General features: G+C 40.1%; 9 protein-coding genes and 3 long non-coding RNA genes across 15 annotated transcripts; 4 read left to right on the top strand and 8 right to left on the bottom strand.

Annotated features, from left to right (window-relative positions):
• Nucleotides 1-1,017: 1,017 nt before the first annotated feature.
• Nucleotides 1,018-2,632, top strand: LOC145440780 (uncharacterized). 2 transcript variants are annotated; one of them, XR_013915611.1, is made up of 5 exons: nt 1,018-1,491; nt 1,554-1,625; nt 1,925-2,098; nt 2,190-2,331; nt 2,394-2,632. It is a non-coding gene; the product is annotated as an uncharacterized LOC145440780 (long non-coding RNA). The 2 variants fall into 2 exon arrangements; XR_013915610.1 differs by having other exon boundaries at nt 1,554-2,098.
• On the bottom strand, nt 2,503-3,575 carry LOC145440795 (uncharacterized). The gene is made up of 3 exons (XR_013915617.1): nt 3,258-3,575; nt 2,851-2,973; nt 2,503-2,790 (listed from the first exon to the last, which is right to left on the bottom strand). It is a non-coding gene; the product is annotated as an uncharacterized LOC145440795 (long non-coding RNA).
• A 31,892-nt stretch (nt 3,576-35,467) lies between these two features.
• Nucleotides 35,468-61,560, bottom strand: LOC145440760 (uncharacterized). Its single transcript, XM_080318508.1, has 7 exons — nt 61,185-61,560; nt 54,112-54,252; nt 45,680-45,905; nt 41,566-42,658; nt 39,889-40,040; nt 35,809-36,050; nt 35,468-35,749 (listed from the first exon to the last, which is right to left on the bottom strand). The coding sequence occupies exons 1-7, from the start codon at nt 61,390-61,392 to the stop codon at nt 35,616-35,618; spliced, it is 2,196 nt and encodes a 731-aa protein (XP_080174634.1). The 5' UTR covers nt 61,393-61,560; the 3' UTR covers nt 35,468-35,615.
• Nucleotides 46,487-52,256, bottom strand: LOC145440770 (uncharacterized). Its single transcript, XR_013915608.1, has 4 exons — nt 52,050-52,256; nt 51,498-51,598; nt 51,261-51,364; nt 46,487-50,246 (listed from the first exon to the last, which is right to left on the bottom strand). It is a non-coding gene; the product is annotated as an uncharacterized LOC145440770 (long non-coding RNA).
• A 24,791-nt stretch (nt 61,561-86,351) lies between the features above and the next one.
• LOC145440744 (monocarboxylate transporter 13-like) lies at nt 86,352-103,982 on the bottom strand. 2 transcript variants are annotated; one of them, XM_080318496.1, is made up of 7 exons: nt 102,681-103,982; nt 102,468-102,608; nt 99,837-100,062; nt 94,097-94,283; nt 90,163-90,314; nt 88,921-89,162; nt 86,352-87,253 (listed from the first exon to the last, which is right to left on the bottom strand). In XM_080318496.1, exons 1-7 carry the CDS (start codon nt 102,886-102,888, stop codon nt 87,084-87,086), a joined length of 1,326 nt encoding a protein of 441 aa, XP_080174622.1. In that variant the 5' UTR covers nt 102,889-103,982; the 3' UTR covers nt 86,352-87,083. The 2 variants fall into 2 exon arrangements, with proteins under 2 accessions (XP_080174622.1, XP_080174614.1); XM_080318488.1 differs by having other exon boundaries at nt 102,468-103,982.
• An 11,895-nt stretch (nt 103,983-115,877) lies between these two features.
• LOC145440735 (putative histone H2B 3) lies at nt 115,878-116,142 on the bottom strand. The gene has a single exon (XM_080318478.1). It carries the CDS (start codon nt 116,140-116,142, stop codon nt 115,939-115,941), a length of 204 nt encoding a protein of 67 aa, XP_080174604.1. The 3' UTR covers nt 115,878-115,938.
• A 1,873-nt stretch (nt 116,143-118,015) lies between these two features.
• Nucleotides 118,016-132,456, top strand: LOC145433090 (uncharacterized). The gene is made up of 7 exons (XM_080310019.1): nt 118,016-118,411; nt 119,637-119,723; nt 123,950-124,062; nt 124,124-124,240; nt 127,770-127,946; nt 130,788-130,826; nt 132,344-132,456. Exons 1-6 carry the CDS (start codon nt 118,333-118,335, stop codon nt 130,800-130,802), a joined length of 588 nt encoding a protein of 195 aa, XP_080166145.1. The 5' UTR covers nt 118,016-118,332; the 3' UTR covers nt 130,803-130,826; nt 132,344-132,456.
• Nucleotides 132,332-136,066, top strand: LOC145433368 (mitogen-activated protein kinase kinase kinase 3-like). The gene is made up of 3 exons (XM_080310454.1): nt 132,332-132,455; nt 132,677-132,806; nt 135,573-136,066. Exons 1-3 carry the CDS (start codon nt 132,403-132,405, stop codon nt 135,684-135,686), a joined length of 297 nt encoding a protein of 98 aa, XP_080166580.1. The 5' UTR covers nt 132,332-132,402; the 3' UTR covers nt 135,687-136,066.
• A 7,746-nt stretch (nt 136,067-143,812) lies between these two features.
• On the bottom strand, nt 143,813-157,536 carry LOC145440725 (monocarboxylate transporter 13-like). The gene is made up of 7 exons (XM_080318466.1): nt 156,578-157,536; nt 152,746-152,886; nt 149,585-149,810; nt 147,768-147,951; nt 146,343-146,494; nt 145,549-145,790; nt 143,813-145,481 (listed from the first exon to the last, which is right to left on the bottom strand). Exons 1-7 carry the CDS (start codon nt 156,783-156,785, stop codon nt 145,345-145,347), a joined length of 1,290 nt encoding a protein of 429 aa, XP_080174592.1. The 5' UTR covers nt 156,786-157,536; the 3' UTR covers nt 143,813-145,344.
• Nucleotides 157,537-159,922: 2,386 nt separating this feature from the next.
• On the bottom strand, nt 159,923-251,330 carry LOC145454473 (P-selectin-like). 2 transcript variants are annotated; one of them, XM_080332496.1, is made up of 13 exons: nt 250,559-251,330; nt 249,543-249,651; nt 249,130-249,250; nt 247,302-247,482; nt 246,672-246,745; nt 246,413-246,595; nt 245,115-245,232; nt 173,713-173,795; nt 169,253-169,429; nt 166,329-166,514; nt 165,057-165,233; nt 163,736-163,957; nt 159,923-161,208 (listed from the first exon to the last, which is right to left on the bottom strand). In XM_080332496.1, the coding sequence occupies exons 1-13, from the start codon at nt 250,738-250,740 to the stop codon at nt 161,189-161,191; spliced, it is 1,833 nt and encodes a 610-aa protein (XP_080188622.1). In that variant the 5' UTR covers nt 250,741-251,330; the 3' UTR covers nt 159,923-161,188. The 2 variants fall into 2 exon arrangements, with proteins under 2 accessions (XP_080188622.1, XP_080188678.1); XM_080332552.1 differs by lacking the exons at nt 245,115-245,232; nt 246,413-246,595 and adding exons at nt 175,022-175,139; nt 178,552-178,734.
• On the top strand, nt 194,486-195,518 carry LOC145440719 (uncharacterized). The gene is made up of 4 exons (XM_080318454.1): nt 194,486-194,657; nt 194,717-194,926; nt 194,985-195,170; nt 195,236-195,518. Exons 1-4 carry the CDS (start codon nt 194,589-194,591, stop codon nt 195,419-195,421), a joined length of 651 nt encoding a protein of 216 aa, XP_080174580.1. The 5' UTR covers nt 194,486-194,588; the 3' UTR covers nt 195,422-195,518.
• On the bottom strand, nt 200,538-222,934 carry LOC145437603 (P-selectin-like). The gene is made up of 14 exons (XM_080314876.1): nt 222,609-222,934; nt 219,350-219,526; nt 208,902-209,075; nt 208,150-208,252; nt 207,670-207,802; nt 206,966-207,119; nt 206,192-206,368; nt 205,066-205,168; nt 204,585-204,717; nt 203,872-204,025; nt 203,098-203,274; nt 202,136-202,238; nt 201,666-201,798; nt 200,538-200,702 (listed from the first exon to the last, which is right to left on the bottom strand). Exons 1-14 carry the CDS (start codon nt 222,784-222,786, stop codon nt 200,538-200,540), a joined length of 2,064 nt encoding a protein of 687 aa, XP_080171002.1. The 5' UTR covers nt 222,787-222,934.
• Nucleotides 251,331-288,358: the final 37,028 nt, after the last annotated feature.

Here is a 288,358-nt window from a genome sequence, read left to right as displayed (position 1 = left end):
AGAGGGAACATTGACCACAAGTACCTTCGAGCATGCCATCTGCAGATATTCCGTATCTGGTAAAATCAATCTAGTTACGGATTGTCTCCTATCAGACCATGCTGCTCGTGTTTTCGTGGTACTAGTCATTCTGTGAAGTATTCAGCTACCGTCCCATTCTATTCGATACATGTCTGTTAGATTTACGTTTAATTGAAAGTTTTCAAAGTGATTGAAGAAATCGTTACGTTATTAACTGGAAAATTCACGTCAGTCCAATGGTAAAATTCATAACGCAGAGCATGCAAACATCACTACCATTTATATTCGCACATCGGAAGCTTGGCGTTCAACTTGAACGGTTCAAGCAATGTGCATACTTACATGCCGTAATCGTAAAGCCGCAGAAGCATTCAATCATAAGCATTCAAATACTAGGGATGGTGTGAACATGAGGTTCACGTTCGCTTTCACAAACGAACCTTGGTAGGTTCTGCACTGTGAACCTCATTCGTTTGTTCCGATTTGTCATGTATTATAACATCTTTAGTAGAAATTCCTTGCATTCATTGTATGGCGCTGACAACATAACAATTTCAACACTAAACGAGCATGTACCTTGCCAATTTGAAGAATTGTACTGTTTGTGTTACAAAAGTATGCTCGAAATATTCAGCTTTCCGTTTGTGAATACCAATACCTAATTAATGAGTCTCTGCTGTGAGCTAGACCAGTAACACAATACAAAGAACGATGTACACTACATGTAGGTATAGTCAGCGAATTGTGCTTAATCAAGTCATCACAGAAATTGATTTAAAGAATACGTGATTGTCTGATGTAAAACATCTAGCAGGCGTACAGGATCCATCTTAATTTAATATGTTCATTGTATCATAAAAACCAAATCCGTGATGCGATTGCGTTGTTGGCTACTGTATAACGTGTTTATAAGGTAATACGGGTAGAAAGTATAGATAGAAAGCCGTTTACCTTTCAGGGGTTCGCACCATCCCTAGAAAACACACACTGCTTAAAGGTCAACTGCATCTAAAAAATGACTTTGCCTTATTTCGTACGTTATGTGGTTAGGAATATGAATAAAATAATAAAAATTGAAATTACATGATAGTTTTCAAGTAATTTAAATTATAAATCGAAAAGCTGAAAAACGGATATGAAATCATTCAGATATGAAATGACGTCATGTGAGTGACACGGCAAAAAAGTCCTGATATAGCTCAGTGTGGTAAACAGATAGTTATTCGTGTTGGGATTGATTTTGATACTGCATTTGATTGTGAATATGGAAGGTATGAAGAAGATGAGCCACGGAGGTACATCTTGTGTCGCGTATGGTCGCTCGAATACGGGATATTCGGTACCCAAAGTGTCTTTTCATCGCTGTCCAAACCCTATTGCTGGAGAGGATTATGAAGACTGTGAAAGTGATATCCAATCCCTGTCAAATGATGATAGCTTCCACTCAACAGAGTTAGATGGCGAGTCAGAGTGAGTAGTTGAACAGTGTAATCATATTTGTACCAGGTCGTCACCAAGATATTGATTTGCAGGCATTCAGATTCAGAGGAATGTCTGGAGAATAGCAAGACCCAGTTTGTGATTCTGTGGACAGAAATAAGCTGGTGAGCATTTTTCACATTGTCCAATGTGCCAATCGGAGTCGGACGTACAAGAGTCTGGTTTAGGTAGCACACTGAGAATCAAGCAAGACTGCACAAACTGCTCATACTCCGGATTTTCATTTACAGGTAGTGTAGATGCCGTTACATCCTTTGAAGATGAAATAGCCTACTTCACTGTATCAAAAAGAAACAAGCTGCTCCATTCAGCATATATACATGATACATATAGGCCGAAATTTGAGTTACAATGAATAGCATCTTTGATTCTGTTGTTTACCATTATGATAATCCATTTACAGATTCATTGGCATATGGAAGGATATGCGATGTTCTCTTCTCCACGCGAATGAAAAATGACATACGCCATCTATCGCCGAATGGAAACACTGCTGGAAGTGAATCATTCAATGCCCTCCTCAATCATTTCTGCCCAAAGTTATATCACTACAACCATATTTCAGTCAAAAAGCCTGGTAGGTACCTTGCAGTGTCTCGCCTATTCAAAACAACCCATATAAGATTTTGGCATGATTACTAGCCTCATCAATTATGCATTTTTCGTAGGATGCAGCTGCCAATCCTGCATTTCAATGAAAATTGCTCGAAAACTTGGAAAATGTCGAAAGAAGGAGCACCGCGGTCAAATACCCGAAGTACAAAAATGGGGAATGTTCGGTCCACAAGATACTTGAAAATTCAACATTTGGTAACAGTCGTTAATCTGACTGCATCATAAGATTTCGTCATATTGTTATATGCCTGTTCTAGATTACTGCAATGAGCTTGTCGAAGAAGTTAAAGCACTCATCAGAACTGGACCAGAAACTGTTGAGTTGAGCGATTGTGCTGAGACCTTTCCACCTCTGACTAGCAGCATAATCAAAATTAGCAGAGAGGAAGCTATCGCCCGACATAAAACCCGATATGCTTTTCTGCCTGACACAGTAGTTATTTTGGTCGATTAGTTGTATGCGTTTATTATTTGGAATACAACTGTACATTCACAATGTGGCGTGACGGAACTGGAATCCTTTGTAAGAATTTGACGTAAATTTTGTTCGGACAGCAGCAACAACGCATGCAGGCAGGATTTTCCGCTGGTTTTTGCCACAGAATTCCCATACCCAGCAAACACAATTTCTGTAGGCAGTATGTTTCAACAGTCCTGAAAAGTGAAAACAAGTGTATTAGTGCGAGAAAAGTATTTGGCAACTGAATCAGAGACTCATCCCATATTCATGCATCGAACTCGATGTTATTATTCTGTGGCCATATTCCTGTTGATATCCATAGTAGGACATCTCCAATACGTCAACGTCCAGACACACTGAATTGAATCCTCGCAATTCTTGTGATACACTTTAATTCTGTCAGTAACTCCTTACACCACATCAAGATACATGACTGAAACGAGCTATTACACTACAGACTATATATACAACTGTATTTCACGTAGTCTCGACGAGTGGCTTGCGCTGAGCAGTGAGCAAGCTAGGCTGATCATGACCCAGGCTGACCCATCATTATGAAGCTGCAAGGGTTTCCACTGACGTGGGATCGAGCGCATCAACACCTGAACCAATCCGACATTTAAACGGTAATTTTGTAACTACGTGCAAAAATGATACTTACATTCGACATCCGAGTACTCGGACTCAGTCTCAATATCACTTGACAAATCCGTTACAATGGAAACCTCGGCCATAACTGACTAGAATAAAAACTGCGAGAACACAAACGGCCGCTGTGACCGGTGTTGATAATATGTGTCACTCACTTGACGCCACAATGCACATTCTGCTTTTTCTGTAAACATGCCAATATTGGAACTTTCAGTCAAAATTACGGCAATTTCCGATTGAGTTGAAACACGGAAAGTCGGTAATTTCGTTATGAAAAAAAATTCTGAACATGATTCCGCAAAGTTGTCATGAAGATGCAGTTGACCTTTAAAAGCTTCAGTGACGTCGTAGACACAAGTGACCACTAGGTGGCGAGATGGCGTAGTGGTATAATCCACGGCTGCAACATCAATGGATTGCGGGTCCGAGTCCGACCGAGGTCGACTCCAGAATTCCTACCTAAGTGTTGGAGGTTTATCTAGGCTCATCCTCGCCATCTAATCCGTGCAAGCGGTGCCTTATAAAAAGCCTAAAAGTGGGCCGTGCTACAATACGGCAGTTACGGAATATAAATGAAGAATATCGGCCTGGTGTAAATGACCATAGTAGTCGACAAACACCATGAATACCACAAATGTGAACAATTAACAAGCGACCACTTCTCGTCTATTTAGTGAAGTGAGGATTATTTACTGGTTTGGGCGTTTGGCTACTCCAATCAGTTTAATTCCTGATGGATAGCTGCGTCTGTTGCCTTCGTAATAATATATCTTTTCAATTCATACATGTACATTAGTCTACTACACTACATTTGTCTAAGACTGTGGGTTTCTGTAGAATAAGTCATATAAGCATAGTCATATGTGAAACTGAAGATAGGGTTTTGCGCTCCTTCGTACTTCCAGAACTAAAACTATGTTCACAGTTTGCTTCTCAAGGTTTTGTATGTAAAAGAACATTGTGGATTTGATATACCAACTTTAATCTAGTTAAGAACGAGATCGGGTCCTTATTGTAAAACCCGATCTGGCGAATCATAACAAGGATAATGTACATTAGGGCTCTTTAAAAATGACTTTTTTTCTCAAATCGTACTGGCTACTTGATAAAATTGTTAGGTTACCTAATTTAAGCCTACACACAAAATTTGGTTCAATTCCAGCCGGTAAGCGCTTTGCTACAGGAGAATAAAGTTTCTATTTATTATATAAAGATTATTAATAAAAAATTTGAAAATTTTCTTTTCACCCCATGAAAGTGTTAGGCTGTCTATAGAAACCATGCTCACCAAATTTGGTTCAATTCCAACCACTGGAAGCGGAGTTATTGCCGTCAAAAAATTTGGATTTGAATAAAATAGTATTTACGGTGAGCACAACTATAATAAATAAACAAAGAATCGGTCACCGTAAATACTATTTTCTTCAAATCCAAATTTTTTGACGCCCATAACTCCGCTTCCACTGGTTGGAATTGAACCAAATTTGGTGAGCATCGTTTCTATAAACAGCCTAACACTTTCATGTGGTGAACAGAAAATTTTCAAATTTTTTATTATTGATTTTTATATATTAAATAGAAACTTTATTCTCCTGTAGCAAAGCGGTTACCGGCTGGAATTGAACCAAATTTTGTGTGTAGGCTTAAATCAGGTAACCTAACAATTTTATCAAGTAGCCAGTACGATTTGAGAAAAAAAGTCATTTTTAAAGAGCCCTAATGTACATTATCCTTGTTATGATTCGCCAGATTGGGTTTTACAATAAGGACCCGATCTCGTTCTTAACTAGATTAAAGTTGGTATATCAAATCCAAAATGTTCTTTTACATACAAAACCTTGAGAAGCAAACTGTGAACACAGTTTTAGTTCTGGAAGTACGAAGGAGCGCAAAACCCTATCTTCAGTTTCACATATGACTCTGCTTATATGACTTATTCTAAAGAAACCCACAGTCTTAGACAAATGTAGTGTGGATTTTCACAGTAACACCGATAATATGCAACTAGCCAACAACGAAAGTCAAATGTTCTCAGATGCTACACTCAACCAGGCCTGAATGAGTGTTTAAGGAGAGTCAGAATCGAAACACAATTGTGACGGAGGAAGTTTCCCGCGCTAATATCATGGGGATGTTTCATAGAAACTAAATCCATTTCAATATTTTGTATTCGGATCACAGTGCAATCGACATGATCTCTTTCATATGAGCTTTCGTAAATTAATTAAGTCACACCTCACACTCCACATCTAGCATCCAATGTATAATAATATTCGGATGATTAAAACCAACTGGTATCGGTGGAATGTTCAGATGACGTACTAGAAATCGCCAACTTGATCGGATTCCTCGATTTCAATTTTTAATCTTATTCCGATGTCGGTGTATGTATAATCCAGTCTGATTTGTACCTCAAATATCAAAATAAATGTACATATTTTACTTGAGAATGATTTAGGTACGGACAAAAATATAACGTCAGTTCTACACCCTGAATTGGACTAGGACTTGACTCTATGCTGTGATTTGAAAATGACTCGACTTGACTCGTGTCAAAACTGTGAAACTGAGATTGACTTGTTACTCGGAATCTTGTGACCTGATTACAACTCCGTCCCAGCCCTATTCTACATGTCTCGGAACGGGTAAATTGCGGATTTTTTTCAATAATGGGATAGTGATTCCGATTTCGCGCATTATTGAGTTGACTCGGTATGCTGCATCATCTTGATTGGTATGTCGACATTCATCCCATACTCCTTTGTTTTATTATGAGTAAAAATCATAAAATAAAATAAATGACCATTGAAATTACTGCTCAAATTAAAAGCGATTTTCATCAGGTGCAAAATGATTTTTACCAGAACCCGGATAACTACGATAAAATTCTGTGTTAAGATCTTTTTTCGTGATACACTATCTCGGTACGAATAGACACTGTTCTTGTTAAGAGCCGATGACTTATAAAAATAGAGACCATATTCAATATCGGTTCAAATGTATTTTTCATCTAAACAAGTCATACACAATGTACAATGCGATAAGAAACAATGCGACGAAATGAACAGATAGAGGGATATCGAACGACCAGTTGTGGTTAGAGTTCCGGTCTCGTAAACTTGCATCTACTTCGACCCAGTGCCCGATGTCACATCAGTTCCTTTTATGATGTTATGTTAGTGTCTATTCCACGGCTCTTTCTTGCTCTTTCCTTTCCATATGAGTGTGCCCCTTCATCGGGTCTTTTTCTGGGTCTTTTTGTCGCCATAAGAACAGCAACGCGGGGAAGAGGAGCCCAGAATAAACTCCTACAACAAATTGAATCTTTCACCGGCATGATATAGAAATATATGGGAAATTTCATTTTATAACGCCCACTAACATTGATATAACACCAATGGGTTGTGGGTTCGAGTCCGACCGAAGTCGACTCTAGAATTCCTACCTAAGTAATGGAGGTTTATCTAGGCTCCTTCTCGCAACGTGATCCGCGCAAGCGGTGTCTTATAAAAGACTATAAGTGGGCCGTGCTACAAGTCGGTTAATACGGAATCAAAAATAAAGAATATCGGCCTGGTGAAAAATGACCAAAGTAGTCAAACCTACATGAACATTAAACAAACAAACATGATAATAATCATTTTCTAAGCCACTGGTGATATCAAGAATGAATATCTAGATTCTAGAACTTGAACCTTAGTTCTAGATATTCCTGGGCGTAACGTAACGTAGTAGAGCATGTCCGGCTCCAAAGCACAATAAACGGCCTTCCTTCCTATCCTTCGACCTTGATCAATCCATACTGCCCCCAGGGCGATTGCGTCCCATATGCCTAAGCCTCTATCTATCGGTCTGATCTCATTTCACAATAGGATCAGTACAAAAACATAAAGCATAAAAGACAGTTGACCTCGTCATTGCTCGTTCGTTACCTCTCTTACGTTTATTGACGAATTGATCTCCACCAGCTGTTGCGCAGCGAAATCACTCATTCTAGTAGAGTATCGATTGCTTTCCAGTTCGGTCGCATCAATTCTTATGATGGAGCTAGACCACTCAGTTAGGCGAGCGCGCAGAAAACAGGTTAATTAGGAGTAGCTTCCATTAGAGAGTTTACACTACAGTCTAGTTAGATTCTAACTATAAACACGATTTTTCAACCGTTGGACAAGTCGCATTGAAACGCGCGCAGCGCGAAGACATTTTCAAGATAAATTACAGTCTATCAAAAATTCCTAGTGTCGCCCTGAGGCCGTTGGGTAGGCTTGTTCAGATATATATATTTTTTAAGATTAGCGGCTATTACATAAAAATGTTGAGTGGGCTTGAAAATGTTAAAAAATAAAATCGACTCAATTCCAACTATGGTAGATGGAATGCTTTTGGAGTTTAAAAATTTGGAATTTATTATTATAATTTTTTTTAAAAAGTGTCTAAATATAACGATTACAACAATTTTTGCTCACTTCCAGCCTGTGGAATCGAAGTTATTGCGCCCTAACGGTCTTGGTTAGACAGGTCAATGTATTCTCAGGTAGTCAGACTACTGATACCAAGGATGTTGTGAACGCGAGGCTCACGTTCGCGTTCTGTGTGTGAGCCTCGGACATCTTAAGGTTCACATTCACAAACGAAACTTGGTAGGTTCTGCATTGTGAGCCTTAATCATATATTACAATATTCACTTCATTATAACATCGTTGGTTGAGATTTATTTCATTCCAACTGCGGTTCAATCCATTAATGGTGCTGGCAGCACAAAAACATCAACACTAAACGAGCATGTAACTTGACAATATCAGAAATTTTACTTACTTTGTTACAAACGTTTGCTCGAAATATCCAGCTTTCCGTTTGTGAATATTTAGTGACTCTCTTCTGTGAGTTTGACCCACAATCACACAACATCAAGAGCGAAATACATTACACGTAGGTAGTCAGCGAATGATGCTTATTCAACGAATTGATGAAATTGATATCGTTGTATGATGTAAATTTCTAGCAGGCGTACGGGATCAAGCTTGATTTCATATGTTTAATATATCACAATACCCAAAGTTGTTAATGGGGTAACATCGGTTGCAAGCATAGAAACCCGTTTTACACACTGCTCAATATCAACGTCGCAATACTCAGACGCCGAATACATTGTGCGGTCTTGCCTGGACCGTTAAGGCGTAAGCTTATATTCCCTTGCAAGTCCTCGTCAAAATTGTTGGCAAAGCGACGGAAGATATGGATTTTATATCATTTATGGGATTATTATATCATTTGATTGCCCCTGTTTATACATTTGGCTACGTTTAAAACGTCAATAAGTACTTCAGCGTTGTAGCATTATGTGGCCCAAGTCGTCGCTAGGTATCGTGTACACCAGTGGTTCTTCACCTTTTTTCTTCCAGCGCCCCCTTTCAAAAATTATCGTGCTTCAGCGCCCCCACCTCATTCTGTAAGGAATGTCGTAAAGACAATGGGTAAGAGGGAGGGCCTTAACAGCGCATCGTCAGCCCCCCTAAAGAACGATTGTCTTGGGCTTTCATAGCGTGATGAACCAAACTTCTGAGGGCTTCGCCCCCAGACCCTCGTCGCGTGATTTCGACGGTCAGCAAAGTTTGTGTGGCCTGGTCGCCCTGGGCGCCAAAATTTTCTATCATGCATGAATGAATTGGCGTCAATTGCATATATGTGTCGCTATAAACTTTTACCCTTTCAGCCCATGTAATCAAATTTACCAGTAGCGCTGAGTGAGCTGTTGTATTGGAAAATAAAGGCCACGTAATTAGAAGTTGAACATATTCGGGGGTGATCGTTGGTACAATTATTTCGATACATGTTGTTATTTTGCTACCTCTTGTTCGCTAAGTAAAAAGTTAATGAAACGCCTAAACGTATCAAAATGAAGTAAGCACGTGATTCAAAATCGGTATTTGTTCACTGGCAAATAATTTTCTCTTATGGATGTTATTTGTCATGTGGGGTTGGCAATTCGGGGAAATTATAAATATATAATGGTATTGGATTTTGTCTTAGTGCTTCGTGTAACTATAAGTAAGTCAATTGAGAATGGGATGCATATATCTGCTCAGATTGAATTTAGAACTGTACCCAGTTATTAATATCAACGTGAATGTATTTGAAACAAAGCAACTCATATTATATAATGTTCATGCGAGGCTGTGAACTAGGGTTGGATTAACCGGTTAACCGCAGGTTTTTTTATTATCCGATATCCGGATATAAATCTGCCGGTTAACCGGATAAAATAGTATCGTTAATAATGTGTTTTAAACTTTTAGGAAGCTTCAGTAAGTCGTAATATCAGTGTTGTGCGCGGCCAATTAGCAAGAAGCGTGTCGCGAATAAGCGAGATACGTCAATGCACTGTGTAACGCGACGCAATCTCCCGCTGACAAGATCGCCAAATTAGGTCATTGATTGCCGCAAACTCGGCTATCGTTGCTGGCCTGATTTTTCGAGTCTTCAAAAAGCCTATAGTTCCGCTGGCAGAATCACATCTGCAATAGGCTCTGTGAACATTATACCATCACTGGCCTACATAATCGCATCTGCATTGGCTTGGTGCTCACGATATTATCGCTGGCCTACACAATCGCATCTGCAATAGGCATGGTACGAACGATATCATCGCTGGCGTAACCATCGAGTCTCAGGCCTGGCATGCGTTGGCTCCTATCTCTTGGTGGCTTGGAGACAATATGCCGCTGAGATTATTATGATCAGCGATTGTGAATAATGAGCGATATTGCGAAACTGGATGACATCGAATGTTCGCATGCCGGAAACATGTACATGCATGCAAGCGTAATTGATTTCCGCTGATACTAAATTCGAAAAAAAATCGAAACCCACTCGTTTTATTTAAAACACCCCCCTTATTTTTCGGCTGGCTACGGGCCTGATCATGTGAATTTCTCATGGAGGAACTAGAGCGAGCTTTCACGTCGGCCTCAATTCCAGTATCAGCTACTCGTCCTACCAGTACTGGACACCTAATCAGAAGAATGGGCAAAAAGGAAGCGCTGCTTACTATATTCAGCCTTGCTTACTATAATTCAGCACGTTTTGTGGAAGCAGAAAGGACATTTAGTACGTGTGGACTCTTTGTTACAAAACTCCGGTACTGGCTACAGGATGCCACTATTAATGCGGTGTGCTTTATAAGGAAGGAGCTGCAATAAGACTGTGTAATGATTTTGCGATCCATTTTTCATGCAGACCTCGTGAAATCGATTATCTCACTTATGATTCATTATCCGGTTAACCGGTTAGATAAATTCCAAATATACGGATATATCCGTTATCCGGATAGTGAAAATTATTGATATCCGAACTAACCCTACTGCAAACCACGACACTAGATAGTATCATCCTTTATGATACGTTGAAGAAATATTCTAACGATTTTATTTTGTGGGCCTCAAATACAAGTATATTTAGTTATTCATTTCGTGCACAAAGCTTCAAAACTTGTTTTATGTATAAGGGGCTCTCACTCTCAAAAGTGATATACAGTGTCTCCTACTTCGATTTTCACCCGCATTGCGCTGCGGTATATAATACCTAATTCGATACTTGTTGTTGAAAATAACCCTAGCAAGCGTGACGGCGGCGTTTTAACGGCAAATTAGCGATCGAAAATTACGCGCAATTCTTTTTACATGACATATTATATTTCACTACATTTATGAAAACATATGAAACATCGTCGCGCAGCGCGACCAAAAATTTCGGGATTTGACATGTTTTGTGGAATGTTAATTCGCCCAGGATACTGATTAAGGAAATGTCATACTACTACACCATCTACTGCGAAGCCATTTTTCTTCAGCGCCCCCAAGATCGCCCCCTGAGCGTTTCCGCCCCCTTCAAAATCGCCAGCGACCCTTGAGGGGGCGCTGGAGGCAAGGTCAAAAACCACTGGTGTACACTATACAGTAATATAGGCCAGTGCTCTTCAACCTTTTTCGTCGTGGTACACCCTTTTAAGGTTTACTTGAAACTGGTACACCCCTGACCGGATAACTCATTGATTCCGTATAGTAAGCCTAGACCAAGGGTGTTCAACCTCCTTGTTATTTACGGCCGTGCTTCGATTCCTTACATAGCATACTACCACATTCCGGCGTAGAGTCGTGTTGGCCCATCTGGACGTCATATAATCAGGACTCTAACTGCCGCACCCCAAACCCGTCGATTGGGGGGGGGGTGAGCTCGAAGGGGTCCAAAAATTATTTCTTGAATAAACATAAATTATCGAGTATATTTTCAAAAATTTGTTCAACTTCATTGAATTTTTTTCGCCCTACGCTCGATGAAATGTCAAATTTCTTGATTATTGAGTAGCCTTCCCCAAGAAAAAATATGCAAGATTAAAAGCAATGGGCATTTCGGTGTCGGCCATTACCGCGTCACGACGCTCCAAGACATATGAAGTTTTAGGCCATGTAACAAAATGCGATCCTAGAAGTGTGCCAGAATGATCATTAGCGAGAAAATATTGCTCAAAAAGGACCACCCTTGTGCTGGCTGAAAACCCCGAGGGGACCAAGGGGCCCGCCCGAATTATTTTTATTTACCTTTCCTACATTTTCCAAAAAAATTCATTTTGATGATAAATCTTGAAGTAAATCTGATTACCTGGACAGAGAGAGAGAAAAACAAAAGTTAAAACAATATGTATACAATTTTTGATATTATTGACGGATTCAATCACGAATTATGGAAAATTTCACGCCGCGCGCGATCTTTCGCTATACACTAGCCCACTAAAGTGTATAACAAATTACGCTGACAAAGTAGCGGCTAAAACGTAACCTTGATGTGGGGTCTACTGTTTGGTTTATGACGCTATGACGCCCAAGATCAATGTTATTTTAAGGGGGCTGACGAAGTGTTGTTTCGGCCCTGCATATACTCATGTTAAATTGGCTACTGGCAATTTCACACCGCGGAGAGTGGTGTTCTGCGCCTTCACTGATTTCTTGAGGTTATACCTTGCGTCGAGTAGTTTTTAATTGTAACAGTAGTCGCGCGGGCGCTAAAAACTTTTACATGTGGAAAATGTATTTCGTCTATAATACGGGTAGTTTCATATATTACTGTCAACTATTTATTCATTCTTGGCACACGTGAATAATTGAGCGATGGAGCTGATGGAGGGGTGTAGGCATACACGCATGCGTATCTGTCTTGGTATTTCTTTATGGGGTGCATCATTTTCCTTTACGATTTGCATTTGTTCGGTGGGACTCAGATTACACTATATATAAATTACTCCAAAAGGAATCAAAAAGTCGATACCAACATATAAGTGATGTGCACAAACATATTCTTATGATACACCAAAAGGAATATAGCTTACAAGCTCGTACAGCCGATATGAACATATTTTACGATAATGCACGCCCGGTCAACATATTGATGTTCTGAAGCATACAATTGCCTGCTTATTGTGATAGCTATAAATAGTCATCGGTCCATTTTAATTCAGATCTGGTACACCCCTGTACACTCCATGTGAGTGGTACACCCTTTTAAAATTTTGGTACACCCTAGGGCAGGGGTCACCAACCCGGTGCCCGCGGGCCCCAGGTAGCCCGCGACGACTAGATGAGTAGCCCGCGAGCCCATTCTAAAAATGGGTGGAATAGCAGCATTTACCAATATTCGTCAGATTATTACCAGTGAGCTTTTAAATATATATAGATTGATTGATTCAGCTATTATTGTTTAAAACACACTAACTTGTAACTTACATATGTAACCACCGAAAAATATTTTCAATTACAATTTGTAATAAGATGTATGCGATAGAATCACCAGAAATTGAAGATACGGCGCATTGCCTATACAGGCGACATGAGGGAATGCCATCAACGGTCTTCTTGAAATTACGGGGGTTCCGTTTGATAGCTCGACGTCGTAGGGTTGGGACTTCGGGATTAAATTTCAAATCCCGGGATCGGGATTTCCTGGGATTAGCAAAGTAGCAATATGCACATACAAGCTACAAAAACAACATTTATTCCTTGTAATATTGACACAAAAACATGCTCCCGTGAATACGAATGAAACCCAGCGATAGAAAGCCACCCGGATAATGAGCGTTTAAATTCATGTACGCCTGTTTCGTGTAGGAGTTGATTTGTCCAACGTGATCGAAAAACGTCCATCACTCCATTACATTGCCATAAGCTCTTCTTCCACACACTTACGGATTTTTTTGCTGTGTCCGATCACGAAGTCCCGAACCCGTTTGTGACATCTTGGCAAGTCGTAGCCGTCAGCCTTGAAGGCCCGACGAATTCGCTCACGCTGGACGGTCCAGGGCAATGCCAAAGTAGTAAACGATATTACTATTCGAAGTCAGATAGCCGTGAAGTACTAGCATATTTTAATATCTGTATACCCATTCCGTATTGCATCTTTTGACACAGCTTGTTTCTGTTACACTCAACGCAGTTTAATATACCATGTTTCTAACTTTCTGTAATCGTTGCTGCTGTCTGGTACAATGAAATCTTGTCATTTCTGGATGCTGAACAGTTGGAGATTGAAATTGTAGCACTGCAAAATGACCCCCACCTCAGTCTGCAGCAAATGTTTGTTGCCTGGTTGATACGAAAAAGCAGAGTGGTGTATGCGCAGCAGCTATGAAGGTTACAAGCGTCTACGGTTCAACTTATCGTTGTGAATCAGCTTTATCGGACGTGAAATTCATCAAAAACATACACAAAACACGCTTAATTAATGCACATCGCTAATACTCACTCAGAATTGCAGTGTCAAGTTACATACCAGAGTACAGGGCACTAGTTGATATCATACAATGCCAGGCTTTCCACTGACTGCTATAGAAACAGATAACATGATGTCCAGTCCTGCCCAGTGCTATGTCATCAAATCGGAAATTCAGTGTGGTACGGGTAAACGGCGGGTGTAAATAGTAGCCCGCCGCTTCAATCGCTACGCAAAAGTAGCCCTCGGTTGCAAAAAGGTTGGTGACCCCTGCCCTAGGGTGTACGAAAACCCCGGTTGAAGAGCACTGATATAGGCTATCACTAGGGCCACTTAAAGTCATTAAAGTCATATTTTTTTCTATGCATCAGTAAGTCGTGAAATCAATTTTAACGCAAAAACCGCATCCATATGGGGTATATTAAGAAAGTTATAAAGTCATATAAAGTCATATTTTCCTGGTTTGGTCATATTTGAGTTATAAAGTCATATTGTTGTATACTTTAAATAAAAAGTGCCAATTGAAGAAATTACGCACGAAGAAAGTAAGGTAATTTCTGATTGAACGAAGGCAAACTGTAAGGTTAGCCTACATAACATTACAGTCGCAGATCTATGAGATCACACATTGCATTGTGTTGCTACACAATCTGTTTTACTTCTGTGCACTGAAGTGGGACGTCATTTGAAGTTCAGAGACTTCCACTTAAGTGAAATAAATAGTCAACGCATGGGAAGCTGAAGGAGTTATTGTAAAGAGCGTCAAAGATTCAGTGAACGATCCAAAGTTGACGAGTCAGTTAACAGAAATATGCCTCCACTACAACAATATTTCAAACTTGATACTGAAAATGAAAAGTTGTACGTAGACTATCAAAGAGGCTCATGCTGATGTAAATGCCCTCGATTCGGAAAAGATCCGCTTGAGTTCAAAAATTACTTTAAGAACCGATTGGACAAAAACGATGTGAAACAAATTATGGAGCTACAAAGACAAGACATTTCACGAGCGCTGTATGCAAAACTGCAGAAGTGTCAACCAACATCAGCGTCTGTGGAGCGCTAATTTTCCTTACTAAAGTCATTTTTACGTCCAAATCGTAACTTTAAAGACTCCATCATTCCACACTACACGAAACTGTACTACAAAAGTGGTTTAAACTAAAAATAGATGTGTATTACTGTTATGTTGTTCATGTTTTACTCGTCAGTTCCATGAGTGACGTTGGTTACGTGAAAAATACACGATTTTCGCATAAAGTCATATTTTCCCAAAAATAAAGTCATATAATTGATTTTTAAGGTCATATAAAAATGGCCCTAGCTATCACTTCACTGAAATGTAGGGTTGAAATTAGCAATATGACGTCACACGAAGTCATGAGGTTCACGTTCGCGTTCACACGAACCTGAACCTTTCAGAGGTTCACACCATCTCTAATTGATACAATGATATTGATAAGAGTGAAAATCCTGTTGGCTTTGTAGTTGCTGCAGATATTACTTCAAAAACAAGTTATACAGCGGTAGCCAACGCCCCTATCGAACGGATTTGGTTTTCATGATACAATAAACATATGAAATCAAGATGACTCCAGTGCGCCTGATATACTTTTTACATTCGACAACGACGCATTCATTCTATCACTTTCGTTGATGTCAACAATAATTGATTGGTTTAAGACGAACAGGAACAATCTGCTCACTAGCTCCATGTAGTGTATTATAGCCTTGTTGTTGTGTGATAGCGAGTCAAACTCACATCAGAGAGCCACTGTAAACATTCACAAACGGAAAGCTGGATATTTCGAGCAAACTTTTTCTAACAGAGTAAAATCTTTTATTTTAAATTGACATTTTTTATTAACTTGACAAGGTGCATGCTCGTATAGTGCCTGTTTTTTCATGCTGCCAGCGGCTAAATTTTAAATGGAAAGACTTGATGTTATATTGATGTGGAAAATTGCAATATATGAAAAATGTTCGCAATGTAGAACATGCCAACGCTCGTTTGTCATCGTGAAGCTTCAAATTTCTGAGGTTCACACACTGAACACGAACGTGAACCTTACGTTTGCCCCATATCGTTACCAGACAGCTCCGGCTTGAATAATCAAATGTTCCAAAATGCCTACTTGCGATCTTTTATTATACATGCTTCACTTGTTACATCCATAAAAATGAAATTTAGTGTTCGATAAAAATAATTCCAGGAGATGCAGTGAAAACAGCTCAAACTTTGCCATGAAAGGCCATTTCCATTCCAGCTTATGTTACAATATTTGTTACAGTTACAATATTTTAGGAGTCAGTCTAATTTTAAATTGGTTAATAATTACCTTTATATACTGACAAAAAACAGCTCTCGAACATGGCTGAAATTGATGGATCAATATCTAACTATTTCAATCTGGAAACGCTTCCACGGGATATGTGGCTAGAAGTATTGCAATATATACCCTTAGAACAACGTATACAGCATGTACAATTAGTTTGCAAAATGTTTTACTGCCTCTGTGGCGAAGCGGAATTGAATGAAAGATTGGACTTCACGAATTGTGTTTTTATGTCGAAGGAATTATGTGAAAGAACGATAAGAAAAGCTAAAAATGTCATCAAGCAACTGTGCTTTCGACATTGCTCTTGGTTTTCGAAGTCTTTATTCACAAATCTACCGACACTAAATCATCTTTCGACATTGGACTTGACTGGTCTACTCCTCAACGCCAGTCAGTTGACTGCTTTATTACGACGAACACCATGCCTTCAAAATCTGTGCTTGTTAATGTCGGGGAATACATTGTCGGAGTTTGTTACCGATGTGGAGGATCAGATATTGCAATTGAAAATTCTTCACATCGATTTCGTTAATGCTGGTCGAGGAAGAACCAACAAAACAAACTATTTCGACCAATTCTTCAAGCTTTGCTGTGACAAGGAATCACACTCAGTGTCAATACGTAACATGAGGGTTCATTCATTTATAAGTGAACCATCACGGCATACACTTCATGAAATAACCAACTATTCAATATATGCAGACGATATTGTATCTATGGATGGTTCACAAGAACAATGGTATATTAAAACTGTGAATATGCTGGAAAATTGTGGATTGCATCGCGGTAAAAAAGACAATAACAACAACAACAACAACAACAGCAACAACAACAACAACAACAAAAAGAAGTTGAATGGGATTGTAGTTATATCTCTTCCTGTTGGAATTTGGAGTGGTGGCAATGACAGGCCTTGCCAATGTGATGGGGCGTCTTTCCCCTCCTCACTGCCAGCTCTTGAATTTCTCTCTGTGTCTCCATCCGTGAAAAACATTAGATTTGAGTGTTTAAAAAATACCATCACAGGTATACTTTTAGACTGCCAAATGCCGCAATTGACCCATTTAGACATTTGGAGGTTTCATGGGCGTAGATGGGAAGCCCCTTCAAAACTATACCAAAGACTTGGCTCATTCACGAATATAGTGGAGCTCAATCTGCTAGGCTATTCGCTGCACCTATTCAAGTTCTTGGACGCTACAAAAAATCTGAAGCAGTTACGGGGTCTGGCTATTTGCGTTAATGAAACAATGCAAAAACGTTCATATTCGAACCCCTCCTCCTCGTACTCTACATGTTCCGCATTTAGGTTTTCACGTGGAAGAACCACTTTTTTCGGCGATTTAGTGTCCACGTTTCCGAATTTGGCGAAATTGGAATTGGAAGGTCCCTATGAATCTTGGATCCATATCGACACCAAGGATCTAACCTGTATTGTAGACTTGTCAAAACTTGAGCACCTGGCTATTCGCGGAATCAGGTTGAAAGGTGTTGAACAATTGGAAAAAATATTTCTGGATCTGCACAAGTTAAGATCGTTAGTGCTTGTTGACGTTGGCTGCCGTAGTGCTTGTGAATATACGGAATTTACCAAGTGTTTACAGTTGATGCCGAATCTCATTCATCTCCAATTAGGCCATGATCTATTGGATTTCTCAAAAGCTTTGCCCAACCACTTGTCCCAGTGCAAGCAATTGCGGTGGATATCTATAGAGTGCGATCGTGAGGGGCGTGCGATTGTCCCTGAAATATTTGAGGTCTTAGACACACTCTTCAACAATTGCCATAAACTCCAAGTGCTTTTTATTCCGTATATATGGGTAGAAGAACTTCCTGCTCGTTTGGCAATCACCGATTATGTAGGTCGAATGCGAGAAAAAGGACGGAACATTGTCATATCGTGGTACTACTGGAATGCATCCATAGAAGATGACGTCGACCTTTGGTACTATCGCTGCTCTACGGAGTCTCAGGTTGCCGCTTGCAGTCCATTTGACTTTTTGGTCGGATTGTGATATTGTCAATTCGCTCCTTGCTGCGAGAACCGTATCACATATTGCAGCCTACTTGAATATTTATGTAATTTGCGGTATAGCGTTGTCGCAGTCGGTCCCGACACACACTAAACTCATACATATGTTTTGTAATCACACGCCGGCTTTGCCATCATTTGTTGCAGACAGTTAGGCTCGATCGGTAGTCGAATTGTAACCGTCTTGGTGGTAGCGATTGTCATTGGCCTATGGAGTCCGAAATAATTAATTAAATATAAAATGCCGATGCTATCTCCCATTTTACTTGCTATTTCATGATTAAGCAAGTCTTGTCGCACCGAACAACTTGATAGCGCCTAACTTTATCCTGTAGAGCAGTGGTTCTTAACCTTTTTTCTTCCAGCGCCCCCTTTCAAAAATTATCGTGCTCCAGCGCCCCCCCCCCCAACTTCATATTGTAAGGAATGTAATAAAGACAATGAATAAGAGGGAGGGCCGTAACAGCACTTCGTTAACCCTCCTAAAAACAATTGCCTTGCGCACCCATAGCGTGATAAACCGAACTTCTGAGGGCTTCGCCCCCACGAACCCCATATCCTGATTTTGATGGTCAGCAAAATTTATGTGGCCTGGTCGCCCTAGGTACCAAAATTTTCCATAATGCATGAATGAATAGGTGGTAATTACATATATAAGTCGCTATAAACTTTTTATCCTCTCAGCCCACGTAATCAGATTTACCAGTAGCACTGAGTGAGCTGTTGTATAGGAAAATAAAAGGCACGTAATTAATAATTAAACATATTCGGGCGTGCCCGCAGGTACAATTATTCGTTACCAGGGCCGTAACAGCACTTCGTCAGCCTCCCCCCAAACAAAAAACGTTGGTCCTGGGCCCCCATCGGGTGATAAACCAAACTTCCGGGGGACTTCACTCCCAGACCCCCATTAGGCTGTCCGCTATTTGCTGATAGTCTATTAGGTATCTACATTGGGTGTCAATTTACTGAGGCAGCTGTTCTCGCCTATTCGCGCGAAGTGCGAAAAATTTCACTAATTGATGATTGAATTGGTCAATATCATCGGGAATTGCATGTAAATTGATCTCAATTTTTATCCTCTCTCTGCTCACGTAAACACATTTACCGGTTGAGCTGAGTGAGGTGCAATGTTCCCTCTAAGCTGCGCACGTGCGCAGTGCTGACACGGTCTCTGCACACAGAAAATCTACGTTGCGCACAACAAATCCGAAGTTATTACCCTTTTTTAGTCGTTACGCACTGTTGTCCAAGGGTCACCGCAGTGAGTTGTTGAGTGTGCGCAGACTCATCAAAACTTAAAGCGAACATTGTGAGGTTTCTTGGAAACTGTAGGGCCCGTTACTAATAATTAAACATATTCGGGCTGGCGAACCCGTTGGTATGACTTCGTTGCATGATGTCTGCAATATCAAAAAATATAGAATCGCTCAACGGGGATATCGCCCAACAGGAATATCCCTGTCGCCCAATCGTACTAAACTAAAAGACGGACACGATTCCAGATTGGTATTTCTTCACTGACGTATAATTTTCCCTGCCAGATGGAATTCGTCTTCTGGGGTTAAGATTGCCAAGACAGGAACATTCGGTGTCAGTCATTTAGGCGCCCATGGACAATTAAACCTATATGTATTTTGAAGGCTATATGTAACGAAGTTTTCGGTGTTAATTTGCTCTGAATACTCATTAGGGATATGTCCCATCACCACATCATCTACTCCAAAGCCATTTTTCTCCAGCGCCCCCCCATACCGCCCCCCTGTGCCCAGCGCCCCCCATATCGCCCCCTGAGCGTTTCCGCCCCCTTCAAGATCGCCAGCGCCCCCTGGGGGGCGCTGGGGGCAAGGTTTAGAACCACTGCTGTAGAGCCACATGTTTCTGAGCTGGTGTCTGGAAGGGCACGGCTGAAGTCACAATGATATGCAATAGGCCTAAATACTCATGATAGTGCTTTCATTTCGTGTAAAAGTCATGTTATATTTGTTCAGTTTGTGTGACATTCTGCTGATGCGCAGAGCATTTCGCACACCAGTATCAAATAGTAATACATTGAATGTGTGTTAGATGGTCAATGTGGTAGACGTTTGTTATTGCTTTTTGAATTACTGAAAATTAGGGGTTCTCCGAAAGCTTGAAGATTTGGGTAAGGGTCCACATATGATGACATCGTTGATATCCCTTCTGAACAAGATTTACTTCCTTGTGGCCACTCAAAATTTTTTATTATACCAGAAATATTAGTAATAGAAATACAATCGACATTTCAAAAGGACGGGTTTTCGAATCCCCAGAACCCTCGCGTTGGATATGCCACTGTAAAGGTGATGCCTTTGAAGTAGAAATGGCTGGATGCACGTCATAATACAGAACACTGGAATCACGATTCGCGCCTAACGACGACACGTGTTTTCTAGATGTTCAAAAAGTAATATCCTTTTCAAATGCGCAACTAGAACCTACTTAATTTTGAAAATCAGCAACTAGAACTATAACTACAGCGACTTATCATTTTCAAAATCTGGAACTAGAACTAGAAGTTCTCACTTTTAATATGTATACAGCTTGAGTTGGCTGTATACATATTACATACCTGTGAGGTTATTTGGGGAAAGATTGGTTGGGACATGCCCTTGACACTGAAGATACATACTTACTGGAGCGTCGAGGGAGTGATGTGTCTCGTTGCGATTCCGTATACTCGCCTGTAAATTACAGGGGTGCTGCTGGTGTGTGTGCAAGGTGCAATTCTGGATAAAAATATTGTAGAGTTTGGTGGAAATGTGTATGCATCGTATGGATTTTGTCGTCAGTTTCCGTTCAACTTTGTGGGCATAACTGTTTTTAGTATACCGTATCGTTGGAATATAATCTTATGTGTAAAACCACTTGTGCTGTGAGTTGGTGGTTCTTGTGTGCCGGCGGCAATCGCGAAGAGACGAGATCATGAGCCCGCCAATACAGTAAGTAGAGCGTTCCTTGTTAGGTCTTAGCTGGCCCAATCGGGGACCCTACAAATAAAAGTAATAATCGCAGGCTATCGATCATTTTGTTTCAAAATATGGTATTCTGTCATGACACGTATTAAATCAGGGGCAGCCAACCCGTGGACCGCGAAAAGGTTTTGCGTGACCCGCCGGGTAATCCTTGCAAAATAATTTACTAAAACCAAATAACCAAAATATAATTAGCTTGATCGCAAAATTTGGGATTTTGATGACTAAAATATCAGTTCCGACGCATTGGCGTAGCCAGGGGCCGGCCACACCTTTCGTAGATCGTCGTTTATGACCGTAAAGTACAATATTTCGAATATTATGCGAAATCTTCGATATTTATAAGTCCAAGCTCCGAATAATCCTGTCCTTGCCAAATGAGCCCAGTGGTATATGCAGTATATACGCAAGTTTCAATATTATGAGCGGATTCATCCATTATCTTCGAAACAATTTCGCGCCGTGCTGGGCTAGTTCGTGGATGTACACCGACTCTTCATGTCATAGGCTAATTGTTATTTATTTTTATGAGTTTTATTATAAGTACTGTTTTCGCTGTTACCCGATCCGGTTCGCTCCTATCGGAAGGATTATAAAAAGGTCATCAACGTTCAAGTGGCCCGCGCCATGGTTCGTATTAATCTCATGTGGCCCTTTGACCGAAAAGGTTGGCCACCCCTGTATTAAATGGCATCATATATAGCAGCTACTCGCGGTATTACTACAAACATTGTGGATGTAAATACTGAGTCCAGAACTGCCAGTTTAGATATTTATCTTTAGTTATTTGAGTCTGAGCTGTATATAGCCCTTTTCAATTTATTGGAGTAGATAGTCTTGCGTCGGATTCAACAAAGCTATAGTTTGAATTTAGTGGTCATAGAGGTGGGTTTCAGGACACGATATTGAATGGAAGGGGCGGTTAAGATCACGGGTGGGCAACCTGCGGCCGTAGAAGGAAATTTGTGCGGCCGTGGATACGTAATTCAATTAGTATGTGTTGGCGGTCGTCGGCATGAAAATTGAATTTAGAAATTGTCTCCCGAATATGTATCGATTTTAATTAATCTTGAAATTGTCTTCGCGCTGTGCGCGATTCAATGCGACTTCATATTTCGATTATAATATAGTAGCGCCCTTGGCAATCTGAGCTCCACAGTACAGATGCGAACAGCGGAGGAAAATGATGCACCTTATCTAGAAATACCAACTTGGAATCGTGTGCTTCTTACGAAAGAAATTTGTTTCTGGTAGGTTTTGGAGATTCCAATATATTTCCACTACACCGACAATCCTGTTGGCAGGACAAGATACATCAGCATGTAGCAAAGTGACTAATAAGAATTATGCCAACCGAAGATGCATCGTCATTAATAACTTGCCCTAAATTTTTTAACTCTACCGGTGAATCTGTAGGCTACATAACTAATCGACATGCGGCCGTGAATAGCAAAAAAGGTGGGCCATCCCGGTTAATATGGATTGAAATATTGCTTCGAAGTCAAATTTATAGCGGTAGTAGGATTCTTCGCCTAAAACATGTCATGCATGCTATCGAAGTCGAATTATTTCTGTAAATTATCACGCAAGTAAACGTAGAATATGGCATTGGTTGAATTGAAATATAACTTGCGTAATCATTATAGGTCCATTCTAAAAAAGACGGTCAAGACAGCACATCGCCATTGGCGAAATAGCACATACTGGTCGACCTTCCATCTGATCGATATGGTTGGTCGTGACTTCATTTCTAACTGACTCAAAACGAATTACTTGCGTTTGAGACCAGGGCTCTGTAGCCGGAGCCGGAGCACGGAGCCGGAGCCCCAGAGCTCTAAATAAAATTCAAGTGAAGCCGGAGTCGGAGCAAGAGCTGGTTGTTTTGAAAGTAGCTCCGGCTCCGGTGTATTTCATAAAATGGTATTGCTACTAATAATAATTGAATTCACGTAATTTTACGGTAATCGTTCGCAAAATTAAGAATTGTTTTCTCGTTGGCACCGCCTGTTATAACTAATCATGTTCATACATAGGCGTCAATCTTGGGTAGACTGGATATGGCCCGCTTGCTCCGTAATTACTTTACTACTATGGGCATTCTTCATACCTGCAATTTCGTCATAATCACAAATCCGCTGGCCAATTGTGTGGTTCGAAAAATCACCATGATCACCATGTATGTCACAAAACGGGATTGATGCTTATGTGAGCTGAGCAATTTTACAAATTAGTAATGAGACGAATATATAAACGACGCCAGAGAATAAACAACGTGATATTGCTGCGTATTTCTATTTGTAGGCGTGCATGCCGTACGCCCAGGCGTAACGTCTCCTTTCTGAATGGGATGAGCAAATGCACATACTTTATTGATGGTTTTTTTTTAATTCTAGCGCGACATTGGACAGTGTGTTATTGTGTATGAATTGAAATTCATTCCAACACATGATCGTTTACTCCAGTAACGATTTGTTAACATAACTAGGGAAATGCATTAAAGTTGATGGCCATTATAGTCCGCATACTCCATGTCCCTGATGATGGATATGAGAGGGCAATTAGTAATTGGATGCGCGCTTTTCAATTTGTATTCATCAATTCTGTGTATTTATTCTTGTCTGCTTGATACCCTCTTGATACATTGAAACATTCTTGAATTGTCGCGCAATGTCATTTGTGAGCCTGTAATTTAATTCGTTACTGACTCGTACAGTGCATGGCGTCGAATTAAGTGGTTAAATATTGATCAATGACAATAATTCTGAGTTTATTCGATTCGTTTGAAGGAGAACCTTCTATTCCTCTACTTGATCGACGACCGACGGACTGGTAACGAGAGCACCAATATCGAATTTGAAACCATCGGGTGTTTGGCAGGAAACGGATTTCTGCTGATATGGTCGCGACATGCGCTTATTTTTGCCGTTGCACTTGAACAAATCGCATCATTACAAGATTAATTTAGACCAGGGGTTACCAACATTTTTTTTAACCAAGAGCGACGGGCTGCCAATTACCCCCGCCGTTTATCCGTGCTCAATTGGATTTCTTCACTTAGATCAGTGGTTCCCAACCTTATTGGGTGTCAGAACCGCATTTCAAACTTCGGAGTACGTATGGAGCCTCATAAAAATATTCGAGTAGTCTACTTATAACGGTAGGAGGGATGAAAAACTATACAAAGAAGCATGTTTTTTGGCGTAATAGTAACAACTGACAACAAATACGGCACTGCTTGCTAACAATATGACCAATGGGATATTTCCAGAGGAGGCCAGTAATGACGTAGGTCTACTTTTAATTGTGGAAATAATCCATGCAGTTTTCCCTATACTTGCACTTTTTAGCCGTTGTTACGATTTTATATTTATTCTATCTCTGATTTACCTGTTTTCAGTTTTTGAAGCAAAACTTGGCCCAGAACACTTACTATTTTACGTACGTATAAATCGCTAATTTCACTATTACTAGAGTACCGATGATGACCTTCAAAACATCTGGATTTTTAATTACTGTTTTCTGGTTTCGAGTTACTGTAAAATCGAACTTCAGAATTTTTTCGATACAAAATCTGAACCGTGTGTTGAAACTCTTCCAAATAACTAGCTCATGCAGTTGTATTTCCGATGACCTTCGGACGAAGCTTTTTATGACTACTGGTATGAATATTATATACTCGTGCATGTGAGAAACGATATCGGTTTGGGTCTCCGCTTCGCCCTTTGCCCAGTCTCGTTAATATGATACAATCGGGCTCGTAAGTGGAATGCATATGTATACCAAGTGGGGGTAGCACCTGAGCCTTCTTTTATCATACATAATATAATGTGTATCATACATAATATAAACATGAAAGTGACCCAGGGAACTATCAGTAACAGTTTATTAATATTTTCATCATTCCAAAACACCACAAAAACTGCGATACGATGAAAAGATAGGAAGGTGCCGAAACGACTTGGAGTAGTCATTGAGATCAGACAACCACCTTAGCCTAGGGCAGTGGTTCTTAACCTTTTCCCCCCTTTCGAAAATTGCCTGTGTCTGGCGCCCCCTCATATTTTAAGGACGGTAGTACAAACAAGGGGGTCGAAGTCCGGTCGGTCTTTCCGGGTTGGGACTTCACTATTGGAAATAGCTTGAATCGCAAACGAGGACCTCTCGACTAATTAACGCTATGATAATTGTATGTGCTGTATTCGGATTTAGTTTTGTAGCTCTCAAATACAACTATATTTAGGTAATCACTTTGATCAAAAAGCTTCAAAGAATGTGTAATGTACAAATGCCTCTCACTCTCGCCCTTAAAATGGGTACAATCAGTGGCGGCTCGTGACAATATCGGGTGGTGGGGCAAGGGCTGCGAGCGACTTTTATCAACATGACGTCACAATGGCGTTTTCCAACATAAAAAAGTAACTTTAATATGATGGTCACATGAATTTCCCGACAACAGTGATTTTAACGTAGGTGCTGCGAGAGGTTTGCCGGTGAGCCGTGACTTGAAGTGTGGTAACAAATGTTTTATTCATTTTTTTTAATCAAAGGATTATTTTACATAATGTACGTGAACTAAGAATCGTCCCTATGCCACGAATCAATTATCAGGTCATCCTTAGTAGCATGCGTTATGATTTCATGGTAGAGTTAGAGATTACGCAAATCGATAGGCCGTCCGAAAGTGTTTCGTACACGATCCTGGTGTGTTACGACCACTGAGCTGGTGGTTACGAGTTACGACCAGGTGATAGGCAACCAAAGCGGAGGTACCCGGCGTACGATTGGATCAATGGACTGGACAATTTCTATCATCATCATCATTGGTTTATTAGCAATTTTATCAGTTCAATACACCACAAAAATGCGATACAATGAAAAGACAGGAATATGTCGAAGCGACAAGGAGTAGTCTTCTAGACCTTGAATTTTCGCTCTAAAGGCAACTGCGTAAACTAGCCTACGTACGGAGCAAAGATTCAATGCGATTCATGTTCGCACTTGACTTGACCAGACTAATTCCAATGACTAGAACTCGAGAGATTGCGTAAGCCTAACTGCAAAGGTCAACGACTTCGGACAGATACGCAATTGTTATCTCATAGATTGGGCCTGTCATATTGAATCCAGAACATCAATTTGAAAGGTCTTTGAAGAACCAAGGACAGCAGCCTCGGAACTTCGGTCTCGGAACAACATAGTACATTTTGGCCTTGAAACTGGAGATTGTGACGCAACACATACGGCTTACTGTCAGCTGCCAAATCGCCGTTGGAAAATATATTAATCAATAAATACATGAATGAAAGCCGTAAACTTAGCATACTGTTACATGAAATCACCGAGAAGTAGCATTCGCAATCTCATAACCCATTCCGGCATGGTACACTGTCAAAATCAATACAAACAGACGAACACCGAACTTTGAGTAAAATAGATCGAGGAATAGGCTGATCGAATGATCAGCTGTTAGCCGACATCAAAAATGAAATAGCTATCGCATTTGACAGGGGATTGTAAGCAAATGGTTTGAAGGCCACAATTTCACAGTGAAATGCACATTGGCGAACATAAAATTATGTGAATATTTGAATGCAAACCGAGAATCTTAGTTAGCTGTTTCATGCGATCATCGAGATATACCATTGGAAATATCATCACCGATCTCGTTATGGAACGCAGACTAGATTAGCACAGACAGACACCGGCTTTTCCGTGAGATCCGCAATGATGTAGGTAGGCTAAGTATCAGATCAGCGCGCATCTCTACCATACTCGACCTCGAAAACGAAATAACTGCCTCAATCATTGAGTGTCAACTTTAAGACTTGGCACCGCGTTCGATACTAAAATCGAGACATACCGTGCAAAAGCTCATGACAGATCTAGGTATGGAACATCGTTAAAATCAATAGAGACCAATAACGGCTTTTGCGTAAATCTGTTAGCGATACATGAAGAGTCAGCTCTCACTCGACTTTGGAAACGAAATTACCACCCACATAGTTCAGTGACAAACTTAAAAATTATTACAGCGGTCGATACTAACATTAAGACTTACTGTGCCAAATATCATGACCGATCTCGGTATGGAACATCGTCAAAATCAATGGAGACCAATACCGGCTTTTGAGTAAAATCTGTTTGCTGTACAATGTACATGATAGATCAGCACACACTGAACTTCGGAAACGAAATTACCACCCTTATCTTTGAGTAGCAAGCCTGAAACTTGGAGCAGTGATAAATACTACCTTCACGACATATCGTACCAAGTTTCAAGAATTATCATGGTGCGAAACACTGTCAAAATCGACATATACCAGCAAAGGTCGAGTCAACGCATATCACGGTAACCGAGTTCAGATATAGATACGATTGTTACATCACACCTTAAGGGCGACAGGCATAGTTGCCCCACTTGTTCGGCCATTTTACGAATAGGAGAGAGTAAATCACCGTTTCTTTATTGTGCGCGGCTTTGAGAGAATAGATAGTGAACGCTTGTTATGAGCGCTACCGGGGCAAGCCCCGGCTAGGCATTCACAAAGCGAAAACACAGAAGAGAATTCGATTTTCGCAGAGACTTCGCTATGTATGGGCATTTGTTAGCGAAAGCACAAGAATAATGCGGGTTTCGCCGTGGTCTCGGTATATACTGATTGCTGTGCGTCTATAAATGGTTAAATTGTTATTGAACAGAATTTTAGGTGGGGCAATGCCCCAGTTGCCCTATAGGACGAGCCGCCACTGGGTACAATGCCTCTTTATTCAACTTCGACACGCTGTTCGCTTCGCGATAAAATACCTAGTTCGAAACATTTTGTGGAAGATAAACCGAAGTAGCAATTCATTTTACATGAGTGAGTTATGATAAACCCCGTTATACATGGAAACATGTTGCAAGCATTGCCGGCATATATTTCGCGTGGAGATCGACGTAAGTTTGCGAGATGTGACAGATTTTGTCGAATGGTAATTTGCAATGAAAAGGCAACGATATATAAAACTGTTGTTGTACTATGTCCCTACGGCATCCTCTACTTCGGCGCCATTTTCTTCAGCGCCCCCCATTTCGCCTCCTGAGCGTTTCCGCGACCTTCAAAATCCAAAACGCCCGTTGGGGGGCGCTGGCGACAAGGTTTAAAAACACTGGCCTACGCGAAGTAGAAAAGAGGCATGCACACCAGTGTTGGGATCAAGTCACTACCTTCGAGTCACGACTCATCTCGAGTCATTGCAGATTTGACTCGAGGTAAGTCAAGTCAATTGATTTTCGAAGGTGACTCGAGTCAAGTCAAGTCAGTCGAATTTCGGAGGTGACTCGAGTCAAGTCAAGTCAAGTCACGAGTCAAGTCACAATTCGAATCAAATTGCATTTTCGAAGTATGAGTGATGATTCAAAGTCATAACATGTTGCGAGCTGTGTGAAATATATATTAATTAGCCTTTATCTTGAATCAAATAACGAATATAAAGTTAAGTATACATACAAAAAGGCGTTTTATCGCACACGCACACGTAGAACTTCTAAAAGAAGACGTGAGTGTTTTGGTGGGTAAATTGGTATGGTACAATGATAGATGGGATCTACACATCCGTAAGAATATAAACGCATAAACTGTATTCATTAGATTTAAATCATTCAAAAGGGTTGGCAAAGGTGAGCACAGCGCAATGTAAGCACTGCGCCATCTTAGAAACAGTTATTAGATTAATCTACTACTAGTAGTACTACTACAACGTAAGCTGCGACCATTTCGTTCGCGGTCAATTTATTTGTGATATAAAAATGTAGGACCGGCGGAAATGGAACGTACAATAAGTGAAAGACTGGTTGCTCGCACAAGTGTCACTGACGTATCGCGAATTATCCGAACATACACAATTACACATGATACATTGATTTAGTCGACTCCATTTACTTGTTAATGACTTGAAACTGACTCGTAAATTTTGCTCCGAGTCACGGGTCAATCCACATTTCCGAAGCGCCGAGTCAAGTCAAGTCATTTTCGCAAAGTGGCTCGAGTCAAGTCAAGGCATACGAAAAAGTTGACTCGAGTCATCATAACACTGATGCACACTGAATGAAAAGTAAAGCAGGGAATATAAAAGGAAAGCGACAAAATGAGGTGGCATGTAGCGGAAGGCCTCATGTCTTCATGTTGAAGATGAATGGTATATAGCGTGAAATAATAGAACATCGATACAACTGCTGCAGGCTAAATGGACCACATTAATCTGGAAAGCTATTGGCTGACATTAGTAATAAGCCAGCACAACACGTCAAGGTTTGAGCCATGCACTGGATTAGGGCAAATCTAGTATCGCATGGTTGCAAGGATAGCCTACATCAAAACTATGGAACTCTACCGCATGCAGAGACTTGATGATTATCGGGATACGGGACTTTTCTAATAAATGCAGAGATTTGATGATTGAACCATCGCTACGGAATCATCTTCCTGGTTGGTACACGGATTTCCACGTTTATTCGCTACAATACTGGAAAAACGCGCTTAAACAAAAGAGGGGGGTTGGGCGAGGTTGCCACCATTGTGTATACCTCTATGTACTGGATTGGTCAAAATCGAGTACCTGTGTCTGTGTGATTCGATTCCGAATCGAGTATTATGATTCATGTCGAGTATTACAGTTCGTTTATTACGACGTCAGAAAAGTATAAGTGATGTAGAAAGTTCAAATATGTAATATGCATTAACAATTACATTGCAGAGCTTCTTGGAGGTAGAGAACTTCAATATATGAAATGAACCCGAATATTTTCGGCTGACAATCTTCGGGGGTAATCGTCAGCAACTAGTAGAGAATTGGAAAGGACATTGTATATCAATAATGGGAACGCATAGACCAACATGTCCCCAGATTTATCAGAATTTTTATCGACTTTTATCAAAATAAACCTATTAAAACTCTGTCAACAAAAGGAGTTCGCGTACCACCTAAAAATAGTACATTGAACGCTCTCTCTTTCATGCTGGTGACGTCATATTTTGTGATACGATTGTTGATATACAATGTTCTTTCCAATTCTCTACTAGTTGCTGACGATTACCCCTGACGAGTGCCAGCCGAAAATATTCGGTTTCATTTCAATATGAATATACTATTCAATGGTAAATTACATTGCATTAAAATAATTTTACATCTTCTCGACCATATACGCATATCAATCAAGAATTCACAAAAACGTCATGTCCGCTAGAGGGTTGGTTTGTACTACGACGTATGTGATACGGGGGAGATAGCGTAATGGTGCCGATAAGCACCTACCGCCCGGTCGGCCCGGGCTCTATTCTACATCGGAGGTTATTCTGAGCTCCTCTTCCCCCTCGTTGCTGTTCTCATGGTGACAAAAAAATGAAAGACCTCACTCACAAGGAATGGAAAGAGCAAGGGAGAGCCGCGGAATAGAGACTAACATCGAAAAAGGTACTGTGATATCGCTCAGCAGACCGAGGTGGATGCCACAGTTTAAGAGACCGCAACCGCAACCGGTCGCTCGACATCCTCCTTTCTGTTCATGACATCACATTGTGTCTTATCGCATTGTACATTGTGTGTGTTGTTCAGAGGAAAATATACTCTGACGGTTATTGACGATTTATCGCTGTTCCACGGCCTCTGTAGTGGAAAGGAAATAATAAACCATTTAATGTTAATTACAAAATCAAAACTTCAGTGAAAATGGGCGTGAGATCTCAGTGCTGGAAAGTACGGTCTCTCACTTCTCAAATCGAATCATGACAATAAATACTGGATTCGGTTTCGAGTGGAACATCAGGTTTTGTAGTAATAGGGTCACCATATTTTGGAATCTGGAAAGAAGGACACTTTTTCAAAATTTTCCAACCCAAAATTCCGGAGAAAAATCTTGAATAAATGTAAATTTTTCTCACTTCGTGGTCGGTTGACAAAAAAAAAACAGGTCAACTTTCTCGCCCAGTGCCAAAATACAGTTTTTTCCTTCACGTTCACAGGTGATTGACTCATTTTTCCGGCAAGGCTTCCGAAATGCCCACCGGACCTTTACTTCGGTGCTGATTTATGGTATCTCACTCCGAATTGACAAAATATTGGACCAAAATCCTCAAAATGGAGGACACTTGGGCGTTCTCGTAGGGCATTTTCAAAAACCTGAAAAAAGAGGACAAATCCTCCTAAAGGAGAACGTATGGTATCCCTGTGTAGTAATGTTTCGGGTCAAGTAATGAAAGTTGATATTTTGGAGTAGCCTACAAATTTTCTTCAACGGGAAATATAACTTGGGCACTTTCTTCTCGACCGGGTATACCTCATTTTGTCCAACCCTGGTTCTGATGTGCCATAACGAGTGGGTTCAAGTGTTATAGCAAGATGAGTGACGGTATATAATTTTATTATATTTTCGTAGTATTAACCAGAAAAACTAAATCTTTATTTAACTTCGTCATTTGTATTTAATCATAGCTTTGTGGCCCACCTCACAATGCTCCTACGGCCCGTCAGCTGAAAACAACGGAAGTTTGTCATGCTATACACGAGTCAGCAACACGGGGAAAGTGAGAGCATTATCAATCTGGTGTAAAACAACTAAAGTCTAGTCTAGTCACTGGCTCAAAACTGAATAACGACACTACATAGTTAAGGGATGGTGCGAACCCCCGAAAGGTTCAGTTTCGTGTGAAAGCGAACCTTTATAAAAGAATCTGTGTGAACGCGACCGTGAATCTACGACGTCACGTGACGTCACATTTTACTAATTTCAACCATACATTTCAGGGAAGTGATGGGTTGATGTGCACGATACCTAGCGACGACTCGGGCCACATTATGCCACAATGCCGAACTACATGCCGACTTTTTAATCGTCACAAAATGTATGAACTGGAGCAAGAGAGTGATATAAGAATCCAATACCATCTATTATCTTCCGCTAGTTTCCCAACAATGTCGACGAGAACATGAAAGGAATTTGAGTTTACTCTTCAACGGTACAGTATAGACCGGGCATTGTTTTCGGCGCTTGATAGGCTACATTAAAATTGAGCAGTGTAACTCGGGTTACTATACTTGCTACCAGACTTGGACAACTAGATAATTCTAGTTGTCTAATTTCACTAAATTAGAGCGAAATGCCAGTAATCTAATTCTAATCTAATCTGTGAAATGTTACTATGTTCTAATTCTAATTCTAATCTAATTTGTGAACTGTTCCTATGCTCTAATTCTAATTCTAATCTAATTTGTGAACTGTTCTTATGCTCTAATTCTAATTCTAATCTAATTTGTGAACTGTTCCTATGCTCTAATTCTAATTCTAATCTAATTTGTGAACTGTTCCTATGCTCTAATTCTAATTCTAACCTAATTTGTGAACTGTTCCTATGCTCTAATTCTAATTCTAATCTAATTTGTGAACTGTTCCTATGCTCTAATTCTAATCTAATTTGTGAACTGTTCCTATGCTCTAATTCTAATTCTAATCTAATTTTTGAACTGTTCCTATGCTCTAATTCTAATTCTAATCTAATTTGTGAACTGTTCCTATGCTCTAATTCTAATTCTAATCTAATTTGTGAACTGTTCCTATGCTCTAATTCTAATTCTAATCTAATTCTAATTTGTCAGATGGATCTATGCTATAGTTTTAGTTCTAATCTAATTTATTGTTTCCCTGAAAATTCCTCTTTGTCCGCGACACTTTGCAGCGAGTTAACAAGAATATTCTTATCGCACAGGGAAATCCAGCGCCAAGGCGCCATCGCATTATTTACATACACCGTACCATCATAGTATTTATCGTGACGAACAATAGCCATACTGGCATAGTAGCTTGTAGTCTCCGAAGAACATTCTAGTTTCGATCACAAACAGTACAGCAGCGAAGAAAGAGATATAGTTAACGCAGCATTGTTCATTTTCATGCCCATAACTACATCAAGTAAAAAGAGAAATGTTGCTTTAGATTTAACCGAAGAAAATATATTAGAGAACGAAGTGGAAAGAGATTTCGAAGCAGAGCATGAGTTCACGGAATGCGATGTTTTCAGTTACTGGAAAGGAGATAATCGTTTCCCTCATCTTGTGGCTGCTGCTCGAGAACTCGTAGGAAGCATGACTGCAATGTTTGCTTTTTTGCAGCCATGCCCGAGAGGCATGCAATAATGCAATATCGAGAAGAAATGGCTAACCCACAGTTGAGCAACTATGTTTTTAAAGCTTTACGTTAGTGCAACACCGTGCTCACTAACATTGGCGATGGGCTTGGTTACTACAAATGAAGTGATATTCTATTAAGGAAGTACATATAAAATATGAAATATCGTGATCTTAAACTTCAATTCATTTTGAACTATAAGCTGCGCACGATACCTGACCAGGCTTTTCAGCGGCTAATGAATCGATATTGGGGATATGCGGAGATGTTACCACAGCTGAAAGAATATCTCATCCAAAAAATTGATCTTGTCGAAAAGCCCTAGGCCGTTTTCTAAGTGTCTCGGTCTTGGCAGTGTCTGGGTCATTTTACGTCAAGGCATCGCGTTCTTCCAAAATCACAAATCAGATCGTTGGCCGCATGTAGGGCTGGGCACAATGATTCGAGTACTCGAATCTGAATCGAGTATTAATTTTAATGATTCGAGTCGAGTAGTAGAAGACGATTTTTTCGAGTACTGAAATTATACGCTCCTCGCAACTGAAAGTTAATTTGCTAACGAAAATTATTGGTTTGATACTATTTTTCACTTTTGAAGCCTTGAAACCTTGATTGGCCGTATCGTAGCATAAGAGACATAGTACAAAGCTACGAACGTTACTGGAAATAACACATTTCCGAAGTCACGATCATCCCACAACATTGTCAAGAAGTGTAATGAAATCGGTATGGACGAAAAAATACCGAACTAGCGTTAATGTGACGGATAACAGGCATTATGTTCTTCGTGTTGGCATAAAAGGGGCATATTTGAACTTTGACATAGTGCATTCTGCTGTGACGCCATAATGAGTGATACTCGAATACTCGACTCGACTCGAAGCATTTTACGTGATTCAGAATCGAATCACTCAGATACTCGATTTTGCCCAGCCCTAGCCGCATGTGGCCCGCGTGTTGGTTACCCCTGGTATAGTGCAAAACGAGACAAGCTTGATGTACGGACTTAAACCATTCTTACGTTTCCGAAAATGCAATGTGATTTGATATGAACTGAGCTTGGTTTGCGCTGTATTTATTTATAATTCACAATATCATTCAATTCTCAATTTATTGCGAATTCATAAATTCCAATTCTAATTCTAATCTAATTTAGAAAAAACAGTGTAGCTCTAATTCTAATTCTAATCTAATTTGAGAAAAGATGTGAAGCTCTTAATTATAATTCTAATCTAATTTGGAAAAATCTTGTAACTCTAATTCTAATATTCTAATCTAATTTCGAAAAAACTACGCAGCTCAAATTCTAATTCTAATCTAATTTAGAAAAGCTGAGCATTTTCTACTTGTCCAAATCTGCTTGCTACCGATATTACCGCATAAACGTGCTATACCGTAGCCAACACGCCATAGGCACTGATATGGTTTTTATGATGCAACAAACATATCAAGTCATGATGGGTCCCGTACGCCTGCTGGATTTTCCACATTAGACAACCATGTATTCTTTATCAATTTCACTGATTGCTTGAATATGCATCATTTGCGGACAACCTGCATGTAGCGTGTTTCATTCTTGATGTTGCGTGATTGCGGATCAAGCTCACAGCAAAGTCACTAAATACTCACAAACGCAAAGCTGGATATTTCGAGCCAGCTTTTGGAACTAATCAAGTAAATATTTGAGGTTGACAAGGTGCATAGTTTCATGTTGATTTTATGCATGCTGCCTGCACCACACATGGAGTGGTCCGAAGTAGAAATGAAATGAATTTCAACCAAAGATGCTATCACACGACGTGAAAAAAAGTTTCACAGTGCAGAACCTAACAAGGTTCGTCGAACATTAACCTCTAAATTTCTGACAATTCATACGCAAAACGCGAACGCGAACGTGAACCTCACGATTGCATCACCCCTAATAGCTACGAGGAATGAACAGATTTCGATTTATTATTGTTCGAGAGTTTGACCACCAAAAATTAGCCAATCGGCAGGCAATGTTAAATTAACGTGGCATTAGATCAACTTCCAGATCAATGATGACTTCTCGCTGTCTTCACTGTCAATTTCATTGCGTGGTCTAAGCCACATTGACGCCGGCATTCCATCCTTGCAGCAAACCGATGAAAAGGACGCAAATTGCATTGGCAGCCGTAATTCCTGTACATGTGTGAAACGAAACGACAACATCTTTAGTCCGATCGATTAATGCACCTGGAATTACAGGAAAGATTGATTATTACAGGAAGCAATCATCGCCGACTCCAACGTACCTAGAATCAGAGTAACCAGAAATGTCGGCAGAGTGGCTACAAATCCGTCGATGCTCATAGCGTGCGTTATCTTCTCTGACCCGAAGACATCAGCATACAGCACCACGTACTGGCTACCAAATGGCGCATAGGTCAGTCCAAGGACGAACGACAGGAATAACACTATGTCGTGATCTCGAGACAATGTTATGGCGGATGTAAAGATCGCGGCGAGCACGTTCGTGAAGGCTAGCAGAAAGGCCCTTAAAGAGTAAAATTTCGTTAGTAACGAAGCAACGTCATATCCACAGAGACAAATGCAGCATATTTGTACAGGCTGTTGGACAGAAAATGTACGCAATTACAACTAGAACTAGAAATTTTCACTTTTCAACACAAGCAGCTGGAACTGAAACTAGAACTAGCGACTTTTAAAATGGTCCGTCACTAACTAACCAACTTAAACACTATACACTAACGAGTTTCAATTTCGAAGCAGCTCACTGATTTTTTACTTTTTCGCTATAGAAGATGAAAAGGATGGCGGAGATAGAATCAGTAATGCAGAGGACCAGGCTTTCGAGTTGGAAGTTTGAGGGGTTTCGACCCCCAAATCAGGAACTCCCAAAACTCACGACTATATGCCACTGTTGATAGCGATGGCTCTGAGCTCTCTAGCTGCAGAGACATCACACAACTAAGACGCAGGATCGCGATGCACGCCGAACGGCGACACATATTTTCTAGTTGTTAGGCAACAGATTATATTAAATGCGCAGCTAGAATAAGAAATAGCATTATACTCACTTTTAAACAAGTAAAACAGTAGTTACTTGACCGTCAACTAACATTAGATTGGAATTTTTTACAAGTCTGATATCCAGCGATCAGAGGCGAAAAAACAAGTAGGGTCTATCTAAGCGACAGGCGATCTCGCCTCTGAACTTTGAGTATTGCGTTTGTTTTATCTCGTTACGACCGTAACGCAGTTGTTTGTTTTTGTTATTGTTTCGTCATAAAGACGAAATACTTTCTACATTTCGAGTTTGATTCACCTTATTACTGACGTTCGCTACCTTTGAGAGTCGACTAGTCGAAAAGCTTTTAGCGAGTAAATTTACAATATGAAGTTACTGTTTCGCGTTAAATATAACTTTCCGCTGCAGAAAAAGTGAACTTTGTCCGCCCATCCCTTATAATGTCATCTTGGCCATACCGAAGTACTGGAGTTTGAGTGGTTACACAATGCTATCCATGTTTAACCAACTTGCAATTACCCATGTTTAACCAATTTACAATTACCATTGACTAAACATACAACCTCTAATACTCCATATATTTACTATACCGAATTTTCGTTTCGATTGGATTGGAATTGCATGTGAAAAATCCATGCATTCAATGCCTAGTGTTGATCAAATGCGATCTTAAATTACGTCGTGAATGCGAGTAAATGGAAATAATGCAAATTTCCATAAAGAGTCTAGAATTGGCGTGAAGTAAATAATACCCCGGAAATGGCTACTGTTGAATCCAAAATAAATGACCATCTAAACAAGTGGACTTTTTAACAAATTGTTACTTCACATTATATAGGGTTACCTCCCCGTCTAACTCAGAATCCAAAATGTAGTGAAGTATCTTGGCATCAACAACCCGTTTAGTAGATGTTGAATGTAGTAGTCAAAACGATCTGTGGTTCCCTAAGTAGGCGGGTTTGAGACACGGAGCCGAAAAAACGGATGAAGTAGAAATAGTATACAAGCATAACTACTGGAGTAAGTCGATACCACCCAATCGAATACTATACGGAAAATATAAGGATAACCTTACTTATGAGCAGTGGGTCCTAAAACCTTTTGACTTGTGGCACACTAGACAAACTATAAAACGCTCGCGGCACTCTAACAAAAAGTTGCCTTAGAAAAATGATGTGTAACCTTTTGCTAGAAACGGGGCGAATGCCGAGTGTACAAACCGTTGGCGGGCCGGACTTTTCATACTATAATTCACACTCACTTCAGTATGTTGCGCTACATTTCTGCGATCTCAATCATATCCATCACAAAAAGAGGAAATGTATTCACATTCAAGCAACACAGCATTAATGCGACACTTGATGCTGCTTTCGTTTTGAAAGTTTTCTTTTTAACTTCTGGATCAAGTCAGATAAAGCAAGCGCTAGAATATTTTCTAAATGGGCATCGGATATGCGCGATCGTAGTTTGCTCCACGCGAATTTTATTGTTGAAAACAATTGCTCACGTGTGCTACCGAACATCGAAGGCATTCCTTAGGCATGATTGGTCAAGATGGTATGAAGATAGAGTTACCATATTTTGGAAATCCGAAAAGAGGACACATTTTCAAAATTTTCTGCCTTGCAACACTGGAGTAAAATCAGAAAAAATGATAGAATTTTCCCGACTTTGTTGTCGGTTGAAAAAAATCCGGCTCAAATCCTGAATTACCGGCTTTCTACCGAATTTTACGTTGGTTGACTAGAAAAAGAAGCTGTGCTCACAGTCATGAATGCATTAACGCAGTCCGCGAAGCATTTTAAGGGAACCTCCAAATTTGCAAAATGGTCGATAAACTTAATTTGTAGTTTATAAATTAGATAAATCACGAGGCAATTTCGCTCCATAACCGCTACAACTTCGGGACCCACATAACCAGAATGGCCATCTGACTTGAAATATTCTACTGTGCAAGGTTTATTTCAATTCCAAATTGCCAATCGCCTAAACACGTTCCTGTTTCGAGAAGTTTTGTTGGGCTGTGTGAAAAATTTGTTTGCAAAAATTAATTTTCCTGTGATATAAATACCCGCTATCCCGTTATAACTTCAGTATAAGCTGCTGAACGTTATGTTAGACGTTGTATGTTCATTAAAATTTTGTTTCTAAATTATGGTGCCAAATATGCTACTTGCGATTATGCCCGAAGATGTCGTCGGAAGCGTTACGTCTTATTATTACATTCGGCACCGTCATTGTGGAAAAGGATTTTCGGTACTAGCTCATACCAAATCAACGGGGCGGATTTTCAAGACTCGACCGCGTATTTTAATGAATGCAGCTACAGAATTCGCTTCAAAATAACAAATGTTATCCCAATTTCTGCATAAATAGTATGTTGATTTCAAAAAAAAAGAGTATTTCTGTTCATCACTGCCCTACAGTTAAAATTTGCACAATACAGATGTCGGCTGTAGGATTATTGAGCTAAATTTGCACTAAACCTTGGCCCCTGAGGTGTCCGCAGGGGCCGTGACGGTACAAAGGGGGTGCGCGAAGACCAACAGGTTGAGAAGCACTGCATTAATAACGCATGGATTCAAATGTCAATTAAAGTCTGATTGCTTATGTACTTATCATGATATAAGATTTGATAGGGGACCTCGATATGTAATCCAAAATGGGCTAACTTCCCATCTAAAAACGCATCACAACAGATCCTGAAAACTAATATTACCATGCAAGATCAATGCCCGGCAGTGTGCTCGTGCTTTGTGGAATAGTTTGTTGACGAGTTGATTCTCTAAGAGCGGGAAACGAAAGACCTCTCTTCGACACGCAGCACCTAGCCTACTCATCGGCAACGTCATAATTAGTTACATTTTAATGGTCGCAGTTCTCATTCATCAAATAGGAATCAGTTACGTCGCATGCCTGAATGCAATCACGTTATGTTTTACCTAGTCATAACGTGTTCTTATTAAATTAAAAAAGATTCGCAGCACACCCGAGAATCTGTGGAGGCACAGTTTAAGAATCATCGCTTTAGACCGGGGATAAAGGTATGCTGAGCTTAAAACGGGGGTGATGAGTAAGATGTGTATCGGAACTACCGTTCTATTCGTAAACACCAAATTTGGCCAAGTTATCTACCTACTGCAGTACCCCCTTTAAGTAGAACTACTTCCTTGTTGAGTGCAGCGAGTAGTGCAGGTTCACAAAAGTAGGCCTACTTCGTTACTTACCAGTGATCACCTGTTATAAGCACAAGTTTGATATTTGATACTTTATCATGAGTCTTGTGTTGCACCACAGTCTCGGCCAATTTTGTAATCAGAAATATAACCTCTGTTTGACCCACTTGTTTACACGGCTCCATTCACAGAGAAAGCCGCTTACAAATTTTCCGGAAAACTCTCCGGCCCCGAGTGTCATAATGAGCTTGACCGCATCCTCGGTCTCCATTTCCAAGCGGTTCGTTCCCAGTGGTAACATAAGATACGCAATCCCCGCCTGCAAATACGGAAACGGAAACGACAGCTCACATATTCTGACAGATTACAAAACAGCAGCTAGCATAAACTAATTACCATTTTGTTTCGTTTCAATACTGGGAATAAATTTGATTTGCTACTGGACACGAGCTTGGAATTGATCGTGATACCAAATTGAATTAGGATTGTAATTAGGATTGTAACCAGGATTGTAACCAAGTCACAAGGCTCCGAGTCACAAGTCAATCTCACTTGGACAATTTTGTCTTGAGCCAAGTCGAGTCATTTTCAATTCACCACCGAGTCAAGTCCGAGTCCGAGTCAGCGAGCAGAGGGTCGAATCCGAGTCATTGTGTTGACTGCTCATTTTCCAGTTTAAGTATTGCTAAAGCCATTTTATACCTCTGTTCGGTGATATCGAATGGTTCGCATTAATGATATTATAATTTTCCTCAGTTTTTAGCTGTTTCTGGTTGTATTTTCAAGTTTCAAAAGTACCAATAGATTAAATATCAATAGTTCGGTTGCTTTACTATTATTCGAAATTACAATGAAATGTCGGTCTTGGCTGTCTGAGTCTATAGTCACGTGACTTGGTTCGAGTCATGTGCAATGACCCGAATCAAGTCGAGTCATCAGAAAATCGTGACTTGAGTCGGACTTGAGTCGAGTCATGATTCGAGTCACTACAACCCTGATTGTAACTGTAATTAGACTGTAACTTGATAGGAGTTGCCACGCCGTTATACTCTTATCGCATCAATATACGTACGTGTTATGAAATCGAATAAATTCGAAAATATTTACATAGTTCCATAAAGAAAAACCTCGCCATGTCGTGGTCTCTGTGTCTGCAAGACGGGCTTGTTGCATGTTACGTCGAAGTGATATACACGAACGAGATCAGACCCGTCGGAAAATATACTATATATTTAGCGAATACGCAGCGCAACCAACCGCAGTCAGATTACAGCTCAATAACGTTAAATATTGCAAGCTGGAATTGAAAAACTATTTGTAAAATTATAAATCCGGTCATTTCTTTATCATGATCACTATGATCAGTGCTCAGTTGGGCAAGTTTTCGACTAAAATATTAAAAAAGGTCATCACTTTCGTTCGAATACCGATTTACACGCTGTTACGAAATTTCTGCTCGAACGTCCGTGTTTGCTATTTTGCGTCATTTATGCCGATGTTCACTCGAATCTGTCCATTATCTCAGCTGTACAATTTGGCGAACGAATGGTCAAAAAGGAGGTGATATAGGAGTCCTCGGATAACATTTTCAAGAACGGGAAAAGGGAGGCTAATCCTCCTAATGAGGACTTATGGTAACCCTCACGTTAACAGAACCCACAGCCCCCCGGAATAAATCCCCTAACGGGATGATGTATTTGATTCATGGGAATGGGTACGAAACCAAAATTCGGTACATGCAAGTGCCGTGTGACGGATTTACGCCCCACGGTCACGACGGAAATAAAATACGTTAAATACAGCTATTCTCCACCCATTGATTCTCATAGTGTACGCTTGCTCACCCAGGCCGACCAGTACAACATGCTGGATATGAATGCAAGGATGTATATCGGTTGACAGCATAGGGTATAGTCGAAGACAGATTTGAGTCGAGCCTTGAGTCGGTTCAACGACGACATTTGATCAGGTGTATTTTGGATCCCAGCCGGCTGTCCCGAATCTGCTTGAACTACCACGCTTTTCTTCTGATCTGACTGGACAGTTGAATCTATCACGTCGCCGACTTCCTCTTGCTGGGCAACTGGTGCTTCGATGAACTCATTCTCGTATGTTAAAGCGTCCGGCTGTGGCGTGACTTGACCAGGTGAATTTTGGATCCCAGCAGACTCTCCCGAATCTGCTTGAACGACCACGCTTTTCTCCTCATCTGGTTGAACAGTTGAATCTATCACGTCTCCGACTTCCCCTTGCTGAAATCCTTGTGCTTTGATGAACTCATTCTCGTATGTTAAAGCGTCCGGCTGTGGCGTGACTTGACCAGGTGAATTTTGGATCCCAGCCGACTCTCCCGAATCTGCTTGAACGACCACACTTTTCTCCTCATCTGATTGAACGGTTGAATCTATCACGTCACCGAATTCCTCTTGCTGAACAACTGGTGCTTTGATGAACTCATTCTCGTATGTTAAAGCGTCCGGCTGTGGCGTGACTTGACCAGGTGAATTTTGGATCCCAGCCGACTCTCCCGAATCTGCTTGAACGACCACACTTTTCTCCTCATCTGATTGAACGGTTGAATCTATCACGTCACCGAATTCCTCTTGCTGAACAACTGGTGCTTTGATGAACTCATTCTCGTATGCTGAAGAGTCCGGCTGTGGCGTGGCTTGATCAGGTGTATTTTGGATCCCAGCCGACTCTCCCGAACCTGTTTGAACGACCACGCTTTTCTCCTCATCTGATTGAACAGTTGAATCTATCACGTCCCCGAATTTGTCTTGCTGAACAATTGGTGCTTTGATGACCTCGTTCTCGTATGTTTGAGCGTGCGGCTGTAACGTGGCTATCTGCTGACCCGCAGAAGTCTCCGGTCCAAACGCGGTCTCCGCCACGTCCTCTCCTTGGGTTGGCGCCTCATTCACGACTGCCACTGGTCTGTAAACATGGAATTGGAATAAATCAATGTTGATGGCGACACTCTTTAGCTACAAAGGGAGTATTCCCACCCAAATGATGGCACACGAAAACACAACTTGCTTCAAAATCCTAAACCACGCGATACATCGAAACACTATAGGCTAATCAAATTATACCTGAAGAATTTGAACAAGCATGAATAGAGTACGACCTGGTTATGTAGGGACGTATGGAGGCAGACATGTAGGATTTAAAACAATGATTTACACCAGCCACCAGTGATTCTTAGACCTTTCCCCCCTTCCCCCGTTGGCAACCCTTCGAAATCACTAATCATTTCTCGCACCCGTCTGTGACGACGGAAAGGTGTTATTGTAACGTGCATTTGAAAGAAGTGCGAGTCGCTATCCTACTGCCAAATGTCGATAAATTGTGCTGTCTAAACATAACGGTCTTCGATTATACGTTGTCTTCCGGATTTCGCGTATGAATGTTCCTTGAGCCGTTTTGAAAGAGGTTCGTACAGCTCTTTAAGGATTGTGACGCACGCCAAGCCCAAAGCACACCATGAACTCTATATTACGACAGCATGTCGTAAAATAGGTCGCAAGTGTCGAATTTTGACGTTTCATTTCTCTAATTAATACACAGGAGCGCAACCTCTTCCAATTTGGAATGGCGATGAGGTAGTGGTGACAATAGGCGACAGTGGCCCGGGCGGCACGGGTTCGATTCCGTGACGGAGGTTATTCTGGGCTCTTCCCTCGCGTCGCTGTTCTTACATCGACAAAAAGCCCAGAAAATAGACCCGGTGGAAATGGAATGAAAAGGGCGGCAAGAAGTCAGGGAATCGAGACATACACCGCAGAAAAAACTATGACTTCGGGCACTAGGTCGAGGTGGAGGGTAGTTTAAGAGACCACAACTCCAACAGAAAGTCTAATATATTTGACTAACCCGTGATTCGAGGACCAATGGACTAGATCAGGGACGGGCAACTTCTTCAGTCGGCGGGCCTGATATATAAGAATTAAGCACTTGGCGGGCCGAATTGCTGAATCGATACATCATTTGCCCATTTATTCACATATACAAGGTAAAAATCGTATTTAATGAATGTATTTTAACGCAGCAATGTTATTTCAAAGAAATTCTCACCGATAATGAAGAGAATGTGGACTTGGGAACAGAATTGTCATACAGCAGTGTTTCTTAAACTTTTTTTAAACACGCCCCCCTTTTGAATAGTGAAAAATCCGCGCGCCCTTATCGTTATATCACAAATATTAAAGAGGTAAATCAGAATGCTAGCCATCGCAACGGATATTTTGATGGCAATGAAGGTTATGGCTATTTATGAGACAATTCTCAAATATGAAATTCGGACAATGGATAGAGTAAACACAATGAGGGATAGAGTAAACACAATGAGCTGGAGGTAAGTCTGGTGCGCGAACAATTTTTCAGTTAACTGTGACTTCGGGCCCCTTCTTCAGATGCTTTCACGCCCCCAGCTTGAAAACCACTGTCATACATGCACTGCCATGTTTGCTTCTCTTCGATCAATCAACCCAATGTGCAATCCCTAATTAAGATTCAAGGTCGTTCGACAGGCCCGGTACCCCGAACTTACCAAGATATCAATTCATTCGAGTTGAGTAGGTGGCGAGATAATGTGACAGCTACGAAAGCAATGTGTTGTGAGTTCGAGTCCGACTCCATAATTTCTACCTAAGTATTGGATGTTTATCCAGGCTCCTCCGCGCCATCTCATCGGCATAACTATTGAGCGGTGTCTCACAAAAGCCTGGACGTGTGCCATGCTACCACTCGGCGGTTACGGAATCAAAAATAAGAAATATCGGCCTGGTGTAAATGACCATTGCAGTTGACAAACACCATGACTACCACAAGAAACATTAGGGTTAGGCATATAGTGAATGATGACAATGCAATCTTCGCTTCGACGAACTTACCCGTCAGCTCCACTCTCGCACGCTGCGCAATGCGCACACACGATATATTAACATAACCTACACTCACTAAAACTTAATGTTGTAAGCAAGTAGTGGGGATTGGGGAATCTCGGCAGACTGATATGCCGTGGGACTCATTATCTTGTAAGACGGGAAGCTGCCCGCGGGCCGTACAAAATGCCGTGGCGGGCCGTATGTTGCCCGGCCCTGGACTAGATTTAAGTAATCCCACGAATGACACAACATCTCCACACCCCCAGGAGAGAATCCTCGCACCCATGGATGGACATGTCACGGTGTCTTATAAAAGTCTAGAAGAGGGCCGTGCTACAAGTCGGCAGCTACGGAATAACAAGCACGGCTTGGTGTAAATGACCATAGTTGTCGACAAACACCGCGAACAGCTCAAACATACAAATCACATATTTTGCGGACATGGGTTCGGTAACGCTGTATCAAGTATCGGGGAATTACAAGGTGAAATGCAACAACCGAAACATAACCGCAACCAATATTGAAATCGAAACCTACAATACCAACATACGAACGTTAGTGGAACTGATATCTTTGTCGAGGTCGCGGTCAATTCTCAGCACGGTCACAAAGTGCAGTAAAATAGGTAAGTTTGGAAAATGCCAGATCATCCTCAATGCGATACAGAGCTGGCATACAAAATAGAAAGGCTATACTTCCACATTATACATACTCTTACGACGTGATGAATGACACTGTAATACTGACGCGAAGCCTACTACTCTATTCAGAAAGGACCGACTCTATTCTCTCCGTGTATTTCATTAGTGTTGCGTCTATGGCTATACATTATAGCCAATTTGTATTGCATTTTTGCTTAACGCTCTCGTTTTGTGATTTCTCTCGTTGTTGTTGTTATACCATTCTTACGTCACACTACCTATTTCATCTTTGCATTTCGAACCTATCTATTCAGAATGGAACCACGCAGGTACCGCTTTATTGACTACACCAAAGTTTACTTCATATACATCTATGTCATAACTACTGAAGGCGATGAAACATCTCGGGCCGTATATATTTCCCTCACCGGTACACGAATGCTCCAACAATACCGCCAGCTGATATGAATGACATCCAGAACAGCCCTGTGTGCCAGTCATATTCTTCAGTGAGCCGTGAATACAAGGCCGTCGTCAATAACACACCAATCGTCTCCACAGTGTATATATATCCAGCCACTATGCTGCGATGCTTGATGTAGTATCTCGGTATGGAGAGGTACAGGAGATTGATCGACGTCCCACCGAAAAGTCCTGACAATTGAAAATTTCTGACGTTTACACAGCAAAGGCAGGCTAATTCGAAGCTCGCATCTGTGGTGCAACTACAGCTCATATGATGATTAGCATGTGTCCCGTCGCCGCAGTGACTAGGGAACACATGAAATGCGTCGAAGGAAGTAAATGACAGTTTAATCAAATTACTACGAGTCGTCATTTCGTAACAGTCAGGTTTCCATTTGTTGGGATCTTGGTCCGACGTGGTGTTCAGTATCCAAGCACTTCTATCTTTCCGATCACCCAAGTATGTTACTTATTCACATCGGTGTTTGTGATTCTACTTTCACGTCGACCCGAGTATTTCAGGCAAATGTGCTTTTCTTTTCTTCTCATTCTGGATTCTATACCATACCAAGTACTTTTAGAATAGGCTACGATTACATCACTGTTCTGAGTTAAATAGTTGACAAAATGGTGAAATATCCCACGCATGGCAGTAATTGAATATAGGGTGGTGGATTGTGCCTATCTACATAGATGTATAGTGCCAATAGTCAATATTCAAGATAGATCTTGACATTTCTAACGAGGCCTAGGAATAACTGCTATAGCTTACACTCTAAATTCGAATGCGTGCAGAGGAACGCAAACTTACATGCCAAATCCGTTTTTTTTTTTAACTACCACACAACGTGCTGGAGCCGATGTGTGCCTGGCTTTCCTGTGTTTAGTAGTGGTATGTTCATGTTGACTGGTGCAGAGCTCGAAATTAATACCAGCCATCCATGAATTTTTACTCAGCTTATGCTCAAAAAAGATTTTATTGCAGCGAAAGATCAATACAGAACATTCATTTGCAGACGAAAATGTGTGAATTTCTAGCTTGCACAATTGAAAAACTTAAGCTTATCCAAATAGAAATAAGAACTACAGCTACAAAGTTATCATAAATTAGATTCTAATTAGAGCAAAGAAACGTTTCACTAATTGGTGTAGAATTAGAATTATAGCGACACAGTTGTTTTTGCAAATTAGAATCTAATTAGAGAAAAAAGGCATTTCACAAATTGGTGTGGAAATAGAATTATAGCGACACAGTTGCAACCACAAATTACATTTGAATCAGAGCAAAGAAACATTTCACAAATTGGGATAGAGTTAGAATCATAGCGATACAGTTGTTATCACAAATTAGATTCTAATTAAAGCAAAAAACATTTCAAAAATTGGAGTAGAATTACAATCCTAGCGACACGGTTGTTATCACAAATTAGATTCTAATTAGAGCAAAGAAACATTTCACAAATTGGTATGTGATTAGAATTATAGCGACCAGTTGCAGCCACAAATTACATTTGAATCAAAGCAAAGAAGCATTTCAAAAATTGGAGTAGAATTACAATTATAGCAACACAGTTGTTTTCACAAATTAGATTCTAATTAGTGCAAAAAAATATTTCATAAATTGGAGTAGAGTTAGAATCATAGCGACACAGTTCTTATCACAAATTAGATTCTAATTTCCGCAGAAATATTTCCCAAATTGGAGTAGAATTAGAATCATAGCGACACAGTTGTTATCACAAATTAGATTCTAAGTAAAGCAAAAAACATTTCAAAAATTGGAGTAGAATTACAATCCTAGCGACACGGTTGTTATCACAAATTAGATTCTAATTAGAGCAAGGAAACATTTCACAAATTGGTATGTGATTAGAATAATAGCGACCAGTTGCAGCCACAAATTACATTTGAATCAAAGCAAAGAAGCATTTCAAAAATTGGAGTAGAATTACAATTATAGCAACACAGTTGTTTTCACAAATTAGATTCTAATTAGTGCAAAAAAATATTTCCCAAATTGGAGTAGAGTTAGAATCATAGCGACACAGTTCTTATCACAAATTAGATTCTAATTTCCGCAGAAATATTTCCCAAATTGGAGTAGAATTAGAATCATAGCGACACAGTTGTTATCACAAATTAGATTCTAATTTCCGCAAAAATATTTCCCAAATTGGAGTAGAATTAGAATCATAGCGACACAGTTGTTATCACAAATTAGATTCTAAGTAAAGCAAAAAACATTTCAAAAATTGGAGTAGAATTACAATCCTAGCGACACGGTTGTTATCACAAATTAGATTCTAATTAGAGCAAAGAAACATTTCACAAATTGGTATGTGATAAGAATTATAGCGACCAGTTGCAGCCACAAATTACATTTGAATCAAAGCAAAGAAGCATTTCAAAAATTGGAGTAGAATTACAATGATAGCAACACAGTTGTTTTCACAAATTAGATTCTAATTAGTGCAAAAAAATATTTCCCAAATTGGAGTAGAGTTAGAATCATAGCGACACAGTTCTTATCACAAATTAGATTCTAATTTCCGCAAAAATATTTCCCAAATAGGAGTAGAATTAGAATCATAGCGACACAGTTGCTATCACAAATTAAATTCTAATTAAAGCAAAAAACATTTCAAAAATTTGAGTAGAATTACAATCCTAGCGACACGTTCGTTTTAACAAATTACTTTCTAATTAGAGCAAAGAAACATTTCACAAATTGGTAAGTGATTAGAATTATAGCGACCAGTTGCAGCCACAAATTACATTTGAATCAAAGCAAAGAAGCATTTCAAAAATTGGAGTAGAATTAGAATCATAGCGACACAGTTGTTATCACAAATTAGATTCTAATTAGAGCAAAGAAACATTTCACAAATTGGTATGTGATTAGAATTATAGCGACCAGTTGCAGCCACAAATTACATTTGAATCAAAGCAAAGAAGCATTTCAAAAATTGGAGTAGAATTACAATTATAGCAACACAGTTGTTTTCACAAATTAGATTCTAATTAGTGCAAAAAAATATTTCCCAAATTGGAGTAGAGTTAGAATCATAGCGACACAGTTCTTATCACAAATTAGATTCTAATTTCCGCAAAAATATTTCCCAAATTGGAGTAGAATTAGAATTATAGCGACACAGTTGTTATCACAAATTAGATTCTAAGTAAAGCAAAAAACATTTCAAAAATTGGAGTAGAATTACAATCCTAGCGACACGGTTGTTATCACAAATTAGATTCTAATTAGAGCAAAGAAACATTTCACAAATTGGTATGTGATTAGAATTATAGCGACCAGTTGCAGCTACAAATTACATTTGAATCAAAGCAAAGAAGCATTTCAAAAATTGGAGTAGAATTACAATTATAGCAACACAGTTGTTTTCACACATTAGATTCTAATTAGTGCAAAAAATATTTCCCTAATTGGAGTAGAATTAAAGTCATAGCGACACAGTTGTTATCACAAATTAGATTCTAATTAGATCAAAAAAACATTTCCCAAATTGGAGTAGAGTTAGAATTATAGCGACACAGTTGTTATCACAAATTAGATTCAATTAGATCAAAAAAACATTTCCCAAATTGGAGTAGAGTTAGAATTATAGCGACACAGTTGTTATCACAAATTAGATTCGAATCAGAGCAAAGTAACATTTGAAAAATTGGAGTAGAATCAGAATAACTACTGCAGTATATTTTCTGAATTAGACTTAGAATCCAATTAGATGTAGTTTTTATTTCAAATTAGAGTAGAATTAGAAATATAGCTATACGGTAGTGGTTTTCTAAATTAGATTAGATTGAGAGCAAAGAAACATTTCACAAATTAGAGTAGCATCAGAATTTATAGCTACACAGCTTTTTCCAAACTAGAGTAGAATTAGATTTGTAGCTCGTTTTTATTTCGAAATTAGAGTGGGATCAGAATTATAGCAACAGTTTTTTTCAAATTATAGAGTAGAATTAGAACTATAGCTACACTGTTTTTCCAAATTAGAGTACAATTAGAATTATAGGTTCAGTTGTTTTCACAAATTAGATTCGAATGAGAGAGACGAAGCACTTCACGAATTAAAGTAGAATTATAATTATAGCTAGTTTTTTTTTCAAAATTAGAGTATAATCAGAATTTTAGCTACACATTTTATTTTCACTCTAATTAGACAACTAGAGTAGTACTAGAATTGTATAGTTGTCCAAGTCAGCAAACGAAATCAAAATCATTACTGGGATTTCTAGAATCTGCTCATAAAACAGAGAAGCTTGTTGGATTGAAACACAAATTTTTGTATCCAATCAGGACATACTGTAAAACTTTTGGATATGGTCACAAACATAATAACACGCGAGAAGATCCAGCACCATCTCAAATGGTTTCGCTTTATTGTGAGACGATCCCTTTATGCGGATGCCATTCGCCACGATCCATGACTGCAGGTCACCATTTTCATGGTACGCTAGTACGAGATGTCGAGGACTCAGCTTTGTGGCCGTTAATTGGACTGAATGGGCCTGGAATTGAAAGAAATATGTTAAGTAAAATTATATTGCCAATAATCCATGTGTGAATCGAAAGCACAAGATTTAGATTATGTAGAATTGCCTTTATGGGACTTCTGCATAATGCATATTGAATAAAAATAGAGCTGAATAGGCCAATATAGGTTTTTGCCAATATGGTTTAACAAGCTTAACTCATGGAAACAAGTGATAGCAAATTCTGTCGTCACGACATGCTGTCTAGTCGCTGACATGTATGGGTTTTTCCACATAATCATAAGTTTACTAACCTTTAATGATCCATTCAGATTTGATCAGTATACCATCATACAGGTTCCTTTTGGAACGGCACAAGCATTATGTTCACATTCACTGATTCTATGCACTATATCCATGGTAGCCATCCTCATGGACTCGAAGTCAGGAAAACCAAAAATTACATTAGCAGCAGAAATGATTTTCCGTGGTGTGGGACGAAAACGAATTTACACCAGCTCATTCTAACTTAGATTTATAGCCTTATCAAAAATAATGATGTAATTGAAAAGCATTTAATAATCATCTATTTTTGGAGGCCTTCTTTCAGTTCGAGTGTTTATTGCACCGTCATAACGTAAACAGCGTCAATCAAAACATAGGCCTACAATATTTTCAGCACCCAAAAACAAAATGAGGCACACGTCTGAGCTCAACAGACCCCGAATTAGAACACATGTTTGTGTCGCAACTTGGAAATTAACAGACCCCGAATTAGAACCAACTCAACATGCACGCATGTTAAGCCATAAAATTTTCAAACAACAGCACTAGCAGTACTTTTGTGACGGTCTGTTAAGTTCAAACTTGTGCCAGATTGTGGCATGCAAAACGTTCAAGGTGTTATGGAAAACGCCGAACAATGTTTGCCAAAAAATCAGGACAAGAGTAGAAATCAGTACAAATCTGACAAATCAGGACGTTATGGTACATCTAGGTTCATTGTTCACACAGTTCCAGGTTAAGCAAGCAGCAAATCCTACAACTCACCTGATAAAGCGTTATCGCCCTCAAATCCTGTTGTGATTCTCTCTTCAGTTACTGCATTTCGTAACTCCCTCCCTCAGGAGCATAACCGCAGCGGCTTGTTTTCCCTACAAATAAATATCAAGTAGAAGATTTGGTTGAAGGACATTCCACTTATTGCCTTCCGGTTGATATGAAGGCAAGAGTTCTGACAAAACAATATTTAATAAGTTCATTCTAGAATAGTTAAAAAATACTAACCTCTTCATCTGTCTCTAGCGCTGCTCCAAATATTTCGTCAGGAGTAGTAAGTATTTTGCTTCGACACTTCTCGGAACGAACATTTGAAACCCCGCTCTGATCTATTACAAAGGCAAAGTGTTAGCCTACTATAAAAGCAGCTAGTGAGCTAAGCATGCACATTGCACACACTTCTATGTGTTATATAGAGGGAACTTGATATGAATATAATAAGATTTATTTCACTGGATAATATAAACAATAATTATTATAATAGGTTCATGAATAAAATATCATGTTTTGAACTAATGAAAATGTCGTGTAGTTGGAAAAACAAGTGAGTCAACTGCAAAGCAAGATCTATATAACTTGGTCATGAAATCTAGTTGTAAACCCATATTGCATCAACGTAGAGGATTAACTGACATTCTGAAACTCCGTTTCGATGCTACTGCAAGTTGATCTAAAAGGCAATCTACCAATATTTCTCACACTGCTGCTTGCTGAAGAACCCTCTTGACAACATACCGGTAATCATAACATATCGCATGTTGATATTCTTGAACGAATTACCTTCAATTATTAAAGCAATGTGTTCTCTTGTAATGCCGTACGCAATCAACATCTTCTTTATTCCTTCCGCTATGATGAGATTAGCGACACGTTCATCGACATCCACAAAGTCACTGTACTGCGGCCTGTCGCTCCATTTAAATTTGACCCTTTGACCGTGACTGAGTTTCCGCCGTTACCGAGAGATGTGAAGCGTGAATGAGAGAGAGAGAGAGAGAGAGAGAGAGAGAGAGAGAGGGATAGCAATAGAGAAATTATAGATAACTAACCTACGTAGGTTTATCTATAGAGAAACGTAGGTTAGTTATCTATAGAGAAATACAGAGATGTTTATTCAGTCAACAGTCAAAAGCAGAATGCACTGATAATAGCCAGGTAACACTAACGATTACTAAACAACGTACTTCAAAATTACATGGTGATGACAATGATTGATTGATTGATTTCTTCATTGCTATACTGCTGATATATCAATGATCAATAATGAGGAAATGCAATATAATGGAAATGATCAATTTCTTCTGCCAGTTTGGTTGGTAAATAAAATGAAAAGAGAAACGATCACAAAATCTAGTAAATGCAAGAAAGCGACACTCTAAAATAATGGAGCGACATTGATGAAACAGCAGTCCACTTCATGGCTCCTGAGCAATGTGCCCTTTTAGGTACGCATGTCTGCAATTGATTTGAGCTGACGCAGCCTCTGCTCACATAAATTATCAGTTGTGCACAAAAAATCCGAAGAGATGACTTTTTTTTAGTGGTTACGCACTGTTGTCCAAGGGACTGCGCAGTGAATAGGTGAGCGCTTGCTGCAGACTCGTCAAAATTAGAGGTAACATTGCTTCTGAGCTATATGTAAACGGGGCTAAAAGCACGCATTACTTACGCGAGAGTCGTTATTACCGTTCAACATCTATTATAGAAAGGCTGCATCATTTGAGAATCTATATCTTGCAGCTTAATTCCTCCCCTGCAAATAACCCAGCGGGAGCAAACGGACCCCAGGGTCATTGGGTTTACCGATGACGTCATGATCGACACACGAGTGTACCGTACCTTACCCTGGATGATCTGGTCATTTACCAGTGACATTACGATTACATTTCAGCAGCGTTTCCATCGTCGACCTCACAATCCCTCTCAATCTTACTGATCTCACAACTCGTGCGGCGACTTACCGGACTATTAAAATGTATACGTAAACTCTTTCATAGTGATCAAAGCCGGCGACAGATGATAAGATGAGAGCAGAAGCACATATTTCGTAACTTTATCTGATGAAGTGTGGACTTGCACATATTATGACACCACTTCGGCGAAAGATTTGGGTCGACTTTATGTGTTTGTCCCATATTGCATCTTTGAATGCACAATTTTGTGTCTAAATCGATGCTTTCGATTTAGAGTGTAGTGATGGGACCGCTCGACCAGATCTACATTCTGAAACTAATTGGGCTACTCGAGTAGGCCTCCGCAGACTTGATCTCGTTTAGGCATCTCTTGGGAATCGCTAAATTTACTTGCAAATATGTAGAAATTTTCGACAAGCAAATAAAAATTAACGAAGTTACCTATAGTTTTATCGAAGTAGCTAATGCGACTAATTTGTCTGCATTTGGGTAAATTGTATGTGGATTGTATTGTAAAGGGTGGCGAGATAAGTGCATGTCGAGACGTCGTTGGTGATGACCTGGATATTTTCAAGGTATATCAAGAGTTCCTTAACTCGTAACTGTACGTATAATTAGGTATTGGTAGAAATTAACGTTCTCAGATGCAACTTATATTCGTTTATTGGTCTTATTGGCGCAATTCGGTTTTGGAAGTTCGTTGGAATAGCGACCAAACAAGTCTGAGCATTGTCCGAATCGGTTGCGGAGTACACACGTTTCCATAAATAATGATATCTCGCACCAACAGATGCAATATCCGATTTAAAGCGACAGTTTGAAAAATTCTTAACGAATCCAAGCGACTTCCTAAGGCCGTACTGAAGTCGGAGTGTTCGAAAGATCGATATTTGCAAGATGTTTCCGTGCAAGAAATCTTCATTACTCACCTGCTGTGGCTCCGCCTAAAGTCGCGTACATCGCAAAATTCGGGCTAAAAGACGCTGCTAACAAGCTCAAAGAGAACAGGGCACTCGAAATCAATCCAAGTTTTCGGTAGGAAATCCATTTCACCAATACGACCGCCGGCGCTGTTAAAATATAAGTTATACCTGGAAAGTTTTGCCGGGCCCAGATTCAATGCCGTAACCAAGTCACAAGGTACCGAGTCACGAGTCAATCTTACTTTTGTAGTTCAAACTCGGATCAAGTTGAAGTCAATGTTAAACTCAGCACCGAGTCAAATCCGAGTCCAAGTCGGATAGCAAAGGCTTAAATCAGAGTCATGGTGGTGAGGCCAGAGTCCGAGTAAGACTCCTACTGTTCACCGGTTACCTCGCTTTTTTATAAGACTCAAGTCTTGGGTGATATCGAAGGCCTCATATTCATCATATACTCATTTTTCTCAGTTCTGTTGGATAAATGACAGTTTATTGGCCTATTTTTAAGTATCGGTCTTGGTACACCAGACTTGAATCAAGTCAGATATAGAATGTTCCAAGTCACATGCTTTGCACAGCCATGAGCAATGACTCGAGTAAAAGTCGAGTCAATGCACAGAAGGACTTTGGTCGATCGCGTTCTTTTACATTTACAATATTATCTATCATTATAATGATATTTATATATATATAAAAATAAATTAAGTATTTTATTAATATTATATACATTTACATTTTACATTTCGAAAATAACTCGTGTCAAGTAGAGTAACCAAAAGTGACCAGAGTCCGTGAAACCCTGCCCAACTGTGGCCAGTGACAGAGCACTACTACTTTTTACTCACAAAGCATGCGCCAAACTTGCGCTACTCAAGTAGCAATTGACATACGAACCCGATTATTTTCGGCTGAGACTCGTCAGGGGTAATCGTCAGCAACTAGTACAGAATTGGAAAGAACATTGTATATCAACAATCGTATCACAAAATGTATCATCACCAGCATGAGATTTCGACTAAGAGAGCGTTCAATGTACTGTTTTTAGATGGTACACAAGTGGTGAATTTGCACGGGTTCGGAAGATGCGTGTTGGAATTTTGCAAGTAGCCACTGATATGTGTAGCTGCTAGACGTATGCAACCACTCGACCAAATTTATATTTTGCAACTATGACTAGCTTAATTTTCATACCTTTCATTTTCTACTGCGGTCGAAATATGTTGGATATATACTGGAAACTGCTACTTCGAAAAGTAATTGTGTAGAAATTTACGGAACCGGTTCCACTTCCGCTCGGACCATAATAACCAGTTGCGGCTCGTCCTATAGGGAAACTGGGGCATTGCCCCACCTAAAATTCTGTTCAATAACAATTATTCACCATTTATAGACTCACAGCAATCAACAGATACCTAAATCACAGCGAAACCCGCATTCTTTTTGTTCTTTCGCTTGTAAATGCGCTTGTATCGGCGGAAATCGAATCCTTTTGTGTTTTCGCTTTGTGAACACCTAGCCGGGGCTTGCCCCGGTAGCGCCCATAACAAGCGTTTACTGTCTGTTCTCTCAAAGCCGCGCACAATAAAGAAACGGTGATTTACTCTCTCCTATTCATAAAATTACCGAGCGAGTGGGGCAACCTAACCTGGTTTCCCCTAAGTTGTGATGTAACAATCGTATCTATATCTTAACTCGGTTACGTCATATGCGTAGAGTGACCTTTGCTGGTATAGGTCGATTTTGTAGATGTTTCGCTCCATGATAACTCTTGAAACTTGGTGTGTGTTATGTTGTGAAGGTGGTATTTAACACTGCTCCAAGTTTCAGGGTTGCTACATAAAGTGTAGGGTAGTAGTTTCGTTTCTAAAGACTGTGTGCTGATCCGTCACGTATCGCAAACAGATTTCACTCAAAAGCGGGTATTGGTCTCCATTGATTTTGACGGTGTTCGATACCGAGATTGGTCATGACATTTCGCATAGCTAGTCTTAATGTTAATATCGAACGCCGTACCCAGTTTTTAAGTTCATCACTCAATTATATGGGTGATAATTTCGTTTCACAAGTCGAGCGAGAGCTGACTCGCCATTTATCACTTACATATTTTACGCAATACTGGTATTGATCGATTTTACCGATGCTTTATACCAGTGGTTCCCAACCTGTCTTCATTCCCCGCTTCAGATTTATTCCGAGCCTTCATTCCCCACCAGGACCGTAACAGCACTTTGTCAGCCCCGGAAAAAAACGTTGGTCTTGGGCCCCCAGAACCTCCTCAGCCCCGCTGAGCTTGTACGCGTTTTCCCTGCAACTTATAGCTACATTGGGTCTACTATTTAGTGCGTCGCCTTATTTCGACTAAACAGGCGGAAGCGCGAAAATTATATATAATTCGTGTTTGAATCGCCCAATCTGATCGGGAATCGCATATATTTTGCTGTCAATTTTTAATCCCCTCTCTGCTCACGTAATCAGGTTTACCGGTAGAGCTGAGTGAGGCGTGCTGGAAAAGGTAGAGCCCTTAAATAAGAATTGAACATCTTCGTGCGGACCCGTTGGTATATAGACTTCCGTTACATTATGCTATTTCGTGACCTCCTATATCTGCTATGTCAAAAGATATGGAAATCGCCAAAAGTAAAAGGCATACACGATTTGAAATTGTTATTGCTTTACTGGCAAATAATTTCTCCCCGTGGGATGGCATTTGTCCTGTTGGGTTCAGATCGCCAGAACAGGAACATTCGGCGCCAGCCATTCAACCAAATAAACATATATGTATATTGTATTTATATCGAAGTTTTGGGTCACCACAAGGGCATTCCTTCTCGGCCAAGGTCTTTTCGCTGCTGATCGCTCTGGCACACTTCTCGGAATTGCATCTTACATGTCCTATAACTTCGTATGACTTGGTGCGTCGTGACACAGCAATGGCCGACGCCGAATTCTTCATTTCTATATATTCTACGTATTTTCGTGGGGGAAGAGTAGGCCTACCTAATAATCAGATATTCGGCAATATCATATCGCGCAACAGCGCGAAAATATTTTGAAAAAGTGGCATAAATTAGAAAAAAATACTTTAATTTATGTTAATTCATGAAATCCATTTGGGCCCCTTCGAGCTCGCCCCCTACTGGGGGGGGGGGGGTGCTGCAGTTACGATCCTTTTCCCTACTACCCAGCACTTTGTCATCACACTAGAGCAGATACTTTGCTGGTTTTACTGCACGAGACACAAGACCACACCAGTATGCGAGACAATCGCGTATAACTGCAACATAAAACGTATTTTGAACCGATACCCAGTAACGCTCAAAATTTCGCGAGAGTGAAATTTCACGTTAAACTAGTCGTGTTGGGTTCGTTTGTGACGCCATGATTAGCCATCCAGAACTAAAATGGGATTTTGTGAACCACACGCAATATAATTTTTGATACTTACATTCCAGAGCAGTTAACTGGTAACGGTAATTGCGCATGTGTGTCCGTGAATGTGTATATACTGTCCTGTATATGATTTTGAACAAATGCGTCTATTCCCCACCAGAAACCATTGAATTTCCCACCATTGGGGAACCACTGCTCTATACCAAGATCGGTCTTGAGCTTTTGGAAGGCATGTCTAGATTTCAGTACCGAACGCTGTGGTAAGTACGGTTGATACTCAATGTTTAGTAATTTCGTTATCGAGGTCGAGCATGGTAGAGATGTACGCAAATCTGACACATGCGCAAACTACGGCGTTGCGGATTTCAAGCAAAAGCCGATGTCGATATCTGCAAATTTTAACTGTGTTTCATACTGAGATACGGGATGAGATGATGATCTCATGAAACAGTTTAAGATTCTCGGTTTGCTTTCAAATATTTACCTTATTATTAGGGCAATTTTTTTTTGACATGTCAAAAAAAGTCAAAATTAGGTCAAAATTGTAGCGTTAGGTCAAAATTTGTCAAAATTGTTTACAAAGTCAAACATTATTTGACCTCTGCATTTCGTTTGTATCGTAGATTTTGCGCTGTCGGTGAACTTATCATTTGATATTTTACAGCTTGTAGCCTACTTTATAGGCCTACCGTTGTAAACGGACCATCGTCTGCTCATTGTGAATCATAATGGTCAAATGAAACTAATAGTGACATGGTTTTATGGTCAACGTACCGCAATATCCTAGCTGAAGCAAGACTGCTTGGACATTGCATGGTTCTTATATCAAGAAGCGCAAGCTGAAAAATTGTGATATAGACAACATTGTCAGAATGAAGCAACACGGTTTGTCACCAGCAGTGTGCACACAACTTGAGTGTTGTCAGCCAACAAATGCTGCTGTTGAACCTTCTTTCTCCGTTCTTGGCAAGCTACGTGGTAAGGACAGACACTTTCTACCCGAGAATGTAGGAAAGGATCTTTCGTTGTACTACAACAAATTTTAATTATTTCCACTAGAATACGTAATGTAACTACTAGAATTCTTCATAGGGCCAGATTTCGTTAAAATACTAGTTTTTCATGTAAAAATCTGTCAGTTTTTGAGCAAAAAACGTTTTTTCAGGCCAATCTACTTTGTAAGGACAGACAGTTCCAACCAGAAATGAAGATAAGTAGTACAATTTTAACATTATATGCGGAAACACCTAATTTGCATACGTGAGGTCAAAATTTGGTCAAATTTCAGTTTTTTTAGGTCAAAAAAGGTCAAAATTTAGATTTTTTAGGTCAAAATCTTCCGTTTTTTAGGTCAAAAAAAATTGCCCTACTTATTATATATTCTCCAATGTAGATTTCATAGTGAAATTCAGGCCTTCAAGCCTATATTGCTGATAACGAGGGCGATTTTTTTTGACATGTCAAAAAAAAATGAAAATTAGGTCAAAATTGTAACGTTAGGACAAAATTTGTCAAAAATTTGTCAAAATTGTTTACAAAGTCAAACATTTTCTGACCTCTGAATTTTGTTTGTATCGTAGATTTTGCGCTGTCGGTGAATTTATCACTTGCTATTTTAGAGCTTGTAACCTACTTTATAGGCCTACCGTTGTAAAACGACCCATCGTCTGCTCATTGTGAATCATAAACGATCAAATGAAACAAATAGTGACATGGTTTTATGGTCAACGTACCGCAATATACTAACTGAAGCAAGACTGCTTGGACGTTGCATGATTCTTATATCAAGAAGCGCAAGCTGAAAAATTGTGATATAGACAACATTGTCAGAATGAAGCAACACGGTGTGTCACCAGCAGTGTGCACACAACTTCAGTGTTGTCAGCCAACACCCGCTGCTGTTTAACGTTCTTTCTCCATTCTTGGCAAGCTACTTAGTAAGGACAAACACTTTCTACCCGAGAATGTAGGAAAGTAAGCTGTCTTTCGTTCGTTGTACTACAACAAATTTTAATTATTTCCACCATAATACGTAATGTAACTACTGGAATTCTTCATAGGGCCAGATTTCGTTAAAATACTAGTTTTTTCATGGGCTTCTTGGAGGTACAGAACTTCAATATACAATTGAATAGTGTATTCATATTGAGGTGGGCCCGAGTGTTTTCGGCTGGCACTCGTCGGGGGTGGTCGTCGGCGGCTGGTGGAGAGTTGGAAGAAGCATGGTGTGTCGGCGGTCGTGTCGCAAAATATGACGTCACCAGCATGAAAGAGAGAGCGTTTAATGTACTATTTTTAGGTGGTAGACGAACTCCTTTTGTTGACAGAGTTTTGGTTGGTGTATTTTGATAAAAGTCGACTCCAAGTCACACAAATGACGTCATATTTTGTGATGCGATTGTTGATGTGCCGTGTTCTTTCCGGTTCTCTACTGGTTGCTGGCAGTTGCCCCTGGCGGGTGTCGGCCGGGGGTGTTCCGGTTCATTTCAGTGTGAATGTGCTATTCAATTGTTTTTTCATGTAAAAAATTTGCTCGTTTTTGTGATTAAAACGTTTTTCAGGCCAATCTACTTTGTAAGGACAGACAGTTCCAAGTAGAAATGAAGATAAGTAGTACAATTTTGACATTATGTGTGAAAACACCTAATTTGTATACCTAAGATCAAAATTTGGTCAAATTTCAGTTTTTTAGGTCAAAAAAAAGTCAAAACTTAGATATTTTAGGTCAAAATCTTCCGTTTTTAGGTAAAAAAAAATTGCCCTACTGATAACGCCATGTCAAGCGCGATATAGCTAGCTCGTTTTCGATGACGGCTAACATCTGATCACTTGATTAGCCTATTCCTCAATAAATTTTACGCTAAATTCGGTGTTTTACGCAAGACTCGGCCCTTACCAGCCTGGAAATGGTCCATTAATCTAATCGCACACGAAAGGAAAGCGCACTCATACCCTTTCCCAACGTATTTCGATAAAAAATGAAAGGCTGACGTATATCCAAGGATAAGGACGCCTTGTTATGCACTTTTACACTGCTGGCGCCAGGGGACAGTGTCTCTAGTTCGACCGAAATTGGGTATCGTGATCCGAAGCATGTGGTCTGGGACTGCAAACGTTTTCTCGATATTACCCTATGGTCTACATTGCTGATTGCTCGGCTCCAGTTCACTTGTTTATATTCCAATACATCTTTTTCCGAAGTATAGTAACCACTGGTGAACTTTGAAAATCCCTGTAGTTGAAAAATCGCTCTCTATCAACTTTGCTGCTGTAATTAAGCTCGATGCGTTTGATGTGCTCACGATTCTCAACGCTCTCATTCGGGGTATTCAATCAACTAGTCATTGAACATTTTGAAACTATGAAATCACGCCGCGCGCAATAGGCCTACTGATACAAACGTTAAAATATGCAGGTATGCACTACTGTACTTCATATTTTCTTACGAATAATTTGAAATACCTTGTTTTCATGCCTAATGTCTACCCCATACAAACTGTGTGTGACCAACACGAAGTCACATTTTCACGTCGGAATAGACTATTGTGACATCATTTAGACAATTGAAATTGCGTACACCCCCTGCCCCACCACCCGATATTGTCACGAGCCGCCACTGATAATAACGCGGACAAATTTTACCGCCTCTGGCCGTACCACAACGAGAATACATGCACAAAATGCTTTCATACCTCCGAAGGACATGAATCCCGTGAACAGCCCTTGTACTAGCGAAATCTCGTAGTTGTTGACGTGGAATTCAGTCTTGATACCGCCGTTGAATGTTCCCAGGCAGCGATAAATGCCAAGAGAGCAGAAAGAGGTCAATATGTTACCGGCCAAAATCACCAACACATCTATACTGTCCGGCTGCACTGGTTCATTGCCAAAACATTCCATGATGAACGTTGTCTACTATACTGAAGTCTTATATTAGCGTAAATTAAAGTTCTGAAATGAAGACACGTGTAATCAAATAGAGTAAGAGACCGTTCGACCCAGGGATAGGAGGGGGGAGTCTGACTCAAGACATTGTCCATATGCGACTCCCTCGCCCAATCTTGTAACTTGTCCAATCTTCTAACTCCGTGCACGATGAAACTTCAATATGTTATAGGCCACAATACGAATACTTCGACTTTTCATCATTAACTTGATCAACACATTCGCGACTAGACAGATTTTAAAAACGAATGAGGCCGTCGTATAATAGGTTTATGATTATTTCGAATTTTGTCAGGCAAATCATGCCTGTACGGTTGCGAATGATAATTGCCCTGGCTTCCGTCACTGCGACGTGCTTGATCTGCATGATGATGACTATTGCGTTTCGACAGCGACATCCATGTCACAAAAGACTGATATTGGTCAGAATCCCTGAAGTGACGAGATAGCGTGGCACACTTCAACATAAATAGATGTTTCCCTGATCCTTACAAAATATATTACGCATGGAGGAGCGTGAGGCAGGCCATTTGAACCGAACCGAAATTCAATCGATAAAATCAAATTTTCTGGCAATTCCAATTTGCGGCGAACAATGTTACGAAGATCTGGCAATTTACATTTTACACGGACCGTACCTATACAATAGGGGTGGTGTTAACGCGAGGTTTATACGTTTGCGTTAGATGTCTGAACCTCTGAAATTTATAGGTTCACGATCACAAACGAACCTTGGTAGGTTCTGCAGTGTAAACATGTCACTTAGATGGCCATTTTCGTGTCATTATAACATCTTTGATTGAAATTCCTTGCATTACAACTTCGCACCACTCTATGCATGGCGCCGGCAGCGTAACAAAATCCAACACCAAATGGGCATGAACCTTTCCAAAATTTTACTTGCTTTGTTACAAAAGCTTGCGCGAAATATCCATTTTCCGTTTGTGAATACTTAGCGACTCTTTGCTGTGAGCTTGCCCCGTACTATATGTGGGTAGTCAGCGAACCAATCAATCATTGTAATTGATATCGTCGTCGTCTGATGTAAAAATATGTAGCAGGAGTACGGGGTCGAACTTGCCAATAGGGTAATATCGGTAGCAAGTATAGAAATCCGTTTTACACTCTGCTCAGTATCAACGTAGCAATACTCAGGCGCCGATTACATTTCCTCAGTTTATACATTTAGCGACGTTTCGAACGTCAATAGTACTTTAGCATTGTGGCATTATGCGGCCCGAGTCGTCGCTAGGTATCGTGTACAATACATCTGGGCAAAGGCTATTCTGTGCGGCCCGCGAAAGGTTGCTTGGAATTCGAAACACCATAGACTGCTTTCTGAATGACCTACACCATAGACTGCATCAACTCAACAGGAATTTCATTTCCTTTGAAGCCTGTTCATTAATATGCCACGATTACGGTACCTACCTACGTCACATGCGTAATCCGGATTCCAAATAAAGGCAATGTGGAAAGTATGAATAGCAAACAAAGTTACAAGAAATCACTCTTTCCATATAGTTCAGTTCAGTCATTCTTTGTTGCCGTTGTCAACATTAGCCATTATAGCCTACGGTCTGTCTTTCAATTGTTACTTGATACGTTTCCAAATCCCTAATTCGTAAAACAAGTCAACCAGTCTCTCGATTACTACATGACTCATCATATCTATCACCCATATAGGATTAACGGGCATGCCAAGAAAGAAAGCCGAAAACTGAAATTCAAAGAAGGTTTAGACTTGAAACCACTTAACATTTGTAAATCGAGTCAGGGTAAACCAGCATTTTAGTTTTTGCCGAACTTGTCGAAGAGATCAGGGAGTTTAATTAATGTCGGTTTTATGACAAAAAACACGCACTCAGCCAAGGTAGGGCGAAGCTCAAAAAAACTGCAAGCTTCGCTCAGCATCAAAGCTATTTAAGCTGTACACGACTCGAAGGCAGCGAACAAGAAAATTACTTTTGTACCATTGCATACAGATGTGGTCAAAGTAGTCAAGCTACTCCAGTAGGAGTAGAAGTAGCCACGAAAAAATATACTCAAGTACGAGTAGAAGTACTTCTTTAATAAGCCACCTAAAACTACTTGAAGTTGAAGTAGAATTGATTGACTTTAAATCTACTGAAGTAAGTAAGTAGTTTTGAAATAAGTCTTATTTCGTTCGCATGGACTGTCAAAAGCTGCGAATTGAGCTACGCGGAAGGTGCAGGGAGCTTGATCGTAGTGATGCATCCCAGGAGGTATCGATTTTCGGCAGAAGAAGCATTTTTTTCGTATCATGAGATGCAAATTATAGTGTTGATATGAAAATGCGATACTCTCCCTTTGTTTACTAGAAGACCTCGTTTTGGAGAATATCATGGCATGGCGCCCTACCGCATATCATAAGGGCTCAGGTTTAGGCGAAGTGCAATACGTAGAAGTTTTATCGGATACGGTTTCATCACTCTGCGCGATTGGTATACGCTAATAGCAAATATTGTGGATTGTAAAAGTTATATTTAGTGAAGCTTTATTTTCGGAAAATAGAGGCATTATTTCAATTGCTTTTATGCTTCAACATGTATGTTCTGCAGATAGAAGAACTGCAAGTAATTACAGAACTCAAAGCATGATACTCGCAATTGAAAGTAGAATACAAATACCACTTTTTAAAAAGCGGAGACTATGTTTCGTGTCTTTTGTCCATAAAACTTCGAAGGTGATCTGCTAATACAGGTGTAACGTTAAGAAATGCTGGATTTTCCAGATTACAAAGACACGCAATGGGCTGCTATATTACGACATCATTGGTAATTGCTAGATTGCGAAACGGTAGTTTCAAACGTTACGGTGGGTCATATTTACTTTGATGAAATATTTGATATGGGCGACAATGCGGTGTTAGTGGAAGCAAGCAATCCGGTACCTAAATTATATTCACTGATACTTTCCTGAAAACATAGTTGTCACACCATAACTACTGTGCGCGAAGCGCAACAAAATTTCTGGGCTTTACTTGACTTTTAGGAATATTAAATGTTGGTACGCCGTGAAAAAAGCCCCGAAATTCCTCATTCCTCTATCTTTTGTATTGGGGGTACTAAACCACTTCAACTTGACCAACTTAAAATAGATAAAAGTAAGTATGTGGACCACACAATATTACGAAGTAGAAGTAGAGGTAAAAAAAAATATATCTACTTGGGTAAGTACCAGAAGTAGAGGAAAACTACTTGAGTACTTCTAAAAAGTAGAAGTACTTCGTTCCTGACCACCTCTGATTGCATATACATTTCAGTGCAGTGGTTCTCGAACTGGAGACGTAAAAGCATCAGAAGGGGGCGCGAAACCGAAGTTTATTGAGAATTTCTTTTTCGCGATCCGCGCGATTTACCCCAAGCTGGCAGTTGTTGCTCAGTGTATTGTCCGACTCTGATATTTCAGAATTTGATATTTCAGAATTTCCTCATCAAAAGCCATAAACTTCCATGTCATCAAACTATCCGTTGGGATTGCTAACATTCTGAATGCACCTAATATTTTGTGATATCATTAGCGGGGTGCTAATTTTTCACTATCATGAAGAGACGCGTGCCTAACAAACTTAGAGAACCACTTCATAGAGTGATGTGGATATGGGTTTAAAGAGAGTTAGAAATGTATCATGTTTACCATTGTTTCGAATCATGACGGCAAATATACATTTTTTTCATTTACCGTCACTTTTTCATTACCTGACCTGAACACATTCACTGAGCAGTATTTATTAACAATGTAACTTGGAAATGAAATTAAAATACGCTGAAAAATGTAGCTAAAATTTTCACTCGGGCCGCCAACGTATATCCAACTTCTCTTTTGGCCCGCGGAGGAAAATAATTGCCCACCCCTGGTGTACAATAATATAAGCTATCACTTCACGGAATGTAGGGTTGGAATTAGCACTGACGTCACGTGACATCACGAGGTCCACGTTCGCGTTCATGCAGAACCTTTCAAAAGGATTCGCGTTCACACGAACCTGAACCTTCGAGGTTCACACCTCCCTAATATACAAACTACCAATCCAATAGTTGGGTAAAGCTCAATTAACCACTGATTTGTTGAGTTGTCATGATTCTAGTTTTATCTCTTGTGGCGAATATTAAAACGTATGTAATTCTAGTTCTTGTTCCAGTTGCGCAAGGTGAAAAAGGTCTGCCGCGGAGATGCATGCAGTCCAGTGTTTTCAACCCGACGCTCATTCGCCTTTTATCTGCGATCACGAAAATGGTGATCGCGTTTTTATTTGTAATCGGTCTTAGTAGCGTCTTAACTGCAGCACCCATATTCCCTCAATTCGAAGAGGGCCCATAACTATTTCGTGAATAAACTGAATCATAGATAGTATTTTCTGGTAGAATTATTGAAGTTATAATTTTTTTCGCACTGTGCGCGATTTAATTTCACTACATGTCTTGATCTTAATATGAATGGATGCAAATAAACAATCGATTCTAATTTTACTTATACAAATTGGCGTTTCACGCCTTCCATTACCAAGGCACGACACTCCAAAATATATTATATTTCGACCAATACAAGACTCCGCAAAGTGCGCTACCAAAATATTGGCGGCCAGAAATGCTTCGCCGAAAATGACCTCCAAATGTTGGTTGAGAACTTCATGTGCGAATATATATGTCCAATTGTCAATTGTTCAATGCTTATATAAGCTACTAAATGGTAATCAGAGAAAATGATGCAAGAAATGCCAACCTGCGAGTCTCGCGTAAGAGGTTTTTGTTTCAGTCATTATTCGGCAATTCCAATGTTTTGTAATTATATAGCAGGCGGGAGATCACGAAATCAGACCATTTAAGATAACATTCAAGAACATTTAATAAAAACGGGCCCCGAATACGTATGATTATTGATAGCATGTAATTAACGTGCCTCATGTTTTCGAAGAGACCACCTCCTTCAGCTATACCGTATAATCTGATCACGTGGGATGAAAAATGATCCAGCTGTTATCCGATTACTGGTTTTATTGACAACATTCCATCGAGAATTTGAAATTTCCTCGCGTCATGGCGAGACTAGCTGATGACCAAACACGGGGTGTTGTCAGATAACAATTATTTCTGATAGTGTAGTAGCCGTGTTAGGAAGGGTCTGGGGTCGACCACCTCCAGAAGTTCGGTTGATCATTCTGCGGGAGCCAAACAACAACGTTTTAGGGGGGGGGTGACGGAGTGCTGTTTTGGCCCTGGGTCTAAATGAAGAGACTGACCGTTGATCTCTTTTAGTACTCAAGTTTCCCAAATAGGATGTGACATTTATTTAGTGATCAACTCACTACAGAAGCCGAGCAACGACGTTGAAATTTATTTCACAACGTAGTAAACGGAATTCGTGCGTAAATACTGATTCTCGCCATAGCTCAAGGTGCAAATCTGGTAGAGCGCACTTTCGTGTACAATGTACAACAGTTCCACGTCCACTTCAGTGTGCGAAAACGTCAATATAGATATACCTCAGGGGATTTTGGCTTTGCCAAATCGAGTAAATGAATGATTAGACCATGAACCGAGTATTATTATGAGTACGGTCGTGTATTCGAGTGTCACTTATGACGTCATGGAAGCACGCGAGATGGGAAAACATCAAATATGTACATTTCATGCGATCACAAAGACTATGATGCCAGGTCTAAATCACTTTAAAGATAACCGTGGTCAACATAATGAATTTTTTTAGGCAGAACATCTGGAAGCCGTTTCAGTTTTTTTTTTGAGCTTGCTGATTACGAATATCACATTAGTTTTGTCAGATTGGCTCTTTGTCAGAAGATATTTATACCCCTAAAAAAGGTCAACATTACTGTATTTTAGGGTTGCCATACGTCCGGAATTTCCCGGACATGTCCGGAATTTCACTGTTCGAGCTAGCGTCCGGGAGGAATTTCTAAAATATGTCAAATGTCCGGAATTTAGAAGACTTGACATGGGATCATAATTTTTTCGTAAATCAACATAAAAACCTTGTTTTGGGGACTTTTTATGCTGATGCATGATTTTTCTTCGCGCTGCGCGCGATTTACTATCACTTTTTTGGATTTTAATCTGGAGACTACCACTCTCGCAAACACTGCAATAAAATATAAATAAAAACAACCTCCATTTACTGAAATAAGCCCAATTGTAATCGCAATTATAGGAGAACGGTATATTCCTAGAGATCGTTAAGGCCCTTTAAATGCTTTACAAAGATAGTGGTTCCAAACGTTGGGGTCGTTAGCCTTTATCCCGTGGTTTGCGAATATGTTGAACGTAATCAGCTTCCAAAATAGCCCGCGAGTAAGTCTGGGCAAAGGTGCTGACTTCTAGGTCGTCATTGATCTTGGCCACGGAACATTTTCAAATTGGAGATCGAGTAGTGACCATAAAAGGTTGGAAACCACTGGGTCGGGGGTGTTCATAAAGCTCCGTGGTGCACACCGGCATATGGCTGAAATTCAATCTTATCGGCAAGACAATAAGACATGAAGTTCATGAACATACTCCTGGGCCGGATCGTGACTACCTCTGGTCTACGAGCAAAGCTTTGCTAGTGTGACGTCGTAATACATTTTGAAATCCACTAGTGGGCGCTAAAGAGTGTCCAGAATTTAGGTCGCAGAAATATGTAACCCTACTGTATTTACCTTCAAATATTTCACTTGGCAGGAAAAAGTGACATTTTTCTAATTTTATACAAATAACTAATTAGCTATGAAAAACCCCTATGCCATTATAAGTCATTCTATCAATATTAGCATGACATGATGCGAAATATTTGTTTGTCAAAAAAGCAGTTTGTCACGCCTCAAAATTGTACTTTTGCACCACGGAAATACATATTCTCCTGTATCAATTGGTCATTATACCAAGATTAGAGAGGTGTATAAAACTATAAAATTTGTCCTTGGAAAGCTTAACTACAATACTCGTATGCCTCTTCTTCTCACTGGTAAATGGATAATTCTTCGCAAAGTCAATAAAATGGGTGTACCTAGTAACCCTATCAAACGAGAAGCTTAAATCTGGTATCCGGTACATTCGAATACGGATGAAAGATTCCAATTTCACATTAGGAAGGAGTTCACTGCATGTAACTTCTCCTAAGATGTAGTAAATAATTTTTTTTTTAAGGGAATCATAAATCACCCAACCACAAACAGTTGGTCCGAATATTAGTATCTGCATATCGAACACTTCAGCACACAGATGAGCATAAAAGTTGAGTTCCAGTTCAGAAATCTTGATATATTTTTTGATTATCTTGTTGATTAGCAAGGGTAGAGGTTCTACCAAGACATCAGAACAACTAAAGAAAGATATCAGGGGAGATGAGATGAACAATTGGACATATTATGTCAGACCATGGCCGGAAGCTTCCAAAAAACTGGACTAGATAGCATACAGGCGAAAATCTTAAATAAAACAATTGCGATTCAAAATATATCAATAATATTATATTAGAACTGATTATTTCAAATTTACAATAGGTGGTTGGCGTAAAACTGATTGAATTGATGCCATGTTATTTGAGTATCTAGGCAAATAGGCCTACTTATGAACATGAATGGAGTTCATTTATTTACATGATATCCGTGAAAATCTGTAACTATGATAAATGTAATACCCCTAAATATAGTGCTGTTGCTGTATATTGATTTAAAAGAGTCTTCTGTGTGTAAAAATAACAGGTAAATAGATTTTCTAAACTTCATAGCATTAGTGAGCTGATTTTATATCTAGTCCTTACCGCGAAAATCGGAGATTTTGGTCAAAATAGCCCAATGGGTTATCTCCACAACAAGATCCAACTTGAAAAAACTAAGGTCATATTCGGAATCGGTGCCCTTTAGAACCCCCAAAACCACTCTTACTTTGTCTGCTCAAAAATATGTGTTAACCGGTGTAATTTGTTATTTTGTCCGCTATGCCTATACTTCACTGCCTTTTGTGACAATGGTGCGGCTTGATCACGACATAACAGATCACCAACGTCAGCGTAGCTTTGTAGGCTACTACACGTTTCCCGAGTCGAGGTTTCAAGGATTTCGCAATGGAATATAGTAGTTTCAAGGAGTTCCCAATGGAAAATATGGATTTCACAGTGGAAATAGTATCGAAACCATTTTCGCTGATAAATCAACTGTTAATGACAGGGAGCGTGTAGCTTCAATTCTCGAAATAAGCATCTCTTACTACTACACTCGCAGCATTAGAGTTGATACGCAAGTCGCATTCGGGAACTCGAACGATTGTGCCCAGGTTGTCGGCCTACTCGTAAACTGGATCCATTCACTCGTGTTCACCAAGCTTGACAGTAATAGGCAGTAGGCAAAGTGAGTTCGTTCACGGTAGGTTGAAATATATGGCGACACAAAAAAAGACCCGACTAAAGAAAGCACTCACAAGGAATGGAAAGACCTAGAAAGGGCCGCGGCTTTAAAAGATCAACATCGAAAAGAACTGTTACATCGGGCACTCTAGGCCGAGGTGGATGTCAGTCTAAAAAGGATCGCAACTGCGTGTCGTTCGATATCCTCCTATCTGTTCATTACATCGCATTGTGTCTTATCGCATCGTATATTGTGTGTAACTTGTTCTGATGAAAATTATAACCCAACAATTGATTATTATTATTGATTGAGTTTGTGAAAGTGGCAGGCAATTAGTTTCCTGCGTCGAACACCTCAAAAATTCCCAGCAGTTAACCATTACTTTAATATCAATTTTCGCAGCCTAAATATCCATTAAGACGCGGAGCGAGATCCAATCATTGAATGGCCTTCCTCAGATGTATCACATCGGACAAATGATAGCGATTACCAAATGCTGCGTTGCTATTTGCGCGTCGCATTATTACCATCATTTTATACGAGCTGTTCACGAGCGCGATATTCTTGGCCATACGATGAGAGATTGAGAGTTAACAGGACCATCGTGGTTGATTCTACTGAAGCGTGGAGAAGGTTCAGGTGAATCGAAGGCGTGTGTAGGGGCATTGGACACAGTAACATGGAAAGTACGCAATATCGGGCGATACCATAAATACCAACAGAAATGATCCACCAATTACTGAAGAATCAATATAAAGCTAGGAACTCCTTGCTACCGACAGTTACTAATGTGGCGCTGTCATTGCCCTGAGAAATTCGACGACTTAATTCAAAATGTAACAGGTATAAGTATAGGCCACTAGACACGATTCTATTCAATGAATACTAGTATGCGAGCATGATTACAGGCTACGATCTGACATTGCCTACCCATTTTAGTGCCTGATACAATGGCCGAATGAGCTCGGCTAATAGTAGAAGTACGCTACATTCGTGTCTTTACCTGACTATCTCCGGCTACAACGTCCTTCAGTCTCGGGAGCCCTTACCTATTCAACTTTATAGAGGCATTGAATACTTTCTATCCACTGATTGCGCACGCCATTGCAATGCGTCTCTTGCCGACAAGAGAATAAATAGTTAACTGAGCCCAAGTCAAAGCTATCAGGGTATTCCGACGGGTCAGAATTGCATCCAATGCAGATACGGTAATCATTACTGATCCGTCCCAGACGATCAAACCTTTCAATCATCGAGACATTCTCGTGTATTGGGTTATTATTAGGGTTGCACGAGGCCCTTGATTAAAACGTGTATTTATTGTTGTTGTTTTTTTGTTGTTTTTTAAGTCGTGACGTCATGAATATTCAATCGGGACGTCATAGCGAATTGACTTTGACGATTGAAAATATAGGGTAAATATGGCTCCTTCCACAAAATAAGCTGCCAACCACTGTCATATACGGATCAAAAATATATTTAACCAGGGCTACATTGCCATGTAGCATTTCTACGGTCGGCGGTCGTCATCATCAGAACATTCATTCCGTACCAATGATCGATATCAACGTACTATAGCTATTGAACCGACTATTTCGAGGGTTCCAACCATCCCATATCGTATACGTCGGCTATATTCCGTAATAATCGTCCGTAGATTCATACAACATGTTTTTGGAAAGTATTTACACAATTATGGCATAATTAGACGAAAACAACTCAAACAAAACTAATAGACCGTTTGTTTAAAACACTGTCTAACTAAAACATGATCAAGTGTTTTAAACAACCATTTGTTTTAAATGCAACCCTGTGTATTGTACAAGGACGCGTACTGAAATGATTTCGAAGCGTTCCGAGTGGGCGCATAAAAATACTAAAGATCGGAATACAATGCCCCTCATTGATTGAGTGCGTTCCCTATGAAACGTGTCGAATTCCTTCAACTATTAATAATATTGGTATCTTCTATCGATGTCTATGAATGACTAAATTTTGATCCTTTTCAGCTATAGATTTCGATTATTTTTACTCTCAAAATCCAGGGTTGTAACCAAGTCGCAATGTTCCGAGTCGAGTCATTTTCAATTCGCTACCGAGTCAAGTCCGAGTCCAAGTCACGGAGAAGAGTGTCGAGTTCGAGTCACAGTGTTTTAACTCGGGTCCGAGTCCAAGTCATTATGTTGACTGTTCAGTTCCGAGTTAATGTCATGTGAAACCCAGTTTTTACAACTCTCCCCAGTGATATCGAATGCTTCCCATTCAAAATATACTAATTTTCCTCGCTTTAAACAGTTTCTGGTAACATTTTTAAGTACCAGTACTGATAGACGAAATAATAATAATGTGACAACTTTACTATTCTTCGAAATCACAATGAAATGTCAGTCTTGGTAGATCCAGTCTCGAGTCATATGACTTGGTCCAAGTCATGCGCAATGACTCGAGTACAAGTCGAGTCAATACACAAATTGACTCAAGTCGAGTCGAGTCACCTTTCATTTTTAAGAAAAGGACTCGAGTAAAGTCGAGTCATCAACATTTCGCGACTCGAGTCTGACTCGAGTCATTGCCAAAATCACGAGCTGTTCATATTTATAAGTGTTCGAATATAAAGAACGGAAAGAGAGGTAAGACACATGGTGATGCACAGATGGGCGATGCCTCACCTGTAATAGCGCAACTCATCCTAAATATAGCTCAGTTATTATAATCACTGATATTAATCGAATGTAGGACTAATTGTCGCACCGATTCTGAAAATCTAATACTGATCGACACGTCAAGTATTTGGGGTAACATGAAGTTGCTCTATATACAGTACACACCTATGTCGTTCCTTTCTCAACGTAGTTCAAGAAGACAATGTGTATCTGAAAACTGAATTGATATGCAAGCGTCGCCATGTCTGGTATTATCTTTGATAAATCAGGGTATCGTGCAATCCAAGACTTCGAGGCGCGCGATATCGGGTGGATCGAATTCACGAAAGGCGTTAGTCGTCGTCGCAATAGCAACTTAGATTTGAGGAGGGGGTACGAGCCTCTAAACCAGTGGTTCCCAAACTTTTTCGGTGTGAGGGCCAAATTTAGAATTTTAGAGTACGGTCGGGGCCGCAGGAATACTACGGCTATGAAACGGACCCAAACAGTCATCATGGCTATTTCGGAGTAGTTTTATTGCCCTAGCGAGATTTCAAAACTGTACACTGTTTACCGCTACTTATCTGCTGCATTGGGTGTCCGTTGAGTGAATCAGCTTTTCTCGCCTAAACGCGCGAAGCGCAAGAAATTTCTTCATGACTGAATGGGTCAATATGATCGGGAATTGCATGTATTGCTATCAATTTTCATCCTGTCGCTGATCACGTATTTTGATTTACCGGTAGAGCTGAGTGAGGCGGGTTTGAAAAGGTATGGGCCCCCCTCAATAGTAATTAAACATCTCCGGGGGGATACCCGTTGGCAGACACGTAACAGCACTTCGTCAGGACCCCGGGATCCCATAGGGTGATAAACTGACCCCGCATCACGTTGTTCGCTTTTGCCACGAAATTAAAGTTGTACTGTTTAGTGAGACAGCGCGATGCGCGAATATTTCGAAAATTCATGATAAAATCGGTGAATAAGATCGAGAATTGCATGGTTGTCCTCTTTTCCCACGTAATCAGATTTACCGGTAGAGCTGAGTGAGAGGTGTCTTTGAAACTGCAGACCCCGTAAATTTAAACATCTTCGGGCGGGCGGACCCCTAGGTATGACTTATCGTTACATGATGTTATTTCGTGACCTCCTGTCTGCTATATCAAAAAATGTGGAATGGCCTAAACCTACTAAACTGAAAGATCACACGATTTCAGATTGTTATTTCTTCACTGGCATATATTTTTTTTCCTGCGGGATGGTATTTGTCTTGTGAGGTTCAGATTGCCAAGACAAGAACATTCGGAGCCAGTCATTTAGGCGCCTATATGGACAATTAAACCTATATATATTTTGTATATATAACAAAGTTTTTGATATTTCAAAGTTTTTGGTCAGCATAAAAGCAGTCCTTTATGGCCAGGCCTTTCTCGCTGCCAATCGTTGTGACACATTTCTCGGAGTCACATGTTACATGGCCTAAAACTTTATTTGTCTTGGTGCGTTGTGGTGCAGTCATGTCCAACGCTGATATGCCCATTTCTATATATCTTGCGAATATTTTTCGGGGGGAAAGAGTATACAAAAATCAAGATATGTGGAGAATTGAAATCGCGCAGGGCGCGAAAAATTTTTGAAAATGTTGCATAAATTTTCAAAAAATACTCTATAATTTATGCTAATTCACGAAATAATTTCGGGCCCCTTCGAGCTCGGCCCCCCTCAATTGGGGGGTTTTGGGTGCGGGAGTTACGGCCCTGACTTTAGGACTACCAATAAATGTTGCTTTTAGCCGGCTAAGCAGTATGCATCTCGGCATATTCAATGCACACCTAGTTATCATAGGGTTTCCATACGTCCTCTTTTAAGATGATTTGTCCTCTTTTTTGATTTTTGTTAAAGTGTCCTTGGAGGACGCCCAAATGTCTTCTTTTTTGAGATTTTTTTCTTTTTTGAGGATTTTGGTTACATATAGGGCCAACTGCGACTGGTATACATTAAATCAGCACTGTAGGAACGCTACGGCGGCTATTTCGGGAGCTGGACCGGAAGGTTGACCTTTTTTTCAGTCAACCACCTGTTAATGTGAAAGAATAACTGTATTTTCCGGGAGTTGAGCCTCTTTTTCTTTTTTTTCAAGCGACCACGAAGTGGGAAAAATTTACCATTCTTTCGGGAGTTTATCCGGGTTTCGAAAGTTATCAATACCTATTCACGTCTATAGCTACTGCTGGTTCAACTCGAAAGTTAGGGCACATTGCAATGAAATAGCAGTGACGTAACGTTAGCAGTCTATACTCACAACTTTCCTGCAATTCTATAATTAAAAACTACAGAGACCAAGCCAAGCAAGAGTATTTTAAAAATAAAAATTTTATTTTTGTCATAAATCGCTTTCTCTATATATTTTTGGGGCCCCCCCAAGAAGGCTATCTGAGGGCCGCATGCGGCCCTCGGGGCTGCGCTTGGGAATCACTGCTCTAAACCCATACAGTGTACACTCCACTGTAACGACTTCTCAAACACATGTTCATGATGCCACGTGAATACGAATTCTGGCCGTTTTGAAAATTTACTAACAAGTTGCTGCAATATTGATAAATCAAATACGAAATTTGGTTCGTGAAATAGCCATATCTTATACCCCACGGGAGCCATGCTATGACTCACGAGCCATAGGTTCCCGACCCCTGCGCTAAAGCAAGGCGACTTATGACAGATAGATCGTTCATCCGTCACATCATCGTACAACCCGATATACAAGACACAATGCGCTGTAATGAACAAATAGGGGGATGCCGAATGACCGGTTGGGGTCTCGTAAACTGGCATACACCTCAACCTAGTGCCAGATGTCACAGTCTTCTTCGATGTTACTCTTTCTTCGTCGGTCCTTTTAGAACAGTGGCTCTCAACCTTTTTGTCTGCATTCCCCACTTCAATTTTATTTCGAGTCTTCATTCCCCACTACCCAAAACTCCTATATACTCTTTAAAATTTGGGTACCCTACTTTGAGATCCTAAACAGAGGACACTTTCCATAAATTTGAAAGCTGCAAGAAAACTGTTGATTTTGAAAAATTTTCGACTGATAGTATTGTGTTGACTATGAAAAAAAGGTCATCACTTTGATTCGGCTCCCGATTTTCACGAAACTCTAACGTTCGCCGCGTTGGGATCGCATTTTTTGTTGCATTTATATCCGTTTCAAAGAAAAGGAGGCCAAATTCCCTAAAAAGAGGACATTTAGGCGTCTTCCGAGGACACTTTCAATTTATAATTTTCGGTACCTACGTTCCAGAGCAGTTAACTGGTAACGGTAATCGAGCGTGTCTCTCCGCAAATATGTAGACTATCCTGTATATATTGTTTACCAAATGCCTCTATTCCCAATCAGAAACCATTCAATTCCACACCCGGGCCGCCTGTGCAGATGACGCTGACTCTCTCCACGACGCTATCTCCCCCGCTTTCACAGATAGTCGTCACCACATGAGCTGATGGGTGCATGTAGGCTACTATAGCCGATATTGTAATCAGAACTGTTAAAGCAGACTCGTGAAAACTACTGGATTTTCAAAATGAGCAACTAGAACTAGAACTAGAACTACTCAATTTTTAAAACTAGCAAGTAGAACTATGTAACTCAGAAGTCTCACACTGAAATGTGCTCGCGGGCCAATGTCCTTGTGTTTGATGACACCGCGGGCCTCAGCATTAATAATACGGGTATTCAATGTATAATTTCAGAGTAGGCCTTATTTGACGGGACCTTGCAGACAGGCATTCCACAAACATCGTAGAAATGTAGTTCACTATTGTACTATTCATGCTCAACACGAAAAAGATCACATTTTCAAATATTTGAACAAAATTGTTTTTGTGTCGGGGATGATTTTTTTTATTAGTTATATACATCATGCCAGAGCATGCATCATGACATCGTAAAACTGTCGGGTTATATTATTGCATCTAGTGAACCTTTGACGTGACACAATTTTATGTAAAATATTTTAAAATCTACTGAGGTTGATCTGATATCAGAGCATTTGAGCGGTGAAGCCTAATCCTGGTTTTAATACAGTCGTGATAAGTTTCGGCTATTGTTACTGTCATTGCCAAAGTCAAATTAAATAAGCGTTGGATTTTGCCTTCGATTAATATTGGAGCATATCAGCAATAACTTAAATATTATCATTATTGAGCCTTAGTAGTAGCAATGCTTCTTAACCTTTTTACTTAGCGATCGTACCCCTGTGCTTCCAATAGGCTTACTCGTAGCCCTGTCCATTTTCAACACAATTATGATGGTACCTATATCAAAATCTGAAAGTCCATTCACATAAAATCGCGCGTAGCGCGAAGAATGTTTTCCAGTTGAATTAATTAGCCAAATATTCTTTACTAACCACCGATAATAACATGGATAAAGAGAACAAACAACACCCAGCATGTAACCAACTATACGTCACGGGGCTCACAAAATACCAATGGTTGCCATACTGACCTGGTTAGATAGCTAGATGCCCTACGCAAGGCAAGCTGCAGCCTTTTGATATGATACTATTCCACATGACAGTTTCATAGATTGGTGCGTCCGAAGGATTACCAAGTAACCTTTCCAAGTCGCAAGTCCTTCTCTGATTTTAACGTTTGACCTGACTCAACTCAAGTCATTTTTATTCAAGCAGTCAAACCGAAATCGAGTAATTTTACGAGAAGGTCGCACCAAACCAAATCACAACGATAATCACAATTTTCTGTCACGAATCATCAAAGGGTCATGTTTCATCATCATGAACTAGAAATGAAACGGAATAGCTGATCTTCCACCGCATATGGTAGCTTTTAAAAGTGATAAGATAGTGAAGTTAGTTGAGACTTCAGTGATTTTTATAGTATAGTTTTAGCGTCAGCTTCAAGTAGGCTACTTATATCTTAAAAAGATATATGGCACTTGAATATTGTTGAATGCTAGAAATTACAAAATGACGTCGCGGGCCGTGTGTTTGAGACCTTTGATGCAACTAGTACTATCAAATGTTCCAAATTCCAAACTAAAACTATAGATCTAGAACTGGAACTTTTTTTGTGACCTACTGAAAATTAGGTGTTCCCCGAAGGCTTTTAGATTAGCGTAGGACGGACCGGGACATTTTACGGCCCGCGAGCCAAATACGGACCGCGAAAAGCTGCTTGCAATTTTGAATTATACATATGAATGTGTCCTAAAACATGGGCTGTGTATAAATTGAACCGGAATTGCGTTTACTTTGAGGGCGGTTTAGTGTTTATTTGTTCACCGTGGTTACGTAGTCTACGTTCGTCGTATGCGTCATAATATTTTCATCATTTCAAAACACCACAAATTGCGATACAATGAAAAGATAGGAAGGTGTTGAAACGACTTGGAGTATTCTTTGAAATCAGACACTCACATTGGCCTAGGCGAAGCAGAAAAGAAGCATGCACGCTGAATGAAAAGCAAACAGAGAATATAAAAAGCAAGCGACAAAATGAAGAGGGATATGTGGTGGAAGGCGAGATCGGTAAGATACGTCGTGTTCCGGTAATCCTGAAGGCCGACGAGTATTCATTTAGAAGAAATTGCTTGTACTTCGACTTGAATGCGGACATGCTTGACGACTGTCCAAGAGCTGGCGAAATGTTGTTCCACAATTGCGGTCCGTCATACTTGATGGAGCAATGCGGTTTTCCGTCCTGACCATATGGTAGTTGTTCTTCCATCGTTGACGCGCGTGTGCCCGACTTTTGACTCTGAGGTGAAGTGTAGTCGTTGCAATTAGAGGGACAGTGACCGCAATGGAACTGATACATAAACTTGGCAATTTCTTGATTCCTCATTTTCTACGTTTAGAACACCATAATCTATATTAAAAATAAAATCGATATAATATGGATAAATTTAAGTCGGGAATATGACATAAGCTCGCAGTCACGGCTGAGGCTGCTAGAAGACGACTTCGGAAAACCTGCCAGGCAAACTACCAAAACAACAGAATGATTTCGCCAAGCTACACACCGGTCGGGATATTGACCAAGCTGTAATATCCCATACATTTCGGTTTCTTAATGGAAGGAAGTGTCTATGGGCTGGTGTGATTAAAAAGAGTTAACAATGTTTCTTGTTTACCGCTGTTTTGAATAATTACGTTGGATGAATATTATTTGGTACTTCAACTCTAACTTCCTAATTACCGAGCAGTAACACATCCACCTGATGCTTGTGTTAACAACGTAACTCAGTGCTTTCAATTTAGATATTGTAAGAAATTAATACACATTAGGATATAGTGCAAACTTTTGACTTAATTATCTCGCCAAAGTATTTTCTGCCTGTCATTCTCAGAAAAATAGTTGCCCACCTGTGACGTAGGGGTTCCCAAGTCATTAAAGGTGAAGAGCCGTAATTTTTATTTTATCGGAAATATCAGACATTGAAGCGACATTTTAAAAGAACGGGACTTTGAGTTTGAAGTGGGAGAGAATCCGACCCAAAAAATTAACCCACTAGCGACTTCACTGTTATCAGTGATGGCTGTGAGCGGGCAATGGCCGCAGAAACATCATTCAACAGAACACCGGTCACGCAAACTGACGACACGTATTTTATAGTTGTTCGGCAACTAATATTTTTACCAAATGTGCAACTAGAACTACTGTATTTCTAAAAACTGCAACTAAAACTAGAACTAGAACTACTCAACTTTCAAAATCCACAACTAGAACTAGAACTGAAACTACTCACAAAACTGTTATTTAGTTGACCGTCAACTAACTAAATGGGTAGCGGAACTTATCAGTCAACACAATGACTCGGACTCGGACTTGATTCGGTGGTGAATTGAACATGACTTAACTTGACTCGAGTTAAAACCAGGGTTGTAATGACTCGAGTCATGACTCGACTCGAGTCAGACTCGAGTCACGATTTTTTTGCGACTCGACTTGACTCGAGTCATTTTCTTGAAATGGAAAATGACTCGACTCGACTCGAGTCAATATTTTGATTGGCTCGACTTGTACTCGAGTCATTGCGCATGACTCGACCCAAGTCATTGACTTGACTTATTTTATATGACTCGAAGACGAAGAAATTTGCGAATCGTAATGGCTAGATCAACGCATCTGACGAATTCTGCCGACATCGCTATTTGTCACCACAAAGTACTCAAGACTTTTCAATTATATAAGTAAACAATCGAAGCAAAGTTCAATTAGAGCCAATGCAATGACTCAGATGGTCAAGTACTTCGAAGAGACCGATAAGCTCATGTGTAGATTTGAAGGCGATGATTATTTGCATTTTTGGACGACTAGAAAGAATGAGTATCCAATGCTCTTCAGTGAGGTTCAAATATGCTTGTCAATTCCTGCATCTAGTGCACCAGTGGAAAGTGTATTCAGTAGATGTGGATTTATTCTAAGGCCATGCCGCTTCAATATATCTGAAGATCTTCTTTCCACTTCGGTATTTTTGAAGTGTAACTCATCATTGATTTGATCGGCAGTCTGTGAAAACACACAATACCCTCCGTCCAATTGACGTTTTGTTAGGTATGTGCAATTTTGCGTTGTGCACGTGAGTAATAATCAATGGCTAATGTTGTGTGATAATTGTCCAATAAGGCCGTTCAAAAATAACTTCTTTTTTATTTTACTTGATGACTACTTGATAAAATTGTTATGTTGCATTAAAAGAACACTGAATCTGGTTAAATTTTAAAAAGTAGAATCAATGATACGAGAAGAGAAAATTGTGGATTTGAAAATTAATGGAATATTTTTAGTGAGAATTCTTTCGCGTAATATGATTACATACTAGTGGTAAGCCGATTATTTTTTCATATCCAAAATATCCAATATCAAAATATCTAATAACTTCGCTTCTTCTAATTGGAATTGAGCCAAATTTGCTACGAATCATATTTTGACACAATCTAACAATATCATGAGGTAGCCAGTAAAATTCGAAAATCTACGTTCGTAATTCATCCAAAATTTCTCTCGGAGCATTACTTTCTACCAGTTGGAATTGAGCCAAACTTGAGTTTTTTTAGGCAATCTAACAATTTTAAGAACTAGCCGGAAAATTGGAAAAAATGTTTTTTAACAGCCCCAATTATTTCTCCAGTGCTGTAACTGCGATGTAGTCTGTCATGCAATCGGGAAAACATTTAGTAATATCAAAAGGTATCAGTTTTTTTATGTGACTGCACATATCTGCAATCGGCATGCACGCTTTTACAGCATGCTGGCCTGGTGAAAATACCTCTAGCCTACATAAACAATAAACATGCATCTGTTGATTCTCTATCACCTTATTTGCAGACGTGAATTCGTAGGTTCTCTGTCAGATAGAATGTAGACTTGAATTCGTTGGTTCTCAATCAGCTATTTGTGAGCTGTCGTCGATGTGCTCGTAGTAAAAACTGAATGCTTGTATTTGTGATGTATCAGACTGATAAGATATATATTTGATATTAAGTTCTAAGATTAGTAAAGTTGTCATATTGGCGGCCTGTCTCGTCTAACTGTAGCATTGGTAAATGACGCCAGGAACTGTCCGTAATCTACCTAAATAAACATGTGCCAAGACTCTGGTAGGGACAAAATAAGCATGTTTGGCAAGCAAGGAATTCGATATCACCCAAAAGCAGGATTGAAAACATGGGATGAACATGACTTCAATACTGTAACTTGGACTCGGACTCGAGTCATAACACTATGACTCGGACTTGACCCTTCAAACAGTGACTTGGACTCGGACTCGACTCGGTGATGAATTGAAAATGACTCGACTTGTCTCGAGTCAAAACCACAAAAGTACGATTGACTCGTGACTCGTAACCATGTGACTTGGTTACAACCCTGGCTAAAACTATAAAAGTGAGATTGACTTGTCACTCGGAACCTCGTGACTTGGTTACTACCCTGTGCTGTACCGTCGTAATTGATGGTGGATGGCTTCTGTACATGGTGAAGTGGGAACAACGTCAGACATGAAAGGCAAAATTGCCAGCGATTACCTGAGCTACGTGCAGTATCTGGGCTGTTGCTTTCAGAATGTCATTGTGGTCTTTGATGGTCACAGCAGTTCACCAAAAGATACAACATGTTCTCAAAGAAGACAGCGGCAGGAGTGATTAAACCAGAGACACTACCTCTAACCTAACAGAGGGTGCAGATACACAACGTTCACTCCGCGCGCACCTGCAGACCTGAGATCCTAATCTTTTACAGAACATGTCTCTGAACCCCAGCGATTACGGATGGACAGTAGGCGTATATGGATATGAGCCAGATCCAGTACTGGATGAAACCCATGGCTCTTTATGATGAGATTTTGCAGTTCACAATCCGTAATTCTCAAAAAGATTGTAACAAGATGCCATTGCAAGAAGAATGGGGTCACGTGCATTTCGGCCTGTGGAGTAGGCTATCTAAATGCCTTACATGCAAAAACTGCAGTCACGATGATGTTGAGTATGAAGAAGGCATATAGGCAATGCCTGTTGAAATGTCTGATATTGTGCATGAGAAATAACTCTTTAGTAAACAAAGCGACCTGAAATAAAGGTTATTTTGCGGATAAATATAGAAGTGGGTGTGGCGTTTTTCACAAAGCAGAGCCTGTAGTGAAATATAAGTGTTTACAATCAATTGAGAATTATCGAAAGCCAACATTAAACCCGTCGTAAGTTACTTTTGGGCGACAAATACATTTTTTTTCAATTTGTTTTAATTCGTCAAATTTAACAGATTTTTTTTGGGATTTCCCAGAAGAGTTGAACTTCAGCATTTTAGCTCATGTTATTACACACCCTAACAAAGATATTGGTGAAGGAATTTATTGGTAACAATATAGTTCACAGATTTTCATAAGTTTCCCTTACTACTTGCATTGCAAGTTCCCGTCGAACTTGTTGGCAAAGCGACGAAAGATATTGATTTTATGGGATTATCATATCATTTGATTGCGCCAGTTAATACATTTGGCGTCAATATGTACTTCAGCATTGTGGCATTATGTGGCCCGAGTCATCGCTATACGTATCGTGTATATATTAACCCGACGTCATGAGGTTTACGTTCGCGTTCACACAGAACCTTTCAAAAAGGTTCGCGTTCACACGTACCTGAACCTTTCCGAGGTTCACACCATCCCGAGTGGTTTGTACAAGTCTGGCTCTTTGCAATTCCTTTTTTTAGTCGATTCAGACAACTCCTCAATTTTGCCTACCCGTAGCTCATTTGTTCAAAATGATGCGAGCGACTGCTGTATAGCGAGTATGGCCGGTAAAAATCGAGAAGGGGAGACCGGGGACAAAGGTAACTAGGAACAAATGTAACAATCGACGTCACCGCTAGTAGGGTGGATAAATCGCCTTGATATTTTGTGTGCGCATGTGGTAGTTATATCTCCCAACATGTCTGAAGTTACGTTGAGATACGACGCGACACTCTGAAAAAATTTGAAAAAAACGGAATTTTGCACACCTGAGTAAATATTTTCTGATCTGGAATAATTTGTTCAGATGAATAATACCTCAAGTGGTTACAACGTAATATATGTAGCTGGAACAATGTTACCACAGTCTACCGCAGGGGTTCTCAACCCGCAGACGTTTATTTTGCGGCCCGCGACATCTTTTATTATAAACGCAATTGCTACTGGCACGATGTTACATATTAATTTAGCTACTTGGCTCTCTGTCTCGTTTTGTTACTCATTCTTCGATGTGTTCTGGTTTCTTGATACATGCTCCACTGTGGATTGTTATTGTTTTGAATCGGTATTCCGCTGGACTCTGGTTCAAGAGAATTCCGTTGTGTAGTACACTTTTAAAGAGTGGTAACTCAGATACAAGAACAAGGATCGGGAAATTAAACGGCGGGAACTGGGTTTGTAACTCTGCGCGGAACAATCAATTTGCTTTCTCAGATATAAATGGAAAACCGATGTGACATATTTGTCGAATCACAGTTTTCGTAACGAAGCGTAGAAGTTTCAAATTATACCACGACACTTTCTTCTGAAGTTATACGTATCGCCTAATGTTAGAAAAAACATTGCAAGCTAGGTGTCGAGCCCACCAATCTATATTCCGCGGCATTGTTAAAATTGTCGATGATGTTACAGACGCATGGTTCAAAATGGCTTGGAATATCGCTAAACTCATGACATTTGCCAAAGAAAGTGTGATTTCATTAAAATTTTACCATACTGTGTGAATATTCGCTGCTTCCGGAACTTTAACAGCAAGGACAACATCACCTGACAAATTTTGAAGCTACAGTTGTCTGATTCAACCGTGACCCGAAGAGTAACAGCAATTTCAGTCGATCTTTCATCGCATATTCTGAAATACGTTGACGCTTCGACTACTTTAGCCTAGCATCGGATGAATCCTTTGACTCAACAGACATTACATAGCTAATTAATTATCTGGATGCTTTTCATCAGAGTAGAAATGCTGGCAGGGCAAACGCGGGTAGGGACCAGCGAAAAACATCAACTTAAGAAAGCTCAATTCTATCTGTATTGGCGCAGGGCTCCTTCCGTGAAAGGAGAGGAGCAGGGTTGATTGGTTTGTTCAGAAATGACCCGAACGCCAGACTTCTTCTCATATCATTGGGAGCTCAAAGTGATAATGGCCTCTGTAGCAAAAAAAGTGACCGTAATTTTATACTTGCTCGCCCACACATTGAAAATGAGAATTCGGTTCTCTGGTGAAAGGGTTTGAAGGTGCATATACCGACTTGGCAACTAATGCAATGCACGCTCAATGATGGGATATAGGCATACTTGTGCCGCTGGAAGATAATATTCTCACAAAAAAACTGCAAACATACGAACTCTGTCCATTAATGCTTTCGAATGCATAAAATGTATTAAACGCCTGTATACGACTGGTAAATAGGCTACAGTAGCCTAAATTTAATAGTAGCCCGCGAATACATGGAAATAATGTTCTGCGGCCCGCAGCGTCTTTTGCTGTTAAAATGCGGCCCGCTATACAAGTGAAGTTGAGAACCCCTGGTCTACAAAGAAGAATGCCATTAGCTTTGACTCCACAAAATGTTTTGTCCTGGTTTTGCTACACTATTTAAATATATTAACCAGGTCGGTTTCGCACCTTCGCAGGTGATCCAATGTCCAACCCATTGTGCATGTTGAACAACAGCACATTGGTAGAAGATGCCTGATATGTGGAAGGAGATCATGGAATGAATGTGGTTCTTGTAGACTTTGAGCTCATAAAGAAGGCACGAAGGGTGATATTGTATTCAAATGCCAAAATGCTATGGGGCGTAGCCTGGAAGCGTTCAAACTTCTATTTCTTTAGTTTAATGCAATAGTACAAGTCGAGGTCGCGTTTTCGTTGCTCATTTCGTTTGTTTTTACTTATAAATAGGCCTAACACTGTTATAATTGCCCCGTATGGGTGGTACAATTGCTCCTGGGTACGCGGCGATTGTAACATTTGAGCGGCGATTTTCGCGATCCAAAATTTCCATGATTGAGTGTTGATTGAGTTCCATTTTAGTTTTTATATAAACTATCGAGTTGTTGGCTTCTTTATATAAAACTTTGGAAATGAAATTTCCATGAGAACAACACGTAATGTTTGAAAATCCAAAAAGTGTTACAATTGTCCCCGGTCTCCCCTACTACTATATCAAAATCAAAAATCTGAAGTGGGGAATGAAGACAAAGGGTTGGGAACCACTGGCCTAGGCTTATGTAATCAAGCACCCACCTTGGCCTAGGATATAGAGGAGGCATGCACACTGAATGAAAATATAGGAAGGTGTCGAAGCGACTTGGAGTGGTCTATGGAACCAAACACCCGCCTTGGCCTAGGCCAGAGGTCGCAAACACGCGGCCCGCGAGACCATTTTGTGCGGCCCTTGACGACATTTTGGATTTCGAACTATTGGAGAATATTTACCTGCCAAATATCTTCTTTTTTCATTTGAGAACTGGAAATTTGCTCTAAAACTACTCCAGAAGCTTGAAACTACTCATCAAACTTCACTCTTACATCCCTTTCAAAAGTTAGCTCGCAGTGGAAGATCAACTATTACGTCACACTACTTGTTTATGAGGGTAAAACATGACCCGATGATGATTCATAACTGAAAATTGTGATTTTGACTTGGGCGCGACCGTTCGTAAAATTACTCGAATTCGGACTGACTGGGTGGTAAAATAAAAATGACTCCAGTTGAGTCGCTTCAAATGTTACAATCAGAGAAGGAATTACTGTGACTCGGGCAACCACGGACGCAACAAACTGGTATGGGGAATCGTAATATATATATATATATATATATAAAGTCTTAGCTTGTGTTATGTCGCTTTTTTAGATATCTAAAGAGGTCGGTATAGCAACTATTGCATTGACATTATGTTGCCATCTTGATATTCAGTTAGTTATACCCTGTGTCATCTTGGGTATCTTTATCCTTGTTAATATCGCCAATTAAATGTAGTTAGTATAAAGTAGTCGTAGCGTACGCTTCATAGTTGTAACGCCAATGAATTCTCTGGCAATTGAACATTTCTATTGCTATGGCACAGTAATCATTATATTCAAGTTGTTATAGATCTGTTCAAATATTCGAAGTGGAATCTGACACTGATTTAATTTAACTTTGGCAAGGACATGATCAATAGTCTAGTTATCCGGAGTATGCTGTATAGCTCCAATGCTCTGATATCAGATCAATCTTTGTAAAATTCTAAAATATTCTACCTATTATTGTGACAAGGCAAATGCCCGCTAGCTGCAAAATTATAACGCTGCTGCTTTTACGATGTCCTGATGCATTCGTAGCCTACTCTCGCATGGTGACTACAACTAAATATACAGCAACTATCCCAAGTACAGCAACAATTTTATTCAAATATTTTAAAATATGATTTTTCCGTGACAGGCGTGAATTCGAGTGGAATGTCAGTCTGCAAGGTCCCGCCAAATAAGATCTCCTTGGAAATACATTGAATTACCCTATTATTGGTGCTGCGGCCCGCGACGCCATCAAAAAGTAGGAAATTGGCCCGCGAGCACATTTGAGTTTGAGACCTCTGGCCTAGGCGATGTATAGAGGAAGCATGCACACTGAATGAAGAGTAAAGAAAGAAGAACAGAAAAAAGAACGCGACAAGAAATAAGGCGGCATGTCATGGAAAGCGAGATCGATAACTCAGTCGTGGTCCGGTAATCCTGAGGATGGACTAGTATTTATTTAGTAGTAATTGCTTGTATTTTGGCTTGAATGTGGACATGCTCGTCAACTGTTGGATGGCCGGCGGGATACTATTCCACGCATCAGGTCGGGCATATTTGATAGAGCTATGATCTTTTAGGTGGCACTGTGTAATCTCTACAGTTGCATCGACGAATAGCCTACATCAATGACCGTGTACAGAATGCGGGTATCAGAGTCATATCCATTCTCGATTTCAATTTCATTTCATTTTCTTAGTCTGTTGTTGCAACACCATGCGCAATCTCAAATCCTGGGAGAAGTAGGCTTCGTTCCTCTGCTTTACATGTGGTCGTATTGGTACTGATATTGCCTCTTGTTGGCTTCAAAACATGTCCGACGTTTCATCCATTTTCCACGGATTGTGCCGTTACATTACGCACATGAGATATTGCCATGGCGTTCCGTCCTTGTAGTATGTAGATAATGTAGATTGACGTCGAAGTTAGAGCCATGAATACCCCACACACGTAGTAAGCGATTAGAACTTCTCCGGTCGTATCAATGATAATGCCTGTAAATGAAATACGGTAGCTGAGATAAACACCTAACGTAAACCGATTTTCCAGAACCACACATTGTGAAGTTTACAGCAGGGGTTCTCAATTTCTTTCACACAGTTATTTGCTTTTAATCTTTTGAAAAATCACTGCCCTCCCCCTATTATAAAACTTATAGCAATTCCGATTTCATAGAATAGTCAGAAGCAGAACTATTGAACTTGAAACACATTGCGGCTTACACAATCCTTTAAGATGGAGATATTTAAAGCCAAGCTAAAGGTCAGTTTCACCATACCTCCTTTTCAACAGGTGTGGCCATTGCTAAAATTTTAAAATATTAATATTGACAAATGAAAAGGAGAAACCATGAAATTAAACTCAAAATCTAGAAGTAGCCGATTGCTGTACTGGTCTTTTCATTGTAATATATTTAGTTGGGTACAGTGGAGTACACTAAGAGACACTACTACAAGTTTTCGAAAATTCAGGAATCCTCATTTTAAATCTTATTTGGAAAAATTTGTGAAGCTGTACTTCTATATTTTAATCTGATTTGGAAAAGACTGTGCACAGTGTGCAGCTATAATGCAAAATTTATTCTAATTAAGAAAAGCGGAAATTTTTTTTAGTTTAAGTCCGAGTCCTACCTACTATCCAATCATAGATACCAGGGTGTTAATGACTCGGTGCACGTCTCGAGACTATGATGGCCAAGACGTACATTTCATTGTTACTTCGAAGAACAGTAAAGTCACCACATGATTGGTATTTCGTCTATCAGTCCTGATACTTGGAAAATAGGGCCAGAAACTGTTGGGACTGAGGAAAATTACGGTACCGGCAGTATAAAGGTGAGTTATTCTATATCACTCAAGAAGAGTTGAAAAAAGTGGGTTGAACCGGAATGAACTCAAAACTGAACAGTGGACACAATAACTTGGACTCGGACTCGAGTCACAACAACATGACTCGGACTTGACCCTCTACTCACTGACTCGGCTTGACTTAAGTCAAAACTATGACAGTGAGATTCACTTGTGACTGGAATCATCGCAGGGTTGTAACCAAGTCACAAGATTCCGAGTCGCAAGTCAATCTCACTTATATAGTTTTGACTCGAGTCAAGTCGAGTCATTTTCAATTCACCATCGAGTGAAGTCCAAGTCCAAGTCAGCGAGCAGCAGGTCCCGTCCGAGTCATGGTATTATGACTCGAGTCCGAGTCAAAGTCATTGTGTTGACTGCTCAGCTTCCAGTAAAATTTTTGTTAAACCCACTTTTTAAAGCTCTCTTTGGTGATATCGAATGGTTCGCATTTATAATACACTGGTTTTCCTCACTTTTAGCAGTTTCTGGTCGCATTGTCAAGTACCAGTATCAATAAACGAAATCCAAATGGTGTGGTTACTTTACTATTCTTCGAAATTACAGCGAAATGTAGGTCTTGGCCGTTTGAGTCTCGAGTTATATGACTTGGTTCGAGTCATTCGCAATGACTCGATCCCAAGTCGAGTCAATACAAAAATTGACTCGAGTTGAGTCATTTCCGTATTTTGAGAAAATGACTCGAGTCAATTCGAGTCATCAGAAAATCGTGACTCGAGTCATTGCAACCCTGGATGTTTGTGACTTGGTTACAACCCTGATTGATACACTCAAACAGAGCACAATAAACTTACCCAGAAGATAAGTCATGGGCAGAGTGAGTATGGTGCTTACAAATCCCTCGTAACTTAAAGCATGCGTCATCTTCTCCGGACCGAACACCTCCGTGTACAAACCGACAAACAAGCTGCCAAACGGCGCATAGGTCACACCCAGAACGAACGCCAGCACGCATTGTAACGCGTAATTCCCGGAGAATGTAATGACGTACGTTGAAACCGTACCCAGTGTGGTCGTAACGCCCAGCAGAATGGAGCTGCAAGACAACGAGTATTACTGGAGATGGTCAAAGAGGAGATCAAAATAGTGTTGTCGTTGGTACTCAAGTAGAAGTTACGCTATTCGTGGTAACGTGATACGCTATTTATTTTGCATGAATCAAACACAACGTCTATTGAGGTACGCTTTGAGTATTGAAGAGCTTTTTTGAGGTGCAGAACTTCAATTCGGATTCATTTCAATATGAGTATGCTATCCAACTGTAAATTGAAGTTCTGTACCTCCAAGAAGGTTTTCAGAACTTCAATCGAAATTGAATAGAACATTCATATTGAAATGAACCCGAATATTATCGGCTGACACTCGTCAGGGGTAATCGTCAGCAACTAGTAGAGACTTGGAAAGAACATCGTAAATCAATAACCGTATTGCAAAATATGACGTCACCACAATGAAATACTGCCATCAGCAAACATTTGATGGATATTCTTGTTCACGCGAAAAATTATCTGGACGACAGATTCCGTGTCGTCGGCAAAGGCCGTTCACACTTATATATAGGTACCTTGGAGTTGACTTTTATCAAAATACGCCAACCCAGCCCGTGCTTACAGACGGACTTTGTGTATCATCTAAAAATAGTACATTATTAAGAATAAGCCCTCTATCTGCCCCGATTATATTCGAAATTTCATGCCTGTGATTGTCATATTTTGTGATACGATTGTTGATGTGCAATGTTCTTTCCATTACTGTACTAGTTGCTGACGATTACCCCTGACGAGTGTCAGCCGAAAATAATCGTGTTTTTTTTTCAACATGAATAATTGAATATACTATGTTTCATCGGAAACCCGATTACAAGACTAGTGAATAGAATTCGACTACGATATAGCTTTTAGTTGGTAAGTTAGTCAGCTTGTAAATTGGGCTGTATTTTTGCAAAGCGATTGTTTGGAGTCAGTGTCACTCGGTCGCGTCGAACAAAGGTTAGTAAGGGCCGACCTACAACGAAAACCAAGATATGTTTGACTTACTTATTCACCCCCCTGCAGTCACCGATCAATCCGCCCATCACCCTTCCGACAAGGTCTCCGGCTGATTGGCATGCGAGTAAAATTGACGCGGCGGTCCGATCCAAACCCATCGATTCCATCCCGAGTGGAATAATAAGGAAGGTAGTTCCCACCTGGAAGTCAAAAGCGTCAAGAATACAAACACGGTGTAAATAGGTCTCCATCGGAATGTCCCAAACAAATTGATTGCAAACGAAGAGAAGTTATCTATGCCACATATGCCCGTAAAAACGTAGCATAATAATATTAAAAATGTATTCTTTTTGGTGTGTGACTCTTGGGTCGCGAGATGCCATTCAAACTCAGATCATGGTCACGGTTTAAAGAGTTTAAGAACCACTGTCTTAGCGAAACACTTGTATGATTTAGATCAGAACGATACAGTTTATACCAGGGTTGTAACCAAGTCACAAGGCTCCAGGTCACAACTCAATCTCACTTTTATAGTTTTGACTCGAGTCAAGTCGAGTCATTTTCAATTCACCACCGAGTCAAGTCCCAGTCCAAGTCAGCTAGCAGAGGGTCGAGTCCAAGTCATTGTGTTGACTGCTCAGTTTCCAGCTAAAGTCTTCTTAACCCACTTTATACCTATAGCTCTAATTTTCTCACTTTTAGCAGTTTCTGGTGGCTTTTTCAAGTCCAGTAGCAATAGACGAAGTCCCAGTACTGTGGTTACTTAACTATTCTTCGAAATTACAATGAGTCTCGAGTCATATGACTTGGTTCGAGTCATGCGCAAGGACTCGAGTCCAAGTCGAGTCAATACACAGATTGACTCGAGTCGAGTCATTTCTGAATTTTGCGAAAATGACTCGAGTCAAGTCAAGTCATCAGATAATCGTGACTCGAGTCAATATAACCCTGGTTTATACTTCATATTACTCGTCAACAATTGGTGCACCCTAAAATGGTATCACACGGATGCATTGCATAGGTCAATTGGTGGATTGTGGATTGCATCTTATCGATTTGTTTAAACTTGCTGAGGTTTCATATTCTATCATCAGTTTGGCTGACAGTTACCGACGTACTTTATCAGTATGCATATACCGGTATGCATGTATGCATATATATAACGAACCTAAGCAATACCCCGTTGACGGTATAATTAACTTGATATTCGCTACTAGGTTCAAAATTGATAGCGACACACTCTGGACTTTAATCATCTTGCAAAATGCAATGATTTGAAACATGCCTCATGCCTCCGATAATTCGACAGGACTTTGAGACTTGACTCGACTAGATTTGAGTCACCTTCAAAACTCGAGCGACTTGACTTGAGTCAAAATGTGCAATGACTCGATATGAATTGTGACTCAAAGGAAGTGACTTGATCCCAACACTGGCATATAGGTTTGTGATTCGGGCACTTACTTTGAACAGTAGGCTATAGTGAACGCATTGATTTACAGAACATGAATTGGCTGGCAGAATACTTTATCCGCATGATTTTAATCAGCTCATTGCTGCAGGGTAATATCATATCACTTGGTCCAGGCCATATCCCAACTATCTCGAAACATCATGAAAATTGGCATGCTTACAGAGCTTTGTTTTCTGATTTCAGAAATCCAAATTTCAACAAAAAAGGTCAACTAAATCCGAAGGTATGACCGTCCAAAAATTGCCATTTTTGTGAACGCTCAGGCGGAAAAATTGTCAGAAATATAAACATGTAACTTAAATTTGCCATAATTCGATCAAATTAGGGTTGTTGAGGATGACACTTTCACAATTGTTCATTTACATCCTACTAGATACTTTGCCCCCTACTTTGACTCCTGGGGTTGCATAGTCTGACCTTTAACCCTTTGATTCTGCGCATGTCTTCGAAAATCGCTCACGCGTGACGTCATTTTTAATTGCAAATTTCTTTTGACCAAGAGGTGGTGTCATCAAGTGTAAGGTGTCATTGGAAAGCTCCTGATAAGGACTTTCAGAACCAACTATAACATTCCTTGCTATAGAATCATTACATATCCTAAGAGTGCCATGAAACTAACCTGCAAATAACATGTTTCAATTGAAAATCTCACCTTTCTTAACACTACACAAACTCTGTAAAACAACTAATTTTACTTTTATTCTATATACAGTACCTATTGTACTATACACAAGGTAGTCACTATAACTCAGAACAGATAATTGCTGACATAAATTATGCTGGAAATAATTTTGGGAGATATTTTTAAAATAATGGAGAAAATTTGCTTCACAGTTTGAGGTGAACACACAATACTTCAAAAATTAATCAGAATTCACAACTATCGCAATGATAAGATGCAATATCTCATGCATTGTAGTCTTCATGTTATGGTGATATATTAACAATGCACATATCAGAGTCTTCATGCTGTTGGTGAATCTCCAGTAAAGCTGCATTCTCTTTATGGAAATCGAAAAATTAGATACGGAAGAAGAAAAATACAAGAATTGAATCTCAATGTTGAAACAAAGCTTGCCAAGGTTTTACATGTTGATGAGATTCAAGAATTTGTAGGGACGGGAAAAGATGAATATGAAAATGAAGTTGCTTTTGAAATATCGTATCAAAAATATAAGAAAAAACAATAGCCCTAATTCAACAAGACCTCAAAAAATTCAAATCTTAACAATTGGTCAAGAATGAAAATCTCGGAAATTTTTGGAGTAAGTGGAAGGTTGTTGAGAGATGCAAAACAGCAAGAACAAGACACTGGAGTTATTCTTTGCCACCACCAGAAAAATGGAAGATGCTTTCAGATGAAAAAATTGAAAAAGTTGTGAAGTTTTTTTGAAACAGCAAAAACAATAGGATGATGCCGGCGTTGGAAGACCGAGTTAGCATCAAAAAGAGTGTGTATAAACAACACTGAAAGTCAAAGAAGTTTGGAAGAGATATCATCAAAGATAAATATATATATCTGATATGTGCAAGTGCATAGTTGATATCTCACCATAATATGAAATCTACCAACCCGCTGACATTGATTTTCGTTGTTATTGTCCATTTCATTGTTTAGTGCTGATCGTTGCCCAAATGTATTGTGTAGAATACATAAAATATTGCATCTTATCATTGCGTTAGTTGTGAATTCTGATTCATTTTTGAAGTACTGTGTGTTCACCTCAAACTGTGTAGCAAATTTTTCTTCAATTTTCAAAAATTATTTCCAGCATAATTTATGTCGGCAATTATCTGTTTTGAGTTATACTGACTACCTTGTGTGTAGTACAATAGGTACTGTATATAGAATAAAAGTAAAATTAGTTGTTTTACAGAGTTTGTGTCATGTTGAGAAAGGTGAGATTTTCAATTAAAACATGTTATTTGCAGGTTAGTTTCATGGCACTCTTATGGTATGTAATGATTCTATAGCGAGGAATGTTATAGTTGATTCTGAAAGTCCTTATCAGGAGCTTTCCAATGACACCTTACACTTGATGACACCACCTCTTGGTCAAAAGAAATTTGCAATTAAAAATGACGTCATGCATGAGCGATTTTCGAAGACGCGAACAGAATCATGGGGTTAAAGGTCAGACTATGCAGCCCCAGGTGTCAAAGAAGGGGGCAAAGTATCAAGTAGGATGTAAATGAACAATTGTGAAAGTGTCATCCTCAACAACCCTAATTTGATCGAATTATGGCAGATTTCAATTACATATGTAAATTTCTGACATTTTTTCCGCTTAAGCGATCAAAAAAACAGCAATTTTTGAACGGCCACATCTTCAGTTTTACTTGACCGATTTTCATAAAATTTGTTTTTCTGAATTCAGAAAGAAAAGTTTTCTAAGCATACCAATTTCCATGATAATCTGAGATGGTGGGGGCATAAGTTGAAATTTTTCTGGATCACCTGACATGATCTGACCCTGCAGTCTTCTCAGTATTAGCCTGTCTGCTTACCATGGCTGACCAATAAGTCATGCTGGATACGAAAGCGAAGACGTAAACTGGTCGAGAAAACAGAGTATAATCGAATACGGCTTTGATTCTGGCAGACCAAGCAGACTTATCAGAAGTAGGGGTCTTTGTCAAGGAGACATCATCAGTGGCATCGGTATTTGCTTCCGAATCAGCACGTGCTACCGGCCTGTGAAATCAGATATATGCATTAATAAATTATATCGATGTTGACTGATTGCCTGCAAAATTGGTTTAACCAGGAGTTCGGTTGAATGCTCAATTTTGAAAATCTAGGTCTGGGCAAAATCGAACACACCATGGAGTGATTCGATTCTCAATTATGTACCTCTTTATTTTACCACAAAGAATGTAATGGCGGATTTACATCACATTCAAGATAATTCGGTAGAGCTTACTTTCGGCCATGCCCATCTCATTGCACTTTGAACCAATGCTGTGGTTTCATCGTGACTTCGCAGATATGTCACTTCCAGTAACGTGCAAAACTTTGTTCCCGTGCTGACAATAATTCGTCAGCCAGATTTTCGTGACAGTCAATTTGATTGGACCGTGAAATTGGGCGTTGCATTATGGAAATTGTGTAGGCCTATGCCTGAGAATTCATTCTTTCCTCCAATGGCTTTGCAAACGTTGATCGGGAAAGACACCAATACCTCCGTCAGCTCGACTGATAAATCTGATCACGTGGGCAGAGAGAGAACAAATAGTTATGGTAATTTCATTGTAATTCAGAAGAATAGGCTACCGTATTTAAGTTGCCGCAATATTGGTATTTTTTCTATAACAGGGCCGGCCAACCCGTGGCCCACGGGCCACATGTGGTCCGCGAGGTAATTTCCGAAATTTTTAATATTATCAAAAATGGATTGCACAGATTGTGAACTTGCAATGCCAACCAAAAATTTGATTAGTCTGGCCGCAACACTTCAGATGTGATGACTAAAATATCAGTTCCGACGCATTGGCAGATCCATGAGCCAGTCACATTTTGGTAGATCTTCGCACACTATAATAAAGCAGACTAATTTGAGATAGATTTATCAAAAGTAAAAAATTTCTACACGCTTAGCGCAACGTGTTGTCACTCAATTTCTTGCTTTTAATATTGTTGCCCCTTTGTGAAGATGAAAGAACGTCTAATGCAGAGGTCTCAAACACGCGGCCCGCCAGAGCCTTTTGTGCGGCCCGCGACTACATTTTAGATTATTATTAATTTGACAATATATAAATGTCACATATATCTTTTCAGGTTATAAAGTGAAAATTCCCTCTTAAATTGCTCCTAAAGCCTGAAACTATTCATCAAACTTCACTATCACATCAATTGTAAACGCTACCATGCAGCGGAATATTCACTATTTCGCCACAGTTCCAATTAACGATGACAAAACCTGACCCTTAAACGATTCTTGACTGAAATTTGTGAGTTGGACTTGGACGCGACCTTTCTTAGAATTACTCAGACTCGGGCTAACTCGACAACAAAATGAAAATGACTCAAGTGGACTGGGAGTGACTCGGAATGCCGTGAATTTGTTAGAACCATGGACGCATAATGAACTAATCGCGTATCAGGGGAATAGTAATAGATCAGAAGGTCGCAGCTTGGTATTTCGCCAATCAAGCAAGTAGTTATGACAACCATTGGCAATCTGTTAGTTACATCTTTGGTCGCTAAACCATGTTATTAAGGCCACTTAAAGGTACCGAGTACCGTAGTGGTACGCTCCAACGATGTAACAACAATGGGCCGTTCGGCGTTCAGACATTTTAACCACTAGGTCACATTCATTAATATAGTTATATTATATTTATATTTTTTCTGCTCCTATATTCTAAGATATATGACCATGAGATTAATAGCCGGGTAATTTCCTGCCAAATGAGCAAATTTATTTTCAGATGAGCACCAAGGTTAATGGATGGCTATGAAATTTGGCACATTGATTCTTCTGTCATTATCATGAGGGAATCCAACATTTTTTTCTCAAATTCAATCTGATGACCGAGTTACACTCCTCACAAAATCATGCTTTTTGCATGTCACGCTTCAGTGATTTTCATCAAATCTGCAGTGAAACAGCAATATATCTTACTATGATAGTTTGATAACCCTAAAATTTGGTGGAAATCTCCTCAAGAGCCTGACTAACATATAAAGTGAGCTGAATGAACCATTTGAAGTCTATATCATGTTAGTGCGGCTTGTGAACAGCAGCTTCTCATTTTCCTACAGCTTGAATGGAATGTGGTATATCTGAAAAGGGGAAAAAAAATTTAAGGTCATTTTCATGAATTAATGGTTTTCAATGAACAGCTTCTTTGAGGTACAGAACTTCAATATACAATTGAATAGCATATTCATATTAAAATGAACCCGAATATTTTCGGCTGACACTCGTCAGGGGTAATCGTCAGCAACTAGTAGAGAATTCGAAAGAACAGCGTATATCAACAATCGTAGCACAAAATATGACGTCACCAGCACGAAATGTCGAATACGAGAGCGTTCAATGTACTATTTTTAGATGATACACGAACTCTTTTTGTTGACACAGCCTTGGCTGGTGTATTTTGATAAAAGTCGACTTTTCAATGAGCATTCTACCTTGCTACAAAAAATGAACAATTAATTTCCACGTTATCAGGTGGAAATTGGACAATTTCTGATTACTGTGAATTTTTAGCATTTCCAATTATGACGTCACAAACCAAACAAGCTTAACAAACGAAATTCACATAAAATGGTTGTATAGGCCTACTGTAAATGAATACATGTAATTCAATCCAAATTTCCCATGCTAATTGGTCTGGAATTAACAGTTTCTCTAATCATATACCACATAACTAAAAGAAAATGAAATTGATCTCGTAGCATACTTGTACAAAAGCATCTCAATTGCCCAATCCATGGAAAATGTTCTGTATTTTTTGGATATTGTCTTCATGTACTTTGTACTGCCTGCCACTAAAGTTGAAGGCATGTCAATGCAAAGAAGTATATGAGAAAATGGGACATAGCAGATATCTTCTCTTGCTGGCCAATGAAATAAGCTTGGCACAGTTATCAACCCGGTTTTTGCAGTAAAATGTAATTTGTGGCAAATTTCTTCCAAGTTTCTTCCAATACTGCAATTTTCAAGCTGAGACATCACCTTTCTAACTATGCATTCAAATGAGTTATTTACCTGTTGAAATTAAGACAATAAAGTCACTCACTCACTAAAATTGGACTAGTTACTCAGCCACAACTGTACTTTAATTCCCATGGCCAGTTTACTCCATTCAGCCACCTTTAACAGTCCATGCATTGTGACATCACAGTGAACAATGCCTTGAAAGTTTTAGTTCATTGTTTATCTAATCCAATTATTAATTTGAAGTTTTTTACTGGTGTAGTTGGAAATTAATGAATTGAATCAATATTAAATGAAAGACAATATATTCAAGATTATTTTTCCAGAATTTAGGCTTCTAAAATTTTTCCCCTTTTTATTTATGGGAGTGTAAACTTTCGGTACCAAAACATGCAGTAGGAGTCTTTGGTGACATTATTTTCTATGATAACATACTCTGAAATGTTTGGGCCATCAATTTAAGAATTCTTGGATAGCAGTAGCATCATGTCCCCAAATTTCAGCCACGCTGACGGCTTTTTACCTTTAAAATTATGACATTGAAAAAATTATTGACAGTGTTCAATGAAGTGTGACAAGGAAAATGTGCAAACTTTGAAGCCTCATAACTTGGTACTTTTTCAGAATTTTTCAAAAAAAATTTGGATTTGGCCTGTCTAAAGCTACATCAGCCAGTGTGCCAAATCTCATATAAATTCTCCAACCTTGGTGCAACCCCCTTGTTGATTTGGCAGGAAATTACCCAGCCTACTTATCAGAAGTATACACGAATCCTGGATTGGAATTACAATGCCCAACCTAAAAACGTTTTGATCTCAGATCAGTCTCTATTATCAATCTGTCAAATTTAAAATATACATAGTAGCCGCAAAATTATAACCCGATAGCTTTTATGATGGCATCATACATTTGACCGCCCATATGGTCTCTATATCTTATAATTAATATATATCAAGTACAACAACAATTCTTCTCAAATAGTTATAAATGTGATGATTCTTTTCGTGCCAGGCCCAAATTGATACAAGAGTAAATCAAATTTTGACGATGTGTGTTTACTGTTAATCTGCTGGATCGGCTCACTTTCAATAGGACAATTCATTCCGGCCAAATAAGGCCTACTTGGAAAGACATAGGATACCCCTATAAATGCTGCGGCCCGCGGCGTCGTCAAAACTGGAAAACTGGCCAGGGAACACATTTGAGTTTGAGACCTCTGGTCTAATGTGTCAGATTAAGTCTAACTATAACCACGATTACGAGACAAAGTGTCGTTCAACATATATGCGACCTTGCGTTTGCGCTCGCAGAAAGATCGTCGACTGTGAAACCTAGGCACAAAATGATTGACGCATGTTGGTCGAAGCTTTTGATATCGATATGTCCAGGCGCCGAATAGTCCAGTCCTTGCAAACTGAGCCCAGCGATATACAGCAGGCCCGCAATATAGTCAAGTGACAATATTATTGACCTATGAACTTCAAAACATTTTCGCGCTTGGCGCGGCTAGTGGCCCGCGCAATAGTTCGTCAATCGAATGTGGCCCTTTGGCGGAAAAGGTTGGCCACCTCTGGTCAATAAGTACTGATACTGATACTTAAAAATACAAGCATGAACAGCTAAAAGAGAGGAAAATTAGTATATTATGAATGCGTAGCATTCGATATCAGCAAGCGGAGTCGTAAAAGGTTGCTTTTACAAAACCTCAACTCCAAACTGAACAGTCAAACACAATGACTTGGACTCGAGTCAGAGTGTCGACCCGCTGAGCAGGGTTGTAATGACTTGACTCAAGTCAGACTCGAGTCACAATTTTTTTATGACTCGACTTCACTCGAGTCATTTTCTCAAAATAGCGGTACGGAAATGACGCGACTCGAGTCAATCTGTGTCTTGACGCGACTTGGACTCGAGTCGTTGCGCATGACTCGAACCAAGTCATATGAATCGAGATTCAGACGGCCAAGACCGACATTTCATGGTAATTTCGAAGAACAGTTATATAAGTAACCACCCTATTGGGATTACGTCTATTGGTACTGGTACTTGAAAATGCGACCAGAAACTGTTAAAAGTGAGGAAAATCGGTATATTCATAAATGCGAATCATTCGATATCACCAGAGTTGTAAGAGTGGGTTTAACAAGACTGTACCTGGAAACTAAGCAGTCAACACAATGACTTGGACTCGGACTTGAGTCATAATACCGTGACCCGGACTCGACCCTCTGCTCGATGACTTGGACTCGGTGGTGAATTATGATGACTCGACTTGACTCGAGTCAAAACCAAAAATGTGAGAATGCCATGTGACTTGCAGCTTTGTGACTTGGTTACAACCCTGCCGCTGAGCGCCGACTTGAACTTGACTCGAGTCAAAACTACAAAAGTGAGATTGGCTTGTGACTCGGAACCTTGTGACTTGGTTACGTTACAATCCTGCTTGTGATGGAGTGCGACTATACTGCTTTACTTCTACTTCCACTTTATTAACTACGCTGAATGCTTTGATCACCTCTGTGTATCACTCGAAAGCCATGTCGAACCCTATCCTATTTTACAATCAATTTGGTTCCATTCACCTGTACAGTGCGGCTCCCACGCAAGCGTGAAGCGTCACCGCTGACGTAATGAGCATCGCGCCGCGCCATCCATATTCTCCAACGAGCGCAGATAAAGTAGGCGCCGCTACGAGACCGCCAACGGACAGTCCGGCAGTCGTCAATCCAGCCGCTTTCGAGCGATGTTTGTTGTAGTAAATCGATATGCTCAGGAAGATCAAGCTGACTGATAATCCGCCGCAAAATCCTGCAAGATGGAAGTATCTGAGCTTTTCATCACCGTAAGATGTAAAGACTAGCCGGATTCTTTTTTTCAAATTTTACTTGCAACTTGATAACATTGTTACGTTACCTATAAAAACCCTGCACATCAGGGTTGTAACCTAGTCTCAAGGTTCCGACTCACAAGTCAATCTCATTTTTATAATTTTGACTCGAGACAAGTCGACTAATTTTTAACTCTGCTCGAGTGATAGCCTATAGAATGGCTTGCATTCAGAATATCGTAATTTTCCTGAATCCCAACAGTTTCTGGACCTGTTTTCCAAGTACAAGTACCAATAGACGAAATACCAATCATATGTGATAACATTACTATTCTTCGAAGTTACTAGGAAATGTCTGTCTTGGTCGTCCTAGTCTCAAGTCGTGTGACTTGGTTCGAGTCATGCGCGATGACTCGAGTACAAGACGAATCAATACACAAATAGACTCGAGTCGAGTCACTTACGCATAAAAAAATGACTCGAGTCAAGATGAGTCACCAAATAATCGCGACTCGAGTTATTACAACCCTGCTGAAAACTAATTTAGGCTCAATTCCAACCAGTGGAAGTGAAGTTATCACAGTGGAAAATTTTGGACTCAAGCTATTCATTAAAAAAAATCAAATCAAATTTTACTGGCTCCACCATGAAATTGTTAAATTGTTTCAAAAACGATCCACAATAGATTCCAACCCACAAGCGAAGTTACTGCTGTTCAAATTTAGGATTTCAAATCATAGCATTTATGGTGGTTAGATCTGTAATAAATAATGAAAGAATTTGCAACCGTAAATAGGCTGCTATATTTTCCAAATCCGAAATTTTCATCCCTAATAACTTCTCTTCTACTGGATGGAATTCAGCCGAATTTGCTGTGCATCATTTTTTTCAGACAACCTAACAATTTCATGTGGTAGCCAGCAATGTTCCCTATAAGCTGCGCGTGTGCGCAATTGCGCAGTTCTGACACGGCCTCCACGGACAGAAAATATGCTGCGCACAAAAAAAAGCCGAAGTGATAACTATTTTTTTAGTCGTCACGCACTGTTGTCCAAGGGAATGCGCAGTGACATGGTGAGAGCGCTCAGACTCGTGAAAAATTATAGGTAACATTGGTAGCCAGTAACAGTCGAGAAAAGTTACTTTTGAACAGCCCTATTTAACAAGTCCTATGAGCTTACAATGAGTGCGCTTGGCACAGACCAGTGGTGGATCAGATGGGCTATATGGTCAGGGCTGCTAGCCTACTCAAGAGTAGAGGAAACAGTAAAGCTAAGACGTTCAAGTTCAAGTTCCAGTCAAGTTGTGCAAAAGTGAGAATTTCCAAGACACTACACAAGTGGAAGTGTGTTAAAATTTCTGAAGTAACTATTAGCTTCAAAAGTTGATTTGGTCGAACGACCGCATAGTTTTAGCTGTTAATCTGAAGTGAACACTTTCGAAATTGCGAGATGTATCTCAGCGGCCAACGCAAAGTGACTAATGACACTACAAATAGGTACAATGTACAAGAACATACCGTGATTAACGAGCTATTTGACGAGCTTCTTATGACACTTTCCCCAATAAAACTGATGCAACCTAATCAGTAATCACCAACTTCTTCCTATTTTTCTACAGCTGAAGTGGTTCTTGGAGGTACAGAACTTCAATATACAATTGAATATTGAAATGAACTGTAATAATTTTGGCTGACACTCGTCAGCGGTAATCGTCAGAAGCTAGTAAGCTAGAGAATTGGAAAGAACATTGTAAGCCTATATCACCAATCGTATCACAAAGTTGAAGTATAACAAAGTAACAGTATTGTCTAACAATGGCATCACACATAAACAACATTTGTTGACATGGCGTCGCAAAGACATACACATAGGAAATATGAATTTAAATTTTAGCAAGCGTCTGATGCTCGATGCACACGTTGTTTTGTGTGTGATATCCTTAAATTATTGGTTGGGGTCATATTCATGAATCTGTACGGGGTTACTGACTTGGTTTAGGGTTGAGAACAATTTCTCTTCGCTAATATGAATAATGAAATGGGACATGTCAAGGATGATCACAATCATGTAATAAACTTGCCCAAGACTGTTACGGTAGCAAGCTACTAGGCTACTAGGACGGATTGTACGTTGATGGGTAGCCAGGAAACCCTTCAACACATGGGTAGGAAGTCACGCAGATCTGCGATTTGATTTTAGGGTTGGGGTGATTGCAAGAGCTCCATACTCAAGTTAGTTTTATTGAATCGCTGTGATACACTGAATTTCCGTTATTAAATAATTGCGATGGGACAATGCGGGTCGGTAATGTTATTTGAATATGACTTAAATTTGCATTTTCATAATTTCACCCATGCATAGCCGACTTACGGTAAGTCACTTACCACACAATGCTCCACAAGTCACCACAAACATTGTAATGCTGGTGCTTTGCGACGCAACGAATACGGAAATACTCAAAAGCAAATTGGTCCCCATTCCAATTTTTCTGAGGCCCACCCATTTCACAAGAACAAGAAACAAGGCTGTTCGAAATAAAATTTTGAACGCTAAAACATTCCTGACAGCTACTAGAATCGAATAAAAAGGATGCTTACAGCCGAAAGACATGCTCCCTGTGAACAATCCTGACACCAGAGACACTTCCGCGTAGTTCACATTGAATTCAGACATGACTGCAGGGTAAAATACTCCAAGGCAGCGATATATTCCCAAGGAACTGAACGAGGCCAGTACATTGCCGAAGCAAATCACCCAAGACCAAGCACTGTCAGGCAATACATGTAAAGACTGAGATGTCTTCATGATCTTGATCTGTGAATGAATGTATTATTCAATAGGAATGTCTGCATCAATTGTGTCTTCCTGGATCGAATAGGAGTCATTACAGTTACAATGTGTACACCACTTTACTGCGTAGTACGTACAGTTGCTAGAAGGCTAAAAGGTAAAAGGAGGCGAGATCCGGTTGGCTATATGACCAAAAATCAGCAACGAACAAAATCTAGGAAGACTGTTGGTTGATATTCCAAATAATATTTACACAGCTACCCATTTAAATATCTACAGCTACACCTTTCCCTCTAATTCGACTCGGTTCACTAAAATTGAAATACGCTCCATCACACACAGCGTGTATCGTATCGTATCGTGGTAATATCGAATGTAAACAAATGTTTATATTCGATAGGGCCCCACGAATATTCCCATATATCGCAGACATCACACATATCACTACTGTGGATATATTGAGATATCGCAGATATCACTGTGAAGATACTGAGATATCGCAGATATCACAAAAACAGGAGACATAGAGGTCATCTAAAAGTCACACGTTGTTTTCAGTGTGTCTAGGGCGTAGATATCACGTCTAAAGCATGTCTGGTATAACGCAGAGCGAATGTTTGTAGATGTTATAGTTGTGTTTTATCTGACTCCAGAAGGTTGCGTTTACAATTCGCTGCGTGTTTCTTCTCTTGACGGACCGGCGAAACCGTGCCGTACGGCCTTGTGGGCTGACGTACCACGACCAGTCTATTGCACACGTATTCGATGGATCACACTGACGCAAATATTTTGTTTCTGTCTCCACGACTTGTAACTTTATTGACTCACGTACGGCAATGCAATGGACTTCCGAGTCAGCGAATAATGAACGAATGAATATCTCTACGTGGTATTACATCCGCATATCTCTCATAGCCACGAGAGAGTATATATCCAAAACATCGTATGATTTCATGTTTTATTATCTACGTTCACACGACAAAATATACGACTCACAAAGGTCTTATCGGGTTTTCACTTCAGGGAATTAAGTAAGGTTTACCAACTCCTTAGTGAATATTATTAAAATGGCGTTATACCAATATATTTCGTTAAATCTGGGTCCGTTCAGCGCGGGCATCCCTAAAAGACGGAGAAGCGGAGGCAGCGGAGACAGCGGAGGCAGCGGAGAACGGACCCTAAAACGCGGAAGCAACGGAGACGGCGGAGAGAGCCAAAAATGCCGATTCCTAAAAGACGGAGACAGCGGAGCTTTCGGTCATTAACCTTTATAGACACGCGCGACATAGCGGACGGATACTGAAAGCGGAGTCCGGGACCCCGCGAAATGGACATAGCGGACGGTTATATAATATAGAAAGCGGAGATCGGGTCGTATCGGAAGATGTTTCGAAGCAGTGGAGAATAACGGAGAAGTCAGCCATGCAAGTTCAAGGCCAATTGGGCGACTGATTGCCCGTCGATGAGATGACATAGCGGGCGGTTATATAGTACAAAGAAAGCGGAGTTCGGGGCGTAACGGAAGATGTTTCGAAGCAGTGGAGAATAACGGAGAAGTCAGCCATGCTATTCCAAGGCCAATTTGGCGACTGATTGCCCGTCGATGAGATGACATAGCGGACGGATACTGAAAGCGGAGTTCGGGGCCCCGCGAAATAGACATAGCGGACGGTTATATAATATAGAAAGCGGAGATCAGGGCGTATCGGAAGATGTTTCGAAGCAGTGGAGAATAGCAGAGAAGTCAGCCATGCGAGTTCAAGGCGACTGATTGCCCTTCGATGAGATGACATAGCGGACGGATACTGACAGCGGAGTTCGGGGCCCCGCGAAATAGACATAGCGGAAGGTTATATAATATAGAAAGCGGAGATCAGGGCGTATCGGAAGATGTTTCGAAGCAGTGGAGAATAACGGAGAAGTCAGCCATGCAAGTTCAAGGCCAATTGGGCGACTGCATGATTGCCCATCGATGAGATGACATAGCGGGCGGTTATATAATACAAGGAAAGCGGAGTTCGGGGCGTATCGGAAGATGTTTCGAAGCAGTGGAGAATAACGGAGAAGTCAGCCATGCAAGTTCAAGGCCAATTGGGCGACTGATTGCCCATCGATGAGATGACATAGCGGGCGGTTATACAAGGAAAGCGGAGTTCGGGGCGTATCGGAAGATGTTTCGAAGCAGTGGAGAATAACGGAGAAGTCAGCCATGCGAGTTCAAGGCCAATTGGCGACTGATTGCCCTTCGATGAGATGACATAGCGGACAGATACTGAAAGCGGAGTTCGGGGCGCCGCGAAATAGATATAGCGGACGGTTATATAATACAGAAAGCGGAGATCAGGGCGTATCGGAAGATGTTTCGAAGCAGTGGAGAATAACGGGGAAGTCAGCCATGCAAGTTTAAGGCCAATTGGGCGACTGATTGCCCATCGATGAGATGACACAGCGGACGGCTATATCGTTATAATATACTGAAAGCGGAGTTTGGGGCGTAGCGAAATATATTTCGAAACAGCAGAGAATAACGGAGAAGTCAGCCATGCGAGTTTCGGGCCAATTTGGTGACTGATTGCCCATCGATGAGATGACATAGCGGACGGTTATATCGTTATAATATACTGAAAGCGGAGTTCGGGGCGTAGCGAAATATATTTCGAAACAGCAGAGAATAACGGAGAATTCAGCCATGCGAGTTTCAGGCCAATTTGGCGACTGATTGCCCATCGATGAGATGACATAGCGTGCGGTTATATAATACAAGGAAAGCGGAGATCGGGGCGTATCGGAAGATGTTTTGAAGCAGTGGAAAATAACGGAGAAGTCAGCCATGCGAGTTCAAGGCCAATTTGGCGACTGATTGCCCGTCGATGAGATGACATAGCGGACGGATACTGAAAGCGGAGTTCGGGGCCCCGCGAAATAGACATAGCGGACGGTTATATAATATAGAAAGCGGAGATCAGGGCGTATCGGAAGATGTTTCGAAGCAGTGGAGAATAGCGGAGAAGTCAGCCATGCGAGTTCAAGGCGACTGATTGCCCTTCGATGAGATGACATAGCGGACGGATACTGAAAGCGGAGTTCGGGGCCCCGCGAAATAGACATAGCGGACGGTTATATAATATAGAAAGCGGAGATCAGGGCGTATCGGAAGATGTTTCGAAGCAGTGGAGAATAGCGGAGAAGTCAGCCATGCGAGTTCAAGGCGACTGATTGCCCTTCGATGAGATGACATAGCGGACGGATACTGAAAGCGGAGTTCGGGGCCCCGCGAAAGAGACATAGCGGACGGTTATATAATATAGAAAGCGGAGATCAGGGCGTATCGGAAGATGTTTCGAAGCAGTGGAGAATAGCGGAGAAGTCAGCCATGCGAGTTCAAGGTGACTGATTGCCCATCGATGAGATGACATAGCAGACGTTGTTGATAGTTGTGCTTGTCCTCTCGAGTATATGAAAGGGCTGTCATATTCGACGATTAGCTGTGATTGCGGACGATAGCTCAACTCGTGGCGTTTCAAGTTTCACCCTGCCTAATTTCGCGAGCTTGGGACCGGCACTGGCTAGAAGATCATTCTGCAGTTTCGAGTCTTTACTCAATAGATTTGACAGCTGATGACTGCTCGCAGACCTCTGAGGTTTTATTAATTACTCGTGATCTGGCGATCCGCGGGTTTAGATGTGATGTTTGTTGCCCAGTATTTCCTTCAATTACTGCTATCTGTAATCGCTACACACACGAAATATCAACCTAGCTCAAACTATTCAACTATAGCTTGCCGCTTATACAATTCATTTCAAATCGGTAAAGACTAAAGATATATATTATCTCCCAAGCTCAATAACAATTTAAGGACTATTTGACATATACTGTAATAGCCAGAGCAAATATTTCCAAATAATGAAACATCATACTTAATCCTGAAGTTTTCAGGCATAAGCACATGTTAATGGGTATAGGTATGGGTTACTGATAATGGGTATAGTGGTACCCGCACCGCGTTGCTGATATTCCAGCCATATACGCGGGGCCGGACGGTTTAATCAGGGGTATTGCGATGATCTAACATTGCGTACATTCATAAAGCGCCAGGTCATCCACCGCATGGTGTATTGCATTTGTCTGCTGAGGCGCCGTATCGTCTACCCGCATCGCCGCGGATCCGGTTCTTGTTAGGATTTGAAGATCGCTATATATTGTACACAACAATTTGTGTGTGTTTTTTCAGTAACATACATCATACAGTCGTTTCTACCTATCCTGATGCTACGTTTTATACCTAAATGATAAAACAGTGAGTTGAGCAATTAACCGCTTTTGGAAGACTTTCTTATGGTCAAAAATGTCCACCTATTTGGGAATAGCCTGCACAGCCAACGATGAAGCCATACGGCGATAGAGCATGATTTACTTCTTATGTAACATTGCTATATATTCCGAGGTGATCAAAGTAGTCAAGAAAGCTACTCAAGTGTAGAAGTAGCGACGAAAAAATTTACTCAAGTACGAGTAGAAGTACGTTTTCCATAAGAAACCTAAAACTACTTGAAGCAGCAGTAGAATTGACTGACTTTAAATCTACTCAAGTAAGTAAGTAGTTGTGAGAACGATCGTAATTCGTTCGCATGGATTGTCAAAACGTGGAAATTGAGCTACGCGAAAGGTGTCGAGCTTGATTCATATTGATGCATACCAGGAACTATCCAATTTTCGACAGCATAAGCATTCTTCCGCATCAATGGATAAAAATGCTAGTATTGATATGGAAATGCGATACTAATCCTCTGTATACTGAAACAGCACGTTTTAGAAAAGATCATGGTATCGCACCCTCCTTCATATTATAAGGCCCGCAGTTTAGTCAAAGCGCAATACGGAGAAGTTGTATAGGATACGGTGTATAAACACCTTGCGCGATTAGTAAACGCTAATAAAAATATGGTGCGTCGTAAAAATGCCATAGAGTGTAGCTTTATTTATGCCGCATCCACTGCGCGCGAAACGCGATGAAAATTCTGGGCTTTACTCAACTTTTATGAAAATTAGATGTGGATACTCCGTGAAAACAGCCCCGAAATTCCTCAGGCTATCTTCCTGATTGGAGGATTAGGCTACTTCTACTTGACAAACTGAAAATAGCGAAAAGTAAGTAGATCACAAAATATTACGTAGAAGTAGTGAAAATCAGATCTCCTTGAGTAAGTACTAGAAGTAGAGGAAAACTACTTGAGCACTTCGAAAAAGTAGAAGTAGGCTACTTCGTTACTGACCACCTCTGTATATATTACAATTGAAATTGTGAATTCAGGCACCAAACATGCTCACAGCACAATTTCCATGCACTCAATATTATTGGCCAAACCGAAAAAAGTGAATGAGTAAGGCCTCGAGTCAAAGGGCTTGTCTCGGAAAGCGCTTGCTCAATGCTCCAACGCCGCACTTTGAGATCGATCCAACCTCAGATCGTATCAGACCTCGAGTCAAAACTGAGATTGACTGGTGACTCGGAGCCTTGTGACTTGGTTACAACCCTGTGTGACAGTAACGGTAGATGAACAGTTTCGGGTTTTTAGAAAATTTTGGAGTGAATTATTAGTTCTCAGATCGAAAAAAATATGTGCCGGTTATATATTATCGAATACTTTGAAATACACCAAATTGCATGGTTGCCTTTTCCGTTTTTCACCGCTGTTTCTTAACATCTTCCGCTACGTCCCGAACTCTACTTTCAGTATCCGTCCGCTATGTCATCTCATCGACGGACAATCAGTCGCCAAATTGGCCTTGAAATAGCATGGCTGACTTCTCCGTTATTCTCCACTGCTTCGAAACATCTTCCGATACGCCCCGAACTCCGCTTTCTTTGTACTATATACCCGCCCGCTATGTCATCTCATCGACGGGCAATCAGCAGTCGCCCAATTGGCCTTGAACTTGCATATGGCTGACTTCTCCGTTATTCTCCACTGCTTCGAAACATCTTCCGATACGCCCCGAACTCCGCTTTCTATGTATTATATAAACGCCCGCTGTGTCATCTCATCGACGGGCAATCAGTCGCCAATTGGCCTTGAAATAGCATGGCTGACTTCTCCGTTATTCTCCACTGCTTCGAAACATCTTCCGATACGCCCCGAACTCCGCTTTTTTTGTACTATATACCCGCCCGCTATGTCATCTCATCGACGGGCAATCAGCAGTCGCCCAATTGGCCTTGAACTTGCATATGGCTGACTTCTCCGTTATTCTCCACTGCTTCGAAACATCTTCCGATACGCCCCGAACTCCGCTTTCTTTGTATTATATAACCGCCCGCTGTGTCATCTCATCGACGGGCAATCAGTCGCCAATTGGCCTTGAACTCGCATGGCTGACTTCTCCGTTATTCTCCACTGCTTCGAAACATCTTCCGATACGCCCTGATCTCCGCTCTCTATATTATATAACCGTCCGCTATGTCTATTTCGCGGGGGCCCGAACTCCGCTTTCAGTATCCCTCCGCTATGTCATCTCATCGACGGGCAATCAGTCGCCAAATTGGCCTTGAAATAGCATGGCTGACTTCTCCGTTATTCTCCACTGCTTCGAAACATCTTCCGATACGCCCCGAACTCCGCTTTCCTTGTATTATATAACCGCCCGCTATGTCATCTCATCGATGGGCAATCAGTCGCCCAATTGGCCTTGAACTTGCATATGGCTGACTTCTCCGTTATTCTCCACTGCTTCGAAACATCTTCCGATACGCCCCGAACTCCGCTTTCTATGTATTATATAAACGCCCGCTGTGTCATCTCATCGACGGGCAATTAGTCGCCAATTGGCCTTGAACTCGCATGGCTGACTTCTCCGTTATTCTCCACTGCTTCGAAACATCTTCCGATACGCCCCGAACTCCGCTCTCCTTGTATTATATAACCGCCCGCTATGTCATCTCATCGATGGGCAATCAGTCGCCCAATTGGCCTTGAACTTGGATGGCTGACTTCTCCGTTATTCTCCACTGCTTCGAAACATCTTCCGATACGCCCTGATCTCCGCTTTCTATATTATATAACCGTCCGCTATGTCCGTTTCGCGGGGTCCCGGACTCCGCTTTCAGTATCCGTCTGCTATGTCGCGCGTGTCTATAAAGGTTAATGACCGAAATCTCCGCTCTCCGCTAGGTCCGCTGTCTCCGTCTTTTAGGAATCGGCATTTTTGGCTCTCTCCGCCGTCTCCGTTGCTTCCGCGTTTTAGGGTCCGTTCTCCGCTGCCTCCGCTGTCTCCGCTGCCTCCGCTTCTCCGTCTTTTAGGGATGCCCGTTCAGCGCGCAGATATCAGGTCCGGAGCATGTCCGCATAAAAATGGTTCGCAGGTATCAGGTCTGGGGCATGTCTGGCGCTATTTCGTGTGCAGATATCAGCTCCGCATCATTTCGGGTGTCAAACGGAACGCAGCGCAAATATCAGCTTTAGTTGCGCTAGTGTCAGTTCCCATGGTAACAAAGAGATCGCCCTCTAGCGCATTATGCTATCGAAACACCTATCCGCAAGAGGTATCATATGGGTACGGTCTGCTTCTGCCGAGGGCGATAATATTTTATTGGTATAGAACAGTGGTTCCCAACCTGTGGTACGCGAAGGTCTTCCAGGTGGTACGTGAGTAGATTCTATTTTTTTCGACCGAAGGTAGTTATTTTTAGGTGGGGTTGATTTTGAAAAGATTGTTCTCCAATAAACTTCTGGCTTAGCATGGCATCATCGTACTCGACGCTAGCTTCTCGCGCTATTCCCCATCTCCTAATTTTCCATTCTACGTCAGAGTGCTAGCAAGGATTTTCATCCCCGATGACTGTCAATTCGAAGAAACAAAACCCAGTTGTTGCGCCCAAGCTGCATGACGTTCGATGCGTTGTGAGAAAACGTATGCCACGCATCGACCAGCTAGTGGAAAATAAACAAATGCAGCCATTGCATTAAATAAATTGACTTTCGCTGTTATTTCATTATGTTGTTCGTCTTGTGACTGGTGGTGAAAAAACAATTCCATGCATCCCATCAACCCTGGCCGATAATGCCTAGTGCAGGGGTGGCCAAACTGCGGCCGTAGAGGGAAATTTGTGCGGCCGCCGAAATGCAATTTGAATTAACGAATTAACTCCCGATTTCTTGAAAGCTTTTAATTAATCTTGGTAATGTGACTTCAATTTTCGATTTCAATACAGTATAGCGCCTTTGCAATCAGAGCCCCACAACAGATACAAACAGCAGCAGAGGAAAATGATGTGCCTCGTATAGAAATACCAACTCGGAACCGTGAACGCTCCTCACTATACCGACAATCCTGACGGGAGGTCAAGAAATAACAGCATGCAATAAAATAATGACCTCGCCCGAAGATGCATCATAATTTATAACTGGCCCTGAATTTTCGAAAACTTTATACCGGTGAATCTGATCACGTTGGCTGAGAAAGGATCAATGTTTGATAGTAATATGTAAAACTACTAATATCAATGACGAAATTCATTCGTGAATCTGGAAAAAATTTCGCGCTTGGCGCGGCTCTGAGCAGTCCCTCGCCATTACCAGTGACCACTCGCAATTTCGGGGCGTATAGTAAGCCTATATCATTAAATAGATTAGTCCGCAGTTCACCGGAAATGGCCATAACACTTTGACCTGGCTTTTTGGCGTCCAGCTAGCTCGTCCATTACGACTTGACTCGAGTCACTTTGTAACAATGACTTGACTTGACTTTACTCGACGCTTCAAAAATGCGGGTTGGCTCGTGACTCGAAGCAAAATTTACGAGTCAATTTCAAGTCGACAAGTAATCGATGTCGACTAAATCGCCATATCTTTTATAAGTTCGGATTGTTAACCGATCATTCAATGGTTGCGAGTTTTACCGAGCCTCCATTGTTACATCAATAATGAATTGATCGTTAACGCAGTGATCTGAGGTTAGCTTACGTTGCCGTAAACTTGCTCACCTGAATCAGCCCTCTTGCCAGTGGCGGCTCGTCCTATAGGGCAACTGGGGCATTGCCCCACCTAAAATTCTGTTCAATAACAATTTAACCATTTATAGACGCACAGCAATCAGAATATACCGAGATCACAGCGAAACCCGCATTATTCTTGTGCTTTCGGTAACAAATGCCCATACATAGCGAAGTCTGCGAAAATCGAATTCTCTTCTGTGTTTTCGCTTTGTGAATGCCTAGCCGGGGCTTGCCCCGGTAGCGCTCATAACAAGCTTTCACTATCTATTCTCTCAAAGCCGCGCACAATAAAGAAACGGTGATTTACTCTCTCCTATTCGTAAAATGGCCGAGCAAGTGGGGCAACTATGCCTGTCGCCCCTAAGGTGTGATGTAACAATCGTATTTATATCTGAACTCGGTTACCGTGATATGCGTTGAGTCGACCTTTGCTGGTATATGTCGATTTTGACGGTGTTTCGCACCATGATAATTCTTGAAACTTGGTATGATATGTCGTGAAGGTCGTATTTAGCACTGCTCCAAGTTTCAGGCTTGCTACTTAAAGATAAGGGTAGTAATTTCGTTTCCGAAGTTCAGTGTGTGCTGATCTATCATGTACATTGTACAGCAAACAGATTTTACTCAAAAGCCGGTATTGATCTCCATTGATTTTGACGATGTTCCATACCGAGATCGGTCATGACATTCAGGGTTGCCAGATTGGCCCTTTCGGGGCCAAATTCGTGAAATTTGGCCCTTTTTAGAGACAGTTGGCCCCAAAATAATAATTTGGCCCCTTGGCCCTTTATTTTCAATTTTTGGCCCTTTTTGGAAGCAGTTGAGACATACCGTCAAACTAACTATTAAAATAAATCTGACTCGCAAATTGGGCTGACAATGTTTATGCCAATGTCAAAGATTCGAGTGGAAACACTGTAGAAGATTTGGATTTGTTTTTGTAGAATGTAGACTGTGTTGGAATTGTAAATACAGATTTGTGAACAGGTGGACGAAAAAGCAGCGAACATGGCTGGAAGCTATGTAGCAGAAAAAGTCTGAAGAAGAGCACCCTTATAGTACTTAATTATTGATAAAAATTTCAAAGAAAAAAATCAACATAACCGTAGAGTTTTTGGGTGTAAAACCTAAAAATTCGGTAGATAAGTTGGATAAGTTTCAAATGTAAAGAAACTATTCTCTCGATGTTTAACTAAAATTCATAAAATTTAATCACTCTCATATTATAGCACAAAAAGTTTTATTTTACGATTTTATATTCAGTCGGAAAAGGCCTGAAATAATGAAGAAGTTATTGTAGTTGGATCCAGTATAGTTGCAGGTAGTGGATTTGGTGTCCTACAACAGTATCAACAATATAAAACTGGAATTTCAGGTGTCTATGGGTAATGTTGCAGCGTTATTGACGTTATTGAACAATTTGGCCCTTTTATTGGCCAATTTGGCCCCTTTTCCGGCGCTGTTTGGCCCTTTTTCGCAGAAGATGTCTGGCAACCCTGATGACATTTGGCACAGTAAGTCTTAATGTTAGTATCGACCGCTGTAACAAGTTTTAAGTTTGTCACTGAACTATGTGGGTGGTAATTTCGTTTCCAAAGTCGAGTGAGAGCTGACTCTTCATTTATCGCAAGCAGCAAACAGATTTACGCAAAAGCCGTTATTGGTCTCCATTGATTTTAACGATGTTCCATACTTAGATCTGTCATGAGCTTTTGCACGGTATGTGTTGATTTCAGTATCGAACGCGGTGCCAATGTAACAGACCTCCGTCTGTAGTTGATCATCACACACGATTCAACAACTGCTGCAGAGACTTTATTATACGTCTGTCCGCCGAAGCGGCCAGAAGCAAAAGAGGAAGTGAAAGCACGATGCGATAATGCTACAACTGACGTAAGGGGCAGTATAGAGCACGGCTGCCACACTATTCCCCACCAAACTTGAGAAGTGCCTATAAAAGCACTCTCACAAAATACAATAAAAAACAGCAACATCAAAACCGACAAGTCCAAAATCATCAACAAAATCACAAACACCCGCACGACCGTATCACATTAGCAGAACACTAACCCTAAACTAACATTAATGAACAATTCCCTAAACTAAAACCCTAACAACGCCGCGCCACATCACCGGGAGAGTCACATGCTCCATCCCCTCTTCATAACATCGGACCGGGAGAGTCACAAGCTCCATCCCTCCACGTGCGCTCACATCAGTTCCGCCAGTGAAACAGTTATTACGAAGTGAAGCAACCAGTCAAGTCTTCAAACTTCTCACATCGATGCAATACTGCTTCTTTAATCGGTTCAGATAGCCAATTCCGTATTCGAATTTTCGCCAACTTTCAGCATACCGTTACTGTCCAGGAATCTTCAGACTTGCAGCCAAATTAATGAAGTAACGTTTTTAGCGTGCTCGCCATTGTAACAGACCTCCGTCTGTAGTTGATCATCACACACGATTCAACAACTGCTGCAGAGAGTTTATTATACGTCTGTCCGCCGAAGCGGCCAGAAGCAAAAGAGGAAGTGAAAGCACGATGCGATAATGCTACAACTGACGTAAGGGGCAGTATAGAGCACGGCTGCCACACCAAGTCCTAAAGTTGACGCTCAATGATTGAGGCAGTTATTTCGTTTTCGAGGTCGAGTATGGTAGAGATGCGCGCTGATCTGATACTTAGCCTACCTACATCATTGTGGATCTCACGCAAAAGCCGGTGTCTGTCTGTGCTAATCTAGTCTGCGATCCATAGCGAGATCGGTGATGATATTTCCAATGGTATATCTCGATGATCGCATGAAACAGCTAACTAAGATTCTCGGTTTGCATTCAAATATTCACATAATTTTATGTTCGCCAATGTGCATTTCACTGTGAAATTGTGGCCTTCAAACCATTTGCTTACAATCCCCTGTCAAATGCGATAGCTATTTCATTTTCGATGTCGGCTAACAGCTGATCATTCGATCAGCCTATTCCTCGATCTATTTTACTCAAAGTTCGGTGTTCGTCTGTTTGTATTGATTTTGACAGTGTACCATGCCGGAATGGGTTATGAGATTGCGAATGCTACTTCTCGATGATTTCATGTAACAGTATGCTAAGTTTACGGCTTTCATTCATGTATTTATTGATTAATATATTTTCCAACGGCGATTTCGCAGCAGACTTATAGACAGTAAGCCGTATGTGCTGCGTCACAATCTCCAGTTTCAAGGCCAAAATGTACTATGTTGTTCCGAGACCGAAGTTCCGAGGCTGCCGTCCTTAGTTCTTCAAAGACCATTCAAATTGATGTTCTGGATTCAATATGACAGGCCCAATCTATGAGATAACAATTGCGTATGTGTCCGAAGTCGTTGACCTTTGCAGTTAGGCTTACGCAATCTCTCGAGTTTTAGTCATTGGAATTAGTCTGGTCAAGTCAAGTGCGAACATGAATCGTATTGAATCTTTGCTCCGTACGTAGGCTAGTTTACGCAGTTGCCTTTAGAGCGAAAATTAAAGGTCTAGAAATTGTCCAGTCCATTGATCCAATCGTACGCCGGTTACCTCCGCTTTGGTTGCCTATCACCTGGTCGTAACTCGTAACCATCAGCTCAGTGGTCGTAACACACCAGGATCGTGTACGAAACACTTTCGGACGGCCTATCGATTTGCGTAATCTCTAACTCTACCATGAAATCATAACGCATGCTACTAAGGATGACCTGATAATTGATTCGTGGCATAGGGACGATTCTTAGATCACGTACATTATGTAAAATAATCCTTTGATTAAAAAAAAAGGAATAAAACATTTGTTACCACACTTCAAGTCACGGCTCACCGGCAAACCGCTCGCGGCACCTACGTTAAAATCACTGTTGTCGGGAAATTCATGTGACCATCATATTAAAGCTACTTTTTTACGTTGGAAAACGCCATTGTGACGTCATGTTGATAAAAGTCGCTCGCAGCCCTTGCCCCACCACCCGATATTGTCACGAGCCGCCACTGCCTCTTGCGTGCTTTAAATCGAACGAATATCGTCCATACGTCGATTTTCGGCGTCGAGCACAACCATCTACTTAGAGCTGGTGTACTTGGTGACGGCTTTGGTGTCTTCAGACACGGCGTGCTTGGCCAGTTCGCCGGGCAGCAAGAGCCTGACGGCGGTCTGGATCTTGCGGCTGCTGATGGTCGAGCGCTTGTTGTAGTGGGCGAGACGAGACGACTCGCTGGCGATCCTCTCGAAGACGTCATTTACGAACAAGTTCATGATGCTCATTGCCTTGCTGGAATTTCATAATTCCTAATTTCCTAATTTTAACTCAGGTGTTGAAGCGCTTCAACACCTGAGTTAAAATTAGTAGATATAAACGAGTGCATTTAGTTACGGGATCTATGTGGGCTTAATATGGTATTCCGGATGCGGCCCGCGGGCCGTATGTTTGACACCCATGCTTTACAGTAGTTACAGTTTGAATAATGGACGCATTTGACTGAAAATGGGCCTAAATGACGCTAAATAGCAAATACCGACGTTCAAACGGGTAATTCTGGAGTCGAACGAATGTGTCGACCTTTTTTTAGGCAACACCAATAAATTTAGGTAAAAAGTGTGTAAATCGGGAGTCGAACGAAAGTGATGACCTTTTTCTTCAGTCACCTCCACAGATTTTCCAGCAAAAGTAGCAAAATCCGATGGTTTTATTCATGATCAACTAACTTTTATGATTTGGTCCTCCTTTCCCGATTCCAAAATAGGGTAATCCTAGTGTGGCCAGCCAGCAACTGCTGCTGTTGATCGTTCTTTCTCCATTCCTGACAAGCTACTAAGTAAGGACAGACACTTTCTATACTTGAGAATATAGGAAAGTATCTTTCGTTGTACTACAACAAGTTTTAATTGTTTGTACCAGAATGCGTAGTGTAACTACTGCAATTCTTCATAGGTCGAAATCTCGTTTCTGTATAAATTTGTTATTTTTCCAGTCAAAAAGTTTTTTTCAGGCCAGGCTACTCTATAAGGACGGAAAGTTCCAACCGGAAATGAAGAAAATAGTACAATTCTAAAATTATATGCGGAAATGCCACATACATGAGTGCAGAATCTTATTACAATTTAGTTTTTACGGTCAAAAAATGTTTAAATTCTGATTTTTAGGGCAAAATATTTCATTCCTTACTTAAAAAAAAAACGCCCTACTTAATGTGTATCCCGAAATTCCAACTTATAGCACGGCCCACTAGCAACGGGCCACTACGCTACTTTCCACTCCAGGCAACCGACTTGCTAGAGTTCCGCGAACTCTTACTCCCCTCGGCAGGGTGTCACGAGGTCATACTGGTTACAAACCACTGCCTTACCACGTGATATGATTTAAAATAAATCCAGTTACGGATGAGAGCATATCGATACATTCTTGCAAGGTTAACCATGGATCTATCATGTAGCTATATAGATTTGTCATGGTGGTGGCTTGCTTAAGATGCGGGCATAAGAGAAAACACTTACCTGATTGTGAATTCACAATGATATGTTAGTATACACTCGATCTAAATTGAGTTTGAGTTAGGTAATCACTTCTGATTCGGAAGCACATGTCTTGGTTACAACTCTGTTACAATCATCCCACCTTGGAGAATATATTGAATGATTTAGAGCACCCAATCACACCCCATTCATTCAGGTGGGTGGCATGGAATTATTACCTCAGTTTAATAAGGTACCCCCACAGGCGCAGTATGTCTGCGTTTCGCCCCTGATCAAAGCGATCCGTTAACGCAGACATTCATGAGCGTCATTGCACAGCACAAGGAGCCTATAGTGGTTGAAGTCCAGAGTTGTAAAGCAACAGGTGTAATCAACGAAGCATACAATCATTGGCGAAACAATTTATAGAAAACGATACGTGCTCAAATGTGCATGACAAAAACGCAGTCAGTGTCATTTGGTCTATTTGACAACATAAAGCACAAACAAGTCGCGTGCGCCAAGGGGCATGATGGCAAAATGTCCAAATTGGCATATATCATTCACAGTAAATTGAATCAGAATGCCAGGAACCATAAAAATTGTCTATGTTACGTTGTTTATTAAGTATTTGGGCTGCATAAATACAATAGTTTTTACACTCAATTCATTTGTGCGACATTGGTATGATACAGTGCGATTAGGTTTTTGGTAATATTTGGCGATTGTAGGAAAATATTAGTTCAATTATACATACTAGAACAATTTAATGCTTTATGGATTGTCCTTCGGCGTTCCACTAACGAGACGCTGAATAAATAGTATTAGTATGACAAAAAACTACATTAGTTTCACGTTGCTGCACAGTTTCTACTGTTTTGTTGTTTCCGTTTGAAAAGGAAACCTGGTGAACGACATCATTCTGAACTTCGGAGTCACTGATTTTTACTACTGTCCGAGCTGTATTTGTGAATTAAAGCAGGAATTCTTAACCAGAAGTCCATGGACACTTGGAGGTACGAAGCACCAAAGAAAAGGATACTAGATGCATGCAGTGTTGGTTCCCGCAATACGTACAGAGGTATTTGTTTAAAATGTGTAACCAGGAAACCAGTAACGTTTTTACGTTTTTTGGATGCGTACGATGGTTCGAGTATTTGAATACGAATTGAGTGTTAATTGCAATGATATCGAGTGGAGTAGTGAGATTGGTTTTTCCGAATACTGAAATTATACCACCTTTCCACGATGTTATTTTATCGTTACGAATTCTTGCGTCGATACATTTTCTCAATCCTAAAGTCTTCATGTCTCGATTGGACATGTCATAGCAAGGTTGATAATCGAATATTCGACTTGCTCAGGGAGGCTACTCGATTAAACCTTTTACCAGAAATCAAGAACGGGTTGGTTTAAGTATTATGATGTCATGGTGCAGACCTCATTTCGACATGATCCACATTCAGGAACAATAGCAAGAACAAGTGATTAGTAAAATTGACTGATTATCGTGTGCTGTGAATGTTGCTCAGCCTGCAATACTGCTTTGGTGTACGCATTCAATGCGTAAGTATAGAGATGCATTTCTACTACTACGCCTCCGAGAAATTTGAAATAAGAAATACTGCTCTATAGTGGTTAGTATATGGTGTAGATTCACTAATAGATATATATTATTACCAATGCATCATTGATTACCAGATGATGCTCTGCGCTGTCATTGTCGCAATGTGATCATACATTCTTTCTTTTAGCCGTTATCTTTATTCAATCTCCGCTAAATACACTTTTATGACACAAATCCTATATATCTATCACGATATGAAAAATGTGGGAAAACTTTTTGTCGGCAGTCAATCTCCTGACCTTCAGATCTCGCGTTATAACCATTCTAATTCGTCATTGCGTTATAACCATTCTAATTCGTCATTTTATATACATTTTGTTGACCGACAAGGTGGGCCTATCCTCCTCAAATTACAATAGCAGACAATATACCGACTAATCGAATTTACATTTTACACATTTTTGTGTGGCCAGCGCACAGCCACCTCTACCCTGCAGCGGCTACGACTGACGATTAGATTTACAGACCGTGAATTCCTAATTTCAATTTCTAGTTTCAATGCGAGTCGCTGTCAGTATTGCCGACGACATACAAGTGACTCATTTCTGATTCTCAAAGATGCTATTTTGAGAATGTGTGTGATAAGAAAGTAACGATGGCACTCCATTCACGTTTTAATCATAATATTTAGCAATTTCCAATTTTTAATTAAAATATTTTTTCAATCAATGAATTGTAGGTGTGAGTTTCAGTTTTCCTTCCGTATGCGAAGAGAACCCGCGACCGCATGAAAATGCAATCCAAGAAGAACGACTCCACGATGAAGGTTGTTTGATTTCGAATTTCTTGTTATCCTATTATTGTTTAGTAACATTATTCTACCTTTAAATTACGTACACCGCGTTCACGTTAGTACGTATAATGCGCCAAGGAAGTCTGTAAGACACGGAATAATCGTAAAACGCAGACACCGTAGTTCAGTTCATCTATGTCGAACGAATGGAATAACTAACATCTTGCTTCGCGATGGCGATAACTGTAACCTTTAAAAGACAGGAAGTAATTGAATCAATTCCAAAAACTTTATCGATCAAACACCAACATTGTATGGTACGAGCCCCGAAAGGTTCTGGTTGACGTAAAAAAATAACCTTTTTTAAATGTTCTATGTTAAGGCGAACATGAACGTAAACCTATGTCATCACGAGATAGGATATACTGCTAATTCCAGTCCTACATCACCATAAGGTAATATATCAGGGTTGTAATGACTCGAGTCAAACTCGAGTCACGATTTTCTGATGACTCGACTTGACTCGAGTCATTTTCTCAAAATACGGAAATGACTCGACTCGACTCGAGTCAAAATGTGTATTGACTTGACTTGGACTCGAGTCATCGCGCATGACTCGAACCAAGTCTTATGACTCGAGACTCAGACAGCCAAGACCAACATTTCATTGTAATTTCGAAGAATAGTAAAGTAATCACGCTATCGGGATTTCGTCTATTGGTACTGGTACTTAAAAATGCGACCAGAAACTGTTAAAAGTGAGGAAAATTAGCATATTTTAAAGTCGAACCATTCGATATCACCAAACAGAGTTATAAAAAGTGGCTTTAACAAGACTTTAACTGGAAACTGAGCAGTCAACACAATGACTCGGACTCGGACTCGAGTCACAATACCATGACTCGGACTCGACCCTCTGCTCGATAACTTGGACTCGGACTTGACTTGGTGGTGAATTGAAAATGACTCGACTTGACTCGAGTCAAAACTATAAAAGTGAGATTGACTTGTGACTCGGAGCCATGTGACTTGGTTACAACCCTGTAATATATCGATGTAAATTGTACAAGATACCCAAAGACGGCTCGGCCCACGTTATGCCATAGTGCTGCAGCAATGATGGCTTGAGCATTACAAAATGTATCAACTGGAACAATCAAATGCTATAACAATTCCATAAAATCGATATATTCCGTCATATTATCAACAAATACGACAAGGACTAACAAGGGAAGATAAGCGTACGCTTAAACGGTAGATGCTGGACCCGACAATGTGTTCCCCAGAAGTCAGATTAATGATACATTGATATTGGTCATAAATGAACCCGAATATTTTCGGCTGACACTCGTCAGGGGTAATCGTCAGCAACTAGTAGAGACTAGTTGCTGACGATTACCCCTGACGAGTGTCAGCCGAAAATATTCGGGTTCATTTTAATATGAATATACTATTCAATTGTATATTGAAGTTCTGTACCTCAAAGAAGCTGTTGATATTGGTCAGTGGGCTGGGAAATATAAACGGATTCTACACCGGCTACAGATATTACCTATCAAACAAGTTGTACAGTAGCCAACACTCAATTCGACCGGATTTGTTTTTATAATGCTATAAACATTACAAATCAAGATAGATCACGTCGATCTGCTATAGAGCTTTTGCATTAGACAACGATGACTTCTTTATTTCAATTTCGTTGATATCATATAACACTGGTCAACTCATATTTTTATGCAAACAAAGTAAGAGTGGTTTTAGGGGTTCTGAAGGGCACTGATTCCGAATATGACCTTGTTTTTTTGTAAATAGGATCCTGTTTTGGAGATAACCCATGGGATATTTTCTACGAAAATCCTATATTTTCGCTATATGGGCTGAAGAAAAAAGAGCTTAGTCGTATAATAAAGTTCAGAAATTCAATGTATTTGTTATTTTTATGCACGGACGACTGCATTGCAACAAAATACAATAGCATCCTTATATTTATAGGGGTATTATATTTGTTCGAGTTGAAGACTGTCACGGATATCATGTACATAAATAAACTACAATTATGTATGTACGTATTTACCAAAATATTCAATTAAAATTACAATAATTCAATCAGTTTTATGTCACATAGTGTAAATTTTAAAAAAAATGCAATATAATATTATTAATTATTCTAAAAATAAAATTGTTTATGGTATGATTGTCGCGTGTAATCAATTTAGTGTAGTCTTTCGAAAGATTCCAGCAATAGTCCGCCGTAAGTTCATCTCATCGTCCCTGATATTTTTCTTTTCCTGTTTTGATGTCTTAATAAAACCTTTTCCATCGCTCTTCAATCTAATCGTCAAGATGACCAGGAAAGATATCAAGATGACTAAACAGGACGAGAACTTTAATGCTCATGTTTGCTCCAAGTTTTCCATATGCATATACCAATTTTCTGACCAACGTTTTGTAGTGGGGTGCTCTGTGATCTTTCACAACGTGGCTTTCCTACACCCTTGATGGAATTCCACGCACTGAGCTCTTAGTATGAAATTCGAATCTTTCATTCTTATTCGAATATCTGAGGTCCGTCAAAGATACCAGCTTTACGATTCACGTTTGATAGAGATACTAGGTATGCCCACTTTGTTGGCTCAGCGGGAATTTCTCCATTTACAATTCAATAGAGATGGGCGTATATGAGTATTTTAGTAACGCTCTTAAAGAACACATTTGATAGCGTTATACTCCTCTTTTAATTTGGTAGAATGAACGGCTGGGTCTGAAATCATTTAGTGTTTTGTCTATGGTGGACTTCACAATGTAATCTGGATATCTGTTAGACTGGAAAATTTTCCATATGAAATATAATTCAGATTCAAGTTCCGACTTACTACAAATCATGAGAGCCCTGTGAACAAGCGTTCGTATCAGACTGGTTTTGTGCTTTGTAGTTATTTGAATGCTCGCATTATTGCTGACGGTATCCCCTGATGAGTGTAAATCGAAAAGCTTCAGGAATAAATATGAATATATTTTTCTATTGTCCATACACCTGACACTCTAATTTTCATAGTGATGGCCAGACACCAACATTTTAAATGACGCTTCGACAGACTGTCGAGTTCGAATTCCTCGAATTTCGTTTTCTGTTTCGACAAATGAAGTAACGTTTTCAGAAATCAGCCACCGATAGCATCCGGTTAATTAGCAGTCTTCTATTAGTCATTGGTATTTAATTTTCATATTTATATCTGCACTCCAAGATAATGCGCAAAAGTTTGGGAACCTCTGTTCTAGACCGTTCCAAACACTCACTGAATGTTCAGAATGCTTTATTTGGACAAACTAAGATGGTCATTACAAATTTCTGTGGTTCAAATCTGAAGCAACGTCACATGAATTACGTCAGTCCACGTCAATCGATCTGTCAGGTTATTTTTAACTGGAGTTCGTGAAGTCGCAATGTTGGCATTACAACTATAAAACTACGTTGGCCGTGATATAAATTTTTTTCTAATCTCGCAATCCAATTGTACTGGAAATTCCGACGCTGTAATGACTTTTGTTTCATAAAATACACCGATGAATTCCTGGACTAGTCACAATAGGGGTTCACGCCACCAAAGAAAATATTTCGACGTACGTTTTTGATGAAGTCTAAAATCCCTTAATTAGACAATGCTCCTTCGAATGAGATACATTCCGGATTAGTGTCAGTTACACCACATTTTGGTTGAATCCGAGAATTAGAATCATCGTAACGGTTTAATTCCATTATATCTGTGGGAGCACTCAGTTGACAACCAGGACACGGATACAATCTCAACCGCGAGATACCGCGCGATACGTATTGCGATTTAGTTGTTTGTGGTATTCATGGTGTTTGTCGACTACAATGATCATTTACAATTGGCCGATTTTCCCTATCTTTGATTCCGTAGCCGCGGACTTGTAGCACAATCCATTGATGTTGCAGATGTGGATCATATCACTACGCTATCTCGTCACCAACGTATTGCAATAAACGCGACTTGCTTACGGGGAATTGTTGCGACTTTATTCTTTATGGTTTTTCCCGTCCGTGCAGAGACGGTTCATCATCAGTCGATTCATTGATGATTTCGATGTCTCGTTACGAAGTCATTGACTCTCTGATTTCTTAGTCATTGTAACTTCGACTGAACGCGGCATTTTGAGCTCTTCCGGATACGGGTTATCACCAATAATTCAACGAGAATATACCTAAATCATAATAATATCGCTCTCTTTACTTTCAGTCGGTGGATGGAAAAAGCAGGAACAGTTGGGAAAGCGTGGATTCGGTGTAGTATTTCAAGCCGAAGGCCGGAGCGGCTTTAAATTTGCTCTGAAAGAAATCGTCAATGATGGGGTAATATATATGCTCTGATGCCAGTTGATTCATGTATAGTGAATTTGCTGTTATTTCACAGAATAACCTGAAAGGTGAAGTTGAAACCTTAATGAGATTTGATCATCCTCATATTGTCAAGTGCTTTGGATATTTTCTGACAACCCAAAGGATGTTCATATATCTTGAGCTCATGAAAGTTAGTAGAAATCAAATTCTCTACGTTTGCCGTTTCACAAGGCCCAAAACTACGCGCTGCGTAGGCCTACTTCCAGAAACTGTCAAGAGAAAAATGATGTGAACACCTTGCGTATTCATTCTAGTGCTCTTCTATTCTGTAAAAAGATCAGCGCCTGCACCGATGAATACTAAGGACGGTGCGAACACCAAAGGTTTTTAGCTCGTTTGGACACGAACATATGGGGTCAAGATGCTAATTGGAATAGAAACCAAACCCTGGAATAGAAAGCGCTCCTGAAAAAACGATATTGTCGGAGTAGTAGTCATTAACAAGTCACTCATGGCCATGTTACTGGAGAAAAATGGCCCGTCTTTATTTCATTATAATATGTAGGTTGGATTTTGTAAGATACAGGGTTAGTTTTAAGTCGACAAAGACCCGTTACTCTCACCAGTATTATTAATCCCAGGAAGGATCAGGCGCATGCTGGGGATTCGATATCATTTATAATTTCAACAAGAATGACAATGGAACGAAATGAAAAAATCTCTCTGAGCCACAAGAAATCTATGCCTTCTCAAAAACTGTTTATGAACGTTTGTAATTTGCTGTTCAAGTGAATCATTGATGGGCCCAAAGACGCATGAGCCAAGGACTTACGAGACATAGTTGAAAGTTTCAAACTGTCTTACTTTCCGATCTGGGTCATATCATCAGCGGCGGCCATTTCCGATAAGTTTGGCAACACACTTCGAGGAGTCGCATGTTGGCCGAAACTTCATAGGTCTTGGTGTGTGGTGGGGTGGTTATGCCCATTGCTAAGAATAATGCGTATCTTTGTTACTGGAAATATGGCTCTTATATCAAAATCAATACATCTAGCGGTATTAAATTGGGGGAAACGCGAAAAAAGTGTTCAAGTTAAATAAATCTCTCACCAAATAACATAATTTATGCGGAATTACGAAATAATTTCGGGCCTCTTCCTGCTCGCTCTCCCCCTATTTAGGGCAAGGGTACGGTGTGGTGCGATAGTTGCGGCCCTGGTTGCAATGACAGCCTGGTTAGAGATCCGAGTAGAATTTCTACTTCTTATTATTAGTAGATAGGCCCACAACGCTTTACAATCTGCTGACGCCAAACCATGAAGATCATTAACGAAGGGCGTTGAAGGTAAACAGGTTATTCATTGTGAACAACACTGCTTCGTCGTAACAGCACAGTGCACAGTGGCCCTGAGTGTGCGAATTTCCTTTGAGTTTCTCAGCGCAGTACCGCAGTGGATGCATCACGAAAACTTGAAAAACGGCTTGATTATCGCATGTCTGAATAGGTGTGAGAAAGTATGACACACTCGAGAAAGGTTTCAAAATATATAATTTGAATTAATTCACATGGAATGTACCGAGTCATATGACTTCGTCGAGTCTTAAGCAATTCCTCACGGTAGTAGTCGAGTCAATACAAAAAAGTTATTCGGTCGAGTCGAGTCACCGAAAACATGATACCTGATACAGCCACTCAGTAACTGACTTTATCTCAACAAAACATGCTGAGCAATCGTTGGTATGCGATATAACAATATTGCGGCAATAAGTCCCATTCGTACGTCGAGTAGACATCAGAGATGAGCATGGATTAGGATTAGGTTTTGAAAAAACAGGATTTGTGAAATTTTGTCGGATTTGGATTGGATTTGGATTAGACATTTTTTTCAGAACGGATTAGGATTTGGATTGGATTGAACTATTTTCTGGGAGATTGAAATGTCGTGTGGCGAATGGCGACAAACTTTATTCAGATCAGCTATTAATGCACTTATGGTTACTAAGTTATCTTGAATCAAGTGAATCGTTGGTTGTGAAAGAAAATTTTCGAATCCCTCCATTGCATAAATTAATATTTTTTCTGAATTTCCAGTTGGAATCGGATTAGGATTGGACATGGACTTGAATATGAAAAAGTTATGGATTAGGATTTGGATTTGGATTTGAAGGTTCGGATTTGGATTGGATTAGGACATAGAAATTTCAAATCCGCTCATCTCTGGTAGACATCCACTTGGAACTGAACCAACCTCTGTCTGACTACGTGAATGCGAGTTAACCTGGACACTATAAGGCCCGCAGGTAAAATGCGGTACGCGGCGCGATTCTGGCGGCTTGCGAAGAGCTACCAAGATTTTCAACCATAATATATTATCTTTAATATTAATGCGTGGACTAAACTGAACCGAAAATACGTTTACTTTGAAGACTGTTTATTCATATACCATGATTTCGTAGCCCACGTAAATCTCACTAGATTTAGGACTTGAAAAATATTCGGGTCTCTTCACATCCACAATATGAATGAAAGAGAATTACTAGAAAAAGTACTGATGGTGTCTCACTCTCGATCGTGATAAAGGTACGTCTTTACCGTATTATCAAAAAGACAGTAGTATAGTGAATTGTCATGACATATAGGTCTTACTGCAGGAGCTGGAAACTCTGATCCACAATTCAGCGGTATGGAAAATGTTAATATGCAACTGCACACTCAGTTAGTTGAATGTGGGCACTAAGTGAGGCATTGAAGTGTTGCGATATCATATGCCGAATTGGATGATATGTGTCGACCTGGAAATGGTAAATTCTCAATGGGTCAATGTCATAATTGGAAGAAATGCGGGGTTTAACATTCAACATTATTGGATTGATTGGGAATTATGTCTATTAGGAAAATAGAGCAGTACAAAGTTTTATTTCAATGGGATTGAGTTTCCTTGTAGTTTTAAAAACGTTATATACAATAAACTCAGATATCTGAAATTTGGTACGTTTTGTAGGTTGTTAGACAAAGTGGTGGGGGCCTAGAAAAGCTGATGTAATTTTTGGATTAAGGAACCAAAAGCTTGACCAAACAACTGTTCGATCAAAGTCAACAGACATTGTGTTTACCTGTGTACCACCATGTTCCGTGATGAGCAAGACTCATGTGCATCTGGTCATGGAATGAGTTATCATATCGCGTGATCCTGTGATAGTGAGTCTGTCGTTCAAGTTCAAATACAATACACAGCAGTCGTATTGAAAGTTCGTTGTATATATGCTTACTGTTGCACAAAGCCATATAACAGAATACCTATGGACATACGAAATCAACTTTTTCATTATGGAAACCGAATTCAGTCGAAATATTTGTACACTCTATAGGCGAAAAGTGTGTGTATTTCCGTGCGTATACCACCCCTGATATAAGGATGTGAATATGCAGTATACACGCATGGCACATGAAACCAAAACCTACCTCAGACTCATACCGTAGTATAAAACGAGTACCACATTTTGATCAAAATTATGTCTGCACGTAGAAACGTAGGAAGGTATGTACGTAGGCAAGAATAGGATTTATGACCGCGATATAATTCGGAAATATATTTAGTTTTGGCGTACCACCCTTTTCGGCTCTTTGGGCGAGAATATAAACTCTATTCGCGAAGAGTGATACTCTCTTACGTCGATTCTCCTGATCTTCAATAATATGGGAATTTTTCCTTATACAGGAATCTATTGCTGATTGGATGAAAAATCGCTTAACGAAGAGGTGTACTGGGCGTAAAGCGCGAGGATATACCAGGGGCATAGTTGCAGGCATATCTTACCTACATTCAAAAAACGTAATTCCAGAGATATCAAATGCGCCAACGTTCTCCTGGACAATGATGGAAATGCGAAACTTGGTAAGTCAAAGCCCCTTATTGTTTGTACTGCAACTGAGGATATAGTTTTCTCTACTTGCAGTAGGTTACTTATCCAAGTATATGTAATTTTCCATTGGATCTACTTTTACTTCATCATCACTGCGCTGTCCCGCCACTAGCTTAATATTGTGAATATCTTATATTTCTTTGCTATTAATCAATTATCTTGTGTTGTTGATGAAAATAATCGGCTTGTCGAACAAAAGACCTTCGTTGTTATAAGCACCATAACATGATTTTCATAATTAACTACATTAATATTACTAATTATTCTCACAAAGTCAAAACCAAAGTTTGAACTTTATGAAGGCCCATGTTCATTGATGTACGGAACACTATATCAGATATACTATTTTTAACTCATAGACAAATTTTATGTAAAATAGTGTTATCTTTTAGCTGCAGATATAAGGAGAAAGATTTCTGAAAGAAATGGCTGGTGCCAACAATTTTTCTCGAATTTTACCTTTAAATCTGCGGCGACATCATATTTGGAACGCAGTATCACCTAATGTAGTGGCACATTGTACTACGGGGCTATTTATTTTCTGAGTGGAGTCAGTGCGGCAGATAAAAGATTCGCAACCACTGTTCTATAGCGAAAACCTATCATTTTTAATCAGAAAATGTGGTCGAATCCTTATGCCATTGAGTATAGTTTCCTTCTAGGATGAAGCAACATGAATACAGTTCTATGCACCGTTATTGTGGCATTCATGGTGTTGTCGGCTACTATGGTCATTTACACAAAGTCATTTTCCTTCATTTTTATTCCGTAGATGCCGACTAGTACCACGATCTGGTCTTAACCGGGTCGCCATCGGCCCCAAGTGGTGAATTGTATTTTGAAGGAGGCGAAAACGCTGAGGGGCGATATGGGAGCGCTGAGATCAGGGGTGGTGAGGGGGCGCCATGGAAAAATGGCGTGGCAGTAGAGGGTGCTGTAGGGACAAATGATTATATAGTACAGTGTTTCTCAAACTTTTTTGAGCTGCCGCCCCCTGGACAACGAATAAAGTTTCATCGCTTACGATAGCCCCTCACCACGCTTAATCATAAAACGAAAGTTTTTCTGCATTTATTACGGCTGATAATGAGACGGATGAAGCTGGTGTATTATTATCACCATCCCCGTCATATTGGGTTTGAGTTTTGATAGGAACGATATCGGTCTAAATATCCAGGGTCCACTTTATGTAGGCCTACTGGCAAGTAGGTTTCTGTCGTGATTCAGAAACTTTGTCACGGCACAGAAATCACGTTCTATCAAATATGAGCGTGGAAGGACAACGACGAAAGAGCCAAACCTTCTCCAGTGAGAGTGTTTCTTATTTTTGATTCCGAGGTCGACTTCAGAATTGCGACCTAAGTGTTGGAGGCTTATCTAGGCTCCTCTTCGCCATATCATCCGCGTAAGCGGTGTCTTACAAAAAGCCTAGAAATGGGGCCGTGCTACAAGCCGGCAGATACGGAAGCAAAAATAAGAAATATTGGTCTGGTGTATATGACCATAGTAGTCTACAAACACCATGAATTCCACAAACAATAGCAACAAAGTAGCTTATGCCCGTTTTACACATTTTGAGAAAAATACTATTATGTAAAGTTTTCCTTTTCGTTCGACCATATTTTGCCAGGGTTGTAATGACTCGAGTCACGATTTTCTGATGACTCGACTTGACTCGAGTCATTTTTTCAAAATACGGAAATGACTCGACTCGACTCGAGTCAATCTGTGTATTGACTCGACTTGGACTCGAGTCATTGCACATGACTCGAACCAAGTCATTGACTCGAGACTCAGAAAGCCAAGACCGACATTTCATTGTAATTCCGAAGCCAACACACTATTGGGATTTCGTCTGTCGGTACTGGTACTTGAATATGCGACCAGAAACTGCTAAAAGTGAGGAAAATTGGTCTATTTTAAATGCGAAACATTCGATATCACCGAACAGAGTTATAAAAAGTGGGTTTACCAATACTTTAACTGGAAACTGAGCAGTCTATAGAATGACTTGGACTCGGACTCGAGTCATAATTCCATGACTCGGACTCGACCCTCTGCTCGCTGACTTGGACTCGAACTTGACTCGGTGGTGAATTGAAATGACTCGACTTGGCTCGAGTCAAAACTATAAAAGTGAGATTGACTTGTGACTCGGAGCCTTGTGACTTGGTTACAACCCTGTATTTTGCCCATGGTGATAACTTTCAAACAGCGTGACAAACATCAACACGGTCAAGATATGGCCGATCAAAGATGAGAAGTTTACAAGAACTTGATTTTCTATCAATTTGACAAACGAGCATAAGCTACTTTGATTCCACTGCGACGATATGTTAGTTACCAAACTTTGACGATCCACCATAGGGTATTTATGTCTGATTCTTTTGAAAACTACTTACTGACTTGAGTAGTATTAACAGCCAGCTCAACTTCTACTTGACGTCATTTTTGGCTGCTTCGGAAAACGCTACTTCTACTCGTACTTGAGTAGAATTCCACGTCACTTCTACTTCTTGTTCAGTAGCTTTCGTGATAACTTGGACCACCTCTGGTCACAGCAATCAAGTCTTAGATATAGTATATGACGGTGCAATCCGAATTAGATAGAGAAACACGGATATTGATATGTTGCTGTGCTTGTTTTCCTTGCGGCGATCTGAAATGTTTGATACAATTTGATTCCCGAAATACTACAAACTGTATAGTGTAGTCAAATAATTATATGGGATATTTTATGAAGCATTGTCATTGTAAATACTTTTCTCTTTATTCTCAAATCGCTTATCATGTGTCTCGCTATTTCGTTACAGCTGATATGGGAATAGCGAAGGAGCACTTGGAAAAAACAGGTGAATTGCTGTGATAAATATTTCTTGTCGTAGTCATGTGCATAACTATCATATAACTCAAATCTGGCCAAACTGCGGTCTGCGACATGTTGTTTGGAATTCAGAACACGAGGCATACTTTTGAATGAGTAAAAGTGAAAAACCATAGGCTGTACAAACTGTTCAAAAAGTATGTTTCTATGAAGCGTATTCACTTATGTACCGTGTGTAAGTGACCTATGTATGGGTAGTTCGGATTTAAAGAACATTCAAAATAAAAACCAATATAGTAAAGTATGCCGTAACAATTAAAGTCACAACTCACTGTTTCCGTCAGTGTAGTTAAAACCATGTGTGTTGTTATTGTAACACGCTCTGTGCTTTTATTCGTTTACGCCTCAGGTTTTCAGATCTCCAATTCTTTCAACGAGGAAGTCAGTGCACATGCACAGTGCGCTTGTACGTTATCAGCCGTCATTGTCATCCATAAGGTCATGAATAATGAATAAGCATGACAAAAAAAGTGCGCGATGAAGGCCGTACTTTCAAGAAGATATGGGCCACTATATATTTGTTCACTCAAATTTGAGGCAAACCCGTATGTTTAGTATGTGATGAGCTGGTCGCCGGGTTTGACCGTCATTTACTACTTACAACTAGGGCTGGACACAATGCTTCGAGTACTCGAATCTGAATCGATTAATTATTTTTTATGATTTGAGTCGAGTAGCAACAGAGGAATTTTTCGAGTACTGAAATTATACGCACCTCGCTACTGAAAGTTATTTTCTCAACGAGAATTATGGTCTCGATACTATTTTCCACTGTGGTATAGCCTTGAAACCTCGATTGGGCTTATCGCAGCATACGAAACATAGTACAAAGCTACGACCGTCACTGGAAAAACAATTCCGAAGTTATGATCCTCCCCAACATTGCAACAAAGTGCAATGAAATCGGTAGGGTCGAAGAGATGCCAAAGGTACATTTAATGTGATAGATACCAGGCATTATGTTCTTTGTGATGGCACAAAGGGTACATATTTGAACTTTGACATATTACATTTCGTGGTGACGTCATAATCAGTGATATTTGTATACTCGACTCGACTCGAAGCAGAATCGAATCACTCAAGAACTCGATTTTGTCCAGCGCTACGTACAACTTGAAAGAATAAAATTAATACACTTCAGGTAACAGCTTAAGTTTCGGCTCAGCCCGCCCACGTATTATTCGTTTCTATTTTGGACCACCTGGGAAAATAATTGCCCACCTCTGCTATAACTGATAGGAGCTAGTAAGTATAGGCCTACTGAAGTGTGATGAGGGGTGAACTTGAGGTAAATTTCAATCAGGTCGCATCCAAGTTTGAATATGTAGGGTGTACAAGATTTTTTATTTCATCAATGGACAGAATAGGGGTCTGAAAAATGATACCTATCAGTAATTGAAAAGGTATTGCAATTAAAGGAATTCGCCGAATCAATTCCACTGTCCCTGCCCCACGAGTTTCACTTTTCTTTTTCATTCCATGCAGTCTCTCATAGCTCGCATGCAAGCAATACAAAATTATACTACACTGGCACTAATGCGTGGATGAGCCCCGAAGCACGGAATGGACATGCGAAAAGTAGACGGGCAGATGTCTGGTGAGTGCAGATGCTAGAACAATCTAATTCATTCTCCACTGCCCGAAAATATATACGCCCTATATAATTCATGTTATTCCCTTGAATCCTAGATCAACGCTAGATTGGCCTAAGATCACAGCTGCCCGACACTATGACCGGAAAATAACAACAGCAACTACTGTACATCGATAGCGAGCGTATGACATGCTGTTTAACCTGATATTGACTTCTATATCTAGGAGCCTGGGATGCACCGTGCTCGAAATGTTACTAGGAACTCATGATTTCGTACAACGGTTTTCGATTACCAAATTACCTGTAGAGTACCAGGAATCAGTCAAGTCGCTGTCACAAACTACTCATGTAAAGGTGAGAGCTAGCGGTGAGTGCGTGTGTCATAGCTTCATGCATCATTCAAGTGCATGGATGTACTTGTCACAGTCCGATGTCAGTGTCTGATTTTCCACAAGTGATATTAAAATTAAAGTCTTAAGAGGGCATGTTTCTTTGGTGCAATTGTCGTAGTTTTGTCACGCTATCTGTTACAAATGACATAAAAAATATGTGACCGCCCATTATATTCAAGTGACTTATATGACTCTTATCAAAATTGTTTCCATCGCCTATATAGACCAAGGCTCTTTAACCAGGTGTACTGTACACCCCTATACCATGAGTTTAAAAGGGTGTACCACTCCGATGGGGTGTACTTGGGTGTACCAGATCCGGATTAAAATGGACTGATGACTAGCTATCACAATAAATAGTTAAGTTGAAGAAAGCTTCAGAACGTGTTGTTCATATCACCTGTACGGAACTTGTAAATTACATTCTCCTTGTGATGTCATAAGCAGATGCTTCTCATCATTAAACGCAGTGATTCACAACGTGGGCAATATCGCCTCCCTCTCAGTGGGTGATTTGAGAAAGAAGGGGGCTAAAATACCAACGGGGGCGATTGGGGGGCGACAATGTTAGGGCGTCCCGTGAGATGTATTTAATTACCACGGCCAAAAATGCGCGTGAAGACGGCTTATTCTGCATATGATGCAAAAGTTGACCGAAAAAGGGCCAACTCTATACACGCGGAAACCGGCTTTCCGAGCACCTATACTTGGAAAACTGAGCTTTCGTTTTTAGTCAATCCACCAGCGATCCAAGTTTAGTGAATAAATTCCCCGTTGATATGTCCCGTTTTTTGGATCCGTATATGTGTGGGGCGAAAATTTGTGCCGAGCTTAATGGGGTGGGGGGGGGGTCGATGAGTCAAAAAAGGTTAGGAACGACGGATTTAGCGTATTGGTTCCTTTTGCAGTAGCACAGGATGGATTTAACATGTGTTGAGCATAGTTGCCTATAAATAGTGCAGTGTACAGAATTGCATTGGTGCCAGGGAGCATTTACCATTTCCTATTCGACCGTCGACACATAATCAACTGGGAGTGGCCGCCAATGTGGACTTTGAATTGACCAAGTGATTACAAAATATTTGAGAAAGTTTGCTTATTGCGATTCAGGATGACTTAGATTTGTTCGTTTTTTATACAATAACCCCTGAAATCTGAACCGATCGTACAAATGCGAGCCGCAGAGGAATATAATGCACCTCAAGCAGAAATACCAAGTTGAAATCGTGTACGTTTCACAAATGAAGGTTTTCTGGTACGTTTGGGTGATTCCAATAAATTTTGACTATACCGACAATCCTGATGGTAAATCAAGAAAAAACATGATGCAACAAAGTGGGTAATAAAAATCGTGAGTGCATCATCACTAATTCTGTGCCCACAATTCCTAGAGAAACTCCATCCATCACCTACATCGGTTAATCTGATAGCGTGGGCTGAAAATGGATAAATATTTGACAGTAATATGTGAAACTACTAATATTATCGACGAAATTCATTCACGAGGTTAAAAACACCTTCGCGCCCGCGCGACTGGCCAGCGATGACCCGATTACAATTCCTAACATTTATACTCGCGATTTTGGCACATATATAGTAAGACTGCGGAAGTGTTTTGCTTCTACAATTAAAATATTTACACGCGAGGTATATCTCAAGAAATCAATCAATGATTGAAAGTAACTTCACAAGGGCTCTCTCCGGTGCGAAGTTCTCATTAGCCAGTTTACCATGAATATTTGTCGTCAGATTTTAGTAGTAGTCTAAAAAGCTGCTTTGAGGGTTGTTGAACCGCTATCGACTTTCAAGTTAGATTGAGCTTAAGCGCCGAATACACTGTATCGGCGTCGACGACTACCATGCATTGAGCAGGACTAAGACTCTGGAGCAGGGGCTTTGGCAAACTCTTAAGCTCGCGGGGCGCATTCCAACATCTAAAATTGAGATGATAAGTCAAAATATTTTCATTTGAAGATATCGTGACCGACGACATGAAAATAATATACATGCATTTGTGTATGGATATAAATTTGAGTCTGTGAGCAGTGATCTAATTTGCTGATTTTACTTTTACTGTAACTCCAGGAAACACAATGCTAACAGTATCATAACTAGGGTTGAATTTGAAACAAAAATCAATTTAAAACAAATATATTTGAAACGAGGCCTTGGTTTAAAACATATTTTTATTAGTGTTGTTTTTTAAGCCATTACGTCGCGAATATTGAATTGTGACGTCATAATGGATTGACGTTTACAATTTAAAATATAGGGTAAATATAGCTCCTTTGACGAAATATCTGTACTATGGCAGTTGAACCGACTATTTTGAGGGTTCTAACCATCCCATATCGTGTACCTCGGCTTTATCGGGTGGTAATTGTCCGTAAGCTCATACAACATGTTTTCGGAAGGTATTCTCATGTTGAAATATATTAAGAAAAAGATTAATCAAGCACCAACAGTAAATTGAATTTTAATACGATTATTCAATCATTATTCTTACAACGTTTCTTGAGGCTTTCGCGGGCCGATCAAAACGACGTTTCGGGTCGCAAGAGTCCAGGATGGGCCACAGAGCATTTTCAAACCAGGAAATGGGTCACGGCCCAAAAAAAGTTGAGAACCCCTAGCCTAAGCTAGAGTAGCCAATTTGTCGCACATCTCAATAAATTATTGTTGAGTATCTTGACCTTCTTTTTGTATAACAATTTTTGGTTTTGTTCAGGATTTCCTTCTTCAAATCTTCGTTTCGTTGGAAGAAAGACCATACATAGAAGAAATCCGTAGTCACAGCTGCTGGCTCAATAAAGCAGAGGCTGTAGACAGGACATGGCTGTGATAATATCGTATGTTCAAGAGAGAGTATACATATCGACGTCGAGGATATATATACACTATAATATGCAGTAGATCAGCGGTAGCAAATGTGCTCGCAGGCCTATTTCCTAGTTTTTGATGACGCCGCGGGCCGCAGTATCAATTATATGGATATCCAGTGTATAGTTTACAAGTAGGCCTTATTTGACGGGACCTTGCAGACTGGCAATCCACAAACGTCGTGAAAATGTAATTTACTATTGTACTATTCATGCTTGGCTCGTAAAAGAATCTTATTTTCAAATATTTGAATAAAAATTATTTTTGTGTTGGGCATAATTTGTCAAAACAATGAGTTATATACACACTGCGAGAGGACAAATGCATCCTTACGTCGTAAAAGCTGTCGCGTTATGATATAACTGGTAGTGGACATTTGACGTTCCACAATTATAGGTAGAATATTTTAGAATTAACCAAAATTGGTCTGATATCAGAGCATTTGAGCAGTCTAGCCTAATCCGGGTTTCTGGTATAGTTCCGATGAGTAGACCATTGTTCATTTGATTGCTAAAGTCAACTTGAATCAGCGCTCGATTTTCCTCCGATTGGAACTGATCAACAACAACTTAAATCTAATAATTATTTTGCCAAAGTAATTAGGCACTGTTTTCTAATCTTTTTAGCGACTGTACCCCATTCAATTACAATAAGATTTCTCGTATCCCTGACTATTTTCAACACAATTCAGATGGTTCATGATGATATTAACAGCAAAAGGCCCATTCACACAAAATCGTGCATCCGAATATTTTGTAGTTTAATAAATAAACCCAGGAATATTCCTTTTTTGATGGTTTGCAAAATAATTCCAAGCTCTAGATAGAATATAGGTTTAATTGCACAATACATTTTGTAATCCCTGATGTGGTACTTCGTACCTCCAGCGAGTCTTTGAACGTACTATTTTCTTAAGAAAACTGCGACTTCGCCTCCAACAGTATTGTCAATTTACTTCTGACTTATATGCCACAGGGACAGATGAAAGACAATCATATAACTATTCTATAACCATTAGACATATGAAGACATATGATGAACGATGGCATGCAAATTAGGTTCATTGTGGACAGCTTGGACTCTCTGACACCCTAATATGTGTGAATCATTCAAATATGACATATATCAAATCCTGTAAAGTAAAATGTAGCTAAAACAATCGAACTGTTGCTCTTTTGTATGAGGAGGACCGTAACTGCACTTCGTCAGCCCCTCCCAAAACCTTGGTCTTTGGCCCCCATGGGGTGATAAAAAGAACTTCTGTGGTGCTTCACCCCCTCCCCCAGATCGCCTTCAGCCTATACGCTTTTTACCACCACTTATCTACATTGGGTGCCCGTTTGGTGATTGAGCTTGTGTCGCATAAACGCACGAAGCGCGAAAAAAATATATAATTCATGATTTATTCGGTCAACATGATCGGGAATTGCATATATATTGCTATCAAATTTATACTCTCTGTGCTCGTTTAATCAGATTTATCGGTAGAGATGAGTAGGGCGTGTTGGAAAAGGTAGGACCCCTAAATATTAATTAAATATCTTCCGGCGTACCCACTGGTATAATGACTTCGTTACATGATGCTATTTAGTGACCTCCTATGCGCTATGTCAAAAACAGGGTTATCCAGAACGCGAAAAAGATATTGAAAAGGCCCCAACCTACTAAACTAAAAGACGCAGACGATTTCAAATTGCGATTTCTTTACTGGCAAATAATGTTCACTGCGGGATGGAAGTTGTCTTGTGGGGCTCACATCGCCAGGACAGGAACATTCGGCGCCAGTCATTTAGGCGCCTATGGACAATTTCCTATTAAACATGATATCGAAGTTTTCGGTCATCACAAGGGCAATCTTTTTCGGCCCGAGTCGTCTCGCTGCTGATCTTTCTGGCACACTTTTCGGAATCGCATGTTACATGGCCTATAACTTCACATGTCTTGGTGCGTCGTGGTGCCGTATAATGACCGACCCCGAAGTGCCCATTTCTATAAATCATGCATATTTCATCTTGGTGGGAGAGTACCCAATAATCAATATATTTGACAGCATTAATTCGCGCATCGCGCGAAATTTTGTTTGAATAAGGTATATAAATTTTCAAAGAAATACATGGACACCGCTTGCTCATCCACACGCACCAACATTATTAATCAAATTATTCCATTTATTCAAAAAACATTTACGCTCCGCTCGGCTAGACCCGAAATTCACACTGATTGTTCATCAATGTCAGCGATTTGGGCTTGTCCGCGAGACGAATTCCTAATACCGGCTAGTTGGCAACTGGACGCTTCCATAGAGTATGTGTGTGTGCATCTAAGAATCGTATGTATAAAATGTTAGTGATGATATTGCCTGTGGAAGGATGGAAGGTTCTGCGAGGTATTCCCACGGGGGAGTTTCCCTACCTGATACGACCTGATTCGACCTGATAACCCTATGAAAATTCTGAATTTGATCGATATGAGACGTACTACAAAAGAGAGAGCCCCAGCGGTCAGCGAATGGCTGGAAGCTAGCAAGTTGCAACCTCGCACTGATGCATCGGTTTCTGACTCTCTGTTGCCACCTTCAGCGTGAGCCGTAAGACCATAATTATATTCTTTATTCACAGTAAAACTTCATTTGCACGACAAAGTGGCGCTTATCGCCTTTTTAAGGCAAAGTACACCATGACACGAATTTTTGTAATGTCCATTTCATCTTTGATTTTCGTAATCTTTGAGACGTTGATTGAGACGTTCATTCTATTCTCTCACTCAATCGTCAGTCATCGTGGTCTCTGCGGCCGACCTGAAGCTCGCGCGACTCACTTTCTGTCTGGGCTTGTCAATGCACCACCGTAGTATAGTGAGATCGGCGATAGGAGCCCAGAGAAACCTCAGACACGCAGAATATGGTCAAAACCGGGATTCGAACCCACATGCATTGGTGTCGTGTGCCCCACTCACTTCCCTACTCTCGCATAATCTTATCCATCGAAGCCATGCCATTAAATGAACCCAAACTCCCCCACCCCCTATTGAGAGAACTTCAATTATCTTCGTGGCCACTAAATGGGGCTCTACATGAAATCAAATATATTTTAATGCAACAATCGCCCACGAGAGGACATGTCGATTCTCGTCTATTAGTGCTAGACGGATCTCTGGTCTAACTCTGATCCTGTTTCTTGCAGTCTATGGTCCATGCGCTCATTTCTGCAGTCACACATGAGCAGATCGCACCAATTCAAGATTGAATTAAACTGTGTGGCTTGATATTTACGAGCGCAGTACGGTCAATGCTTTAATGCTGTACCATGTGTACACAGCAATGAAATGGAGTATAGTGCGCTCTCGTGCGGATTTGACGTCATCGACATACGACACGAAGTATTTATCAAGTCATAGGACTTCGCATACCAAAACAAAATGATGGTCTTTGCAGCGGTTACAACCGAACCATATAATTTCAGGAGTCGGAGCCGGAACAGTGGTATCAATGAGTTCCGGAGCTAATTTATGATTGAAGAGAGCTCTGGAGCTGGAGCTGGAGCACCAAATCCCTGCTTACAACAATCACGCTTATCAATAGCCTCCATAGCGATTCTGACCATAGCGAAAAGTAAGATCCGACTCCCATCCCTTTCCGCACCAGAAAAAAATCAAATCCTACCCCGATCCGACTGCGGCCAAAAATGAAAAAACATCTGGCCGGATATCAATTCCGGCTCCTGACTATGCCCCGCTCTATTATTATTACATGCTGACCGTGCTGGCAGACTAATCAGTCAACCTTCCCTGAGCTGGGACATGGCATTTACTCTGCCAAACAATTTGTATTTCACTGTATTATCCATACACTTGGGAAATTTGTTGTGTCTCACATACATACACAGACACATTCACAAACACTGTCACATATTATTTATATCGCAATACCTCTCTTTCTCTACGCCAGTGGTTCCCAACCTTTTTCCTTCCGCGTACCACTTCGAGGTTTTATGCAGTGCTCGCGTACCACCTACATAATTTACGCACGACGTACGCGGTAAAAATGTTTTCACCATTTATGACGTCATAATCCCGTAATTGGCCTATGTGCGGTGTAGGGCGATTTTTACCTAAAAATTTGGAGAATTTTGACCGAATTTTGACTTCACGTACGCAAATTAGGTGTTTTCGCACATAATGTTAAAATTGTACTACTTATATTCAATTTTGGTAAGGACTGTCTGTCCTTACGAAGTAGTATGGCCTGAAAAAGCCTTTTTGACTTAGAAACTGACAAATTTTGACATGAAAAAACTTTATTTTAACGATATCTGACCCAGTAGTTACACCACGTATTATGGAGGAGTTAATTAAAATTTGTTGTAGTACAACGACGAAACATACTTTCTTACATTCTCGGGTGAAAATTGTCTGTCCTTACTAAGTAGCTTGCCAAAAATGGAAAAATAGCCTACCGTTTAACAGCAGTAGTTGTTGGTTGACAACACTGAGACTGTGCGTACACTGCTGGTGACCCACCATGGTGCTTCATTCTGACATTGTTGTCATACACGTCATACATCACAATTAGGCCTATTCATCATGCGCTTCTTGATAAAATATCCATGCAATGCCCAAGCAGTCTTGCTTCAGTTAGGATATTACGGTACGTTGAGAATAACACCATGTCAATTGACAACCTATTCGTTTCGTTTGACAATTTATGATCCACGATGAGCAGACAATGGGCCGCCTACAACGGTAGGCCTATAAAGTAGGCTTAAAGCTTTAAAGTATCAAATCTACGATACAAACGAAATGGAGGGGTCAAAAATCTTTTGACTTTGTAAACAATTTTGACAATTTTTTGACTTAACGCTCAATTTTGTAAAAAAAATAGCCCTACTAATACCAAATTTTATTAAACTAGGCATTATCAGCCCGGGTTGATGAGATGCATGGAATTGTTTTTTCACCACTAGTCAAAAAAATTCAAAAAATTCAAAATCAAACCCACCTGAACTAATATCTTCCTTTGGTCGAAAAAATTAACAGAATCTACTCGCGTACCACCTGGAAGACCTTCGCGTACCACTATTGGTACGCGTACCACAGGTTGGGAACCACTGCTCTACGCGGACCAATGCTGGTGGTACCGGAAGTGTCAACAGTTAAAGCAAAAGAAGACGTGCCACTATTCTTGCTATATTTTCCAATCATTCATTTTTGTCGTGTTACGCTTGAGAAGCGGTACACCAGTGCGGCCTGCATCCCGTGTATCCAACTAAACTCGCTTCACAGCAGTTTACGCAACGGAGTGACTTAACGCATTTCCCTACATAGTGTCACCAATATTTAGTGCAACGTTGAATACATCTTCAATGTTTCACTCCGTGACCGAATAGGTTACATTTGAAACATCGCACTTGTGGTGACTTAAATACGAAATATAGTAAGAATCCTATTTGACAGCTTCTAATATTGGAGAGGGAGAAAAAGTAAAACTACCAAGTCTACAACTCGAACGATACCTACGGCAATGTAAGATACTGATGTGCTGAATTACTAATGATGTTCGTCATGTGCCTCATAGCCCAGAGCAGCAAGAGGCAGAGGTGTGTTTCTTAATTATAGTCATAGTATGTTGCGGACACGAAAACACCCAAAATCAGTGGTTCCCAACCTTTTTCGGTGGCTGGGCCAAATTTGGAATTTCAGAGTACGACCGGGTCCGCACAAATACCAAGACAATGAAAGGAACCGCAAATAGTCACCAAAATATAAAAATTGGCATTGTTCTTATCATTCGCTAGACGCCATTGGATATTGTGTTGCCGGGCTCCCGTTGTTCAGAACAATCAACTTTTGCTGGCTATTTCGGAGTAGTTTTATTGCCCTGGCGAGATTTCAATTCGTCTTTTTGGAATCAGTGCGACACTTGCTTTCGATAGACACCGACATATCAAATTATTCGGACGCTTGGGTCGCAAGCTATAGGGCTACCAATTATGCTGCTTTTTGCCAGCTAAGCAGTACGCATCTCGGCGTATTCAATCATGAGTCACTTGTTGCACATCTATCCGTAAATTAGTTATCAATACCCAGGGCCGTAACAGCACTTCACCAGCCCCCCCAAAAAAAAAACGTTTCTCTTGGCCCCCTGGCCCCCCATAGGGTGATAAACAGAACTTCGAAGCCCCCAGACCCCCTCAGGCTAGATGGCTGTTTACCGGTATTTATCATCTAAATCGGGTGTCCGTTTTAGGCAGCTTATTCTCTCTACTAATCGCGCGAAGCGCGAAAAATTTCTATAATTCATGATTGAATCGGTCAATATAATCGGGAATTGCATATATATTAATATCAATTTTTATCCTCTCTTTGCTCACGTAATCAGATTGACCGGTTGAGCCGAGTGAGTTGTGTTTGAAAAAGTAGGACCACTCAATAATAATTAAACATCTTCGGGCGTATACCCGCTGGCAGGAACGAAACAGCACTTCGTCAGGCCCCCCAAACACTTAGGTCTTGAGCTCCCACAGGGTGATAAACTGACCCCCCATACCGTTGTTCGCTTCTGCCACGAAATCAGGATCCCCGTTTAGTGAGTCAGCGTGGAGCGTGGAACGCGAAAATTTTCGATAATTCAATATAAAATAGGTCAATAAGATCGGGAATTGCATATATATTGCTATCAATTACTCGTCCTCTCTGCTCACGTAATCAGATTTACCGGTAGAGCTGAGTGAGGTGTCTTGGAAACTGTAGGGCCCGTAAATAATAACTAAACATATTCGGACGTGCGAACCCGTTGGTACGAGTCGTACGACTTCGTTACATGATGTTATTTGTTATTTCGTGATCTTCAGTCTGCTATATCAAGAAATATAGAATCGCCCAAACATACTAAACTAAAAGATGCACACGATTTCAAATTGGTAGTTCTTCACTGGCATATCAGTCTTCCCTGCGGGATGGTAGCCTATTTGTCTCGTGACGTTCAGATTGCCAAGACAGGAGCATTCGGCGCCAGTCACTTAGGCGCCTATGGTCAATTATGTGTATTTTTTATATAGGCTACATAACGAAGTCTTTGGTCAGCGTAATGGCAGTCTTTTTCGGCCAAGGTTTTCTCGCTGCCGATCGTTCTGGCACACTACTTGGAGTAATATGTTACATGGCCTAAAACGTTACTTGTCTTCGTGCGTCGTGGCGCGGTAATGGCCAACGCCGATATGCCCACTTCTATAAATCTTGCGTATTTTATCTTGGTCGAAGAGTATCCAATAATTAAGGTACTTGGAGTCTTGAAATCGCGCGCAAGCCAAAAATATTTGAAAAAGTTGCGTAACATTTCATAAAATACTCTATAATTTATGCTAATTCACTAAATAATTTTGAGCCCCCTTCGAGCTTGCTCCCCCCAATTGGGGGGCTTGGGGTGCGGAAGTTACGGTCCTGTCAATATCTATATCTATAGGTACTGCCCGTTCAACTGGAAAGTTAGGGCACATTCCATTGAAACAGCAGTGACGTAATCTTAGCCAAGCAAGAGTATTTTTTAAATATATTTTTTTTTCATAAATCGATTTCTCAATATTTTTCTGGGGGCCGCATGCGGCCCAGCGCGGTTGGGAATTACTGACCCAGATTATCGCATTCTAGAACCTTATAGCAGTTGGGCTACGGATGGTGGCGACCAATTTTACATATTTCCCCCACATACGGGACTACTGGCCCATTGTCATAACCTCTACCAAATCAACTATAAGTTGCAAATCGTTGGTAATGGATTATAATATGACAACTGATGAAGGATTTGATTGATGGTAATCCTCAGGGAAATGTGCTTATATGCCAGTCCAACTAGTTCGCTGTCCGAGCTGCACTTTGCCAATGACGCAGCACCTAACAATGACTGCGTACATGTTGATAACGTTACCTTTGCACACTATCGACTGATGATGATATCTATATTATATATATACAAAACGAAACAATCTTTCGATAACCTTTCTGAATAAAATCTCATGGATATAGAACAGTTCATGCTATCTGTTGTTCCAAGTGGGAGCTCAGCAAACTAAGCAACAAAATTCCCTAACAAAATGATAGCACATAATAGATATATTTTGATCCAATAGAACATAAAATAAACATGAAATCTGAATTTGGCAGAGGCGGTCAAAGTAAACGGCGCTGGTATTCGAGTATAAATACAAGTAACGCCATAAATTTATCACTCAATTCCAAGTGCACGTAGCGATTCTAAAGAATTTAGGATTACCATACGTCCTTCCTTAGGAGCATTCGTTCTCCATTTTGAAGAAATGTCCTCCCATCGCCCAAATGTCCTGATTTTTGACAATTTATCGCGCTTTTTAGCTTAGAATTCCCAAAAACACCACGAAAGACGTTAAAGTTAGGCCCAAAGGATATAGACGACTGGTTACGAGGGAGTTGAAGCTGCAAAATGACATTTTTCCTTTGAATCAACACTGGCAATATAAAATGAAAGCGGATTCGGAAGTCAAATCGGAAATAGGACCTTTTTCAGTCAATACCTGAGAAGTTTCGTAAAAAACAGAGTAATTAGGACTTTAGGAGTCAAGTCGAAGTGAGAATGTCATTTTTTATTCAAGACAGCAAGTATTTCAAATTCAGCTGTTTTTAGTTTCCGTGAACAAACTTTTATTACTTGATCAGAGTGTTCTTCTTTCCCAATTACCGAATATGGTAACCCTAGAAATTGCTACAACTAGCCTACTTGAAGTTAAAATAGTAAAAGAAGGCCTCTAGTACTCAAAAGTAGATTAAGCCAAGTGACTACATATTTTTCGCAGTTGATCGGAGATAGGTATTTTCGGGCTTGCAGAAAATCACTTGTGACACCTCAGCTGGGTGTAATTTTCGAAAAAGGTCCAGTTAAAACAATTTTATTAAGACAAGCTGCGCAAACATACTCCCGAACAAGATTCCATTTAACAAAATCGAATGTATCAAAAAGTAGATATCGTGCAAGCACACAAAACCTACTGGATGACAACACAAAATTGAAAGTAACCGACTTCGTTATATACAACTTCTGAAATTTCGTAACAACAAATTGATGTATTCACAACTAAATTCTGTCGCGCTTTGAATATCATAGAAACATTCACAAAGCCGTCTCCTCATAAGGCTGATCACATAGGGCCATATGCGGTCCAAGATCTCTAGTTTCCACCTAGGCACTTTCCATCCGTGCAGTGAGCTCCCCGCTTCAAACGCGCACAGTCGTAGCGAAGACAGTGTATATTTCCGCCCGTTTACAAACCTTGATATGCGAGTGTTAATATACATTCATGACACTCGAAACCAGAACCTCAGACTTATACCGCGGTGTAAATCGAGTACCAGAATCTCAGACTTATACCGCGGCATAAATCGAGTATTACATTTTGATGTAGATCATTCATGCACGCAGGAACGTAGTAAGGTATGCACGTGTCACGTAGAATTTATTTATGATCGCGATATCATTCTGAGTTAAGTTCTGTTTTCGAGTACCACTCATGTCAGCCCTTCGGGAGTGAATTGACACTGTATTCGTCAAAAGAGTACAATGCTACATTTGGTTGAAGGCGAGATTTACATTGCTCCTATTCCGGTGACTTTGAGTTGGCGTTTCTTCTTTGTATAATGTAGATGATACAAACGCATACCGACGTAATCATCATAAATACTCCACAGACATAATACGCGATGCGAACTTCCCCGGTCAAATCAATAATTATACCTGTAATCACGCATAACATCAGGGGTAGAGAATTTTGTAAAATATTGGCATCGCGGCCCCGACTTACCCAGTAAATAAGTAACGGGCAGTGTGAGTATCGTGCTGAGAAATCCTTCGTAGCTTAACGCATGGGTCATTTTATCAACGCCGAAAACTTCGGTATACAACACAACGTATAAGCTTCCAAACGGCGCGTAGGTCATTCCCAAAATGAAGGTCACCGCGCATTGTATCGCGTAATCACGAGAAAGTGTTATGGCATAAGTTGCCACCGTGCCAAATGCGGTCGTACAGCCCAAAAGAAGAGCCCTGCAATGCGATTACCAAGTTGTAGGCCAATAGATTGTAAATGCTATATGTATTATGTAAATACTGCATAACAGTATGTGCATCTATTGGTCAAAGCGTTTCCTACCCAAAACAGGAATCTATGGATAACCAAATATAATTTGTGGCTTAATCATGAGTGACTAACTTCAATGTGCGGGTACATAACCTTTTGATCTCGCGCTAGCTGTAGTTCAAACTTATAGCGGTTGATAACGAGGGCAATCGGCATTAGGATATTTTAAGTAAAATTCTGGAGAGTCAGTAACATTTTTGACGATGCCAGGTTTATTTTGTTTCGAGATAAATCATCTTTCTTACTGTCACCGTGACGCAGGGAGTTCCGATTACAGAAAGTTGCAACTCATGGGAATGCGATCATATGTTAAGATAACTGTATAAATTCTGCTTTCCAACAAAGAAAATTTGCAGTGTAAAACATTCCAAGTTTCGATTGTGAACACAAGTTCGCATATCGAACGCGAACGACGTGAGGCACGACGTTCGCACCAAGCGTCTGATAGTTTAACCAACCTGTTCACGCCCTTGCAATCACCAGTCGCTCCAGCGAATATTCTTCCAACTAGGTCTCCAGATGCATGAAAAGTGAGTAAAATTGCCGAGGCCGTGCGATCCAGTCCCAATGATTCCATTCCTAGGGGAATGATTAGGAAGGTACAACCCACCTGCAAATAGAAAGTATTGTTTCTGCAAAGCTGCAAATTTAGAAACAGCACAGCTTTTATCTCATCGGAGTATCTGATACTTGAATGAAAATCGTGTATTGGCATTACCGGTTACTGGCAATGACCTTTCGTAACAGAACAGGCTTGAAACAAGTGGCGTGCGTAATAGAACCGGATGGCCAAAGAGTTTATTCGTACCACCAGATGTGGAACTGTTTTCGCGTACCATCCCAAGAAGGAGCAAAAATAAAAAAAACTACACGCGATGAGGAGGCATGACGCCCAGGAATTTATCGACGTAAAATTGATGTATTTTACTAGATTTAACGCGCTGGAATGGTTTAAAAGCTTTGCCATGATATACGGTGGACATCTAGTCATTACGCCTATTTTCCGCCCACATTGTTACAATATTGTCTAAAACAGTGTTTCTCAGCCGTCGGTACGTAGCAAGTTTGCTGGTGATACATATGAATATTAAAGCTCAATTAAAAAATGCAAGAAGTAGGAGGCGTGTCCATTACAGTAATAAGAGAAACATACCATCAAGTTTTAAATATACTTAGATGTGTGGAACGAATTTTTTTATTGTGTCGCAATACAGAGCTCAGGCTCTAGTTTTAGCGTACATCACAATGTTGTAAGCGTTATACGGAATTGTTTGAAATTGACCTACGATTCGTCTCGGACAAGTTATATGGGGCAGCTACGGAGACTTTTAAACAAACTTCGTAATATTCGGACAGTGCTATTAAGCGACATTGATAGTAGGCCTATAATACAGGCCGCAGCAAATAGCGTTTACATTTCTTTCAAAGGATACCGAACAATCTCAATCATAGTATTGAGGTCGTTTTCACAGGACTTCCCGAGCATGCAGGAACTTCATCTGAACCACATGTAAATATCTAGTATCACAATGCATCATTACCAGTATTTCAAGAATTACAATAAAGTTTCATGCATTTAGGTGAATTTTGGTTTTTGGCGGTTCAACGGTCCGCAACATTTGTTATGGAGTTTTGTCGGTCCGCGAGTTCAAAAAGGTTGAGAACCACGGGTCTAGAATCTCGGGAAATGGTATTATGACTAACTGTATTTGGACTCGGACTATAAGAGTTTGAGGCGATTCGATTATTGATTGCAATTGATAAGTAGGCAAAATGTAGCTTATTGTTACCAAAGGTTTATTGCTAACAAAGTTAGAATTAGTTTATTTGGATCCGAATAGACTCATCTCCGAAATAAGCTTTTGCCTAAACCGCTTCCTTACCATAGCTGCCCAAAAGGTCATGCTGGAAACGTACGCGAGAATGTATATTGGTTGTGAAAATAATGTGTAGTCGAATACTGCTCTGATTCGGTTTGATAAAGGTGTCTTATCTGAAGTACGTGACTTTGTCACGATCATGGCATCAGTCACATTGTTTTCTGCCGCTTCTGTTACAGTTACTGGTCTGAAAAAGAGAAAGTTATATTTACTTTGGTTGTGTGACGGGTATTTCGACCAGTCAGATGTTACACGGCGGCATGGATCTGACGATTCTCTGTGACCAAGTCGTCAATATATTAAGGTATTGCTAACTATCTATTTATATATAATATTCACATATATACGAAATTGACTTGACTCGAAGTTTAATCTCTACTAGGGATCGAATCATCCTGGTTCTCGATTTGGTAGCGAACTAGTATTAAGTGCGGTACTATAATAAATGATACTCGATACATTACTCGACTCAGGATCGAATCGAATTGCCTGTTCCTGGTCGATACCTTACTTGGAAGCTATATGTAGCTGACTCTTCTGTTATAACTGGGGCGATTTTTTTTTACCTAAAAAACGGAAGATTTTGACATAAAAAAATCAAAATTTTGACATTTTTTGACCTAAAATAAACTTAATATTGACCAAATTTGACCTAACGTATGCAAATTAGGAGTTTTCCCACATAATGTTAGAATTGTACTACTTATCTTCATTTATGGTTGGAACTAAAGGTCCTTACAAAGTAATTTGGCCTGAAAATAAAACTTTTTTGCCCCAAAAACTGACATGAAAAAACTGTATTTTAACAAAATCTGGCCCGGTGAAGAATTCCAGTAGCTACAATATGTATTATGGTAGAAATATTTAAAATCAATAGTTCAACGAAAGATACTTTTCTATACATTCTCGGGTAGAAAGTGACTATTCTTACTAAGTAGTTTGCCAAGAATGGAGAAAGTACGTTCAACATCAGCAGTTGTTGGCTGACTGACAACATTGAAGTTGTGCGTACATCTGCTCGTGACAAACCGTGTTGCTTCATTCTGGCAACGGTGTCAACAATACATCACAATTTTTCATCCTGCGCTTCTGGATATAAGAACCATGCAATGCCCACGCAGTCTTGCTTCAGTTGGGATATTACAGTACGTTGAGCATAACACCATGTCAAGCTATTTGTTTCAGTTTTTTGTTTATGGTTCACAATGAGCAGACAATGAGCCGTCGACAACGCTAGGCCTATAAAGTAGGCTACAAGATGTGAAATGTCAAATGATAAGTTGACCGACAGTGCAAAATCTACGATACAAACGAAATGCAGGTTGCATAAATGTTTAACCTTTGTAAACAATTTTGACATTATTTGATCTAACGCAGTGGTTCCCAACCTTTTTTTACCCATCGCTTCCTTTTCAAGGTCAACACCGATAATCGCCCCCCAAATTTTGTGTACCGAAAATTGGGCATACAAACTGTAATCACAGGCGGGTTGACTAAAAAAAAAAGGTCAAATTTTCGGCTCGATGTCTAATATGACACACTTTTGTAACTAAATTTCCGTGGGTTGACTAAAAAAAAAAGGTCAGCCGTTTTGACGCGTCATCGCCCCCCTATCGCCCCCTTCGCTATTTTCGCCCCCCGTCGCCCCCTTTGTCCATTTTCGCTCCCTGTCGCCCCCTTCGTCATATTCGCCCCCCTAGACCGCCAAATCGCCCACGTTGGGAACTACTGATCTAACGTAACAATTTTGACCTAATTTTGACTTTGTCTAAAATGTAAAAAAAAAATCGCTCTAGGTATAACCTATGTATTTCCTTCACCGATACAATGCCACTCCCACGCAAGCATTCAGCGTCATAGCTGAGGTAATGAGCATCGCACCGCGCCATCCATATTCGCTAATGAGCGATGACAGAGCAGGAGCGGCCACGAGGACTCCAATTGAAACTCCGGCTGTGATCAATCCAGCTGCTTTCGAGCGATGTTTCACGTAATAAACCGATATGGTGAGGTAGATCACATTGATTGATATCCCGGAGAAAAATCCTGCCGAGCGATAAGTTGCATGTTGATTTGAGGTAGGGTAAGTGTTTCGTTTTTACAGCTATGTCGGTATCCTTTGACTCTGTTCGTATATGACTTTAATAATTACTACCAATCATTGCTGCCTCTTGTGGACTTCTTTAATATTTACATACTGTGTTCAGTGATAAGCGATCGGGACGGCCCTTCTATATAAATCAGTAATCACATAGCACTCTCTTGTGTTATAGATTCTGTTGCTGACTTACAACTATATTCGTATCGGTCGTTCGCCGTAAATATGTTTACACTTTTACAATGGCATAGTATACAACACTTCACGGATATCAACATAAAGTAGTTACTGATTGTACTTAAGTACATGTATGAAGAAGAAAGGCCATACAACACTAATTGGCACGTATAGAATGCAGTGTTGGATGACTCGAGTCACCTTTTTCGTATGACTTGACTTGACTCGAGTCACTTTGCTGAAATGACTTGACTTGACTTGACTCGGCGTATCAGAAATGTGGATTGACTCGTGACTCGGAGAAAAATTCACGAGTCAATTTCGAGTCATCAAGCAATCGATGTCGATAAAATTCACTTTATCTTGTATATGTTCAGATTGTACGCGAAACGCTAGTGGCTAGTCTAACCCGTGACCAATCATTCAATGATCGTGATCGAGCGTTTTGTTGTGCCTCCATTGTTCTCTCACAAATATATTGATCGCAAACGAAGTGATCGAAGCTTACAACTAACGCTGTCGTAAACTAGTACCCAGTAAAGTAATTTAACAGCAAAGGCCTATTTCTGTTCTCTGTTCTTAACTTAACCAAACCTTGTTGTATTGAAATGGAATTCCAACATAGTTTATACAGTCCTATACCATTGGCGCAGGCTGGAATTGTATCATATCAATTTGTAAATGGGTAATGTATTGCATCTTATCAATTCGTTTCTTTATTCTCTATTTTGGCTGGTAACTATAATCCGATGACATGCAATTACGTACGTATATTTTAGCATTTCTACGTATATGTGAGCGATAAAGCGCCATCTTGCGTTTATATTTAACTCTATATTCGTTCATTGGTCCAGAATCACTGACCACTAATACCTCATACGTCGAAAAGTCAACTTGACTTGAATTATGACTTGACTCGTGACTTGACTTGACTTGACTCGACTTGACTCGAGTCACTTCCAAAAATCGATTGACTTGACTTGACTCGAGTCAAAATGTGCAATGACTCGAAATGACTCGTGACTCGAAGGTAGTGACTTGATCCCAACACTGATAGAATGTGCATCCCTGGCATTTGAGCATGCGGCACAATTAGTGTTGCATTTAAAACAAACGGTGTTTTAAAACACTTTGTTTAAAACATGTTTCAAACAGTGTTTTAAACAAGGGCCTTTTTCAAAAAACTAAATTGTTTTTTTAAGTTGTAAATTTATGTCATAAATGTGTAAATACTTTCAAAAAAACACGTTGTATGAGCCTACGGACAATTACCACCCAATATAGCCGACGTATATCGATATGGGATACTTGGAACCCTAGAAATAGTCAATTCAACAGCAATAAAAGTACCGATATTTCGTCAAAGGAGCTATATTTACCCTATATCTTCAATTGTCAATGTCAATCCATTATAACGTCACAACTGAATATTCGTGACGTCATGACCCAAAAACAAAACAATAAAAATACATGTTTAAACAAGGGCTTTGCTTTAAACATGTTTGTTTCAAATTGATTTTCGTTTTGAATGCAACCCTAGGCAAAATGATAAGCGGTCAAGGATAGATTGCGGTTGGATGGAATAGGGAACATGCCACACTGTGATTTTATAACCCAGAAACTAACACATATCCAATCCGAATCCAAACGTAAACTTTAAACCACATGGTCAAGTGTCGCATCCTCACATAAGTAGGTAAAGTATAGAGGTGAAGAACGGAAAGTCTATCTTAACAATGTAAAATCCTCAAGTAATTGAGTTGAATTAGTAGATTTAAGCGAGAAATTATAGAAGTTCATCCGTTATTGAGGATTGATCTATGGATTGATTCAAATCAGTCTCACTCGAATATATACATATCATTGCTTTACTGTATTATATTTTATCATATTCTTTATTCACAGTAAAACTGGTAAATACACACATAATCTGGGGAGCAACCTGCCCCCAAAGGAAAATGGCGAAATTAGAGTAAATTTTGAAAATTTCAGTAAAACAGTCAAATTGGTATTCCTATGCAATACATGGAGAAGTCACATTACAGAATTGCAGTAGATGAAGAATTGGCAAGGATTACCGAGCAGAGGGGGAGATTATTGAAAATGAAGAATCGAAATTACAGTAATTATGCTGTGATTCACAAGTGTAATTTTAGTCCAGTGGTACATTCAAGGCCTTATGAAGAATATGCACAGTGCCCAACAACGTGATTTTTTGGATCATGTCGAATCATTATTATTATCATATATAATCCAGTGTGATTGGTTTGAATTACCCAGGAACGTACAGTATACAATACACTAAATGGCAATAAGCACCGCCCCTAATTAAAATAATAATATTACCGATAATACCATTCGAGCAATGCCCCCTCTAAGCTGCGTGCATGCGCAATTGCGCAGTGCTGACCAGGTCGCTGCGCACAGAAAATCTAAGCTGCACACCTTATTTTTTAGTCGTTGCGCGCTGTTGTCCAAGGGACCGCGCAGTGAGTTGGTGAGTGTGCGCAAACTCGTGACGAATTAGACGGAAACATTGCATTCGAATGTATGTTTGCGAAAATATGCCTCTTAAATCGAACAGATAATAATACAAAACCGAACAATCATCTCATGCCATGTGGAAATGATAGACCACCCAAACTGTTTGACGTTCATCGGACAACCAATGTTAACTCTGACTCTATACAGAATTTTTGCACTTACCGGATACTGCTCCACAGAACACTACGTACATGGTAATACTGGTGCTCAGCGACGCAGCAAATAGCGAAAGACTGAAGAGGAAAGTGGACACCATTCCCAATTTTCTTAGGCCGAACCATTTTACGAGAACAAGAAACAATGCTGTTCAAAGATACTCAGAATTAGGGTTGTATTAAAATCTGTAGATCTATACATAGGCTATTTTGTAGGGTGTTTGAAAGAAAATAGTTTTACTTTCATCGAGTTTGTCATCTAAAAATTATATAAAGATTTTCGAGAAACCAATGTAATCGCAGAGTGACGTCGAGTTACACTAGAAATAGCTGGCATATATTTAATGGTTGACTCGACATCTTCCTTTTATTTCGCGAGTTGTATCATCCAAGTTATATATCAGTTAATAGAGGCCTGCATGATATAGATCTGAGGCGGCATTACAAAACAATGTAGTAGATTTGAATTTCCGCGACCAGTAACGAGACCTTTGGAATGCGATTACTGCTTAGTGTCAAAATTGGTATTTTCAAAAATTTTCGGCCAGCTCACGCAAAGGCGCTTTGTACTCACGTCAACTCTCGTAACTCCAGACGCAACACAACGTTTCGCAACCAACGCGCTAGTTTGTGATTTCGCCAAGTCGGCAATCTCAGTTAAAGATGACATCAATTGCGGGCTTATATCTAGTGCGGTCAGCAACGATTTGTTATTTAGCTGCGATAATCTTTCCCAAAAAGGGAAATCGAAATACCCAAATTCAGTGACTCTCATTCGACCCACTGATGGGTCGCGAAGCTATTTCAGGTGGGCCGCGAAGACGTTTTAAATCAGCGGTTCTCAACCGGGGGTCCGCGAAGCATTTTTAGGGGGTCCGCAAAGCCTCTAAATTTACCAAATAGTTCATGACCTCTTTTTTAAGTAGGAAAATCACAAGGCAATTTCGCTTCATCACTAGTAGAACTCACATAAACAGAATGACCGTCTGAGATGAAATATCCTACTATGCATACTCATTTTAGTTGCTAAATTGCCAATAGCCTACTGATACAAATATTTGGCTGTATGGAGTGTTTTGTTGAGGATTATGTAAAAATATAAAGTTGCAGTAGTCAATCACGGTGACGTCAAAATGATTACAAAAGTCCATGTCTGCTGTGATATACTTAACCATTTTCCATGTTACCTCCAATATGAGCAGCTAGATGAGAATAACAAGGCTTGACGTTATATATTAAAAAAAGAAATTAGATTGTCAATTTTAGTGACATATTAGTTGCGATCACACTAAAATGTGTCGTCGGAAGAGTTACGCGTTATTATTACATTCGCCACCACCTCTCTTTATGAAAACGGATTTCCAACACTCGTTTATATGAAATCGAAGGCGCAGATTTTCAAGACACGACCACGTATTTCAAAACATTCAGCTTCAGAATTCGCTTTGAATTAAGAAAAGTCTTACCAATTTCTACATGAATAATATAAGCTATGATGTTATTCTCAAGAATGGTCAGTGGTCACTTCGTTGTTGTTTACTTTTATCCTACAGTTGTTATTTGCACAAGACAGATGACGATTGCACGATAATTAAGCTAAATTTGAATTAAAACTTCGGGGGGTCCGCGGGGGTCCACGACGGTCCAAAAGGGGTCCGCGAAGACAAAAAGGTTGAGAACCACTGTTTTAAATGTTACACTTTCGTATTCAATTTTCCAAATATTCCGAACAATTTACATTCTCCAGCTTAGTAGAGTAAATGCGCAATCTCCTCCAAATCAAATTGTTTCGCGCCCATAAGCGCCACAAGCCACGTTGCCGTTCTCACAATAATTCGTGAGCCAGATTTTCATCACAGTCATATTGATGGGAGCGTGAAATCCGACAGTGCGTTATTGTGTATGCGTGAGATTGAAATTCATTCTTTTCTTCAAAGTGTTTGCGAACGTTAATCGGGAAATGTAGCAATAGCCCGATTTGGCGTTATAATCTGAAAACAATTGCCGCACAGCAAACTCCTCATAATCCCTTTGTGTTGGACGTAATAGACGAATTACTGATTGGTTACGCGGTTCCTCGTCTGTTGTTGTTGTTTCTGGTATTCGTGGTATCATCCTCACCATCTCATCCGTGGAAGCGGTTTCTTATCAAAGCCTAGAAGTGGGTCGGGTTACAATTCGGCAAATACGACAGGAAAATGATGCAAATTGACCTGGAGTAAATGACCATAGTAGTCGAAAAGCACAATGAATACTACAAACAGCAACAACATCTACATCAATTCCTCATTCGATTAGACGGCATTTGCACAGTAGGGTTCCGGTAGCGTACAACCGATAGAGCTCGACAGCATGGTGATTATGCATATGTTGCAAGTGGCATTGAGAGTCCGTGCTGTACTATCATGTGGATGCAAAGTGAGTGACGCATCATATGTTTTCCACATACTACATAAAGAAATTGAGCTACTGTATAAAGGTCGCGCCAAGCAAGTGCGACAGTGAAGAAATCGCGCTATACATTTCGCAACTGGTTAAGAAATGCCGCTCAGCCGCGACAGCTGAAGCGGGAAGGTCGTATGCAAATTTTATTTAATTGCAGTTCCATTACCGCGGCTTTCTGAACAAATTGCGGCGCCAAAATGTTTTCGATCCATGCTTCAATTTGAGACCACATAATTTTTAAAGCGCATAGTGCCCCTTTAACGTTCTTCTGAAATCTGAAATCGCGTTGCGTGCCGCAAAATATGACCTCCCGGACCGCATGCGGTGACCACATGTTGGTTTGGTGACCCCTGATATGAATGATGTATTTCATACCTTAATCATCCCCGGTCAAGTCAATGGTGATTTGAAACACGAAATTCGCGACTGAATCGGCTATATACTGCCATGTATCATTGATTAAAGACAGTAAACGTCGAGCATTTGCTACTCAGCTCTTCCTGTCGTGTAATTGTTATTTTTATTGTTTATGTTGTGAAAAGCGAACATCGAGCGGTTGTTTTTTGCGGTGTTTTTCGACTACTATGGTCATTTACACCAGGTCAACGCTCTTCATTTTCATTCCGTAGCTGGCGACTGCATGGCCTACTTCTAGGCTTTCATAAGACACTGCTTACATGGATGAGGTGGCGAGGAGGAGCCTAGATGAACCTACGAGAATGAGGTAGGGATTCTGGAGTCAACCATGTCGGACTCAAACCCGAAGCCCATTTCTGCTGCAGCTGTGGATTGTACCACGTCGCTATATCGCCACCCGCCACCACCGAGCGATCGCGCCCTACACCAGCTGAATCTCTTCAAACCGGCGCGATTACAGTTGATTGTATTTTCATTGATTTACTTACCGATATATAGTGTGTGTTACCTATGGTGTACGTTGCGCTGTGCTTCGTAATTAGGTTTGTGTTCGACTGCTCTGTACGACGGTTACACATCTTGGACGACTTGCCGAAGTGAAACATTTAGCAGACTATTGCGGACTGAGATGGCAATGTATTCAAACTGTCACGTTGTGAGGTGTTGGAGTTATTTCTCGTCGTGACGTTGCAATATTCGTTTGCCAATCTCTAATATTTTGGGGGAATTTTTGTTAATAAAATGCCACAACGTAAGTACAATCACTAGTATTTATTTAATTGTATTAGTGCCTTTAAAGCCTTTTATGTCGTACAGTCCTCAATTCAGATTCTAATTTAGCTTAAGGTGGCGACAACTAAAATATTTGCCTTATTGCTTTGAACATTAGTTTCATGTTATACACAGCCATACCCAGAACACTGAAGCGGTACTGAAATCTATCGCGATTCAGTTATACCAGCGAAATGTTTACGTACCTCCGAATGACATCGTTCCCGTGAATAATCCTGTCACCAGGGACACTTCTGCGTATTTTACATCAAATTCAGACATCACTGCCGGGTAAAACACCCCGAGGCAGCGATACATCCCTAAGGAACTGAACGACGCCAATATGTTGCCACAGCAAATCACCAACGACCACGTACTGTCCGGCAACACATGTATAGAGTGAGTATCCGTCATGATCTCGAGTTATCAACGCTGCTATGTTCTGTATCATAGATGTCCATTAACTACATTCGAAATCGGTTACCTATAAAATGGTAGTCAAACTATAAAACTATTCCAGTCAATATTAGTGGCAGGCTGTGGTAATTCATAAATGCCAACAAAAATGATTGGCAATTTCTAATCGATATCACAAGTCCGAAGTGTGCTAGATTTAATGAACTAATTGGCAAGAATATGGCAACGGTCAACATAGTAACTCACTGATAGGAATCAAATAATTCTAGAATTACATCACGTTACAGCAATCTTGTTTATCTCATTTCATTGATGCCACTTTAGGTTTTATGGGGCGTTAAGTTCGAAAATCTAATTATTTGTTAATAATCATTTCTGTTTTGGATTAAAAAACTTGAATCAATTTTGCACTGGAATGTTATCACACCAAAATAATTATTGCCCGACTTGACCTTTTCAACATATCCGTGTAAGCAAGAGACGAGACGACAAGGTGGGTGCCAGATCCCCGACATTAAGGGGGTTTAAACGCTTGTAAAAGGAGCTAGCATCTCTGAGCGTCATTATTAGTCCATTTACTCCTTCACATTACTGCTCATGAAATATTCCAGAGTGCATTAAAACATTTCTAATGTCACCTATATGTATCACTTTCATTGGTTATGGACTGATGATTTAGAATGGAATCGATGTGTCTTATTCCCACTCGACAGTTAGCAAGATAGTAACGTGCCATTATAGAATATTAACATGGAATGGCAACGACCGATTTTGCAGCTTCCTTCCGCTTCGCTGAGGCTGGAGTGGAGATTGTTTTGCGTTATCGACTGTAGGATATCTGGCAATCCAAAAATTATCTTCCTGAGCGCAGAATTTACTGAATCTGGTCTTGATCGAAAGCTACTGTCGCACCGAAACCGAAAATTATAAATTAAAATATGATCAGGCGCTGATCCGCCAAGAATCAGCCCTCCAAGTCTGAAATATCGGCATTGTTCGAATAATCGGAGAGTCGCAACGGGTCATTGTTGTGCCCATTGTGTCGCAGTCATCCGATTGTTCTGAACCATGCACATTTCAGATGTTGAGGGTGATTTTTCGTCGAAGACTGGAGCGTGACTATATTTTTCTTCATATTTTTGGAATCAGTGCGACAATAGCTTTCGATCAAGACCAGATTCAGTAATTTCTGCGCTCTGGAATATAACTTTTGGATTGCCAGAAATCCTACAGTCGCTTACGCAAAACAATCCTCCACTCCAGCCTCAGCGAAGTGGAACGAAGCTGCAAAATCGGTCGTTGCCGTTCCATGTTAACATTCTATAGTGCCATTCATCGCTAGTTCTGCTATAGATACAGCTAGCGGTCTAAACATTCCGCATATACATTAACTAATGTTCAGTGAATAAAGTCCCTCGGTGACAGAACAAACCTGTCCTCTCTTAAAGTCTAACTCAGTACTACAGAAGTTCTTGATTCCGATGTTACGTAAACTCTTCGCTTGATTTAGTTAGAGTACTGCCGAGTCACATAATGATCAACAATGGTCGATGTTTGCACTGTTGTCGCCAATGTTTATATTGCATCATCATAAATTCATGCTGACCCGACGCAATACCATACCTGCACAGATACGGTGGTTGCATTGCATTACGTCAGTGATCCTTAAAACCGGTGTTTACGGGATTCACCAGGGTTCCATGGAGGTCATGACACGCTCTCAATTTGTACATATGATATGTGATTACACGCCTGTCTTGGCCACCGCTGGTTGCAAGCAATTGGACTACTGTAACTGCTGCCAAGGTATGCCGTGTGCAATGGCGTGGCTAGCGGAGGTTGCGGCTCGTAATTGCCGATTGTGAAATGCCGATTCCGTCTCCAATAATTACCAGCAATGTTGTGGAATACATTATATGAATAAATTCCATATTTTATGCAATTACAACTGCTAAATTTTCCAAATGTTACTATTAGGTTAATCGACTTGGTCCGTAGCGTGAAAGTATTGTAACCTGATACATAACACCGTTCGCCTGGGCACGTAATCTGTGCAAGCGATGTCTTTCAAAAGCATAGAAGTGGGCCGTGCTCCAAGTCGTTAAATATGGAATTGAAAATAAGAAGACAATCGGCCTGGTGTGAAATTACCAATGCAGTCGAAACACCATGAATATCAAACAAACAAACGCTGTTCGCGGTATGCCAATGATAGAGGGAAAAGCTGTCAGATACTCGGACGGCAGTGCGAAGCAATCGCTGTGAGAAAATGAATATCGATGATTACAGTTGACAGAACAGTCAAGTGTAATCGATTTATAGAAGATATTGTAATTTAACCGTTGTATGAGTGTAAACACACTATTTCAAAAATAGGAGCCGTGAGATCATGTTATGTCTTATTTCAGATACTCCATGAATGCATGCAATCTTGACGGACACTTTGCTAAACTCGCAAGGTCGGTGACGTTCGAGAATACCATGGTGTCACAGTAATTTAATCCTAAATCTAGATGAGGAGTTGCATTGGAAAGCTGTTTTTCTTTCTGTTCACGGTCTTGTACGGATAAGATATTGAGAAGTAGTAGTCATAATAATAAAAATATGTCCATTGCGATTCGTAGAATGTCATTCATCGCGACGTGACTAGGGTTAGTTCGGATATCAATAATTTTCACTATCCGGATAACGGATATATCGGTATATTTGGAATTTAGCTAACTGGTTAACCGGATAGTGAATCCTAAGTGAGATAATCGATTTCACGAGGTCTGCATGAAAAATTTATCGCAAAATCATTACACAGTGTAAATGCAGCTCCCTACTTATAGAGCACACCACATCAATTGTGGCATCCTGTAGCCAGGACCGGAGTTTTGTAACAAAGAGTCCACACGTATTAAATGCTCTTTATGCTTCCACAAAATGGGCTGAATTATAGTAAGCAAGGCTGAATATAGTAAGCAGCGCTTCCTATTTGTCCATTCTTGTGTTTAGGTGTCCAGTAATGGAAGGACGAGTGGCTGATACCGGAATTGGGGCCGACATGATAGCTCGCTCTAATTCCGCCATGAGAAATTCACATGATCAGGCCCGTAGCAAGCCGAAAAATAAGGGGGGGGGTTAAATAAAACGAGGTGGTTTCGATTTTATTTCGAATTTAGTATCAGCGGATATCAATTACGCTTGCACGCACGAACATGTTTCCAGAATGCGAACATTCGATGTCATTCAGTTTCGCAATGTCACTCATTAATCACAATCGCTGATCATAATAATCCCAGCGGCGTATTGTCTCCAAGCCACCAAGAGATAGGAGCCTACGCATGCCAGGCCCGAGACTATGGTTAGGCCAGCGATGATATCGTTCGTACCATGCCTATTGCAGATGCGATTGTGCAGGCCGGCGATAATATCGTGAGCACCAAGGCAATGCAGATGCGATTATGTAGGCCAGTGATGGTATAATGTCCACAGAGCCTATTGCAGATGTGATTCTGCCAGCGGAACTATTGGCTTGTTGAAGACTCGAAAAATCAGGCCAGCAACGATAGCCGAGTTCACGGCAATCAATGACCTAATTTGCCGAACTTTTCAGCGGGAGATTGCGTCGCGTTACACAGTGCATTGACGTATTCAGCTAATTGGCGACACGCTTCTCGATAATTGGCCGCGCGAAACACTGATAATACGACTCATTGAAGCTTCCTAAAAGTTTAAAACACATTATTAACGATACATTTTTATCCGGTTAACCGGTAGATTTATATCCGGATATCGGAGAGTAAAAAGGCCTGCGGTTAACCGGTTAACCGTTATCCGGATAATCCAACCCTAGACGTGAACTTCACGAAATGACTTCACACATGATTTCATAACCAATGCTAGATAGAAATTCTGTTCGATTCGAGGTCACTTTGCGCCTACCAATGACCCTTTACTCCAACATAGATACTTAGCATCGGGCCTCGCCATACATGGAAACACTGCCACATCGCATATGTCTGGGTCGGACGCATTTATAGCAGTAACGACATCTTGACATCGATGCGTACCAGAAATAAGCTCCATAAATACCTATTACTATTTTTTGCAGGCATCCTCTCTCATTACAAGTCCTAGGTAAATCTACTTTCCAAAGTCGAAATAAAAGTCAAGCAACTTTATTGCAAAATAACAACAATTCTCAACTGAAAAATAATCAAAAAACGCTTGGGAAATTATTGGTGAAATAATAAATCGTGGCAAAAATACTACTGCACCAAACACAAGCATAGCCTCTGAATCTGGTCAAACTAAAACTGATCAACGTGACATATGTGAAACTTCTCCGTCAACGCAAACTTCTGGCCTTTCACAAAAATCTTCAATCTTTATGAAACTTATCACTGATGCGGAGATCACAACTTTTCTTGCATACCTAGAAAACAGGAGATCTCAAGATTATGATTTACTACCAAATTGTATTGTTTAATTATTTGGCACCCGACTAAGTGTCACTTAAGCATCCCCCTTTTATAACTCAAAACATTTAGGCAGCTTACCAAACTATCCCACAAAGCTATGGCCATCCCTATATTCGAAACTGGTGACGGAGAAATTATCTCAAAATACCGGTGATTATCTATCTTCGAAACATTACTACTTCAAAGACAAAATCATTTCTTTTGCTAAATAACTGTTAATTCGGATCTCGACAGAATCATACTACCTCTCAAGCAGATGTTTATAAGAGCCCAAAATATATGATACATTAGGCGCGAATCAAACCCGATTTTGGGTGTTTATCGACCTGCAAAGGGGGTTTGACACCCTTGATCATACTATCATAATGAGAAAACTTGAATTTTACGATGCACATGGAATTGACAAAAAAAACTTTTCCACTCTTTCCTGAGCAATCGATCTCACCTTGTTAAATTCGAATAAATTAAGTCATTTGAACAGTCAGTAACTATAGGTGTACGATATAGCTATATGATAGTGCCTTTATTATTCATGATATTTATGAATATTGTCGTCTACTCCTCCCAGAAAGTATTACACTCTTTGCAGATGATGTAGCATTATCACATTTTTATTTGACTATACATCCGCCACTCCGCAATTGACAATACTAACTCTGAGCTAGCCTCTGTTGGCAATTAAGTGACTTCAATCAAATTACACAGCAATCCTCTCAAAACGCATATTCTAGCGGGGACCGTAACGGATCTCTTACTGACGCGACTGAAGAATTCAAACTAAATGACTCTTTGAATAAAAGCAGTCAATTTGTCAAGTATCTGCGCATTATCATTTATGATAGTATAGTCTAGGGCAGAGGTCTCAAGGTCACATGTGCTCGCGGGCCAATTTCCAACTTTTTGAAGGCGACGCAGACCGCAGCATCAATAAATTAGCCGAATTCAATGTATTTCCAAGTAGGCCTTATTTGACAGGACCTTGCAGACTGATATTCCACATGCATCGTAAAAATGTTATTTACTATTGTGAAGTCACGCCTGTCACGAAAAATAAGCATGCATCAGTGCACCGTAAAAGCTGTCGCGTCATAATTTTGCAGCTAGCGGACATTTGACGTGCCGCAATTATAGGTAGAATGTTAGAATTTTACAAAGATTGATCTGATATCAGAGCATTGGAGTAGTGTAGCCTAATCCTGGTTTCAGGGAAACTCCTGATAACTAGGCCAATGATCAAGTCATTACCAAAGTCAAATTGAATCAGCATTACATTTACCGTCGAATATTTGAACAGATCAATACGAACTTGAATATAGCGATTACTCTGCCATATCAATGAAAAATTCCAATCGCCGAAGCATCCATTCGTGTTACAGCTGTTAAGCGACTACTTTATACTCGCCACATTTAATTGGCGAAAATAACATGGATAAAGCTACAAAAGATATATGACACAGGTTGTAATTAACAATAAATCAATATAATGCCAATGGTTGCCATATCGACCTGCTTGGATATCTAAATAAGCTACGGAACGCAAGCTACAACCTTTTGATATTTTACAATTTTCCATACCAATTTGACTGTTTGTTGCGTTCGTGGTTGTTTCAAAAGTTATTCTCTGATTGTATCCTTTGACGCGACTCGACTCGAGTCAGTTTTATTTTGTCACTCATTGAGTCTGAATTCGAGTAATTCTACAAAAAGGCGCCCCCAAGTCCAAATCACAATTTACAGTATACGAATCATCAACGGGTCATGTAATCATCATGAAAATTGTATTGTTCACGTAATACGCAATCTTCCACTGCGTCGTATAACTTTTGAAAGAGATGTAATAGTGAACTTTGATGACTAGTTTCAGGCTTCTGGAGTAGTTTTAGAGCAAATTTTTGGTTCTTAAATTAAAAAGAATGGGTGGGTAAATATCGTCGAATACTTCGAAATCCAAAATGCCGTCGCGAGCCGCACAAAATTTTCTAGCGGGCCGCATGTTTGCGACCTCTGGTCTAGGGCCATCGCATTAACTACGTAGCAAGCAAATTATCTCAAGGCATTGGTGCAATCTATCGCCTCAAGAGGCTGATTACATTATCACTTCTCTTACCTGTTTATTATGCACACATCCACTGTCATCTAACATATTGAATGATAGTATGGGGATGTTCTTACAGGAAGCATATCAAAAAGCTAAAGATATTACAAAACAAAGCCACCATGAAAGTTTATATAGCGATACAATGGCGAACGGATTATCGTATGATTATTAGGTTGCGGACGCGGACAACCGATCACTGATAGAAGAAAATTTGAAAATCAAGCGAAATCGGGAGCCGAAATGATATTTCTAATCATCGTCAATTTTTATGCAAATTTTGAACAAATTCCAGACATTACCGGATTGGAACGTGAATGTAGACATGAAAAAAAAATCTTGATTCAGCTTCGAAGATAATATACCCGCTAATCCCTTCGACTCACCCACGCAACGCGGTACTCTTGAACTCCAACGACCGAGCATCGCGTTCTCCGGCCACCCCTCCAGCTCCTCCTCTGTCTTGCCCACACATTGCAGCCTCGTATTTACCCCTTCCTCAAACCCAAACCCACGAAGACACGATAAACGACAGATGCTCCTAAAATTCTGCCCCCGGTTGCATGAGTATAGCCCGTTGAAATGGCGAATGAGCGGACATCGGATTGCTGAGAATGAAATGAATATTCGCGAATGCTAGCCAACGCATAGGGCTGAGCAAAATGATTCCAGCACTCGAATCTAAATCGAGTACTAATTTTAACCGTTCCAGTGGAGTTGTGAGAGATATTTCGGAGTGCTGAAATTACGCGCTCCATGCCACTAACAGTTAACGTATCAACGAGAAGTAAAGTTTTTTAAAATATTTCCCCTGTGGAAGCAATATATACATAATTTGCGGGGTTGTATGACTCCAGTCATGATTTGCTAGTGACTCGACCTGACTCTAATCATTTTCATAAAAATGAAAAATGACTCGACTTGAGTCAATTTGTGTATTGATTCTACTTGTACTCGAGTCATTGCGCATGACTCAGACCAAGTCATATGACTTTGACTGGGTCTACCTAGACAGGCATTTCCTTGTAATTTCGAAGAATAGTAAAGTTATCACACTATTATTATTTCGTCTATCAGTACTGGTACTTGAAAATGCTATAAGAAACTGATAAAAGTGAGGAAAATGAGCATATTATAAATACGAAGCATTCGATATCATAGAGCAGAGTTGTGAAAAGGGGATTTTACATGACATTAACTCGGAACTGAACAAAAACACTATGGCACGGACTCGGACTCAAGTCAAAACACGATGACTCTGACTCGACACTCCATTCCGGGATTTGGACTCGGACTGGACTCGGTGGTGAATTGAAAATGACACGAGTCAAAACTGTAAAAGTGAGATTGACTTGTGACTCGGAACCTTGTGACCACAACCCTGATAATATGTAGTGCAAAGCTACGCAGTTACTGGTAACAACATATATGTGCAGTCGTGACCAACCCATAGAACCCACACAGAGTGCAATGGAATGGTCCCAATCGAAAAATACCGAAGGATCTCAAACGTGAAGTTGAACTAACTTTATATTTTTTATAGTCACATAAAAAGTACCTTCGACGTCTCTACACCCTACATACTATTATTACGTCATAATGACCAGCAGTACTCGAATACTTGACTCGATGTATAAAACTTCAGAATCAAATCACTCGGGTGTTCGATTTTGCCCAGTCGTCAATATATATAACTATTTTTCATACCTTTGCAAATCGGAAATTCATCGGACCATCGCTTGAATCCGCAGGTGCTATTCTGGGACCCGCGCAGCATGTATCCGTTGCCGCACGAAAATGTGCAGACAGAGCCGTAGTAGTCTCGTTCGGAGCATCGGACGAATCCGTTCCTCAGAGAAAGCAAAGGCGATTGACATCTGATCCCTTGAAACAGCAAAGATTGTCAGTATCAAGGCACTTATTTATTCGAGTACTTACACTGCCTGCACATGTGCTTGTTTTTACACACTAGCCCTTCTACTTGAAAATCACCGTATGTTCGGCACTTTAAATTTTGAAAGGTAAAATTAGCTTTGGAACAGGTTTGTATCGATTTTGACTGAAATTGCCATAGCAACTAAAACAGCTATCATTAGGGTCGCATTTAAAACAAAAATGTTTTCAAACAAGGCCTTAACTTGAAACATGTTTTTTATTGTTTCTTTTTTTAGCCACGACGTCACGAATATTCAATTGTCACGTCATAGTAGATTGGCATTGACAATTGAAAATATTTGGGTAAATATAGTTCCTTTGACAAAATATCTATAATATAACTGTTGAACCGACTATTCTGAGGGTTACAACCATCTCATATCGATAAACAATGGCTAAATCGGGTGGTAATTGTCAGTAGGCTCATACAACATGTTTTTTGGATAGTATTTACACAATCATGGCATAATTTTACAACTTAAAAAGACACATTTTTTAAAAGGTTTTTGTTTAAAACATTTTTTTTAATTAAAGGGTATTCTACGTATCGTGAATAAAACATGAATAGCTTGAGATTGTTACTAATTACGTCGCTACGGTTGTCAAAGAGCACCTCTCTACCGCATCAATTACATGTTTAACAGTAGTTGTAATTGTAATTATAATAAATTACATGCTTAACAATAATTGTAATTGTAATTTGAGATTTTTGGTATTGAGTAATTGTAATTTTAATTGTAATGGAACTGAATTATTGTAATTACTCCAACTCTGGTGCAGTGCCCCTTTGAACTCCCAAACCCACGTGACCCCTTGACCAAATCTACCTTTTGGAACGGCCTGAGTTCTTTTCAGGCTGTCCTTGTTCCAGTTTAAGTATAGTTTTGACATATTTCGGAAATCGGTAGGTCTATACTTGTAATTAAGCAGATATATATGTCGTTTCTCTTACTTGAGTAGCGAATCTGACAACTTTGACCAGTTCTGTGGAACGGTCACGCGTAACTATACGTTCTGTGTTTTGCGATTTTAAATGCTACTCACGTCGGCACGTCGGCGAATTACTGGTCCAACTGTTTCCTTCGTAGCAGAACGTTCGCGTGGGGCCGTCAATTTCGTAGCCTTCTTCGCAAGAGAACGAGCACATCCTGCCGGTCCCACGATTCGGAATGCGCGAACACTCCGTGATCACGTTAGGGAAAAGAGACGGTAAAATTGAGCAGTCGGGTTCTGTAACAATAAATTATTGTATATGTGTGTGAATGAGATAGAGAGAAAGAGAGAGACAGCAACGAAATCTTTAATAATCAACCTTGCAAATATACTAAGGAAAGGACGTTACGTAGGCTATTTTTGTTCTGGATGTTTCGGCGGCATATACACCAACTCGTGACACGATCTGTGCATATGCATACCATGACGTTGTAAGTCTTGCAGCACCCCTCTGTGTTATCCAAGCGGGGAAGTCATGGATACCAGTGTTATTAATTAGGTCTTTGGTCCAGGGTTGTAATGACTCGAGTCATGACTCGACTCGAATCAGACTCGAGTCGCGATTTTTTTGTGACTCGACTTGACTCGAGTCATTTTCTTGAAATGGGAAAATGACTCGACTCGACTCGAGTCATTATTTGGATTGACTCGACTTGTACTCGAGTCATTACGCATGACTCGACTCAAGTCATTGACTCGGCTTATTTTACATGACTTGAAGGTGAAGAAATTTGCGAATCACAATGGTTAGATCAACGCATGTGACGAATTCTGTCGACATCGCTATTTGTCACCACTGCTTTCGTTGCACTCGTCTGATATCAGATATGCCGCCGTAAAAACAAAAGACAATGGTACATAGTAGCAAAGCATTGTACAAAATCATCCAGTGATGCAGAGGTAATAGATCCTCCACCATCAAAGTACTCAAGACTTTTAAATTATACAAGCAAACAATCGAAGCAAAGTTCAATTAGAGCCAATGAAATGACTCAGATGGTCAAGTAGCCTACTTGGAAGAGACTGATAAGCTCATGTGTAGATTTGAAGGCGATGATTCTTTGCATTTTTGGGCGACTAGAATGGATGAGTATCTAATGCTCTTCAGTGTGGTTCAAAATTGCTTTTCAATTCCTGCATCTAATGCACCAATGGAACGTGTATCCAGTGGATGTGGATTATTCTAAGGTCATGCCGCTATAACATATATGAGAATCTCCTTTCCACTTCAGTATTTTTAAAGTGTAACTCATTGACTTGATCTGCTGTCTGTGAAAACACACAATACCCTCCGTCCATTTGACGTTTTGTTAGGTATGTGCATTGTGCACGTGAGTAACAATGAATGGCCAATGTTGTGTGATTTTTGTACAATAAGGCTGATCAAAAATAACTTCTTTTTTATTCTACTGGGTGGCTACTTGATAAAATTGTTACGTTGCATAAAAAGAACACTGAATCTGGCTTAATTTTAAAAAGTGGAATCAATGATATGACAGGAGAAAATTTTGGATTTGAAAATACGTGGAGTATTTTTAGTGAGAAATGACTTCATATAATATAATTACATACTAATAGTAAGTCGACAATTTTTCCATATCCAAAATATTCCACTCTATTACCTTCGCTTCTTCTAGTTGGAATTGAGCCAAATTTGCTATGAATCATATATTTACACAATCTAACAATATCATGAGGTAGCCGGTAAAATTCGAAAGTCTCTATTTGTAATTAATCCAAAATATTTTCTCTTAGCATTGCTTTCTACTGGTTGGAATTGAGCCAAATTTAAGTTCTTTTAGATAATCTAACAATTTTAAGAAGTAGCCTCCATTTTGAGATTTTGTCCTCATTTTTGAGAATTTTTGGTAAATGTAGGGCAAATTCGACTAAGATAACAGTAAATCAGCACTAAAGTAACGCTCCGGCGTCTATTTCAGGAGCTGAGCAGGAAAGTTGACCTTTTTCTGGTCAACCACCTGATATAATGTGAAAGCAAAACTGTACCTCTACATAAACGTTTATCTGTTGCCAAGACTAGCGAGATAGTGTAATGGTTATGCGTCCGGCTTCTCGAGCGGTAGGTCGTCGATCCCCGGCCGGGTCATACCAAAGACTCGAGAATTGGTATCCGCAGCTATCCTGCTAGGCGCTCAGCAATCACGGATAGCATGGAGGAGAAAAAGAAACGATGACACTGACTAGATGACATCATGGGCCGTATCGCAATTCCGTCGTCAAAGCATCTCGATGGTGCAGGCGAAAAAGAATATTATCTCTCTCTCTGTCTCTATGATAGGGACAAAATAAGCATGTTTGGCAAGCAAGGAATTCGATATCACCCAAGCAGGATTGAAACAATAAGTTGAACACGACTTCAATACTGTGACTTGGACTCGGACTCGAGTCATAACACTATGACTCGGACTTGAGGCTTAAAACGGTGACTTGGACTCGGACTCGACTCGGTGATGAATTGAAAATGACTCGACTCGACTCGAGTCAAAACCACAAAAGTCAGATTGACTCGTGACTCGGAACCATGTGACTTGGTTACAACCCTGCTTTGGTCTGTTCTGTCCGGGCATTGAATCCACGACCTACCGACCAAGATGCCGGACGCTTCACCATCACGCTATCTTGTCGATCCATCAATAACATACACGACAAAAATGCAATTCAGTGTATTACGATCTATGGATAAGCGGGCGATAGATGGAATCTTGATATAACAGAGTCATCGAAGCATAGGCCCACAAGACAGGCCCACTTCTCTACCAGATTTGCACAACTGGAAATATATCAGCTTTTTGAAATTAGATCAGAATTCTATTCAGATATCAATTTCACAAAACATGGAAATTGAATTAATTCCGAATTACAAAGAATACAACAAAATCAAGTTATCTTCATTTCAAATCTAGGTTCTTAGTTTTCAGTATCTTGAAAGCACAGAAGTGTGCGCGAGGTCTCACCTCCACATTTGGGAATTGTGGCAGACCAACTACCCGTCGCTTGACATGTCAGTCTGCGACTTCCCAGAAGCTTTTTGTTTTTAGGGCAAGAGAAGTCGCAGACGGACCCGATCGTTTCCTTGCCCGTGCAATGTTTAGTCAGTCCGTCCCTCTCTTCTATCACGCTGCAAGTGATTTCTAGGAGAAACAAACGTGGTGGCTAACTCTCATAATACAAGCGACTTGTCAAAAGAAAATGTCCACTTACCCCTAGCAGATAGCAACTTAACTACGAGAAGTAGGCTAGGCCTATTCATTACTCGGGGTCTGTCCTTTGGAGAAAATTACCGCAATGAATGAATGATATCTGCACAGTTTCTTTCGAAATTCTATTATAATTCAAATTACGGAATCAGTAAAAAAAATTGGAAAATGAATTCAATTCGGCATTAGAAAGAAATGGGCCTACTGGAAAAACAAGCTCATTTCATATTAAGTCAGAATTGACTCTCACAAGCATGAGAATGGCAATGTTTTGATACCAGGCATGGCTCGTCTCGCACTATACAGTTATCCTGTCTATTTTCAGTCAAACGAAAACATTAGACTATGTACTGCAGATTACTGCAGTAACAGGGAGCATATATAAACATTTCATAAATTAGATTAGAATTACCGGCATTACGCTATAATTAGACAACCATCGAGTTGTACAAGTGTGCCTAGGACAGGAGTCACCAACACACCAACCCGCGAGGTCATATTTTGCGGCCCGCGACCTGATATGACATTTCGTACGAACGCTTATTAAGACATTTTGAATGATGAAATTGATGACAGTTTAAAAGTAGTGTTGGTGTTGGTTGCCCAAGATCACCAGTCCTCACCAATTGCTGATACGGCTTCGGCGAAGCATTCCATGATGGGAGAATTAGTGTATATGAATGGGCTGGGCATATTGCCTTGACGTTCAACGGCCCATACACTGCAAATACCGAGACGTTTGGAAAACGACTTGGGATGCCCACAAGATCCAGTTTTACGAGGAGATAGTTTTGCAGCAAGTACCGTGTCTAGCTAACCCCAACTGCTGTACTATGCCCGTCGCCAATGTTAGAGAACACAGCATTGTACTGACGTTAAGTTTGAAAAACGCGATTGCTAAAATGTGTGGTCTATTTGCAGAGGTGGTCAAAGTAGTCAAGAAAGCTACTCAAGTAGAAGTAGAAGTAGCGACGAAAAAATCTACTCAAGTACGAGTAGAAGTACTTCTTCCATAAGCAACCTAAAACTACTTGAAGTAGAAGTAGAATTTACTGACTTTAAAAGTACTCAAGTAAGTAAGTAGTTGTGAAAACAACCCTAAGTCGTTCACATGGATTGTAAAAAGGTGCTAATTGTGCTATTCGAAAGGTGACGAGCTTGATTCATATTGATGCATACCAGCAGGTATCCAATTTTCGATAGCATAATCATTCGTCCACATCATGGGATGAAAATGATAGTATTGATATGGAAATGCGATACTAATCCTCTGTTTTCTCGAACAGCACGTTTTAGAAAATAGCATGGTACGGCGCCATCCCCCATATTATAAGGCCCATAGTTTAGTCGAAGAGCAATACGGAGAAGTGATATAGGATACGGTGTAAACACTGCGCGCGATTAGTAAACGTTAATATGGTGGACCGTAAAAACGTCATATTGTGTAGCTTTATTTCTGGAAATTAAAGGCATTACTATACTTGCTTTTATACTTCAACATGTATGTTATCCAGACAAAAGAACTGATATTAATTATAACTCAAAGTATATGATTCTGGGAATTAAAAGTGAAATATAAATACTACTTCTGAAAGTGGAACATGTATTTCATGCCTTTAGTCCAGAAAGTTTCAAAGGTGGTATGCTAAAACAGCTCTAAAACTAAAAAAAGTCGGAGTCCACTTTTCCATATTAGGACACACCATGGACATGCTAGATTACGATATGACAAGTAAACGCTAGATAGCGAAACATCAGTTTCAAACGTTATTATGAGCCATATATACTGTGATGAATTATTTCATATGGGCGAAGGTTGACAATGTGGTATGAACGGAACCATGCCAACCCGCCACCTAAATTACATTCACCGATACTTTCGTGAAATCATACCGGTCACTCCGTATCCACTGCGCGCGAAGCGCGACGAAAATTCTTGGCTTTACTCAACTTTTATGAAAATTAAATGTTGATACTGATACGTGAAAACAGCCCCGAAATTTCTCAGGCTATCTTTGATTGGAAGATTGAACTACTTCTACTTGACAAACTGAAAATAGCGAAAAGTAAGTAAGTAGATCACAAAATATTATGAAGTAGAAGTAGAAGTAGCGAAAATCAGATCTACTTGAGTAAGTACCAGAAGTAGAGGAAAACTACTTGAGTACTTCGAAAAAGTAGAAGTACTTCGTTACTGACCACCTCTGTCTATTTGCAACTCCGTTGAATTCATGCGGCCCGCGGCCTTAATGAAATTTGAAAAGTGGCCTTCCGCACGTTTTGAGTTGGCGACCCCTGGCTCAGGACCAGCGTCATAACCAAGTCAAAATGTCTCGTGCAACAAGTCAATTAAACTTTTATAGTTTTGACTCGACTCATGCTGATTTATTTGCACTTCACCACCGAGTCAAGTCCGAGTCCAAGTCAGCTGTCAAAGGTTTGAATCCGAGTCATAGTGTTGTGAATAGAGTCCGAGTCCAAGTCGTTGTGTGCACTGTTCATAGTCGTGTTCAAATCTGCGTGGGTGATATTGTAGGCCTCGCATTCATACTAATATTCCTCCTTTTACACTGTTTATGTCCCTATTTCATAAGCACCAGTACTGAAACATGAAATACCAATAATGTGGTAGATCGCTATTCATTAAAGTTACAACGAAATGTATGTCTTGGCAGTTCGAGTCTCGAATCAACTGGCTTGGTCGAGTCATGCGCAATGACCAGAATACAAGTCGAGTCCACGCACAAATTGCCTAATGTCGAGTCGAGTAATTTTCCATATTTTAGATAATGTCTCCAGTCAAGTTGAGTCACGAAAAATCGTGACTCGAGTCATTACAACCCTTGCCCAGGGCCCGTCATTTGGAATACATTACCACAACATACGCATGTGTTGTGTGATGAATTCTTAGGGCTGATTCAAAAGGCGTATTTGATTACTTCTTATCGTCGTGGCAGCGCTGGTGTCCAACTTGCCCTGACACTACTGCACTATCATTACTATTACGTACTATCATTTGCCGTTGCTACTATCATTAGGTGTGGAGACCAAAAGTCCGGCTCAGCGGCTGTTGGGTGCTTGCTTATCACGTTATTCTAGATTCAGCGCAGACCAAACGTTTGTTTTTATCAAATCCTCGAGCGATAAACCTCGCATTCTTAAACCACCTAGGCACCTACCATTGTTGGTACAACTTTGAAGTGGTTCACATACCGCTGAATGTGGCATAAGGAAGAATTGAGTTCGCGGAAAGCTGAACTGCACAAATTTGAGATGCAGTATGATAGGATTAAAATAAATCTTGTAGTGAAGTCATCGGAGGAAAATCTAATTCTCTATAGTTTGTCAATTGATCATATGACTTTTATGACTGTTGATTTTTAATTATCCTTGAATTTGATTGATTTACACGCATTGCGATATGCGATGTCAGGCCCGTTGCAAGCATATATTCTTGGGAGTGTTAAGACGGGGGTGGACCTATCACACAGTAATGCTTGCTAAATGTAGTGGTCAACACACGAGTATCAGGGGAAAGAGAAACATCTAGTCGAACCATCCAGTCGTGAATATCGGAGACCGTGCGTCTTTTTTCGTACACAAACCAACAGTCGTACGAATGAGATGTTCATATATTTAGAAAGTCTTCCATGTGGCACATTTCTTCTTTAGTAAACCGTGATTCGGGTAAAACGTCGAGGTACAGCTCATTCCCGGCGAACACGAAGCCGGGCGTCATGGCAACGGCGTTTCACGATGACTTATTTCAAGCAGTGCGCAGGAACGGGGACTCATGGGTCAGCACAATCTTTCAATTTTCAGGCTCCGCTTAAGTCCAAGAAATTAACATTGGACACCGTTTATCTAAGTATTTCATATTTATTTATGTGCCCGTGTTTTGAGTGTTCAGTGTCTGATTTGAGGTAAAACTTTTGGTCTCCACCTAAATGTTTCTTTTTTTCTCAACTAACATTAGTTACAGCCAGATCGTGTAGGTATAGAGACAGTGTACTTGTTTGATCCAGTTGTGATCAGATTAGATGACCCCTAAGACCGCGGGAACATTTCCATCCCATACCGAATACCGCACTTGCGTATTTTTCAACGTCATCATGTTACCGTCTGCTAATGTTGTATCGCGGCTGTATGTAAATAAAGACCCTCCTCTCTCTCTCTCATCTGCACAAAAAATCTGCTCAGCTGAACGCATAGCCCACCTTCGCACGTAGCGCGAATTCCGGACCATTTGCTGGTGACGCCGTCGCACTCCCTCACAGTACTGCCGTGAAGTCTGCTGTTTCTAAACATTGAAATTATAATTCATAATCGTATAGTTCCTCATGAGTGAGCTGGGCAAAACCGAGTACCTGAGTGATTCGAATCTGAATCGAGTGATAGCCTTGGAGTCAATTAGCCTAATATTTCATATTATGGCGTCACAACATTGCAATTGATATGGAAAGTTCAACTATGAACCTTTTACGCGACCACAAACTGTATATCGCCAGATCTATTATCACATTGAAGAATATTTGGTATTTTATTTGTAATATCCGCAGGGCTGTAACCAAGTTACAAGGCTTCGAGTCACAAGTCAACCAAGCTGTTATAGTTTTGACTCGACTCGAGTTGAGTCATTTTTAATTCAACACAGAGTCGAGTCTGAGTCCAAGTCAGCTAGTAGGGGATCGAGTCCGAGTCATAGCGTTTTGACTCGAGTCCTAGTCCAAGTCATTATGTTCATTTCAATCCGGTTCTACTCACTTTTTCAACTCTGCTCGGGTGATATAGAGTGGATCGCATTAATTATATCGTAATTGTCGTCAGTCTCAACAGTACCTGACCCTATTTTCCAAGCATCAGGAATGATAGACGAAATACCAAACATTTCGTGACTTTACTATTTTTCTAAGTTGCAACGAAATGTTTGTCTTATCGGCCATCCTAGTCTCGAGTCATATGACTTGGTTCGAGTCATGCACAATGACCCGCGTACCAGTCGAGCCAGTACAGAAATTGACTCGAGTCGAGTCGAGTCGTTTTACGCATTTGGAAAAATGATTCGCGACTCGAGTTATTACAACCCTGATACGTGTTATTTTATTCGACCCTACCTATCTCAGTCGCTTTGTGACAGAGCACTCTTTTGATCACGACTTTGAAGAAAGGTGATTTTCATTACTGTACGTGGCTTCGTACTATACATGTTTCGTACCCTGCGATACGTACAATCGCGGTTTGCAGCCTCACGCTGTTGAAAATACAGTGGGGTCGAAACTATAATTCTCGTTGATATAATTTACTATTCGTGGCAAGGAAACGTATGATTTCAATACTCTAAAAATAACAACTCTTAACAATCGTCTCGAATCATTAGAATTATTACTTGATTCATAAGTGAGTACTCTGATCATTCAAATCACTCAATCAATTCTCAATATTCGTCTCGAATCATTAGAATTAATGCTTGATTCCTGTTCAAGTACTCTAAGCATTGGGTCCTCCCCCAGTGATGACATCACTCACGGATAGCATCGGAAAGTACAGACGGAACCAGGCCGGTTTCCTTTGGTGCAGGAGATCAAACCGTTTTCGTCAGGTTCCAGAGGCGGGCATCTGAATTCACAAGGGGGATGAACGTGGTCTGAAAAACAGCAAGATTGTCGTCGTGAATCGTATAATAATGACCGCTTAATCAGAGGCGCTATCATTTTTTATCAGTTTAAGACACAAAATGCACAATGCGATGTGAGGCAGTGTTGGAATGACTCGAGTCATGACTTGACGCGAGTCAGACTCGAGTCACTTTTTTCGTATGACTCGACTTGTCTCGAGCCACTTTGCAAAAATGACTTGACTTGGCCTTTCAGAAATGTGGATTGACTCGTGACTCGAAGCAAAATTTACGAGTCAATTTCAAGTCATCTAGTTAGGGTATCCATCAAAATGGCTGATCTTGCATATTCGTATTATTCGCGATACGCTGGTGTGACCCCTAATGGTGAGCAATCACTCAATGATTGTGTGTGTTACTGAGCCGCCATTGTTTTATAACATATAAATTGACCGCAAACGAAGTGATCGGAGCTTACAGCTGACGTTGTCGTAAACTACTAGTAAAGTAATCAAATGGCAAAGTATCTATCTCTGTTATATAGACTGCCTTAACCAAACCTCTTGTATGATTCAAGTCTGATTTTACTATAGATTATAAGTTTATATTACTCGTCGACCATAGGCGCAGGTCTAAATTGTATCTCACGAATGTGTAGGTGGCTACTGCGTTGCATCTAATCAATTCGTTTCAACTTTCTGAGGTTTCGTATTCTATTCTCTATATGTTGGCTGGGACTGAGGCTATACAGTTAATTATAGGTAGTTTAGAAGTTCTTCGTACGCGTGAGCGACACGACGACTACTTGCCTTTTTATTTACCTCCGTATTCGTCCCTTCATTCAAAATAAAAGGCAACTTTCAAACAGTTATCTAAATGCAATAACGTAATTATGTCTCGTACTGCAAAATTTCAACTTGACTTGACTCGTGACTTGTATCGAGTGACTTGACTTGACTCGAGTCACATTCAAAATTCGACTGACTTGACTTGACTCGAGTCGAAATTTACAATGACTCGAGACGACTCGTGACTCGAAGTTAGTGACTTGATCCCAACACTGATGCAAGGTACAGATTATTATTATATTCTTTATTCACAGTAAAACTGGTAGATACTCACATAATCCGGGGAGCACATTATTATTATTATTATCTATTAACAAAATCATGTTATGGCGCATATAACAGCGTTGGGCTTTTGCACCCCAAGCCAATAAGTTTTATCAACATCACAATCAATGTTCCCTCTAATTTTTCAAAAGCCTGCGCCAACACGCCAACTCACTGCGCAGGCCCTCAGACAACAGTGCGCAATAGGGTTGTCCAAAATTTGGAAAATCTCAAAAAGTCTCCGTGATTGTGTCTCATTCTATAGATTATTGATAAAAAACAACAATTAGCCTGAAAGAAGCTTACAGGAAAGCCGTTCAGATTTCGGTCAAAGCGTTTGAAAGTAGCTGCTCAAGAATGGGTGTGCCGCTGCCCATAGAACGGCGAGAAGACTAGTAATCAAATAAGCACGGCTCTACATTGGGTGGCCATTTAGTAGCACCGTCCCTAAACGCGCGAAGCGCGAAAAATTTATATAATTCATGATTGTATCGGTCAATATGATCGGGAATTGCATATATATTGCTATCAAATCGATTTCAAATTGGTATTTCTTAACTGGAAACTAATGTTCCCTGGATATGGCATTTGTCTTGTTGTGGGACTCGGATCGCCAGGACAGGAACATTCGGCGCCTGCCATTTAGGCGTCCATGGACATTGACAATTACACATATATTTCTATATATCGAAGTTTTCGGTCAGCACCGGGGCAGTCTTTTTTGCCCAAAGTTTTCTCGCTGCTGATCTTTCTGGCGCACTTCATGGAGTCGCATGTTACATAGCCTTTAAATTCATGTCTTGGCGCGTCATGGTCCTGAAATGGCCGACGCTCAACTGCCCATTGCTATGAATCATGCGTAATTTTTGTTGGGAAAGGGTACCCAATAATTAGATATCTGACAATAATAAAACGCGCGTAGCGCGAACAAAAGTTCCTGAAAAATTCCAAAAAAGTACACAATGATTTATGTTAATTCTCGGAATAATTTTGGACCCCCTTCGAGCTCGGCCTCTCCAATTGGGCGGTTTGGGTGCGAAAGTTACGGTCCTGAGTAAATCTTACGCAATGTTCATGCCACGCGGAGAAGACTATTCGTTAGTTTCTCGGAGATTAACTTTGAGCTATCCATTATTATTTATAACTTTGTTAAACAATGTTATTTCGTCATTCCCAGAAAATAATGCGCTGTTGAAATGATATCAGTATCGCTCACGCGTACGAGGCCATACTAAAAAAATATCTTCCGTGAGGCGCGCGTGATTGTGAATTCTTATTTCTTCCCGGAGCGAAATAGTTACCTTTGTGGGGCGCACTTGTACCTCGATTTCAGAATTCAGTGATTACACTATTTGGCCCTGACAATGTTCCATTTTAATTTTCACGAATCTGCGCGCCTGCGTGGTCCATTGGACAACAGTGCGCAACAACTATAAAAAAATAACATCATATCTGATTTTTTGTGCGCAGCGTAGATTTTCTGTGCGCAGAGACCGTTTCAGCAGTGCGCATTTGCGCACGTGCGCAGCTTAGAGGGAACATTGATCACAATCTAATTTGCTAATTCAGTATAGGATATTCTAAAAAGTTAATTTTCAATAGTCATATACGTCGTCCCCGAGCAACAGAATGTACGTTGTTCAGTGTACAAAATGTACAATGCGACGTAAGGTACATATAGGGCGGTAGTTGTCAAATAGGGGTTTGCGGTTATTTTGAGGTCCGTATGAGATAATCTTTTGGACGACCGCAAAGGACATCTCAAAAATTAACACGATCTCGAGAAATAAAAAATCTCGGACACTTTATTTTATTCATCGAACTCAGAGCTCAACGTGGGCCAAAAATTATCTCGGAAATCAACATAACGTAGAGCATTACAACTTGAGATTTTATGCAAAATTCAGACTCAGGAAGTTTATTGGTTTGTAATATTCATGGCGATCCTAGATAAACCTCCAACACTTGAGATGGAATTCTGGTTCGACCTCGATCGGACTAGAACCGCAGCACATCAGTGTCGCAGCTGCGGATTATACCACTACGCTACCTCGCCCCACAGGACCCAGAAATTGTTTGAAGAGACTCGGGAGGCACAAAATGTCAGCACACAATTGCATAATTCCATTTAAATAGAACATATTATTCAATTTAGTTTCACGACCGTTCTTGATTATTTTGTAGGTATACCCACTTGCGGACAAAATACCAATAAATATTTTCACAGAAATAAGTCGAACTATGTTTGCAATCATGATTGGCGATGGATTAAAAATTTTTACGAAATATACTCTCCGCATCGAAATTCTGAAAAAAGCAATGATATTCACCATCACCGACACATTCGGGCGGATTCAGGACACTCCACGTTCGATCTCTTCTACATACTGATTCTGACGTGCCCTTGAGTTTGTAACCCGGCATACAGTACCACCAGCATACCGAGCCCACCTGTTCTCCTTTGGTACATCTGATGTAGCTGTTGTCTGGGGACGGCAGTTCCTTGAAGCATTCTGTGATGAAATGGACTCACTTCACTAGATAGATATCTATAGTTTTTTGGATAGTTTGTTAACTTGCCGTTCAAACAGGGCACTTCGACTTCGTTGCACAGATTGCTTCTACACATGCATCTGCACGGCACGTCTTTGATTCTGAATGAAATGATTGTTTAGATCTATAACTACACTGTTTTTTTTAGATTAGATTACAATTAAAAATACATTTTTATTATTAGAGTTATGGCCACACAGTTTTGATCGATTTAGACTAGAATTAGGATGATATGCTACACAGTTTCTCAATTATATTAAAATGACAATTATGGCTACACATTTCTCCAAACTAAATCATAATTCTAATTACTGCTCGAACGAAAATTCAATTCAATTATAAAGTTAAAGAAATGCAACAAAATTAATGTTTAGCTCGTATGAAATTCTAGGTCGTCCTTGTAAGCATGAGGATGGCAAACGATTGTAAACAAAGGTCGTTCGCACGATACATTTCTCCTGTAGCATGTTCAGGACCAAGACCAATAATTAGACTTGCATTGAAATGATAGCATACAGAAAGCTTTTGCTCGGCTCTTTCGCTCTTATCAATCTAATTAAACGCCGGAATTATCGATAGCTATCCTCGCGAGCTTGGAATGAATCGTTAAAGCATACAATTTCCACTCACTTCCCCCGTCCGGAACAGACAACTGTTATGTCACTTGAGTTTTGGATCTGTCTTCCTATTTCCGGTCGCCATTGCGTGCAGCGTTTCGTGATTTTTGGCACTCCCTTTGAGTACCGCACTTCGTTCAGACACGCGTCTTTGTCGTAGGGGCATTCAAACTCCTTGTCCGGCCCTTTGCACTCTGAAAATCTCGCCCGTTGATTCAACAGATTCGTCTATAGCAGGGTTGGCCAATTATTCTTTCCGGCGGGCCAAATGAGAAGCAAACATAGGTTGCTGGCCGAGCAAAAAGTTGAATATATTACGTAACAGTGAATTAAATCGTTGAAGCAAGCTGCTAAGTGGATGTGTTCAAATTTACCAAAAAAAAAACGGTTTATCCATTCATGTGAAACATAAAACATGCTCAACTTATATAAATCCCATTAACCCCAGGCACATGTTAACGGATTATAGATTGGAAACGTATGAATGATTAATTAGAAATGTTCACCCATTACGATTCAAAAAATAGGTTATTTGTTCTAAATTCCAGGCTACTTGCGCTTAGGTCAGAATTGCGTCGTGGCCTGCATTTGACCGGAGGGCCGCACATTTCCGAGGTCTGGTTTATAGTATAGACCCGAGAAAAATGGACATACAAATTGTAATCACCGGCGAGTTGACAAAAAATGTAGACTTATCGGCTCAACCACACTTTTACAGCTAAATTTTCGTATGTTGACCAAAAAAAAGTCATTTGTCCGACTTGACTCCAATATAGCCGTTTTACCGCGCCATCGACCCCTATCGTCGCGTCCTTCGATTTTTGCCCCCTATCGCCCCCTTCGCCCGTCTTCGACCAGCTATCGTCCCTTTCGTTTTTCGCCTCCCTAGACCGCCAAATCGCCCACGTTACGAACTACTGGTATCGACTGCCTAATCTACATTCAGTAATTCCGTAGTCATGTAAAGAATTATTATACAACTAGCGATGGATAGAAATGAAATGTGACACAGATGTCGAGCTTGTTTAGGGCAATCCGGCGAACGATAGTCCATACCACGGACAGATTTTCCCCGCATATTTATTACATGACGAATTTGTTTGTTGATAACGTTCCGGTTGACGAAGCAAAAAAACGGCAGTCTGTCGACACAAACCTTCTTATTACGAGAGATGATCAGTAACGAACTACTTGCACTTGTATAGGTACTTCAGGTAGGTGTTTTCTACTCGCACTACTTACTAAAGTGCTTTTGATTTCAGACTGCTTCCACAGCTTCCCGAAAGTTTTCAGTTTCTTTAGATAAACTAGACCTAGAATAAGAACCTTTGAAGTACTTAAAAATCGCAGCTTTTACTTCTACTTGAGTAGCGACGCTGGCGCCTAATTCCTACGCTGTATAACTCGGATAGCTGCTTCATTAGGAACAAAAGCAAAACATGCGCATAAAAATCTTTCTTTAATTCGGACAATTACCCGCTGAATTCGGACACAGGTTCGCAATTCGTTTTATTGGGTTATGACATAATGAACAATAGTTCTTTCGGCTAAAAGTGCGCCGAACAAAAGTCTCCGAATGAATTGGGGTCGAATGTAACTAAAATATATTATCAAGACTAAGACCGCAGGCGTTTGTTTGTTCGTGGTATCGATGGTGCATGTTGACTCCTATGGTCAATTGGTCATTACACCGGGCCGATTTTCTTCATTTTTATTCCGTAGCTTCCGACAGCACGGCCCCAGCTGTTGATTATACCACTATCCTAGCTCGCGACTTGAATCGCAGGCGTAGAATCACTTCGTGTCGTATCAAAAAATAATAGGACTTACGTTCGTTGTCAGTCATTGCGTTGCACGTGTAGCATTGTTGAGAAGTCCTTACCACTTTTTGCGGGCGTGACCCTATCGGACGATTTTTCACGTAAGCTTGTACCCGTATGAGGTATTCTCTCTACAATAGGATATAATAGTCTACAAGCAACGACAAAAGCTACAGGTTCTCAAACGCACTCCCGGATTAAGACTGCGCAATGTCGTCGATCTTTTTCGGCCGTGCAGCCAAGTTCCACTCGCTTCGTTACCAACTTTCTTGCCGTCCACCCATTCTCTTGCGTTTACACTGAAAAGAGGAGCCTCAATTTAGCAGAGCTCTACATATTACCAATCTACTAAGTTGACAGGGTCAGCGAACTATCACTGGTTTTTCCGGTAATTCTGGTTCTAGTTGCAGATTTTGAAAAGCGAGTAGTTCTGACTCTATTTCTAGTTGCGATTTTTGAAAAGTGGGTAATAATAGTTCTTGTTGCGCATTCTGAAAAATCAGTACTTCTCATTCTACTTTCAGTTGCGGGTTTTGAAAAGTGAGTAATTCTATTTCTAGTTCCGCATTTTGAGAAGTGAGTAGGCCCAGTACTAGTTCAAGTTGTGGTTGCGAGTTTTGAACAGTCAGTAGTACTAGTTTTAGTTTTGATTGCGAGTTTTGAACAGTGAATAGTTCTACTTCTAGTTGATCATTTGATAATCCAGTATTTTGTACAAGTCTGCAGGTCAGACGTTTGTGGTTTGAGTACACAGCATTCTATATTATGAATATGTTTCTGCTTGTTATAATCGTTTCCCCCGAATTACATGTAGGTTACAAACAAAGGAGATAAGAAACCTCGTAAACATGACTTCCCAGGCTACGTGAAGACGAAAACAACCTCGATTATCACGCTAACATAGGCCTACGTTAATTAATTGTCGCCGAGATGTCGTTACAACGTACGCCCGAGCAATTTGCGGTCACATTATTAGCCAAGCAGTAATTGAAAGTATATGGAAGGTGTATGGAATGTGAATTCACTTAATGTCGTCTTCGAGTGCAGGGAAGAGGCAATCAAAACTTGATATTTACACCGACAATAGACTTCAATTTCAATGGAATAAGTAACACTTTGCAGCAATACACACGTTCGCTACTGATGAGTGTCAGTCGAAATGTTATTAGTGAATATCGGCCGAATATATGTATAATTGTATACATAGAGTGAATATGAGTATCGTCTTAAATATTTGATATCGATCGGGGTCTACCACCAAATTCACTTACTAATATTTGGTTGCTCCTTGGACATAGTTGAACCCGACTTCGACCGAAGTCGCTCTTACGAATAAGATATTCACTTCGCCGCTGTTGGCGTAAGGCTTTCTAGATTGACCGGATGTCCCAGAAAGCAACATGACGAATGTAGAAACAAATAAGATGACTCCCGAAATACGACAGAAATTCATCGTCGGATAGGAACGTCACTAAAATTTCTGAAATAGAAAGTGGCACGACCTCTCATTTACTATCATGCCAAGGCTTTGATGGATTGCTGAAAGCATTGAATGCAGATGCGTTTAGACCAGAGGCGGCCAACATACGGCCCGCGGGCCGAATCCCACCGGCGAAGGGATTTTGACCGACCCACAGAGAGTTTCTACCGTGAAAGTGATATTCTAGTCTGAAAGTACAATTGAATAGTATATATTCATATTGAAATGAACCCGAATATTTTCGGCTGACACGTGTTGGGGTAATCGTCAGCAACTAGTAAATAATTGGAAAGAACATTGTATATAAACAATCGTAGAAAACGTGCATCACACTCGGGGAAAAGCTCGCCCGTGTCTCATGCGCTCACGCTTGATGCTGACCGATCAAAGGCCAGAAACTATGCCATTTGCAAGCATTTGGTGGATGCTCCCGTTTGTTCAAAAAATTATCAAGACGACAGATTTCACGTCATCGGAAGGAGCCGCTCACACTTTCATCTGTGTGCCCTGTGGTCGTACTTTATGAAAATACACCAGCTCAAGCTTTGTCTACAGAAGGAGTTCGTGTACCACCTTAAAATGGTACATTGAACGCTCTCTTATTTGAGATTAATTCCATTCTGGTGACGTCATATTCTGTGATACGATTGTTGATATACAATGTTCTTTCCAATTCTCTACTAGATGCTGACGATTAACCCTGACGAGTTTCAGCCGAAAATATTCAGGTACATTTCAGTATGGATATACTATTCAATTGTATATTGAAGCTCTCTACCTTCAAGAAGCTCTTTAATATGAAAGTATGGACAAATTTTATACGTCACAGAATTAATCCAAGTTTGGCAACCAGGAAAGAGGGAAATAAACTACTTGCTCAGTTCGGGTGTACATATATTGTCGACCGTTAACATTAACGAGACAACGCTACGTTCCAACATAACTGATGTTAACGTACAGTCTTTACTAAGTGTTTCAATATACAACATGCAGCCAGCGTCCAAAGAACTTGTAGACAACTCTGACCGGCCACAGATGTCCGATTGACTTCAACAGCTACAGTTACTAAATTCATTAAATAGGCTGCTGTTTTGGTGACTATGCTTTAAACTTCACATTAAATACAATTTATTTCCTATATAGGTGGATAAATACGCGATTAATGTATATATTTTGTAATCCGGTCCGCCAAGTGCTTCGTTTTTGCATGTCAGACCCGCCGACCGGAGAAGTTGCCCGCCCCTGGTTTATGCTCTACTACAGATACTACTATACGACTACTACTATACCAAAGCATGTATGCTAAAAGAACATATGAATATCTACAGCTATCAGTTTCGGAAGATATAGTAAAATAGAGACACGGGGAAGTGTCCCTATAGCGAAGCGTCACTTCGCTATGTCTAGGGTTGGATCTGAAACAAAAATCAATTCAAAATAAACATGTTTGAAACAAGACCCTAATTTAAAACATGTTTTTTATTGTTTTTTTTATGTTTTTTTTTTTGAAGCTACGACGTCACGAATATTCAATTGTGACGTCATAGTGAATTGACATTGACAATTGAAAATGTAGGGTAAACATAGTTCCTTTGATGATATATATGTACTATTGCCGTTGAACCGACTGTTTTGAGGGTTCCAACCATCTCATATCGGTATACGGCGGCCACAACGGTTGTTAATTGTCTGTAGGTTCATACAATATGTTTTTTGTAAAGTATCTACACAATTACGACATAATTTTACAACTTAGAAATGCCACAATTTTTGTAAAGGGCTTTTAAAAAAAAGAACACTGTTCAAAACATGTTTTAATCCAAGTGTTTTAAAACATCGCTCGTTTTAAATGCAACCCTAGCCGCGTCCCTATTTCGATATATTTTCCGGTACAGCCCTCCTTTGATTAAGAAACGACAGTGGTAGACTGAACCAACATTTGAATAAGATTGGTTCTGCTAACTCTTAACTATGACAGAAGTGCAATGTACAAGAATCTGTTAAACACTTTTGCTACGTTGAGTGGAATATATCGACACTAAAGAAAATAAGCACTTTATGCTACATGAAATGGTTAAATTTGGATGTGAAATATGTTCTCACAGATCCAGTGTTGGGATCAAGTCACTACCTTCGAGCCACGAGTCATCTCGAGTCACTGCACATTTTGACTCGAGTCAAGTCAAGTCAATCGATTTTCAAAGGTGAATCGAGTCAAGTCAAGTCATTCGTTTTTTGGAGGTGACTCGAGTCAAGTCGAGACAAGTCCAGTCAAGTCAAGTCAAGTCACGAGTCAAGTCACAATTCTAGTCAAATTGAATTTTCGAAGTATGAGTGATGATTCAAAGTCGTTAAATTTTGCTAGCCGTGTGAATGACAGATTAATTGGCCTTTATCACGAGTCAAATAACGAATACAAAGTTAAATATACATGCAAAAAGACGTTGTATTGTTCACGCACACGCAGAACTGCTAATAAAACACATGAGTAACCGTACAGCTATATGCTACAGTCAGTTATTATCAGGCAAAATATAGAATCGAATACGGAGTCTCGAGAAGTTGAAATAAATTGATACGGTACAATACCCTACACTACCCTTTCACACATCCGTGGTAATATGAACGCAAGAACTATATTTGTTGGATATAAATGATATATGAGGGTTGGTAAAGATGAGCACAGCGTAACTTAGGCACTGTGCCGTCTAAGAAGCAAAACATTGCTATTTGCTTAATCTACTACTGCTACGACGACAACAACGTAAGCTATGTGATCGTTTCGTTTGCGGTCAGTTTATTTGTGATGTAACAATGAAGGATCAGTGTAACGTATGATCAGTGAATGATTGGTGGCTCTCACTTGGTGACACCGGCGTATCTCGAACAATCCGAACATATACTAGATACTGTGATTTAATCGACACCGTTTATTTGATGGATTGGAATTGACTCGAAAAATTTGCTCCGAGTCACGAGTCAATGTACATTTTTGAAGCTCCGAGTGAAGTCAAGTCCAGTCATTTTTCGAAAGTGATTCGAGTCAAGTCATGACTCGAGTCATCCCAACACTGGACAGATCCCAAGATATTGGACACTGCTGTAGAATTCGTCATATCTTCATGACAACTTATATATCATAGCTAACATAGCGCTTGTATAACTAAGTGCGATTACTCCTGTGTTGGGTACAAATTGACGTCGTTACTTCAGCTGCTACTTTAGTACCGACCATAACCATTTTGACCGCCCACTGCAGTAGTAAAAAACATAACCATTTGGGTATTGAGAAAAACAATTCGTTGCCGGCTACCTCCTGTGACAAGTTCTAATAATTTACCGAGTTACGACATCTTCGTCGATTACCGAGAAATAAGTTCTCGCCCCGTCAAAAAAATCTGGCGTCCTTTATTTTGACGAAGCCTGACGAGAAGCAGCGAATTTATACGCGATAACGTAAAGGTAGCTTACGTGTTAGTAAGAATATGATCAAGTCGAAGGCAGACAACTCGAGCGACTTAGAACACTAACCTACCAGATTAATACAATTAGATAGTTTCAGCTGGCCGCGATCGGGTCCGAAAAACTCCGATAATATTATCTATACTCACAGCATTGTATTAAATATTGATTGAAACAATGCAAACAGAAAACCATTTTCTCGCTTATGAGAAAGGAAGTCTGATTTGACATAAAGTTGCTCAACTCTGTTTGCAACACGAATCTCACTTCTCAACTGTTTGCGACTTCTTAAACTTGACTATATACAGAGACAATGTCTATAGTCCCGAGGACTGAGAAACACCCGCGCGTAATTATATCGTTATACGCTTTGCGATTGAGCCAATGTCACGAACATTTCTATGAAGATCTCCCGCTTGTTAAACCCTGGTTTGGCGCGTCGCGAAGGTCATACCAACTTGCAATTAAACTTTCTTCGTAATCCCGAGAGTTCATCCGTTTTTGCCGTTATATGCAAGTAACTTCTACTCGATATCGATATTACTGGACCACGATCTGATATATCGACGTTCCTTCATATATGCCGCCTTATTTGATAGCTTGTCCTTTTATACTATGTTCTAATACTTTTCATTCTGTGTGCATATCTCTCTAGCAGTGTTTCACGTACTTTTTCGTCAACGTCCTGCTGGAGCGCAAAACTGGTATCGAACGTCCCCTATAACATACTCGCGAAAAACAGTTGCTTGGTTCATTTCTTGATCAGTCACTACGTTGTCGCGTAGCCTTTTTGCAATAAACTAATTTATTGGAAGCCAGATATATGTTATGTACGCTATGTCAGAGTCACATTTTGTACGAATTCCTGGATATCTTACACAAATCTTACCATAAGTGTCACTGGACAATCAAACGATTCGTACTGTGATGAATAGTTTGGATATTTGGTTTGTTTGTTAGCTAGTTGGTAAGTTTAGAAACGTCAATGTTGAATAACAATGAAGATATGCAGGAGCGATTTTCGAAGGAATGCACCTTGTTCTACCGCGATCAACGTGATCAGATATCCATCTATCTGACTTTGGTTCACAGATACAACTATTATTATACGAATTTTCTCAAACAGCTTCCGCCAGTCAATACGTCCCACGTTGACTTTAAGCGCCTCAATCACCTAATTTGTGGCTAGCTCTCTTCAAGGTCGCAAAACGCCCACAGCAGCCGAGGCCCCCTTTATGATCCACTGCTCTATAGAACGATGGTTCATAACCGGGGTCCGTTTACCCAGTTGCAATCGTTCCCTATATGTCAACAGACATGCTTCAATCATACGCAGAATAAGTACCAATGATATGGAGTAAATATTCGATATCATATTTTTGTTTCGTGTAAAAATGATCCTTTGGAGAGGTTGTACTTTTAAGACTGTTGTTTATGCAGAGTTCATTAGGGGCACCGGCATTTATAGTAGTAGTACTAGATAAGTAATGGGGTATGTCTTTGCTTTTGTGACTAGTAGAATATTTGGGGTTCGTCAAGTTAGTAAAGGTTAAGAATCAATGATCCGTGCCCAGTTTAAGTCTGATTTTAAAGGGTACTCCAACTATAGATACATAAATGCAAATGGTATGTTAAATTCTGTCTTTCCGTTGAGTGTACCTTAAGTAAAATTATGTTGAAGAGGTACACCACACATAAAGATAAATTGGGCGGGATAGCATAGTGGTATAATCAACAGCTGCAGTAGCAATGCGTTGCGGGTTCGAGTCCGACTGAGGTGGACTCCAGAATTCCTACCTAAGTGTTGGAGCTTTATCTAGACTCCTCCTCGCCATCTCGTCTGTCTAAGAGGCATATTATAAAAGCATAGAACTGAATAGTATATTTATATTAAAATGAACCCGAATATTTTCGGCTGACCCTGACGAGTGTAAGCCGAAAATATTCGGGTTCATTTCAATATGAATATACTACTCAATTGTATATTGAAGTTCTGTGCCTCCAAGAAGCTCTTCAAAAGCATAGAAGTGGGCTGTGCTACAAGTCGGCAGCTACGGATTAAAATACGAAAATTGGCCAGGTGTAAATGACCATAGTAGGCGACAAACACCATGAATACTACAAATAGCAACATACAGATAATTCGAAAGGGTATGCAACTGAACTAACTTTAAGAAGCACTGCTCTAGGCCAAAGTGGTTGTCTGATTTGAAAGACTACTCGAATGCGTTTCGACACCTTCCTATCTTTTAAATGTGTCGCAATCCTTCAATGTTTTGAGAGGGTATAAATAATAAACCCGACTATATACTTCGGTCAGATCGATTATATCGTTGAGAGAATTGTTTGCGTCGTCGCGATTCGAACTCCTGTTGATTTTGGGCGAAACAATGTTTTGTATGTCGTCAGAAAGGCAGGCGAAAACAAAACATGTTTGTCCCGATCCCTTTTTATTTTGTATAAAACCTACCAAATTTAGAATCTCACTCTAATATTATAGTCAGCGCTCGAGGTTACACCATCACATTATGATATATCGACCTCGCCTACACAATACACATATGCATCGTGTTTAAGGTTGGTATAGTTTTAATACATACAAGTTCGAAAATTAAACTTTCACGAAAAATGGCTTTATCGAAAAATTCTGAAATTTCTTTCAACTGCCTGTACCACTTCGTTTAATTGCTTCTCTTTTTTATGCTATATCTTCCATTACTTTTCATTCAGTGTGCATGCCTTTTCGTTATATCGAATTCACTACAATCTATTATTTGAGATTATTAGCAATAAATTCGCCTGATACGTTCGTAACAAGCCGCAACAAACATGACCTTGCTAACAAATATGCTTTTATTATCCGCTCGCGGTGTGAGGAATCTCGGGGCTTCCCAGATTGTCGCGCAGCGATTTCCAGCTTAAATTATAGGGCAATGATTCGTAACGTTTACTGACTTTCGGAACACTAACGATCATCAGCAAACCTTCGTGGAACCGCAAATATTCACCGAGTAATAAAAACAAAACAAAAAACTACGATTAACCAGAGGTGGTCAAAGTAGTCAAGAAAGCTGCTCAAGTAGAAGTAGAAGTAGCGACGAAAAATTCTGCTCAAGTACAAGTAGAAGTACTTCTTCAACAAGCCACCTAAAACTACTTGAAGTAGAAGTAGAATTGACTGACTTTAAATCTACTCAAGTAAGTAACTAGTTTTGAAAACAGTCTTAATTCGTTCGCATGGATTGTCAAAAGCTGCAAATTGAGCTATGCAGAAGGTGCAGAGAACTTGATTCGTATTGATACATCCCAAAATAAGCATTCTTTCGCATCACGAGATGCAAATTATAGTATTGATATGAAAATGCGATACTAAGCCACTGTATACTAGAAGACCCCGTTTTAGATAATATCATGGCATGGTGCCCTACCCCATATTATAAGGCCCCAAGTTTAGGCGAAAAGCAATACGGAGAAGTTGAATCGGATACGGTTTCAACACTTTGTGTGATTAGTATACGTTAATAACAAGTATTGTGGATCGTAAAATTTGTATTGAGTGTAGCTTTATTTTCGGATAATAGAGGCATTACTACACTCGCTTTTATGCTTCAACATGTAGCCTATGTTCTGCAGACAAACGAACTGAAATTAATTAGAACTGAAGGTATGATATTCGGAATTGAAAGTGTAATACAAATACCACTTAAAAAGAGCGGAAAATACATTTCATGTCTTTGACCATAAAGCTTCAAAGGTGATCTGCTAAAACAGGTGTGACGTTAAAAAAGCTGGATTTTCCAGATTAGCAGGACACGTCATGGGCTGCTAGATAACGATATGATAGGCAATTGCTAGATTGCAAAACGGGAGTTTCAAACGTTATGGTGGGCCATATTTACTGTGTTGAAATATTTGATATAGGCGACAATGCGGTGTGAGCGGGACAAAGCAATCCGGTACCTAAATTATATTCACTGATACTTTCGTGAAAACATATTTGGCACTCCATAACTGCTGTGCGCGAAGCGCCAAAAAATTTCTGGGCTTTTATTTGACTTTTATGAATATTAAATGTTGGTACTCCGTGAAAACAGCCCCAAAATTTCTCAGGCTATCTTTCGTATTGGGGTAATAAACTACTTCTACTTGACAAACTGAAAATAGTGAAAAGTAAGCAAGTAGAATACTAAATATTACGAAGTAGAAGTAGAAGTAGAGAAAATGAGATCTACTTGAGTAAGTACCAGAAGTAGAGGAAAACTACTTGAGTATTTCCAGAAAGTAGAAGTACTTCGTTACTGACCACCTCTGCGATTAACCACATCTAGCGACACACATAATACATTACTTGGTGCACAAAACGAACTGTGCACCAACAGAGTGTTAAAAGAACATTACCATTAAATATAATTTTCACACAAGACGAACATTATAATGAATATTTGTTGCTATACCGCGTGCCTTCTGCTATTCTCCTTCAGATACCATTTCAGAAATGCTAAGCTTCACCTTGCAGAGTGTCATAGCATTGTCCGATCAAAACATAACAGAGTGATACCAATCGTTATGTTACAAATGATCATATAACGATCGGCGATAGAATTGTCATTTCAGCAGGACGTGGTTTCAATTCCTAACTCCAACGTTTCCTGCGTACGCTGCAAACGACGTACCACCACAGCAAACACAATTCGTCTACAGCAGTGGTTCCCAAACGGTGGGGAATTCCCCACTGGTGGGGAATTCAATGGTTTCAGGTGGGGAATGGACGCATTTGTTCAGAATTATGTACAGGACAGTCTACATATTCACGGAAACACATGCGCAATTACCGTTACGTGTTAACTGTTCTGGAATGTATGTATCGAAAGTTGTGTTGCGTGTTGATCACAAATCCCAATTTTTAACTCTGGCTGGCCAATCATGGCGTCACAAACGCATCCAGCACGACTAGTTTGACATAAAATATCGTTTTCACGAAATTTTGACCATTATTGGTATCGGTTCACAATACGTCTTATGTTACAGTTATAGGCGATTGTCTTACGTACTGGTGTGGTTGCGTCTTTGTTTGTTTTTGGGGTATTCATGGTGTTTGTCGACTACTATGGTCATTTACACCAGGCCGACATTCTTCTTATTTTCCGTAACTGCGGACTTATAGCACGGCCGGCCTCTAGGCTTTTGTAAGACACCGCTGACGCGGATGAGGTGGCGAGGAGGAGCCTAGGTAAACCTCCAACACTTAGGTTTCGGAATTCAGAAGTCGACCTTGATCGGACTCAAACCCGTACCCATTGGTATTGCAGCCGCGGATTATACCACCGCGCTATCTCGCCACTGTGGTTGTGTGTCTTGTGTAGTCAAACATGTATAGAGCTGCTCTGTGATGACAAAAGTGCTGGGTAGTGGGGAACAGGATCGTAACTGTCGCACCCCAAACCCCTCAATTGAGAAGGGGGCGAGCTCGAAGGGGCCCAAAATTATTTCGTGAATTAACATAAATTGAAGTGTTCTTTTTAAATTTATGCCACTTTTTCAAAAAAATTCCGCGCTATGTGCGCGATTTATTATTGTCCAATATCTGATTATTGGGTAACCTTCCTCCACGAAAATACGTAGAATTTATAGAAACAGAGACTTCGTCGTCGGCCATTACTGCGCCGCGACGCACCAAGGCATATGAAGTTATAGGCCATGTAACTCCGAGAAGTGTGCCAGAACGATCAGCAGCGAGAAGACCTTGACGGAGAAGAAATGCTCTTGTGGTGACCTTGGACTTCGATATATATACAATACACATATATGTTTCATTGGCTAAACGGGTCCGCCCGAAGATGTTAGATTCTTATTTAGAAGTTCTACCTTTTCCAACATACCTCACTCAGCTCTACCGGTAAATCTGATAACGTGAGCAGAGAAGGGATAAAAATTGATAGCAAAATATATGCAATTCCCGATCATATAGACCGATTCAAACACGAATTAAATAAAATTTTCGCGCCTCACGCGTTTATTCGAAATGAAACGATGTAGTAAACAGTAGACCAGTGGTCGGGAACCTATGGCTCGCGAGCCATATATGGCTCTTTTGGGTATAAGATATGGCTCTTTGCCAAATATTTCTTTTTATACTGAATTGATCAATGTTGCAGCGACTTATTGTTGGTAAATTTTCATCACGGCCAGAATAATTATTCTCCTCGCAGTATAAACAATAAACATGTCTTTGAGAGCTAAAGACAATGCCGTATTCAGGTTTAGGGGCTCGGACCCCTCTTTTCAAAATCATCAAATTTAAGTTACTGTCACGCCGGCGGCCAATATTCCCACGAGAATTCTATGTAGGTCTACCCGACTCGAAATCTTGAATAGTGCGATACGTTGATTAATCAAAGAGCATAGCAGACGTAGCGAGATAGCGCAGTGGTATAATCCACGGCTGCAACACCAATGGGTGCGGGCTCGAGTCCGACCGAGGTCGACTTCCGAATTCCGACACGTAAGTGTAGGAGGTTTACCTAGGCTCCTCCTCGCCACCTCATCCGCGTCAGCGGTGTCTTACAAAAAGTCTAGAGGTGGGCCGTGCTATAACTCGGCAGTTACGGAAAATAAGAAGAATACCGGCCTGGTGTAAATGACCATAGTAGTCGACAAACACCATGAATACCCAAAAAACAAACAAACAAAGCATAGCAGACATGGCGACGCCCATTTCAAAACGCAGTTTTCAAATACGCACTGTCTTCCTGATCTACGGCGCGAAATGAACTCTTGTGGATGTGACATTCACAATTACACACTCGAATCACAAACCACGCCACATCTATCCAAGTTCTTGTTTGGTAAGTATAGCGCTGTGTAGTACCGGCAATAAAATGTATGCGTGTAGCGCAACGTTATGCTACCGCATTGAGAATTGAGAAGTCGATAAGAATTTAGATTTTCGGAATCAGTGTGACAATCACATTCGATTATTATCAGTTATAATAAATTCGAAGCTCCTTACGACGAATTGCGTTATCAATAATCAGGCTTGGCCCGTCTGTGCCTTACCTCTCGCTTCGAGCTTTATTTTCGAACAATAAATACCAGATTTTACAGAGAAAATATGGCGCACACGAGGAATCCCATGTAGTGAGTTCGAATTAGTGGTACTATATGACGTCACGAATTTTCAATTGTGACGTAGAAGTTGATTGGCAGGTGTGGCTCTTTGTGAGTTGAGATGGAAAAAATAGGTCCAATATGGCTCTTCCGAAAAAAAGGTTCCCGACCACTGCAGTAGACCAAATGTAGCTGATACATAAGTTTCCAGGAAAAAACGTACAGGCTCAGCGGGGCTGGGGCCCTAAGGCCAATGTTGTGTTTAGCGGGGCTAAAAAACTGTTGTTTCGGTCCTGGTGGGGAATTAAGGCTCGGAATAAATCTGAAGTGGGGAATGAAGACAAAAAGGTTGGGAACCACTGGTCTACAGGCTGGGCCTATTACTAATAGCACCTATGGCGACTAAAACACAAATCATATATATGAGTTCAGTGTCTGTCTTGACCTCCAGCGGATCCTCTAAGACTGGCTCAAGGAACCCCTAGTGTTCAATGGAACACTTGTTAATAACCATAGTTAGAGTATAGAGTATGACTGGAGTGACGACTCGATTGTTCTCCCATTGTTAGCCGGCAGAATGGTCACGGTCAGATGGATGCACCCAAAACATGATAGCTCAGTGCTTGTTTCAATGGCGTTCAAGGCGATTCGTCGTGTATTTCTTGAAGTTGTGTCGGAATTAGTTAGACAGTTCAAGATTTAGGTAGCAGTGGCGAGTCGTTATGACTAGTGAATAATACTGTGTAGCCTATGTTACATTTCTCACGAGATTGATGTGATATTACTTGAATATATTGGTGGAGTGCTTTTGGGAGCCATTTCTAAGCAAGCTAACGAAGCAATTGCCACATGCCTAACATCTGCTGCGCCATCGGGAAACCTCATTAAAGTGATGCAGAAGAAAGACGGTGGATTGAAGAGCCCGTCTGAACAGTTTCATGGCATGGTTCTCCGCTCTTATGTTATCCACAGTAAAGAAATGGCAAAACCCTTGAAAAAGATCAATTTTTTCAGGGCACTTGACGCAATTCACTGTGATCCATTCTATAACAAATTAATTCATACTGTGTCACTTCAATCTGGCTCAGACCTAAATGAGGTTGAGGATGTCATGGACAAGGCAATGAGACACTTGAATAACATCTTGTCTCACAATTTTGCAAAGTTTGCGTTGCATGAGAAGCAAAAAAAGTCCTCCAAATTTTCCAAAAGTTTGCGAGATGGCGAGAAATTCACTTTATTCGTCCAAGTCTGCTGGTACGAAGTATTTATGCAAATCAGGCAAGGACATACTTTGGACTCACATCAGGGAATTGTATAAAAAAAACATGGACCAACCACTGCACACACCCAATAAAATCACCTGTACCCACATTGAATTAGATTCATACAGCAAGGTATGAGAACTGTCATTGGTCCTGGTCCATTGCATATTCTAATTGTATCTTCATTGAAGATGAGAGTATATTTGGCAAAAGAGGTTTTGAGCCACGAAGTCGGAAAATCCCTTGAATATGAAGTGCCAAATTCGGAAGGGACTGCTGAATTCGTTCTTCTTTTTGATAAGTGGTTCAAAATCATGACAGCAACCGACATCAAAAGCACAACTGATGAAAGATTGTCATGGCTACAAGATCACTTCATGAAATATCTGGATGACTGGAGGGTATGACTGTAAATATCTTTTGCTTTATAGTTGCTAACACTAATTAATCCATTTTAAGCGGGAAGTGGAGCAGAAACACAAAGGAGAGGAGAAGCGTCTTATGGCAAGGCCTACATTGCATGGATTGATGTTTACCACGAAGAACATGGTCAAGCTAGCAATTCGGCTTTTGAATGGTGGCATGGAATCAGTATCTTTCAGAGTCCTAACACAAGATGTTCTGGAAGCAGCATTTGGATCTTTGGTAACTTCAGTAATTACATTCATTAATATTATTCACCAATGTATTCGTGACTGCTTTTTTAACAGCGGTCTTCGATGAGATATAGCAGGAATCCGGATATTAGCCAAGTCAGTTATTCAGTAAATGCCTTATGTCAGCGTAAGGCTATAAAAAGAGTGAAAGGTGCGAATACAACCTATGCCTATGGTGATCAAAATCCTTGGACAAAAGTCTGCCAGGAACCCATGACCAAGAAAAGATGCAGCAAATGAAGCGAATGTAGTTTTTGGTAGTGTTAGTATGGTAGTTTTTTCTCTCTGTGGCAAATGCTGCCTATCCACATTGAGGTTCCCTACCTAAAAAAGGAAACCAATGCGTTGGTCGAAACCTTGACGTGGTGCATTGGCTTACTACTAATGTCGACCGGCAGACGTCTTTCTGTGTTCTTGGCAATGACAACGAGTTCCCTTCAAGTGCGATTTTGCACACTTTCAAGGCGTAAGCTCTGGCTATTGTGAGTCGAGCTCAAGCAGAACATTAACACTCTTGTTCTAGTCAAAGTCATACTCAAGTTTCTGCGGTTATCGGACAGGCATTATATAAGACTACAAGACAGTTGCAATATTATTTGTTATATTCATACTCGAGTTTCTGCAGTTAATATAGGACATATTTTCAATCAACGATATTGTGAATTGCATATCGGTATAGTTCAAGATCTTTCCACTTGTTCACTTTGTAGTATTCTTCAGTCTTTCTTTCCATGAATTCATCTCACAATAGCCAATGCACACGAACCAGATATTCTATACCTTCTGTCATTATATTCATATACGTAGCAAACTCTACAAAGGATCAAAGCCACAATATCACATCAATCTCGTGAGAAATGTAACATAAGCTACACAGTATTATTCACTAGTCATAACGACTCGTCACCGCTACCTAAATCTTGAACTGTCTAACTAATTCCGACACAACTTCAAGAAATACACGACGAATCGCCTTGAACGCCATTGAAACAAGCACTGAGCTATCATGTTTTGGGTGCATCCATCTGACCGTGACCATTCTGCCGGCTAACAATGGGAGAACAATCGAGTCGTCACTCCAGTCATACTCTATAGTTAGAGGGTCATTATATCAACTCGGGTCGAACGTTTCAAGGATTGCGTGAATCTACAAAACTAGAGATGGATACAGTGATTCGAGAAATTTAATTTGAATCTAGGGTTAATTCTAATGATTGCAGCCCAGTAGTGGGATAGGGATATTTAAGGGAGTTTTAGATATCCCTGTAGTCAGTGTCAGAGATGAGCGGATTTGGAATTTCTATGTCCTAATCCAATCCAAATCCGAAGCTTCAAATCCTAATTCAAATCCTAATCCATAACTTATGTATATTTAAGTCCATGTCCAACCCTAATCCGATTCGAACTTGAAATTCGGAAAAAATGCTAATTTATGTAAGGAAATTATTCTTCCACAACCAACAATCCTCTATATTTAAGATAATTTGGCATAGGCATGTACCTCTCATGCTAATTGGCAACGAGTATACCATAGTGTAGTGCACCATAAGTACATTATTAAATGATTTGAATAAAGTTTGTCGCCATTCGCCACACGACATATCAATCTCCCAGAAAATCGGTAAATCCAATCCAATCCTAATCCGTTCAGAAAAAAATCTTTTATCCTAATCCAATCCAAATCCGAAAAAATTTCCGAAATCCTGTTTTTTCAAATCCTAATCCTAATCCATGCTCATCTCTGGTCAGTGTAGTGAGAGATGTTTCTTTAGAGTACTGACGTTATGCACGCGTTGTTACTAAGAATGAATTTATGAACGAGAATTATAGCTTTGACATTATTTTCCACTGTGGAGGCCTTTAAACCTCGATGAGTCGTATTGTAGCATACGAAATCTCCAGTGAAAAGCTACGCATGTTAGCGGAAATATCATATCTGTGAAGCCATGACCGAACCACAGCACTGTCACAAAGTGCAATGAAATAAGTATATGATCGGGAAATACCTGACAACCTATTGCAATGTCATGTAAATAAGCCCGAAACTACTTCCGATTAGAATCTCAACAAGCATATTTCAAAAGCCTCAAAGGTCTCGAAACTGTTTTGCGGCTCTAAAATAAAGCCAGACGCTGGTGCGACCTGTGATATCATAGTCTGATGTACTATGTTTTTTGTTGCAATCAGTAGCATTATGACGTCACTGCGGTGATTTCGACCGGCTGCGACCTCTGGAAATGAGACTGTTTCGTTTCGGAGTCTAATAAATGACAAAGTTCATAGTCGCGTTCGCAAGATGAGCCGCGGGCGGTCATTTGTTTTGATTCATTGTATGACTGAGTCGCTGTTTGCGATAATTAGCCGAACCGCCACCGCTTTATACGAGAGCAAGGGAATAATATAGCTGTTTTTGCGTAAAATTCTGAATTGGGTCGTCGGCGATACATTAAAGCATAACCTACTTGCAATTCCATACAGCGAACGTACGTCCACATAGTTAGACCTAAAGATTAATGGACCACGGTCACAATCACAGTCACATGAATTCATTGTGTAATTGGATTGAATGTTCTGACATCGGAACTACAGTAGGTACAAAACATACTATGTACATGTACATTGTGAAGCCTGTAAATTCTTTTTCCACTTCTCTGTGGCATGCCATTCGCCAAAGAATTGTTTGAAGCAGGCCCAGAATGGATATATTGCTCCCCACCATAGTGGAACTAAAACCCCATTCACACGGTCGATGGGGGATTCGGTCATTGGGCTTAGCGACGTGAGTGGAACAGCGGATAGCCATAATGTACACAAGAGTTATACGATCTACCAGAACCGCAAATGCTACGCTTCAAACTCCCGATTGTGGGAAGCTCGAATGGCATCAAAATGATTTCGTTGGTCGTTTGTTGGATTAGATTTATTTGACTGAAAATTTTTTGCCGCGCTTCGCGCGATTTCCTGTGCCTGGAGGTCTAGATTTAAATATAATTGATACGAAAAAATGCCAACATTTTAGAAAAATTGTCATTTCAGCACCGACGATAACCACGCATTGAATAGTACTGTGACTGTAGGATAAGAGGTGGGCTACAGAACATTTTCAAACAAGAAAATGGGCCACAGCCAAAAAAAGGTTGAGAACCTCTGCTCTAGCTGCTAGTAGTTGGTTATAGACTACTACAATAATGTAAGTCTGCTTCAGCGGTCTACATGCTAACACACCACCCTTTGGTTCTTTGCAGTAGTTAAAACATTTATTAGAAACGGTAAGCAATATTTTGCTCGCTCTAAACGAAAATCATACGAAATAAATAAAAACAATCTCTGAGTAACTGCACAAATCTTAAACTCGACAACGGAACATTCTGTGTAGTTATTCACCCGTTACAATATCAACCTCACCTCTCGACACATGCGTCATACATTTTTATCGCTTGTCGTTTTATGTGATACTTTATTTCTTTGCATCCTGTGTGCATGACTTTTCTTTGCATCGCCTAAGTCTAGGTGGGTGGCTGATTTCTTAGACTACTCTAAGTCGTTCCGGGAAATTGATATATTTTCATTGTATCGCAGTATTTTGGCGCTTGAAATGAGGAAATTAGTTATAAACTGATACCGTGGTCCAGGGCTTTAACCGGATGTATCACACGCCCTAGGGCAGGGTGTCAAACTTCAACCTTCAAATCGCTCGCGGGCAGGACCAGTCAAATCGTTCGAAAAAGTTACCTCAAAATCCACGACCATGTTTGACGCTCCAATACCTAATTATCAATCCTATTAGTCTAATTTATTACATTGCGAATCATAGAGGCTCTATATTAGCAAAACGTTTATTCGCAAACAGCGGTATCGGCAAAGATTTGATGATCGGCCAGTTGAATACAGTTATTAGACCGCTAAGACGGTGACTTTAACGACGAAATAGGTTGGCATATGTCCGCGCTCCCATTGTTTTAGTCGTAATCGTGCGTTAACTCTTCGCATGCGTTATGAGGAATACAGGATATTTAAATGAGACCGTGAACGTTAGAATTTGGTTCATTATTATTAATCGTGATTCGGGTTCCTTTGGTAGCCGTGGATCTTTTGATCCAGAGGTGATGTCGCAGCGTGACCACATATATATATTTTATTATAGTTTTGTGAAACTAATATATTCTCGACGTGACCTGCATCTAACGGTTTCGCTTTGGCTTTTTCGTTTTTAATATAATAGTGTCCTGATTACGCGCCCCATGAAAATACCAAGTTGGAATCGTGTGCGTCTCACGAATGAAGGTGTTTCTGGTACCTTTGGGCGATACCTGTTGCGAAGCTTTGATTGCTTATGACCTGAGAACTCTGATTTAGTATTTCTGTTCCTCTCATTTGGTGATTAGGTCAATGATTGGTTGATTGTTAGGTTAAGACGTCGTGTATAAATGCGTTTGTGTGTTCGCTAGCCCTTGCTGTTAATTTGCCTGTGTTGTCTACGATGGATGCTACTTGCTGCTGTAAGAACAGATTATCTGCTTCTGTGAAATATATTTAATTCGAATGAAGATATATCTCAAGCCTCGACGGATCAGGTCAAGATAGATCGTTCATCAATACCAACATGTTTGACTATACCGAAAATCCTGATTGAGTTATAAGAATAACAACATGCCGCAAAGTGATTAAAAAAAACGGAAGATGCATTACCATTTGAACCCCCTCTATCAGATCCACTCATGTGGACTAAAAATGAAGAAAATTTACACAGTAATATGTGAAACTACCGACATTGTCGACGAAATTCATTCAAGAGCTTGAAAAAAAAAATTAGCGCTTCGCGGGCGACAAGACTCCTGATCCCAATAGCTTTCCCTAACATCTATGCTCGCGATTCTTGTACATACATTGTATGCCTGCGGGGATATTCTGCTTCTATCTGAAGAAATCAGTGACGGCATATATCACCACAACGGCTACCTGCGGTGCGAAGTTCCCAGTAGCCAATTTAACAGAAATATTTGTCGTCCAGATGGACCGTGACGACTCTCTGCTGGAATGCGGTTGTATGCTATATACGTAATTGAAATGCGGCTTATTACGGAATCGCTGTATTAAGTGGTCAGGGGTGAACGAGTTTTGAGTAAACGTGGAAAGGGTGTTCCATGATGAAAAAGGTTGAAAAGCACAGCAGTTGGTGAAATACATACGTCAGATCTCATGCTCGACGACTGTCTAAAAGTAAAATCGAGTCACTCCAATTTTGAAGGTCCAGTTGCCGAATACACGACCACTTTAAATCGCCTCAACAATTTAGATCTGATTCAAGCCACATCCGAATCGAGTCAAGTCGCGTGAAAAGTGCACTCGGGCGATGTCAAGATTCGCTTGTGCAGAACCCGATGCTCTTGCTCCATTTCGCGTCTCCAACGCACTGAGTTCTGAATTCCCCTCGCACTTCGAACCCTTCGTCACACAGGAGCAAGCAAGTCGTCCCGAGAAGGTCTTCCTCCGAGCATGAGATCGTGCCGTTTGGTCGACGCTGAACAAAACAAAAATTAAAAAAACACATCATTGGACAATGAGCGGTAGGTTTCAAACATAACTAATTTTTACTGACTAGCTGGTAGTTTATAACATTAAAAAGTCGGCTAAAATACGCTTTTCACCGAATTAGGCTCAATTGCAAACTGTAGAAGGGAAGCTATAATGATAAAAATTATTGAGATATTTCAAAAACCTTTTTTTTCTAATGTTACTGGCTCATGACAGTCTAAAAAACAATGCACACCGAATTTGGGGGGAAGCGGGTGGCGCAGTTGGTAAAACACTGCAGTCACGACACCAATGGTTGATGGTTCGAGTCTCGGCTCTGCCGCTGTAAATACAGCGCCTTCAAAAGCCCAGAGGAAGAGAGAGCCGAACTCTTGAAAGATGGCAGCAAAAGATCACGTTGAAGAAGTAAAAGCAAAAAAGACATCTGACCTTAATGGAATTCATGTACTGGGCGCAAATGACTATAATAGCGATGAGCGCCAATGATATCTTAATAAGCAAACAAACACCGAATTTGGCTCAATTGCAAGTCGTATAAGCGAAGCCATAGGAATGGAATATTTTATATTCAGTATAAATATATATAAATTGATTCTTTTCGAATTTTCGGGCTATCTCACGGATTTGCTAGATTGTCTAAAAAATGTGCATATGGAATTTTCCTTCGTTGCAAACCTTAGAAAAGCTATTGGAGTAGGAAATTTTAAATATGAATATATTAGTATTAAATATTACAGAATTGTTGAACCTTAGTACTATTCTATTAATTCAATTTTTCATATTTTTACATTACATCCTAAAGTTTCTAGGGTTGTCGCTTCGATTCTACAGGTTGAAATCGAGCCAAATGCGTCGTGCAGCATTTTTTTAGCCAAGCTAACAAATTTGTCAACAAGCCAGCAAGATTTATAAAAAAAACTATCCTTAGACACAGCCATAAAAAGCATACTGTAACGAGTTGTTCAAAGGACGGCTGGCATCGTTTTCGAATGCAGGTCGCTTTCTCAGTGTTCCAAGTCGCACCAGCCTGACATTCAAGGGTGGTTTCGAACTCGTTCTCTTGAAACCCGGCCAATTGGTATCTGCAACGCAAATGTTCCTGAGATGAGATGAGGGTAGGGATTTATGATTATTTCGAAGATGGATTTTGACTTGGCATTGAACTTGTCGTAACTTTCCTATCGCATGCGGGCGACTATTGAAGAAATGATAGCATGGATACTTAGATGTTGACCTGAAATTAGATATGAGAATAAATTAATTCTGGATTTGGAGTTTGGCATGAGTTTTACACCTTTTTTAATTTTCACGCGACTTTCGGTCACATTTCAGCCATTATCAGATTTTAATCCCGAATCAGTAACGGTATTTGAATTTTAGAACATCAAAACCGTCCATCACAGAACGTATCAGGCTCACCCTTCGTTACAGGTTACATCACAAATCGATTCAAACTTGCTTCCATCGGTGCAATTCACTTTGGCGTTGGTCACAGTCATAAAAGTATCGTCGCAAATCTCACCTGAAAAAATCCACTATCAACTCTTCAGGCTTTCCGCCGTACCGTTCTAAGGGTACGATGATTAGGATATAGAATCTGAATCGAATAATAAATTTAATGATTCGAGTCGATTAATGAGAGATCAATTTATTTGTGTAAAGAAGTTATGCGTTCCATGCCACTAAGAGTTATTTTATCAACGAGAATTATAGGATCAATACGATTTTCCACTGAGGGAGCCTTGAAATCTCAATTCGTCGTATCGCAGAATACAATACATGCATTACAAAACTACTTACGTTAGCCGAAGTGACATCTCTGTGAAGTGGTGATCAATTCACAGCATTGTCACAAAGTGCAACGAAATGGGTATTCTCGAAAAAATGTAAAATTATATTTATTGCGATGTAGAACTGGAATTGTTTTCTTGTGGTACCGTCAAAGCTACATTATTCAACTTTTCTCGTGATTCATACTCTTGCGTCCAGACATGCACGTACAAACGACTTGATCTAGAAAATCCGTAGCAAGTCCTAGAACTAGTAAAAAACAGTATAGTTAGTTGATCGCAAACTAACTAGATTTGTAGTTTGTACGTACAACTTTGCTTGTGGCATCATAACGGATTATATGAAGAATGATACTTTGTTGCGCCGATAGCAGACGATATATATAAACGTAAGATCTTGGTAGCTTTCACACTCTATTTAACGTCCACTTGCGAATGAATATAACTTTATTATAGTTATATTCATTCGCAAGTGGACGTTTCATAGAGTGTGAAAGTTACCAAGATCTTATGAACAATGATGTGAATCAAAACACACGGAACTCGATTCTGTCTAACCCTAGTTTTAGCCAAACTGAATCGTCGACTCACGTTCGCACCATGGGATCGCCGAAGTCCAATCGCCGTCAGCTTCACATCTGACTATTCCCCTGCCGCGCAAAATAAACCCTTTGTTGCACAAAAACAAGCAGGTCGAGCCTAACCAGAAGGGCAAGTCGCATTGCATGGAGCCATGCTGAGGAACTTCGATCCGTTCGCACGAGATTCCTGTAACACGTTGCGATTTCAAAGGTGACAAAGAACTCGACTGAGTATGGTGTTCAAGAATACACTCAGTGCAGAATAATTTACATCACAAAACAGTGACCTGATGTTGTCATTTTATTCACTATAAAGTCTTTGACTGACTCACATCAGCAGTGAGCATGAGTATTGCAGTGAATAAAATTCAAAATATGGAAAATTGTCCGTGTGAGTGATGCATTTATTGATAGTAATAAACTACCAAATTAATACTCAATGGTTTCATCATTGAACTCGAAGACTTTTCGTGTGTCATCCGAATTCCGAACGCGGGTCACCAGTCTTATCAAGTCATTGCACATTTTGAGTCGAGCCGAGTCAACGATGACTTTACGACTAGAAATTGACTCAAAGACTTCACTTCAAGTCACGAGTCAATTCATATTTTTGAACCTCCGTGTCTAGTCAAGTTACTGAAAAAGTTTAGTCTAGTCAATCCATTTTTGAAGGTCTAGTTGCTCAATCACTTGTAATTGATTGAAAAAATTAACACCGGGCCAAACCACATCCGAATCGAGTCAGGTCTCGTAAAAAGAGTACTCGAGCGATTCCAATATTCACTTTCACAAAATCTTATGCTCTTGCTCCATTTCGCGTCTCCAACGCACTGAGCTCTGAATTCCCCTCGGACATTGAAACCCTCGTCACACGCGACCCAGCAAGTCGAACCGAGCAGATCGTGCTCCGAGCATACGATCGCGCGGTTCGGTTGCGACTGAACAAAGCGAAAATTTTCAAAAAAATACGTCGTATAATCGGCAGTAGGGATGTTCAAATATAACTTGTTAACTTGGTAATTGATTAAAGTCTTAGATTTGTTACATATACGCTTTGCATTGAATTTGGCTCAATTGGAAACTGTACAAGCGAAGCTATGAGAGTAGAAAATGTTATATTTATTATAAAATTTTAAATAGATTTTTTCAAATTTTACCGGCTTCCTCGTTAAATTGTTTGGTTGTTTAAAACAAACAAATTTGGATTAATTCCAAACCATGGAAGTAAAGTTATTGGAGCGAAAAATTTTGGAGTTGACAAAAAATAGATTTAACGAACATAGAATTACAAAGTGTAACTACCATTTTGTCAGCCATTTTAATAATATTTTGATTTAAATCGCAAAATTTATATTATCATGGCTTCACTTCTACAAGTCGGAATAGAGTCAAATTCGGCGAACAGCATTTTTTATAGCCAAGCTAACAATTTTATCAACTAGAAAGGAGAATTTGAAAAAATAGTAAGTCATCTTTGAACAGCTCTAACAAGCTGACCAGAACGAGTTTTTCAATGGATGGCTGACATCGTTTTCGAACGCAGGTCGGTTTGGTTGTGTTCCAACTCGCCCCGGCCTGGCATTCGAGCGTGGTTTTGAACTCGTCCAGTTCAACCTCGGCTAATTTGTATCTGCAATGCAAATGGTCCAGAGATGAGATTTGTAAAAAGCCGGATTTGAGTAATTTGACCAGATATTTATCGAGTATGGAGAACTTGACCTTGAATTTGCCGTCACTTTCCTATATCATGCAGGCAACTATTGAAAAAATTTCGGCAGAGATACGCGTGTTTTGACTGGGATTTAGATATGTGACTGATTTTTTCAGGATTTCGATTTGGACATGAGTTTCAACGCTGTTCAATTTTCACGGGACTTTGATGACATTTTAGCCATTACGGGATTTGAATCTCAAATCAGTAACAGGGTTTGGACAATAGGATGTCAAATCCGCGCATCACACCACGTGTCAGACTCACCCTATGTTACAGGTTACGACGCAAACCGACTCAAAATTGTTCCCGTCGGTGCAAAACACTCTGGCGTTGCTAACAGTGATGAAGGTATCGTCGCAAATCTCACCTGGAAAATAACACCATCGAATTTCCATCTTTTCAAACGTACTAATCTTCCGGCACAATCATAAGGTATTAGAATTCGAATTGAGTGTTTATTTCCATGATTCGGGACGAGTAATGAGAGGTCAATATTTCGAGTACAGAAATTATGCGCTCTTTGCCACTTGGAGCTAGTTAATTACTTAACGAGAAATATTGTTTCAATGTGTTTTATCACTGTGGAAGCCATGGAATCTCGATTGTGACAGCATAAAATACGTGCAGTACAAAGCAATGGACGTAAGCGGAAATGACATATCTGTCAAGTAGGGAAGACCAGGGACAATTGTAACACTTTTTGTATTTTCTAACAATACGTGTTTTTTCGTGAATTTTGTTTCCGAAGTTTTATATAAAGAAGGTAACACCTCGACAGTTGATATAAAAACAATAATCGAACTCAATCGCAAAAATCGCCGCTTAAATGTTACAATGGCTCGGTGCCCAGGGGCAATTGTTTCCTCCCGTGCGGGGCAACTGTAACAGGGTTAGTTACAACTAAAAATGAATGAAATTAACAACGACAGGGGTGGGTGAGTCTCAGTCGTAATTTCAGATATGAACATGGACTTATAAGTGACCGATTTTTTGAGGTATGATTTCCTTTTGATTAATCGAAAATAGGCTCATTGTCATGGTTCAGGCAAAACTGCCAAAGTCTAAAAGTAGGCAAAAACGTTTCCGTAGCATATTTGGAGACTTCTATACCAGACTTGCACATTTCCATATTTTATACCGAAATTTCGTTCCTTAGGATACCATAACATACCATGCCTGTTATATACTACTGGATTTTCATAATTTACCGCTAGAAGGAGATCCGCTCAAAAACAGTAGCTAGTTGACTTATGAACTAACTGCATTGGAAGTTTGTGCGAGTGTGGTTGTTGCGTCGTAACTGATGATATGACGAATGGTATGAATAGAATCACTCGCGTATTCGATTTTGTCTAGTCCTTGTTTCAACCAAATTAAAGCGTCGACTCACGTTCACACGACGGGATCGCCGCAGTCCAAACTCTGCGGGTCTCACATCTGGTTTCGCCTCTGCCGCGCAGAAGAAACCCTTCGTTGCAAGCGAACTCGCAGGTCGAGCCAAACCTGAACTGCATGTCACAACGCATGGAGCCATACTGCGGAATTTCGATCCGTCTGCACGAGATTCCTGTAACACATTGTGAATTTAAATGTGATAACGAACTCGATCGAGTATGTTGTTCAAGAATACATCCAGTGCAGAATAATTTACATCACAAAACAGTAACCTAATGTTGTCATTTTATTTACTATAAAGTCTTTGACCGAATCGCATCAACAGTGAACACCAGTAATGCAGTGAATCAAATTCAAAATAGGGGAAATTTTCCGTGTGTGTGATGTAATTATTGAAAATAATAAGTTACCAAATTACTACTCAATAGTTTTATTATTGAACTCGAAGACTTTTCGCGTGTCATCCAACACGGGTCACAAGTCATATCAAGTCATTGCACATTTTGAGTCGAGTCAAGTCATCGATGACTTTACGACTTGAAATTGACTCAAAGATTTCACTTCAAGTCACGAGTCAATCCATATTTTCGAACCTCCGTGTCTTGTCAAGTTACTGAAAAAGTTGAGTCGAGTTATCCAATTTTAAAGGTGCAGTTACCGAATGCTTAATCACTTGAAATTGACTGAAAAAAATATAACATTGAGCCAAACCACATCCGAATCGAGTCAGGTCTCGTGAAAAGTGTACTCGAGCGATTCCAACATTCACTTTTGCAAAATCCTATGCTCCCGCTCCATTTCGCGTCTCCAACGCACTGAGTTCTGAATTCTCCCCTTACTTCGAACCCTTCGTCACACAGGAGGATGCAAGTCGACCCGAGCAGATCCTCCTCCGAGCATACAATCGAGCCGTTCCGTTGGCGCTGAACAAAGCGGAAATTAAAAACAAAATTGCATCGTACAATCACCAGGGATGTTCCAATATATCTTGTTTACTAACTAGTTGAAAAATTTTTTAGGTTGGCTACAAATACGCTTTACACCTAATTTGGCTCAATTGGAAACTGTAGAATCGAAGCTAAAAGAATAGAAAATATTATATTATTGATAAAAATTAAAATATATTTTTTCACATTTTACTGGCTACCTCGTGAAATTGTTAGGTTGTCTAAAACAAACAAGTATTGATTAATTCCAAACCCTAGAATCAAACTTATTGGAGCGGAAAATCTTGGATTTGACAAAAATAGAAATAACGAATATAGAATTACCATGTGTTACTACCATTTTCCAGCCATTTTATTGATAATTTGATTTAAATCGTAAAATTTATATCGTCATAGCTTCGCTTCAACAGGTCAGAAAAGAGTCAAACTCGGCGAACTGCATTTTTGGTGGCTAAGGTAACAATTATTTCAACTAGCCAGTAAAATTTGAAAAAAATTCATCTTTGAACAGCTCTAACAAGCGAACCCAAACGAGTTCTTCAAAGGATGGCTGGCATCGTTTTTTAACGCAGGTCGGTTTCGGTGAGTCCCAAATCGCCCCGGCCTGGCATTCGAGCGTGGTTTTGAACTCGTACAGTTCAACTTCGGCCAATTTGTATCTGCAATGCAAATGGTCCAAGGATGAGATTTGTAAAAACTCGGATTTGAGTATTTTGACTTGATTTTTATCGGTTATGGATTTAGGATTATTTTGAAGATGGATTTGGACTGGCATGAAATTTTTCGTAACTTTCCCATATCGCGCGGGCGACTATTGAACACATTTCGGCAAAGATACGTGCGGTTTGACTGGGATTTAGATAGGAGGCTAAATTATTTCTGGATTTCGTCTTGGACATGAGTTTCAACACCGTACAATTTTCATGCGACTTTTGATCACATTTTCGCTAATACTGGATTTGAATCTCAAATCAGTAACAGGAGTCACAGAACGTGTCAGGCTCACCCTTTGTTACATGTTACGTTGCAAACCGACTCAAAATTGTTCCCGTCGGTGCAATCCACTTCGGCGTGGGTCACTGTCATGAAGGTATCGTCGCAAATCTCACCTGAAAAACAACGCCATCAAATTCCGTTCCTTTCAACGGTACCAACCGTCGAGCATAATTGTCAGGGTTTAGAATTTGAATTTTCATGATTCGGGTCAAGTAATGAGAGTCCATTTTTCGAGTAAAAAAATTATGCGTTCATTGCCACTAAGAGTTAATTTATCAACGATAATTATAGTTTCAATGCGTGTTTTTGCTCTCGAATCCTTGAAACAGGTATTGGTCTTATCGCAACATACAAGCTACCTACGTTAGCAGAAAAGACATATCCGTTAAGTCTTGATCAACCCACATCATTGCCACAAAGAGCAACAAAACAGGTATGGTCGAAAAAACCCAATTGTCTATAATGCGATGTAGAACGGGAATTGCATTCTTTGAGGTAGCGTAAAAGATGCGTTATTTAATATTCCTCATCGTTCATACTGTTGCGGCCAGACATGTACGAACTACTGGATTTTCGAAATCCGCTGCTAGAAGAACAACTATACTAAAAAACCAGTGTAGTTATTTGACCCACAACTAACTGGATTGGTATAGTTTGCACAAGTCTGCTTGTGGCGTCCTAAGGTATGATATGTCGAATGATCTGAATCGAATCAGGATTTTTCACCGCCCTAGTTTTAACCAAACTAAAGCGTCAACTCACGTTCGCACCACGGGATCACCGAAGTCCAATCTCCGTCGCCACAACTGGTTTCGCCCCTGCCGCGCAAAAGAAACCCTTCGTTGCAATCGAACTCGCAGGTCGAGCCAAACCAGAAATGCATGTCGCATCGCATCGCGCCATGATGCGGAATTTCGATCCGTTCGCACGAGATTCCTGCAATACATTGCGAATTCTAAAATGACAGCAAACGCATTAAGTATAGTGTTCGAGAGATCGTCAATTGCTGGATAATTTTTAACACAAAACAGTAAATTGATGTTGGTAATTGATTCACTAAAAGCTTTTTTACTGACTCTCAGCAGTAGTGAACAACCTCATCAATGCAGTGTATCAAATATGAAATGTAGAATATTTTATGTGTGTATTGTAATATTTAAAGCGAATATTTTTATCAGAAAAATAATATTTTTTCTCCAAGAATTGAACATTTCGACATTTTTTGACATTTAAAAACTTTTTGTTTTGACGAATTCTGACTTATGTAGAACTCAAGTAGTTGCATTACATTGTAAGAAAATTCGAAATTTAATGCAGTATCACTAGAGATCTTTTGATACATTTCATGACAGTCAGTCTGTCAATAATTTATTGAAATTTTATCGATCCAAAAGAACCACAAGATTTCGATGAAAATGGTACAAACTTTCTGTCCTTAAGAGTTGGCTTGGCAAGAATGGAGAAAGAACGACTTAGGAGAATAGCAGTTGTTGGCTGGCAGCACTGAAGTTCAGGGTATCACACCCTGTAGCTTTATACTGACACACGTTCATTTGTGTGCCTTGGAGTTGATTTTATCAAAATACACCAACCAAGGCAGTGTCAACAAAAAGAGTTAGTGTAACATTTAAAAATAGTACATTGAATGCTCTGTTGTTCGATATTTCATGCAGGGGACGTCATATTTTGTGACGCGAATGTCGATGTCCAATTCTTTACTAGTTGCTGACAATTACCCTTTGCAAGTTTCAGCAGAAAATATTCGAATTCATTTAAATAGGAATATACTATCCATTGTTTATCAACCCCGAGTCCGCGGACTCATTTGAGTCCGGGGAAGGTCCTGGATGAGTCCGCGAGCACAGGAATTTTAGGTAACTTAATCGGCACACACGTTGACAAATTGCCAACCTGGTATTTCCCCGTGTTTTTCAATGGAAAGACGCCAGTCTCATAGTGAATTTATTATTTTAGGTAATTTTATATTGATAAAACCTTAACAAACGATCATGGATCCTCATTTAGGGGTCTACGGACATAGTTTTAGATTGAGAAGTCGAAAATACACGGAACGTCCCCGTCCTCGTCCGGTTTCGTCAAATTACGATTTGAGAATTACGCAGCGTGTTTCGCAAAATACCTATTTTGAAATGTTAGAGACCTAAATAGCTGCCATAAAAATACATAGATACCTGCAATATGTGACTGGCGGTACTCAACTTGAATAGTGCTTTCAGAACTACATTCATTGCAGTAGAAGTTATTACCTCGGTGGCTTTTTGGGTTTCCTTGATCAAGAATTACCGGCACCATAAGAAGGAGAAAGCGTTTGTATACAATCTTCAAATATTCGATTATTATGTACCGCTAATTGTCTGTGTAACGTCTTCTGTGTATTGTATAATTTGATTCTCTCTTATCCCTTTATTATGACTACCGGAGTATCGGTGCAGCTGACTTTGGCCAGATACCGTTACTTTTAATTATTGCATTGTTACGTCAAATTTTGTCAATTTGGATTCCGTTTGAATCTCTTTCTATATGCTTGTTATTGTGCCGTTAACTCTTGTTAATAAGGGTCATACGAAATCCCTTCAAGTTAATAATTATACTCCAGTGATTGCAGAGGTGGTCAAAGTAGTGAATAAATCTACTCAAGTAGAAGTGGAAGTAGCGACGAAAAAATCTACTCAAGTACGAGTAGAAGTACTTCTTCTTTAAGCAACCTAAAACTACTTGATGTAGAAGTAGAATTGACTGACTTTAAAAGTACTCAAGTAAGTAAGTAGTTGTGAAAACGATCCTAATTCGTTCACATGGATTGTAAAAAGGTGCAAATTGAGCTATGCGATAGGTGATGAGCTTGATTCTTATTGATGCATACCAGCAGGTATCCAATTTTCGATAGCATAAGCATGAGGCCCGTAGTTAGGCATTATGAGGCCCGTAGTTAGTCGAAGAGCAATACATAGAAGTTGTATTGGATACGGTGTAAACACTTTGCGCGATTAGTAAACAATAATAAAAATTATGGTGGACCATAAAAATGCCATATTGTGTAGCTTTATTTCCAGAAATTGAAGGCATTACTACACTTGCTTTTATACTTCAACATGTATGTTATCCAGACAAAATAATTGATATTAATTATACCTCAAAGTATATGATACTGGGAATTGAAAGTGAATTATAAATACTACTTCTGAAAGCCGAACATGCATTTCATGTTTTTAGTCCAGAAAGTTTCAAAGGTGGTATGCTTAAACAGCTCTAAAACTAAAAAAAAGTCAGAGTCCACTTTTCCAGATTTGGACACGCCATGGACATGCTGGATTACGATATGACAAGTAAATGCTAGATTGCGAAACATCAGTTTCAAACGTTATGATGAGCCATATATACTGTGATGAATTATTTGATATGGGCGAAGGGCGACAATGCGGTGTGAACGGAGCCACGCCAACCCTCTACCTAAATTATATTCACCGATACTTTTGTGAAATCATACTGGTCACTGCGTATCCACTGCGCGCGAAGCGCGACGAAAATTCTGGGCTTTACTAAAATTTTATGAAAATTAAATGACGATACTCCTTGAAAACAGCCCCGAAATTCCTCAGGTTATCTTCCTGATTGGAAGATTGAACTACTTCTACTTGACAAACTGAAAATAGCGAAAAGTAAGTAACTAGATCACAAAATATTACGAAGTAGAAGTAGCGAAAATCAGATCTACTTGAGTAAGTACCAGAAGTAAAGGAAAACTACTTGAGTACTTCGAAAAAGTAGAAGTACTTCCTTACTGACTCCCTCTGAGTGAATGTAGTTTTGATAGGAATATTAGAGATCCCTCAATAAGCGATGTTTGGCCACGTATATTTCAAACGCAAGAACATCGAAACAGCACCACTGCAAATTGATCAGCATTCCAAGCAATATTCGTTCTTCGAGATTTTCTGTATCTTGAGCAAACCAGTTGGTTGCAAGTGTCACTGGCAAAACGGGTATGTTTTGCGCATCTGTAGCATCTTCCTGGTTTGATACCAAACACGTCAGGTATAAACCCCTACTATCGCAAACTGGAATTTTTCAAAATCCCCTACATTTATGTCCGAGGTAGCCGGTTGTTAAAATTGTCAAAAGGAATTCTATTATGGTCATAAACTCTACAATTTTGGTCGGATTGACTTGAATTTAGTACGAATGGACTCGGAATTTAATGCTGAGTATTAACTATTCACAATTCACATACCGAATATGCCAGGTATAAACCTCTAGGACAGCTCTCTTTATACACACGTATGCAGGACCGTAACTGCCGCACCAAAACCCCCTGATTGGGGGGGGGGCAGAGATCGAAGGAGGGCCAAAACTATTTCGTGAATTAACATAAATTAGAGTATATTTTTTTGAAAATTTAACTAACCTTTTAATAAAATTTTCGTGCTATGCGCGATTTAATGGTGTCAAATTTCTTGATTATTGGGTACTCTTCTCCCAAGAAAAAATACGCATGAGTTATATCATTTTCCGAAACGCTTCATTCAGCTGTACCGGTAAATCTGATTACATGAGCAGAGACAGGATAAAAAATTTACAGATATGCAATTCCCGATCATGTTGACCGATTCAATCATGAATTATAGAACATTTTCGCGCTTCGCGCGGTTTATTCCAATAAACCCGGCTAACTAAACATAACAACATTTTCGCTGAGAAGTAGCGGAAAAAAGGTATCGGAAGAAAGGGGTCTGGGGGCGGAGTCCCCTAGAAGTTGGGTTTATCACCCTGTGGGGACCCAAGAATAGGGTTACCATATTTTGGAAACGGGAAAGGAGGACAGTTTGTCAAAATTTTCAAACTTAAAATACCGGTGGAAAATCCAGAAAAATGGGTAAATTTTTCCCACTTCGTACTCGGTTGACTAATCAAAAGTCTACTTTCTTGCTCAGCGCCCAAAATACTGTTTTTACCTTTACTTTACCAGGTGATTGACTGAAAAAAGGTCAACTTTGGCTCTCAGCTCCCGAAATACCCACCTGAGCGTTAGTTCAGTGCTATGTTATGGTATCTCGGTAGCATTTTGCCCTGTGTTTAACCAAAATTCTAAAAAAAGAGGACAAAATCTCAAAAAGGAGGACATTTAGGCGTCCTCGGAGGATATTTTCAAAAACCCGAAAAAGGAGGACAAATCCTCATAGAGGAGGACTTATGGTAACCCTACCCAAGACCAACGTTTTTTTGGGGGGGGGGCTGACGAAGTGCTGTTACGGTCCTGCACGTAGGCAAATTGCACATGCACACGTTTCCGGCGCGATATACGCTGAGTATTGTTAATTGATTATTGCGACTTGTTTACTTGCAGACATTATTTGGATGTTGGTAAATTGTAGCGACATGTGTGGAAAGACAAGTTTAAAAAGGCTTCCTTGACTCAATTTTGGCCAAATGTGCAGTCGATGGAGCATAGTCTTTCAGATCTTTGCTAGCAAGCTGCAACAGCTCTTTTGCTATTTCCGACCACATAGCCTACCTGTGTGAATCTGGCTTTTCAACCCTGACGATGATCAAAAGAAGTATAGCAATAAACTTCAGCCGGAAGATGACATCAGATGTAGGCCTACATTGACAACCATAATTCTGGAATTCGATAAACTTGTCAGGCAAGATCAAGCACAAGGCTCTCATTAAGTGTGGTTTGAGTGAAAAACAGTGCTTGCTTTTATGTTGCTACCGTATTACACTCTCTTGGATATAAATCAGAAAACCTATTTTTCGTTAATTAAAAGCTTGGGTCCGCGGATATATAGGGATGCTTGAGAATTGTCCGCGGGTCAAAAAGGTTGAGAACCACTTTATGCAATTAACAATGTTGTCTACATCACTGCGGTTTTTGATATAAGTCCACGCGAGCTTGTTTCAGATTCTGATTACAGATATCGACGTGAGCTTTAATCGTATATTGAAAGCTCTACGTCTTTTCAAGAGGCTGGATCATAGTCGCGCTTTCGCCCAATTTCCCAACAATCCTTGCCGCAAAAAGAATTAGGACCTTTGTTTTCAGGTGTACCTATCATCACACTATATCTACCTAATTACTTTTTCGCTTAATCGGAAATAGCTACTTCCACTTGCCCTTGATTAGAAATTTACGACTCTATTTCTACCGAAGTACCAACGATGACTAATTTACCCACCTCTGCCTGAAAGTCATACGAAATATACCAATATTCCCAGTCTAGCAGTCGTTGATTATATAGTTCTATGACGGCCTACTATCATGCTCTAACGCCATGAAAATTGCCGATATCGTTGTATCTCTAATGGCCGATAGCGATATGACTCGAAATTATCTACGAACAGACAGCAACGCAGGTCAGCCAAATGAAAAATTGGGCATTGTATGTAAGAATGATTTCTAGGGTTTAGGTTCATAATTACGAATATGACATTTCTTTTGCCAGATTGACTCTAGTTTAGAAATCGCGTATACCACTAAATAAGCCCAAATTACTGTAATTACCCCAAAATATTTCAGCTAGTGGAATGAAAATCGTAGCATTTTTGACTCTTACACTGCGTGTAAATAGATAAATGACTATGCGGTCCTAAGATATTCAATGAATTCGAACTTGACCTGGTGCGAGATTGTTCTTTGTCAAGAGAGCATATAGTCCGTCAAACCTAAATCTTGTACTTCTGCACTAATAAATTATATTTTCTGCTCTACCAATTGGTGGTTCTATCTAGCTAAAAAAGGAGTATTAAAATTTATCCTTGAAAATCTCAACTCCAGTATTAAAAGTATCCCCGATTTCTATGTCTACGGGAGAGCAGGGCAAGAATCCGACATTATCAAGGCAAGAAACATGACCAGAATGAAGCAGTATTTTTCAAGTTCAGCGTTGTATTGTTTTTGTATATAGACTAGAGAATACGGTTGCTATTGTTACATTACAACTTACAGGACCGAAACAGCACTTCTTGAGCCCCCTTTCCCCCCAAAAAAAAGTTGGTCTTGGGCCCCCATACCGTGATAAACCAAATTCTAGCAAGGCGCGAAAAAGTTCTATAGTTCATGATTGAATCGGTCAATCTGATCGGGAATAGCATATATATTGCGATAATTATTTTCATCCTCTCTCTGCTCGTGTAATCAGATTTACCGCAACCGCTGAGTGTGGTGTCTAGGAAAATGTTGGGCCCGGAAATATAATAAACATATTCGGGCCGATCCGTTGGTAATATGATTTCGTTACTTGATGTTAATTCTTAACCTCCTGTCTGCCATATCAAAAGATATTGAAATCACCCAAACCTACTAAAGTAAAAGAAGCACACGATTTCAAATTGGTATTTCTTCATTGGCAAATAATTTTTCTCTGCGGGAGGGCATTTGCCTTGTGGGGCTCAGATTGCCAGGACGGGAACATTCGGCGCCAGACATGTAGGCGCCTATGTACTATTAAAAATATGTCTATATATGTCGAATTTTCATCGTATAGGCCAGTGGTCGGGAACCTTTTTCGACCAAAGAGCCATATTGGCCCAATATTTCCAATTGTAAATACGAAAGGGCCATACATGTCAATAAAGTGTTACGTCACAATTGAAAATCCGTGACGTATTGGTAACACTAATATATGAGATTCGTAGTGTGCGCCATATTTTTCTGCACACATGGGTAGGTGGAGCCAAACATGGTCACTACAGCAGTACATACCCATAGTGTGATACGTCAGCGGCGTTGGGTTAGGGGAGGCAAATGAGGCAGTGCCTCAAATGTCGTCAGCGATGAGTGAAGGAAAATTGTGAACCCTTCAATGGTTATTGTTATCTTCTGTCGATGTTTATGAATGACTAGATCAGTGGTTCCCAACGTGGGCGATATCGCCCCCCAGGGGGCGATTTGGCGATCTAGGGGGGCGAAAATGACGAAGGGGGCGATAGGGGGGCGAAAATGGACAAAGGGGGCGACGGGGGGCGAAAATAGCGAAGGGGGCGATAGGGGGGCGATGACGCGTCAAAACGGCTGACCTTTTTTTTTTTTTTTTTTTTTTTTTTTTAGTCATCCACCTAGCAATTCGGAGAGAAAAAACGTTATTTGCAGCTCTGAGCGGAGAAAGATGACCTTTTTTTTTTTTTTTTTTTTTTAGTCAACCCGCCGGTGATTACAGTCTGTATGCCCAATTATCGGTGCACAAAATTTTGGGGGGCGATGATTGGTGTTGACCTTGAAAAGGGGGCGATGGGTCGAAAAAGGTTGGGAACCACTGGACTAGATCTTAAACATTTTTATTACCAAAATCACGGAATTTTCTAATTTATTGTTCGAAAACGAAGCCCGAAAGAAGAAGTAAGGCTGAAATGAGGCACAGACGGTCCAAGCGCCAATAATTTATAATCAATGATATTAATCATATGAAATTGTCGCGTTGATTCTGAAAATCTAAGTATTGATCGCTTTCTAAAATCTATGGCGAAACGTAACCTTGCTTTACACACCTACATTTTAAAGGCAGAGCTAGAAAGCTACTAACCAATCAAGAAAATGGATAGCGTTGTTCTTAATTTGAATTTGTAATTGTGAATGTCACTTCCAAGGCATTTTATTTCTCGGCGTAGATCAGGAGGACTATGTGTATTTGAAAACTGCATTGGCCTACTCCTACAAGTGTCGCCCCGTCTGCTATTCGCTTTCATCGATCAAGTGATCGTGCATTCCACGATTTCATAGCTGCACGCGATGGTGGGTAGATCGAATATGCAAGTGGTGTTAGTCGCCGGTGCGACAGCAACTTGAATTTGGGGATTTCGAAAAGAGGGCGTACCTGCACCTAACCCTGGACACCCCACTGCCTTGACATCTCAAAGACATGTTCATGCTGCCACGAGAATAATTATTCTCGCCGTCATGAGAATTTACTAACAAGTTGCTGCAATAATGATAAATAAGGTGCAAAATTAAAAGTTCCTCAAAGAGCCATACATGGCTCGCGAGTCATAGGTTCCCGACCACTGGTATAGGCAATCCTTTTTGGCTTATATTTTCTCTCGCTGCCGATCGTTCTGGCACACTTCTCGGAGTCCCATATTATATGGCCCAAAACTTTATATGTCTTGGTGCGTCGTGCCGCGGTAATGCCCGACACCGAAATGCCCATTTCTATAAATCATGCGTACTTTTTCTTGGGGAAGGGTACCCAATATTAAAGTTAGGCTATACATCGACATTAAATCGCGCAAGGCGCAAAAAATTTTGGAAAAAGCTGCAAAAAGTTCACAAAAATACTCAATAATTGATGTTAATTCACGAAATAATTTTGGGTTCCCTTCGAGCTCGCCCCCCGAATTGGGGGGTTTTGGCTGCGGCAGTTACGGTCCTGGCAACTTACACGGTGTGTGACTAAAGTTGATACGGCATACTTTAGTACATTGGTTTGATAACACTGGCCAACACTATTTTTGTTGACTTTGATCAGACAATTGATTTTGACTAACTTTTGGGCGCTGAATTAAAAAATGACTTCCGTTTTCTCTATCACGTCAATTTTTTGGGTTAGGCACCCACCACATTGTCTCATAACACACATAATAGCACTATTTTTAATATTTTGTGTTCATTGCATGAAAACGTTTCAAAAACCACAAGCAGTCGAAAGTAAATCAATAGACTTCAAATTATCATTTGCACTGCTATATCTGGTTGATTTAAACTGATATTGCTTCTACATGACAAATAAAGTGTGAGTTTCAGGGTACAAATTTACGCTAATAACCTATAATTCTGTAGGTTGTCTAGTTTGATACTTGAGCAATAGTCAGCTAACGTATGTAAGCTCCAATTTTCTCTGATATCTTACCCCCATCATCTTCGGATGTTAGGGGATATTTTCTCCTTGTATATCTCTGACTATGTCAACGTTTTTAGGGAAATTATTTAGATATTTAAGCTTTTTTGAATGTCTGCTGTCCGACAGAAAGACATGGCAGCGACACATGTGTATCAGGGTTACATGTGCATTCTTATTGACTGACCACTAGAAAACACAATATTTCAAAGCTGACACATATGATCCAATCGTGCTCGTGATATTGCAACAATTCAATGTTTCCGTATTACTCCTAATGTTTCTGTATTATTCACGAAGACTGACTGAGTGTGCAATTATTACTGCACCTAAGACTTTGCCATTTTGGAGAATGGCACACTTTAGGATCCTTTTTTAGCTACTTATAGGCATTTGGCGTTCGCTTGACTTGTAAATCGGGATTCCTGACTCCTCCAGTAATCCATGGTAACAGCATTATGCCAATGCCAGTATCACGGCAATACACAAAGCTACCGAAAGTAGGCCTACGAAGAAAAGGCTGTTTTTCCTGATCGAAAGTGAGATACCTTCTCTACCTTGCCACGTAATCTTTTCTCACTTCAGAAGGATGTTAAAAGTTCCGAAGATTTCTAATCCAAGTCCCAAAGCTCATGTGAGATAATTAACTCGTGTTGATGGTCTACTCTACGTTCTGAATCAACTTCGGTTTCAAAATCTTCATGATTTGGCCTGCTATCCCTAAGATCTTCATCTTGATATAAATTAAGGAGCGTATGAGAATTTCAAATTGCATTGGATAACCTGAATGGGGCATTGGACCCCTTGACTATATAACTTATTATATACTAAAACTGTGGATTTTTATATGATATGGGAAAGGGATATGGCTAAATTCGTGAAAATTTGCATATTTTGAGCCTATGTCGTAGAGCAAAATGTTGACGTGATAGAAGAAAACCTGTGGCATTTTTGGAATCAGCACGCCAAAATTAGCCTAAATCATGTGCAAAATCAAAGTCAACAAATTTTTCGGTCAAAATTGTTGCCCAGTGTAATGAATCTGGATTGCGAATGCGACCTGGGCCATGGCTACACACGATTCATAAATTAACAGACTGCAAACTGAACTCATTTACGTTTAGTACACGCATCAACATTCATATGTAGGTTTTATTTTATAAACTCCGAGCCACCTTTCGTGGGGAAGTCATAGTCAGTATGCAGGTTCTGCTTGCTCGGTTGCTTGTGTGGCTATTTTCCCAATCAGTACCCTTCAGAACCCCCCAAACCACCATTACTTTGTCTGCCTAAAAATATGTGTTGACCAGTGTAATCGGTCTTTTCTAGTTGTCAGACTCCGTCTATACAAGAACTCACCTTCGCAACTTCCAAAGTCTCTGTCCCACGATCCAGTAACAAGGCAGGTGATGCGAGCTTTGCCAGCAACGTAGAAGCCCGGGAAGCAACGTAAAGCGCAACGCGACCCGATTCTGTTCGATTCAGAGCACCAAATGCGACCTTTGTCTACGGCCTCTGGTTCGGGGCAGGCGATGACTGTAATACCGATAATGGATGGCAGTAAGAAACTAAACACAGTCGGATTCACTTAATCCGGACACCTGATAGTCCGATTAGCCGTTTTATTAGGCCAAAATGGTCGGGAACGGAACAAAAGTAAAAATAGAATGAAAAACTCCCGGTAATCTGGACAACTCTACGCTCAATTCGGACACTGTTACGCAATTCCCATCGTCAGGTTAGGACACTTCTTCGTTCGTCTTAACAAAATATGAGTTATTATGGTGAAACAATGACGGTTCATGCAGTATCAATCGACAACGAACTCATAGTTCATGTTGTTATGACTGCTCTTGAAACAAATGCTTCATCGTCAGTTATTTAAAATATACCTGACGCTTTTTCTCATCCACGGCCGTAACGCAAACGTATATGACATGGGTTCTCAAAAGGTGGGCCATGGCCTACTTGTTGACGACAGGAGCGTTTTGAGGTGCGCCACAAAGCTTTTTGGAAAATTGTAGAATTAGTGTAAGTTTAGTTATATTTGTTGTGTTATTCGCTCAAAAACATATTTATATTATCGAATAACACGTTCAGGCTACATAACGCTTTTCAGCCGACTCTGATGAGATGTAGTGGCACGCACGGAGTCCCAATGTACAAGCTGAAAACGGGAGGGGCAAACGGCGGCTTTTGACCCCGGCTACGACAACGTACGGCTAACAGCAACTAAAATATTTTCGAGTATATAATAACTTGATGGTAACGCTGAATTAACCAAGTATTCCGGCAGGATCATATGTCGTATGCTGTCGTGTGCAATAAACTCGGAGTGAAGTATATTTGATGTAGATTTACGGTACTTCGGCACGTCGTATTATTGTAACGTAAAAATAGCCCGAATTGCAAATTATTATCAATTATTACCAATTTCCGGTGGAGGTTTATGGCACCAACGTCACGAATCGCAATGGATTGAATAATTTGCGCTCCGCATTAATCTTCGGAGTCAGTTTAAAATGAACGGCTTTGAAATTATTGTAGGCGAGATGTGGTACCGACGGATCAAAAATATCAAAATGATCTCTGGCCCTCAAATCTTCAGCCGAGAATAGCAGATCTTTTGCTGGCTTAACACTTTGATCCAAGCTCTATCTATCGCGGACATTTACATGAATATCAGCCTTTTTAAAAATATTTATGAATGTTCAAAATTTGTTGCTCGAATGTATCATCGGTCCCCACCCGGTGGGTCCAAAGGCGCACGACCATGGGACCTATGCGACATACGCTCAGAAACTCAAATTTTTCATCTTGTTTTGTGGGGTAATATAATCTAAGCTACAGCAAGCCATTGAAGAATGTCTCGTCGCTACCTTCAAGAAAAAAAAAGATTATATCATCTCAAATGTTGGCGTAAAATCACGTATCGATTTACGCCCAAACTAACAAAATTAATGACACATACATATTACCCGTAAAACGACATTTTGACTTTCAAATACCTCGTTATAGCGATAAAACACCACAGGTAACTCTGATTTGCAGCCTCTATATATGTAGGCGTATTTTTGTAGTTAAGTGATTAGTTGGTCCTACTATTTACTTGATTTGGCTATGGTACCATAGCCCCCCCCCCACCACCATATAAATATTGTAATTGAATTGAAAATAGTTCACTCGGGGATGGTATTGGATTTTAAAAAAGTGGCAATATATACCCTGATACAAGCTCTACACTTCACATTGAAAATTATGGCTGATTTGTTAGTGTGGAAGGTGATATAGAAAAATGTATACGTCGATCCAATTTTATTTTACACCCCCCAAAACATAAATCATCTGTCACAGGCCCCATACCTCACGCAGGTCGAAGTTTTTTGCTTGCGAGGAAAGATTCTGCCACCATGCAATTGTAGACAAATTCGCGTACTGTGATCATGAAATTATCACAGAGAATGTTTCAAGTATTTTCGGTCCCATTGTCTCATCGGTACCACATCTCGCGTACATAATTGTACACAAGAACTGATTGTATTATTGGATTAAATGTTCTGACATCGCGACTTCAGTAGGTGCAAGACATACAATGATCATTGTGCAGCTTGCATAATAAAAATTCTTTCTCCACTTTCTTGTAGTACCCCATTCACTAAAGCATTGTTTGAAGCTTGCCTAGAATGACTTTAATATTCCCCTCAATATATAGTAGAACTAAAACCCTAATGACACAGTGGATGGGGCGACTAAATCATTGTGTTTCGCGACGCGAGTGGGGCAGCGGACGATCCTAATGTACACAAGAGTTATAGCCTACGATCTGCCAGGGCCGTAACTCCCGCACCCAAACCCCAATCGGGGGAGCTCTAAGGGGTCCAAAATTATTTCATTGGGCGTTCATGAAACTTGAAAATGTTCACCGTGCTTCGCGCGATTTCATGTCCCAACAGGTCTACATTTAAATATGGCCAGAAAGAAAAAATGCGCACATTTCAGAAAAAATAGGCATGTCAGCGCCTTCGATTACCACGAATTGAACAGGACTTTTACTCTAAGATAAGAGGTGGGCCACAGAACATTTTCAAACTGGAAATTGGGTCACGGCCAAAGAAAAGAGGAGAACTTCGAGTATACGATGATGATCCCTCCGAAGAATTGTGTTTTGTGGATTTAGCTTTCAGTTAGCGTAGTTAGCTTTTCCGTCAATGATGTTTTGTCCAGCTAAAAGCTTTTTGCTGGTAATTTATACTGTATTGTGGCGTACTTCCGACAATTGAAAATATGCAGATTGAGTCCTTTCTGCATGGCTTAGTACTGAATTGGGGAAAAATTACAGTACTATTTTAATCCGGCATGTGTATTTTTCAGAGTAACACAGTTTTCATTGGATCGTTTCGCACCGAAACATCGTAAAATGCAATCACTGCCAGTCACTGCAGTATAGCGCAGCCGCAATTCATTTATAATACAATAGTATATTCTAATGCGTTGTCTACCTTTACGCGTGCCCATGGAAAGAACAATCTATTTTCCACTGAATTCGGCCACAAGTGAGTAGAACCGAAGTGTACTAAATCTAAAATATTCGACCGCACGTTGCAAGCAATGAAATTACTTGTGCATGTTCGTCCGTCTTCGTCCAGTTTGTAGTCGTCCTCGCAATCGCAATAATAGGATCCGATTGTGTTGACGCATTTCTGTTCGCAGAATCCGTTTCTTTGTTTGCCATTCATGTCCAATCCTTCGCACTCGTTCTCATCTGACAGACACAAAATCGAGTTTAAACAAACCATCCAAGGTAGAGAGCTATGGAGCTACATGAAACAATAACTTCTGTATGCAATTAAATACTAAACTCACATTGAATTAACTCCGATATTTTCGGCAGATACTCGTCAAGGGTGATCTTCAACAACTAGTAGAGATTTGAAAAAGAACATTGTATACACGGTTGAGCCGGAATTGGGTACCCCAGAGATTCGATTTTACTATTAGTTCATCACTTGTTGATATGTCACGTGGACAAAATATTTCCTACATTTTAATTGGATTTAATTACACATGTCCATGTACTTGAGTGAGTTATTATTGAAAGAATGAACAAGACGAGCGTACTGTCCAAATACGGGTTGCCTTTAAAACACGGCCTCTAACAAAATTTGTATTCCAAAAGTTGTATAATTATGCCATAATTGTGTAAACACGGTGAAAACACAAAACACTGCGCCCTTGCGGGCGCAGTCTAGGGCTTCCGCAAATGGATCCACCAGATTCCTTGTCGGAGTTTAAAGAGAATGTATCATATATGTCGCAAAACAATCTCGTAAGCAAGACATTCTCGTGCTTTACGATAGGATCTTCCTCGGTAAGATATGTCATAGGCGGGCTTGACCCTACCGACAAGAATTCAAAGATTGGACGTTTTTGGTGGATATCACGTAACATAAAATCTGGAAGCGTAGTCGATAGAATGTTGAGAGTAATGAAGTAAATTTCAATATATACTGATTGTAATTAGAGAAATATCATGTAACACGAAATCTGAAAACGTAGCAGATAGAATGTTAAGAGTAACGAAATAAATTATAATATATTCTGGATGCGATTGAAGGAATATTCTTAATATTTATAGAAAAAAAGTTTACGAAACAAGTAAGCGGAGATAAGTAATATAGTACTACGAATATGACTCAGTCCAAAGCAACTCTACCATAGCACCTCACGTCGTCAGGGGTAGTAAAGGTGTGGGTAGGGCATTAGCCTATCCTTTTCTTTAGCGAATACCTGTAATGCTTACGACCCGAAAGAGCAGTTGCGAATCTTTTTTAAGTTTTGCAGTCATGTTTTTAATACTATATTACGAAGAGGAGAATAAAATCAGAAGATAGTATAGGAGTAAAGAGCGCAAACTAAAGTAGGTAATTGAACGGAAATAGCGAAAGTAATGAACGTATGAACCATTAAGTAGTATAGCTGATACGGACCTTATCCATTCGATGGTATTACGGTGGAAGAAACATGAGGAAACTGACAATTCGTACCTTGAATATATTTGTATGCAAGCAAAGACTGTTTGGAATATGGAAGTGTTTAGTTTGTAGTAGTCGCTAGCGACAAGTCTACTTCATATTGTGACGTAATATCAGTGGCGGCTCGTCCTATAGGGCAACTGCGTCATTGCCCCAGCTAAAAATCCGTCCAATAACAATTATTCACCATTTACAGACGAAAAGCAATCAATATATACCGAAATCACAGCGAAAATCACATTCTTCTTGTGCTTTCGCTTGTAAATGCCCAGCCCATATATGGCGAAGTCTCTGCGAAAATCGAATTCTCTTCTCTGTTCTCGCAATAAAGAAACGGTGATTTACTCTCTCCTATTCATAAGATTATCGAGCAAGTGGGGCAACTAGGCCTAGTTGCCCTTAAAGGGGCACTGCGCTCTAAAAATGATGTGGTCTCAAATTTAAGGTAAAAACGAACAAAAATTTTTGGCCGCTGCCATTTCTTTCAGAACGCCACCGTAACGGAGCTGCAATTTATTGAAATTTCTACAAGACCAGCTGCCGCGGCTGCTTAACCCGTTACATGGTACGATGTCTTCATCGTCGCACTTGCTCGACGCGATAAGGCAGTCACGCAGAGAACGAATCTTAGACACATTTCCTTCATAACATCGGCTGACAACTATCTAAAATTCATTCTCTGCGTGACTGCCTAATCGCGTCGAGCAAGTGCGACGGTGAAGATATCGTGTCATGTAACGGGTTAAGCAGCCGCGGCAGCTGGTCTTGTAGAAATTTCAATAAATTGCAGCTCCGTTACTGTGGCGTTCTGAAGGAAATGGCCGCGGCCAAAAATTTTTGTTCGTTTTTACCTTCAATTTTCAACTTACCATATTTTGGAAATCTAAAAAGAGGACACTTTTTCAGAAATCTGAGACTTGCAAAACCGGAGAAGAATTCTCAAAAACCGGTGAATTTTTCCCAGTTTATGATCGGTTGACTAAAAAAAAAAAAAAAAAAAAAACGTCATCTTTCCGCTCAGAGCTCAAAATACCGTTTTCCCCTCCGCATTGCTAGGTGGATGAATAAAATATAATAAAAAAATGTTCATCTTTTAGCTCAGAGCTAAATTCACCGTTTTTCACTCCGAAATAACCGCCGGAGCGTCACTTCTGTGCTAATTTACAGCATATCACTCACAATTTGCTCTAAATCTGACTTGTACCTTACGGCCTTAAAAAGCGGGACGTTTGGCTGACTGGTCGGGACGCCGGGACAAGACGTTAAAAAGCGGGACTATCCCGCCTAAAACGGGACGTATGGTAAGCCGAAATATGACCTTATTTCAAACAAATCGAACCAACCCTCCTCAATATACCAACATATCTGGTGTCGTGATTGCCGACCATCTTAGTCCTCATCAAGTATACAGTGCGGAAAACAATATTCCAAAGATAGGCTGGCGCTATACTTCACTACAATTGATGTAAATTAGTACTGCTACTTCGAACAACAACGCCACTGCCACCGCATCTCTTCTCCCAGCGATTCGCAACACTCAACAAAACATCGCCCAGTAAGCCAAATACGACTGAGGCACACGATGAACGACCACTCGACCAGCCGTCAGCGCCGATAGCGTACAAAGTTGAAAATATTTTAACTCGTTACGCGCCCGTACGCTTGCGGCCAGGCTCGCGAAAAACGAGAGAACCCTTCTCCGTACGCGACCTGCCTGTATCGCATACGTTTTCGGCATTCGGCTCAAACCATTACGTTTTCGGCTATCGGCGTCCTGTCAGTGTTGGGATGACTCGAGTCATGACTTGACTCGAGTCAGACTCGAGTCAACTTTTTCGTATGACTTGACTTGACTCGAGTCACTTTGGAAAAATGACTTGACTTGACTTGACTCGGAGCTTCAAAAATGTGCATTGACTCGTGACTCGGAGCAAAATTTACGAGTCAATTTCAAGTCATTAAGTAAGCGGGGTCGAATAAATCACTGTATCTTGTGTATGTTCGGATTGTTCGAGATGCGCCGGTGTCACTTGTGAGAGCAACCAGTCATTCACTGATTGTACATTACAAGGTTCCTCCAGTGTTAGATCACAAATAAATTGACCGCAAATTAGAATATTAATCTAAATAGCAATGTGTCTCTGTTTCTTAGACTGCTCAACGCTTACGTTGCCCATTGCTCAGATTTACCAATCCTCTTGTATGATTTAAATCGAACGAATGCATTGTGTGCGTTTATATTCTCACGGATGTGTAGATGGGTAGTGTAGGCTATTGTACCATATCAATTTGTTTCAACTTCTCGAAGCTTCGTATTAGGTCCTATATTTTGGCTGATAAGAACTGACTGTATAGTATGTAGCTGTACAGTGTACAGTTACTCACATATACTTTATTAGCAGTTCTACGTGTGCATGACGGATACACCGTCTTTTTGCATGTATATTTAACTAGATATTCGGTATTTGATCAGGATAAATGATTAATTAATCTGTCTTTCACACAGCTAGCAAAATGAAATGACTTTGAATCATCACTCATACTTCGAAAATTCAATTTGACTTGAATTGTGACTTGACTCGTGACTTGACTTGACTTGACTCGACTTGACTCGAGTCACCTTAAAAAAACGAGTGACTTGACTTGACTCGAGTCACCTTTGAAAATCGATTGACTTGACTTGACTCGAGTCAAAATTTGCAATGACTCGAGATGACTCGTGACTCGAAGGTGGTGACTTGATCCCAACACTGCGTCCTGTCTGGCTAGGCCTTTAGGCTTACGTAATCCCTCAAGTTCTAGTCATTCAGCAGATAATTAGTCACTAGTCTGGTCAAGTCCGAACATGAATCGTGTTAAATCTTTGCTCCGTACGTCGTTTACGCAGTTTTACGTTTACGGGTGCCACCGCTTTGGCTGCCTATCACCTGGTAGTAACACACCAGGATCGTGTACGAAACACTTTCGGATAAGCTTAGAAAGATTAGGGCCAATCGATTTGCCTGGCTTTCGAGACGCGAATCCTACCATACAAATCGGATCGGAGGCGCGTCAACACTTCACAGAATTGCCGAGCGTGGTACAATTAAAAGGTCACAAAGTGTCATGCAAATGCTCTTTGTAGGTAGTTAGTCTGTGTATGTGTAGGTATAGTCTTACTCGGCGCTTGCGTAATCTCTATCACGAAATCATAACACAGGCTACTAAGGATGCCCTGATGATTGATTCGTGGCATAGGGACGGTTCTTAGTTCGCGTACATTTTGTAAAATAATCATTTGAATAAAAATAAAATGAATAAGAAATTTGTTACCACACTTCAAGTCACGGCTTCACGGCAAACCTCTCGCGGCACCGACGTTAAAAATCACTGTTGTCGGGAAATTCATGTGACCAACATCAAGTTCCTTTTTTACGTTGGAAAACGCCATTGTGACGTCATGTTGATAGAAAGTCGCTTTCGCAGCCCTCGCCCCACCACCCGATATTGTCACGAGCCGCCACTGCGTAATACACGTGTGTGTGGTATGATAGGTAATTATGGCTCATGTAATTGAAAATACACGATATCATTTACCTATGGGTTGGGTTACAGAATACAGTTTTAAAAAAAACAATTATATATGGGGCTCTTTAACTGGGTGTTTCGTACACCCAAGGGTGTGCCAAAATTTTAAACGGGTGTACCACTCAGATGGGGTGTACTGGGGTGTACCAGATCCGCATTAAAATGTAGACCGGGTGTGCAATATCGTACAATGTTCATATCAGCTGTACCCAGCTTGTATATTACATTCCTTTTGTGATGTCGTAACCAAAAGTTTCTCCTCATCATTTCATCTTTGGTAATGAAATTATCGGTTCTTTTTGGAGTAGCCTAGAACAGGGAAGAATTAACATGTGTTCACTTCGCGATATCTGTCTTTAAGCATTCCCGAGGAAACCGTCACGGGGGCTTAGACATTTTGAGTTGGTACTTCCTGCGAGATGCTTATAAATGTAGCAGTGTACTTAATTGCAGTGGCATAGCCAGGGAGTCTCAAGGGGGGTCGAGTTTGAAAACCACACTTAGTTAGATGGTGGTCCGGTAACCTCGAGCCCTGATTATTATTTAACATTTCCAGTATTTTGCAGCCTTTCTCATCCTTGTTTCTACATGCCCGAGGTGGCCAACCTGCAGACACACGATCCTAAGAAGCACAAAACGATGAATATGTGACCCTCAACACATAATTAAATTAGAGTGTGTTAGCGGCCGTCAATATGCAATTTCAACTAACGAATTGGTTCCCAAATCTTTGTGAGATCTTAACTGAACTTAAAAATTTTTGTTTCACGCTTGGCGCGATTAAGGATGACTTGGATTTTTCGTTTTTAATATAATAGTAAAATCTGAGTCCCCCCCCTCGTACAAATGCCAACCGCATAGGAAAATAACGCACCCCATAAAATAAAGGAATACCAAGTCAGAATCGTGTGCGTCTCACGAAATGAAGGTTTATCTGGTACGTTTGAGCAATTCCAATATATATTACGACTATGCCTACGACCCTGATAGTGGGGCAAAAATAATAGCATGCAACAAAGTGATCAGTAAAAACCAAAAGATGCATAATCATCAATTCTGTGCCCAAAATTTTGGAATTCGTCTAGCAAAGGAATCCGGATAACTTTTCCTAGCATATACACTCGCGATTTTGGTGTATAGTAACCCTGTTGGTGGGTTCTGTTTCTGCAATTAGAAACTTTCATACGCAAGGTTTATCTCAGAAAATCAGGGAGAGCACGAGACACCACAAGGGCTCTTCGCTGTTCGAAGTTCCCAGTAGCCAATTTAACATGGGTATATGACGTCCAGATGGGCCATGACGTCTCTTCGCCGGAATGCGGCCCTATATCATCTATGTAATCGAAACGCGGCCGTGAATAGCAAAAAGGTTGAACACCCCTGTGCGCTTACTGAACGGAGTCGGTGTACTATGTGCTCAAGGGTGTGCGAGTTTCGAGTAAATGTTAAAAGGGTGTACCAGGACTAAAAAGGTTGAAGATCACTGCACTAGCCTACGCTATGGTGCACTCGGTGACAATGAACATGAGAGGTGCATCCCTATTCTAAGCTTTCTTAAATCAAGAGAATTGTTGGTTGTGAAAAAAAATTTCCAATTCCTCCCTAGCATAAGTTAGCATTTTTTTCTGAATCTCAAGTTAGAATGGGATTAAGATTGGACACGGATTTGAATATACAAAAGTTCTGGATTAGGATTTGGATTTGGACAAGTAAATTCCAAATCCGCTCATCTCTGGTATCTATCAGAGATGAGCATGGATTAGGATTAGGTTTTAAAAAAACAGGATTTGTGAAATTTTGTCGGATTTGGATTGCATTTGGATTAGACATTTTTTTCAGAACGGATTAGGATTTGAATTGGATTTACCTATTTTCTGGGAGATTGAAATGTCGTGTGGCGAATGGCGACAAACTGTATTCAGATCAGTTATTAATGTACTTATGGTTACTAAGTTATCTTGAATCAAGTGAATCGTTGGTTGTGAAGAAAATTTTCGAATCCATCAATTGCATAAAATAGTTTTTTTTCTTCTGAATTTCCAGTTGGAATCGGATTAGGATTGGTCATGGACTTAAATATGAAAAAGGTATGGACTAGGATTTGGATTTGAAGGTTCGGATTTGGATTGGATTAGGACATAGAAATTTCAAATCCGCTCATCTCTGGTATCTATCCGTAGGTTAGTAATCTATAGTTTATGACAGGGGTCGTAAGCAATGTGCCCTCTAATTTTTGACGAGACTGCGCACGCTCACCAACTCACTGCGCAGACCCTTGGACAACAGTGCGTAACGACTAAAAAAGGTCAGCACTTCTGATTTTTTGTGCGCAACTTAGATATTCCGTGCGCAGAGACCGTGTCAGTACTGCGCATTAGCGCACGTGCACAGCTTAGAGGGAACATTGGTCGTAAGCCTATTTCGTCAAAGGATCCATATTTACCCTATATTTTCAATTGTCAATATCGATCCACTATGACATCACAATAAAAGATTCGTGACGCCATGGCTAAAAAAACAACAACAATAAAAGCATGTTCTAAACAAGGGCCATGTCTTAAACATGTTTGTTGTAAATTGATTTTTGTTTTAAATGCAACCCCAGCTGCAATCCAAGATTGTCCACCATGAAAGTTTATATCACGCGTGTGTATAGCGCCGTACCATAGAAAACTGATCACGCATGAGTGGTATATCTTGTCTAAAATAGTCCGAGTATGTAGGCCTAATTCTCACATACGTTTGTTAACGCTATTTGCAAACGCCTGAATAAACTCTGTATGCATTGAATAATATCTGGACTAAAGAACTCTGATGAGTAAGTAGCCTACATGTGGTTACCTCGTCTTCCGTTACAGATTACTAGGGCTGGGCACAATGATTCGAGTACTCGAATCTGAATCGAGTATTTATTCCAATGATTCGAGTCGAGTAGCAAGACACGATTTTTTCGAGTACTGAAATTATACGTTCCTCGCCACTGAAAGTTATTTTAACGACGAGAATTAGGGTTTTGATACCATTTTCCACTGTGGAAGCCATGAAACCTTGATTGGCCGTGTCGCAGCATACGACACATGGTACAAAGCTACGAACGTTACTGGAAATAACACATTTCCGAAGTCCTGATCCTCCCACAACATTGTCAGAAAGTGAAATGAAATCGGTAGGGTCAAAATAATATCAAAGTATCATTAATGTGATGGATAACAGGCATTATATTCTTTGTGGTGGCATAAAGCTACATATTTGAACCTTGGCATTTGATATTACGTCACAATGAGTTATACTCGAATACTCGAATCGACTCGAAGCAAAATACGTGATTCAGAATCGAATCAGTAAAGTACTCGATTTTGCCCAGCCCTACAGATTACACCGACAAGTCCGCGATACAATACCTTGACATTTAACATCTTCAGACGTCAACCAATTCCCTTTCACATCACAAACGGCCTCTCCCGGCGCGGATAACTTGAAACCAGTGCTTAAATCAAAACGTTGACAGATTCAACAGATGAAGTTAAATTGCAAAACTCACTTGCATGCCGCCTCACACTTGTGATTGAACTTGTATCTGAAGGCCCTGCCACATATATAGCGTCCGTTGATCAGCGTAGGGACCCCGAGGCATATCACAACTGGCGGACAAAAATAGGGGTTTCGTTTTTGCTTTGAATTCACTATAGATAGATGCGCAACACGCCACTGCACGGTCAGGCCACCAGTAGCGCCGGTCATGGACAGGAGACTGATTTTCTCATTTTGGGCCGGATAGGACCCGGATCAGCACTTTTATTAGGAATAGGATAGTCTTACTCTTTTCCACTCTCGAATCAACAGTTAAAGTGAAACGTCCATGGAAATGAAACACATGCTAAGTCCAAGTTGGTTTTATTACTTAAGATAAGGGTGGGTCTTGATCTTCGAGTTTTTTTCTTATTTGCATCGTCTCAATCAATATTCAATACCATTGTGGTGTTAGTAATCATTGTTTATGTAGTTATTACGCTGCTTTATATTGCACCCGCTGTCGTGAGTATGGTCATTCCTTATTTGTCGACTTGCTGTTAAGTTGTAAGTCTCGCTAATATTATAGAAGTATTGGATTCGGCGTTCTGCGTTCCTGGTCATTGGATGTCGGGTCTAAGTCAGGACAACCATCCTACGAGTAGATAATTATTATCGGAGTTTTTTTGGACGGGATCACGCTAATTTCTAGAATCCGGCCTAGGAGTCGGAGCAGAGCTTTTAAAAACAGGATAGGACTAGGACCAGAGAATTTTTCGATCCGCTTTTCTCTTGCAAGCAGACAAAGCTAGAAATCTGCATTGAGGCGAGCAATCGGAATGCCGCAACAAGTCTCTCATTGTATTTACTGTTAGCGAGTTCGAAACAATGTGAATTATCGTCTTTCCCGAGGAATCTTGGATTCGTTGCAGTGAGAATTGGACAACTAGAAAATATTAAGCTTTTTCAATTTCGATTATGATTAGAATGATCGTAACACAGTTTCTTCCAAATTTGATAAGAAATAGGATTGCTTACTTTGGAAATACTTGAAAATTGAATTCAATTCCGTATTACGAAGAATCATAACAAACATCAAGTTCAGCTCATATCAAGTCTGAGATCATTCTCGTCAGTATGATAATGTGTATTTCTACAGCAAGCTTGGCTCGTTTCGCACGATACAGTTCTCAAATAACATTTTCAAGAAAACTAGTAATTTGTTCAGAATTAAAATGTGAGCACAGAAATATTCCACAAATCAGATTACAGGTACTTCGCTCTCATCAGTAAAATTGGACAGCTGGAATGATTAGGTTGCAGTGTCTTCGCATAATTATGATTTATATATTCCGATTCATTGCAAGACTAATGTTTGCTCAAGACTTCTTTTAATAAAGTTCGCGCTCGGATCACATAACATTACCGTAGCCAGTGGGGAGGGGGAGGGGGAGAGGGCGAAGACGATCGTAAGCATGTTCATTAGGGTCGACTGACCTGTGTTTTACTGCTGTTTGTAAGGAAAACTTCTCTACTTCGACCTGAAAAGCCTCTCATTTGAATGGTTGCTACTGTCACCAAGAGCGACTCATGTGGTCCGTACGGGCGAACTGGTGATGACCCAAGAATTAGACAGCTAGAATGATCTATTTGTCCACGCCTGGTTGCAGTGTTATCACAGGATTAATATTTATAATTTCGGATTCAGAGTGAGAGCAGCATTCGCTCAATACAACTTTCAATAATTTCAGCGATCGGGTCACAAGCTCTTACATTGCCGTAATTGTATCCAATCTATGCCAGAAATTGCTAGCTGGATTCGGTTATTTAACCGTGGAGTCATTTGTTTTGCATAACCATTCTATAAGTAAATTAGTTGTCGATGATTTCACCTGTGCAGCGACCGAAGCTACGCGACCACAGGCCTTCGATAGAACATCGAACTGGATTTCTTCCTCGAAAATTGTATCCGTATCGACAAGAAACTGAGCAAGCAGTACCTTCATAGTCCCCATCCGTGCATTTAACGTCACCATTGTCCACGAGTGGTAAAGGTCCACAGGTGACTCCTGCGGAAAATCACTTCGTGGAAGTCAAGTCATTTGAGGTCGATGACTCGATTCAAGTTATTTAGAAAATTTAACTCAACTTATCCAATTTCAGGTCGAAAACTCGGACATAGTCATTAAGGCATTCGAGTCAAGCTTTTCAGAAAGTGTGACCCAAGTCAAGTCAAGTCATTTGAAGGCGGTGACTCAAGTCGAGCAATTCATAATTATCATTCGAGTCAAGTCGTTCATAAATATTATTCAAGTTAAGGCATTTGGACATGTGACTCAAGGCAAGTCATTGGAAAATTGAGACTGCAGTCAAGTCATTCAGAGAAAATCGCTCTAGATTTTGATGAAAACTTGACCCCGCTTACTCCAAATTACTTACTCTGGCAGAACGGTTGTGGATGGCTCCACTCTCCTCTTGATTCGCCATCCAAACTCGCGACGCATGTAGTTCTGGAGGGGCCGATCATTCCGTAACCGCTATCGCACTGATACGTACAGATAGTGCCAAAAGTGTTAGAAACGGAGGTACATTTTCTCCCGGAGTTGTCTGGAACTGCACCCAGTTGCGAACAACCGATCGCTGACAGGACGGAATTTAGCAATTAATCTGAATCGGTAGCCGATATGAACTTTCAAATCATCTTCAATTTCGGTGCAACTTTTGAACAAACTCCAGGCATTACCGGATTCGAACTTGGATGCGGACATGATAACAAATTCATTCATGATTTCGATTTTAAAATAATAAACCCGCAAATCCCCGCGACTCACCCACGCAATGCGGTACTCTCGAACTCCAACGGCCGAGAATCGAGTATACCCGCCCGACCTCGAGCTCTTCCTGTGACTTGCGCAGACATTTTAGCCTCGTCTTCATTCCTTTCTCAAACCCAAACCCATACAGGCAAGAAAAACGACACATACTTCCGAAATTATACCCCCGGTTGCAAGAGTAGTGACCGTTGAAATTTAGGATGGACTGACATCGGATTGCTGAGAATGGAATGAATTTTCTCAAGTACCACTCAGGGAAAATTGATGCTGGTACTGGAATCTAAATCTGGTGTTAATTATAGCGATTACAGTCGAGTAACGAGGACTGATTTTTTCTAATGCTTAAATACACGCAACATGCCACTAGCAGCAAATTTTTCAACGAGAAATATGGTTTCGGGACTATTATCCCCTGTGGAAGCAGCATGCGCAAAGTGTAGTACCAAGGTACGCGCGTTACTGGCAATAGCATATGTGTGAGGTCGTGACCAACTTACGGCACAATCACAAAGTACAATGAAATTGGTCTGCTCGAAAAAATACCGGAGTGTCATTATTATGATGTAAAACTGACATTAGATTCTCTGTGGTCACATGAAAGTACATATTTGATCTTTCCACATCTTGTACACTGTTATAACGTCATAATTTGTGATGTTCGAATACCTGACTCGACGTCTAATACTTCAGATCCGAATTGCACGGGAACTCGATTTTGCACAGTCCAAAACATAAATAAAGATTTTTCTTACTTTTGCAAATCGGGGATTCCTCGGACCAGCCCCATAATCCGCAGGTGCTTTTCCTAGACCCGAGCAGCATGTAGCCGCTCTTGCAGGAAAATGCGCAGACAGAGCCGTAGTAGTCCCTTTCGGAGCACCGCATGAAACCGTTCCTCGGGGGAAACGCTGGCGGTTGACATCTGGTGTCTTAAAGCAGCGAAGATGGTCAGTATCAAGGTATTTCTTTATTATTCGAGTACATTCACTACCTACTCGTGTGTTTGTATTCACACTATACTTGCCCTGTTACTAGACAGTTTGTATAAATATCACCGTACTCTTGGCACTTTAAATTTAGAAAGTAAGAAGTAGTTTTGGAATAGGTTCGCCTCAATGTTTATGAGTGAAATTGGCATAACAAAGAAAAGATCCATCAGAGTAACCGGAAAAGGTATTTTCAAAATTGTACCTGTTTGTGACATCAATAATTATTCCTCGATTTTGAAAGTAGCCACCCCAGGCGATCTGCCAAACGTATGGGACACATCAACCAAATCTATAGGATAGGGCTAGACGTAGTAGGTTTTTTGTCCTCGGTGCCGCCGCGATAGCTCAGTCGGGAGAGCGTCAGACTCAAGATCTGAAGGTTCCTGGTTCAATATAACCAGCTTTTTGACCCGTTTACTACGGGAAAGGACGATATATTACTGGATATACTCGATATATACTGGATATACTTGATATTGGATATACTGGGTAGTTGGATATATGACGTAACAATTCAGGAACTACCCGATTAACAATGGCGACGGCCATGGAGACGTACAAAGTTGACGATACCGATGCACAAAGAAATGAGACACAGGTATCTTATGCAACAGTAACGGAAAGAGCAGAAAATACAACAGTACAGAGAAAAACCAATCAGGAAACACCGATGTTCAACCATACCAGGCCAAATACCTTCTATATAAAAGAAAATGAACACATTCAGGTCGTTACAATAATTGAAGAATTACAACGCAACCGCATCACAAGTAAATACTATAAATATATTGCAGGCTTATATGAGCTGAGGAAAGGAATAAGGATTATGAATTTGATCACAGAAACCAATGGAAAGAACTTGAGAGATGGATTGTAATACCAGATGAGACAAAACCACAATGAAGCAAAATTCCTCATTATAACTGTTGACTTCCGAAGGCGTCCAACGACATACCTCATTGTTAAAGGAATACCATACGAATCTAAAGAGGAGGTTATAGCCGAACAATTGAGTGAATATGGTTTTGGGACGGCTATTAACCTGACCAGAGTCTTCAGAAGAAACACGAACTGGTACAATGGTTTCACTAACATCTGGGTGAATGAATTCAGAAAAGAAAACATGCCCTACCATACAAAAATTAATGCCTTATTAAAGCCTTATCAGAACAGCTGAAGACGCTTTTCAGAAGCGATGTAACAACTGCAATATGACTGGACATATTGTAAAGGAATGCCCGAATGCGAAATTGGAATGCAAGATGAGCAAACGACTGGGTCATCGTGTAGGTAGACGAATGCAGGTCCAAACTTCGACGAGACAAACCCGGGTATATGACCGAGCCTGAAAATCCTGAAATAGCCAACAATGAAACAGTAGGTAGGTATACGGTTGACCCGAAAACAACCAGTAATGACGACATGAAGAGGAATGAAACAAGGCAGGCAAGCCAGGCAATTATCAAAACATACTCCTCAACTGACGCCGCATTCGAAAATGCAGACACAACACGGGGAGAAACGGAGCTAGCGCAAGCCGTGTTGGAAAACTAGAATACTGACAAACAAAGAGAAATACAAACGGCCCAAAAGCCAGCTATCAAAAAGCCGTCGGATACGAAACCTCATAAACAGACAAACAGCTGCGAGGAGAGGGTGAAACGTGGACACAGCGATAGAATGACTACCAGAGGAACTGCAAGCAGCCAAGCGTAAAAGCCGAATAATAGTAAGAAGAACAAACGTAACAATTCTCCTAATAGAATCGATGACGAATCTATGGAAACTAACGTTGATTAACGTAAATGGATTAGCAAATAGAATACAAGATCTGGAACATTATATACAGACCTGCAAATGGCTATCGACGCTACACCCGACGAAATCATGCGCAACGTATATGACGGACCACATAATAATGAAAGCTATCCGATAGTGCGTGATAAATTGTATTTATCGACCCACAAAACCCAACCATTTCAACTACCAACTACAACCATTTCAACTACTTCAACTACAAATTCGCCTTCGACAACGACTGCGATGAGATGACCCGATGATGGGGACGAATCAAACCGAAAGAGTTGCATTTATGAAATTATTGATATTTTATGTATAGCCTACATATTTGAATAAATATCACAAAAACGGATTGAATACACGAACTACCGACCAAGAAGCCAGATATACTTTTTCAAACTACTTCACTGTGTCATTTTCATACCTTCTTATCTACCTGAAGTAGTTTTGACATGTGATGTGTAGCCTATCTGTGCCTTCAGTGTTTTGCGAGCTCAAATAGTACTCACGTCGGCACGTTGGCGATACATCCGTCCAACTGTTTCCATTGTAACAAAACGTTCGGCTAGGGCCGACAATTTCGTAGCCTTCTTTGCAAGAGAAGATACACATCTTGCCGGTCTCGCGATACGGGATGCGCAAACACTCCATTACAACGTTATCGAACAGCGATGGGAAAATAGAGCAGTCGGGTTCTGTAACGACAAGTTACTGTGTGTGTCATTCGTGCAAATCAATAACATACACAAAAATGCAATTCTGTGTCATACGATGTACGGATAAGCGAGACATAAACGAGAGGCTCGATATAACAGCGTCATCGAAGCCTAGCCCCACAAGATAGGACCGTTTTACTACCCAAGTTGAACAACGAGAATATATTCCGCTTTTGTAAAATTAAAATTAAAAAAACACATGGATATTGAAGTAAAATCCTTATCAGAAAGAAATGTAACACTAATCCAGTGGTTCCCAACCGGTGTGCCGCGGCACACTAGTGTGCCAATTGGACTGCTCAGGTGTGCCGCGAGCAAATGCGGTAAACTAGGTCGAAGTATAACAAAAAAACAAACTTTGAGTGTGTCATTGTTGGATTTTCTATTGAATTTACTATATCAAGACACGCGATGTACAATCCGATGCAGTGAACAGATTTAAGGGTGTCGCGACGGCCATAGTAACGTTATCTCAATCAGGCATCCCCATCAGGTCATGGATTGGTTTTTTATTCTGGCTTTTTATTGTAAAGACGCTCTGAGCACAGCAACGTATAGGGTCGCAGAATATCTTAAATCTGCGACGCTTCGTAACTTGCTACTGCACTGCCATGAATGAAACTGGGGCCTCCATCGTCAATGGGTGTGATACGCTAGTTTGCCCACATATAGTAGCATTTAAGACGGTGATAGATAGATAACTAGACTCGGGCTATTGGACCGTGATGTTGAGGTGTGGCCGAAGGTGACCTTTTACTTGTCACCCCATCAGAACCGGAGGCCGAACAGGGACGTGACGTAGTTGATGACCTTTTTCTGTTTTTATTTGTAGTCGTATTCTTGCCATGTCTTCGTTATCGATGATAATTTTATACCATGCCAATATAACATATTTTGATTCCTGAGATGCCAACTTATAGCACGGTCCACTTTTTGTAAGATATTGCTTTTGCAGATCCGAGGACGAGTAGGAGCCAATATAAACCTCCAACACCTAGGAAGGCATTCCCATCATCGAGAAATGTATACTCATTTGGAAGTGATGTTCACGTTTACAAATTGATATTGCCGACATAGCCATTCACATTGCGATTGTTAGGTAGCGTGCCAGCATTGCAGGTAAAATGTAGGCTCAGGGCGCAACGTAATGTTGCAGGCGACAAATTTGAGAATTGAGAAGTAATGTTGATCAAATTATATCAGTTAACAAATTTCACCGGTCCTGCGGTTTATCATCCCGGTTTGTTGGAACTGCAATTGACCAGCAGCTGGCTGCCATGCAGTACGACTCTTGACTGAGGTATTGCTATCCTCGCAGAAGCTATTACACGATCTGCATGGAAACGCGTTTGGCTTCCAAGTATAGACACCTCTATACGCGTCTGTATTTGTTAGTGACGATCGCGATTGGACTCTTCCATGCGACGGTTAATTACATCGGCAACGAGGTAGTGGGCAGACTTTGTTGTCAAGCCAGTCTTATGAAATTAACCTCAGCCTGAAGTTTGAACGAGATCTCAGCAAGCAAGTTATGTGGCAACAGAGGTAATGGTTGATAATTCAAAACCTCACACGGATTGAGAGAAAGTCCTTATTCTTGCCTGCAATAAAATTGTAAAAAAAGAAGAATTGAAAACGATCCCCATGTTAAATTATACCATTCGTAGACGTATATTTGTGAAATGTCCGCAGAGATAAAAGAAAACTTAATTTCTTCTTTGAAGCAGCGAAAAGCCTACTTAAGAGCACCGAAAAGGCAGAAGTAGGCTACTTCGTCAGTGACCACTGACCAGTGACCACCTATATAAGACTGCGGTTGCTGCTATACGCATTCTGGTAGTTTGCTTTTGCCGTAAGCCAAAAGAGTTCAAAACCACTGTGCTAGTGTGCCGCGAAATCTTTTTCATTTTCAAAGTGTGCCGCAAGGTCAAAAAGGTTGGGAACCACTGCACTAATCAGTCAAGTTCATTTCAAATTTGAGGTCATATGCAGCTGTAGCTTGAGAGCTCAGAAGTCTGCGCGAAGTCTCACCTCCACATATTGGAATGCTGGAGGACCAGCTACCTGTCACTTGACATATCACTCTGTGACTTCCCAGAAGCTTTCTGTTTTCTGGGCAAGAGAACTCGCAGACCGATCCGATCGTTGTATTGTCCGTGCACTTTTTAGTCAGTCCGTTCCGCTCTTCTATCACGCTGCAAATGATGTCTAAGGAAAACAAACCTCGGCGGCTAACTCTCATAATACAAGCTACTTCGCAAAAAGGAAATGTCTACTACCCCCAGCTGATAGCAACTTAATAATCAGATCTATTCAATACTCGGGATCTGTTCTTTGGAAAAATTGCCGCAATGAATGAATGATATCTACAACTTGTTTCGAAATTGACTTTGATTAAAATTACTGAGCTCGCAAAAATTGGAAATGGAATCAAATTCCTGATTAGAAAAACAACAACAAGAAAAACAAGTTCAGTTCATGTCAAATGAGAGTTGACTCTCACAAGCACGAGAATAGCAATGTTTGTACACAGGCATATGGCTTGTTTCGCACTATACAGTTATCCTGTCTATTTTCAGTCAAACCAAAAATTTGATTAGAAATCAAATGGGTGCATATATAAACATTCCATGAATTAAAATAGGATTATTAGCATTACGCTCTAATTAGACAACCATCTAGTTGTTCAAGTGTGCCTAGGACAGGGGTCACCCACCAACACACCACCCGCGAGGTCATATTTTGCGGCCCGCGACCTGATTTGAGATTTCGTAAGAACGCTTATTGAAGCATTTTGATTGATGAAATTGATGACAGTTTAAAAGTATTGTGGTTGTTGGTTGCCCAAGATTACCATTCCTCACCAATAGCTGATACGGCTTCGGCGAAGATCATAGTATTCTATGATGGGGGAATTAGTTGACATGAATGGACTGGGCATATTGCCTTGCCGTTTTGAGTTGACTCATGCTGATTTATTTTCACTTCACCACCGAGTGAAGTCCGAGTCCCAGTCAGTTCTCGAAGGTTTGAGTCCGAGTCATTGTCTTTTTAATAGAGTCCGAGTCAAAGTCGTTGTGTGCAGCTGTTCATTGTCGTGTTCAACTCTGCGTGGGTGATATTGAAGGCCGCGCATTCATACTGATATTCCTCCCTTTACACAGTTTATGTCCCTATTTCGCAAGCACCAGTACTGACACATGAAATACCAATAATGTAGTAGCTCACTATTCTTTCAAGTCACAACAAAATACATGTCTTGGCTGGTCATGTCTCGAGTCAAATTGCTTGGTCGAGTCATGTGGAATGACTAGATTACAAGTCGAGTCAACACACAAATTGCCTAATGCCGAGTCGAGTCATATTCCATATTTTATATAATGTCTGCAGTCAAGTTGAACCACCAAAAATCGTGACTCGAGTCATTACAACCCTTGCCTAGGGCCTATCATTTGGAATGCATTACCACAACTTATGCGTTAGTTGTATGATGAATTCTTGTGGCAGATTCAAAAGGCGCATTTGACTACTTCTTATCGTCATATAGCAACGCTGTTGCCTCAACTGGTCCTGACATTACTTCACTATCATTACTATCACTGTCATTTGCAATTGCTTCTGTCACTAAGTGTGGAGACCAAAAGTCCGGCTCAGCGGCTGTTGGATGCTTGCTTAGCACGTTATTCTAGACATACCGGAGACCAAACGTGTGTTTTTATCAAATCTGCGGGCGATAAACCTCGCATTTTTAAACCACCTTGGCACCTACCCTTGCTGGTATAATACCGCTGAATGTGGCACAAGGAAGAATTGAGTTTGAGGAAAGCTGAATTGCACCAATTTGAGGTGCAGTATGATAGGATAAAATAGTTCTTGTATTTAAGCCATAGGAATAGAATCTAATTCTCTATAGTTTGTCAATTGATTATATGACTTCTACAGGCTTACCATACGCCCTCTTTTAAGAGGATTTGTCCTCTTTTTTGACTTTTTTGAAAGTGTCCTCGGAGGACGCCCTTTTGTCCTCTTTTTTGAGATTTTGTCCTCTTTTTTGAAAATTTAGGTCAGATTTAGAGCAAATTGCGAGTGATATGCCGCAAATTAGCACAAAAGAGAAGCTCCGGCGGGTATTTCGGAGTGAAAAACGGTGATTTTAGCTCTGAACGAAAATATGACCTTTTTTTTTAGTCATCCACCTGGCAATGTCGAGAGAAAAACGGCATTTTGAGCTCTGAGCGGGAAAGATAACCTTTTACCTTTTTTTTAGTCAACCGATCACAAAGTGGGAAAAATTCACCGGTTTTTGAGAATTCTACTCCGGTTTTGCAAGCTGCAAATTTCTGAAAAAGTGTCCTCTTTTCAGATTTCTAAAATATGGTAAACCTAACTTTTATGACTGTTGATTTCTAATTGTTCTTGAATTTGATTGAATTACATGCATTGCGATATGCGATGTCAGGCCCGTTGTGAAAATATATTTTTGAAAGTGTTAAGGCGGGGGTTGACTTATGACAAAGTAATGCTTGCTAAATGTAGTGGTCAACACCAGTATCAGGTGAGAAGGAAACATCTCGTCGAATCAGCTAGTCGTGAATACCGGCGACCGTGCGTCTTTTTCGTACACAATCCAACAGTCGTACAGATGGCATGTTAATATCTTTAGAAAGTCTTTCATGTGGCACATTTTTTCTTTAGTAAACCGTGATTCGGGTAAACGTCGAGGTACAGTTCATTCCCGGCGAACACGAAGCCAGACGTCATGGCAACGGCGTTTCATGATTGATGACTTATTTCAAGCAGTGCGCAGGAGCGGGGACTCATGGGTCAGCACAATTTTTCAATTTTCAGGCTCCGCTAAACCAGTCCCAGAAATCAACATTGGACACCGTTTATCTAAGTCAGGGGTGGGCAAACTACGGCCCGCGGGCCGCATGCGGCCCTCGACACCGTTCGGTGCGGCCCGCGAGAGTCTAAAGAAACTTATTAAAAGTATTGATAAAATCGTGGGACGATAAAATCGAATTAATGCTGGGACTTGGTTAAACTTTTTCTTGGTATTCACCATGATAATTCTAAGGCAGTGGTTCTCAAACTGGGGGCGCACTCACCTTGGGGGCGTGAAAGCATCTGAAGAGGGCGCGAAGCCGAGCTCAACGGGAAAAAATTTTCGCGCTCCGCGCGATCTACATACAATTCATTATTATTGCTCTGTATTTATTTTAAATTTCATTTTGAAAAATGTCTCATCCACAGTCGTAACCTACCATGCCATCTAACTATCCATTAGGTGGCGTTTTATTATATGACGATAGGGGGGGAGACTCTTTTATCATTATACAGGGGGGGGGAGTTGGAGAACCGCTATTCTGAGGTAAATACTTCCTATCTTTTTTTATGTTTAATTTCTGGCGCGACAGCCCCATCTCAAGGCCCATGTACGCAGTTTGAGAGGTTTCAATTGCTAAACATCACAGAAATCCTAAACGAGATTGACATAATACGGATCATTAGTGTGATTTCGGATTGGCCACTACAGTTTTAATTATTTCAGTGATGTGCTTATAAAAAACAATTCGCGCGTGTGTTAGTTGGATTCGTTTTCTGTATGCGTAGAAATTGGGTATTTATATTTTATCCACACATAGTAGAAGTGTGTTTGAAGCTAACATGGTTATGATGCTGTCTGCATTGTGCGTCCGGGAACTGATCCAAAAGTGGAATTAGTAAATCTATGAACAGATCGCCGCAGAGACTTAAATTTCAATCCTGTTCTAAGAATGTGGACAACTGACTTTCATCTCTATAGTTTTGACTAATTGGTTATTGAGGTCGACCAGCCTATGAAATCTCGCCACTGTTTCTGTACGATATCATCAAAGCAATGTTTGGATTGTTTTAAATAAGCATATATATCATCTCCATGTCCTCACTATATCATCAAATACCCATATTGCGTTTGGGTTTATAATCCCAATTTTATATAGTGCGGCCCGCGAATGGATTCAGATGTTGAATGCGGCCCGCGAGCTCAAATGTTTGCCCACCCCTGATCTAAGTACTTCATATTTATTTATGTGACCGTGTTTTGGGCGTTCAGCGTCTGATTTGAGGTAAAACTTTTGGTCTCCACCTAAATGTTTCTTTTATTCTCAACTAACATTAGTTACAGCCAGATCCTGTAGGTATAGAGACAGTGTACCTGTTTGATCCAGGTGGGATCAGATTAGGTGACCCCTAAGACCGCGGTAGCATTTCCCATCCCATACCGAATACCGGACTTGCGTATTTTTCAACGTCATCATGTTGCCGTCTGCTAATGTTGTATTGCGGCTGTATGTAAATAAATACCCCCTCTCTCTCTCTCTCTCTTTCTCATCTGCACAAAAATTCTGCTCAGCTGAACGCATAGCCTACCTTCGCACGTAGCGGGAATTCCGGACCATTTGCTGGTGACGCCGTCGCACTTCCTCACAGTACTGCCGTGAAGTCTGCTGTTTCTAAACATCGAAATGATAATTCATAATCGTAATTCCTCGTGATTGAGCTGGGCAAAACCGAGTACGCGAGTGATTCGAATCTGAATCGAGTGATAGACTTGGAGTCAATTAGACCAATATTTCATATTATGGCGTCACACCATTGCGATTGATATGGAAAGTTCAAATATGTACATTTTACGCGACCACAAACTGTATATCGCCAGATCTATATCACATTGAAGAATATTTGGTATTTTATTTGGTATATCCGCAGGGTTGTAACCAAGTTACAAGGTTTCGAGTCACAAGTCAACCACTCTGTTATAGTTTTGATTCGACTCGAGTTGAGTCATTTTACATTCACCACAGAGTCGAGTCTGAGTCCAAGTAATCTAGTAGGGGATCGAGTCCGAGTCACAGCGTTTTGACTTGAGTCCGAGCCCAAGTCATTATGTTCACTGTTCAGTTTTCATTTCAATCCGGTTCTACTCACTTTTTCAACTCGGCTCGAGTGATATAGAATGGCTCACATTATTAATATCGTAATTTTACTCGGTCCCAACACTATATGACCCCATTTCCCAAGCATCAGGAATGATAGACGAAATACCAAACATGTGGTGACTTTACTGTTCTTCTAAGTTGCAACGAAATGTTTGTCTTGGCCGTCCAAGTCTCGAGTCATGTGACTTGGTTCGAGTCATGCACAATGACCCACGTACCAGTCGAGTCATTACAGAGATTGACTCTCGAGTCTAGTCGATTCGATTTACGCATTTGAAAAAATGATTTGAGTGAAGTCGAGTCACCGAAAATTCACGACGCGAGTCAATACAACTCTGATATTTGGTATTTTATTCGACCCTACCTATTTCAGTCGCTTTGTGACCGAGCAGTTTGTTGATCACGACTTTAAAGATAGGTAATTTTCACTAACGTACGTGGCTTTATACTACATGTTTCGTACGCTGCGATACGAACAATCGCGGTTTGCAGCCACACACAGTTGAAAATATAGTGGTGTCGAAACTATAATCATCGTTTATATAATTTTCTCTTCGTGGCACGAAACGTATGACATCAATACTCGAAAAAACAACAACTCTCAACAATCGTCTCGAATCATCAGAATTGATGCTTGATTCATATGTGAGTACTCTGATCATTGTGCCCAGCCCTAGTGATGACATCACTCACGACAAACATCGGAAAGTACAGACGGAACCAGGTCGGTTTCCTTTGGTGCAGGAGATCAAACCGTTTTCGTCAGGTACCAGAAACGGGCATCTGGATTCAAAAGGGGGATGAAAGTGGTCTGAAAAACAGCAAGATTGTCGTCGATAATCGTATATTAATGACGCTCAATCAGAGGCACTATCATTTTTTATCAGTTCAAGACAAAAAATGCACAATGCGATGTGAGGCAGTGTTGGAATGACTCGAGTCATAACTTGACGCGAGTCAGACTCGAGTAACTTTTTTCGTATGATTTGACTTGACTCGAGTCACTTTGCAAAAATAACTTGACTTGTCTTGACTCAGCGTTTCAGAAATGTTGATTGACTCGTGCAGGATTTACGAGTCAATTTCAAGTCATCAAGTTACGGTGTTCATAGAAATGACTGATCTTGCATATTCGGATTGTGCGCGATACGTTGGTTTGACCCGTGACAGTGAGCATTCACTCAATGATTGTGCGTATGACTGACACGCAATTGTTCTATCACAAATAAATTGACCGCAAACGAAGTGATCGGAGCTAACAGCTTACGTTGTCGTAAACTAGTAATAAAATAATCTAATGGCAAAGCATCTATCTCTATTCTATATACTGCTCACTGTGGTTGGTACCCAATTCAACCAAACATCTTGTATGATTTAAGTCTAATTTTATTATAGATCATAAGTTTATATTATTTGTCGACCATCGGTGCAGGCTTAAATTGTATTTCACGGATGTGTAGGTGGCTACTGCATTGCATCAGATCGATTCGTTTCAACTTTCTGAGGTTTCGTATTCTATCCTCTATATTTTGGCTGGGACTGAGGCTATACAGTTACTTATAGGTAGTTTCGAAGTTCTTCGTATGCCTTAGCGACACGACGCCTTCTTGCATGTTTATTTACCTCTGTATTGGTCCCTCCATTGAAAATAAAAGGCTACTTTCAGACAGTTATGAAAATGAAATAACGTAATTATGCCTCGTACTCCGAAAAATCAACTTGACTTGTGACTTGACTTGTGACTTGACTCTGGGAGGCACAAAATTTTAGTATACAATTTTATACTTCAATTTTAATGGAACATATTATTCAATTAAGTTTGCCGACATTTCTTGATTATTTAGTAGGTATACCCACTTTCGGACAAAATACCAATAAATAATTTCACAGAACCAAGTCAACTATGTTTGCAATCATGTTCGGCGATTGATTAGCAAGTTTTATTAAATCTACTCTCCACAGCGACATTGTGAGAAAGCAATGATACTCACCATCACCGACACATTCGGGCGGATTCAGGACACTCCACGTTCGATCTCTTCTGCATACTGATCTTGACGTGCCCTTGATTTTGTAACCCGGCATACAGTACCACCAGCACATCGAGCCCACCTTTTCTCCATTGGTACATCTGATGTAACTCTTCTCTGGGGACGGCAGTTCCTTGAAGCATTCTGCGAAGAAATGGACTCTCACTTTACTAGATAGATATAGATAGTTTTTTGTATGGAAAAACGACTAATCCCTTACCGTTCAAACAGGGCACTTCGACTTCGTTGCATAGGTTGCTTCTGCACATGCATCTGCACGCCGCGTCTGTGATTCTGAATGAAACGGTTGTTTAGATCAATAGCTACATTGTTTTTCAGATTGGATTACAATTAGAAATATATTTTCCGATTTTTTTTCGAAGTAAATTAGAGAGAGTTAGAAAGAGTTATGTCCACATGGTTTTTACCGATTTAGACTAAAATTAGGATGATGGCTAAACATTTGTTTTGATTATAATAAAATGAGAATTATGGCTACACATTTTTTCCAAATTAAATAGGAATTTTAATTATTGCTGGAATGAAAATTCAATTCAATTACAAAGTTAAAGAGATACAACAAAATTAATGTTCAGTTCATATCAAATCCTAGGTCGTCCTCGTAAGCATTAGAATGGCAAATTTTTGTACACCTAGGTCGTTTCGAACGATTCAGTTCTTCTGTGGCATATTCGTGATAACCAAGAATTAAGCTTGAATTGAAATAGAAACATTTCACAAATTAAATTACAGGTATTTCGCTCTCAGTAGTCTAATTTAACAGTGGAATTTTCGATTGCTGTCCAAGTCAGCTTGGAACGGATCAGTAAAGCAAGAGATTTCCACTTACTTCCCCCGTCCGGAACATGCAACTGTTACGTCACTTCCGTTCTGGATCTGTCCTCCAAGTTCGGGCCGCCATTGCGAGCAGCGTTTCGTGATTTTCGGCACTCCCTTCGAGTACCGCACCTCGTTGAGACACGCGTCCTTGTCGTAGGAACATTCGAACTCGTTGTCCGGCCCTTTGCACTCTGACAAACAACTCAACAGATTCGTCTCTGGTGGAGCTCCCCTATTGTATATTGAGTCATTATTCCGGACCCATCAAATATTTCCTATGAAAGTTACGATGGATAGAAATGAAAAATGACACAAAAGTTGAACTTGTTTAAGGCAATCCGCCAAAAGATAATTTCATACCACTCCAAACCCAGACTGAAGGTATGCCGTGATACAAGGCGGCAGCAAAGACCACGGTGGCGAGATATCGTAGTGGTATAATCCACAGCTGCAACACCAATGGATTGTGGGTTCGAGTCCGACCGAGGTCGTCTACAGAATTCGTACCTAAGTGTTAGAGGTTTATCCACGCTTTTCCTCGCCATCTTATCTGTGAGAACGGTGTCTTATAAAAAGAAAAGCCACGAAATGGGCCATACTATAAGTTGACAAACACCATGAATACCACAAAAAAAACAATCACCACGATGGGGACGCTTGGGAGCGAGAGAGACTGAAGTCTGAGTGAGAGAAAAAGTGAAAGACGTCCTCAGGATTACGAAAGGCAAAAACATCTAAACATAACGAAAATTCGTCTCATAGTGCACAAAGCCTGAAAAGGGCGATCAGTGCCTCTGTAAATGTGCTATTACCAATATTAATATTACCGCGGAGGGAATTTTCCGCCTATTTATTTTATAACGAATTTCTTTGTTGGTAATTTCCCAGTTGACGAAGCAACAAACCGCTATCTCTCCACACAAGGCTTCTTATTACCACAGATGGTCAGTAACGGAGCATACTTCATGTAGATTTTGTCTACTCGCACTACTGCCTCAATTGGTTATGATGTAGACTAGGCCAAGAATACTTACATTTAGACATACTTGTAACTCGCTATGTCTACTTACACATGAATAGTCATGGACGGCGTTACTTCTACCGCTACATGAGTACCTAAGACGGCAATACTGACCACTTTGCTCATTACTACGCTGGCTATCATTTATGCAATATTACTAGGACAGTTTCCCGTGAACTAGAGCAACAGCCGGACGAGTCCGCTTAATTCAGATGCCTGATAACCCGCATAGCCACTTCATTCGGCCGAAATGCTTGTTCATAAAAAATCTCCTTTTATTCCGGGCAATTCCTATCTGAATTCGGACACAGGCTCGCAATTCGTTTCATTAGATTATGACACAATAACCAGTACTTGGTTCGGCTAGAAGTGAGCGCAATCAAAGTGTCGGAATTAAACGGTTTCGACTTTAACTAAAATAGTGGTTCCAAACATTTTCGCCCATATCGCCCCCAAACGTCCCCTTGTTTTTAAAAACCATCTACTGGGATACGATATCTCCCACGTTAGGAACCACTAAACTAAATTATGTTGTCCCTGCGGAATCAAAGTAGCTTTAATCCTTGTCAATTTTACACATTTTGATAAAATTAACTTTATGTATAATTTTCATACGCTTTCGGACATATCATCAATGGTAATGATCAATTTTGAAAAGGAAAAAACAAATGAAAAGTTTACAAACAATTAAATTTGAAAAATAGGTCTCAAAATTTGAAAAATGGACATAGGCTGCTTCGATTCCGCCACGGCGAAATGAAGACTCAGACACCACAGGCGTAGAATCAATCAGCGTCGTTCCAACCATATGACTTACGTTCGTTGTCAGACATCGCGTTGCACGTGTAGCATTGTTGAGAAGTCCTGACCACTTTTTGCGGGCGTGACCCTATCGGACGATCTTTCGCGTAAGCTTGTATTCGTATGAGGTATTCTCTCTTAAAAATATGAAAGTGACGCTCCGTTTCACACCAGTATGCGAAAACATGGATTCAAACACTTATAAGTAAGATATACAATTAAATAATCTACACAATGTATTTTTCCGATTCTCTACTAGTTTCTGACGATTACCCCTGTCGATGTCAGCCGAAAATATTCGGGTATCTTTCAATACCAACATATTATTCAATTGTATACTCCAGTAAATTGTTCTGTACCTCTAATAGCCCATTTATATAGGATATTTTAGTCTGCATACGAAAAAAAGTTACAGGTTTACAAACGCACTCCTGGGTTGAGATTGCCCAATGTCGTCGATCTTTTCCGGCCGTGCAACCAAATTCCGATCGCTTGGTTACCAACTTTCTTGCCGTCCACCCATTCTCTTGCGTTTACACTGATAAATAGGAGCCGCAATTCAGCAAAGCTGTACCGACTGCGAATATAGTTAGTTGACAGGGTAAACTAACTTCTGTTTTTTCGAGAAATTTTAGTTATTAGTTGCGGAGTAGTAAAAGCGAGTAGCTCTAGATCTAGTATTAGTTGATAGTTCTGAAAGTGTCTAGTTCTAGTTGCAGATTCAAAAAATGAAGATCTCTTATTTTAGTTGTAGTTGCAGATTTTTAAAAGTGAGTAGTTCTAGCTCTAGTTCAAGTTGCGATTTTTTTTCAAGTCAGTACTAATAGTTCTAGTTGCGGATTCGGAAAAATGAGTAGTTTTAATTCTAGTTCTAGTTGCACATTTGAAAATCCAGTAGTTTGTACACGTCTTCATGTCAGACTTTGGTGATTTGAGTGCACAACGTCCTATACCATGATCCTGTTTCTGTTCGTTATGAGTGTTTCCATCGTATCATGCGTAGGCCATAAACAAAGGCGGTTAAAAACCTCGTGAACTCGACCTCTCAGGTCACACGATGTAAACCTCGATTATCACGCTAACATGCGTTAATTACTTGTCAGCGGGATTCCGCTGCAACGTGCGCCCCGAGGAATTTGCGGTCACGTTCTTGGCACGGCAAATTGAAAGTATATGGAAGTTAAATGGAACGTGGATTCACTTAAAGTTGCTTTCAAGTGCAATGGAAAGGCATTCAAAGCTTGATATTCGCACATGCAATAGACTTTCATTTCAATGAAATAAGTAACACTTTACAGCAATACACACGTTCGTTTCTGATGAGAGTTAGCCAAAAAATTATTAGTGAATATTGGCCAAATATCTGTATATATAGCGTGGATATCGGTATCGGCTCATATATTTGATATCGATCTGGGTCTACTGTTACCACCAGATTCACTTACTAATACATGGTTGCTCCTTGGACATAGTTGAACCCGACTTCGACCGAAGTCGCTCTTACGAATAAGATATTCACTTCACCGCTGTTGCCGTAAGGCCTTCCAGATTGGCCTGATGTCCCAGAAAGAAATATAACAAATGTAGAAATAGATAAGATGGCTCCCAAAATCCGGCCGAAATTCATCGTCGGTTAGGAACGCGCTAGAAGATCTGAAATAGAAAAGGGTGCGACCTCTCATTTACTATCAAGTTAAGGATTTCATAGATTGCTGAAAAATATGTTGTAGTCAAAAGCATTGAATTTAGATGCGGTATGAAACTGGAATAACATGCAAGTATCATTGACCATCATTTACGGACAATAGAGCGAAATAGGGACACGGCGAAGTGTTTCTTCTTTGGTTAAGAAGCGGAAATTGTGGAACGTAGACTGAACCAACATTTAAATGAGATTTGATGTGCTAACAGTCTGACACTCTACTATGTCAGGAGTGCAATGTTGGTAGAAGAATCTGATAAACACTTTTTGCTACATTGAGTGAAGTATCGACACCAAAGAGAGACAAGTACTTAATGCTACATGAACTGGTTAAATTTGAATGTGAAAGATGATCTCACAGACCCAAAGATATTGGACGGTGCCGTTGAATTCGTCATATCTTCAGGTAAACTTATATAGCATAGCTAATAGCGCTTGTATAACTAAATGTGTATACTCCTGTTTCGGGTACAAATTGACGTTGTAACTTCAGCTACTATACTTGAGTACCGACGATGATTATTTTGACCACAGACTGCCGCAGTTAAAACACAACCATATGAGTATTGAGAAAAGCACTTCGTTACCGACCACCTTTCTTGATGAGCACTAATAAATTGTCGAGTCACGATATTTTCGTGGACTGCCGAAAAATAAGTTCTCACTCGATCAAAATATCGGTCGTCTTTCATTTTCAGGAACACTGGCGAAAAACAACGAATTTATATGCATTTACGGGGAGATAGCCGACGTGTTAGTAAAGATATCATCAAAACTCTGGCTAACAACTCAACGGACTTGCAACTCTAGCCTACCAGACTAGGACAATTGGATAATTGCTGTTGTGGTTATTGTTGAATTTTTGGTGCTCGGCAGCACTGGTCTTGTGCACCAGGTCGATTAGTTATATATCATTCCATTAAATCTCTCTTCCGGAAAACAAAACAAATTATAATATGTCGTGGCGGGATGGGTCAGTATGTTATCTATGAAGAAAGGCACGCTGTGTTCCCAAGCTGCGCCTTCCAGGTACTCCCGTTCGCAGGAATATTTTGAACAATGAATGAGGAAATGTTCCACATTTTTTGTCGCTTGTAAGTACTACATAACCCGTCTTCGTGGCTTCCAATTCGGAACAGGTGGTTGGCAAGTTCTAGCTGTCTCATTAGACTAATTTATGACATGTTTCTATCCACCCATATTATTTCTAATGTAATGTTTGATATTCCTGATTATGCGATACAGGACGACTGTATCGTGCGAAACGAGCCAAGCTCGGCGTGCAGACATTTGCCATTCTCGCGCTTTTGTGAAGGGGCTCCGATTTGATATAAAGGGAACATGGTTTTATTGTTTTTCTTTCTAATTCGGAATAGGAATTCAATTTCCAAGTTTTTGCGAATTCAGTAATTCTGATTCTAATCCAATTTGGAATGAAACTGTGTAGCTCTAGTTCTAATTCGAATATAATTTGGAAAGCTCTGATTGTCTAACGCTGTTCGCAGCACGAATCTCACTTCTCAACTGTTAGCGGCTTCTTATACAAAAGCCAAAATATACAAAAACAGTGACTTTTTTTTTGCGGAATGGGAAACACCCTCGCGTGATTGTCTCGTGATACGCTTCGCGATTGAGCCTATGTAACGAACGTTGCTATAGAGATCTCCCGCATGTTAAACCGTGGTTTGTCGCGTCACGAAGATCAGACCAACTTGTAATTAAAACTTTACCGTAATTTCTGAGATCCATTCACTTTTCCTGCTATATACAAGCAGCTTCTACTCAATGAATACTAGCCAACGTTCGATATTACAGGACCAATATCTCATATATCGACCATCCGACATATATGCCACCTTTTTTCTATTACTTTTCATTCACTGCGAATGTCTCATCTTCACGGTTGCATGCTCTCTAGGCCGATGGTTCTCAACCGGAGGAGGGGGTACCCTTAGCCAGTTTCAATGGTTTCCTACAGGTTAAGACACATACTCTAATCCTACGTAGTATAGGTAACACTGCTTTGAAGTAAACATTCGTTATCATACTTTAATGATTTCGTACCATTAACACTGGTGTTAATGCAAAGTTCATTATGTACACCGGCATCTATAGTAGTAATATTAGATAAGTAATTGGGAAGGTCTTTGTTCGTGTGACTAGGATAGTATTTGAGGATCGTTAAGTTGCTAAAGATTGAGAAACACTGATGTAGGTCCAGTCGCTGTCTGATATCAAAGACTACTTTAACTATTGATACATAATTATATATAGTTTGTATCATTTTGTCTTTCCATTATTTTTGAAGAGGTACGCCATACTTTTAAATAATTAGAGAGGGTATGCAATTGAAATAAGTTGGAATACCACTGCTCTAGGCCAAGGTGTGTGTCTCATTTCAAAGACTACTCGAATTCGTTTCGAAGCTTTCCTATCTTTTCAATGTATCGCAATCTTTCAATGCTTCTTGGAGGGCATAATTATATTAGGAATAACCTCGACACTACACTGCGGCCAGATCGATTATAACGTGGGAAGAATTGTTTATATCTCCCGTTGATTTTGCGTGACGGGATATTTTGTATGCGGACAGAAAGGCAGTCGGACACATGACATGTTTGTCCCAAATTTTTGTGTGTGTAAAACTTATCATGTTGAGAATCTCACTCTAATACTATAGTCAGCACCCGAGATTACACCATCACGATCTGATATATCGACTTCGCCTCTACACATATGCATCGAGTATGAAAGGTTTCTATAGTTTGATTACGTAAAAGTTTGAAAATTGAATTTCCAAGAAAAATGGCTATCTCTTGAAAATGTGAAAATTTTTACAACTGCCATATACCCACTCGTTTTTATCGCTTGTCTTTTTTATGCTACATCTTCCACTGCTTTTCGTTCAGTGTGCAACTGTGCATGCGTCTTAATTACATCGAATAGACCCAGGCGCGTGTCTGATTTCAAACACAATGCTCCAGTGAAATCAAGTTCCTAACTTTCAGTTGCATCGCAATCACGCGATGTTTTCGAAGGATATAATTATAAACAACAAACTCAACTCAACAAATCAAAATATAGTAAGTTTCGGACATTTGGCTTGAGTACAGATAAAACCACGATATCAAAATATGTATGCAATTTTATCACGATTGCATAGGATATTACTGAACAGGTCAACTAGACAACCACTATACACATATTGAAAATTATTAGCAATAAAACTCGCTTCGATTTGCCTGTTAAGTTAGTAATAAGCAGCAATGACCTCAAAAATAATTACACTTCTATTATCCGCACGGCTTGTGAGAAATGTCAGGGTTCCTTAAATTATCGCTCCGCAACGTCCCGCTTATTATAGGGCAGTGGTTCTTAAATGTATAATTTTCAACACAACGAAAACATTATAATGAATATTTGTTGCTATTTATTGTGAATTCGGCTATTCCCTTTCAGACACCAGTTCAGAAACCGGAGCCTTCACCTCGCAAAGTGTCATCGTATTGTTCGCAAAGCGTGACAGTGTTGGGATCAAGTCACTGCCTTCGAGTCACGAGTCATCTCGAGTCATTGTACATTTCGAGTGGAGTCAAGTCAAGTCAATCGATTTTCGCAGGTGACTCGAGTAAAGTGAAGTCACTCGTTTTTGGAGGTGGCTCGAGTCCAGTCAAGTCAAATCACGAGTCAAGTCACAATTCAAGTCAAATTGAATTTTCGAAGTATGAGTGATGATTCAAAGTCATTACATTTTGCCAGCTGTGTGAAAGTGACTAATTGGCCATTTATCTTGAATCAAATAATGAATATAAAGTTAAATATACATGCATACAGGCTTTGTATTGCTCACGCATACCTAGAACTGCTAATAAAATACATGAGTAACTGTATAGCTACATGATAGAGTCGGTTATTGTCAGCCAAAATAGAGAGGATCGAATACGAAGCCTCGAGAAGTTAAAACAAATTGACACGGTGCAACGCACTACCCATCTACATATTCATGAGAATATAAACGGATAAACAATATTCATTCGATTTAAAGAGGGGTTGAAAAGGTGAGAACTGCGCAATGTATGCACTGAACCATCCAGGAAACAGAGATCCGTTGCTATTACATTAATCTACTACTACTACTACTACTGCCACGACAACGTAAGCTGTGATAATTTAGTTTGCGGTCAATTTATTTGTGATCTAACTATGGGGGATCAGCGAAACATACAATTAGTGAATGACTGGTTGCTTCCACAAGTGACAACGGCGTGTCGCGAACAATCCGAGCATACATAAGACACGTTGATTTAATCGACACTGGTTCACTTGATGATTTGAAATTGACTTGTAAATTTCTCCCCGTGTCACGAGTCAGTCCGAATTTCTGCAGCGCCGAGTCAGGTCAAGTAATTTTTTGCAAAGTGACTAGGGTCAAGTTAAGTCATACGAAATAGTAAACTAGAGTCATCTCAATACTGCAGCATGATACCGATAGTTAACATAACAAATGAGCTTACGACGATTGCAGACAGAATTGTAATTTTAGAAGGACGGATATTCAAATCCGAACTCCAAACTCCCCTGCGTACGCCACCGTACACGACGTACAGTCCGCAATAATCACAAATCGTCTACTGGTCGAGCCTATTATTACCAGGACCGTAACTGCCGCACCCGTAACTGCGAGCACGAGCGGGGTGCATAATTATTTAGTCAATGAACATAAATTATGGAGTTTTTTTTTAATTTTACAACTTTGTTCTATTTTTTTTCGCGTCATGCGCGATTTAATGTTGCCAAATATCTTGAACCTTGGGTACCCTCCCCTCAAGAGAGACTGCCCTTCCGGCGTCAGCCATTACCGCGCCACGACTAGGGCTGGGCAAAATCGAGTACCTGAGTGATTCGATTCTGAATCACGTATTATGCTTCGAGTCGAGTCGAGTATTCGAGTATCACACATTATGACGTCATAATAGAATGTAATATGTCAAAGTTCAAATATGCACCTTTTATGCCACTGCAAAGAATATAATGCCTGTTATCCACCACATTAAAGATGCTTTGATATTTTTTCGACCATACCGATTTCATTGCACTTCGTGACAAGGTTATGGGATGATTATGACTTCGAAAATGTATTATTTCACGTACGCTTTGTAGCTTTGTACTATGTTTCGTATGCTTCAATGCAGCCAATCAGTGTTTAAGCCTTCCACATTGGAAACTAGCATCAAAACTATAATTATCGTTGATAAATTAACTTTCAGTGGCGAGGAGCTTGTAATTTCAGTACTCGAAAATATCGTCTTTTACTACTCGACTCGAATCATTAAAATTGATACTCGATTCAGATTCGAGTACTCGAATCATTGTGCCCAGCCCTAGCCACGACACACCAAGACATATGAAGTTTTAGGCCATGTAACATGAGACTCCGAGAAGTGTGCCAGTACGATCGGCAGCGAGAAAACCTTGGCCGAAAAGACTGCCGTTATCCTGATCGAAAACTTCGATATATATGCATATGTGTTTAATTGTCCATAGGCGACTAATATTTTGCTGGCGTCAAATGTTCCTGTCCTGGCAATCTGAACCCCACGACACAAATAATCTTTCTCTGCGGGATGGCATTTTTCCCAATATGTAAGCAATTACCGATATTATTGACCGATTAAGTCACGAAATATAAAAAAGTTTTCGCACTTCACGCTATTAGACTAACACAACAGACTCAATATTGAGCTAACAAATCTCGATCAAAAGTAGCGGTGAAAACGTACATCCAGGTCGGGGTAAATGGGGTTGGGGCGAAGCCCCCCAAAAGTTTGGTTTATCACCCTGAGGGGGCCCAAAACCAACGTTTTGGGGGGCACTGGCAAAGTGCCGTATTGGCCCTGATTATTACCAGTAACATATGGTGGTCAAATCAAAAACCATATGTATGAGTCGAGTGTGTGTCTTGACCTCCCGCGGCACCTCTGAGACTGACTCAAGGAACCCCTAGTATTCAATGGCATGCTGGTTAAGAACCATTGTTATAGGATCATCATATAAACACGGGACGAACGTTTGAAGGATTGTGTGGCTCTACAAAACTAGGGCTGGGAATACTGATTGGAGGAATTCGATTCGAATCGAGTGTTAATTCTAATGATTCGAGTCGCGTGGTGGTTCCGAAACTGTTTTGGCTAGTGGAATACCAGTATTGTGTCAATTTCAAGTCATCAAGTAATCGGTGTCGATAAAAATTGCTATACTTTACAAATGTTCCGATTGTTATCGATACGTTGGTGTGAATTGTGAGAGCGACAAATTTAATTCATCCAATGATTTTGCGTTTTACTCGAGCCCCCCTGTTCTATCGTAAATACATTGACCGCTTACAGCAGGGATCGGCAACCTTTTGCTGGTCAAATATCAAATGCACAACTCATAGGCGGGCCGGACTTCTCATACTACAATTCATACTCACTTCAGTATATTACGCTACATTGCTCAATCTCAACCATACCAATCACAAAAAGAGCAAATGTATATTCACACTTTAACAACACAGCATTATCGTGAAAGCTGATGCTGCTTGCTTTTTGAACGTTTTTTCAACATCTGGTACCAAGTCAGATGATGCAAGAACCAGAACATTTTCGAAATGGGCGTCGGAAATGCGGTATCTTTGTTTGCTCTTCGTTTCTTTTGCATGGCTGGTCAAGCTGGGATAAAGACCACTTTCAAGGAGGTACTTTTTGTAAAAGTCAAGTAGCGATATGCTCTTTGTACGGAATTTATCCTTCAATTCGTCACTGAATTGCATTTCAATAAGATCATTTTGAAATTCTGTGGGTGTGCTATTAACTTTTACAGCAAACGGAGTACTGAATAGCCTGAATTTATTTCGAAGAGAACGAATTTCGGAAAGCGTGAAAAAAATTCAGTAATTAAATTAGTAGGCCGTGCTACAAATCGGCATATCTACGGAATCAAAGTACGGAATATCGGCCTGGTGTAAATGTTATTGCAGTCGGAAAACACCACAAATACTACAAACAAGTGGAGCCATTAATGACATGCCTAATAGTATGTAATTTACAAGCTGCGTAGTGCGCACACTTGGGAGCATTAAACCGTATTCTACATCCAGTCGACCCCTTCTGAAATATCAGCCTGTAGAAAATTCATTGTTGTGATTGATAGCTAGTCATCGGCCGAATAAAATGCGATATCTGGTACAACCCATCAGAGTGGCACATGATACACCCTTTAAAATATATGGTAGGTACACTATTGCGTGTACGCACTCGGTTGAAGAGCACTGTTCTTGGCAACTATCGTTAACTCTGCAGATAATATTGCACTACGCTTAGTACGATATAATACCAGTATTCCGCTTACGCATCAGTTTTATGTCGTAACAATAGAGTAGTACAACGTACTTATATCTTAGCAATGCCACAATTTTTCTAAACAGTGCTGGCACTGATGTTTGAAGCTCAACAAGAAACGGCGGGCCGTATTCTTGTGACAACTAGTTATGATGCCGTGGGCCGGACGACTTCGCGTGGCGGGCTGGATCCGGCCCGAGGGCCGTAGGTTGCCGATCCTTGGCTCACAGCGTACGTTGTCGCAGTAGTAAAGTAAAATAATAACAGGGTACCTATATCTCTGATCTATAAACTCGTCTTTGGTGCTAGGTGATAACCTTAATCGAATTCGAATGTAGTTTACAAGTTTATATTACCAGCCAAGCATTGGTGCAGGCCTAAATTGTATCCCATGGATATGCAGTGGGTTAATGCATCATATCAATTCGTTTCCCCTATCTGAGGTTTCGTATTCGATTATCTATTTTGACGGGTAATTGAAGACTGAGGGTATAAAACAGTTACGTAGTTTAGCAGTACTTCGCATTTGTGAGCTACACTACGCCTTTTTGCACTTATGGTTAACTCCATCTTCATTGCCCGATTTGAAATAAATGACAACTCAATCTGACTTTGAAACAGCTAGCAAAATGCGATGAATCAATCATGCCTCGTACTTCGAAAAGACAACTTGACTTGAATTGTGACATGACTCGTGACTTGACTTAGCTCGTGACTTGACTTGATTCGAGTCACCGCGAAAAATTGGGTGATTTAACTTGACTCGAGTTACTTCAAAAAATCGAGTGACTTGACTTGACTCGAGTCAAAATAAGCGATGACTCGAGATGAATTGTGAGTAGAATGTAGTGACTTGGTCCAGACACTGTGGCATACTAAAAAAAATAAAAAAATAAAAACACGCGGCACACTTTCAAGAAAGTGTCTCTTTGAAGGAAATACGTAGTGAAGCAACGGCTATATACTTATTTTTGCACACACACGACCGAACAGCGAATGAACCAAGGCTGCGTTGTTGACAAACATACCTGCATTTTGTCGTCAATTCCAAGCAGTCTTTATCGTCTTATACATGCAGCTTTTATTTCCAGTCAAAATCTATGTTTACATAGACATGGAAAACGTGGCAAACAAATTGTGATTGCTTTTGGACCCATGGTAAACTCTTTCAAAGGAGACAGCCATAACGCAACAATGTTTGTGAAAACTGCGTTTTAAAGATGCGGAGCGTTTCGTAAATCAATGACCTGCTTTTTACAAACATATTGCTTGATTCAATGCTTCCAAATGGACTAACTACCCCTCTAAAGTTGTGAACAACAAATCTCAAGGAGTAATATTGCATTTCAAGTTGAAGTCCAGGCTGTGTGCTCACCTTTTGCCGAGTAATCTGCTGTTTATAAGTTGATTCATTAGGAGCGTATAACGAATTATAGACTTTCTTTTGCACATGGCAGCCTAATTATGACGTTATTAAATAATCGTCCGCAATACCGGGATTGGTTACTTTTGAATCGCCACATATGCCTATTCATCACCAATGAAGTAGTTACAGCGCTTTCAAGTCGCATATGATAGCCTGAATGCCTCAGTTTAAAAATAATAATAAGTTTTTATCCAAAATTACGAAAAGATTCGCGGCACACCTGAGAATCTGTGGCAGCACACAGTTTGGGATGAATCACGGCTTTAGAGTACTGACAATATGCAGGCCTTGTTGTTAAGAGTTAATTTATCAGCGAGAATTATAGTTTTAATAATGTTTTCCACTTTAAACCTCGATTAGTTGTATCGCAGTGTATAGTTGGCTACAAAGCTACGCACTTTAGTGGATATATCATATCTGTAAAGTCGTGATCGACCCACAGCATTGCCACAAACTGTAATGAAATAGGTATATGTCGTGAAAATACCTGGCGGCCTTTTGTAATGTCATGTAAATAAGTCCGATTTGACTAATTCCGATTATAATCTTAACATGCATATTTAAAAAGCCACAAACATTTCGAAACTGTTTTGCAGCTCAAAATAAAAACCTGAAATGTCATACTCTGCTATCCAATGTTTGTGTGTTTCAATCAGCAGGATTATGACGCCACTGCGGCGATTTCGACAGGCAGCGACCTCGAGTAATTAGACAATTTCGTTTCATAGTCGAATAAATGACAGCTATCCTAGTCGCGTTTGCAAGATGAGCCGCGGGCGCTCATTTGTTTTGATTCATTGTAGGACTGAGTAATCGTTTGCGATAATTAGCTGAAGCGCCACCGCTTATTCGAGAACAAGGGAGTTATTTAGCTGTTTTTGCGTAACTTTCTGAAATAGGTGGGCGCACAAGCTACTTATTGCAATGCCATATTGTGACGATACGTCCACATAGCTAGAGCTAGAGATGACTTGACCACGGTCTGATATATCGTCCTCGCTTTGCGCCACGCGCCACCTCATTTTTATCCCTGGTCCGTTTTATGTTATATTTACGGCTCATGTTGCCCTTGAGGTCATATACTGCTGTCGGGGGTTGGTTTGTGCTTTCGGAAAAACACAATACTCGAAAAAATATAGTGAACAAAACTTTCGTCACAGGAAATATTTGAATAAACAGCGCCAGCTGCGCCTTAATTTCAACGATGTCACAGAATGAATAGCCTACCAATAAATCTCTTAGTCTCAACACAGGCCAACGAACATTTGCAATCGATCTTAGGATAATCCACAACATTTCCCAATATGAAGTCCGTATATAGTTAACATTAAGCATTGGCAAACATCGGATGTGATACATATATAAAATTTTATCATTAGTTATCATCATAATATCTTATTTTATTTGATTCTTAACCACTTTCTTCAATATAGCAAGTAAGTAGGCCTATATATATCGCCCATGTTCGATAGCAATATACGGTGTATTGAATTACACATTACCGTAGAACAATTGCTAAAGCTTTCAATACAACATCCATTGTAGTAAAATATTTATTCAACTCGAAGACTTTTCGGGTGCCTCTTTTCAAGAGTTAACTCAACCTAATATCAACTCTGGTTCAACGAGCCTTGCGCATCTGTTCGCCAGAAAAATTGCCACGTGAATTGGATGAGATCCATTCTATCCTATCAAAAAATGGCTATCCCGAGCATATATTGAAATGCTCCTTCGCAAGAGTGTTAAAACGTTCGGATCAACCTCTCAATTATGGATCATAAAAATGCCCGGCATTTTTACATCTACCTTGGCTAGGCAATGTGTCCAATCGGTTTGTAAAGTTGATCAAATCGGCGGTGCACCGTTGTTATTATAGTGTAAATGCGCATTTGGTGTATACAACCAAACCACTTCTGCCAAACTTCCGAAAGGATGTACTTCCTGCTTTAAATGCAAGTAACGTCGTCTACGAATTAAAGTGCCACTGTGATAGTAGGTATGTGGGACGTACATCACAAAGATTGTTTGAACGGATAACGCAACACATTCCCAAATTGTTCGCTCAAAAACTTGCGCAAATGACCGTACGGAGTTCGCACGACAATGCAAATTAGCCGCCAAAACCGACTGTTGCGACGATTACCAAGCATACGCTTGGGCAATTGGCCAACATTTAAGTGAGAACCCTTCTTGTGCTTAAAACTATAATGACCAAATGTTTACTGTCATTGCGCGAGGCAGATCCTTGTTTGATTTGAAAGCCCTAGAATCAACAATCATCCAATTGACCAAGCCTATTTTATGTAGACAAAAAGTTTTTCTGTATAACTTACAAATTTCCCATTAGTGCGTTCTATTTCGTGTTTGTTATTGTTTAGTTTCAAATTACTATGTTACTACAGTACAGTACACTTCAAGTTTGTTATTGTTGCTATTGTTCCATTGCGGACTTCATGGTATGTAATTTCTGATCGTTCCGTCATACTTCGCCTTTCTGGTTTTGCTTTTCATTCTGTTTAAATCCCTTCAGTGTGCCGATAACTCTTGAAAAGAGGCACCCGAAAAGTCTTCGAGTTGAATAAATATTTTACTACAATGGATGTTGTATTGAAAGCTATCTTCAAGTTCTGTACCACAAACCAACTGTTTAATTGCTAAAGCGTAGCTTATTTATGTAACCATATTGTAATACCGCGGCCCACGGCGCTTTAGGTTGCGAAAGTGTCCTTTATTGTTTTTGCATCTGCATTTATTACCGTATCCGAGCGGAGCAACCAGAAAAGAGTGAACGAAAAAGGCGGTAAAGTACGAGTGATATGGTCATGCTTAGTTGGGCATGATATGACGTCATATCTTACTACACTGCTGAGAATCATCATCATAATATGCAATAATCTACGTAACATCCACTTCTCAAAACATCAAAAAACAGATACAACGAACTTGCACTAAAACAGTGTTTCCCAAACTTTTTTGAGCTGCCGCCCCCCTGGACAGCGAATAAAGTGTCAGAGCCCCCGACACCCCCTCCCCACGTCTAAATGAGAAAACGAAACTTGTTCTGCATTTATGACAGCTATAATAATGAAACGGATAATGCTGGTGAGTTATTACTATCATGCACGTTATATTAGTCTTGACATTTGATAAGAACAATCTCATTCTGAAATCTCCAATCCCAGAAATGACGGCAAAAGAACCGATGAACGCCTGGAGATACAGAGACTGAGAGAGTGCAAGAGAAATTGAACATGAAGAAATGCATTGAACCGTGTGAGATATATCCTGTCGTGGAGCACAAAGCCTTAAAATAGGCTATAAGCACCGCCGTGATGTGTTGTAATAATAATAATCCCGTAATGTCAAAACGGTTTCTGCTGTGGGTCATAAACTTTGTTGCGGTACTGAAAACACGTTCTATCAAAAATGAGCGGGCAGGGGCAACGGTGAAATTGTCAACCCGACTCCAGTGAGAGTTGGCTACCTATATTTGATCTATTCGTGTACCCAGAAGGACTGATTGGAGATATTGAACTTTGGTTTGAACTCAAAATTGTTCTATATTGAAACCAGCTCCCCAATCATGTCGTGCTCGAAAACATTGCAGAATGGATTGATTATCCGGTAAGGAATTTCTAATTGGAATATATCCTGGAATCAAATCGCCATATTCTTGTGCAGTTTTCTGAGATGATTGATTTGTGATTTTCCATCAATATCGGGTATGCGAGCTAGACCAGTATCTCGGGAAAGCTTGAGAATTACAACAGTTCACATCTCGCGAACTTTCTGTAATATATCACTATGGTTTGTCACTGAATGCGAGTAGTGCCATTTTCACTTTGCTCAGGTTTAATCAGTACTGAAAACGGATATATTATGCTTATAAATTTTGAAGAATATGTCCGTCAAGTAGAAGCGATATCGTTTCTCGCAACCAGAACGCTGTGTGGAAGGCCATGGTTCCAGCATTGTGGAAAATCCACGTTCCTTTGAAACAGAGATTCAAATCACGCAAGCCGTCACACCTCGCAGTGAGCAATAACTGCTCAAATACTTCGTAACTATAGTTCTCATAGCGCACAATGAACTACGCTGTCAAGGAATTCAGTCGACTGATAAATTAGTCCATTGATGAGCAGGATCAACATTGTCAAGTAGCAATAGACTTTTCTGGTACAGCTGATTAAATTGACGGACGACCTTAAATTGCCTCACTGTATCGATTTTGCAATTTTAGTGCGTATTTAGCTGCATTATTCATCAATCGCTTCGACACCACGCAGCCGTTGTCTTCTAAACCTACAATACCCCCGCTTGCTCTCAGCGCCCCCTCTACCGTTTAATTTCACAGCCACCGCCCCCCCAATCGCCCATTTCATGGCCAGCGCCCTCATCGCACTCGCGAACGCCCCAAGGGGTGCTGGCGCCCACTTTGAGAATCACTGCACTAAAACATAAATTACAGTAACGAATCAAGTTGTAATATAGTCTTGCAAGTATGCTGGCCAAATTAATGTCCGGCTTGGCCTGCTGCGACTTGAACCAGATAATGACCCATTCGCGTCGCTGTTCACAACTACTGTTGGTCTGGCAATAGAAATGTCGTCAAAGTCAAATGCACCATCAGGGCGAGTTACAGAGTTCGAATAAATTTTATATTACGTCGGTAGGTCATTCCATCCGTCGCTTTGACAATGTAAGATCTGTCATTCAGCTGTTCAATCACCACTGCTTCGAGCCAGAAGTCATGTTCTCTCCTTTTAAATAGAAACTGTTGACCAGGACGAAACAGGGCGAGGTCTTTTGCACCACGATTGTAGTACCTAGCCTGATTTCATTTGCTATATGGGATTTTAAGCGGAGAATAACTGCTGTAGAATCTGCGAGGTTAGTCGATCTACTTCAAAATAATCTGAGTAGTGATCAACGGTAATAAAGTACTGTTTCCCTTGAAATTCACATAAATCGCTACTGATTACCAGAGGTGGTCAAAGTAGTCAAGAAAGCAACTCAATTAGAAGTAGAAGTAGCGACGAAAAATTCTACTCAAGTGCGAGTCGAAGTACTTCTTCCATAAGCCACCTAAAACTACTTGAAGTAGAAATAGAATTGACTGACTTTAAATCTACTCAAGTAAGTAAATAGTTTTGAAAACAGTCTTAATTCGTTCGCATGGAATGTCAAAAGCTGCAAATTGAGCTATGTGGACGGTGCAGAGAGCTTGATTCGTATTGATGCATCCAAGGAGGTATCAATTTCCGACAGAATAAACATTTGTCCGCATCATGGGACGCAAATTATAGTATTGATATGAAAATGTGATACTAACCCTTTCTTTACTAGAATACCCCGTTCTAGAGAATATCATGGCATGGCGCCCTACCCCATATTATAGGGCCCCAGATTTAGGCAAAGAGCAACACGGAAAAGTATTATCGGATACGGTTTCAACACTTTGCGTGATTAGTATTCGTTAATAACAAATATTGTGGATAGTAAAATTTATATTTACTGTAGCTTTATTTTCGTAAATAGAGACACTACTACACTTGCTTTTGTGCTTCAAAATGTATGTTCTGCAGATAAAAGAACTGAGAGTAATTAGAACTAAATGTTTGATACTCGGAATTGAAAGTGAAATACAAATACCACTTCTAAAAAGCGGAAAATATATTTCATGTCTTTTGTCAATAAAGCTTCAAAGGTGATCTACTAAAACAGGTGAAACGTTCAAAAAAGTCTGATTTTCCAGATTAGCAGGACACGTCATGGGCTGCTAGATTACGATACGAGAGATAATTGCTAGATTGCGAAACGGTAGTTACAAACGTTATGGTGAGCCTTATTTACTGTGATGAAATATTTGATATGGGCGACAATGCGGTGTTAGCGGAACCATGCAATCCAGTCCCCAAATTATATTCACTGATACTTTCGCGAATACATATTTGTCACTCCATAACTACTGTTCGCGAAGCGCAACAAAATTTCTCGGCTTTACTTGACTTTTATGAATACTAAATGTTGGTACTCCGTGAAAACGGCCCCGAAATACCTTAGGCTATCTTTCGTATTGGCGGATTAAACTACCTCTACTTGACAAACTGAAAATAGCGAAAAGTAAGTAAGTAGATCACAAAATATTACGAAGTAGAAGTAGAAGTAGAGAAAATCAGATCTACTTGAGAAAGCACCAGAAGTAGAGGAAAACTACTTGAGTACTTCCCAAAAGTAGAAGTACTTCGTTACTGACCACCTCTGCTGATTCTATCTACATGCTTTAGGCCAGGGGTCTCAAACTAAAACGTGCTCGCGGGCCAATTTCCTAGTTTTTGAAGGCGCCGCGGGCCGCACCATCAATATAATAGGCGTATTCAATGTATAATTAAGTAAGCCTTATTTGACGAAACCTTGCAGGCTGGCATTCTACAGGCATCGTCAAAATGTAATTTACTATTGTACTATTCATGCTTTGCACGAAATAGAATCACATTTTTGTGCAGGGTATAATTCGTCTTAAAAATGCACCATGATATCGTAACAGCTGTCGCGTTATAATATTGCAGCTATCGGACATTTGAACTACCACAATTATACGCAGAATATCTTAGAATTTACCAAAGGTTGATCTGATATCAGAGCATTTGCGCAGTGTATAGCCTAATCCAGGTTTCTGGTTTAATCCTGATAATTCAATCAGCGTTAGATGTGCCTTCGATCACTGGAACAGATTAACAACAACTTAAATATAATGAATGATGGTGCCATAGTAATAGCAGTGTTTCTTGACCTTTTTAGCGATCGTACCCCTTGTGCTTTCAATAAAATTTCGCGTGCCTCGGTAGGTCGTATTATTGTAACATGAAAATAGTGAGAATTGCAATTTACTGCCAATTATCAACTTCCTGTGGAAGTATACGGCACCAACGAAACTAATTATATGGTATTGAGGATCTAGCGCAGCACATTATTCTTTGGAATGGGTTATTTCCCTGGAGGCCTAGATTTAAATATAGTGGTAAGAAAAAAAAAATGCACACATTTTATAAAAACAGGCATATTTTCAGCAACGGTGATTACCACGCATTGAACAGTATTGTGACTGTGGGATAAGAGGTGGGCCACATAACATTTTCAAACCAGAAAATGGGCCACGGCCAAAATAAGGTTGAAAACTCCTGATTGAAGTTGGTAGTAGATTGCTACATTCATGTAAGCAAGCATCAGCGGCCTTCATGCTAACACGCGACACTTTGGTTTTTTCCAGTAGTTCCTGCATATATTGGAAACGGTCACCTATATTTTAATCGCTCTAAATGAAAAAAATACGAAAATAAAATAAAAAAAAAACAATTCCGAGGGAACTGTACAACAAAACATGTGCAGGAAAAACCCCTGCACGCGACTACAGTGATTCACCCGTTACAATATCCACCGATCAAGGATAATCCCAGAATTATCAAAGAAAAACTGAAATAACTCCGCTTCTACGGCTTGGAATCGAGTCAAATTTGTTTTGCATAGTTTTTGGAGACAGCCCAACAATTTCATGAGGTTGGCAGAAAAATTTGAAAAAAAAAAAATTTTGCGATTTTGGGAAAATTCAAAATTTTCAAACTCTACGAAAACCGCGAATATTGGTTGGAATGAATTCAAATTTGGTGTGCGTCGTTTTTTAAGGTAACCTAACGATTTAATCACGTAGCCAGCAAGATTCAGGAAAAAGGGTTATTTTTGAACAGCCCTAATGTGCATGTCTCTTCTTTGCATCGCCTAGTTCCAGGTGGGGTGCTGATTTCAAAGACTACTTCAAGTCGTTACGGCGAATTGATATATTTTCATTGTATTACAGTATTGTGGCGTTTTGTTATGTGGAAATTATGTATAAACTGACATCGTAGTCCAAGGCTCTTTAACCGGATGTATCGTACACCCTAGGGCAGGGGTGTCAGATTTCAACCTTCAAATCACTCACGGGCCGCACCAGTCAAATGGTTCGAAAATGCTCCCTCTAAATTCACGACCTTGTTTTTCGCTTGAATACTTAATTATCAATCCTCTATACATAACAGTATATTATATCACATTGCGGATCATAGGGACTAAATTTTAGCACTAGATTTTTCGCAAACAATGGAATTGGCAAAGATTCGATGATTGGCCAGTTGAATACAATTATTATACCGATAGAACGGTGACTGTTATGACGAAATAGGTTGGCATATGTCAGCACTTCCTTTGTTTTAGTCGCAATCATGCGATAGCTCTGCGGGTGCGTTATGAGGAATTCAAGAGATTTAAATGTGAACGCGGACGTTAGAATTTGGTTCACTACACTACACTGGTCAACACGATTGTTGCTGACTTTGATCAGACAATTGATTGTGACTAACTTTTAGGCGCTGAATTCAAAAATGACTTCCGTTCTTCTCAATCACGTCACGTTTTTGGGTTAGGCACCCATCGCATTATCTCATGACCCACATAAAAGTACAACATTTAATATTTTTGTTTCTTGAATAAAACGTATCAAAAACCACATGCAGTCGAAAGTAAACCAATGGACTTCAAATAAACATTTGTATTGCTTTATTTTGTTGATTTAAACTGATATTGCTTCTGCAGGGCAAATAAAGTGCGAGTTTCAGGGTCTAAATTCTCGCTAATAACTCATAATTATGTGGATTGTCTCTTTTGATACTCGAGCAATAGTCAGCTAACATATAAAGGCTCAAATCTACTCTGGTATTACCCTCATCATCTTCAGATGTTGGCGGGCATTTTCTCCTTGTCCATCGCTGACTATATGCCAAGGATTTCCGGGAAATTATTTGGATATTTAGGCTTTTTTGAATGTCTGCTTTCCGACACAACATATAACAGTGGCACATGTGTATTAGGGTTACATATGCGATTGTGTATCCTTATTGTCTGGCCACTTAGAAAACACAATATTTCAAAGCTGACACATATGATCCAATCGTTCTTGTGATATTGCAACAATTCAATTTTCTGTATTATTATCAATGTTTCTGTATTATTTACGAAGGCTAACTGAGAGTGCAATTGTTACTGCTCCTAAGACGTTGCCATTTTGAAGAATGCAACACTTTAGGATCCTTTTGAGCTACCGATAGACATTTGTCAATCACTTGAGTTGTAAATCGAGATTCCCAACTCCTGCAGCAACCCATGGTAACAGTATCATGCCAATCCCGGTATCACGGCAATACACAAAGCTACCGAAAGTAGCCCTACGATGAAAACGCCGTTTCTGACGATCGAAAGTGAGATATCTTATCACTCTTGCCAAGTAATCTTTTCTCTATTCGTAAGGATGCTAAAAGTTCCGAATATTTCTATTCCTAGTCACAAAGCCTATGCCAGATCATTTAACTTATGTCGATGGACTACTCTACGTTTTGAATCATCTTAGATTTCAAAAATCTTCAGCATTAGGCCTACTATCCCCTAGATCTTCATCTTGATCCAAATTATGGGGCGTATAGGAGTTTCAAGTTGTACTGGATAATATGAATATGGCATTGGACCTTTAACTGATACTAAATACTAAATATTTTAACTTGCAGTTTGCATCAAATATGTTTCTGAATTATCCTCGGATAATTTCATCCTCTAACCAAAAATGGGTGAAAGCATCGGCCTAGATCGATAGCAGTACCTTTTTTCTTAAGAATTCAATTGACCCCTTGTCTATATAACTTGTTATAAAATAAAAGTTTGGATTACTATATGGTATGGAAAAGTAATATGGCTAAATTCGTGAAAATTTGCATATTTTGGGCGTAATTTGTAGAGCAAAAACTTGACGTGATAGAAGAAAACCAGCGGCATTTTTTGGAATCAGCACGCGAGAATTAGCATAAATCAAGTGGAAAAGCAAAGTCAACAAACTCTTCATTCAAAATTGTTGCGCAGTGTTATTATTGATGGAGATTCGTGTTTCTCTGGTGGCCGGGGATCTTTTTTGCCAGAAGTGGTACCACAGTGCGCGGTATATTTTAATTATACTTTTGTGTAAGTATTGTATTCTCCATGTGATCTCCATATAACGGTTTACCTTTGGCTTTTTCGCTTCTGTGAATAACTGAGTTTTGGTTCATTTTCTATTCAAATTGGAACTCAGAGTGCACTCTTTTGCGTTCTCGAAATTGCGTGTCAGTGTCACCGACTTGTTTTTGATGGTAACTAGAGTGAAGCCACAGCACCGCTGTCGGATAGTTACAATGTGGCCTATGACTTTAACATTTGCTGCATAGTGGAAAGTATTTCTTAATATAAGATCGCAACCTTTGTTAGAACTGTGGAACTGTGCAACTGTGCATTTGTTAGAACTATTTCAATCTACAAGCTTTTTTCAATGTATTCAGAATGGCTTGGCGGACCGGATGAAATCGCCTGTCGAGCCAGATGCTGCCCACGGGATGGATGTGTAGGTAGATGTACTGCGATGTACCAGATTGTTATTACAATGGGCCGATGACTAGCTATCACTATAAATAGCCGAGTTTATGGTTCAGAACAGGTTGATTGGACGTAGGCCTACAACATTGCAGAATGTTCATATCAACTATATGCAGCTTGTAAATTACATTCCTTTTGTGATGTCGTAAGCAAATCTCCCTGCTCGTCATTTAACCGTTGGTCATGGACGTATCGGTTCCTTTTGGACTAGAACACGATGGAGGTAACGTGTGTTCAGCTTGCAATATCTGTCTACAATGATTCTCGAGGAAACCGTCGCGAAAGCTCAGACATTTTGAATTGGTACTATCTGAGACAAACTCATGAACGGCGCAGTGTACATCATTGAAGTGGCATAGCCAGGATGTCAGGGGGGTCGAGTTTGTGTTATGGTTGTCCGGTAGCCTCGAGTCTTGACTAGTATACATAGCACGTTGCAGCCTTGCTCATCCTCATTTCGATCAAGCCAAGCGGCTAACCTGTACGGACGTACGGCCGCACGCAGCCGCAAAACAATAACTATGCGGCAGTCTACACATAATTATATTAGCATGTGTTTCCGACCGTCAATATGCTATTTGATTTTGAGAATTGGTTTCCAAATCTTCGAGAGATTTTAATTCAACCTGAATATATTTGACTGTACCGAAAATCCTGATGAGAGGTATAAAAATAACAACGTGCAATGAAGTGATTAATAACAACAACCGGAAGATGCATCATCATTTTGTACCCCCTCCATCAGCTCTACTAGTTGATCGGATCACGTGGGCTGAGAATGCAGAACATTTAGACAGTAATACGTGACACTACCGACATTGTCGGCGAAATTCATTAAAGAGCTCGAAAAAAATTTAGCGCTCCGCGTGCGATAAGACTAAAAGTTAAATCGCAATTTTGAAGGTCCAATTACTGGATACTCGACCCCTTGAAATCGCCTCAAAAATTCAAATTTGAGTCAAACCACATCCGAATCGAGTCAAGTCGCGTTAAAAATGTACTCGAGCGATCTCAAGATTCGCTGGTGCAAAATCCGATGCTCTTGCTCCATTTCGCGTCTCCAACACACTGAGTTCTGAATTCCCCTCGTACTTCGAACCCTTCGTCACACAGGAGCAAGCAAGTCGACCCGAGGAGGTCTTCCTCCGAGCACGAGATCGTGCCGTTTGGTCGACGCTGAACAACACAAAATTAAAAATAAAAACTTATTCAACAATAAGCAGTAAGGTTCAAACATAACTGATTTTTTCACTGGCTTATTGATTCGGCTCAATTGCAAACTGTAGAAGCGAAGCTATGATAATAGAAAATAATAAATCATTATAATAACTTGTTTTTAAATTTTACACAGCCCATGACATTCTTGTGTTATCTAAAAACAATGCACATCGAATTTGGCTCAATTGAAACTCGTATAAGCGGAGCCAAAAGAATGGAATATTTTATGTTTTCTATAACGAAAGTCTTTATTGGAGGTATAAAAATAACAACATGCAACACAGTGATTAATAAAAATCGGTATATGTATCACCATTTTTATATATTCATCTACCTCACGAATTTGTTAGTTTGTCTGGAAACGCTGTATACGGAATTTTGCTTCATTCCCAACCTTAGAAGAGTTCTTGAGGTGGAAAATTTTGAATATGAAAATAAATAGTATTTAGGATTATAGAATTACCCAACCAAAATAGTATTCTTCCAGTCCTTTTTTTTAATTTAATGGTAAATCTTCAAGTTTCTACGGTCATTGGTTCTATTCTACAGGTTGAAATCGAGCCAAATGCGGTGTGCAGCATTTTTTGTAGCAAAGCTAACAAATTCTTCAACAAGCCAGCAAAGTTTGAATATTATTATCCGTGAACAGCCATAAAAAGCATACCCCAACGAGTTGTTCAAAGGAAGGCAGGCATCGTTTTCGTATGCAGGTCGGTTTCTCTCTGTCCCAAGTCGCCCCAGTCTGACATTCGAGGGTGGTTTCGAACTCGTTCCCTTGAAACCCGGTCAATTGGTATCTGGAACGCAAATGTTCCAGATATGCGATTAGGGTATGGATTTACGATTATTTTGAAGATGGATTTGGACTTGGCATTGAATTTGCCGTAGCTTTTCTATCTCATTTGGGCGACTATCGAAGAAATTGTAGCACGGATACTCAAATTGTGACTTGAATTTAAATATAAGAATGAATTAATTCTGGATTTGGAGTCGGACATGAGTTGTAAAACTTCTTAATTTGCACGCGACTTGTGGTCAAATTTCAGTCATTACCTGATTTTAATCTCAAATCAGTAAAAGTAAAAGTGCTTGAGTCTACTATTATTCAGTTGAACAAACTTGTTTCATATAGACAAAAATATTTCCTCTATAACCTACAAATCTCTCATTAGTGCGTGTTGTTTCGTGCGTGTAACTGTTTATTTACGAATTGCGCTGCTACTATTGGGCTCGAAAGTCAGGTGACTTTTCAGCATAGCAACCACCGTCTGGGGCCAAGCGCGTTTCTGGTATCATCTTCTCTGCGACAGTAATACATTTGTATGTCGCAATTTCTGCTACTCCTATTCAGAAAGAAATGTAACAAAAATCGAGTCAAGCTCATTTCAAATTTAAGTTCATATTTAGCTGTAGCTGGAGAACACGGAAGTCTGCGCGAAATCTCACCTTCACATTTTGGAATGGGGGAGGACCAGCTACCTGTCGCTTGACATATCAGTCTGCGACTTCCCAGAAGCTTTCTGTTTTCGGGGCAAGAGAAGTCGCAGACCGATTCGATCGTTTCATTTTCCGTGCACACTTTAGTCAATCCGTTGCTTTCTTCTATCACGCTGCAAGTGATTTCTAGGGGACACAAACGCGGTGGCTGACTCTCATAATACAAGTGAATCGCCAGAGGGAAATATCTACTTACCCCCATCTGATAGCAACTTAACTCCGCAGAGATCTATTGAACATTCAGGTTTTTTCGTCTCGAAGCAATTACCGCAGTGAATAAATGACATCTACTCAGTTTTAGATTTAGATATAATTAAAATTACTGGACTCGCAAAAAATTGAAAATTGAATCATATTCTGAATCATAAATAAGTACAGGAAAAATCAAGATCAGTTCATATCAAATCTGAGTTAACGTTTTCAAGCACAAGAATGATAAATGTCTGTGCCCTAGGCATGGATCGTTTCACACTGTATAGTTCTCCCGTAGCATATTCAGTCAAACCAGAAATTAGATTAGAAATAAGATGAGAGCGTTGAAAGGTTTCAAAAATTAGATAATAATTAGATTACCGGCATTACGCTCCAATTAGTCTAATTAGGCAACTAGAGTTATCTAGTCCTCCAATTCTGCTCAGGACGCATCATTTGGAATGCATTACCACAACATATTCGTGAATTGTATGACAAATTCATAAGGCAGATCTGAAAGACTCATTTCACTATTTCTTATCGTCATATCAACGCTATTGCCTACGGTTACCATATTTTGTGATCCGGACAGGATGACACGTTTTACAATTTAAAAAAGTTAGATTACCGGACCAAAGAGCGCCGATTCTATAATTTTTACGGGAAATCATGCAGTGTTGATTAATAAAAAGGTCAACTTTCCTTACCGACTATCGATTGTCCCAATTTGTTACAATACTGCTGTGGTGTTGACTAACTTACTCCCAAACACTAGCATTGCAGATTTGCGACGTTTGTGGCGTTTTTAAATTGTGACTGTGTCCATTAGCCTAGCTGTCAAAGTTATGAAAGAGCACGTATTCCCAACACGGAGGACATTTAGGTGTCTGTGGATAACTTTTTTGATTTCCTGAAAAACGTGTACTAATCCTCCTAGAGGGGGAAAATATGGCAACCTCGCTGTTTCCCCACCTTGCATTGACACTTCTTCTATCATTTGCTATTGCTACTGATCACTTAATTTTTCTTTTTACTCAACTCACAACTAACATTGGTCGGAGCCAGATCATGTATACGTAGAGACAGTGCAGGTCCAATTGTTTAAGGCAGGTGTGATCAGACTAGTTGGCGTATCTATAGACGAGTGGATAATTCCTATCCCATGCCGAAGTCTGTATATATGGGTATTTTTTTCTGTATCAGAATTGTTTCCGTCAGCTTATTTTGTATTTCATTTGTATATAAATAAAGACTCTCTCTCTCTCTCTCTATCTCGTATCTGCACAGAAATTCCTCTCAACCAAACGTATACCTTCACACGTAGCGGCAATTCCGGTCCATCCGTTGGTGTAGCCGTCGCACGTCCTCATAGCACTGCCGCGAAGTATGTGGTTGTTTCTAAACACCGCGATGATAATTAATAATCGTAATCCATATCATAATAGGACTGAGAACAATCGAGTAGGCCTACCCGAGAGATTCGATCTGAATCGAGTATTACGGTTCGAGTCGAATAACAGAGTATCATACACAATGACGTCAGAATATTACGAATGGCGTGGAAAGTTCAATCATGCATGCCTACTAGGGTGGAGTGAAAAATGGAAAATTCTGAATTTCAACACTAATTTTTGGCTCGTGCACCCTCTAGTGGCCGTGCATTTTCACCGAACGAGCGAAAAATAGCCAATTTCGCTATATAATGATGACCGCTTACGCTACAAAGCTGATTTTGGGCTTATAAGATGCAGAAGCAACAAGTTTCTATCTCACCTCCATAGAACTTTGTCTTAAAAACGAACAGGAAAAAAGTTACAAGCAAATTATTGATTTTTAGACCGTTTTTCGGTAAAATTAGGCACTGAAGCAGTGCGTACGAGGCTAAAAGCATGTAGTGATTGATCTTAGACTGACAACTCCATATTGAAAGCACATAAATTGCAAATCCATATTGAAAACACAAAAACATCAATTTTTATTGAATAAAGATGGATTTCGAAGATGGTTTCACTACCCGAGTATTAGTCTTCACAAACTTTGAAATCTTATTTCGTATTAAAGGATTTCATCTGCTTTCGAGACTTCAGTTTATGTCGGTTTAAGCCATCTCTAGCTACGTAGGCTATATATCCTGACCCATGAGCATATGCTTTGGTCACCGCTTTAACGTCACTTTCCACTGCCTGGTTGTGCCTTGATGGTGACGACCTTAGAGTTTTTTATTGCTGGTGACTGTTCCACATCTATTAGATTCAAGTTGACAATTTGGTGATATGATTTGGCCTTGATGTTTATAATTGGGATTTAAACAATCTGATTCTATTGTCAACGGTGTTTTTAGGTTTCGGTTCATTAACATATCCTCCTTCAAAGTCGCCAATTGGAGTCTGGTATTCTGTTTGATCTTCTAATAGTTGTAATCTTGTTAACTGCAAGTCTTCTGAGGCCTTCATCATCATCACTGAGCATTCACAGAAAAAAAACATTTTCCGGATGTGCAAAATATGCCTTTCGTTGTACCAAAGATAGTGCAAAGTTACGAAATTGTGTATCAGAAAGCTTTGTAACATGGGAAACTATGTTGTAGAAGTTTTTAGCACCATCAACAATTGAATTGTGCATTTTTGTTTCAAACCATGTCGGAAAATAAACCTCCACGCAGAATTTTGAGGTTCTATGTGCGATAGAGTCATCCATCAAGCAATCTGAAATATCTTGCTCAATTCTGCATGGAGGTTTATTTTCTGTCATGGTTTGAAATGAAAATGCACAATTATGGATAACTCGGTCCCACATAGAACATGCCAAATTTTGAGGTTCTATGTGCGGCAGAGTCATCTATTAAGAACTATGAAATATCTCAATTCTGCATGGAGGTTTATTTTCGGTCATGATTTGAAATAAAAATGCACAAATCCATTGTTGATGGTTGAAGGCCTCAGAAGACTCACAGTTAACAAGATTACAACTATGAGCAGATCAAACAGAATACCAGACTCGAATTGGCGACTTTGAAGGAGGGTATGATAATGAACCGAAACCTAAAAACGACGTTGGTACTAGATTCGGATTGTTTAAAATCCCAATTATAAACATCGGGCCAAATCATGCTACCAAATTGTCAACTTGAATCTAAAAGATGTGGAACAGCCACCCATAATCAAAAACTTATCAGATCTCGAGCTGGAAAATCTAAGGTCATCACCATTAAGGCTCAATCATCCTTGGCACAACCAGGCAGTGGAAAGAGACGTTAAAATGGTGACCGAAGCATCTGCCCATGGGTCGAGATTTAAACGTAGAGATGATCTCATCAGACAAAAACTGAAGTCTCAAAAGCAGATGACATCCTTTAATACGAAACGAGATTTTGAAGTTTGTGCAGACTGATACTCTGGTAGTGAAACGATCTTCGAAATATATCTTTTTTCAATATAGAATTGATGTTTTTGTGTTTTCAATATGGATTGGCAATTTATGTGGTTTCAATGTGGAGTTGTCAGTCATAGAATCAATCACTACACACTTTTGGCATCATCTACACTGCGGTAGTGCCTAAATTTACCTAAAAACAGCAAAAAATCAATAATTTGCTTGTATCTTTTTTTCTGCTCATTTTTAAGACAAATTTCTGTGGAAGTGAGATAGAAACTTGTTGCTTCCGCATCTTTTAAGCCCAAAATCAGCTTTCTAGCATAAGCGGTCATCAATATATAGCGAAATTAGCTATTTTTGGCTCGTTCGGTGAAATTGCACGACCACTAGAGGATGCAAGAGCCCAAAATTAGTGTAGAAAATATTTTTTTGAAATTTGGCACCACATATCAAGTGTCTGTTTCGAAATTCAAAATTTTCCATTTTTCACTCCACCCTAATGCCTACCTCTCATACGACCACAAATAATATAACACGATTCTATTAAAAAATATTTGTCAGGTTATTTTCTATATTCGACCCTATACCTATTTCATTGCAGTTTATGACAACGCTGAGGTTTGATCACCAGTTCACTGATATGTCATTTTCAGAAACGTACGCAGCCTTATCCCAAACGTTCGATTCACGTTCGAGTAGTCGAAGCATCAGAATTATTGCTCGATTCATGTTCGATTCGATTCGATTCATGTCCGGCTTCTCGAACTGTAGGTCATGGATTCGATCCCCGGCCCGATCAGACCAATGACTCGAAAAATGGCATCTGCGACTATCCTGCTAGGCGCTCAGCATCCACGGATGGCATGGAGGAGAAGAAACGGGGTTGCAGACTCGGCGACGCTGCGTCCGTATCCGCATCTCCGTGGTCAAAGCATTTCGATGATGGAGACGATTAACATGTTTATATCTCTCTCTCTCTCTCGCTCTGTTCTAGTGATGACATCACTCACGAATAGCATTTGAAAGAACAGACGGAACCAAACTGATATCCATTGGTGCAGGACATGAAAGCGTTTTCGGCAGGCTCCAGAATCCAGCACTTCCATTCTGTAGTTGTATTCTTCAGTGTCAAGTCCTCTTAGAAAAGAGAATGATTCCCGTTACTCAGAAGCGCTAACATTTTCTCTGTTTAAGACACAAAATGTACAATGCGATGTATATGACAGTGGTTCTAAAATTGGGGTTTGTGATCAATTTTGGTCCGCGAAACCGTTTTAGGAGCGCGAAGCATCTTCCAAAAATTAACACGACCCAGAAAAATAAATTTGTTGTATATACAAACTTTCTGGCAACTTATTTTCCATACCGAACTCCAAGCTCAGAGGGGACCAAAATGTGCAACATAAAGTGGATTATTTCGCGGCTGAGGTATCAAATTTTAAATATATTGCACAGTTCGGCCTCAGGAAGTGGTTGAAGAAACTCCTGGAGGTACAGAATTTCAGTATACAATTGAATAATTCATTTCGAAATGAATAACTTATTCAACTTAGTTTCACGGCAGTTCATTATTTTATTGCAGTTATACCTACTCGCGCACAATATACGCATAATTTCACAGCAATAACTACAAGTTCACAATTATGAATGACGATGAATTATCCAGTTTTGCTAGTGCCCTTTCCTTAGCGACTTTGTAAAAAAGCAATGCAACTCACCGATACATTCGGGTGGATTCAGGACACTCCAAGTTCGATCCATCCTACATTCTGACATTGACGTGCCCTTGATTTTGTAACCCGGCAGACAGAACCACCTGCATACTGAGCCGACCTTTTCTCCCTGGGTACATCTGATGTAGCTCTTGTCTGGCGACTGAAGTTCTTTGAAGCATTCTGAGAAGAAATGGACTCACACTTTACTAGATTGATTTAGCTCGGCTTTTATTGTTCTGAAAAATCCAGTAATCACTTACCGTATAAACAGGGTACTTCGGCGTCGTTGCATAGGTTGCTTCTGCACATGCATCTGCACGAGACGTCTTTGATACTGAATGGAACGGTTGTTTAGAATTATTGTTACACTGTTTAATTTTTTCAAATTAAATAACAATTTGAATTATGCCACGCATGTTTCCAAAGTAAATTAGAATTAGAGTTATCGTCACACATTGTTTTGCCGAATTAGAGTAAAATTTGGAAGATAGCTGAACAATATTTTAATTAGATTAAAATTAAAATTATGGCTACATATTTTTTCAAATTAAATTAGAATTAGAATAAGGTTATACAAATTTTTTATAAACTAGATTTGAATTAAAGTTATAGTTACAGATTTTACTAAAGTAGATTACAATTAGAATTATAAATACTACTAGAATGAAAATTCAATAAAATTATGAATTTGAAAGAAAAACAACAAAAATCACGTTCAGTTCATATCAAATCATATGGTTCGTTCTTGTAAGAATGCGAATGTCAAGTGTTTGTATACTTTGGTCGTTTCGCACTATACAGTTCATATGTTAGCATATTCATGATAGCCAAGAATTAAACTTGAACTGAATTGAGAGCATGGAAACATTTCACAAATTATATTACAGGTATTTCGCTCTTATTACTCTAATTTAACAGTGGACTTATCGATAGTTGTCCAAGTCCGCTTGGAACGGATCAGCACACTCTTCCACTCACTTCCCCAGCTCGTAGCAAGCAACTGTTACGTCCCTTCCGTTCTGGATCTGTCTTCCTAGTTCGGGTCGCCATTGCGCGCAGCGTTTTGTGATTTTCGGCGTTCCCTTATAGTACCGCAACTCGTTGAGACACGCGTCCATGTTGGAGGGGCATTCGTACTCCATGTGCGGCCCTTTGCACTCTGTAAATAAACTCGCCGTTGACCAAACAGATTCGTCTCTAGTGTAGCCTGCGAAATATACATTGAGTCAATACGTACTCATTAAAGAATTCCTATGAAACTAGCGATGGATAGAAATGAAATATGACACAGAAGTTGAACTGGTTCAAGGCAATCCGCCAAACTATAATTTCAAACCACGCCCAGCCCAGACTGAAAATGAGCCGAACGTGCTACAAGTCGGCAGCAAAGACCATAATGGAGATGCATGGGAGCGAGAGAGACTGACGTTTGAGTTAGAGAAAGAGTGAAAGTCGTCCTCAGGATTCGATAAGCGCCAATGTAAATGTGCCATTTACAATAATAATATTACAACGGCATTTTCCCGTCTATTTATTGCATACCGAATTTGTTTATTGTTAATGTTCCGATTGATGAAGCAATAAACCTCAATCTCTCCATACAAAGCTTCTTAGTACCACCAGAGGTGGTCAGTAACGAAACACTTCGAGTAGATTTCGCCTACTTGCAGTACTGTCTCAAGTGGTTATGATGTAGACTACGCCAAGAATACTTACAATTTGACATACTTGCAAATCGCTGCTTCTACGTCTATAATTGAATAGACATTGAAGGCGTTACTTCTACTGCTACTTGAGCTGGTATGCGTCTATGTAATAATACTAGGACCGTTTCCCGTGAAACAGAACAACACACGGACGAATTCGCTTGATTCGGACACCGGATAACCCGGACACCCGATTCATTCGGAAAGAGTGCTCGCGCATAAAAAAAAAATTTAAATTCGGACAAATCCCCTCGTAATTCAGACACAGGCTCGCAATTCGTTTCATTAGGTTATGAGTAGGGCAAGTTTTTGTTGCACTAAAATCTTGACAAAGTTGCATTCAATTTTAACGAAAGTTGCATTTATATATATTTTTTTAATTAATAGGTATGAGATACTCAAAAGGTTCCATTGTATAGCCTGGCTCCTGCAGAGCTGTCAAATTTGTTACTTTGTCATTTAACGCACGGTCTGGCGAAACTGGCAGAAATTACATTTTTTTCCGGCACACAGCAAGAAAATTAAACATTGCGGGGATAATTTTCCCCAAAAGGCCAAACAGCGTATAGCGATAACCCTTCCTCCTAGAACAAGTCAAATAACATACCTCAAACTCCAAAGGTCTGCAAACTTGACCCAAGACATTACAGAAAAACTCACTCTCGGGAATCCAAGCGATCTATTTACATGTTGTTCGGTTACGGTCGTGCTGGGCAGGGGTAGTTGAGCTTCTTGCTTGCAAGCCATTGTGTCATAGATAACAGTGGGATGAAGCTAACCCATCAAATACCTCTTTGTTAGGCAAATCAAAGAGAATAGAAGCATACAAGAAATAGCTTATAGCATGTTTTTAAATAACTCCCATGCATTTTTACGCAATATTTTATAAAAGTTGCAGTAAAAATTGGCATGAAAAATACAGAAATGTTGCAAAAAGTTGCACTATAAAATCCCTCCAAACGGCTCGAAACATCATAGTACATAGATTCTGAGTATCAAGGAAGCGTTCGGAAGCTGTGAAAAAAATTGCAAAGTTGCAAAATCTTGCCCTAGTTATGTGACAATAAACAGTACTTCGTTCGGCTAAAATTGAACGGGGCCAAAGTGTGCGAATTAAATGGGGTCGACTGTAACTAAAATATAATCAATAAAGACTCAGACCGTAGGCGTAGAATCAGTTCATGTCGTATCAGCCATAGGACTTACGTTCGTTGTCAGACTTCGCGTTGCACGTGTAGCATTGCTGAGTAGTCCTGACCACTTTTAGCGCGCTTATCTCTATCGGACGATCTCTCACGTAAGTTTGTACCCGTATGAGGTATTCTCTCTTAAAAAATATGAAAGTGGCGTCCCGTTTCACGCCAACATGCGATAACATGGATTCAAACACATATAAATAAGATGCACCATTGAGTAATCCATACAATGTTATTTCCAATTCTCTACCTGTCGCTGACGATTACCCCTGACGAATGGCAGCCGAAAATGTATACGGGTTCATGTCAATCCCAATATATTATTCAATTGCATGTTCTAGTTTTATGCCTTACGGGTATCTCCAGATAGAATATAGTAGTATACACGCGACGAAAAAAGCAATAGGTCTACAAACGCACTCCTGGGTTGAGATTGTACAATCTCGTCGATCTTCTCCGGCTGTGCACCCAAGTTTCGAACGCTTCGTTACCAACTTTCTTGCCGTCCACCCATTCTCTTGCGTTAACACTGGAAAATAGGAGCCACAGTTCAGCAGAGCTGGACAGACTACCAATCTGCCAAGTCGACAGGGTCAACTAACTATACTGTTTTTTCCAGTAGTTTTAATTCTAGTTCCAGTTGTGAGTTTTTAAAGTGCCTAGTTCTAGTTGCGGATTGGAAAAAGTGAGTAGCTCTAATTCTAGTTCTAGTTGCGGATTTCGAAAAGTCAGTAGCTCTAGCTCTAGCTCAGTGGTTCACAACGTGGGTGATATCGCCACCCAGTGGACGATTTCAAGAAACAGGGTGGGCGGATATAGCAACGGGGCGATTGGGGGACGTAAACGTACGAAGGCGGGGGGGGGGGACGACAGGGGGTGACAATGTTGGAACGTTTAGTCAGATGTATTTAAATAACCGCCAATCGGATACCGGCTCATAATACACGTGAAAACGGGTTATTATGGAACTAACGCGGAAGTTGATTAAGATAAGGTTAACTCGGTACAAACTATCCTCTGGTAACGGGATTTTAAGGGATCACCGCGAAAGTCGACTTTTTCTGTTATAACTTTTTTAGTCAATTTACCGGCTACTAGAGGTAGCTGTATAAATTCTTGTTTATATATCTCCTATTTCTTAGATAAAAAAAAAGGTGGCGATAAATATATGTCGAGCTGTATTGTCTAAGGGTACGATGAGTCGAAAAGAGTTTGGGAACCACTGCTCTAGTTCTATAGCTGCTAGTTTTGAAAAGTGAGCAATTTCAGTTCTAATTGCGTATTTTGAAAAGTGAATCGTTCTAGTTGCGCATTTTGAAAAGTGACTTGTTCTTGTTCTAATTCTGTTTGCGCATTCGAAAGTCCGGTACTTTGTACAAGTCTGTAGTTCAGACTTTGATGCTTTGACGCTTCCATCGAATCATGCGTATGCCTTAAAAAAAGGCGGTTAGAAACCTCGTAAACGCGACCTCTCAGGGTCACGAGATGGTGATGTCAACCTCGATTATCACGCGAACATACGCTCCGCAAGCTCGCGCTACAACGTACCCCCGAGGTTACGATCGTAGCACAGCAGTAATTGAAAGTAGATGGAAGGTATATTGAATGTGAATTCAATTAATGTCGTCTTCAAGTGCAATGAAGAAGCAATCAAAACTTTATTTTTGCACCGACATAAGACTTCCATTTCAATGAAATAAGTAAGACTCTGCAGCAATACACACGTTCGCTACTGATGAGAGTCAGTGGAAATGCCATTAGTGAATATCGGCCGAATATAGGCCCTATGTATACATAGCGTGGATATCGGTATCGGCTCAAGTATTTGATATCGATGGGGGTCTTCTTTGACCACCAGATTCACTTACTAATATCTGGTTACTCCTTGAACATAGTTGAACCCGACTTCGACCGTAGTCGCTTCTACGAATAAGATATTCACTTCCCCGCTGTTGCCGTAAGACCGTCCAGATTGGCCTGATGTCCCAGAAAGCATTATAAAAAGTATATAATTAGATAAGATCGCTCCCAAAACCCGGCTGAAATTCATCGCCGGATAGGAACGTCACTGAAAGATCTGAAATAGAAAATGGTACGACATGTCATTGACTATCAGACAAGAATTGGATTGGATGGCATTGGATACTGAAAATAGGTTCTCGCTGAAAGCATTAAATTTTGATGAGTTAATAGTTTATACTACACTGAAGCTACTACTATAATACTATTATGCCAAAGCAGTGAGAACGGAAGAACATATATGTATCTACGACCATCAATCACAGACAAAATAGCAAACATGGGATATACGTCGAAGAGACGTGATTCTTTTATGACGCGGCCATTGTAGGCTGGATCGACATTTGAATAAGATTGGTTGTGGTGACACTCCAATATTTCAGAGGTGCTATGTAGAAAAATATGTAAAACACTTTTTGCTACATTGAGTGAAATATTGACACCAAAGTCAGGTAGGCCTACTTCATGCTGTACGAGTGAACCGGATAAATGTGCACTTGAAAGATGTTCTAACAGACCCAAATAAATTGGACAATATTGTAAAGTTCGCAATCTGTTCGGGACTACATATACAGAATAATTAATAGCGCTTGTATAACTAAGTGTACTGTACACTAGGGTTGTTCAGATTTGAAAAATTGTCAGGAAACTTCGATGCTTGTGACCCAAATGAAGGTTTAGTGCATAAAAACACTTTTATGAGCAATTTTGGTGATCTTCGTCGTGATCTTCTATCCCCGAAAAACCCACAAAGATCTACGGGGCAATTCTCCTTACTACTGGATATGCAATGTTGACCACGTCACCGGTTTATAGCTTTTGTGACGTTATCAGTTGAAAACGGCCGGGTAGAGATGATATATTACAATAAAATAGCCATGATTTCAAAATTGCACTTAATTGCGGTCCCATAAAGGCCACATGCGTAACGATTTCACTCTGCACAACCTGTCTATCATGCTCATGGGAATCATGTATTGGTTGCATCATTGACATCGGCTTGTTTTGGATCGTACATTGAAGAAGCGCCGTTGGGCTGCAATTCGTGAACAAATACTGATATTCCCAGCTAGTTTTCAGCCATAAGGTATTATTCAAAGGTATGTAATGTCAGTAATACTTTTCTCAACTTCAAATCATCTGTAAAATACCGAGTTATCTTATCATCGCTGATTTTCTGAAAATGCTACAGCAGAACTATATCGTGCGAAACGAGCCGATCTCGGCGTGCATACATTGGCCATTCTCGCGCTTTTCAGAAATAACTCTGATTTGATATAAAGTGAACTTGATATTGTTGGGTTTCTTTCTTTCTCTTTCGGAATTGAATTAATTTCGAAGTTTTTGCGAAGTCAGTAATTCTGATTCTAATCCAATTTGGAATGAAACTGTGAAGCTATCATTCTGATTCGAATCTCATTTGGAAAAGGTTTTAATTGTCCAACTCTCTTTGCGACGCGAATATCACTTCTTGACTAGTAGCGGCTTCTTATGCAAACGCTGAAATATGCAAAATCGATCTATTTTTTCTGCGGAATGAAAGCACTCCGCGCGTAATCATCTCGTTATGCGCTTCGCGACTGAGGCTATGTAAAGAACGTTGCAATGGAGACATCTATTCGCTTTTGTAGCTGTATCAGCAGCTTCTACTAGATAAATGCTAGCCAGCGGTCGATATTACACGATCACGATATGATATATCGACCTTCCGACATACGCTACCTCATTTTATATGGTTCTTAACCGGGTTACGCTCCGCCAGTCTCAGGGGTTCTCTCACACACTATTCCAAGAGTCACCGACACGCGACGCGCGGGCTATTCGTCTTTGCGCAACATCACTATTCCTCACTAGCTGAAGTGAATTATGCGATGGTAACAGCATTCCATCGTGGGCGAACCAGCTAGTATGAATGGGCAATGAGCATATTGACGTACAATGGCCCAGACACTGTCAAGACCAGAACTGAGCAAAGTGCGGCCCGCGAAGCTATTCTGTGCGGCCCGCGAAAGGTTGCTTGGAATTCAAAACATAAAACTTGATTTTTGATTGACTAAAACCATAGGCTGTATAAAATGAACAGTAAATTCCTTCACTTTGAAGCCTGTTCATTGATATGCCACGATTACGCTGCCTACGTATGTCGAATGCGTAATCCAGATTCAAAATGAGGTCAATGTGTAAACTTTGAGTAGCAATTAAAGTCACAAGAAATCACTATTTGCATATAGTTTAGTTCAAATTTCTTTGTTGCCATTGTCTCATTACGCATTATACTGTATTGTGTTTCAAATTGTTACGTGATATGCTTCTAAAGTCAAGTCAATCAGTGCTCGCTATTACTATATGACTCATCATATCTATCGCCCATAAAGAATAAACGGGCATGTGAAAAAAAGAAATCCGAAAACTGAAATTCAAAGAAGGTTTAGAGCACTAAATATTTGCATACAGGAGTCAGTGGTAAACCCATCGTTTAGGGAAAAGGGGTAAACCCGTCGTTTAAGTTTTTCCCGAGCATGTCGCAGAGATTAAAGATTTTAATTAAAGTCGGTCTGATGACAACAACACGAAACACTCGGTCAAGGGAGGCTGAATTAAACATAAAACGCAAGCTTCGCTCAACATCAAGGCTATTTAAGCTTCACACTGCTCGGAATGCAGCGACCGAGACCCTAAGCTTTGTACTATCGCATATGCATTTCAGTGCAGTGGTTCTCGAATTGGGGTGCGTAAAAGCATCTTCTGAAGGGGGCGCGAAGCCGAAGATTATTGATTTTTTTTTGCCGCTCCGCGCGATTTACCCCCAGCTTTAAGTTGTTGCTCTGTGTATTGTCCGTCTTTGATATTTCTGAATTCTCTCATCAATATCCATAACCTCCCATGCCATCCAACTATCCGTTGGGATCGCTAGCATTCTGGTTGCACTTTTTCATTTTGTGATATCATGATAAGGGGCGCGGGAAATTTTTTCACTATCATAAAAGGGGCCGTGCTTAATAAATTTGAGAACGACTGTTTTAGAGTCTTATTAGAAGATCGTGGATAGGGGTTTAAAGAGATTTAAAAATGTATCATGTTTAATATTGTTTCGAATCATGACGGTAAATAGATATTTTTTATTAACCGTCACCACTTTCTCATTAAATAACATCAACTCGTTCACTGAGCAGCATTTATAAACAATGTAATTCGGAAATAAAATTAAAATACGCTCGGGAATATAGCTAGAATTTTTCACTCGACCCGCCAACGTAATTTCTATTTCTCATTTGGCCCGCGGAGGGAAATAATTGCCCACCCCTGGTCAAGACGAATACGCTTAGAAAACGGCTTAGGACTTCCCCTGACGATCGGGCTTCAGAAGGAGCTAGCCTTTCAGCTAGTTCCGTGCTTCGCTAGCCCTAAATATCGATTCTTTATTCGCTGAAAAGCGTTGTGGCATCGTGTGCAGCTCATACCTAAAGTAAATGAAATAGATGATCATGATATTTCTAGTTGTATTTGGACTTCTTTAGTAAAATATTACTTCTTTTATGGTAACTATGGCAGTCGCCCATGTTACAGAGAACAGCGTTGTTGTACTGACGTAAAGTTTTAACAAAGTTGTTGCTAAACTGCGTGGTCGATTTTGTCTTGATATTGTAATCTTGCGGCCTGCAGACTCCACGAAATCTGAAAAGTGGGACGCGACCGGTTTTGAGTAGGTGAACCCTGCTCTATTCATACTTGGTATAAGTGACATTGGTTTGAACTGAATATTCGCTGTCGCATTTTGGTTTTGTTTAAAAGTGGTTCTTTTAATGATTTTGTACTTTCACGTTTGTTGGTGCAAAGTTGATTTTGTGCACCGATATTCAATAGCAATACATTAGATAACCAATGCGGGCGGTTGGTCTTTGTTTTCTGTAACTGGGAGAATATTTGGCGTTAGCCTGGTTGCTAAAGGTTAAGAAACACTCATCTACGCTCAGATGGTGTCTGGTTTCAAAGACTACTCCAACTGTAGATACATCAATACTTATAGTTTATAGCATTTTGTCTTTCAATTGATTATAACGTAAACAAAATTATTTTGAAGAGGTACGTCATACATACAGATAGTTTGAAAGGGTACGCAATTGAAATAAGTTTGACACCACTGCTGTAAGCCAAGGTGGATGTCCGATTTCAAAGACTACTCGAATTCGATTCGACATCTTCCTATCTTTTCATTGTATCGCAATCTTTCAATGTTTTCGAGAGGGTATACTAATTAACAAAAACTCGACTGTTTACTGCAGCCACATCGATTATAACGTGGGGAGAATTGCTTTTATCGTCGTGATTCGCACTCCTGTTGATTGTGGGCGACTGAATATGTCGTATGTGGTCCGAAAGGAAGACGGAAACATAACATGTTTGAACCGATTTTAATTTTGTGTAAAGCTTACAAAATTGATAATCTCACTCTAATACTATGTCAGCACTCGAGATTACACCACCGCATTCTGATATATCGACGTCGTCTACACATATGCATCAAGTGTAAGGTTGCTATACTTTGATTACTCCATGTAACAAAATTTTGCAGAAGTTTTTGTTAACTAAAGATTTTTATGTGTTGTGTTTTAGTATTCCAATCTAATTACAAAAATACTATAATTCTTTCTGAAGTGTCCCAAATATTGAAGAAATGTCAATTTCTCTAATTTTTGATTTTACTCATAATTGCTTAGTATTATTCACAATAATTATTTATTGCAGGTGAGAAAACGCTAATGAAAAGGTAAATATGAACAAACATAGCTTATTCATGCATCAAGTAACAAATCAACACTTTAATACTCGTCAGAAGTGGTTTTGTTTGCGTGACTTGCGTCTGTGAAATGAGAAATCTTCTCTTATTATGGACCAAAAATAACACCATGTACCAAAATTTTGCAAAATTTTATTTGAGTAAATTTTTTTATGTATTGTGTTTAGCTATTCCAAACCAATCACTAAAATACAAAAATTTCTTTTGAAGTGTCGCCAGTCTTTAAGAAATGTCACTTTTTTTGGTTTCTCGTTTTACTCAAAATTGCCCTGTAATAATACGCACAATTTCTTATTGGACGTACAAATCCATTAACAAAACGAAGGAATATGCACAAATAGTGGCTACCATAGATTATAAAAGGATAGAAACACTTTTTACGAAGTGGTTTTATTTGCATGATTAGGGTCTATAAACTGAGAAATCTGCTAGTATTACGGAATACCGTGAAAATCGTTCATGCCCTTGTCTCGACGAAGGACATCGTTTACTAGTTTCAACGTTGGAGTCAGAATTTTCGCATTCAATTTAATG

This window comes from Botryllus schlosseri, chromosome 1, assembly GCF_051294905.1.
Source record: "Botryllus schlosseri isolate E-star chromosome 1, Bs_hap1, whole genome shotgun sequence".
NCBI classification, from domain to species: domain Eukaryota; kingdom Metazoa; phylum Chordata; class Ascidiacea; order Stolidobranchia; family Styelidae; genus Botryllus; species Botryllus schlosseri.
This window is presented reverse-complemented; position numbering and strand designations above follow the sequence as displayed.

Excerpts from the sequence above, each read along its gene's own strand:
- LOC145440760 (XM_080318508.1), bottom strand. The coding sequence starts at position 61,392 with ATGGAATGTTTTGGCAATGAACCAGTGCAGCCGGACAGTATAGATGTG. Across the intron at positions 45,906-54,111 it reads TTTAGGCGGAGCCACAGCAG|GACTTTTCGGTGGGACGTCG; the intron begins GTGAGTAATGAA and ends TTCAATTGTCAG. Across the intron at positions 36,051-39,888 it reads GAATGGAGCCGTGTAAACAA|GGCCTTTCTGCTAGCCTTCA; the intron begins GTGGGTCAAACA and ends TTACTCTTTAAG.
- LOC145440744 (XM_080318488.1), bottom strand. The coding sequence starts at position 102,888 with ATGAAGACATCTCAGTCTTTACATGTATTGCCTGACAGTGCTTGGTCT. Across the intron at positions 94,284-99,836 it reads GTGGGAGCCGCACTGTACAG|GCCGGTAGCACGTGCTGATT; the intron begins GTGAATGGAACC and ends CTGATTTCACAG. Across the intron at positions 87,254-88,920 it reads GCCCATGACTTATCTTCTGG|GCATTATCATTGATACGACC; the intron begins GTAAGTTTATTG and ends TTTCATTTACAG.
- LOC145440735 (XM_080318478.1), bottom strand. The coding sequence starts at position 116,142 with ATGAGCATCATGAACTTGTTCGTAAATGACGTCTTCGAGAGGATCGCC.
- LOC145433090 (XM_080310019.1), top strand. The coding sequence starts at position 118,333 with ATGGACACTTGGAGGTACGAAGCACCAAAGAAAAGGATACTAGATGCA. Across the intron at positions 119,724-123,949 it reads AGAACGACTCCACGATGAAG|TCGGTGGATGGAAAAAGCAG; the intron begins GTTGTTTGATTT and ends CTTTACTTTCAG. Across the intron at positions 124,241-127,769 it reads TATATCTTGAGCTCATGAAA|GAATCTATTGCTGATTGGAT; the intron begins GTTAGTAGAAAT and ends TTCCTTATACAG.
- LOC145433368 (XM_080310454.1), top strand. The coding sequence starts at position 132,403 with ATGAGCCCCGAAGCACGGAATGGACATGCGAAAAGTAGACGGGCAGAT. Across the intron at positions 132,456-132,676 it reads AGTAGACGGGCAGATGTCTG|GAGCCTGGGATGCACCGTGC; the intron begins GTGAGTGCAGAT and ends TTCTATATCTAG. Across the intron at positions 132,807-135,572 it reads CACAAACTACTCATGTAAAG|GATTTCCTTCTTCAAATCTT; the intron begins GTGAGAGCTAGC and ends GGTTTTGTTCAG.
- LOC145440725 (XM_080318466.1), bottom strand. The coding sequence starts at position 156,785 with ATGACGGATACTCACTCTATACATGTGTTGCCGGACAGTACGTGGTCG. Across the intron at positions 145,791-146,342 it reads GATTGCAAGGGCGTGAACAG|GGCTCTTCTTTTGGGCTGTA; the intron begins GTTGGTTAAACT and ends ATCGCATTGCAG. Across the intron at positions 145,482-145,548 it reads GCCCGTTACTTATTTACTGG|GTATAATTATTGATTTGACC; the intron begins GTAAGTCGGGGC and ends GCGTGATTACAG.
- LOC145440719 (XM_080318454.1), top strand. The coding sequence starts at position 194,589 with ATGGACCAACCACTGCACACACCCAATAAAATCACCTGTACCCACATT. Across the intron at positions 194,658-194,716 it reads AATTAGATTCATACAGCAAG|ATGAGAGTATATTTGGCAAA; the intron begins GTATGAGAACTG and ends TCTTCATTGAAG. Across the intron at positions 195,171-195,235 it reads AAGCAGCATTTGGATCTTTG|CGGTCTTCGATGAGATATAG; the intron begins GTAACTTCAGTA and ends CTTTTTTAACAG.
- LOC145437603 (XM_080314876.1), bottom strand. The coding sequence starts at position 222,786 with ATGGTTTGTTTAAACTCGATTTTGTGTCTGTCAGATGAGAACGAGTGC. Across the intron at positions 206,369-206,965 it reads GAGCATAGGATTTTGCAAAA|GAATCTCGTGCAGACGGATC; the intron begins GTGAATGTTGGA and ends AATGTGTTACAG. Across the intron at positions 200,703-201,665 it reads CCTTTGAACAACTCGTTACA|CGTCGACCAAACGGCACGAT; the intron begins GTATGCTTTTTA and ends TGTTTTGTTCAG.
- LOC145454473 (XM_080332496.1), bottom strand. The coding sequence starts at position 250,740 with ATGAATTTCGGCCGGATTTTGGGAGCCATCTTATCTATTTCTACATTT. Across the intron at positions 245,233-246,412 it reads GCCCGAATGTGTCGGTGATG|ACCACTTTCATCCCCCTTTT; the intron begins GTGAGTATCATT and ends GCTGTTTTTCAG. Across the intron at positions 165,234-166,328 it reads TAATTCGCCGACGTGCCGAC|GGATCAGATGTCAATCGCCT; the intron begins GTGAGTAGCATT and ends TGCTGTTTCAAG.